Source organism: Neodiprion pinetum, chromosome 7, assembly GCF_021155775.2.
Source record: "Neodiprion pinetum isolate iyNeoPine1 chromosome 7, iyNeoPine1.2, whole genome shotgun sequence".
Taxonomy (NCBI): domain Eukaryota; kingdom Metazoa; phylum Arthropoda; class Insecta; order Hymenoptera; family Diprionidae; genus Neodiprion; species Neodiprion pinetum.
In genome coordinates, this window is record NC_060238.1 from 9,805,951 (window position 1) to 10,094,308 (window position 288,358).

Sequence of the window (288,358 nt, forward strand, 5' to 3'; positions counted from 1 at the left end):
CAATTTATTTCAAGTTTTTTAATAAATATATGTGTTGATTTAAAACATTCTAACATTGAATCATCTTTGAGGCAAACCCAATTGTCTCAAGGACGCCAGTGCATCGAAAATCTTTCCCGATTGGATTGACGAGGATTTACAACCCTCGTTGGTAAAAAATCTCTTACCGCCATCGATGCCGAGCGCAAACAATAAGTATTCAATAATTGTCCTGTCAGCGAATTTCTCTGGGACGATTACATTTCATCCGGCCGCAAAACAGACTGATTCCATCCAAGTTTTAGCCTAGCGGACTGCAACGACGGGTTAGAACTTCAATAAACCACGTTATTTGGATTTTTCCAATTTTCTCCACAAAACGAGCGAGAACCGCGAGAGATAAGAGCAAATTACAGTGCTGCGCGGAAAAAGAGGTTATGTACGAGCCGAATGTGAGTGTTATTGTGGGCGAGGATGGCAAAGTAGACGAAAAAAGCGCAGTATGGAGGGAAAATGTCATCCTGCGCAAACTGGTAAGAGAAATGGATGGCAAGAGAAAGTTGCTGATCGACAAAGAGAGAGAGCTCGAAAAGATGCTGAGAACAAGGGACAGGGCCTCATCCTCGTACGCGAGTGCACTCAAAATTGGAACGCAAACGAGCAGATTATCGAAGAACATACCGGCGATACTGGTAAAACCGAAGCATCATGAAGAAGGGAATAGGACAAGGGATAAAATAACATCCAATGTGCACCCGGCAAAGCTGGGAATATGTGTTAAAAAAATAAGCAACGCAAGAAAAGTACAGGTGATAAGCTGTGAGCATACGGAAGATGTCGAAGTACTCAAGAAAGCCTTAGAGGATGAGGTAGGCCCCCAATACAGTGTAATCCAAGAGCAGCTACAAAAGCCAAAAATAAAAATCGTGGGTATTAGCGATGAATATAACACAGAAGTTCTTGAACTAACCATCAGGAATCAAAATCACTTTATCGATGAAGAAGAGGATTTCAAAATCACACACATCAAGTATTGGCCGAAGATAGAGACGAGCACTGCATATGCGGAAGTTGCCCCAGCTGTGTTTACGAGAATAATTTTGGACAAAAGGATTTCTGTCGGATGGGAAAAATGCAGAGTATTTGAAGACTTGGATATAAACAGGTGTTTTAAATGCGGTAGTTTAAACCACAAAGGAAGTAAGTGTCAAAATGAGAGGGCCTGTAGCTCCTGTGGGGAAGATCATGACATAAGGGACTGTAAGAATGACGAGAATAAAAAGTGCGCGAACTGTAAGAGGTCGAACGAAAGGTACAAAACGAGATACGATTTACACCACGCCGCGAGCGAGGTGAATAAGTGTTCTATGTATGAAAAATTACCCAATAAGGTGAGATCGCGCACAGACTACGGTAATTGCGAAACAATTCCCACATAATGGAGCAGAATCTACTTTATCTAGAAGACCTAAAAATAGATGTGACTGAAATAGACTGCAATGCCGAATATAAACGATTAATTGAAACATTAGGAACTACTTTCAAAATACTGCATGTTAATATACGGAGCATAAATAGTAACTTTAATGAACTCGAAGTGATGGTGAAGTCGCAATCAGTAGATTACGATGTGATAGTATGCTCGGAAACTTGGAGAATTGACAATGAGGAATTTTTTGGGACCGATGGATATACTATGATATACAGCAAAGGGTCACATAACAGATGCGACGGCGTTGCTGTTTACATTAGGAACCACATTAATTTTGTCTCAAATATAGTCAACATAGAAGGTATTCAAGCGATAAAAATCAATGTGAAGCAGGTACAGTTGGATTGTATAATCACAGCGCTATATAGACCCCCGAATTGCAATATAGATTTCTATCTGGAAGGGTTCCTTCAGTATTTACAATCAAAAATTACATTAAAGGAACATGTAATGTTGAAAGAATGTAAATTCGAAAAATTGGTGATTTCGAAAAATTAACGACGGAGCCAGGAATCGAACCTGGCGTCTAGAGATGCTTGACCGAAGCCTTACTCCACTAGACCACCTAGCCGCCGTGACTCTGTTGTCTTTAATATCTCTCATCACCAGTGAGTTCGAATTTGTTTTCCTGTGCCCGGTTTATGTGTGAATAAGAAGTTCCTTCTCTGCATGCACGATGTATAAGGAGACTCTAATGTGTAGATGTTGTGTTTACCCTTTTTGAATCCTTGCTTCCGATGAGAAGCCCGTAAGACAAGCAATGCCGTCTATTGAATGATATGCGGATGTGCAAATCATTTATCTACGAGAGAATATTTGTTGAAAGAATGTAAATTCGAAAAATTGGTGATTTCAAAAAATTTCAAAAAGGGTAAACACAACATCTCCACATCAGAGTTTCCTTATACATCGTGCATGCAGAGAAGAAACTTCTTACTCACACATAAACCGGGCACAGGAAAACAAATTCGAACTCACTGGTGATGAGAGATATTAACGACAACAGAGTCAGGGCGGCTAGGTGGTCTAGTGGAGTAAGGCTCCGGTCAAGCATCTCTAGACGCCAGGTTCGATTTCTGGCTCCGTCGTTAATTTTTCGAAATCACCAATTTTTCGAATTTACATTGTGACGGATTTTGAGTCCGCACGAATAATATGGGGGGGGAGACAATTAGAGACGGGGCGGATATGATTGGTAAAACTTGATGTGTATATTTGAGCAAAAGGGGCCGACTTAAACTAAGAAAAATACAAAGGGTTGTAGACTCGAACGGGGGCTGATCACGCCTCAGCCCTTAGCGTTTCTTAATACTAACTTACAGGTACGCGCGCGGGGGGGGGAGAGTGGGTGAGGTGCCGGGGAATGTGAAGTCGGGAGGGTTGGTATTGCGAGGGGATGGGGTGGTGTAGCGTGACGTGGAGTGTGAGGTAGAAAGGGTCGGTATTGCGAGGGGAGGAGCAGATCGGCTGTAGAATGCAGGCTAACCTGGTGTCGTCGGCGTGTGTGTGTGGGTGTCTCGAGGTGTGGTGGAGTGTGGTTGGGTCTCGTTGGTTCCTGGAGTCGTCGGCGTGTGTGTAGCGGGGTGTGTCGGTGTGAGTGTGGTGGTTTCTCTCGTTCTTTCTTTCTCTCTCTCTTTCGCTCGTAGCCTAGGCTGTTTTTGGTCTCGATTCTGTCACGGCCGTGATCGTACTGACTCTCGCGCTCGGCTCTGCCGAGCGTCGGGGCTTCGGTGATGTTCGGGTCTTTCCCGACGGGACAGGGCTCACCCGTTCGGCTCTTCCCCGCGGGTTTGGGGTTTGTTGTGACTTGCACTCTAGGTGCAACGTCACAACATTCTTTCAACAAATATTCTCTCGTAGATAAATGATTTCCACATCCGCATATCATTCAGTAGACGGCATTGCTTGTCTTACGGGCTTCTCATTGGAAGCAAGGATTCAAAAAGGGTAAACACAACATCTACACATTAGAGTCTCCTTATACATCGTGCATGCTGAGAAGAAACTTCTTATTCGGAACATGTAATAGTTGGGGACATAAACATTGATATACTGAACCCTGATGCAATCGGGGAAATCTACCTTGCCGGCTTGGCTGAGCATTCGTTTTTACCAGCGATAACAGTCCTAATGCGAGAGAGTGGCAATAGTAGAACGTGCATTGACCATATACTAGTAAAAGCATGCAACAATCTCGACAACATAAACGCACTAGTGAATATAAAGTGTTCTTCCTCTTCGAGCACAACTGTAAGAATGTCTGTAAGTGTGTTTACATTTTGGAAACTTACGCTTCTGATGCGAAGCCCGTAAGACAGTCAATGACCGTCTAATAATTGAAATGCGGATATGCATTATCAATATTAATATTAATCACGAGGCCTTTTCATTGTTGAAGATATAAATTTGAAAAACAATTTTATATCTTCAACAATAAACGCACTAGTGTGTAAAATAGACCTTACCGATCACTACCCAGTAGTACTGGCAATACGGTGCAATAGAACTGATAGAAATAACAATGTGCAATCAATAGAAGGTAATATAGGGATCTGCTACCGCAAATTTACTAGATTGGCTAGCCAAATAGCGTGGAAAGAAATAGAAGAGAAGAATGATCTACATGCTGCAGCAGACATATTTTACGGTAGGATAAAAGCGATAATTGAAGCTGCAACCATCAAGATACAAAGAAAGGATAGAATAAGTAAGCCATAGATAACACTAAGTATACTTAGATCTATTAGAAAAAGAGAATATATGTCCAAAAAATGGACAAAAGTGGCGATGAGAACATGAGAAGCAGGTGTCGAGAATTCAGGAACAGACTAACAACAACAATTAAGGCGGCTAGAGCATAATACTACAGAGAGAGCGTAAACAAATTTGAGGGGAACCCGGTTAAACTTTGGAGAGTGGTATCAACATACATTAACAAAAAATCCAACCGTGACCAAACGGCAATCAAACAACTGGTAACAGAAGATGGAAAAGTGGTTGAGGCACAGGGGAAGATAGCGGAAGTACTCAATAATTTCTTCGGGACAATAGGCAAAAAATTAGCTGACGAAATCACGGAAGAAGAGGGACGAGAGCAGGAACTGGAAGAACGACAAACAAATACTATGTATATATATAACCCCAGTCAACGATGAAGAAGTATTAAAATTGCTGTTACATTTGGATGTAAAAAACGGGCCCTGACAGTATCACGCTGAAAGCCCTAAAATCAATAGCAATATTTCTCGCGAAACCTTTGGCGCGCGTATTCAACTTGTGCTTTAGGGACGGCCAGTGCCCTCACGGATTCGAAGTCGCTGAAATAGAACCGATTTATAAAGGTGGAGACAAAAAAGTAGCAGCGAACTATAGGCCAATAGTACTTACGTCAAGCGTGGCAAAAATATTTGAGAAATGTCTAGTTAGCAGGATGATTGACTTTGCTAACAAACATAGTATCATATGGCGGCGGCAATATGGCTTCGTGGAAGGGAAATCGACTAAAGATGCGTTAGCCGATCTCAGTAAGCTGATAACGGAATCTCTAGACGTGGGGAAAAAACAGCAGTAGTAAATATCGATCTAGCAAAAGCATTCGATTCCCTCGATCACCAGATATTACCGGAGAAACTTGATAGACTAGGGTATAGAGGAAAGATAAATGGCTTAGTAAAAAACTATATTACAGGGAGAACTCAAAGAGTGAGAATAGGTGGGGTAACGAGTTACGAAAAAACAACAGAGTATGGGGTGCCCCAGGGTACGGGTCTGGGCCCATTCTTGTTTATCTTGTTTGTAAATGGCTTAAAAGAAATAAAAGATTCAGGGGATATCCTGTCCTATGCGGACGATACCGCAGTTTTTTTCCAAGCTGATACGTGGAATACTCTACAGAGAAAAATAGAGAGAGGGTTAGCAGTAATTTTCAAATGGTTTCGTACTAATAAATCAACTGTAAACATAAAAAAAACAAGCTTCACCCCCTTTGGATGCTACGAGGATAGCTTACCGAAAATGCGCAGAATTGTAAGCCACTCGATGGAATACGAAAGACAAGGCATATGCAGTTGTATACAAATAGATAGAGTGGACGCGGTGAGATACCTAGGTTTAATTATAGATGCTAACGTAAAGTGGAAGGAACACATAACGAAGCTAACTGATAGACTAAGGGGAGTAGTTTACATATTAAGCAAATTGAGATACATTCTCGGGAAAAAAGAGGTTATCAATGCGTACTATGCGTTCTTTCACCGCTAATATCACATGGATTAGAAGCATGGGGTGGGGCCTACGAAACTGCCATAACCAAAGTAGCAACACTCCAAAATAAAACAGTGAGGACGATAAGTTTTAAGAACCACAAGTACAGTGCGGACCGATTGTATAGAGAATGCGGAGTATTAACAGTTAAGAAAATGTATGCTGTAACGGCGGTGAAAACTTGTAAAAAAAAAATCGATTAATGCCAGTGCGAGCTCCAACTAGAAGGGCGTAACATCAATGTGTTGTTGTGCCGTTCCGAAGGACCACACTGGGAATGAGAAGCTGGGAAAATGTGGGACTACAGATATTTAACGAGCTGCCAAGTAATATAAAGCAGGAGAGAGATAGCAAAAGGTTCAACATGGAGTTAAAAAACATGTCATGAAATACTGGCAAGGACTGTCAACAATCATCAAACATATAGTAACTAGTAAGAATATTAAAAAATAAGAAATAAAAAATAAAAAATAAATAAATAAATGAATAAAAAGTAATAGATAAATAGAAAGATGCAATAACAATAGATAAATAAGAAGATCTATTTAGTATTATAGGCTTATATATCTATATACTTTCATAGTTTAGGTAATATATTATTAAGTTGCCGGCGAGAAGGCACTCCAGGACACAAATGTTAGAGCACTTAGGGGGCATCCATGAATCACGTGAGACTCACGATGGGGAGGAGGGGTACTTGAAAATATCACGATTGATCACACGGGGGGAGGGAGGGGTCTTCTCGGGCAATATCACGTGTATTTTTTGATGCATTTTTTCTAAAAATACCGAGTATATTTAGAGATTTTTATTGGTTTTATCACATTTTTTACCCATGCACGCGAGTAGTCGATCGGTGAAAAATCACGTGATAACGGGCAAGGGGGGGGGTTCACCAAAACCTCATGTGTGATCACGGTGGGGGAGGGGCGGAGGGTCTAAAATTGATTATAAAGGCATCACGTGATTAATGGATGCCCCCTTATCTGGGCCTTCTCTTGCCTGGTGGTATTAGAGCACGCATCTATGTGTAGGAAAATGATGTATGATATAGCACAGAATAATGTATTGTAATACGATGGACACTATGTAAATACCACAGCAATTCTATTATTATCAATGAGCAAACAATAAACAATATAGAATTAATAGCTTACAGTATATCCAAGGTAACTAATTTTACCGGGACAATCTCTGGAAACTATACACCAAGTGCGCACGCGTGAGTTTTATCGGCCGTTAATGCAGACTGGCTACTTTGAGTTTCAGCTGTCAAACTGTATCATGTTTTCGGCAGCGATGTAATTCGTACGAATTTTCGAGGTTAGAATCTTAAATAACTGAGATAGTGACCGCGGTATTGCTGAACGATTCTATTACTCTTAGATAACTCATGCTCAATAAGAGTAAATAACAACATAACCACAATCCGCTACTTTACACGTAAGAGATTCACAGCTCTTGACACATTTTGTGCACGTTGGTCCCTTGCTCAGCCGACGAAAATATCATCGCGGTGCGATTTTGACGACCAATCAGATTGAATTATAGCGCATGCACAGTTGTTGTGTAGCTTCAAGAGATTGTCCCGATATTATAATCTTATTCATTGAAATAGATATGCACGTAATATACATATATTTTCGATTTCTGACTTACAGTTCTCAGTTTTGCGTTCATTTATATTGTAAACAATAAACTATGGCCTCCGAGGATGACGATATTACTCCTCATTCTAAGAAACATTCTCGGGATGACTCGAAATGTGCTGTTTGCAATATTTATTTAAACATATATGCCGAATAAAAGAAGAAAAAACAATTTCATATATAGTCGAAATGCTTGATGAGAGAAGCAATTTGAGACTCAGCTACCATAAAGACCGTGATAATCTGATAAGAGTATTGGTACATTCTCGTCACATCAACGGTAAAATCTATAAATGTTATATCGAATACACGCCAAATGGTATCGGATATGCAAGTATACTATGTTCCTGCTGTGAATGCCCCAATGGTAAACGTACTGTGGTTTGTTGTGCGCATGTGGCAGCTGTTATTTATTATCTTTTAAGCGGCCGATACAAAGGTAGGATACTGACAATGAGACCTACAGAAATCTTATCAAAACTTTTCATTAATGATGGGATCGTTGTCAGCATCAACGAAGATAGTGACGTTGATGATTAGTGTGTTGTCGACCAGCAAAATACTAGACTAAATACGAAGTAATTAAAAAAAAATATATGTACCAACTTTTTATCAAATTAAAATATAATAATATCATAATTCATACCCGTTTATCCAAATTACCTCTCATTTTTGAACAACAGATTTTCGTAAAAGCCAAATATAATGTCAGAATTGAAGAGTATCCCTGTAATAAAGTGAATTATTTTGAAGCGAACCCAGCGGTTATTTATTTCTATCGTGTGTATTTGATAAAATCACTATATATTTGCCGCATTAAGTTGCCTTTTCATGCGCATCTCAGTCGCCCCGAATCGAGCAAAAATCGAGTGAATTAGGGTCGTACGACCACTGTAGTAGCTGTTTTTGCGTTTGCCCGTGAAAATGAAATTAGCATCAAAAAGCAGCGACAAATGTACTTTAGAGGATTATTCGTGCATGAAATAGCACTTTCATTTTGGCGGAAAATTCAATTGAAAATGAATGAATATGCCAGTTTTCAACGCTTCTATAAATTCCTATCGATTTTGTTTGTTGACAAAAACTCGTGAGCGTAAAAGAAGTTATGACGCAGCGAAGAAAAATTGTTTCGCATTATCTTGGCCGAAAATTCACAGTAAAATAAAATAAAAACTCTTACTTTTTTTTCATAGGGACCCCACATTTTAATATTTTGTTGAATCATGGCTCGCGGAATAAATGTTGAGGCGTAACAAAAAAAAAAATATTCCCAAGCTGGTGCCACGCAGGAAATTATTGATATTTCATTCAAAAACTTTCAATCCGAACCCTAAGCTCCAATTTGTGATTGAAAAATCTGTAAAATAATCTAGTTTTGTGTATTTTTGCGAGACCTTTCGATTAAGACTAAACTCGAGATGATCGGTGGAATAATCGCGGAAGAAGTTGGACAAATTTTTAGACAAATCTAAAAAACGCGGTTTATTGAAGTTATGACCCGTCGTTACAGTCCGCAAGGCTGAAACTTAGGGGGAATTAGTCTTTTTCGCGGACGGATGAAATGTAATCATCCCAAAGAAATTCGGTGACAGAGCAATTATTACATACTCATCCTGCTAAACCCTTTGCCTTAACTCGACTTACTTTATCCATCACAAATGTTATTACAAACATATTTATGGTGTAGCCATGCGATCTTCTATAAGCCCGGTGACAGCTGATCTGGTCATGGAAAAACTAGAGCAGTCTTTCATCAATACATTACCTTTCGAATTCCCTTTTTACAAACGGTATGTTGATGATATTGTTACGTGGGGGTGAGAGTGTACTGAGCGGTGGTAATTAATGATTAATTGAATCATCAAAGTTGCTCCCACGTAACGACAATGAATAAAAATTAAATCTAAATCTAACCTTTCGATAAGCCGGTAACTTGTAGGATCGTGTTGTTATAGTCCTGTACAGGTCTGTGAGGTTTGTTCAAATGATTGAGGCTAATTTATAATGATGAAAATGGGAAAGGTTGTCGTTCAAAACAAATGGCTTGAAATGATTTAACTGGTAAAAGATTAAATATATTTGGTACGATTTGGTAATTGAAATGTCTGGTAACAATGAGCGTTGATAATGACGTAACAATTTATGAAGTGTTTGAATTTATATAACAATCCACGCTGACGGACGAATTTATATTCAAATCCAGAGAAGCTGCAGAATCGCTAAATTTGACCGTTTGCGTGTTTGAGCAAATCGTGTTATTCTATTCTAATGATATTATTATTAGATACCAAGAACATCTATCCTGAACGATGGTTATAACTAGCTGGTGGTGATTATTGTATCTCTCTTTTTAGGTTATCTTAAATTAACTGCTGCTGTCATATCAAATTGTGTTTAAATCTTGGTAATAATACGTTTGATATAATTGGGGTAATGAAGCTAGCCACCAACTCTAGTCTTACTTTTGACTAGATATTAGGATAGTAAATTTTGACTAGACAGGTGAAAACATTAGAATTCGTTCAATGTTGAAGATTAGCACTCGGATTGACTTATCTTTAGATGTAATACGGCGAGATTGAGAGCCGTCGGATCGTGTGGTCTGCGTCAGTGGTATTTCTGGATCAGGGCCTCACCTCGAGATCAAAAGGGTTGATGAGTCCAAAAGTTGTTAACGTTGAGCACTTAGTCGTTGTAAATTTAGAATAATACTCTACTATCGAAAGCTATGGTTGAAAATGTCAATTTGATTCACTCGCGGTTTTGATATACATTGAAAGGTGATTCTAACGATTATTATTTAAAGGTGATAATGTAACTGGTTATTATCATAAGCACTTAATATTACTAGATCCGATTGAATCTGGGCAGAACTTGGTTTGATTTGAGGAAACGGAATATCATAAAAATGTCTATTCTCGAAATAATTAGATTTAGTAAAGAACAGGAAAGATGGAACGTAGAAGATAGTGAGTCTTTTCAAATCACAGGATAATATGAATGGTCGAATTTGACGGATTAGCAAGAGGCTTTAGGCCGGTCACAACTAAGATTTTCCGAACGCTACTATTGCTCAAGAAGGGCTAATACGGGTTGACGTCCACGCACCTCGCGACTTAACAGACAAAAGACGCGGCTTCTTGGGCCTGAGGGTCCAAGGAGCTGCAGTTGTAATAAGTTACAACGGTAATTAGCCAATGAGGTGAGAGGGCGACCTCCCGGTGCTCGAATCCACATGGTCAGCGTTACTTCACGCTCTTGGACGGTGTTCCGACGATTCTCAATCTCGGCGGTGACATATTAAAAATATGAACAAGAGATATGAACAAGAGATATTTACATACAATGTTCACACATTCATCCATACATCTTAATAAGTAATCTATTTCAATTTAGTTCACAATGGATGAACAGTTTATGCTAAATATCAATGATAATTTTGCCTTAAAAAGAGAGGTATTATTAGGCTGAGCTCCGCTGTTACTAGCTCAGCAGTCTCCTATCTCAGTTCTTGGTACCAGTTATAAGAAACAAATTTGAACCTTATACTAGGGATCATTGTTGGTCTCTACGTGACTTTTGCCAGGAAGGGTGGAACTCGCCGTATTAGAATATGAGATTTTGATGAAATAATATCTGTGCATTGAAGAAATTAAAGAAATGAAATGAAATGGAATTTTGAAAAAGGTACGCCAAGGCGGTACGTCAGGGCGTAACAATATCAACAAATGCGTACATCAGGACAAAATCCACATTCTATTGAATGCTTTTAACAACTTCCATCCGCGTTTAAAATTTACCTATAAATTAGAATCTAAACATAAGATCAGTTTTCTTGATACACTTATTAGAAATGACAAAGACGTATTAATAACAGATTGGTGCAGAAAAGAAGCTTGGTTCGGGTGTTACATAAACTGCAACTCACATCACCCTCTACAATACAAAAAAGTGTTGCGATTGGGTTGTTTGATAGATGAATTGGTCTATCTCACCCAAGATTTAGAAAGAAAAATCTAAAATTGGTTAGACACATTAAAAACCAATGGCTATCCTACTAAACTCATTAGCCCTATTCAATCACAAAGGGTGGAAAAATTCTACAACACTGCCAGATGTCCAAACCAAGACCAGTTGGATATAAACAATAAAAATCATGTAACTTCCATTCCTTTCATCAATGGTCTATCACAACAAATCAAACATATTTAAAAAAAGAGAACACACGGGTAACCTATAAAATAAAAAAATACACTTAATTTCTTGTTTTCTGCTCTAAAATCACAGACACCCACTCTTGAACAAATCAAGACTGTATACCGTACAGACTGTAAAAACTGCAACAAATGTAATGTAGAACGAGTAGAAAGTTTCGTGTCTTGAGCACCCGATGTAAGAATGTATGTAGATGTATGTTTACATTTTGGAATCTCACGCTCCGATGGGAAGCCACGCAAGACGGGCGAATCCGTCTAATAAATGATATGCGGATTTGCATATCAACAGTTAAAAAAACGTATCGCAAATCATAAATATCATATTAAGTCCCATAATTCAGATAAGTCAGCCCTGGTATTTTATACACTTACTGAAGGTCACCATTTTAATTTCGATGATGTCAAAATATTAGATCAAGAAAATAATTGGTATAAAAGATTAATCAAAGAAATGATCCACATCTCCACAAATGATACATTCAACAAAAGAACGGACATACAAAATCTTAGCCATCTATATTCTGACATTATAAACAATGGAAATTAACTCAAACCATTATCTCAAACTTCCAGCAAACCTCAATTCAAATTTCGCACACTTACTATCTTCACTTTGTTTGACTACGTAATACAACATTGTTAACACCGAAATTTGGTCGGGCATATGAAACACCTGTTTAAAACCGCACTTCCTCCATGGTAGCCGTATAATGAATACCTAAGCGCTTAGGAATGTCCTTTAATGTAAGTTTCCTCAGTTTAACATTTACTATAAAATTAGATATAAATTCTCAACATTTTTATGCTCGATATACACCTACTAAGTTCGCTGTAATTATATAAGTTGTTTTGTTTGTTTCTTTTTCCAATAAATAGCCTGATGATCGCTGGCTGGGCCCAGCCGTAATGCCGCAAAAAAAAACCTTATCGGTTTTTCTCCTGTCAAAATTGACCTTTCCCCACGAAATCCTCACTCATATATTTTCTCGGGTCGAGAAAATCGACGCAATAAAGAATAACATATCCTTAAATGGACGAAATCGGGCGGGGACACCTCAGGAAGTTTCCTTGTGAGTTAAATTTAAAATAAAACTGATTGGTAACAAATGAGGAAACGGAAAAAGCATGCAGAATTTAGAAAAAAGCTAATCGGTAAAATAAAACTATAGAACGATAGAAAAACGGTAGAGGTAGAATAAACGATATCGATAGCGGCACAGCAAAAAGGAAAAAGGTAAAGTAACTAAAGGAAATCTAAATCAGCGATAGCAAGGAATAGCGAAGCTATCTCCTGGCTGGTTGACCGTAGAATACACGGAGGTTGGAGTTCGACTGGGCAATCTCGCCGCTGTCGTCAGGTAATCTTCTTCCTGTGATTGGTCGTTTATTTCCCCACTGTGGCGGTCTCGGAACCCCCACTTCAATTCTTGCTCGCGCTCGAGGCGCCCCAACGGGGATCAGTGAAATTATTTTATTATCTTTATTATCATTATTACTATTTTCTGGTAACCTTGATTCTCCCTCTGGTTTTTCTCTCCCGCCTAACCGGCAAAACGTGATCTGCGTAATTTAATAAATAGCGTGATAAATCAACAGTAAATATCAGTGGATTATTTTCCACTCCTTGAAGATATTGAAAATTGTAGCGACGCTCGCTATACCACCATAATTGGGTCATCCCTCTGGTGGCGAGTTACGATTGTGATTGCGTTGCGCGTCTTCGAGAATTGCCGATAGATGACACGTAATGTCATTTCCGTGACTTGGCTAAAGATCTGCGTTCCGGTAAATTTGTCAAAAACGGTTCTTTATAAAAGCCGAGTATGTTATAGATAACATCGTGAGAAAAATTTCCCTTGCTGAGCGTGGTATGGTCTACTGTACCGTTTAAAACTAAGTTTTCGAATACCTTAATCTTACGCACTGTGTCAACGAGCGTAAATTACTTGCTGCCAATGTTACCGGCTGTCAGTGGCACTTTTGGTGCCTCCTGCTGCAAGGTGTTGCAAAATACAGCATATATCACACGTCTGGATGGGCGATATCTGACTTATGTAATTAGAGCACTCACCTTGACTTATACTACGTACACTCTTGTACTCTCGTCTTCAACTTTGCGCGTACCGGAAATCGCCCACTTTCCGCGCTTGTAACATAATACACTCTTCCTTCCTTTTACAAAGTAGAAATGAATTTACCTCTGAGTCAAGTTACTTTGCAGCTGGAGATATCTATTTAAAATTTAATATGTTTTAGTACTTTAATGGAATGAGTACAATGACACAAAATTTTGCCCTTTGAATACATTATAGTACAGATTTATTTTTCTGAAAAATCTCAGGTAAGACATAATTAGAAACAATGACGTGATTGGACTTTCAATGGGTTCATTTATATAATATTTATTGTTATTTCTCGCTCAAATACACATACGCACTGTTGCGTTCTCAGCTTAGAATATTTTGCTCCAACAGGGAGACGAGTAAAAAATTTTATTTATGCAAACAAGTACGATGGCTTCAAGCTAGAAACTTCGACGCATGGTGATTGTTATTGAATCAGCGTCCTGTGTTTCTGGCTGGTCGACGAACCCAAGCTTACCGTAGAATTCATGTGCTTCTTTGTTTGTTTTAGAAACCGTTGTGTGCACGCCAAACGAACCTAGAGTGAATTTTTTTTTATTATTCGCAGTGAGCAAAAAATATAAATTATCATGCAGTAAATATAATATGTTGAGTATTGAGAAAACTAATGAGAAGGGGTGGGTGGGTGGGAGGAATTTCACCCTTTGAATCCTAATGTGTCACAACTCAGTAGAATTGCATAACGGTTACACGGAGTGAAATTCACGCCAAACATAATATTTTCCTTCAAAAATAAGTTCTAAAAATCTGGAAAAAAATGTCTAGGTATTGTTTGAAGTTCGCAGAAAAAGGTCTCTCAATTTTCTTATTTAAAATTGATTGTTTAAATATTGTAAGACTTCGGCAAAGTTAAAGGAAGTGTCAAAAATGTCGAACAAAGCTTTCATTTCGTATGGAGAATGGCGCCAAGTAGTCCAGGAGAATAAAATTAAGTTCTATTCTGGAATAACGTAGGTTAGCCGATTTTTTTATAGATTCATTAAAGACGGACGAACATATTTTCACCTATGCCCCAAAAATTGAGGTCCGGGTTTGTCCGTAACGATTGTTTAAACTTTTGAGACCCTACATTTTGTTAAATAACGTCTTTGTTATGGGTCATACACGGAAACTATTCAAACAACACTTGTTCTTCTCATAATTGTCGATGAAACAAGCTGTCGTGAGATCAACTTCCTCTATTTGTTTAGTTGCAAAATGAAAAATGCTGTGGAAAAAAAAATTCACATTTCTTGTTATAAATAGATGAATAAACAAAGTGTGGCTTTGAAACTATTGGTACAGGTAATATGAAGTGTCTTCAAAATTATCGTGCAAGGCTTTTTTGGCTGTGTTATATAGTTGAGCAACAATCCGCGACAAGCCAAAATCCGTATATCGTCTGCCTTTTCTTATTTGATTGACCCACGGGTTGCTAAAAAATCATGGAGTCAGTTCGTTACTAGTACTTTCCATAAATTTTTTTCTTTTAAACAAATAGAGATATCTCCGAGAATATTCATATTATTGTAAATATCATGATGGATTGTACTTGCCCTTCATTTTACGAGTAATTTAACCCTTCGTACCCGTCGCGCAGAGAGAATCTCTCACGCTCATTTTAAAACTTTTTTCTCTTTATAATTTCAAATGGAATGACCATTTGAAAATTTTTTTACCTTCACTGAATTTTATGCTTTACATGATAGTCAATAAAACTTTTTTAAAAACTCAAAAGTATAAAGCAAAAAAAAATATTTATTGACAGCTGTGAGAATTTCTCTCATCACTTCAGTCAAGTCGTTGATAAGAAAAACCTCAATTCGGATGGCTTCGTTATACTTCGGTTATTTCCGTAGTTTCCAGTCGCCATATTTGAAATTATATATAGATATATAAATATTCCATGTCACTCCGTGTTTTCTATGCTGTTGTAGTTATTGTTTTATTATTTTAAAATTAAAAAAATGTGATAACTAAGTATTGTTATAAATTGATTTTGAGTGACAATATCTTCTTTAAGAAAAATAAAATACTACAATGAAATATACTAGAATTATAACTTCACATTAGTTTATCAAATTTAAAATTTCGCTCTTTGCGCCTGCGCAAATTCAAAATTTCGTTCTTGGCGCTTGCGCAATAGCGTGAGATTTTCTCTCATCACAAGGATCACGACTGTCATACGAAAGACACCTGGTACGAAGGGTTAAAAAAACAAAACCTGAATATCTTGATTAGAACCGGAGATAACGGTGTTTAAGTGTTATTTTATTTATTGTTGTTGTAATTAATATTGAGGGGGAAAAAAATCAGCTATCTCTCAACACCCCAAGGCATCACCGTGAATTTTTTCAGATTTCTAGGTGCGTTGTATCTAGTAAAAAAAAATTTCTCAACGTTCGTCGAGCGGGGTTAGTCGGAGGAATGAAACCGGGTGGCATGGTGGGGGGCTCGAAGCTTTGCGCGCCCGGCTGTTCTCGCCGCTTAATGAACAACTCAATGACTCCGTTAATAATTATCGTACAACATTTTTTCTGTTTTAGAACTAGGCTATTTTTTTCTCAGAAATTCGGTTCTGTAATTAGATTTTTAATGTTTATAATATTTTTTTTTCTTTTGGATTTTAGTCGTATTCTTAGGAAATATTGTTATAAATAACTTGAGATATATATCTGTGAATTTTAAGATAAAATGAAATTAAGAAAAACTTAATTACGGTGGTGTATGTATACATATTGTGACGTGGATTTTTCCCGCTCCATGGTCACTCGGAGAAAATGACCGAGAACTTACCGCGTGCACAACAAATCGGCGTCCGCGAGGTATCCTGGACCTAAAACAATATCGCGAAATTTGTTGGGCGCCTGGCGTGATCAACACGCCTCGAAATCGGTAATGCGATATACCGCAACCATATACTCGATAGGTCAGTACCGCGGAGAGGGGAGGGGTAATTTTTGGGTAGAGAGAGACACGACACACGTACGCCAACACGTTCTCTTACAAAGCAATAATAAAATTAAAATAATATATTTTCAGCCAGCGATAATATAAAACAAAAGAAATAATACTTCAAAAGTCGCTCTTCGCGATTCCAAATACAAATACTTAGGTTTAACAAAAAAAGAAAGAACAAAAAAAAAATTAATAGATCTAGAAGACCTCTACGGCCTACGTGCGCTAGTCGCTGCCTTAAGAATAAACGCTAACTCACAAAAACCAAAAACAAAATTGGACCCGACGCGCTGCCCGAGATCGTCCTCTACGGAATGACGCTAATCGCCAACTTAACAATAAACTCCTCGACGAAACCGGAACCGAAATCCCGACCGACACGCTGACCGCGATCGGTAATAAATCAAAAAAAATTGCTTATGCCTACGGGCGCTAATCGCCACCTTATTACTAACCAATAATACAAACGCCCAAACGAAAAAGGGGATCGTCGCGTTACCCGCGACTGTCCTCTACAAAAGAAAATTCTTATTAACACGCACCCGAGCTCAACTTTCTCCGTGACGTCGGGACGCGGTTCGCGAATTCGAACGCTCCCCTTTCGACGGCTCGCGACCTACACGAGAAATGATACTTTATCGTACTGATTTGACGTGGCCCAGTGTAACGGAATTTGGTTACACTCAAATTCGAAACAATAGTGCCTCGGCTCAAAACGTGACTCGACTCGATCTCCTCGATAACTCGGAATTGGCTCTACTTTATTACGCGCAACTCAGGCTACGGTCACCAAACGAAATAATCAACAAACGAATTTCGAGGATTTTTCGACACGCAAATTACAAACGGCTATCCTTTCTCGGACAAGCCCTCGCTCAATTACTCTCGAAATTCGATCGCGAGAATATTAGCAGCGCTTACCGCTCCACATCCAGTAGACGAACTCGCCTACTCCCTCATGACGATGGCTGTTCATCATTTCTCGCGATCACCACTTCCGTACAATAACGCAAACCCAAAGAAAAACCTGACCTAACGCAACTTCGCCACGGGACTACTGTCTTAGTTAGTCGCCAGAACTCGAGTGATCCCAGATGGCCGATCGGCCGCAACGCCGATCTCGTTACGCTAATCCTTAGTGACGTCATCACCCTAAGAATGCGCAACAATCGATCTGTCATCGATTTTGGAGATTGCGCAACTTGACGCGCACCTGTCGTCGCGACGCGGCGCACAACTCAACGCTAGATCGCGATGTCGTCTTCCGCGCAGCTCTACGGGGTCCTGGGGTTGGGCGGGGTGGTGCTTCCTCGTCGCTAGCTGGTCTCTCGCGGTTGCCTCGGTCGGGTGTAGGCGGGGTGAGCGGGAAGACTGCGGCGCGTCGGCCGCCAGCGGGAATCGCTTCCGCCTTGGATTCCCGCGCTGCAGGGATCTGCGTTGTCTCCCCCTCCGCAGCCTCGGTATCCTTCCCGCGAGATCTCCGCGGTTTCGCCTTGCCTAGAAATATCTTCGACGTCGGAGTTGGTCGCTGGCTTATGGCCGGTGTACTCAAAATAAAAAAAAAAAAACAAAAGCCTGCAATATCTTATTCGTAATTCGCTATTTCGTCCCTGTCGAAGCCCGGATGCGTGACTCCAGTTCTGGCGCTCTCTATGATTATCTCGCGACTCGATTTCCGAAACCCTTATTCCTGGATTCCGCCCAGGGTTCAGGGAGTACCTTGTAACGGGCAGGCCTAGCCGAAATGCAACGTAACAATATATATATATATATATAGATATATAATGGAAGAGCGAGAGAGAGATTCCAAGCGTTACAATGGATTTTTGCTGTGAAATATTTATTTTCCTCACATGTATATGTATATATATTTCTGTACGCAATTTCGAGCGAAAAAAAATATGTATGAATATTTATGGTCACATGTTCACCATTATTTTATGTATTGTAACATTATATATAATTGACGCTTAAATCAGTTTCACTTTTCCTACCATTACCCTAGGTATTTTCAATTTTTTTTTTTATTCAAACTTTGGATGAGTGTAATCTATAGAAATATATATACACATATGAGGAAAATATAAATTTCAAAGCAACAACCCGTTATAACGTCCGGAATCTCTCTCTGGTCTTCCATTATACATATGTGTATGTATATATGTATACATACACACACCACCGAAATTGATTTTTTTTTAATTTCATTTCATCTTAAAATTCACAGATATTATATATCTAAAGTCATTTATAGCAATATTTCCTAAGAATATGACGAAAATCCAAAAGAAAAAAAAAATATTATAAATATTAAAAATCTAATTACAGATTCGAATTGTTGAGAAAAAAATAGCATAGTTCTAAAACAGAAAAAATGTTGTACGATGATTATTAACGGAGTTATTGAGATGTTAATTAAGCGGCGAGAACAGCCGGGCGCGCGAAGCTTCGAGCCCCCCACCATGCCGCCCGGCTTCATTCCTCCGACTATCACCGCTCTTTTTTTTACTAGATACAACGCACCTAGAGATCTGAAAAAATTCACGGTGATGCCTTGGGATGTTGAGAGATGGCTGATTTTTTTTTCCCTCTCAATATTGATTACAACAGCAATAAACAAAATAACACTTAAGCACCGTTATCTCCGGTTCTAATCAAGATATTCAGGTTTTTTTTTTTTTAATTACTTGTAAAATGAAGGGCAAGTACAATCCATCATAATATTCACAATAATATGAATATTCTCTGAGATATCTCTATTTGTTTAAACGAAAAAAATTTCAAGTCACCCAAAAATTGTGATTTTCAAGTATAAAAATTTTTTTTTTCATTTATGAAAAGTACTAGTAACGAACCGACTCCATGATTTTTTAGCAACCCGTGGACCAATCACATAAGAAAGGGCAGACGATATACGGATTTTGGCTTGTCGCGGATTGTTGCTCAACTATATAACACAGCCAAAAAAGCCTTGCACGATAATTTTGAAGACACTTCATATTACCTGTACCATGAGTTTCAAAGCCACACTTTGTTTATTCATCGATTTATAACAAGAAATGTGAATTTTTTTTTTCCACGGCATTTTGCATTTTGCAACTAAACAAATAGAGGAAGTTGATCTCACGACAGCTTGTTTCATCGACAATTATGAGAAGAACAAGTGTTGTTTGAATAGTTTCCGTGTATGACCCATAACAAAGACGTTATTTAACAAAATGTAGGGTCTCAAAAGTTTAAACAATCGTTACGGACAAACCCGGACCTCAATTTTTGGGGCATAGGTGAAAATATGTTCGTCCGTCTTTAATGAATCTATAAAAAAATCGGCTAACCTACGTTATTCCAGAGTAGAAGTCAGTCAATTTCATAACTTATTCGTCTGGACTAAAGATTGGATTTCAGGACTAAGAGACTCTACGAGGAGTTTGAAAAATTTTTGGGTTAAATTCACCCCCAGTGACCCATTAGGGTTAAATATTGATACTGAACGGCTATCACGGTGCGATAAAAATTATCCGACAAACTGCTCTAGGAATAAATTGATGTATTTCTGACGTATTTTGGTGCGCTAAATATGATGACGTTACCCGTTTTTTCCATTACGTCAGGATTTTTATTCTGTCGAAAAGTTTCATTTTTGAAGAAAATTGATATCTTTGGCTCGCATTATCTCCCAAACCGTTACGTAAAGTGCATTAAAAAACCGATGGTATGCGTTATTACCTACGCTTATCTATTGCTATAACTGTAAAGGATAAAAATTTTGGTTTCTGCTGTCAAAATTCACTACTTGGGCTGTTATTTTCGTTGGATGAAAATACCCTTATCGCATTGAAATCATCTTGCATGAAACGTTGAAATCGGAAATAATACATATATCTTAACAAACGTGAAAAATATGGAATTTTCATGGCGAAAATATTTTTCATAGGTATTTGTAAGTGTAATAAAATTGGAAAACAATGGTATATCACTAAATAAGTTATAACATATGACATATACTGTTTCCACCGTACTTTATGTAGCGGTTTGGCAGATAATATGAGTAAAAACAGTGCAATTTTCGTCGAAAATTCTATTTTCCGATCGAATATCTCGCAGCCCTGATATAGTGGAAACAAACGGGCAACAACATCACATTCATCGCACCAAAATACATAGGAACTACACCGAATCATTCGTTGAGTAGTTTTTCGACAAAATTTTGCAGGGCTGTGTTATGATAAAAATTGATACTCTGGAGTAAAATCAAAATCAAATGATTTGTACAGGCTTTCAGAAGCTATTATTTATGAGCAGAAAGAGATGAACGAACTTTCCAGCAAGTGGGTATTCTTTTTTAATTAATAAAATCCACTAAAAAATCATCGGCTTTTCAAGTCGAGAATTCGAAGAGAAGATGCATTTTTTAGGTGGCTGTACCATTAAATATCAATACTATTTTGATCATTTTTTACAATATGATCGCACGTCAAGTGTTTAGTTTAGTTTAACTCACAATCAGTATGTTCGTAAGCTACGGTGTTTGTGCCAGAAATGTGGAAAAAAGAATACGAGAAGTATAAACAACTACTTCGATATCGAGTTTTTACTTCGACCTCTTAAAAGACAGTGAAAAATGAAGTAGAAATATTCGATTTCACTTCACGTTGGCTCATGTTATTTGAAAAACTACTTTTCACAAATTCACTGAACCGACTTCTTTTCCTTTTAATAATTAATCCGGTATAGCTACTTATCAATCAAAATCAATAGAATTGCAACCCTCGAAAATTTGATATTGAACAATGCTAAAGTAATGAAAAAAATAGGCGTGGTAGAATTGTAAAGAATAATTTTGCGAGCAAAATGACTCATCGGAGAGTGAAATCGAACAAATTCTTCAAATTGCTCGCTGTTTTGAAATGAATAATCGACATCACAGCTCTTGTTAATAATTATCATTTTTTTCTGCATTATTCGTAGAAATATTGTAGGTTTTCGAATGCCATGGTTTCCTTACGGGGTGGATGGTTGTGATCACGACGAGCAGTTATCGATGACGATATCATGTACGTGCATGTACGAAGAATAAAGTGATCGAAAAGTTAAATGTTTAAATATACAATTGATTTATTGTAAAAGGTATGGAAAGTACAATGCGAAGATATGGAGGACGAAAAAGGGAAGAAAGGTGAATTCAGATGTTGGCCGATTGAAAGATGATTTGAGAGTGAATATACGGGAGGAAGGATCCAAGCGACTGGCTAGTTGCAATTCAGAGGTAGTATTCTGCTGATGCGATATGGGAGTTGAGGCAATGAGAGGATGATAGTAATAAGATTCACTGTATAAAGTAGCTGTAACAGTATGGGAGAAGGGTCAAAAGTCTGGAGGACATAACGTGTGATAAATACTTGAAGTGTGACCATTTTGTAATAAAATGATGAAACAAGAATTGATTTTTCACCATACAATCTTATTAATATTCTCTCTCGCTCACACATCACTCTTCCTCTCTCTTCTTCTATTCCTCCATTCTCTTGTCCGGTTTACGGACATTTTTTAGCGTTACCAAGGAACGTGCCGTTGTCGCATAAGAAGTATTCACTTAAAAAAACTTGAATGGCTACTGAGGTAACTGCTTTTGTATATACCAGGTCATCTCTTGCAAAGGCTTCGTACGGCGCTACAATATACAAGCTCAGAGATCTTAACGTAAGCTCCGTTATCGAAGCACTAAGAGTCGTGACTATTTACAGTTCCATGTAGTGATATTGTAAATTTACAGAGATAATGGTATTCATTACATTAAAGCAACCATACAAGTAGTCATACAATTTGGGAATAAATTACCCTGGACTTTAATGATATGATTTCACATTATAGTTTTTTATCAGAAATTGCTTCAAATGACGTACTTTGATTTTATTTCAAGTACGAATATGTAGTGAATTTACGTCAAGAAAAAAAATATCATGAACAGTTTATTTTAGCTTAGAACTTTAGCTCGAATTCCATTATACGTACCGGGAGTCTCTGATGAAAGTGCCTATTCCGAGCCACGCGCTCAACCCCCGCACCAACACACGGATAACTTTTACGTGAGCGGAGCGAAGCGGACAAATGCTGCGAACGAAAACTTGTGCATGTGTTGGCGCTGGCGGTGACCACATGGCTTGAAGTCAGTACTTTCACCAAGGACTCCCGATATGTACAAAACTTCATCTTTTGTTTATTAGTACGACTGAAAACTTACCATTTGCCCTTAAAGCAGCAAGAACACAAGTGACAAGCCTCTTTGCAACCGATTGGTCGGTTACACTGGGTAGTATTGAACATATCAGTTTGGAAGGGTATTGTCTGGATAACTCTTCCGCAACGTCAGGCACGAATGCGTGAAAGTATTGTATTGCCTCCTACAAATTGCAATTAACCAAATCAATCCAACTATTATTGCAGCAAACGGTTCGGAGATATACATAAATATTGTGTACTGATTACTAAGGAGTAAGGACATCTTAAACTTGCTGTATTATTAGCAAAAGTGCATATGCGATGTTTTTGGGGGCTCCATTCTAAACGTCACATCATTTTTTACTGCATAGTCTCTGTGTTCTATAAGGTTTAAACATGCTACGGATTTTATGTCAACACGTATCTACCAAGTAACTAGTGGTTGATGGTATTTGAACAGAAAATGTTATTCAAATATAAAACTGGATGTAACAAAACAGTTTGAAAACCAATGTGCATCGAGAATTATTTGGGTAGTAAATTTAAATTTTTAAGAGATTCAATGACGAAGAAAATGGATATAAGTTACTGATTTACCTTCTCATATTGCGGTAGATTTTCGACACTATCGTCTAACGGATATTTTGCTTGAAGTTCTGGAATCCAGGAAATTGCCATCTTCTGATTAAACGCTTTGAGGTTCAAAGCAGCGAGTGCATATCCCACAATGCCATCTTCATCCTCGACAACCATGCACAACTCAGGGCTCAGTAATAGATAGCTTCCTACCAATCTAGACTCATGTAAAACAGTAGAATGACTGTCTCTATGATAAAATTTAGTAGGAGCAGCTAAATAAATGCTTACCTATCAGCTACAACTGAAGTGCCTCCAGATATTTTGTTGCAAATTGTTCGAACTGCATCTTCGTCAATTGCTGAATAAGGTCTAATCGTATAAATTTTACTACACGGAACTTCTGGCGCCTTGTAAACAAACAAATCGTTTCCACTATCTACGGGAATTAATCTCTGTAATTTGAAAATATAAGTACGATAACTTTTGTAATAAACAATCACCAGTTAACTAAACAAATCTTAAATGGCTAGTGAGGTAACTGCTTTTACATACATATACCAGGTAATGTCTTGCAAAAGCTTCGTAGGGCGCTACAATATAGAAGGTCAGAGAACTGCGCGTAAGCTCAATTATCAGAGCACTAAGAGTCGTGACTATTTGCAATTCTATGTAGTTTTATCGTAAAACAGCGACTGCTATGTTTAAGTCGGCTGCAGATCCGGGCAGACGATGACATAACTCACTGTACAGAACTCTTTATGAAGCCTTTGCACGAACTAAGTGACTACGTTCGGGACATCGATCCGTCTACTGATCAACTCTATGGGTTCTTAGCCTATACTATTTTCTATTCAGCTGATAATTTCTTGAATGAAGTCTACTTCTTTTAGAAGGGGTAACATAACTATAAAAATTTTTAACTTTGCCAATTTTTTGGGGATGGAAGAAAAAGTTATGAGACAATAATATTTAAGGAAGTTATTGGGCGTATATTTAAATATGATACAAATAATTATTATCAACAAATATTAAAAAACAGCGACACTGGAGCCATTGTCTTGAGACATGTTGAATTTTGCGACACCCAGTGCACTGGTGCAAACTTAAATCTGGAAAAATATATTACTTGATCTAGATGTTTATGGCTAGAAAAATCCGGAAGGGATATTAAAAATATTGATTTTCGTGTGATTGGCGAGTGTCTGAGTGAAAGACGTTGTATTTTCGACAAAAACAGGGTCATCATTTAACAGTAAATAATGGTTAAATTAACTTATCCAAAATCTCCTACGCATTTCTCTAGTTATAAATATGTGGATTAAGTAACGTTTTTTTCCAGATTCAAATTGGCACGAGTTACACTGCGCGCCGCAGAATTCAACATGTCTCGCGATGATGGCTCCAATATCACTATTTTTTAATATTTGTCGATAATAATTTTTTGTATGATGATTAAATATATGCCTCATAACTTCCTTAAATATTTATACATTGTTACGTTTTCTTCTATTAAAAAAACAATGTCACATTTTTATGTTTTTACAGTGGTGTTACCCCTTAATCAACTCAATTTTCTTGCCCCTTTGACTCCTTACTATTGCCTAGCTGTTATGTTTTATCAATATAAATTATTAATTACTAGACATGTAAACCGAAAATCCCTCTTAAAATAGCCTTTTCAAGCGACACAGCGCGTTTGCACCAACACATACTTGACTTTGCCATGAGCTGAAGGCGACAGGCGAGTTTTAACTTGACATTAAGGGGAAGTAACTGAGTGAATTTTCCAAATATTCGATTTTGTTTGTTGTTGTTGTTGTTGTTGTTGTTGTTGTTGTTGTTGTTGTTGTTGTTGTTGTATTTTATTATTCTTATTTTTATTATTATATATTTTTTATTATTATTTTATTATAAATTGTAGTTCAAAGAATGTCTTATACAAATTTCATGCAGAAATTCGCAATATTATAGAAGTTGTGGGTTATTCTGCAAAATGCGGCAGAACGTCGAGCGCGCGGTCGATCGGGTTTGCAACTATCGCGCTGGGCCTTTTGTTATACCGATCAGGTATACAAGGGTAGGATAACCCTGGGTGCCTGGGGTTGTTTCGAAGCACCGGTCTATCATTCATCCTACAGAGGTGAACAGTATTTTCTATTCTGTGCATCATTAGTGAAATCGATAAAATGAACCGTAAAGATCAGCGAAATAAAATCTCAAGAACGGATAGATCGACGTTCAAGATCCGTAAAGACAATCCTCCGGAAAAAACGTCCGTTGAATCAGCATGAATGTGAAAAAGATGACAGTAAAATGTGTGCTTCTGCCGAAAAAATTCGAAATTCAATTGAATTAGAACCGATTGTGAATCACGACATCGAATACGTTCTGTTGAATTTTGTGACTATTTTTTGGTTTATCAGTGAACACGTGAAATGTAAAGACTGCGGACAGACAATTACCATTACGAAAACCTGGGATTGCTGATCAACAGTAAGGTAAAAAATATTCCTATCGTGCGAGTAATTTTGCTGACAAACTTCGAAACAGTATTGAAGTACACTTTTTGAAAAATGGGTCATTCCATGTCAAATCGACCAATAGTTGGAATCGACCCCCTTCGATTTGGCCGAATTTTGGTCAGGAGTTTTATTTCATCCTATTACGAAGTTCTGCCAAAGGAAAAAATTAAAAAATTTTTTTTCAAAAGATATGAAGAACTCAAAATTTCACAATTTGTCCTGTTTTTAAACTTATATTTTAAATATCTTGAAAACTATTGCAAATTAAGAAATGATCAATGGTTAATTTCAAAGGCGATACTTGGGGCTGTGAAAAAATAAATTCTCGAAAAAAAATTTTTAAAAATCTCAAATTTTTGAAATTTTGAATTTTTAAAAGTTCTCAAAATTGACGCTCGACAATAAATTCTTGACTCAAATTTTTTTGTATACTACCTTGAACCAATCTTAAGAGATCCTGAAATTTTTGAAACTGTGTTTTTTGATTTTTCCAAAATATGAATTTTTGAATTTTATTAAAAAAAAATTATTTCAGCATCATGGAGACTCAGGATTTCTTAACGGCACAGCTCGGCGAATCTGTGGTGTGTCCTAAGAGTCACCCTCGCGCTTCCCAAGGTGACCCACTCCTCGACTCACCTTCCCTAAACCGTAACGTAGTACTTAGTTGTCCTAAATCTCTTTGTCATTTGTAATAGTTTAATTGATTACCCTGGTTGTCCTAAATCTCTTTGTCATTTGTCATAGTTCAATTGATTACCCTAGTCGTCCAAATCTCTGTTTGTCATTTGCAATAGTGTACTTGATTTATTTCATTAAACAAAATATAAACCAGTGTGGACAATCCGAGTCCCATCCATTCGTCTTGTCCATACCACTGAGATCCTGTCACCCAGAATACTGTACTTTCATCACAGCAGGTGTGTTTACACTTTATATAAGCGAAGCCCAAAGTAATTTATTTCCATCCGCTCGCGAATAGATTACATATATATCCTTTTAGATCACGCTGAACGAGATCCTTTGGATTATCGTCCGTGCGTGACACTCCGAAACAATATATGTATTGTATGAGTACTGAACATCACGTCGAAACTTATTCGAAAAATCGTCAAGCATTTTTCATGACATGACAGTGAAGGGTTATGGATTGAAAAAGTCAATCTTAAAGACATTGTCGTGAAGATTCACAGCAGTCTGAAACTGTTGCGAGCATTTTTCTGAAACGATTGAGGTTGGCTTAACCTCTCCCTCTATCCGCGTAAGTAAGCCTTCATGTGCTCTTGCTACGGTTTAACCTTTTTCAAGCCTGTACTCACTTTTTTTTGCCCACAAACCCTCTTTCTGTAGATTTCTTGTACCTTGTGTGAACCATCTTTCTGGCTTGCTTTTTGAACTCATTGCACTGCCCTCTACATTTTCCTGCTTTTAATATTGACTTCGGTGAGCTTACATAACCTCTTTCTATCATAGCATGCCTGTACCTTACCATTGCTCTGCTGTCTTGACCGCTGCACTTCACTGATGTCGTCATAACTTTGGTGCCGCTGGTACATAGCTACACTTATTTCGGCCAGTCGGCTCGGGATCTATGTATCCGTGAGGGTGGTCCTTATTTTGAGGGCAAGGGGGGAGATTATCATTGAGACACCCCCCAGATCTATTCAAAATCATTAAAAGAAAATGCGTGTAATGTTTTAAGCCTCTACGACAACTGGAATACATGCGTCTAACAATAAGCTCTACAAGTCTTAAATGTAAAATACACGTAGTATTTATAACCGGTTATTTCGTTTTGTAAGACTTTGGTGTAAATGAATGGACCGATCTAAAAATTGGCAGAGTTGTTGTTTACAATCTGAAAATTCCAAAATTTCATTATAATTTTGATATACATTTCTTTATATACATATGCCCAATAACATCGCTTTTATTAGGCTTATATGTATACAAGGGAACACTAATGTGAGATTTTTAAATTTTCAGGGTTTGTTCCTATCATTATAAGCAATAACTCGGCCAAGTTGCAAATCAATCCATAATTTTTGCCAAAGTCATACAAAACGAAATAACTGATTATACCAATTACATGTATTTTATTTTGAAATCTTTCGGAGCTTAGAGGCACGTGTTCCAGTTGGTGTCGAGGCTTCAAACTTTACACAGATTTTTTTTATTGATTTGAAACAGATCTGGAGGGAGTCCCAATCAAAATTTTTCCAAACCCCAACTAAATGTGTCCTTCTTCGATACTTCTACAAACTTCTTTTCGCTAGCAGAGCTGCTGTTAAGGCCAGAGGTTTCAAATATACGTGGCATTACAATAGCGTCGTTCAGACAATGTTTGTGGATGCCAAGCACACTTGTCAGATCCATTCCAACCAGTGTTCTTGAACCCTTTAAAGCAGTCACAACCTCCGCGCACCGCTCAAATCTGTGGAAAGACTATCATCTGCCTCTAGGTCTAGGCAGTTTCTCTTGATTGCGTGTGGAACTCTCCTCACTCGGCCCTATGGTGGGTCTTGTCCTGGCTCTGGTGGCGCAACTCATGGTGGTTCACATCCTGTATCGCCTGTTGCGTTCTTGGCTCTAGAATTAGAATCATTTTCAATAACGTCACTTTGCTTACTCTTCTCTATCGCTCTGGACGTCTATTTCTCTAGAAGATTCGTATCTGAACCTGTACCACTTTGATGCAAACTCCATCCGTGGTCATCTGGATTACATGCACTTTCATTTCGTCTTATTTAACTATTACTTCATCGCCGTAACCCAGTTTTTGCTTCATTTAGAGATCTTCGAAGCCTCTCTAGTCACGGTCAGTTACTCTCTGTTCCCAAGTTATCGTGTTGGTAAGATGGGTACACTTCACGTAAGTGACTCTTCATGGAAAGATTCTTGCTGCCTCACCGTTTTTGTATGCCACCACCCATGATAGTCCAGTCAATTTAGCCATAAAAATAGTGATCGAAACACAAAAATTCCGACAGAGCGGAATTTTGGTAGAGACCTTGGGTTTACCATTATAAAGAAAAAGAAAAAAGTCCCCATCCATACCATGTGTGCTAAAAAAGTTATTCAAGGTCAAAGGTCAAAATTTTCGGTTTTTTCGATTTTTTCTCGTTAACGGTTAATTTTATCAAAAAAAATAGCTCAGACAAAAATTGTAGATCATAAAATTATCCACAAGAATGGTCTCTATACTTTTTTTCCTAAGAATTATCATTTCTGAGATATCGCGTTTCTGACAGTCGAACGAGTTACATTCTTTATAATATACACGCATATGTCACGGATATACATAGTATATGTATAGTATATATAGTATATATTATAGTATATATATAGTATATATACTGATATACGTAGTATATATATAGTATATATTAGGGTGGTCCTCATTAGAATGTTGACGAGTTTATTCCGGATCACTGCACCAAATCAACTATAAATAATTCAAAAACAATTCACAATTTTTTCAGATTTTTATATCAATTGTAACCCGTGCCTGGAAGACGAAGGATTTCCCAATTTAAAATACACATGTTTTGAATACGTTCTTAGTATATATTTTACTGTAAGAGTAATAATGTTCGAAAAAATCCATGAATGTGAGGTTCTAGTGAGCATGAGTGCTACTATCTGAAAAAATTCACATCATCATACCAGGTAATATAGACAATTGCATTTCTTATAAATAAAAAGAAAAAGTCAAATTTCTAGGGTGTGCAATTCGTCGAGATTGGTTGGTATGATGAAGTGAATTTTTTTTCAGATAGTAGTACTAATACTCACTAAATCTTCGCTATTACAGATTGATTCGAAAATAGTCACTCTTACGATAAATTATATGCTGAGAATGTAAATGAAACAGGTATGTTTTAAATGGTGATATCCATCCATTTACACGCACGGGTTAGAATTGATATAAAAATCTGAAAGAATTAGGAAATTGTTTTTGAATTATTTATAGTTGATTTGGGGGGTGGTCTGAAAAAAATCATCAACTTCCTAAGTAAGGATCATCCTAGTATATACCGGGACAATCTCTTGAAATACAATGCGCATGCGCGAGTTTTATCGGCTGCTCGGACAGGCTGGCCACTCCGAGTTTCAGCTGTCAAAGTCTGTTTCTGGCGGCGATGTAGTTCATACGAATTTTTGAGGTTAGAATCTCAAACAGTCGAGGTAGTGACTCGGAAAGTTGATGCTAATGCTCTCTGAAAATTGGCTTTATTTGACTGAAATGAGAAATCTGTTTGAATGTTGGGTGCTTGGAAAAAACGCAGCAGGTAGGTGGGAACATTTTATTTGATCACTTTTATTATTTCGTACATTAGAAATAACAATGAAATTTTTTTCTATCAACAGGTGATACAGCCAAAATAATTACATCTCCAATATTTACTGTTATCTGCCTATTCAATTTATCACACGTACAAAGATCATCGCCACTTTCAAGCAACTGAGCAACTTTCTCACTCTCTTGTGATTTCAGGTGGTAATATTGAATTTTATCACTCTTGAAAATGAGACATTAAACCGAGCGTTCAAGAAATTTAAATATCTCACTATCTGTAACAGAATGGTGAATCTTTTTTTTTTCTCGAAAATAGTTCAACAAAATTTACAAATAGTCGATAGTCAATGTATTTTTTCCGATCAATAAATTATTGCTACTACTATTAAAAATTTTCTAATGATTATCAGAGTTCTTTCGCAAATTTTCGATGATGTTCGATTGAATAAATGAAGGGAACCTAATACTCAACTTGAAAATTCAAGTAATATTAGATTTATTAAAATGATTTCTGTATTTCATGTTAGTGCGGCTCGAAACAAAGAAAATCTAATCGGAAGCGTAGAAACCAGGAACGTAGATCACATCCTATGACACAAGTTGAAAAACAACTTTCTCAAAATGAGCCTTAACGTAACAATTAGCTTCAAGGACAATCATGTTTTAGAGTAATGTCAGAAAATTATTACGAGGATATTGACTTATCGGATTCAAGATTGTGTCCCTTATTCCATCAAAATAAATTAATATCTCATTTTTAACGAAGTTTATGAAGATTTTTTTCCAAATAATGTAATCCGATACAATATCTTGTTCATAATCCTCCGAACATCACCTTGTAACAAGGATATTTGGAAAGAGTCCCTTTGTTGCAGGAACCATTATAAATTTCTTGGTTTTCAATTCGTGCTACTGAATAACTTCTGCGTTTCAGGTTCCATTTCCAATCTCAAAATCAGATTTTTTTTGCTCCAGACAATGCTAACATAAAATGCAAATAATTGCGGGTAAATGGAGATTCACAAGCTTTCAGTCTTAGCGTGGGACCCTATAAAGAGTGTGAAATTGAATTTGGTTTTAAGTTATCGTGCAACTAGCTAGCCTGATGACACCGTCAACTAAAATTAAATTTAAAGACATTTTTAACTGACGTTATTTAACAATTCTAGATTTAGATTGATTCAGTTTGCCTAGCAAAATTCGACCCTACAATCTAATTGAGGACTTGAAAAACTATTCATCTGAATTTAATGCCAAAGAGAGTAAAAGTAAGCTTCAAAATAAGATACCAAAATAAATGGCATAAAGTTTGAAAAACAGCATGGTCAATGTTCGCTATTTGATAGCTAGTAGTTCGACCGAACCGCGTGGAAGGTGTGGGTCGCTGAAGTCAAAGATGAGTTTGTTTTTATTTTTGAGTTTATTTTACATCTTATTTATTTTATTTACATATGTACAAGTTAGAGTAATGGTTGCCACGTGATAGTAGGAGAGGTCTTTGTCTTCTTGAATTGTGGTGGAGGCTGCAGCGAGGATATCGGGCGTCGAGGGGGGTCGGTCTCGGTCCTTGGTGGTGGCGTGTACCGGCTCTCTCGAGAGCTTGGTGGTGTCGGGGGACGGCGGTTTTCAGTCGTCTTTACTGGAGACTCCCACTCACTGTCGGTCGTCTGGGTGGCAGTCGACACGAATGAGCGCTGCGGCTCGGGAAACGGGGAAACTGGAGCCAGGATGCGTCTGCAGTAGCTAGGTGATGTTAGTCGAGCTCTCCGTACATCCCACAAGGAAAGTAGTACAGCTGGAGGTCTGGTGAGAGGCCGTGACGGGATATCGATAGGGTGCAATACCCAAGGAGCTGGAGGGTTCGAAGCTGCTGTGTTTGGATGTGGGCTGGCCGCAGCCAGATAAACATGATCCGTCATGCAATCAGTCTGCTGTCCGGTCTGTCTTAGAACGTGTCGTCGTAGCGTTAGTAAAACGTCGTAGTGGCGTAACGTCGGCGTGGCGTTGAAGCGTAGGCAAGGCGTGGCGTTGTAGCGTCAGCGTCAGTAGAGTCGGTCAAGACGAGGTGAACCCGAAGTGTCCTGCCGATCGGTCTGATCGGTCGTCTCTTATTGCAGCCTCGGTTGATCTTTGGCAGCGGGAGACCACGTTGGCTGATTACGCAACGCGCTCGGCTGCGTGGGTGGCGTGAGCGGCGCGCGTGACGTCACACTTTCTTCTGGGTCGCGTGATTAGAGAGTGTGAAAGGCTGGTTGCCTCGCGTGGGTTGGAAGGCGCGCGACCAACGAGTTGCGTTCACAATGTTGTTGTGAACAGTCAATAATAATGCTTGAATTACAATGGTGCACAGAATGATTCCTCGGTAGAACGAATTGGCAGTAACGGTTAAGTAACAAACTTATCGCTATTGGCTCGATCAAAGTAAAATGATGGGATATTCAGCCATTATCATCTGTAGTATATCCCGCTCTTCAATTTTGCCTCAACTGATGTTAAGAAGGTGGCGATGGCCTGATGAAATTCACTCTGACACCTGATGTCTGACGGAACAACCAGGTTCGATGGTTATAATGATTGCACCGCTCGAGAAACCAGGATCCTTGCCACCTAAACGTTTTGACCATCAGGTAAGGCATAACTTTCCTCGTGTTAATCAAAGTTTAAATTTTGAGCCTGCTGCAAAAAAAAAAACTAATTTTATCATTGAATCCATGTTAAAATATTGTAATAGTCAAAGATCACGTAATTAGAAATTTACCTACATGCTTCCAAGCCTGACAAATTTAGTCCCGCTTTGACGATGAATTACTTCGTACCTGAAAATATTAGAAGCTATTATTATCAGACAGGATCTTTTGGTATTTTTTGATACAACTAATTTCCAATAAAATGCACAAAACATAAATCGTTAATGAGACGCATTTTCAATTTTATGTAAATAAAGAATCTGTCCACAATAAACTTTGTTTTTACTTATCTACCTCTGTTTATCCAGACTCCCACTTGTTAATGACATTTCACATTGAATTTCAGATTTCTTCTTTCAATAAATAACACCCAATTTCTGTATCATTTGATATTTGCTTTTCCATTAAATTCTTTATTGCGTCGGTTGAATATCTTCCGATATCGACCGCGGTATTGCTGAACGATACTATTCTTCTTAAACAATTCACGTTACGTAAAAATAAGCAGCAGCATAACCTCAATCCACGGCTTTACGCGCGAGAGATTTACAGCTTCAATTTAATTTTGTGTACGTTGGCGCTCTGCTCAGCAGACGAAAACATCGCCGCAGGGCGATTTTACCGACCAATGAGATTGAATTATTTGGCGCATGCGCATTGTATGTATAGTTTCAAGAGATTGTCCCGGTATATGCCGATATACGTAGGATATATAAAGTCGGACATTTAATATACGTAAAAATGCTTATTTGTGCCTCTTAGGGCCGCTTTTTCCAACTCTGGGTAAAATTTACCTAACGGTTAACCAATGTAATTTGATAGGGTTACCCGTCAGGTGAATTTTACCCAGAGGTGGAGAAACCGGCCTTTATATGTATAAACCATACTATTCGGAGAATATACACTCAAAAGATACTCAGTCCCTTATTCCGTCTACCAGTATAATAACGTTCGACTTTTAGAATCACGATATCTCAAAAATGATGATTCTTAAGAAAAAAAATGTAGAGACCATTTTTGTGGATAATTTTATGATCTACAGTTTTAGTCTGAGCTATTTTTTAATAAAATTAACCGTTAACGAGAAAAATCGAAAAAATCGAAAATTTTGATCTTTGACCTTGAATAACTTTTTTAGCACACATGGTATGGATGGGGACTTTTTTCTTTTTCTTTATAATGGTAAACCCAAGGTCTCTACCAAAATTCAGCTCTGTCGGAATTTTTGTAACTTGAAATGTCTAAATTGACCGGACTATGAGTATTTTATTGTTGAACTCAAATCGCAGAGCATTCGCCCTGCCTTGTCTCGCTAGTTTACCATCCTCCCAAGGCATCCAACCTAACCACCGTCGAAACTGACATGACTGGTTTTCTGGCATCTATCCGGTGTCACTGATCATTGATGATTTCAATACGAACCAGCATGGTAACAACTATGATGCTGACAATTGGCGGGTCTTCTGCCACACTTGGATCTCTTCTGCCATTCAGCTCAATATACCATACACACATCTCTGATAACTTGCTCGACCTTCGTTTATTTGGCGACCAAGAATTCATAAACGGTCAATCGCAATCGCCTTCCATTGCAGGACATGATTTCATTTACGCTCGTGTAGCCATGCATACGCCAACAAAATTTAGGATCATCTCCGCTCCCACTTATGCTTTTTTGCTTAAAGTGTTCGTCTTGTATTTCGACAGCTCTAGTTGAAGCTCTTTCCAACCTGATACTCCTGTCAATGATATGCTGTAGTGCCTAGATAATAATCTTAGTTCTGCTATCGACGCTCATTTGCCCATGTTCGCACTTTCACCCCTGCTCGTACTGCCCCGCCATAGATTTTTTTCAAGCTGATAATTTATTTGCATATTAGAGATGTCCTTTATTGTCATTAGAAAGGGTCGCGCTCTTGTACTGATTACCCCCGTTTTCGTATCAGCAGGGACACTTTTCATAAGTAAATTTCTGCACTCGCTCTGCGTTTCGTGCTATCCGACTCCCTAATGCGCCTGATGCCTGCGCTATTTGGTACCATCTGCGTTTCCTTGGGCTTGCACCCTCCCAGCGTGGCGATTGCTATTTTCTCCGTTCAGGAATTGCATTATTAATTTCCATCTGTTTCGCCTGGTCTCTCCACGACCCAAGCGGTTATATTTCTCCTCAGCAGACGACAAATGCCAGCTTCCCACTTTATTTTACGAGCGCAGACGTTGATGGGCTCTCCCTTGGAAATATCAATGGCCTATTTGCAATTTTTCTTATTCTACTCCTGATATCCAATAAATCGCTTAGCACAGCCGTCATTATCGAGCTTAGAAAGAAGGCTCAAAAATAGATAAGGAGTGCTGGTTCTGGACATAGATCCCTACATTACCGATACAGCTCGGACACAAACCTTCATAGCTCGAATACAAGCTTTTTTCCACAACGTTCGAGGGTCACGATTTCATCAATTGAAAAAGACTCCTTCCCCCAAATTGCGCTCTACATTAGCATAGTTTTTTTCATCCTCATCGGACATTTGCACTCTATCTTTACCACGTCGAATAAAACTCTGCACAATTACGCTCTACCTTTACTGTAATATCAATAGTTATCGAACAAGACCGAGGAATTGCATGACCGAGCGTAGACGGAAAATCTCTTCGAACTCTCGTACACGAGAAGTTCAGCACTCTGAGTCAGCGTCTAGAAAGTTCTTCTACTGTGAGTCGGAAGATTCTTTTATCCCTCCGATAAGCAGCGTGGAGAGGTGAGACGTTGAGAGGTTTGCGAATACGAGTTTTCAGTGTATAAGCTCACAAACAGTTCTCGAAGTCGTCTGACAAGTTTCGAATTGACATTGGGAAGTCTGCGTCGATCGGCAAACGTTGAATTCTGAAAGGTACTAGAGCTACATCAGCTTCGATGATGAACCAATTCTCGGAATTAAACTGCAGAACAGTTCTCGAAATCATCAGGCAAGTTTCGACATGACGTTGGGAACCCTGCGGGCCTCCAAATAGCCGAATTGGGCTGTAATTACTACCAAGTTAGCAGAACTCACCTGAGGTGCTTGGCTCATGTGAAAGGCAAGTATGTGTTGGCGCAAGCTCACTTCGTTGTTTGAAAAAGCCTGTTCCAAGAGACTCTTGTTATAATTGAACCATTTATTTCCGATGATGGTAACTCTTCTCAATTTTACTGGCTTTCCGCATTAATATCAGTAACGTATGTAAATGTGAACCAAAATGTAAACGACTCAAAAGTCGTGGAATCAGAATCACTGCTAGTGTTAAATAGCTTCGATAACCGCTTCTCGAAAACGACCACCCATGTATTCCGTAATAATCTGGACATATTTGAAGTTTTTTACTCCAAAAATCTTTACACACCAAGTACCAAATAATTCATCAGCTAATCGGTCTTGGATCGTTATATCGGGTCTGTCATTTTAGTTTTTTAAACTTTGTATTGAAAATTATAAGCAGGGACCTCGAAAACCCAAATTTATTAGTCTTCAGTTTTCGTTGGGTATTTTGTAGCCACTATTTTGAATTTTTTAGATTTATTTTCAAAAATGATGAAAATCTAATTTCAATTGACCGTCTTTTTCACGAAATTCAATAAAGTTGCTGTTCATTTTTACGCATCTGATAAATTTTCAACTACTTGGTTGTTTCTGATTTAATTGGGTTTTTTCTGAAATTAAAATTGAAAAACCAGTCTCATGACTCTATTAGAGCATTTCAAAAAAAAATACAGAGAAATAGAAAGTGTAACGATAACGATATAAGAGAAAATAGAACGAGAAGGTAAAGAAATAGAATGGAGACAAGCATCGAAAAAAATAAGAAGCAAGAAAGAGAAAAAAGATACAGAGCAATAGAGGATAAACAGCTCAGCAGAAGAAGAGTTGAAAAGTTCAAAGAAAATAGAGAAAGCGGATATTTGAAGATTCAGGTGTTTGAGTAAAACAGAAAAGTTATGCTATAGGGATGAAATGAAAATACATCAAATATGAGTTACTGATGGTATCAAAAGTTGAATGAAGTTGTTAAATGATATATAATACCTTTAACAAGGGATGCAATAAGGAATATACACAAGGTGCCCCTAAATTCGATTCCACGGGCCAGCCAACATGATACCTTGCTAAAATCCAATTGATAATTTTTTTACCAGCAGCTCGTCAGACGCATAATTATAGAATTATAAGAGAAAGCGCTAAGCGATAATCCGTGTGCAGCATTGTCTTCGAAGGTGCCGCCACAGAAGTTAAATTACTAAATCAAATTAACTATATAAATATCGTCAGCAATGTGGTACAACTACGTGTAAGCAAAAGAAAATATTAGCAGCTGTCATATATATAGAGTTATTACAATAGAATAGTATTTTTTAATAACACCTACATGGGAAGTTCGACTTTGCGCACTGAAAAGTACGCACGAAGCGCCCGATTCGACTACACCTCAAAAACCGTTAGATAATGTTAAAAACTGTCAGGCAATGTTCATTACGTAACAGATTTTGATATTACTCAACTGTTTACGACATTACCGAACAGTTTGGGAATTGTTGAGGAATCAGCCGCCTCGCACACCCTCTTCGGCGCGCCGGGTCGAACTTCCCGTTACAGGTGGAACAAAAAATAGAATACTGTACGCGTGCGCCTATATTACCCTCGCACTGGTTTTCTGTCACTCTCAGTTCGCTCGACCGACAAACTACACTCGTGCTAGAATCACATGCTTTGCGCATTTGTACCGTAACATACTATTTTGTAACAAGTGTGCATAATTATTTGAATACCCTGCGAGGTCTACATTATTTAGTTGATAACCATTTTATAGACAATATAACTAAAACTTTTTTCAGAGCGGTTCTGCTAATTTCGGGATTTTTAGATTGATCTTTGTCTGTATTATGCTTCATGAAACGGAGATGTTTGTAGTTCTACGGTATGAGCGATTTTCAAATAGTGTTAGTACAATAATTTCTAGATAAATATGTAGAAGAAAAACTTTGAACGCAATTATGCGAAGTGCATCCCCAAAGTAACAAAAATGATTTCCAAATTGATATTCCTTTCGTTCAAAAAACATGCACTCATGTAGGATTCGATCACCTTCGAAGTTAGTCTCCTGGAACTGAACATAATGATTTCAGCGATGCTGCCATTCTTCGCAGGAGGCTGATCAGAACCTAAATGGTGTATGATGCTGTAATTTCATATGGGTTTTGACCTTGGGGGGACAAGTTCAACACAACCTCAATTTGACACTGTGTGAGGTTTTTTGTTCCCCGAAAGCAAATCTCACTTGATTTTAGTACTGTTGAAAGATCCAGTCAACCGCGACCACGCGACAGCCTCTCACATGAACACTTCTAACACTGTTACAGAGAATGCGTCGCTAAAATCGTTGTATTCGGTCCCAGGAGACGTAAAATTCAAACGAGATCGAGTGTAAATGTATATTTTACGAATGACAGAATTTTTCTCAGGATCATTTTACTTTTGGGACGGCCCTTGAATATCCCGAAACTACATTTTCGTGTAATACCGCCACGATATTTGAAGAACCACTCACGATGTCAACCTCAACTTCAATGGAGAGGATTTCAGAAAATATCGTACACATGATCTGTATTCCAAATTAGATCAAGAAAAATTTGTAGTCTATTTAAATTTCCAGAGTAAAAAATAAAATGAAATTTGATTTGCTTCACATTCTGATATCATTCATGCTTGTACTGATTTTCTAAAAGCAATCAATACAGAAATACCAAATAAATACAAAATTATTGAGCAAAAAATATATTCGGACTTCTTTTCCAGAAACTGTAGCAAGACTTTATTGTTCACTATAATCCGAACGGCTGTTATTGATTCTAAAATGATTTTGTATTACTTTGCTTTTTGATATTATTATGAAATGCCTGACGAGAATGATAGCAAGGGTAGTAGAGGTTAGATTATATACAATTGTACTTGATTAAAGTAGGAAATTACGATTTTGATTTCTTCAATATTAAACTTCCGCATGTGGATCAAATCAGGATTTCAGTGTGAATTTCACGTCTATTTATATACCTTGCTGATTAGATTATGACTATCCAATTTAGAGTTCCATTTAAGAGATGGTCAGAATCCAATAACCTAAGTAATACAAAATGACAGTGTGATAAGTAAGATTCAAATTGTTAGATACAGCACTTGAGTAATTGAATAATGACAAGTTGAATACACTGTTGAATTTGCAGACTTGTACGTATTTTCGTAATATCTTTTCAAATACTTTAACCACTTGTATTCTTTATCGACTGACTGACAAGCTCTCGAATATGAAGACAAAGTTTGAGAAAATTGTTTTCTTCCTGTGTGACTACATATTTTTCGTAATACTTTATGCTCAAAGATAGGCTTCCGATCTGCATATATTGAGCGAAAAAAGAAGAGATACGAACCTGTAAGTCTGCAGTAAGTCCACCTCGGAATACCCAGGGTTCTTGATCTCCGCTCATAAATGTTTCTTTCCATCCATTGGAGAACCCTGATACATTAAAGAGTTATTGAATTAAAAACCGAAAGGGGGTTTCACCAAGATTTTCAAATTGACATCTACGTTTATATTTAAACTAATTGTATTTACGCAATTCTGAAATTCAAATTGAATACTACAAAATATAGCTATGTCGGAATCCATGAATTCTCTTAGTCCAAAATTACACTAAAGAAAATAATTCTTGCGCTCAAATATGAAAACTTATTCATTTGTATTGCGATTGATATAGTTTGTTAGTGTCATCGAAAGTTGATGAAATAACAGTTTAGGTAAGCTTGTTAGTTCAATGATTATCGAAAGAGAAGTTTCATCACAGTACAGACTAACAAGTTGAACTGAAATAGAAAAAAAAACAAAGAAATATGATAAGGTTGATTTATTCAACAAAAGCCGTTCATGAAACTTACCTATCGATATATTCAAAATTGAAATATGATTTTATTGTCATTAAACTATTACAGAACTGATCACGGTTAAATAAAAAATCATTCAGTGTAAAAAGCCATTGCACTAGTGGACTATATACACTACAGTATTACTTCGTTACAAGAGTCTTCGTTATCAGAAAATTTCCCCTTCGTTCTGCTCGAGCGATTTTATAGCTCTCCCCACTCCACCTGTGTATCCGAGGTTTCCCAACTTTGGCATGGACCCATCGTTATAAGCGAACTAACGATTGCATTAAATCATACGTATTCAGACACTGAATTGACATACATAACCGTCATGTTCTTGAAACAAGGAGTGGTTCTGATCATCGACACACTCACACATGTGTGATTTCCAAGTCCTCCAGGCAGCAATGGGGGAATATTGCGGCGATGAATTTCTTGAAATCTTATTCCCCTAACCACCCTGGTAATCTCTTATAATGAAGTATTACTGTATTAAGCACCTTGCGCAGGACGGATGCTATACCTACCAATAGGATATTTGTGTAAATGCATCCATATCAGCTATGAGTTGTGAAAATAGTATAACTTATGTGTCATGTTTCCAATTGACTCAAGACTTTCGAAGTTATCGAACAATAATACTTGAAGTAGTTGTGTCTTATGAAAATATCTGTCGCGATTTAGATTTGTAAACAGTAGAAAATAGTCAAGTTCGTCGGGTTGTTATTCTTTTATATTTACCATAAAAGCGTGTTGAATTATGTGTACACAAGGCGCGAGGTTGACATTTTCGTAGTACCTATGAGTCAGAGTTTTCGATTATGTTTAGATCAATTGATATAACAAATCATCAGAATATAAATCACTTTGAAAAAGTTAAAGATTCTCCAAATGATTCGCCAGCTTGCAATCTGCATAATGAACTTGATTTCTGACATTTAAAATCAAGTAGTCGAACTTTTTCGCTGATACGGACTTCTCGATTTTTGCAGTTGTGATCTAGAAAAAGACTCATTCAAACAAACTGAATAGTGTTACGTGCTCAGTCTCTCTTCGTACTCACAACTTATTCTTCTTCTCTCTTATCTGGAAGCCTCTTCATTTGATCAGACTAAACAATCTCTGCAATGTCCTGTGTACACCTGACTATCTCCTCTCATTTTCGGACACTGATCTTGCACTCTGGTTTCTGCTCTCATTCACACTTAGATCTGCTCAACCGAAACCACTTCCCATCTACTTTTTGAACTGTACACTTTGTTTTTACCTCTCGACCTAAGCAATTTTATTTGCAACTCTCGCATTACTCGACACCACGCATACGTTTATCATCATAAGGACTATTTTACCTCCAAAAGCCATGTTCACCATCAGTACCTCAATCACAAATCCTGATTCAAGTTGTTTGTAAACGCAAAAGTAAAGATGAACTTAGTCATGCTCTATTCCTTGCCACTTGGAAATATATGATCTTCAAGTCGTTACGATGGAAAAATTATAACTTATAATTGATCTTCAATTGAAGACATACATCTATCTATTTGGAATTGGTGTAGTGGATTTCCAGTGGGTCTATAAAAAGCATCCAAGTATGAATATATTTCGAAGACGAAGAGAAAGTGATGCAAACTGAAAAACTGTGACATTCTATATTCGATATGCAAAAGAAACTTGTATTCGCAGCATGACTTCTTATCGAAGTGCAGTGCTGAAACTTTGTAGAGATATTTCATTATGGTTTCAGAACTGGTTCAGGAATGAAAACGGTAAAAATTCTCAAATAATACTTCAAATCGACATATAGCACAAAACATGTTATGTCAAAATACTACTGGAAAATAGGCTGATACACATATCGTCTCGAGAAAATGCTATATTGTATTACAACAAGAAAAGACGTTATATTGAATAGTGTCTAAAAAAAGAGTTATCAAAATACAATAGGTAAAGACGCTTTCTCAAAAACATATTTATTTTCTCTGAAAATAGATTGGCAACACTACGGTGCACTCAATATTAATTTTTAAACTTGCATTTCAGCAGATTTACTAACTTTGGACCAAATTTTTGGGATAAAAATAACCATCTGGCTGCAATTAGGATTTTTTATAGTGTGCACTAAATTACAGTACAATTGTTAACTGCATGATGAAAAGAAAGAACGAGGAAGAAATAACAAGTTAATTTTATTATTTTATTTAATGATTAATGTTATCCACTTGACCTTTGGGTACTAGAGATAAGTTTTTCGAATCCCATTTTGATGAAAAAGTTATGGCTCCAATATGTCGAAGTAATAAAACATGCGTATTAAATATTTGCATTTTTTTAATTTATTATTATACTTCTTGGTGTTTATTTAGTGTTTTCATTATTTTAAATTATTAATACCTTCTTGTGAGTTTATTGTCATTGGTTATTTTGATTACTATGAAATAGAAAGATAGCTCTACGTAAGTATATGTTCGGGATGAACGTGAAAGCTAGTGAGCAGATTTTTAAGATTTCAACTGATAAACACACAGCCAAACTCTAGATAGCCCTAGACACAGGCTCCAGAGTGCAATGTAGGGTAAATTCGGGATCCATGGGATCTAGGTAAATTATAGGTGTTACTATAATGATCTCATAAGCCATAAGTAACAATTCACTAATTTCTATTAAAATGAAGAAGGTGTAGTTATTACAAAGGATAAATAATGCTTCGGGTTTAAATATCGAATCAGTAGAGTAACCCAGAATTGACACAAACAGTTAACAATCCTGTCTCGATACAGCTTGCGAGCTGCAACGACTGAAGGGGAGGTTCTAGTCAAAATGTGTTTTGTTGTTGTTGGAAAGCACTATGTCTACCTATTACTGTGTCGCACTGTGTCGATTGACTTCGTTGATGGAAAGCCCCCAATATCTTCCTTGTGATTCCGAGAGTAACGTAAGCTATGTTTCATCACTCTATCGCCTCAGAGGACTGAAGAAAGAACAGAACTGACAATATTTCAGCCATCCTCGATATTGGTAAGTGAATCAGCTGTGAATCGCTCGACTCACAATGAGACTAGAGAGGCTGGTCATTATGGACTTCATTCAGCCTGCACGAGGTAGTTGCTACTGGTCTACGATTCGATGTATATTTTCACCGTTCCCTGTCATAGGCTCTAACTGTTTTGATATCACAATCTCAAAATGACACAAATTTTTCAGTGCCCAGAGTTTAATCTCGCCGACAGATGGTCAGAACACTCATGTGTGTCGCAGCATTTGATTGGCCAGAGCAGTGTGTAAGTGTTCAGTTGGTCTGTAAGTGAAACTGAACATTGGACGTTAGAAAATTTGTGTTGCCAGCTTCAGCACCTAACTGTCAAGCGAAGGGCCCTGGGTTCGATCCCCTGTACGTTGTTCTTTTTTTTATGTAATATACAGATAAATAGCATTAATACAGTTATAATGCCAAAAATCGATATCAACGGTTTATAAAGGAAAGCATCCAGAGACAGGAAATCGATCCCACAACTCACCACGCACCACTTTAGTGCCGTACTATTGCATCCACGCTTAGCTTCGTATGCGAAGTTGCGGTTGAGCTATTGCTGGAACTGATCCAAATGTCATAAAATTTAAAATCGTAAATACGCAGCAGCCAGAACCAATGAGATCGAAGAGAGAACCATGATGGTTCAGAGATCATTAAGTATCATCATCACGTGGAAGCTGAACGAAATCCGCTTCGATTAACCTCCCTACTTTCAGCTCTCCTTGTGACGGGATATTTTACGTGGAATTCGTCTGCAATGCATGGGTTCCACTTTTTCTGTCTTTTCGAGGTCTAGAATTTTCTCAACTAGGACAAAGGTTGGACGTGATTCAACGTTGATACGTCGAGTGCCTTCGCTCATACATGTGTTTACGTTTCTGCTGATGATTTATAACCAACGCAGATAAAGTATTCAAAATTTTAAGTAAGCTGTGCTGAATTTAGGTATCTGCTCTAAAGTTGCAATACCATGTCGTTGATTTTCAACTTCCTGCAATTGATTATAATCTTGAATACCATTTCTTATTACGCATTTTATAAGAAAAATTTTATGCATCAGCTGTTCGAAATGGTTTAAAATAACGGTAATTATCATAACACGATCCTCTTAAACCAACAGTTGTCACCACTTTTTAACAATAATGGGACTCGTTGGGGAGGAGAATAGTAGCGGGGGAAGCAGGGTCCATAATACTTTCACCTCCTTCACCCCACTTCCTGCCACCTTTTCGGCGGAAAGGGGGGGAGGGGGGGGGGGGGGGGAGGGAGCAAAGAGTGGCTCTCTTTCCCACGTCATTCCTCTACCCTCAAACAGGTCTTATTATATGTGACAAGATTTCAGACGAGAATTTTCTAACAACTTTTCTTCGGGCAACTACAGCTTTGAATATCAGAGAAAAGATCAATTTTGGGGGATTATACAGGTACATACGAGTCATCTTTGCAGATCTGAAGATTGACAATTACCGCCAACACGCCAATCTCACGCCTTGTATAGTAGTGATGTCAGAGCCATACTACTTGGAAACGAAAGATATTAAATTTCTTCGTCGAAGTGGAAACTACGGTAATGTATATCATTTTCACAACAATCTGATATGTTTACATGTCTCAAATTTTTAACGGTTATTACGCGTATTGTTCGTGCTTTTCGATGTTCTACTTTTAAGGAAGTTTTTTGATACGCATGGACATAAAACGATATTTCTGGTCTGTTTCATCGGATTCAACTGACCTGTATCAAATAATTGACATGAAAATAACGCAACTTTTAGGAATTATGATTTACACATAGTTATAAACATAATCCAAAATCCAAACTGAATTCAAGTCGTATCGAATTGAGAATCTCCACAGATAGCATTGTATTCCAGTGCAAGAAATTGTCGTCATACGTTATAGGTTTGTTAAGCACCTTGAGCGGAATATTTGAATAATTACGAAGAACCAAAACTACGTGATCATATGAAACGGTAAAGTGCAATGAGTTTCTAGCAATCTGCGGATGAATTATGCTTTGGTTAGCATTTCACTGTGTGGTTCTGATAATCTCATCTGCTAAAAGTACATGTTGATACCTGATTTCTTGTAATGCTGTTTATTGGCAATGAGAGCTTGCATACAATTAAGCAGGAGTGGATACCCCTTGCCTCAAAAAATCCGGAATATTGGTATCTACGTAACTACTAAGAAACTGGATAGGAGTTATGCATAGAGCTATGGTAATTGCGTGCACTACCTTGAGTTACTAATTAAAACAGATAAATGGCATACATGTGTAGCTTCCTTGGGTATACGTAGTCATCGTCGTTGGAAATCTGCCAAACCCTAGTGAAAAAACAAAAAGTAGAAACGGCAAGTTAGTCAGTATTCAGATATATTTCAATCTTACAGTTTAAATACCAAAATAGGGAACACTTTTGACCGATTACATTTTTAACGAGAATCAATCAAATATATGGACGTAGAGTACTACTTCAAATAAAATATGAGATATTCAGCGTTACACAATATGTTTTACCAGCAAGGAGAGTATCAGATCTCCGGATCACAGATTCTGCTGAAACTTTTAAAGATGTTTCTTTAGCTCAAAATATTGAACTTCTCATTTGCAATTCCATCCATTCAGCCTTCCTTTGCTCGATTTACAATACATCAGGTGAACAATTAATTTTATACTTTACTGTGGCTCTGAAATAATAACATATCTGTTAAACTAAAATCTACAAGGTGTCCTATTTTGAAAAACGGGCTCAAATTTATCTAAACATAACTTGAGGCGAAAACATTAAATTAAAAAATGTTTCAAACAAAATTTGTTCTACATGAAGGGGGACATCAGATGAGCAACCCGATTTTTGGGTCCGGAGCCTCTGCTAGGCTCATCAAGGCTCAACTTTTAAATGAAACCTTGAGAATGAGTCCTACGGTGAACAGAATTGTTCAACATTAAAAAATGTTTGAGCACTTGTTTTCATTAGTTTTTCAGCATTGCTAAGCATTCAAGAACCACCAGCATCAGCGTTACCCAATGTACACCGCGGGGACGTTCTTGAACGCGTTCTCATTTTAAAATTGAGCGCAATCATTGACGTAGTGCCACTTTTTTTACGAGAAAACTTCGATTAACGTTTTCGGACTGTTTAAAGACGGAAACCAAAAAATGACTCCGAGTAAAACTTACTTATTTTTCAACGAGAAATGAGAAAATTCAATAAAAAATACCAGGTGCTGTTTGAAAAATAACAGTTGGGTTTCGATGGGCCCAGCAGAGACCCCGGACTCAACAACTGGGATGCTCATCTGATGTCCCTTTTCATATACAGCAACTTTTGTCCAAAAGGTGTTTTTCAGTTTAATGTATAGTTTTCGATGTATTGAAGCTTATTTTATCTCAAATGGGACGCCCTGTACAAGACTCTGTAATTGAAACTTTAGGAGAGAATAATAAAAATTAATGTAAGTGGTGATTCTTGACCTCAAGATGATGATAGAAGGTTAATTCTTGGATATGAAGGTCAGAAAAATTAAACGAAGTGAAATTTGTTCACGTTTCGGCCCGAGTTGGGGCCCTCCTCGGAACGAAATATTGATCATGGTCTTAATGGACCGCATAGTGCACAAGCAAGAGTATTAATTTAAAAACACAAGTCATGTAGATAAATGGAATGGACCAGTTAGCAGTACATTATTTGAAAACCGACAAACCACTACGTCTCTCCCAACTACTGATATTCACCGACTTATCTCTTAAGTGACTAGAAAGGAATTTGAATTTAACGCAACTATCAATCGATGTACTATCGCCACTGACCAGTACGATAGTACGATAGTACGTCGATTGACAGTTGCGTTGACTTCAAATTCCTTCCCAGGCACTTAAGAGATAAGTCGGTGAATATGAGTAGTTGGAAGAGACGTAGTGGTTTGTCGTTTTTCAAATAATGTACTGCTAACTGGTCCATTCCATTTATCTACATGACTTGTGTTTTTAAATTAATACTCTTGCTTGTGCACTATGCGGTCCGTGAAAACCATAATAATTATTCCGTTCCGAGGAGGACCCCAACTCGGGCTGAAACGTAAACAAATTTCACTTTGTTTAATTTTTCTGACCTTCATATCCAAAAATTACCCTTCTATCAATGCAAATTAATATTGAAAGCAGAAATGGACAACAGGATTCTTTGATCAGGGTATTCCACCCAATAAACTGCTGATATAATTAATTTTAACCGAACTGAAGAACGGCCCAATGAATAAAACTTTTTATCACAAGCTTCATATTTTGGGGCAAAGGAACACACTTAAAAGTTTCAGTAGAATCCGTGATCTGAAGGTCTGATACTTTCCTGATGAGTCTAGCAGCTTGCCAATAAAAATCTTGCCTCCCTGGTAACTTCTGAGAAATCAAAGTCAACTACATTGAAATTTTCATGTAGCGGGCACTTTCGGGATCGGAAATCTTGTCCGCTATTGAGTAGTGTCTGTTATTTAGGAAATGCCTAATTTTTTAGTGCACAAATATGTCGTATCTTATTGCGAATAAGTATACACATTCCCACAAAACATGTAATATTTTAATAGACGAAAGAACATGAATGAATAAATGTATGTAAATATTCAAAATACATAAACTGTAACAAACAAAACAAAACAACACTTTTTGTTATAATAAAATACATAATAAAATATATATGTAATAGGTTCAAAAAAGAACGGTTTCGTAATATGTAGCAAACTCCAGCGTACGCGATGGTACATCAACAGCCAAGAGTTCGGTAAACAATGAACAAACTGAAAATTTTGCAAGCCTGTCCGCTATTAGGAAATTTTTTCATGAACAAATGCATCCCCGGCAGTGTTTGCGTCCGTTATTAAGGATGTTCAATATTGGAAGGTATATTTTCGGTTAGCGCGATGCTTTTCTATCGAGGATATCTAACTTGTTCATTATAAGAAGGTATCCGCTGTTAAGAGGTGCCCGTTGAGAGAATGTTCACTGTATATAATATACATATTCACAGATGGTACAATGACAAATTACGCTATTTGTGGATTTAAAAAAGTAGCTACTGGTACATGTTTCACATTTTCAAAAGATACAATTCGCTACTTGTTTTACATAATACTCATTTGTAAAATATGTACATGTATAATCGCGCATTCCATATAAGTTGCACAGACAAAACCAGGGACCCAAAAAAAAATGGATTATTCATAACATGTCAAAAAGTGTAAGACAGACTACATCAATGGCATATTTAATCATATGTGAGTGGGCTATTTTCTCATTCTCTGCAATGAAACTCTGTTATTATTATAGATCTTTTAACATTGAATTCTTTGATGGGAGTGATAGACTTTTCCCTATTATCGAAAACATCGAACCTCAAGCTAACAGCGTTTACCATTCACAACACATAATGCGCACAATCCCCATTGCATAGAGCCGTTTCTATGGGCCAAAATGTTGGAAAATTAGACTTCGTGCGTGTTCAATGCTGTAAGTAGAGAACGCCATAGGACAAAGGACGTCCACATACGGAAATTGATTTTGCGACAGCTGGTTTTTCTCCCTAACTGGTGACGCTGTCAAGGAATTGCAATTGGAGGATTGCTTCTCGTTCGGGCTGCGCGTTACAATCTGAAATTCTCCAATTGTAATTCCTTGCCAACGTGACTAGTTCGAAAGCAGTATTAGCTGTACCGGAATCAATTTCCGTATGTGTACGTGTTGCAGTTGTCCGCCGATGCAGCCAGCTTTTGATGCTCTCACAGCCGACAGAATAATGTGGCGCGATAAAAAATTTGATAGAAAATCAAAACGTGGTAGGAAATACCAATTGGAAGAAACTCAAGGTTTCGACACGACTTCACAACCGCAGTATGAAGGTTTAAGTTTGTAATAATAATGTAACGTTGAAAAATTCATGTCTGTCTGAAATTCTGCAAACCACGATTTTGCGTTATTTAGAGAACATACACATATTTTGGAGACCCAATATTTTATATCATTCTACAACTGGGAAATACTGATCTTTATTTTAATAATTTATTGCATTGGAAGGTTGCTATAATCAGTCTTTATTTACCAAGATATAATCATGAAAAAATTTGCAAATTATCACAAGACAGTGACATGAAATGGGTGAATAGATTATGTTTGAAAAATAGCTTCAGCTAGTACCTAAAATGCATTGATATCGAAAAAAATGGACTAATTTTGTATCGTGAAATAGGGGCGTCATTTATGTTGACTCTTACCCGAGTCTACGCATCATTGGTACAAAAAAGTTATAGTTAAATTTTAAATCATTTGAAGTCGACTTTTAAGCACTAGTGCTCATAAAACGTACAAAGTAATCGAGTTATTTACAGAAATAGCGATGAAAATGCATTTCTACGGTTCTCAGTATGTAATTAGTGATCATTAACGGGTTGAATGAGCCGTGATTATTCGAGTCAAGTTGTATGTTTGCCGCTACTGTATTACTTACACGCAGTATCACGTGACTCCTATTGATGAGTAGAGTTTAGTGTTGAGTTACGCAGTACCAGTTGTGCCATTACAGCAGCAGCAATCGTGCAACTTTACCCAAATAATCAAGGCTCATTCAAGCCGTTGACGGTCGAAAATTACTAACAACTGTAGGAATGCATTTTCTGGCAGATTTGTTACCTGAAACACAAATGTTTCTGGATAAATGTGTCGCGCATCGCACATAAAATTACGCTATGGCGTTTTCCTATCAGTGATGCGTAAGCCACGACAATAGTCAACGTAGACGACACCGAAATATTTTATGTTGCAAAATAAATCGGTTTTTCCCAATTCCAGTGGATTCTGGATACTAACTGGAATCCATTCTTTATAAATAATCGACTTAATCCATTGCATGCTCCCGTTTCGGGTTATTATTCGACGTGTTTGGTCGAACGAATAGTCAGAGGTGCCCAGGCACGAACGGTCGCTCACGCGTGTATACGAAAAAATGCGTCGCGTGGCCGACTCTCTCTGTTTTGTCTTTGCATGTGTTTTATTTAGACGAGCATGAAGGTGGAGGAGATAGCGCGGGCCAGGCCGCGTCAGTCAAGTACTCGAGCGATTCGGGGTCAGTCGGTTCATTCCTTTTGCCTTTTTCTTTTCTGTGTGCGTTTCCGGAAAGACGGATAAATCTAAAGGGTTTGTCTGCAATTCGATTGATACTTGGATCTTGTGGTGTCTTGTATTTTCAAATCCTTCCTGATTGTTGCATGCAGGGGAGCTGGAATAACTTCGTAAGTACACTAACACAAGCGCGGTACGTCCCGCCAGGCACACCGGCGCAGCCCGGTTGTACCAATGAGCATTGCTTGTACATACTTCGACTCATACAAGGTAATCCTTCAGGTACACCGAATCAAGCGGTGATACCTGAGCACAAGCGCAATGCTTACACGAAGTCGCCAGCGACTTCATTTACCACGATTATACTGCACGAAACAGTCCAGACGCCCAGCGCAAATATACATAAATATAGAGATTCAATTCGGAAGTTTCAAACGAAACCAGCAATCAATACAACCACATATATATAATGTCTGCTAATCGTAGATTTCACCTCCGAAATAATTAATTGTGCGAAATATATTTGATATGACAAACATCTTATACACATTGTAAATTCAACATTTGCGAGGGGTTTTTTTCCCTGAGGTTCATACCTCAAAGACTCTGAGCCATAATAAAACATAGAACTGGTGGCTCAAAATGTGTGTTTATTTCATTTATTCCTATCCCCTAGATCGTTGTTTTCTAGAGTTGGAAATCGTGACCAAATGAAAAAATACGTGACCTCGTTTTTATTAAAGAGGACGCGACCCACGAAATACGACGTGAAAATGAATTGTATCTCAGTCAGTAAAGACTGACTGTCGCATCCTCTTAATGGGTGCTCTTTAGTGCCATTCCATGGATAAGCCATCATAATAGCTCGCTAAAATACAACTCAAAAATTTTGTGCCGGAGAAGCTCGTTAAACGCATGGTTTTCGAGTTATAAGCGACAGCGCTAACAAGGGGAGGGCGCGATTTGTAAATAATCGATTTTGATGAAACTCAGATATGTTGTAGAGGTATTTGCCTTAAGTACCAGACTAACCGGATCAGGATAACAACTCTTATTCACCCAGAAAATCCTCTACAACATATCTGAGTTTCATCAAAATCGATTATTTACAAATCGCGCCCTCCTCTTGTAAGCCAATTCGGGTACAGTATTTCATCTGAAGTAGCTGTACCGGAAGCTGACATTTAACTTTCCTGAAATTGGATAAAAAGGATGGAGTAGAGATAAAAATGGCTAGAACAAGATAAAACAGAACTAGAAGTGAAAATTGAGCACCTAAGCGAAAGAGAAAACGGATAGAAGGAAGGACTGAAGCAAATAAGACACAATAATGCAGCTTGAAGGTAGAAACGGAGAGAAAGCGGATGGCAGTATATGAGAACTGGAGAAAAAACTATGAAAAGAGAAGAGATAAGAACAAAAATAGACAAAGTAGAAAAAAGGGTCAGGTTGCAGCAAAGGTTAGGTAGAAGAAATAACACAGTAATCGAAGGGATAGAAGGGGCGGACATAGCACAGGTAACGAAAAAGGCAATAGAGAAAGGAACAAGGATCAAAGGGATCCAAGAACTAGGTGGAAGGAGAGAGAAAGGGAGCTCCAGAATCATGAGAGTGGAATTATACAGCAAAGGAAAAAAGAGATATGCTTACCAAGAAATGGAAGTCGAGAAGAACTAACTTAAGAATGGAGGATGACCTGAGAAACGAGATAAAAGCTATTAAAAATAGCAGGAGAGGAAAGAATAGGAGCCGAGGGAATAAAGAAAAAATAGAGTTCAACAAAATCCGCATATAGGGAAAATTTTGTAATTGGAATAAAGAGGACAAGGCAATAAGGGACAAAAAAAAAGAACGCAATAGACATCAAAGGAAAAGAAGGAGGAGGAACGAAGAATGCGTGAAAGCTGACAGAAGAATCGGGGGGACTAGTTAGAAAATGGAATAATGAAGAGAAAGAAAGAAATTGAATAGAAAAACAAGGATTCTGAAACGTGACAGGCCTAAAACGCAAAGACAAACTCTGAAGACAAGTAACGAATTGGGACGTAATCGACCGGATGGAGACATGGGTGGGCGAAAGAAGAGGAAGAGGATTAAAGACAGACTAGCAAAGGGATGGGCGTTGAAGATCAAGAAGACTAGACAGGAAAGGAAGATTTATAAGAGCAATAACCGGAATAATGAGAGACCTCAGGCTAAAGGACAAAAGGAGGGAAAATCAAGGATGTTCAACTAAGGATGACGATAGGAGAGGAGAAGTGGGGCAGAAAAACTGTATACGTAAATAAAGATGTAGAAAAGAAGCTAGAGAAACCAAAAAAGACCACGAAAGAAGCGATCGTAGGTGAAAAAAAAAAATCATAACAGGGTGGAACTGGAACGCAAGAATAGAAGAAGATGGGGGGAGGGGGGGATTAAAGAAAAACATGAAATGAAAAGGAAAGGAAAATCGAAGGAACAAATAAATCGAATAAGGTAGGGAAATCCATAATGAAATAGCTAAAAAAAGAGCAGAGAAATGAAGCAGGGGAATGGACTAACAAGGAAGGTATCCCAGGTCGAACTCTCCGATTTGATTTCTTCTGTAACATATTATAGTTGACTAAAAGCTAAACGACACGTATTTTTTTTAAGTCTTTTTTTTTTTTTTTTTTTTTGGGAAATGGCATTTTTGATTTCTCGTGATGAAAAAAGTTTCCAGTGGGATTGGTCAAACAATATGTTCTTGTGGGTGAAACTACCAAATCGCCCACTGACATGCCTTACTTTAGAGGGTGGTTCACCCCCTTAAACTGTTGAAGGGCAGATTAAAAAGAACTACGTTTCTCTTAGTTTTTAGTCTACTTTAACATATTACAGAATAAATCAAATCGGAGAGATCGATTTGGGATACCTTCCTTGTAAGAAGGAACATACACATTGAGAAGCGCAAAAGCAAAAACAGTAATCGTTATCGGAATCTATTCGCAAAACTCTTTTTATTTCTCTACTACTCTAATCGCGTGAGTACTTCGGCAAAAAACTGCGAAGTTCAATTGGTTTAGAACAAAGCATAAACTTCGATGTTGATTATGTTTTTATAAATTTCGTTACCGTGTTTTCGTTTATCAGTGATCACGTGAAATGCAAGCAGTGCGGTGAAGCAATAACAATTACGAAAACTTCTATTCATGGTCTTTAGTTCAAGCTGAAAATAGAGTGTCCTTGTGAGCCCCGTAGTGTTCCCTCTTCCCCATATATTTCTAATGCATACTAAGAAAATACTAGGTTCGCTTTACTATGCGTACGACAGGGATCGCGGAGTAAAGGCATGCAACGATTTTCTGGAATTATGGATCTAGCACATCCAGTCTAACAGACTGCGCATAGCGCGATTGTAAAAAATATTCCGACTGTTTCAGAATCAGTACAAGTTATTATTTTTAAGTCAGTAGTGCGAAAAGAAAAATAAATGACTGCAACAAATGAGACAAATCCGTGATTAAACGTGTCAGGAAATGGCAGATGGCGCAAACGGTGCTTCAATTCATCGACGGGAGTATGTAGTGGCATTGGACATTACACTGGTAAGGTACTTCATGTAAATATCAAGTGCATATACCAAATTCCAATATTCCAAAATAAGGAAACTACTGCTGAGTTTCAGGACTGGGAAAATAATCATAAAAATATATGTACTGTATACCGCAAGGGTTCTTCCGGAAAAATGGAAGTTAACGTAATATCTGAATTATTTGAAAGATCGATAGGAAATTAGCAATGGAGGTTCCAAAACTTATAAGGGCATAAATGACAGAGCATCATATGAAGATACAAAAATAACCAAGAAAGAATATGATGGACACGTTTAGAAAATAATGGCACGAGACTTAGAAATTGCAGAAAAAAAATACCAGCGGACTAGGAGGAAAAGGTGAACTGATAGGCAACCGCATTGCCAACCTCTACAAGTTATTACGGTTTCGCGATAAGACATAACAGTGATTTTGTGGAGGAGATGAACAAAGCGATTGTGGCCACAGGATGTCCAACGACCAGGAATTATAAGAGAATTTGAAAGTGCCCTTGAAAATGCGTAATATATACAAGAATTTTGATATATTTTGATTTTGTTCCGTTTGTGCTCCTTAATTCTTGTATGTAATTGCCTACTTGTTTGCCTAATGTATATCTTGTCACAGTTTTTGCAGGGAATTTTGTAAAACATGCAAAAACGGAACATTCACGGCCTAGATGAAAATTACACTGCTTTAACCAGACACTCCATTGAACTAGACCATGTTTTTAGTTATGAACGTGCTAGCGTCTTAGCTGTGGAACCGGTATATTACAAACGTCTTCTTCTTGAGATGTGCAATATTGTAGCAGATGCTCTTGCAGTTAATTTACGTTAAGATATTGAACATCTTAGTAATATCTATACGTCGGTAATACATCATTCTTAGTTTCCTAAGCTACCTATTGTGCATAACTCTACTCTATCATCAAAACTGTATTGTTTCGCTTCTATGTTCCTAGGTCATATCTATGTCTATTACTAGCCGGTAGTCCTTTCTTCTAGTCCGACCGTTGTTGTCTCAACGTTTCTAACGGTCATCTAATTTCAACGTCCGTCTTTCCTTGCCAGTAAATTTGATCCAAGATGGGAGCTTGGGCGTTTCGTATTGCACTGTATAATTGTATTATAATATAGTAGTGTATTTTAAAATTATATTCTGTAAATCTGTTTCATCGTCACGTCCACATCAAGTTTTATTATCCAAAAAATTCTCGCACCAGGTGAATATTATTCCTTTTTCTGTTAGATTAAGTCGCATTCACTTGGTGATGTGCTTCCTATGTAAGCTATTTTTTAGGTTGTATATTTTATTTATTATTTATCTATTTATTTATTTTTTTATTTTTTCTGTACAGGGTGTCCCAATTTAAAGTACACATTACGTTTTCAGCCGAACTAACGTTTCAATTGGAAAATGTGTCCTACAAACGTTGTTCGGTTCAGAGGGGGACACATGAAGATTTTTTATTTTTTTTTGGTCCAGCATCATAATTGGTGATGCTATGGAGGATGAACCAGTTTTTTTAAATGGAATCATGCATTTTTCTTTTAACTAAAATATTCTTTATTCAAAAATCTACAATCTTCTCAGAAGATGTTTTTTTTTCTAAATGAATAGTTCGTGAGATAGAACAGAAAAACAAATATTTCATTACTCCAAACTTTCTCTGTGATATGTGTGATATGTCGGAGCATCAGTGGGGTGACTACAGATGTTCAAAAATACCACCATCAAGAGCAATACATGCTCTCACTCGCTTTTCGAAGCTCTGCACCGTTTTCAAAAGGATTGCCCTTGGAATGGCTCTGCACGCATTAGTAATTCTATTCATCATGTCAACCCTAGTCGTTGGAGGCTCCCGGTCAACAACATCTTTAAGGAATCTCCACAGGAAAAAATCAGGCGATGTGAGATTCGGCGATCTTGGTGGCCACTCAACTGGACCTCCTCGACCGATCCAATTACCACCGTAGGTAGCCTGCAGATAATTCCTCACAATTCGGTGATAATGAGGAGGTGCTCTATCTTGTTGGAACCACATTCGTTCTCTTGTATCCAAGTCAACTTCTTCTAAAAGCTCTGGTTATGCGTTCTGCAAAAAGTCGAGATATCTTTGCCCGGACACCGGTCCCTTGAAGTAATATGGCCCTACAAGATATCCGTTGACGATCCCACACCAAACATTTAATTTCCACCGATGTTGGTGATCAATCTGTCCAGAGCTTTTGGAAAAAGTTGACTTGGATACAAGAGCACGAATGTGGTTCGAACAAGATGGAGCACCTCCTCATTATCACCGAATCGTGAGGAATTATCTGCAGGCTACCTACGGTGGTAATTGGATCGGTCGAGGAGGTCCAGTTGAGTGGCCACCAAGATCGCCGAATCTCACATCGCCTGATTTTTTCCTGTGGAGATTCCTTAAAGATGTTGTTGACCGGGAGCCTCCAACGACTAGGGTTGACATGATGAATAGAATTACTAATGCGTGCAGAGCCATTCCAAGGGCAATCCTTTTGAAAACGGTGCAGAGCTTCGAAAAGCGAGTGAGAGCATGTATTGCTCTTGATGGTGGTATTTTTGAACATCTGTAGTCACCCCACTGATGCTCCGACATATCACACATATCACAGAGAAAGTTTGGAGTAATGAAATATTTGTTTTTCTGTTCTATCTCACGAACTATTCATTTAGAAAAAAAAACATCTTCTGAGAAGATTGTAGATTTTTGAATAAAGAATATTTTAGTTAAAAGAAAAATGCATGATTCCATTTAAAAAAACTGGTTCATCCTCCATAGCATCACCAATTATGATGCTGGACCAAAAAAAAATAAAAAATCTTCATGTGTCCCCCTCTGAACCGAACAACGTTTGTAGGACACATTTTCCAATTGAAACGTTAGTTCGGCTGAAAACGTAATGCGTACTTTAAATTGGGACACCCTGTATATGTTTTTTTCTCCTTTCTCTCTTTCTGTATCTAACCTTGGCTTGTTCTTGTGACACACTATTAAAAATTTCGATTTTTTACAGAAAATAACCCTGTCGGTGTACAATATGAAATCGCATGCCTGCCAGCTCGGATCGATTGCGTTTGTTTATAAAAAAATGTTAAGTTGCATTTTTAAAACGGTTTCTGGGCTCATCGCGATCCGGTTGAAATTTTACACACAGGTGCTAAAAACATTACTGAAAATGAATTCGAGTGCCTGCCACTCGAAATCGGTAGTAAAATACCGCCTGTCAATTAAAAACCGGCAAAAAAAAAGTGCAACACCCGCCTTTGTTACGAAACTATACTTGCAATTAGGTCCCGATCTGTGCAAGTCGCTACCTGGATGCCATGCCTTGACCGAATGCGATTTTAATGCATCTTTTTTCAGAAAGGGGAAAAAAATACCTCTGAAGATTTTGCAGAATTCAACAGAATATCAGATAGCTTTTGCAAATCTCGGGGATTGCCATGGAGACATAGCCGACACTACTTTCAAAAAAATCGAAGAGTTCATATGTGAAATGTATAGCGTTAGAGAGGTGCGTAATATTAACGCGGCACGTTTGTCCATTTTTTTGAAAAATTTTAGGCTCAAAAATGTTTGTGAGAATTTCATGAAAGAGGCAACCACTTTCGATGCGTCTACCATTCCTCGGTGTGCATCAGAGCTCAGACAGCAAGTTTTGCGAGCTAGGTATATAGTAAATATTTGGTGTAATGCGTTCTTGAAAAAACCAACGGCTCTGTGCCCCACCAATTGCGGATGGCTTCGAAAAAAATAGTAAATACAAGTTCCTTGGGTTCGAGGGAGAGCAAATCCCGCGATTCATGGAGGACATAATTATACAGCCAGAGAATGTTACCATAGATAATACCGAAAGCATTGAAAATAACGAGTGTGACAGCGCACTAGCGAGGATCTATCGGACAATGATTTCGCAAGCGATTAAATGTATTACTTTTTTTGATACAAATAAAAACGTCTACTGCATAATAATGTAGAAACAGTTTGATAAAAAATGAAATACAAATAAAATTATGAATCAAAAACCTATACTAGATTATGATATATAAATAGTTTGATTTATTTATGCAAATACTCCATTTTTTATTGTAATGTATTATAGAATTGAAATGACAACAAGATAATTTAACAAAAGATAGCAAGTCATCAGGGTCTTGCGATGAGCACTGCTTTGGGAAACTGGCAGGCGGTATAAAACAACATATTGGTAAAGGCAAGCAGCTGCAATCGAGTTTGGAAAAATTTTTTCTACCTTATATTAAATTTTGGTGCGGATCGGAATGAGCACCCTCTAATTGCCTAAGGCGCAGAGCGCGAGAGCGCGCGACTTTCATGAGGCCGGCAGGCACATATGGCAACGCCTTTGAGGAGGCAGGCACTCGCCAATGAATTTCTAACACTTAAAACTATATTCTAAATGTTTTTCGTACGGTTTGCGATGAGGCGGGTGAGGCACTTTTTTTTGCCGGTTTTGATTGACAGGCGGTACTTTTACAACCGATTTCGAGTGGCAGGCACTCCAATTCATTTTCAGTAATGTTTTTAGCATCTGTGTGTGAAATTTCATCCAGATCGCGATGAGCCCAGAAACCGTTTTTAAAATGCAACTTCAAATTTTTTTATAAACAAACGCAACAAATCCGAGCTGGCAAACACGCGATTTCATATTGTACACCGACAGGGCTATTTTCTGTAACTTTTCCGTCCACTACGAAATCAGCCCGACAAAAGTGTCGCTAGCTCTCGACCTATAAACAAATAAACGTTTTTTCATTGGCTTGCGTATCTAAGAAACAGATACTTTTTGAATGAAATAATATAGCGTATGTATATTCGTGCTGATTAATTAGAAAAAAAATGAGCCGTCACGGGACGCCTGGCAGGTGTGAAACATCGACATTATTTTGTAAAATTAAAATTAATTATAATTAATAATCAATTTAAAAAAATTAAAATTAATTAAAATTAATAATCAATTTAAAAAAATTAAAATTAATTAAAATTAATAATCAATTAAAAAAAATAATTTGTTTTTAAGTAAAACACAGGTTAGGTGTACCGTAGTAAACAACACTGTATACACTATGGAGTATACACTATAGATATCCGAGCTCAGTGTGGCGAGAGAGATGGCTTAACGCCGGATCGAGTGGGAAGAGAATCGTACAGTCGATTGCGCATGGCGACGCGTCGCCACACCGTACACACTACTACATATAGACTGTATATATATACCATCATGTAGCGTGGCGACGCGTCGCCACGGCATGCGTCGCCACGCCAGAAATCGGTTTTACGTGCGGCTATAGATGTTTCACATCAAAAAGAGGAAAAGCCCCGTCAGCCGAAAATCGAAAGAATATAGTTACTAGGTATATTTTTGATGTGAAACATCTATAGCCGCACGTAAAACAGATTTCTGGCGTTGCGACGCAAGCCGTGGCGACGCGTCGCCGTGCGCAATCGACTGTGCATTGTATACTCCCGGAGTGTATACAGTGTTTTGTTTTTGTTTTTGTTTACTACAGTACACATAACCTGTGTTTTACTTGAAAACAAATTATTCTGATAATAAAATGTCTGACAGTAATAATTTAGAGAGTGAAAGTGATCAGCCTCCTGCAAAAAAAGCAAAATCACCCGATGACACACTATCAAGTCATCAGTAAGTTAATTATATTTTTATATTTTAATTGATTATTAATTTTAATTAATTTTAATTTTTTTAAATTGATTATTAATTATAATTAATTTTAATTTTACAAAATAATGTCGATGTTTCACATCTGCCAGGCGTCCCGTGACGGCTCATTTTTAATTTTTTTATTTGTGGTACAGACCACCGATACTTGTGATATCGTGTGAATCGATTTACTGCGCATGAAAATCATCGGAAGGTGCGAAAATACATATCAACGTCAAATTGTATTATCTTCCGATAAAACCTTGTGAACACACTCCTTAGAGTGTACATGCGTTATTATCAAAAATTTATTAATACTGTATGAGTAGTTTCTTTGAAATGAATTCCTAAAAATCAACATGTTTCTACGTTCGTTACAGTATAATAACTTCTTAATATATTCAACTGTCGCGATCGTCAAAAATGTCATGTCGTGATAATGAGGTTGAAGGTAGTAACTTTACTGTAACGATACATGTTTAGTAACAATCGTTACTCCAAACCTTTAGCAATGTCCGAAATTTACTCCAAAACAAAACGTACTCTATTTTTGAAACGCCAACTCCTTGAAAGTCATTCTAAAATTGAACAATAATGATTTTCTCCCTAATGTTTTGTACGTTATCATTACTAACTTCAGCCGCATTCGTGATAATCAGATTCTTAATTGCATGCACGTGGAATCTGAATTATCACTGGAGGATGAAAGTTTCTAGTGCTCGGTAAGGCGTCGTGGTGGAATCAAATTTCCGTTTAGAACAAGTTAGCATTTTTCGGCTGATCTGTACATAGGGTCTGAAAATCGTACGAATGGTTGTACATTATTATATTTATTTGATCTCAATTCTCAAGTCAACACATTGAACTGTATTGTGATATTAATTTGATCGAAATCTACAAGATGGTTATTTCACATTACTACATATATAAAAACATAGTAAGTCATGTGGAACATATTCTTCCAATTACTTGTTTTACTTTCATGAGTCCCGCGGTTCTTGGGCACAAAATTGAGATTCACGTTTTCACAGAGTTTAAGAGCTAGAGATTACATTACGTCTCCAAAACTAAATGTATCTTAATGTTACATGTTAACTGTAGCATCTTATCTTATTGTGAGCTGCAGTTATCTTCACATTTCCCGAATCAATAGTGGGTATATGAACTGTGTTATCGATGAATATGCAGGAGCGCGCTGCGGCGGAAACTATTTTCCAGAACAAAGGCACAATTTCCATCTACAAGGATCTGGACGCCGCAAACCACAAAGTCAAAGACCTGGATACGTCAACCTACGGCGCAGGACTTAGACGCCGAAAACCACGAACCGGACGATCCGAATTTGTTATTCTACGGAGTAAGGAAAATAGACACCGAAAACCACGGTGCGGATGACCTGGATGCATAAAAGCTACGAAGCGCAGGATTAGGTTAGGCAGTGACCGATAGTGACACTACGTCTATGTTTACGAGCACTCATCCTCAGACCTATGTCGGCCATTTTTATTAATTTCGTGCCACATTTTCTCCAATTATTCTTTCGCATATACCGTCTGATTACGCGTGCGGATTGACTTCAAAATCAAATGGGAGCAAGATTTCGATGGCGTGTACTACTTTTTTAAACTCGAAGTTCAATATGCAATATGTCCCAAGCAGCATTCTGTGTCTGAAAATTTCATCAACTCTACCCCTCCGAATGCGAGTTCGGATTCACTTAAAAATCAGAAGGGGACGATGTTTCTATGGCATTAACCATATCCCTTTTCTAATTTCGATCTCAATGCGTGATGGCGTTTGTCACTTATTGACGTCCCATGCTACGTTGTGTCGACGGGCGAAGGAGAACGAGAATTTCCATTTTATATCAACTTTCGCTGTTAATATGTCCGAAACTGTAGTGCAGATGTCAATCAGATTTACGGAACAAGACCAGGTAGACAAGGACTCTCGATCCTGTGAGTTTCGTTAAAAAATATTCACTCGTTCTAGAGATATGACACCCTTATTTCGGGTACACGTTGAGCCGAGTAAATGATTCTCGGTTAGCGCTTGCCGGCCTACGGGTACTTGGCGGCGATTCGTTGCCGTGAATCTTGATCATGACAAATATCAGAATTAAGATACATTTGAATGCAAGCACTTGTGTCTGATATTTCTGAGCAGTAAGCTATATGAACATTACACGTAATTTAACAAAGTCAATCCATCACTCGCAGTCATGGATAATTCATTCAAGAGTCAACTATACGGTACGCCATCTTTGTTAGTCGACGGCAGATCTGACTGATGGCCAATGTAAGAGCTTCCAGCATCAGGAGCGTACACATCTGCAAATCATGTGTGGTGCCTGTAGGGCGATATCTTTCTGAAATTTATTGTTTTTAAGAGAATATATACTAAATGTCAAGTTTTGGCCACCAGAGAACGATTCAGTCGTAATGAGGTAGAGGTATAAGTGAGTAAATTATTACATAAAAGTACTCGATGTCTACTAGCACGGTTATTACAAAAATAGTTTACAAACTTGAAAAAATGTATAGATTGTACATGTTAGCAACTTGTACGCAGATATGTTATTATTCCATATAATATCGTAGTCCCACAATTGCGTACAAAAACAGTATGTCGATAAAAGTATTTAGATTGTGATTAGACGGACAAACAGTATGCACGTACGTTTGAATAGAAATGTATTGTAAAATTATGTATCCACTTTTTTATTTACCTTACGAATGCCACCTTACGAATGGAATTATTTAGACGACAAATATAAAATACCAAATTAATGCTTGGAATGCAATTTTCATGGTCTACCTTGGAGCTATGGGAATATATCGTGAAAAACATTGAATGGACAACTAAATACGAATTGGACAAAGCTAACGCGGTGTATGTAAAAGGAGCAGTGAAATGAGAATGCAACTAATCAGTTGCAGAAAATTGTCCCCCAATCGTCGATGTGCTGGATTTGAGCGATCCATCGCTTCAAAACCTACTAAAAACTTCAAGTGCTACTGTACAGTGTGATAAGCATGCAATACCGAACGCAAATTGTGCATTTCAGAACGTCACGTCACTTCAGAACTGGATATTGTAAAATCATGCTTTATGGTGACGCAGAACAATTTGTCTTACTGTGCATCAGCAATCTTCAGGAACAATCCCGCATTCCCGGCGAATATATCATGATTGTGATACTGATTGTTTCCGATATAAGCTAAAATTATTCAATCAAGCTTATTTTTAGACGTACTCATAAATTAATGTAGTATCTTTATCCTAGTTATTAACCTCTTACCGACCGAACTTCGCACGTATCCGTTCCAGATATGGAACCATGGCCAGGAAAAGGTTAAGACTGAAATTTTTGAACAATTGTTTGATTCTAGAAACTGTAAGTCATCGTAAGAATATTCTATAGAAGCTTCTGGAACCTCTTGAAGTGAATCTAATAAATATAGAGGTCATTGGTATTACACCGGTGTGGTAAAAAATATCACGTAGTTAATATCATGGTGAGAAAGGAATGTAGCGTGAATAATATTACACCAGCATCCGAGTTGACGAACAAAATTCTTGGAACCAATCATGCAGTAAAGAATGTCACGTAGTTGATATCACATCCAAGCCGACAAACAGTTCTGCGAACTGATTATAAGGCAAATAATGTCACGTGGTTGATATTACACCGGAATCTCAACCGGAAAACAGTTCTCAGAACTATCAATCGTAGAATGTGGGGTGTTTGACATCACACCGGAAGCCACTCAAGGTCAACACTCAGATTGCCTTGGGAAAGTCGTTTGCAGCGACATCGTAGAACAGTTCGGAGAAAAGGCTTTAAGTATTCGTCAGTAGGGTGATGACAGGTAAGATAGATAAGATTGAGCGAATTTTCGGTAAGGCAGCGCGATTATGACCTTCAGTTAGTAAGAATTTCAGCATATTTTTAGTAAGGCAGCGCGATTTTTAACCTCTGTTTGATATTTGATTATAATTTAATAATAAACAACGTCGGTAAAGCAGAGCGCGGTGTTGACCTCATAGCATCAAAAGGGTTTGAGTCTCGGTAAAGTGTCAGTAAGTGTTGGTAGTAACAATCTGTATCCAGAAGCAGCACAGCTATAACATTCCTGATATACCCTTTCGGGTACAACCCCACAAACGAATAGCTTGTGCAAGATTTAAGAGAGATGGATTAGAGACCGTCATTATGTGTCTACAATCGTTTTAAGATTTTTAACAGAAACACCCGAATTTGCATGCTCCGTCTTACAAGTTTTGCGAGCTAACGCTAAGGTCCTCTTCGACAATACTCGACATGCTAATGATATGAACTCAAAAGTCTTCCCATTCCGAGGTCTTGTACATCTATCTTGTTTGGTGTGTGGCCCGTGGAGTACCACTTACTAATTGAATTTTTTTGGAGTTTACTCCTTAAGAAACGATTTGAGTTATAGGGCCCGGTACGGAAATTATATGAGGAGTAAAATCAAGTGTAACACGAAAACTTGAGGCGTTACGTAGAAAGAGACAAACATATATATTTGTCGGATTAAACGTGCAAAAGAATGAAATAAAATACATTACACAGCGTATCCTATACTCGGGGCCTCCTCTTTGTGCAATGCTTCGTAGTCTCACTGTATAGTTTACTACCTCTGGTCTGAGAGTTAAATGTGTGCGTATGTTTGTACGTGTGTGTGTGTGCCTGCGTATTACGAAGTTCTGCAGCAACTTGTATACTGCTGCCGAGTACAAGGTATGCATGCTGTATAACAAATACATTTAGTAGCATTTATTGTACGATACAACGTTCACAAACAGCAACCTAACCATCAACTTTTAATGTATTGATTTTAAAGTTTTCTTGTACTTCTATGCATTGATACGTGTATTTTTATGTATTACACTTTTATTGAAGTAATATAAATAATCCGAATAATTACTATTTAGAGAGAAGGCAAAAAATATATGGATCATCGACGTGGGATCCGCGAATTAGTGATAAGGACGAGTGTAAATGAAACGAAGATGATGTTGAGATGGAGAGAGATGATGATTAACAGTAACCGAGAATTTTATTGATTCTGATGCGGCGATACAGACCGTATCGCAAGAGAGCGTTACAGAGAGTGAACATTTACAGAGCGAGAGAACACATAGATTACACACATACATGATTTCGAGACAGAAGACAATACATGAGATACAGCTGATAGGTTTTAAGTCGCGACACGGGCAAGCGGCGAGATTTGACGCAGAGACGGCAAGTAAATATTGCACGCGACTGTGAGGACGATTTTGAGTGTCACGAGACACACATTTAACTATTCGATACTTTGCCGAAACATACCGCCCGCTTCGCTATCGGTAACGATCGCGAAATTAGATTATGCCGCCCGCCGTGCGCTATTCATTCTTAGAGTCAATAATTGTCTTGAAAGGACACTGGAAGCACACACAATTTTACGATCGGACGTTTTAACACAGCGGATTTCGTTTGAACGGTCACAACGCGAACGAGACTGTCGGTTCCCGGATGCACTTCGATCACTTTCGCGAGGGGCCACACAGATGGAGGTAGATTTTCGTTTTTTACGAGAACGATGGATCCGATTTTGATGTTCCCGTGATGAGTCTGCCATTTCGAGAGGTTTCGGAAAGAGTGAAGATACTCCGTACTCCATCGTTTCCAAAAATGCTCCAGCATTTGACGCGAGTGTTGCCAATGCGATAGCCGTTGAACTGGCACCACGATGAGTGACGGCTCAGGAATTATGTTTAATGCTGAGCCGACGAGAAAGTGTCCTGGAGTCAAGGCACTTGGATCCCGTGGATCGTCCGAGATAGCGCAAAGAGGTCGAGAATTGAGCGTGGCTTCTAATTGCGTAAGGAACGTCGCGAATTGCTCGAACGTTTGAGTAGCTTCTCCGATGACTCGTTTGAGGTGAAATTTGACCGATTTCACTCCCGCCCATTTTCCACCGAAATGAGGCACGAAGGGAGGATTGAACCGCCACTGGGTTCCGTGTGATGCAAGGATGTTCGCGATTTCTGAGAACTCCTTTGAGGATGCAGCGAGAAGACGGCGAAGTTCTGAGTCTGCGCCAACGAGATTCGTTCCACAATCGCTTGCGATCGAGACGCGAATTCCTCGTCGAGATGTGAAGCGTTTGTACGCCGCGATGAATGCCTCCGTCGTGTAGTCCGAAACTAGCTCGAGATGCACAGCCAAGGTCGTGAAGCAGATGAAGATAACGATACATCCCTTGCATAATTTCGCTCCTCTTCCGCGGAAGGCTCGGGTCAAGAATCGACCAGCGTAGTCAACGCCAGAGTGGAGAAACGGCCTTGATTGCGTGACTCGAGACTGAGGGAGTTGGCCCATCTGTTGGCTGCTGAGAATGGCGCGATGACACGCACAAGGAACGCAACGATGTATGAACATGCGGATCGGTACTCTTCCTCCCAGGATCCAGTACCTCTGTTGAATTGCAGCGAGAGTGAGTTGCGGATCTCTGTGGAGCGTCAACCGATGATGATGATCGATGATCAATGTGGAGAACGATGATTCGCGAGGCAAGATGAACGGTTGCTTTTCGTCATACGAAAGCGATGAGTGATTCAGTCGACCACCGACTCTGAGGAATCCGTTCGAATCGATGAACGGCGTAAGTCGCGATAGTGGATGACTTCGAGTGAGACTTGAGCTTGTCTCGATTTGGCAAATTTCTTCCGCCAAATACGCCTGCTGAGTCACCTTGGTCCAATAAAATTGGGCGTCATTCAATTCCGGAGTCGAGATTGGTCCAGAATTGATAGAAGACGGGGGTGATTGATTTGATGATTTCCGCTTCGCGAGGAAATGATTTACAGCACGCTTACACAACGCGATGACTTTGAGGAAAGTCGATAGTTTTGAGTAGCGATCGACTAGATCCCAGATTAGTAGCAACTTGGCTGTTGCGATATGCGTCGACAGCCCTTTTCTTTCCTCGAGATGAATGTCTTCCTCTGGTCGCGGAGATGAGGATGGCCAATTGACTGAAGGCTTCGAGAGCCAGGATGGTCTGACAGTCCAAAATTCTGAATTTTGGAGTTGCTCCGAATATGCACTACGAGACGCAAGATCAGCGGGGTTTTCAGAACCCGAGATGTGATACCACCGAGCGCGCGCGAACTCTTGGATTTCCGTTACGCGATTACGAACGAATTCTTTCCACCGCGATGGGTGGCTTTTGATCCACGTGAGCGCGACTGTGAAATCCGTCCACAGATAGACCGGGGTGTTCTCAAGATTTAGAGTCTTTTCCACGTGACACGTCAACCGGACGAGAAGATTCGCAGCGCAGAGTTCGAGACGAAGAATTGTCACCTTCTTTAGCGGCGCTACTTTAGTTTTCGCGCACACTAGTGAAACGCGCACTTCGTAAGTGTCAATGTACGTTCGCGCGTAGATCACTGCGCCTAATGCACTTTGAGAGGCGTCCGCGAAACCGTGGATCTCTATCCCGAGAGATGCTGAACTTAACCCGATCCATCGTGGGATGGTGATAGCTGAGATGCCTGGAAGATCTTGTAGAAACTCGATCCATAGCGAGGACAATGAAGCTGAAAGCGGCTCGTCCCAGTCGAAACCGAGTGCCCACAATTCCTGCATAAATATTTTGGCTCTGATCGTGATCGGCGAGAGCCATCCGAGAGGATCAAAGAGCTGCGCGGTTTGTGAGAGGACTTTTCGTTTCGTGAAATTGTCCTGAGTTTGATGAATTTGCGGAGAGAACGCGAACGCGTCGATGTCTGGTCTCCACGCAAGACCGAGAGCCCGAAAGAATGGACTTTGATCGAGATTTAGATGCATCGCGATCTCTTGATGGTTTCGTGAAATATCAACGAGAGTTTCTGGGTGGCTTGAAGTCCATTTTTGAAGTTTAAAGCCGCCCGCCTTGAGCAATTGATTGAGTTCGTTGATTTTCTCGCGACCTTGATCAACGTCCTCTGCTCCTTAGAGGATGTCGTCGACGTACGTGTTCTCGAGAATGACGTGGCTCGCAAAGGGATACTGCTTACCTTCGTCCTGAACGAGTTGATGAAGAACACGGATCGCGAGATACGGAGCGCTTGCAAGACCATACGTTACCGTAGTCAGTTGATATTCTTCAATCAGTAGCTCTGGTTCTTCCCTCCAGAGGATTCGCTGAAAATCTTGGTCATGATCGTGGACCAAAATTTGTCGGTACATCTTGACGATGTCTGATGAGAACGCGACTGGATATTGTCGCCAGCGTAAGAGAACGTCCGCGAGGTCGGTTTGCACTTTTGGACCGACAAGAAGATTTTCATTGAGAGAGAGTCCAAGGTTGGTTTTTTGAGACCCGTTGAACACGACACGCAACTTTGTTGTGGAACTGCTGTCGCGATCTACACCGTGATGGGGAAGATAAAACACGCGGGAATTGTCTTCAGGTGCATTGATAGCGCGACGAATGTGCCCGAGTTCACGATATTCACGAAGGAAGCTCGAGTAAGCCTCCTTGAGATTCGCGTCGCTACCAAACCGTTTCTCCAAACGAAGGAGCATTTGATGCGCGGGATTCCGTGAGTTGCCGAGCTCTACCGAATTGCCCTTGAGCGGCAGCTGAACTACGTAACGACCGGACGCAGTTCGAGAAACCGTTTCGCGAAAGTGTTGCTCACAACGCTCTTCTTCGGAAGTTAGTGTCAAAGGTTTCGACACTTCGTCCTGCTTCCAAAACTGCTGCATGAGATCGAGCAGTTCGTGATCGAGGGAGCATTGGAAGCCTTGGACTGCGCCATACGAGGGGCTTGCTGCTTCCGCTGAAACGCAGCCGGAGAGAACCCAGCCGAACTGAGTTTCTTGCGCGATTGGAGTTCTTGGTGCTCCTCTTCGAACTCCTTGAGCAATGATGTTGCTGTAGATGTCGGCTCCGAGAATTACGTCGATTTGGCCGGGATGTGCAAAGCTTGGATCCGCGAGGTTGAGTCCTTGTAGATGAGGCCAGTCTTCGACGAGAAGTCGAAATGAGGGTAGATACGATGTGAGTCGCGGAAGCACGAGTGCCTCCACCTGACACGAGAACGAGGTGTGAGCACGAGATTGGAGTTGCAATGTCGCGATGCCGCGAGTCACTGCCGATTGATGAGCTCCGACGCCAATGATCGGTATCGTTGCTTGATGCCGACGTAGTCGCAATTGTTGCGCTAGCGACTCCGTGACGAATGAACTTTCGGATCCTTGATCGAGTAGAGCGCGAGTGATGATTCTTTCTCCAGTCTCCGGATTCGAGGCGATCAATTGCACTGTGGCGAGAAGAACTGGAGAGCGCTTGATCATTGTAGGCTGAGCTGAGTGGTCGATCACCTGAGAGGCGCTGTTCGAGATCGGTGCGTTCTGCACTGCAGGTTGCGCTACTGCAGCCCGTCCTTGAGATGTGCCGCTGTTGGCAGCTGTCAAGATTGAGGAAGAGTTTCGATGCAGCAAGGAATAATGTCGACCGTTGCACACGCGACACGTTTTGTTGGATCGACAGTCCTTCTGCTGATGTGGACCGAGACAATTGAAGCAAAGCTTTTTCACAGAAACCACTTTCCTTCTTTGATCGAGAGATTTGTCGCGAAAGGTCGAACAGAACGCGATGTAGTGGTTGCCTTTGCAACAAACACACGACTGTTCCTTTGATTGCGCCGTATGTGACCTTGTCGTCTGAGGATTTGACCTTCCTTGCGATGAGTGCGGTTTCGACGTCACGATTTTATTGTGAGCATGAGCTTGCTCCACGGCTTCGAGGGTGTGGATGCGACCGATGAGAAACACCTTGAGCTCCGCAAACGAGGGGGGCTCGAGTTTCTCGCTAACACTTTTCTCCCACTCTTCGAGAGGTGCTGGGTCGAGCTTGCGAATCGTCATGTGCACGATGATGTGATCCCTTAATTTCTCGGGACTGTCGAGAAGTTCGAGCGCGCCAAGAGCTTCGCAAGTATTGCTGTGCAAACTCTTTAGTTCCGATGATGATTTTTTTGCGACACGAGGAATCGCGAAAAGTGTCGCGAGATGAGAATCAGTCAGAAGCCGCTTGTTTTCGTATCGTGAGACGAGAGTTTCCCAGGCTCGAGAGAAGTTTTCTGCGGTGAGAGAAATGTTTTTGATGAGTTGTAACGGTTCATCGGTCACACTGGTTTTGAGGTCGTGCAGCTTTTCCACTTCCGAAATTTGCGAATTTTCGCGAACCATCGACGAGAAGAGGTCGTGAAACGGCTTCCATTCTGAGTAGCCGCCCGCGATAGTGGGCAGTTCAATACGCGGTAACCGTTTTGATGATCATCCTGCTGGTGCGTCTTGAGGAGCTGCAGCGGCTTGCGCGGTTGCTGCAGGCGCAGGCTTTAGCGATTCGAGAAGATCAAGCATCACTCCTTCGCCACAGAAGAAGTGCTCTTCACACAGTCCGTAATAATCTTTCGCGAAGTACGAAAGCTTTTTGATCGCGTCGAGTTGATCACCTTCTGCTGCGAACTTGATCTCGTTGATCTTTTCGTGATTATCTTGGAACTTATTCCAACTTGAATTTAAAGCATTAAGCCGCGACTTCACCTGCCCGTAAGTGATTTTTTCCTCGCCGAGCTTGCGCAGGTTGTCGACGGCACGAGAGATGCGCCATATGTAGTCCTTTTGACGTCCGATATGTTCTTCGATCGACATGTTGATGTACGAGAGGATTTAAACTTACGCGACGAAATGAGTTTTCATGAACGAGACACAAACACACTGATAGTAGCGCGACGCGATTTACACTTCGGGAGACCGGTGTTGTTGACGCTCCGATCTTAGTCACGGTCACTACAGAGGACACCGCATGTTTGAATTTAACGGACGCGACTGCTTTTTGTTGATGGTTTTCACCGATAACGAGATTGTTCACTTTAATAACGTGTACTTTCACAACTAGATGCTCATGCGATAGTTCCGTTTTCACTCACTAGCTAATTCGTTTTCCCGTAAGTCGCAACGATGCGAAAGATTCGACTCGATTTGCGAATGATCCGATTCGATTCACGACTGATCCGGCTCGAAGGACCAAAAAATTGTTAGAGAGAAGGCAAAAAAGATATGGATCATCGACGTGGGATCCGCGAATTAGTGATGAGGACGAGTGTAAATGAAACGAAGATGATGTTGAGATGGAGAGAGATGATGATTAACAGTAACCGAGAATTTTATTGATTCTGATGCGGCGATACAGACCGTATCGCAAGAGAGCGTTACAGAGAGTGAACATTTACAGAGCGAGAGAACACATAGATTACACACATACATGATTTCGAGACAGTAGACAATACATGAGATACAGCTGACAGGTTTTAAGTCGCGACACGGGCAAGCGGCGAGATTTGACGCAGAGACGGCAAGTAAATATTGCACGCGACTGTGAGGACGATTTTGAGTGTCGCGAGACACACATTTAACTATTCGATACTTTGCCGAAACAATTACAGATATATGTTTATTTCTCTTATCATTTTGGAAGATGCGTTCATTGACCCTCTTTTTCTATTTGATATATGTATATCATAATTATCGTTCGTAAGGAGTAAACTCCAGTCGTGCGTCGGAGCTGACACACACACTTTTTTTTATGGATTCGTATTTCCATTAACTAGCAGTCTTCAATCCTTTGCTTGCAATTACAGAGCGGTAGCAAAGTTCGGCAGCACACTTATAATTGGGCTTTAAACGCACTGACTATATTCACTGCTTATAACTCTCGAAAAAATAGACTAACCCAGGTGGAAATAATTTTTAAGCCCACCTATTAATTTGACTCTACGATAAGTGGAGAAAATCGGACAATTTCGTAGTTTTTACATACAAATTTTTGTAGGTTACCGTTCGTTTTCGTGTAATATTGTACTTTTTCGTAGATTATTGTCGTTTTCAATAAATAAGTGTGTATTCGCTAGCATATGCGCAATTGTTATTCTTATATCAAATGCTATGATGGATATTATTTGTGGTAATATGTCTTAGAATTCTTGGGTTGATGAAATAACAAACGTTAGTTTTTTCACGAGACTCACCTATTTAGATAAAGTGAGTTCAAAGATATGCGAACGATTCTCCAAATCCGTCTAAATAATACTCACGATCAGAAAATGAGAAGATCAGTCTTCAGACGTAGACCCAAATACTGCTAAGTCTGGACTTGTCCGTAATAGTTTTCCTTGTGAGAAAGATGCAAAATCTGTCGGTTTTGTAACAATGTATTTCATACTTTCTAATACACATTCATAATCTTATCGATTTGAATTAGCTTTTTCAATTGTCGATCGACACAATTTTTCGTGAAAATTCGAACTCATAAAATTCATGAAGCTTTAAAAAGTTGTACTTTTCAACTGAATTCTTATAATACTAAGAGTAAAAATGTTAATATTATCTAGAGCCGTAATTGTAATTATTTTTCATGGAAAACTACAGATTTTCATGATTTTTTTGCAGAAACTAGCAGTTTTTCATAAAATTCCACAAATTTCTACGAAAAAAAATTTATTCTGCCCTTTATCGGTAATTGTAATTACCTTTTATAGAAAATTGTGGAATTTTATAATTTTTTGTAACAATTCGTAATTTTATATGCAAAATACTACGTTTTGTGACGACTTTCCATAATTTTATATGCTTTTTGACGATTCCCTATGATTTCCAAATATTTCCAACAATTTTCAACGATCTGAATTTTACCGTAGTTTGGCCTAAAATTGATTTCTGTAGGAAAGGCTATTAAAGGGATCCCCATAGTGGGGATTTACTTACACATCTACATACCTATGAAGGATTTCCACCCCCTAAATTCTCAATGATAAAGCGATAATTCGAGCATTTATTAACTAAAAATGGTACCTTGGATACAATTGTTGTGGGCAAAATAGTCACAGCCGCAAATAAGGCTGGAGGTAAAATAAAATTTGAATGAAATATCTTAAGAATAGCTGACAGGCACGCAGTATTTGCCATTATTTAACCCACAACATCACAGCAAAAATAGTCGAATCAAAATCCCAAATTGTGCGAATCGAAGACGCGAAAATCACTTATGCACATGTGGTCACAGAATTTGAGATGACTGATTTTTTGGAAAAGTTGTTACCATCGTATAGTGGGACGGAATCACTAATCTCTGGTGGAAAAATGAAGTTTCGTCTTCGGTGTTTTGAAGTAGTGGATTAGGTAAAGTGATAGTTCCAGGGTCAAATTGCAGACTGGGGAAAGGACGAGCCTTTATACCTGCCATTGTATTACAGTTGTAAAGTGAACCTCGCTCGAGCCAGACGCATCGCGCTCCAAGCGAAATTTACAGTGTTGTGTTTAAAACGTCACCAAGCCCAGAAAAATTGAGTTATCAAAAACATAAAAAATGGAATCAAAAGGGGAAGGTAAGTATATCATCGTGAAATTCTAAGTTTATAGCAATGATGTCATCATATCATATCATATACAATGATATCAACAAAGGAATGATTTGTCCAAAAATGGACGTAAAATTGTAACGGAAAATTGTAAACATGGAGAGAAAAGTTGAGCTGTACTCGATTGCCCCGCGGCTGGACTTGTATTAGGTTGCAGATTGATCTATTATTTGATGAAAACAACAACAAATTCAGCGATTTTACGCGCCACCCCTATTGCTGAAAGTTTTTGTAATAAAAAGTGCATTTTTCTCAATATCGAACTAAAACATAAAATATGGAGAAGTAGTTTGAATAAAAATTTGATGGTTTCAAAAGATCTATTCCGGGGTGTACTTACGTTGTGAGCTCAGTGCCCAGGATGGGCCTGGTGAGGCCCTACTCGATTTTTTTTCTCATCGCCCTCACTTTTTAGTAGTAAAGGAAGGCGGGTTCTGGATACAAATCCCTACTTTACCGACACAGCCGAGGCGTCAAATTTTTTCGCGGGAGAGGGGTTATCCCCACCGAGACTGACGTTATCAGCCTTCATCTGCTCTGCGCTCTGCATTACCATCATATCGATCATCGGAAAAAAATCATCTGTTTTGCGCTCTGCGTTGCCATCGTTGATGATGAAATTATTTAAATTTTAGTTACTTTTTTACCCTCATCGATAAAAATTAGGTATTCTATGTAAACTTACCATTATCAGCATACGTTTGTTTCATCATCATCGGTTAAAATCTCAGGCTCTACAGTTACCAACATGCATCGAGCAAGATCCAGACATAAACTCGACTCACGCAGTTCGACAAGACTCAGCTTCCAGAAGGTTTTTCCACCATGAGTGAGCGAGGGGAGCGTGACGTTGTGAGGTTAGCAACGACGAATTCGCATAATTTTGGAAGGTACACGGTTCTCGGAATCGTCAGACAAGTTGCGACACAACGTTGAGAGGCCCGCGTTTATCGGCAAAACGTTGTAGGTTTTGGAACCACACCTGCATAGATGTTGAATTAGCGGAAAACAAACGGATCGTGTGACAAATTGTGACATGATGTCAAGCGGCCTGCGTCGATCGACAAAACGTCGAAGGTTCTGGATCTGCACCTGCATCAATGACGAATTCGCAGAAAACAAACGGATCGTCTGACAAGTATCGACATAATGTTGAGCGACCAGTGTCGATCGGCAAAACGTTGAAGGTTGTAGAACCACACCTACAGCGACCCTAAACGAATTCTCGGAATTTATGAAGACTGTAATATATTAAGTTATAACACGGGAAATGGTTTGGAAACAGTTTATTCGATACATCTTATCAAGCCTCCGGCCTCGAGCTGACTCTGGCCTACAAGATAATCTTTTCGGGAGAGTCCGCTGACTCTCCCGATTGTAGACGCCAGCTCGTAGAGCGTACCAATACACTACAATCTCCTCCCTTTTTATTTTGCAGCTTACAGACTAATAATAATAAACTTAAAAGAAGATAATAGCAAACTTACATTGACCTTCATCTATTTGACTTTACTTTCTTTATTTAAACGGGCTGAGCGTCGTAACGGTATCGTTTCAGGTTCTACCTCCTCGTTATATTTTGCTACCCTTTTCTCTATTCGTCGAGTCAGCTGATTCGCGTGTCTCTTCCAAGTGAGGTCCGGTGCTACCTACACTTCGAACGTCACTAGTGACAAAACCTCCGAGACCGTTGCCTTTGCCTGTTTGGAATCTCCTCGCCTTGATCTTCCGCCCATACTGCGTCCCCTACCGCGAAGTTTTCTATTCTCTTTGACATTTTCGCTTCCACTTGCTTGACTTATTTTTGTTCAATATCATTTTGTAAGGACGGTTTAAGGAGATCAAAACGCGTTCGCAATTCTCTCTTATACAGCAGCCACGCCGGCGTTTTCCCGGTCGTGTTGTGTGGTGACTGCGGTAATCAAACAGAAAAATATCTATGTCTTGATACAGCGATTTTCCTTCTTTCACAAGTTTTTTTACTTTCGTCTTAAACGTATTTACAAAATTTTCCGCCGCGCCATTCGTAGCTGGGTGGTACGGGGGTGAAAAACTATCTTTGATTCCCGATGCTTTCAAAAACTCGCCGAACTCTTCGCTCGCGAATTATCGACCATTGTCGGATACTAAATGCCTTGGCAATCCGAATCTCGCAAACAATTTTCCAAATTCTGCTATTAGTCTTGCAGCCGTTATACAGTTTCCAAAATCTACCACTTCCGGCCATTTAGAGTGCGGATCGATAACCACCAAGAACATGCGACCCTCGAATGGGCCTAAAAAATCGCAATGAACTCTGGACCATGCTCTGTCGGACCACGGCCATGGCGTCAACTGAACCTTTGCCGGCTTGTTTCGATTTTCACCACAGATTGCGCATGAGGCTACTACATTTTCAATATCACCGTCAACCCCCGGCCACCAAACATACGAACGCGCTAACATTTTCGTTTTCACAATACCCAGATGCGAGGCGTGTAACTCCCTCATTACAGCTTGTCTCAATTACTCAGGTATCACTACCCTGTGTCCCCACATTATGCAGTTTTGATCCAAGGTTAACTCAATTCTTCTCGCAAAATACGGTTCAAACTCTCGAGCTTTTCTTCGCTCAGCGGCCAACCCTCTCTTACAAATTTAGCTACTTCTTATAGAACTTTTTCTTTTGCGGTTTCCGTTGCTATAATTCGAAAATCTAGAACTTCGAGGCCCTCATTTATGTATCGTACCGCAGTGAACTCTTTGTCAAAAACTTGAATCTCGTTCTGAATTGACAGTGTATCGCAATTGCCATTCTCTGCCGATTTAATATATTCAATCCGATAATTAAAACATGACAAAAAGTACGACCATCGCTGCAAGCGACTTGCTATCACAACCGGTATTTCGTTCTTGGGACCGAAAATGTACAGTAATGGTTTATGGGCCGTTCTGAAAATAATTTCGCGTCCCTATACGTACTGGTAGTACTTTTTGAAACCAAAAATTATATCACTCGCCTCTTCATCTATGATCGCTCGATTCAGTTCATCTGTCGGAATGATTTTCGATCCGTATTCGATCGGTCGCTCACTACCGTCTCTATACTTATGCGATAATATCGCTCATAATCCATATGCCGATGCATCGCACGCCAAGATTAATTGTTCTTTAGGATCGTAATGCGCGAGAACCTTTTCGGAGGTCAACTCAGTCTTGATCCACTTGAACGCCTGTTCGCACTCATCCGTCCAACAAAACTCACTCTTACTCTGACATTCATACAGTGGTTTCATGTATGGTACCCGACGCGAAAGAAATCTCGCATAGTATGTAATGAGGCCTATAAATAACGCTGATTGTTTTGCATCTTGTGGGCGCGGTGCTTCTATCATCGCTTTGACTTTAGCTGGTGCCTTGTGTAATCCATTTTTGTCTATAAAAAAAACCTGGTATCTCTATTTTTTCTTTAAAAGATCGCATTTTTGTGCGTTCGCTCTCAGACCGCATTCTCCTAGTCGCACAAGTACGGTTTCCAGTATCCTACGATGCTCGCTTTCCGTGTTACCCGTACAATACAAGTTATCCAGATATACTTTTACTCGAGGAATGCCACTCATACACGCTTCCATATGACGTTAGAAACCCCTGCGCCCGACGCTACTCCTTCCGGCAGACGCGTGGATGTAAAAACCTTTATGTGTCGTGATTGTTAAGGGGAAATATCAGTGTGACAGGCTGAAAAATGAGGTATTTTTTGGGAATTTTTTTTTGGAAAAACGGCTCGATCGAATTATTTGGGATTTTGTGTATTTATTATTGAAGCATTGAAGTATACAAGGGAAATTTTTTTTATTTTCAGTACATTTTATAAAGCAGAGGAGCGGTCGCAAAATGGCGTCTCAAAAAAAAACTTTCCGACGGTTGACTACATAAGTGCCACAGCAAGCATCCGAAATCAAAAATTCGAAAAGATTATGAAATTATGATAGTATAGATATCGCAGCATCGTAGGAAATTTGAAAATTTTGATTGGAAAAAAAATGGCGGCCATTTAAAAAAAAAAACGAATTTTACACAAAAAATTTGCGGTAAATTATGAATAAAAAAAAAGTAAACAATTTAAAGAAGACTCTACGATGCGACGATAGCGACAAGTTTTCTGAAGAGAATCCTTTTTGAATGAAGTCGATTGGACAAAATTTGACCAAGTTATGCTGTCAACCAGGTCAAAAACATGTTTTCGAGAAAAACGCGTTTAAAGTTTCGAGAGGATAAAATTGAATGATGTCACTTAAATATTGATATACAACAAGTTTTTACCGATTAATCTGCTATCCCTGGACCATATAGAAGCTCATTTTCGTCCAGCACTAACATTTCCTCATCCTCACGTCGGTTTATAGCACTCAAGCGTCCCTCGTGCGTGCCTGAATAGACAAAAAAGTCGGGCCGGACGCGTCCTGTATAGAAGGCTCTGAGAGCGTCAACGCTTGGTGCCGATTTCGAATACTTCTAAGCCGAATATTGTTTTTAAAATTTGTAGGCATATTCTTAAAGGTCAAAACTATTTATTTAAGCAAAAAAAAAAATCGATTTTTTTTCACACTGATATTCCCCCTTAAACAGTTGCGAGACGCTTCTTCAACTGGGATTTGCATATATGCGTGCTTTAAATCTACTTGCGAAAACGTCTGCCCCCCTTCAAGTGCCGCGAATATCTCTCCGATGGTGGGCAACGGATACTTGTCAATCACGAGTTGAGGATTTACTGTTAATTTAAAATTTTCACAGATTCTCACTGACCCGTCTGACTTCACAATGGGTACAATGGGAGTTGCCCACTCGCTAATTTCGACTTTTGCCAAATGAACCAAACCTACCAGAATGTCGATTTCTTTCTCTACTTTCTCTTGAAGAGCGAACGGCACGTGTCTAGCTTTAAGTGCTACGGGCTTAGCATTGTCTTTCAAAACAATTTTTACGCTACCCTTATTAAACAATCCCGATCCTTTGCCGAATAACAACAGATACTTTGCTGCCATCTGCATCTCTATTGATTTCTCTTGTGAAATTAGCAATATGGAATTTAACTTTCTTTCATAGTTTTCATTCGCTTTTAATCCTAACGGCCATTCACCAAGTGCTGCCAGCCATTGCCTACCGATAAGGGTTGGCCCTCTAGCAGGCACGACGTAACGATCTAAGCGTTTAGTCACGCCGTCATACTCAACTCTCAAGTTTTTTATCACTTTTACCGGCGGTAGCGTATATCCGTATCCCTCTAGCGCTATTGACGTAGGCTCGAGTTCGTATTTAGGAAGAATTTTTTTTTCGCGTCTGCTCCGACATTACGGCTAAGAACGTGCCCCCATCCGCCTGCATTCTCACCCGTACATTATCGATATTTAAACATACTTACATCGGGTCCGCTATTATTCTACCTGTGCTCGAATACAACGCGTAAACATTTTTCTCTTCGGTCACTTGACTCGTTGTTGTGTACACTCGTAGATGTAAACACCCGCGGTCTCCTTCTGGCTCGTCGTCGAAATCTTCGTTGCTTCCTTCTTCCTCGAGATAACGCACCGATTGGTGTTCTGCGCCCCTTTTTCCCCAGCACGCCGCTGCCAGGTGTCCCTTGCGGTTACAGTTGGAGCACGTCTTCTGCTGGTGAATGCATGCTCTCGCGTAGTGGCCCGGCTTCCCACAGCAATAACATTCGATTTCTTCGTTATTCGTCTGTGCGATCGGTCTTCCTTTCTCATTGTCCGTGCTCTCTTGTTTATGTTCTCCTTTTGGCCTCGCTCTCTGGCTTCGTGAGCGCCCTCGTCCCGGATTTCCTCTCCCCCGGCTGAATCCTCGGCCTCTCGCTGATGCCCGTACGTAATTGACATCGTGAGCTCCCGCCGTGGACTTTGCAATGCTTTCCACTTTCGTGGCATTTTTCGCTGCCTCCTCGTGTGCCACTGCTATTTTATAAGCCCCGTCGAACGTTAAATCAGTTTCCTTAAACAGCGTAATTTTTGTTTTATGACCTCGTAAACCGCATACCAACTGGTCTCGTAGCGCTGTCGGCACATCCGCAAAATTACAGTGCAATGACATTTTCTTTAAGCGCGCCGAACATTCAGCCACCGTTTCAGTGGTTGACTGTACCGTTTAGTGAAATTTACATCTTTCAATAACCTCGGACGGCTTAGGCGCTAAATGTTGTTGTATTATTTCCGACAATTGCGCGAATGTTTTCTGCTTTGGCTATGCCGGGGCACATAAGTCACGAACTAACATGTACGCGTCGTTGTCTATCAGCATCAACGGTATTCCGGTCTTCTTATCCTCGGGTGTGTCCTGTGTCTCGAAATATATTTCTAGCCGTTCGGAAAACGATTCCCAATCGTCCTCGCTTAGCTTAAACGACAGCCGCTTCGCTATATCCATCGTACCGCACTCCTGTTTACTGTTTTTCTGTTCTAAGTTCCGCGCTAGTTGCTCACCGACACACGAACACACCAAATCGTATTCTTCACACTTTACTCACTGCTTCACCGGAATTCTATCTCGAATACATTTGAACAATTGCTTCCTTAACTCATCTATCGATGCTTGCTCGTTTACGGCCTGTTCGCTTTCTTTAAGCTTTTCGATTACACCTTTTTTGGACAATTTGTACACCCACGATACCTGTGGTGCAGTTGCGTTGGTTCCGCCACTCGCGTTCTGTCCTCCGCGCTGCACCTTTCCCGGCATTTATCGTTATCACGCTCGTTTTTTTTTTCTCACGCACTGCCATCTCTGTTCTATATTTTCTCGCATCCCGTTGCGACTACTGATGCTCTGTCCCGCCTCGCGTGGTGTTTCGCATCCCATCTTCGTCGCCAAATTGTAATATATTAAATTATAACACGGGATATGGTTTGTAGACAATTTATTCAATACATCTTATCAAGCCACGAGCCTCGAGCCGACTCTGGCCTACAAGATAATCCTTTCGGGAGAGTCCGCTGACTCACCTGATTGTAGACGCCAGCTCGTAGAGCGTACGAATACGCTACAAAGACAAACAGTTCTCGAAATCGTTTGACGAATATCAACATGACGTCGAGCGGCCCGCGTCGATGAGCAAAATATTGAATTGTAGAAAGTTCCATCTCAAATCTGAGGAATCGTGTGATTTAAGAATAATGGTTCATATTGAGGAGAAAAGATTTTATTTGAATGACTTGCGATTACGGTTTACATAAGAGCGGGTCCACGTCACTTCACTCAAAAAAAAAAAAAAACCGCAAAGTCACGGATCTTTGCGCTATTGTAAATATCCGTAGTACTATGTAAAAAAAAAAAATACTATTTCAAGGATTTTGAAATTTTTTCAAAAATGGCGGAGTTAGAGCCATGTGAATTTCTGTAAACCTCTGTTGCACCGCTATATTTGAAAATTCATATCTCCGAAACTATTCATCGGAGCGGACTGATCCTGCAATCATTCTGTTGGTAAAGGAATACGCTTCCATACAAAAAATTTTATTTGTAAAAAGACAATTTCTTTCAATTTTTTTTACCTCTTTTTTTTTTATCTCGCTGCCATTTCCGCGGGCCTAACAACAATTCATGGAGAAAATTTTTTTCAGATACCTGTATCCTTCCCCTTCAATCATAAAAAGAAATCTATGGAGAACATACCTGGGCCGGAGAAAAAAAAAGAAACATCTCGTCGCGCGTCACCGCGCGTGCCGATCCACATCGGCGTTACTCCCGCGAGCTCGCTGTGTTATGTATAGTGGAGTTAAATTTCATTTGATGCTCTTCCACTTACCCAGGCTAACCATTCTACGAAAATAGTTATTTAACTACTTTATCCCTTCCGTATCCGTCTACTGGTCATCCTTTCTCGGAGTTATAAATACCTGTTCTGAGAATTCGGAGCCACCAAGTGCACGAAATCTAATTCTTTCATCTGTATCGGGATTCAATCCCTCAATCTACGAGGTTGTTTTGAAAAGGAAAATTATCAAACCATCATTATCTATGACAGGAAGGACTATAGGTTTCGAAGAATTTATTATTTCGTACGGCCCAAGTGGATCGGAACAGTGGATCGAGGTCAAATTTGTTCTTTGTGCGTGATCCACGTGTAAAAATTATGTTTCTTTCTCTGCCACACACACTAAATGCAACAATTGCACCAAGTTGGCTGCTCCTCCCCGAGGGCATATTGTGAACTGATTCGAAATAAAAGGCTCAGCAAATCCGTAATTACTGCAGTCTCACGACAAACTCGCAATTAAATGGTTAAAAACTCTTTCGTTATGGAAATGCCGAGAAATCAGTGTTGTGATCCGTTCGGCTTGCCAAGGCATTAGAAAAATTTGCGCCCGGTAACACAGTGAATGCGCGATAAGGTGACATTGATCGCACACGGTTGTCTGATTTGTGATAGTTGTCGGCTGATGTTAAAGGACAATGCAGTGCCCAGTACGTCGAAGCAAATCGTCACAGAAATTGGTTCAATACCGTCATCAACCGAATGTCAATCCGGAAATTCATGTATTAATTTTCCCGAGGGTGATAAAATAAATGTAATCTCTGCTATTAATTCGTCATTGACAAGTTTCGGTGAATCACCGATACCCGTGAAGAAAATGAAAACGGTTTCGGAAAAAGTAGAGTTATTCGGGAAACTTTTAAGTGCATTAAAACAACATTTTTCGAACTGTGTACCTACGAACAGCGAGAGTGCAGATTATACCGAGTGGTCAACTCAGTTGAAACATAGATTCAACGAAATAGATGATAAGGCATTCAGATTGACCATTCTTACTGCTCGTCCAAAGAGTTGGAGTGTGGGAAAAATTGAAAAAGAGTTCAAGGTCACAAATCATATGGTTCGCACGGTGAAAAGGTTAGCTGAAGATTAAGCGATATTATCCTCACCAAATCCGAGGCCTGGCAAGACGATATCATCATGTGAAGTTGTATCACTCGTGGTAGAATTTTATTGAAGTGAGGAGGTCAGTCGCATAACACCAGGTGAGAGAAGCTGCATAACCGTTGAAACAAATGGTGAAAAAATATTGCTTCAGAAATATCTGATATTGAACAATCTGAGAGAATTGTATCGATTGTTCCGTGATCGTTATCCGTATAAAAAAATCGGTTTTTCTAAATTTGCGGAGTTGCACTCGAAAGAATGTCTTTCGGCAGGACCGAGTGGCACACATACCGTGTGTGTTTGTACCTATCACCAGAATGTAAAGCTGATGATGATGGGCGCAAATATTAGTGATTTAGTTAAGAAAGGAGCTGTGAATTTTCCGACCTACCAGCATTGTTTAGCTCAAATCGTTTGCAATCCATAACAGCCACGGTGTCATTTAGAAGCATGCTCGAATTGTCCCGGTGTAAATATCATCGAAACATCGTTGCAAGAAGCCTTTGCGCATAATTTCATCAACGATGTTACTTATGAACAGTGGATATCAGTAAATCGAACGTCTTTGGAGACACTCACCAAAAAGTCCGAGGATTTTATAGATAACTTCTGAGATTAATTGTTAAAATTGGTTGCACATGATTTCACTGCGAAGCAGCAAAGTAGTTATTGGCAGAAGATGAAAGACAGCTTGAAAGTTGGTGAATTTTTAGTAGTATGCGATTTCGTTGAGAATTATGCATTTGTTGTACAAGATTCCACGCAAGAGTTTCACTGAAGCAATAATCAGGTGACTATTCATCCAATCGTGGTTTACTATAAAAGTTACGGTGACGATCAGTTGAGATATTTTAGTTTTGTGATAATTTTCGAGCATCTGAAACATAATAGAGTTGCGGTTCATTTATTTCAAAACAAATTAATCAACTTTATGAGATAGAAGTTTCAAAATTCGATTCCTATGGAAAAAATAATTTATCTCTCCGATGGAGCAGCTTTCCAATATAAGAACAAAAAGAATTTCATAAACATAACACATCACTTTGAAGACTTTCAATGCCAAGCCGAATGGCATTTTTTTGCTACATCACATAGAAAAGGGACCTGTGATGGTGTTGGTGGAACTGTTAAGAGATTAGCTTCACGTGCGAGTTGACAACTGATCGGCAATTCTGATCCTATGCAAACACCGCTGGATCTATACAATTGAGCATGTTCTTATTTTCGGAGGATATCTTTTGCGTACTGTACATCTGCAGAACATCAAGCGGAAGAATCTATTTTCCAAAATCGATTCGATAAAGTCTTGACAATTCGTGCCGCTGTGAAATTACATGCGGTCATTCCAGTATCTTCTAAACACGTCAAAACAAACTTATTTTCCACATCAAAACAATTTGATTCGACGAAAATTATGAATTAATTTCAAATAGAGGTGTCCTACTCAGCGTTATCCTGCGAATCATCGCTAAAAATATCGGCCCTTTTCAGAGCCACCAAAATATTGCAAAAGATCCATCAGTCACATAGCACAAACCGAGTGAAATAGAATCAGACCCAATTCTATCACAGGTGTGTTCAATGAACCATGACCGTACTGGAATTCTCATAACACGTATTTATAACTCCGCGAGGATGACCAGTAGACAGATACGGAAGGGCTAAGGTAGTTAAATAACTATTTTCGTAGAATGGATAGCCTGGGTAAGTGGAAGAGCATCAAATGAAATTTAACTCCACTATACGCAACACAGCGAGCTCGCGGGAGTAACGCCGACGTGGATCGGCACGCGCCGCGACGCGCGACGAGATGTTTTTTTTTTTTTTCTCCGGCCTAGGTATGTTCTCCATAGATTTCTTTTTATGATTGAAGGGGAAGGATACAGGTATCTGAAAAAAATTTTCTCCATGAATTGTTGTTAGGCCCGCGGAAATGGCAGCGAGATAAAAAAAAAAAAAAGTAAAAAAAATTGAAAGAAATTGTCTTTTTTTAAATAAAATTTTTTGTATGGAAGCGTATTCCTTTACCAACAGAATGATTGCAGGATCAGTCCACTCCGATGGATAGTTTCGGAGATATGAATTTTCAAATATAGCGGTGCAACAGTGGTTTAGAGAAATTCACATGGCTCTAACTCCGCCATTTTTGAAAAAATTTCATAATCCTTGAAATGGTATTTTTTTTACATAGTACTACGGATATTTACAATAGCGCAAAGATCCGTGACTTGACGGTTTTTTTTTAAGTGAAGTGGCGTGGACCCGCTCATAGATTCATAATGTTAGTACAAAAAAATAATTACGTACAAGTTCTTATTCGACAGTATCATAACCAAGCTCTAGTCTTTTATGTTTCAGTAAAAAATTCTGCAAGGAAAACACGTTTTGAGCAGCATAATTTCGACGTAATAACCCATGGTGAGTATCACATTCAAGTGTAGTGTCCCCAGCATCTTGTTTAACTTTTGCAACGAAGGATATCCCAAATCCGTCAAATCGATGACTTCAACTTCTTTTTCACGTAAAATGTTCTCTAACCATTTTTTCTTTTCCAATCCCTTTACGTAAACTTTCGAATCATTAAGTAGTGCTTCACATCTCAGTATGAAAGCAAGCTTGTCGAAAGGTCACCGCTGCTCCAACATAATCCGTGGTAAGTACGTTTTAACCACGAATTTTCGCTTTTGAATCGAGCAGATAAACAATCCCAGTCGAAACGACGAAAGGTGGTTCAAAATGGTGAACTGACGGATGAGTTTCAGCGTTCAGAGATAAAATCGCTAACTCTATTAGTGTGAAACCGAGACACGATCTTTTAAACCCTTGCACGTCTAATATGAATTCCATCGTGAAAAATATTGAACTAAAATGCTGTAATCTGCTCAGTTTTGTACCAACTTTTCTGACCCCACCACTTAGTGGGTTATATTCAATTATACAGACATGTAAAATTCAACAGTATGCAGATGTACCAGCCGGAAAGTTATTTTTAGCCTCGAATTCGATGCGAATATCAACGGGTCCAGATTTTAGGGGTTCGTTTTGTTTCGAAAAGTCGATGAAAATCAAAGGTTAGTACTAAAGAAATTCACTCTTCGTCAACAAAGGCGAAGGGTTCCTTGCCGTAATTAAGGCTACCAGACCCCCCCCCCCCCCCCCCCCCCCCCCGTCCACCCGAAATAATGTATGCATGCAATCATTTAGTTGTTCAATTTTTTTAATATTATTTTTTTTTATTGTTTGTACCAGAGCCCAGGGTTCTTCCCTTGTTAGCTTTTTCTCTTCCACTTTTTCCTTCTTTTACCGTTTAGCTCTCGTGGGAGCTAAATTATAAGAGATTTTAAGATGTCTTAAAACGCAACAAATACTACCCCAGATCTCTCTGAACTTTTGGGATAACAGAAGCGTTGTTTCGGGTCCTATCGATGCCTAACGAATACTTGGAAAAAAAGTTGAAACGAACTCGCACATAATTCGGGAAATGTGGGACAATTTTTATAAATGCGGTACGAATTCGGGGTGAAAAAAAAACCGGGACCCTTGGCTGAAATCCGGGACGTCTGGTAGCCTTACCGTAATACGTAGCTTGGAAGTTGGCGTACATCTCGTACAGCAATGCGAAGCGATAGTGACTCATGTCCAAGTTCAGGTTACCGTACGGATAATACTTAGAATTCAAAAAAAAGCTTCACGTCGGTAATGTTACAGTGATCAAGATGACTGGCATTTTTGCTAGCTTTGTTTTTTCGCTTCGTTTGAAAACCGAGTACAACAAATCGTGGTTTCTCCGATTGGGTGGACATTTTCACAGACCAAACGTGTTTCGTGGTAACAGGTAGCAAAGGATATTCGTACAGCTCCCAGCTACGGATGCTCATGGAAACAGGTGAATCTTTTTCGATGAAATTCAACAGCGCAATTTTTCGTTGATCAGACGGCTTCACATATGGTACTAACTATTCCAGTTGTTCTATAACAATTTTAAAATCTTTTTCCTCATTTTGAAAAATAGCATTCAAAGCAGTTTTGGATCTTCTACGAATAAGCTCATTCTTCGTGTTAACGACAATTTTGCGGTAGTCTTCAGCAAAACCCAATATCATGCTTAGGGAAATAATTACGTCAAAGTTACCGTCAGCATCGGTTAATTTTTTCGTTTCTGCGACATCGATCCAATCAGCATTTTCCATAAGCCAACTCTGACCAGGGCTAAGCGAAGCGAAACCCTTGAACAAGCTGGTTAAACCTACGTTCTTGTTCCTATTGATCTCTACAGCGTTCAGTTCGTACCGCACCTCTTCGTACAAATGGCAGATCGCATTATTGACCGAGGATGTGATTGCTGTTGCAGTACCGTCAAATTTAACAAATTTTCCAGAGAAATGCAGTGAACTCTTGCTCGGTAATGTGCATGAATTCCGATCTTGAGTGGTAATGTGAATCACATCACTGTTGTTGAAACTTGATGATGCATAAAGTTTGTGCGCATGTATCTCTAGGTGTGTGATTGACTCATCGAAGATGACATGCGGTTGAATGTTCAACATTTCCTCCTCCATGGTACGTAGCAGGCAACGAAACAGCTAAACCGAAATTTTATTCGTTGGAAATTCCTTTGCCAAAAGGAGTCAGCTTCAAACCCAGTGCTATCAGAAACTCTACGTTGCGACGTGTTAACGGTTCGGGAATCGATCGATGACTGACTTGATCGATACATCTTGACTTATTATTATAACTCTTCTTGAGTAATCTGTTATACACAACTCCCATCTTTTATTGCGATTTGATATGCAGTCTTATAATTATAACGTCGCCACGAAAATTAATCAGGTCTCCCTCTTGATCGACTAACCGAAGCTATACGTGATCTATGGTCCTGACGGCGATCCGAAGGTAAATGACATGCGACGGCACTTCCATAATCTTATATCCTGGTGGAACGATCGGGAAAAATTCATGAATAGTGTTCACTTTGCGTTCGTTGATGTAGGCACCTGTTGTAATGCTACATTCGACTCGCAGTGCGTTGACCTTGAGAATGGCTACAGGCATATCTGATTGGTGAGTTTTTCTAGCTGTCAATACACGTGGTGCAAATCCGAGAAGCCGACCAATGGAATCAACTGGTTCAAAATTTACTCTGTGGCTACATTTGATTTCGCTGCACAACGTGTTATTGTTAAGCTTGATGTGGATAACAATGTCGGTGTTTTTCAAATCATCTTGAATTACTTCTCAATATCTTCAATTTCGTAGCTACCGGTAGTAATGGTGATGACTTTATCCGCTATATACATTTTATTGTGACTGACATCAAAGTTCGGAATGGAATTGAAGGTTAACAATTTTACGAGACCAAGAAAATAATCTTTATCAGCAGCAAGCTCGATCGGAGGGAAATATCGCGCCTCGAGAATCGAAGACATTCCCGATATCGTTAACGTAAGTGAATCATGCATTACTGCAAGTGTAACGCTGACCTCATTCAATTACATATCATGTTTATACAGCTCACCTCTAAGAAATTTCAGACACAAGTGTCCGCATTCAAATGTATCATAATCCTGGTATCTTTCATCATTATACTTAACGCTACCAACACCGAGATATTCTACAAGATCTAACGGAAGTTGAAGATGACCGAAACTGTTGAAATAAACAACATCGCTGCCACGTTTCTTGTATGCAACCCAGTGTGTTTCAGGACCATCCTTATCGTCAAGATTGACCACCGCCGTCTCGTTCTTACGCGGACCGTTCTTAGGCATTTCGTTGCGCATGAAAAGTCCTCGCAAATATGGAATTTTCATGATGTCAGCATACTTCAACAAATCCCAATTAGTTAACGGTCAGCGTGATAGCTTTAGATTTAGTTTTTTGAAAGACTAAAACCTAAACCCGTCTTGTACGGTTTAAGATGGAGACCTTTACCTAAAGCGATGGCTTCCATCGTTTTGTTACGCCGTTTGCTTTCCTCCAATTCCCGTTTAGCTGCGTTCGCTTCATTCGCAACCTTTGCTATACCAGCTGCACCTCCAGCTAATGTACCCGTATCGCTAATACCAGCGAAAGTAGGTACGAGAAGAGGTAAAAATCCACCAACTTCAAAGGGTACCGGTAGTATGCGTGGTGATCGTACGTAACGTTTACCACCTTCTTTTCTCACACCTTCACGAGCACCTTTGAATGCGGATCTAATGAATGTTCTCACATTGTTGCTTGGAATCATAGACTTTTTCGCTGCACGCATGATTTTTTTCAAGGAAACATTCTTTGGTTTCCGACACCCCATGCCTAACTTTGTCTTCACCTTCATCGTGTTAGCTACAGTCCAAGCCGTCGCTTTTTCACTCAATTTCGCGTTCTTTGCATGAATTTATTTCCAAACTTTTTCAGCTAAAATTTTATCCGCAACGTTTCTAGCTTCTATATTCTCACAATTTTCAGAATAAGCTATATCATGTTCCTTGCACGCTGCATCAAGAGAATTGATACCGGAATCGCCTATTGCGAGCCGTTTCGCCAACTTTGTACCAGGACCACAATATTGGTAACCAGGAACATGCAACTCGATCGGAAGTTTGTGGATAATGCTATCTATTGAACCGTTCTCACGTGATTTCTTTTTCGGAGATCGCTTAAGATGACGTGAGTGCACAATCATGCCCGCTCATCAACTGAGGAACGTGATTAAAAACGAGGTATTTATAGCTAATCCGATCAGTCCTGTTCGAGATGCGGTTCGAGAAACAATCGATCACGCCACCGGTGATGAACTTTGCCAAATATATGAAAAATACAAAACGGAATAACCGTGATGGTAACCTGTTACCGAGCAGCGTACGTGCAGTATTTTGCAGACCACCCAACTGTGATAAAACCAATGTTCTATTCACGCTTATAACCCACCCAAACGGTTCGAGATTTGAGAACGTGTACACCCACTCAAAATTTCTCAATCAACCGAAATACATGTTTGGGAGACAGTGCTTGATAGTGTCGATGGTATCAAGTACTTCTCCTTTAACGATCATGAGCAATTCATGGCACCGAACAAGGCGCAACCTAACTCTATCGTGGTATTCGATGACGTAGCGTGCGAAAAGCAAGACAACATACGTGCACACTTCTGTATGGGTAGACATCATGACGTAAACTATTTCTATCTTTGTCAGACTTACACTCGAATCCCCAAGCATCTCGTGCGTGATAACACCAACTTGCTGATCTTATTTAAGCAAGACGAGGTGATTCTGAGGCACGTCTACAACGATCATGTAAACACCGATATGTCGTACACACGGTTTGAAGACTTGTGCATAACATATTGGAACGGTGACAAGTATGGATTTGTAGTCATCGACAAGGATCGAGAGCTCGACAATGGTCGATACAGGAAGGGATTTGACAATTTTATGAACATGAGAACGGAATGAAATACAACATCATTGAAGGAAAAGAAACAGTATCGTTGCAGAGCTAGTCGTGTCAACATGCAGGAAATTCGTCAGGAAAAAGAAGTCTTGCGTCAGTATGCTCAAGCAAGTAATGCAATTCGTCGTAAGCATAGACTACTCAAGATGGGAGAAAAGTCAATGGAGAAGAAAATGAAGGATGACTTCAAACCTGTGGTAACTCCTCTGCAGGAATTAGTAAAGGTTACGCGAGGTGTGAAACCAATCAAAACAGAAGTGAAGGAAGAAATGAAAGATGAAATAAAGGATGAGCAGAAGAACGAAATCGAATCTGAGGCAGCAGATGCTTATGAAACTGCGGGAGAAGACGAAGAGGATGAAACTTTTGTAGTCATCCATGGAATTAGAGGATGAATATCTTGAGATATTTGACAATCAACCACACCAGATCGATTTGGATACCGTTTACGGGGTGCGGAAGCTTTCGACTGTCGGACTGATGGTTGGTGACTTACCAATACGCTTCGAGCATAAATACATTCGCGTAGGTGATATGCGGTATCCAAAAACCAAGTGGTTGTTGGAGTTGTTTAAAAAGATGCCAAACATCGCTCACGTTACCTCTGACGACAAGGAGAAATACAAAAATATCGTCCTCGCAACGAACGCTCATAGAAAATACTATAGCGCGAAGGAGTCTATTCGACATGCTAGCGATGCAAAATTCAAGTATGTAATTGCAGAGCTGCTCAATATTTCTACGATGGGCAAAGGTATATCGTCACAGTCGTTGAAGCGTACGGGTAAAGTCTGCCTGCCTGTCTGCTACCTCAGGCTTGGATTTCTCGACAAGGTGTTAAAACAAATTATATTTTCTGGGACGATGCTAACGAATTGGTGGAACGTCTCCGCTTGCTTATAGCATCTCAAGCAGTTGGGAATACAAGTCACAACAACGGAATAATGTCTATTCTCGGAGAATTACGAGAAGCGGGAATCATTCATTAGCCAATTCCCACAGCTTTTACGATCATTTCCGAGATGAGCGTCGACGTGTTTGGACGGCAGTTGAATCAGAACACCGCTGCGAGCACTCGCTGTTCGCCAGATGTTGGATTTCAAATAACTGTTGAGGAGCATTACGATATACAGAACGAAAGACTGTGCAATACTCGTGTTCGAATCTCCCGCCCTCCGCTACATTATCGACCGCCAGACCTGGATCATCGTTCTGGGTAGCATGCCAACACCAACATGCCCCTCTCTCTCTAAGCGCTCTCGCTTTCACTTATATATATACTCTAACCTACGCATCGCTACTGCTTTTCTGCTAATTACATCTCTCATTACAATTAACTAATCTCGCTTAAATTCAACTACGAATTATTGCATTAAATTCAGTGAATTTTTGTACGCTTCTTTTCTGTTCACGGTGTTAATTTCAGTGTTTTACTCGTACAATTTTCAAGTCTTCCAGGCATGTGACTACAGACCGCATGACACGTTAATGCGTAACCTGCAAGTTTCTCATGCATCGCCTCGTTTTCAAATCAAATAAACTACCAGCACTTACGTAAAGTTTGACTGTAATTTAGATTTATATTGAACCTAGTGAATAATTGTTATTGAATAAATTAAAATTATTAAAAACGAAGTTGTTAAGTGCTTGTGTTAAACTTAAGCCACCCAGGTCCCAGTATATCTCGCCGTACTCTTGCTATCTTGCCCTTTTCTTTTTATAACTCGTATAGCTGACCCTGTTGGAGAGAATAACGCTGTGAATCTAAAAATTTTACAAGAGATATTTAATTTTTAGCAAAATCAAATCGTTCTACTTGGTCAATTATTCAAAGTTTTGCAGACTACCGCAGCGGAAACGTTGGATACCTTGTAAGTTGACTTGAAAATTAACAGCAATCAGTTTATACGCAACACCAAAATCATCTTCACGTTGGATGGAAGACTAACAGCGTTGCAAAATGAACGGGGAAAAGCTAGCGCTGGTAACAGAGCTACATAAGCCAGCACGACGAAATTACCAACGTCGACGTGTAGACGTTCGCGGCATCGATGAGACCTGGCACGCTAATCTTGTTGTATGACGTCGTACGCTGGACAAAACTAAGGCTACAAGTACATGCTCACAGTTATTGATATCTTTTCAAAGTACGCGTGGGCTATACCGATAAAGAGCAGGTCTGTAGATGATGTTACGAAGGCAATGGAATCTGTGTTTGTCCAAGGACCGGTACCGAAAAATTTACACGTCGAGAGAGGAACGGCATTACACAGCTCGAAATTTGAATCTCTTATGTCACGCTATGGAATCAAACTTTACTCCACGTACAGTAATTTGAAGGCTTCGATCTGCAAACGCTTCAATCGCACGCTCTAAAGTCAAATGTGGAGAGGGTTCAGTACGCAAGGAAACTTCAAGTGGCTCGATACCTTATCTGATTTGGTTTCGGCTTACAAAAACACCAAACACCGAACCATGCGAATGAAACCGTCGGATGTCACCGTTGAGAATGAAAGGCTGTTATAACGTCAGGCATACGGAGGGCTTCGAGTGATACCTATCAAATCGGCAAAGTTCAAAACTGGTGACAAAGTTCAAATCAGCAAGTTCAAAAACGTCTTCAAAAAAGGTTACACTCCCAATTGGACGACTGAAATATTCACGATAAGTCGAGTGGAAAATACTCAGCCTGTGACGTACAAGCTCAAAGACTATCAAGATCAACCCATCGCTGGTGGTTTCTATGAACAAGAGCTCCTCGAGGTTGAACATCCGGATATGTATCTGGTGGAGAAGATGCTCAAAAAGCATGGAAGAAGAATATATGTTGAATAGTTAGGTTTTGACAATACACACAACAGTTGAATGAAAGAATCGGACATGTAACATTAAATAAATGAATTTTTGGAAAAACCTATGTGCCTCTTCATCTTATACGCGATACATAACAAGTATGCATCTTTCTTTTTCAGACAATCGACAGACATATGCATCGTTGTACAATTTTTATATTTCGGAGCGTTCTTATTCATTATCCTACATAATAATATTTTATACATCATGGTACAGTTATAAATTAAATCCTACATACATGACGATACGGTAATTACAAAGCTAAGGTGCAGGCTTGTAGCCCCACAGAAGCGTGTCGGTTGTGTTTTGAAACACGATCCGCTTGTCGTCATTCCAGCTCAGTGCCACTTTCTGCTGCTACAGTGTATACCTCGTGCTTTCGACTTAATATTGAATGCTGATTTCTAGACAAATTTTCACGTTTCAAAGCACATTCCAAATAATCGATGAAAGTTATTTTAAGGCTGATCCTTTTACAACTTTGGCACGTTTATTGTCTTTCTCATCCCCCAAGTCTCGGAATGCGTACAATTTTGCTCTTGATTCTACAAATTCCAACATTATTTTCCCGTTATTCTCATCTTTCATTAAGCCGAGAACTTTTTTGTTCGCTAGAGGCATTCCATAAGCGTTCTCAAGCGGATAATCAGACGTATCGAATTTATGCAAGTCCTCCTTCATATGTTCGTATACGTCGGGGACGGTAAAGTTGTAAATCAAACTGGCGGTATCGGTGTACATGAATTTTGCTCGTTTGCTAAATTTCCGTTTAATATCATTATAATGAAAATCGTAGATATATGTTTTAGATAGATCCAGGATGGAGAAACCTGCATACAATGGTTTATTCAACTTTACTTTCGTTTTACTCATTTCGACGATAATTATATCTCTGTCAAAAACGGTGCAGCTGTGAAAATTAGGTTTGGCTATGGTAGCTCTAGCACCGTATCTTCCATCCCATTTCATGATCAGCCTGACATCTCTATACTTCCTAACATTTTCCATTGTTTTGCCGAAAACTGTGTTGTTCGTCAGTTTGTAAAAATTTGTCTCGAATTCGTTGAGATTTTTTCCGCAAATCGGTATTAAAATCTATGTAATTTTTGAGCCACGGGGTTTGCCTGAATTTGACAACTTTGTGAATTTTGAGTAATTTTAAGCCTAATTCCAAACATTGTTTCATAACGCGATAGTGAACATCGTAGTTTTTCTTGGAAAGTAGCGTGGTTATCAATTTCGGCTGTTTATTGTTCGGAATCGGAGGTACATAGTGCTCCGGACACAATGGTAAGTCTTTATGAGTTTCATGCAACTCCTCAGGATATTCCAAATCTACCTCCAGTATGTAACCAAACTCCATTTCGTTCGGAATGGCAAGAACGTCGCACTCTCTGAAACCTGACACCCATTCGAAGGAATTACACGGCAGAACAAAGCTCATAGCAGCACCGTACAAATTATTAACGTCAAAGTATATGAGATAAGATTCTTCTACCTCAGGATCGAATGCCTCCCCCATGTACCTGTTGTTAGCCTTTCCATATCTGTTCGAGCACTGTGACACACCTCGAATACCTTCCTCGATAAACATAACCATATCTATGTCGGTGAGAAGCTCGAGCTCGATGCCTGTACATTTTAACATTGCATCAAACGACAGACCGGGCGCTGTGTAGTAATGTAATGGGTTCAGTTTGTACGTGGTCCAACAATTCTGTCGAAAATTTTAAAAAACGTCGGCTAGTAAAAACACGTCCGTCTGTAAATACAAGTCCGAATACTCTCCCAAAGTTTGAACGTTAAAAGTTTGCCAAACTTCACATGCATGTGCACAGTCGTCGTCTGATATATCCCGATCATTTAATTTTGAGTAAAATTGTTGTTTGGATAGTAGAGGTCTGTCCTCGAGCTTCTCCCAGCTGTCTATATATTCGTACGGGAACACTCTTTTTCTGATCAATAACTGAAATTTATCTTAGCTACGATAAAATTTTCGTGTGATTGATTTTTGATCATCACGGAGATACGTTGCTAATTTCTCAAGACTACTGGGCATGAAACGGTACGAATCTATGAATCTAAAATTTATATCTGTCCCCTTAACGAATTTAGTGAAGGAAATGTACTTTTCTATATCAGGTAAAAGTTTAACAGTACCTTCGAATGACGTTGCCAGTGCTTTGATCAGAAAATGCGAATTGTAACCGGACAGATTCTGGAATATCACTATGATAGTGTGCGAGTTTTGGTAATTTAGATTACAGCCGCAGTGAGCAGCACCACGGTACTTTCCTGTGAAATGGCAGGGATCACGATGTTTCACATCTGTGAGTATAAACGGTTTTTCACAAATATGACACACTATTGTTGAATGAAATTCGTTGATTTGATTCAAATTGAGCGGTTCCATCGGTACAATAGTTTTGAAATAAGCTTCTGACGAATGTGCCAATTCCTCTGACTCATTCACGAACCATTGAATGCAAGTCTCTCCAGGATTAATTTTAAATTTTAAAATTGAATCGTTGAACGCACAATGTAGATAGTAAGCTCTACTATACGGACGATGCTTGTGATAAATTGTTCTATTTTCCCCAAAACTTTTAAGAGTGGGCTGTAGTAAACATTTCAGATCTGCGTGAATGCAGAATGGAACGGTTTCTTTGTGCTTGAAATTTTTAAATTTGAGAATCTTGTCCTCTTCTGCTGGTAAGATAACTTTGGTTTTGTTTAAATTCATGCAATCTACATTGTGCTTAGTTAAACACCTTTCAGATTGAAAGTGAGTCAAACATCCATCATATAACCAAGTACGACCATTACGTTTGGAAATTTGAGAACTTGTTAATCGAGACAGATTTCGAATACCAGTAAAATGAAAGATTCTATTTTTTTCATAATTTTCTATATCAACATCATCGTTATCGTCAGTGATTTTAGTTTCTATCGCTAAAAGATGAATTACAGGTTTATCAGACTCATTCTGACTCAGGTGAATCGGTACTATTTCAGTTTTCTTCCGATCACCTTGGTCTATACCATAAAATTTAATGGAAAGTCCATTAAGTTTCTCAAAGTTTGATATGGTGTTTTTGTCTAGACATAGAAAACTTTATACCATCATACCGTAGCACTGAGCTGAAATGCGGGTACGAGCTGGTCGCGTTGGGATTGTTGTTGTCGGCTGGGAACAGAGCTGCGGTGACCGACCAAAGAAAACAGTAAGAGTCGTTGTTTCTGATATTTACCACAGCCTTCTTATCACTGATATGCTTAGGTAACGGGGTGTGGGTATACAGACCACCTTGTAGTGGTGTATACTTGTCAATGTTGACGGCAAGATTTATAATTGCAAGTAAGGACGAGCCTGAATCCTTTTCCTGGAAATCTTCCACCTTTTTCAACAAATGCTTTGTCGCGTTTTCGACAATATTCGTTAATATCCGTTGTCTGGAGGATGATTTCATTTCTCGTATTGAAAAATTTGATCTCTTCCACCGTGTTATCATCTTTTCTAACTTCAAATTTACAAGCCAGGATAACGTTGGCTTTCAAGCTCCTGTCTTTCTTCAAAGCGTTTTCTAGTTTTGTCACAGCTAGTACCTTTGCGTCTTCTAGAAATCTCTCCACATCTTCATGCTTCAAATTGACGATGGAACGAGTTCGAATTCTCCCATCAAAAGCTGATTCCAAATCTTCCCAGTGAACTCGATCGCTTCTTCTTTCTTTCCGCGTACCTCCACCCGTTTTCTGAAGACGTTTGAATTTTTCCGCGAGCGCTTTCGAGAGTCCGATCGTTGTGATAATTCTCGTCTTTTCTCCGTTCGATGAAGCCTTTCGCAAAATTTTGATGAGAAGCCGAATATTTTGACTTCCGAATTTCATCCTTTTTTGAATTTCTGCTGTTGATGATGATTTGCCCAAGATTTTGTACGCCGATTCCATAATATCGATCAATCTCAAACACTTCGTGGATTCCATCTTTAGCTGTTTCCTCACGTATACTTGACAAGTTGATACTGAATGATCGTTTGCAGTGATGAGCGTCTTTTTTATAGGGCAGCTGTACCTATGTTTGTGTGTGCGCGCGCTGTGTTTTGCATTCCTAGAGGTATAGTAACCCAACACCGCAGATCTTTGGCTCTGAGTGTATACTACCGCAGCTATCGGTCGACCTTACACTCTGACCTTGACTGAACCCGTTGAAAATACATTGTAGAGTTCACAGTACAGTGACAAGCCAAAAAAAATGTCACGTATCGACTTCCGAGTTGGTAAAAAACAATTCTCAGAACCAATAATTTTGGAATGTCGCGTGGTTTATAACGTAGAAAAAGAACGTTAGGTGGTTGACGTTACACATCAGCAGTCCTACCGTGAGAAAGGAATTTGAGGTGGTTGATGTTACACATCAGCAGTCCTATCGTGGGAAAAGAATGCGGGACGGTAACGGACATCCAGGTTGGTAAAAAAGTTCATGCCGCTGCACACTCTACAGTTGACAGGCGAGCACTACATAGAGACTTTGACCTTCGGTCGGTAAGCTTTTCGGTAAAACAGCACGATTTTGACCTCCGACCGATAAGAATTGTCGGCAAGGCAGTGCGATTTTTGACCGTTGACCGATACAACTGTCGGTAAGGTTGCACGTTTTTGATCTCAGGTCGGTAAGGCAGACTGTGACGTCATCGCGAAAAAGGGTTTGAGTCTGGGGAGGATGTCGGTAGGTGTCAGTAACAGGAATCTGTATCCAGAACCCCCCTTGTTATACTCATTGCAAAGCTTCTTAGGGCTAGCAGGTTACTTTAGAAAATTTATTAAAGGGTACGCGAATATTTCTAAACCGTTAAGTGACTAAGTTAAGGGGGGCGACAAGGAGCCATAAAATTAAACCAAGAGCAGTCCGAAGCATTTACGAGATTGAAGAAAATACTAACGGAGCAGCCCGTGTTGCGTATTTACAATCCGAAATACGAAACGGAGTTGCATACGGACGCCTCTCAAGAGGGATATGAAGCGATTCTTTTGCAACGCTGTTCGGACGATCAACAGTTGCACCCAGTTGAATATATGAGTCACAAAACGACGGAAGCTAAAAGAAATTATTCGAGTTATGATCGCGAAGCGTTGGCAGTGGTGAAAGAGTTGAATAAATTTCGCGTTGACCTTTCACATTTACCTTTTAAAATAATTACAGATTGTTCAGCATTGGAGAAAACAATAAAAAAAAAGGATATAACCCCACGTGTGGCACGATGGGGTATGCTTCTAGGAGAATTGGACTGTGGAAAATAATGCCGCACGTTGACGCCCTCAGCCGATACCCCGGAGTATACACAATAAGAAACGAACTCGTGGATCGAATTAAACAAGCTCAAGAAAAGGATGATCGAATATGTCTGATACGGCGAGCATTGCTGACTGGAAGTTACAAAGATTATGTGGTAGAGCACGACTTTTGTACAAGACGAGCGAGATAGACAAACTACTCGTGATAACAAAAAGAATGCAGACCGAGATAATTCAGCAAGCTCACGAAATTGAACATTTTGGAGTACGAAAAACCGAAAGTCTAATTGTCGATAAATATTGGGTCGATAAACTCCGCGAAAAAATCGAAATTTATGTTCAAAATTGCATCCCATACATTCTTGGATCGCGGAAAGAAGGGAAAGCCGAAGGATTCTCAAATCCTATCCTAAAGGAAGATTTACCGTTACAAACGCTCCATTTGGACCATTTGAGGCCATTGGAATCAACAAAAACAAATTATCGGCATCTACTAGTCATAGTAGATGCATTTACAAAATTTACGTGGATTTTTCCGACAAAATCAACAACTACAATTGAAGTTTTAGATGAGTTACAGATCATGCAACAGACGTTCGGGAATCCAAACAGGATAGTCACAGATAGAGGAAAGGCATTTACGTCGGGCAATTTCAAAGAATATTTTGAAAACGAAAAAATTCATCACACTCTAGTAACAACGGGGATGCCACGAGGCAATGGACAAGTAGAAAGAATCAATCGAATTATTATTGCCATTTTGACGAAGCTGTCGATTGGAAATCTATTGCACTGTGTAACATGGCGTTTCAGAGTCGCCCGTCACAAGAGCACACAACCGTTATTATTTCTATTTACGCGTCCTGAGCGGGGTACTCCAACCGAACTCGATACAAAATAGGCAAAAACTACTTTTAACTAATTCTTTCCGTGTAAATTCTGTATTTCGCGCTTCGGCGCACGCTAATAAGGTACTTGGACGACAACGATCCCGACCACCGAGGGACCGATATCTACCGTTTCTAGCTCTCGACGACTTCGCCTACCGACGGTCTAATCAGACTATACTGGCTACCTTGGTGCACTTCTTTTGCTACCGGGGTAGCATCCACCCGAACCTTCCGTATCGCCTCGACTGCCGGTGAACAGGGAGATCAAAATTCTCCCGACGGCCGAGGGCACCGCTCCTCAAGGAGGAACCAGCCGCCCGCTCTATCGGATGCCGTAAGGATGGCGTGAAGGGCAGACCGTAGCCTGCCATCTTCCATCTTACTGGCCTGGTGCCGGACCGACCCCAAACCACTACGTCCAGATTGATAAAGCCATCGTTCCGAGGATCGACGCAGCCTTCCTGTCGGCAAGGACTAATTGTGTGGGTCATGGTCCACGGTTTAGCCAACCGTCTGACTGCATGACCTCGGGTATGGGCAGCCGGCTACTGCCTGTACAAAAGCCGGTGGAAGTGAACAATGAGGCGTCACTCTCCACTCGGTAATTCTGCCCGGAGGCACCCTGTGCATGCCTCTGTCAAAGAAGTCCCCGATGATAGGCCACCTGGACAGTAAACTGAAGCAGCTATTAAACCGTATGAGTTGGTGTCAATGACGAAATCGCGAGCAGCACATTACGCCACATCTAACGGTAATCTTCGAAAACGCATGACCACGCCGTAACCAATATTCGCCACAGGGGGATGGCCTATTTGCGGTGGGGGTCAACCAACTAATCAAAGGGAAGAAGAATCACCTCACGACAACCGCGAGATCGGCGAACCGAACTCCGACCTCCGTCTATTCTACGCTTGACTCGCTGAGCGACAACTGTCTCAATCCGTATTCTCCCGATTATTCTCCCGTTTTAAGCTACCGATCCTTCCTCCTTTACCGCTATCGTGTCTATCGTTGATCATCCCGCTACCGTTTTATCACCACTATCGTTTGTTCTATCGTTAGATTTCTCCTGTAAATTCGAGTTCCTTCTTTCCTTCCTTCCCGTTTTGCTAATTCTAAGTTTTATTAAAAATAAATTCAGTGTTATGTGCCTGAAGTCACCGATTAAGGTAAGGCTTCTGCCTTGTAGTGTATAGGTACGAACTTGCTCATAATTTCTATTCTTTCTTAATGTATTTATCGACATTGTGTGAATTATGGTCCACGGCTTAGAGTTGCAGTAAGCCGCCGTGGGACTGCATGATTTCGGTCATTAATATTGTATTTATCGTTTCTTGATTGCATCGTGCGATGCCAGTTTTGTGTGAATCATGATCCACGGATTAGAGTTACAGTAAGCTGCCGTGTGACTGCATGATTTCAGTAATTAATTATTTTCGTGTCTGAGCGACCTCGTAACTTCCGATTAATCAATTCTCTTGTATTTATGACTTTTCTGATTATTTGTGAATTACTATTAATTAGCCTGCTTCTGTATTTTCTATCGTATTTTGAGCCCTATTGGCTTTACGTTTCATTCCATACTTTTTTGCAATAGTAGTGTGCCTTATATTTTATTTCTGTTATTGCTTATTATATCTTTATTAATTTTCGTGCCTATTGTATCGTATATCGATTTCCTTGGAGTATAACCGAGCGTAAAATCAGCCTCTAAATATTACCGCACTTTTTTCTATTGCTATTGTCAATTCTATATTATTTTTGCCTGTTATTCTTTTCTCTGTATCTTGTTAAGTTAAGTTCTGCGTATTATTCTTGATTCTTTTGTACTGCGGTGTATTTAGTGTATTTCTTTATTTTGTGAACTCTCCGAAATTCTCACTCTCTCATAATTTTGTATTTTGTATTCTCTCGAAAGTTACGTTTAGGAATTCATTGTTTAATTCCTCCGATCCGTAATTATTGTAAATTATTGATTCTATCGATTATGAATAACTCTAACGAAGATTATCTAGTCGATCGTTTACGCTATCGATTGTGTAAATTGTTAATGAATTTTAATCTTTCGTACTGGTTATAATCTATGATAAATTCGTCGTATTATCTGTTAAGAATATTTGAAAACCACTGAATGCTACATATACTATACATGAGTATAGGCCCAGCGAGGGCGCTGTAGCTTAGCCTTAGCTACAGCACTGTACCAGTTAGTCTGCGTCGAGCTGCGCTTACGCTCGCACGTCCAAGCTCGCGGTCCGTTCGGAGCACACGCATGTCTCCTCAATTCTGTAACTCACTCTTTAATACAATAAAGCTTCCTATATACAAATAACCGCAGTCCAGTTTATTATCAGGTTATGGGCCCAGCACGCTTCCACTGCGCCACCACTTTTTCAAACATTCTATAAATATTTTGTACCAGCATCTGCCTGATTGTTTTAAACCATACAAACTTTGTTTCACAAAACAAACTTTATTTGAGTTATCACTAAACCCTTCAGGTTGTTTCATATAAATTGTTTCATCGATTTTGCCATTCAAATAGGCTGTGGTAACATCGAACTTTTGACTGTACATATTTTTAAAAATGATTATAGATAAGAAAATTCTTAATGAAGTATACCTAGCCACTGGACTAAAAAGGTCAGTGTAATCTACGCCTTCTTCTTGTAAATAACCTTTAACAACTAATCTAGCTCTGAATTTCTTTTCCCCTCCAGGCTCATATTTTATTTTAAAAACCCATCGATTCGATAACACTTTTGCATTTTTCGGAGCCTCTACTAAAATCCAAGTTTTATTTTTATGTAATGCGATCATCTCATGTTTCATAGCCTTTTTCCAATTTTCAGAATCAACACTGTTTATCGCTTCTTTAAGATTTTTAGGAGTATCAACTTCTGCTAAAAATAATTCTTCTACATTTTCGAAATCAAATACAAAATTGTTAACAACATCTCCACGGTCTGGTGGCTCAAATTTCGTCGATCTCGCAAATTATACCTTGGTTCATTATTTACATTGTTTACATTGGCAGGCTCATTTTGCATTTCAACATTTTGGTCTCTTATTTCAATAGCATTTTCAAAATTATTCACATTATCCATCTCAAAATTATTTTGATCATTCATTTCTAAATTATTCTCAAATAAATTTTGGTTTACATTTTCATCACCAAGATTATTTTCAATTTCAAGATTATTCCCAACTAAATTATCATTTTCAAAGTCATTTTCTATGTTTTGATTATCAAGAACATTTTGATTGTTATCATTCGCAACAATGTTTGGCTCAACAACTGCATCAAACTCTTTTGATTTGATTAACATATCATAAAAATAATCATCATGTTTTTCTTGGTCAACTTCCAAGTTATCAGTTTTAAATTCATCTTTAAACCAAACATCTCTATGTATCTCAATTTTGTTTTTATTAGTTAAAATTCTATAACCTTTTGTGCAATCGTCATAACCCACGAAAATTCCTAATTTCGATTTCGCGTCCCACTTTTTTCTACGACTTTTATCAATGTGTACATACGCTTCCGTCCCGAACGATTTAAAGTGTTTCACACTACACTTGCGACCATGCCAAAGTTCGTACGGACTTTTGTTTACAAAGCGAGTTTTTCTGCTTCTATTCAAAACATGCGCGGCCGTGTTTACCGCTTCTGCCCAAAGACGCTTCGGCAGACCTTTAGAGTACAGCATCGTACGCGCTGCCTCTACCAACGTGCGATTTTCGCGTTCGGCTTTGCCATTCTGTTGCGGAGTGTACACTACAGTACGTTGGTGCTTGATACCATTCGCGAAATACATTTCATTCATGTCTTTTTCAGTAAATTCAGACCCGTTATCAGTTCTAAATGTATCTACTTTTTCTCCGGTTTCTTTTTCAAATCTCTGTATAAAGTTTTTAAAACAACTTTTAACTTCAGTTTTGCTTTTCAAAAAATACAAAGTAACATACTGCGAATAATCATCTTTTATCAAGAAAAAGTACAAAGCACCTCCTATAGAACTTTCCTCCATAGGACCGCAGAGATCTGCATGTAACAATTCTCCTACTCTGCTTGTTTTAAAGTCACTAGGTAGGAATGAAAAACGATGTAATTTACCAAGTGCACATCCATCACAAAAATTATTTTTGCAATCACCCTTAACTTTTATGTCATTATTTTTGAGAAATTCTTTTACGTAAGAAAAATTTTGATGTGCCAATCGTTCATGCCATAATTGCATCTCGCTTTTATTAGAAATAATATTTTCATTGCCCATCAATATTTTTTCAATTATCTCAACTTTAATTTTCATCGTAAAAATAGTTTCGTGCTCTTTTTTACACCCGACAACAACAGTCTTATCATTTTTATAAAAGGTACATTTCGTATTGTTTGATTCAAACAGCATTTGTTTTTGGAGAGCTTTACCCATTGAAAATAAATTGTATTTTAAACCAGGAACATACAAAACCTTTTCTAAATATTTACTTTCCCATTTTGTCCCATTAAATGCTAATACATCAATATCCCCCTCTCCTACAGCGTACAAAATCTTACCGTCGCCTAATGTAACCGGTCTATGCTCTATATCTTCATATGTAGCAAACCATTCGTGCTTGTCGCACATGTGGGCTGATGCTCCGGAGTCCTGAAACCACGATGTCGAACGATCTTGGCAGTCAGCTGATGGAGTGATGAGTACCTCTTCTGTCGGTAATGCAGCTACCTCTCCTACCAGCGCGTTGTCCCTCCTTCTCGTCGACTCGCCGTTGAACTGCTTCGGGCCGGACTTGTTTTGCTCCGGAGTTCTCAGAAGATTCCAACACTCGCTCTTGCGGTGTCCCGGCTTATTACAATGCCAGCATTTACCTTGTTTTGACTGGCCTTCTGCGTTCTTCTCCGAATTTTGCCCTCTTGACTTGTAATTTTGAACTTTCTTTGGAAAGCGTTGATTATTTTCGTTTCCCGCTAAAAACGCACTGTTTTCGGCACTTTCTTGACTTTTCATTCTCATCTCTTTCATGATCAAGCGCGATGTTAAATTTTCAACGGTTTTCTGATCCGTTGCAGCAGAATCCCACGCTGAACGAAAATGGTTGAAATTAGATGGAAGAGTCATCAGAATTTTTGTGATTAACATGCCTTCTGAGATTTCTTCTTCGAGTGTTCTCAGTGAATTGCACAAATCAGTAATTTTCGAAATGTGCGTTGCAATATCATCACTCGGATCTTTCTTGAAACTGAACCACTTCTGTTGAAGCACATGCACATTTATATCAGATTTATTCTCATAAATCGCCAGGAGTTTGTCCCACATGGATTTTGCACTCACACAATTCATAATATGCGTCATCGGCTGTTGTTCGATTGAAGTAGCAATGAACTTTTGTGCGATTCCATCCTTTTTTAGAAAATCCTTCAGCTCCTTTTCGTATGTTAGCACTCCTGCCGGTTCGGCAGCTTCCGGTGGAGCTTCCGGCTTAATTTCGGTTCCGTTCACAACATTAAATGCATCATGAGAGGTTAACAACACACGCATCTGGAACTTCCACACTCCCCAGTTTTCAATGTTTTTCAACTTTGCAATTCTCACTGGATCGGTATCCATTTTCACAAGACAACTCTTTTGCACTTTCGCACGGAGGCTGGCGACAGAGTCCAATTGCAATCAACACTATACTTTAACCTTGTATGTGTCACACCCAACAGTCTGGGCCCATAACCTGATAATAAACTGGACTGCGGTTATTTGTATATAGGAAGCTTTATTGTATTAGAGAGTGAGTTACAGAATTGAGGAGACATAGAGATGTTTGGTTTAAAGATGAATTTAAAACTGATAACTTGGAAGTTGACCAAGAAAAACATGATGATTATTTTTATGATATGTTAATCAAATCAAAAGAGTTTGATGCAGTTGTTGAGCCAAACATTGTTGCGAATGATAACAATCAAAATGTTCTTGATAATCAAAACATAGAAAATGACTTTGAAAATGATAATTCAGTTGGGAATAATCTTGAAATTGAAAATAATCTTGGTGATGAAAATGTAAACCAAAATTTATTTGAGAATAATTTAGAAATGAATGATCAAAATAATTTTGAGATGGATAATGTGAATAATTTTGAAAATGCTATTGAAATAAGAGACCAAAATGTTGAAATGCAAAATGAGCCTGCCAATGTAAACAATGTAAATAATGAACCAAGGTATAATTTGCGAGATCGACGAAATTTGAGCCACCAGACCGTGGAGATGTTGTTAACAATTTTGTATTTGATTTCGAAAATGTAGAAGAATTATTTTTAGCAGAAGTTGATACTCCTAAAAATCTTAAAGAAGCGATAAACAGTGTTGATTCTGAAAATTGGAAAAAGGCTATGAAACATGAGATGATCGCATTACATAAAAATAAAACTTGGATTTTAGTAGAGGCTCCGAAAAATGCAAAAGTGTTATCGAATCGATGGGTTTTTAAAATAAAATATGAGCCTGGAGGGGAAAAGAAATTCAGAGCTAGATTAGTTGTTAAAGGTTATTTACAAGAAGAAGGCGTAGATTACACTGACCTTTTTAGTCCAGTGGCTAGGTATACTTCATTAAGAATTTTCTTATCTATAATCATTTTTAAAAATATGTACAGTCAAAAGTTCGATGTTACCACAGCCTATTTGAATGGCAAAATCGATGAAACAATTTATATGAAACAACCTGAAGGGTTTAGTGATAACTCAAATAAAGTTTGTTTTGTGAAACAAAGTTTGTATGGTTTAAAACAATCAGGCAGATGCTGGTACAAAATATTTATAGAATGTTTGAAAAAGTTTGGTTTGTATCCTACTGACGAAGACTCTTGCGTTTTTGTTAGCAAAGATTCGAATGACTTTGATTTTCTGATCATAATAACTTATGTCGATGATGGTATCGCGGCTTCTAGAAATAAAAGAAAAGTTGAAGAATTTCTGACATACCTTAAACAAAATTTTGAAATCAAAACTGATGAATTAAATGTATTCTTAGGAATCGAAATTAATAATTTAGCCAATGGATCAGTACTTATAAATCAAAGAATGTATGCTGAAAAGATTGTTAATAAATTCAATATGTCAGAAGCGAACACTGTACGTATACCAGCTGATCCAAATAGTATGTCAAGTATGTTTGAAACGAGAAAATGTAGTAAAGAAATTAATTTTCCATACAAAGAGGCGATCGGGCACTTAATGTTTCTTGCATATGGATCACGTTTAGATATCGCTTACGCAGTGGGAGTATTGAGTCAGTTCAATGAAAATCCAGATAAAATCCATGTAAGTGGCGTAAAGCGAATCTTAAAATATGTAAAAGCGACGCTTGATTATGGTTTAATTTATAAGAGAAATAACAATTGTAAAGAAATTTGTGCTTTCAGCGATGCTGACTATGCAGCAGATCAAATGAGCAGAAAATCAATTACTGGTTTTGATGTAAAATTGGGTAGTAATGTAGTATCATGGGGATCTCGCAAACAATGTACGGTTTCTCTGTCTACTACTGAATCTGAATTTGTAGCAGCATGCACTGCAGTCCAAGAAATCGTCTGGACAACGCGATTAGTCAAGGCCCTGTGTGGCAATGATATACAGAAACCTCTTCTTTTGGTTGATAATCAAAGCGCCATACATTTAATAAAAGATCTAAGATATCACTGTCGTACTAAGCATATAGATGTAAGATATAAGTTTATAAGGGAAAAATACAATGATAAAGTATTTGATGTTAGATATGTAAATTCTGCAAATCAGCAGGCTGATATCTTGACTAAGGCGCTTCCTGTAAAAACATTTGAATATTTAAGAAATTTGTTAAATGTAAACTTTAAATGAAATGTATGTTATGAATAGAAATGACATGTAGCATTTGCGATTTTCAGTGGGAGTGTTAAGAATATTTGAAAACCACTAAATGCTACATATACTATACATGAGTATAGGCCCAGCGAGGGCGCTGTAGCTTAGCCTTAGCTACAGCACTGTACCAGTTAGTCTGCGTCGAGCTGCGCTTACGCTCGCACGTCCAAGCTCGCGGTCCGTTCGGAGCACACGCATGTCTCCTCAATTCTGTAACTCACTCTCTAATACAATAAAGCTTCCTATATACAAATAACCGCAGTCCAGTTTATTATCATTATCTACCGAGCTATCAATACTTTCTTTTCTACCGATTGCAATAAAGTTCTCACTATCGTTTTTAATTAACAGAATAATAAGTTTCGTTAGTGTCATTTGCCACTTGGGTAAGATCACGTCGCCCAGTGACGTGTAGTTTTAAGTAAATTCTTGCATTATATCGCTTCTCCCGACCTACGTTCATTTTTTTCTGTTAACTACCGTCTCTCGTTTCAAAGCTACCGTTTAATTCTATTGTACCGAAATTTTTGTGAACAACGATTGCTCATTTTATTAACTACCGCTGTCGATACCATTTCATTTGCCTGTCTCAACCCTGTAACCTTCTCGACAATATATGATCGATTGACCTGTTCATTTTTCCTGACTTGAGTTTACTCTTTATTTCATTATTTTCTTCAATTCTATAATTATTGTTAGCTGCCTTGAATACCGCGACTCTACCAGTTCGTGTGAGTACCTGAGCCTAGCCAGCCATGCAACGGGTTCTCTAGTTATTTTTCGTACGGTTTCGTGTTATTTTTATTGATTCGTGTTATTGTTTGAAAATCGACGCTAACGCGTCTGGCACCCAACATAATTGATTTTGTTATAGTTTAAGGGGTTATATACAGTTAGAATTTTCAAAAAATTTATTTTTTTTCATTTTATTTTCTCAAAGTACATATATTTAAGAATACACACAGAAAATTTCATATCGTTCCGGTGAATATTTTCGAAGTTACACGCAAATTTGAAAAGGCGTTTCAGAGTGCTTGAAAGTACGAGGCTGGAGCGGAAGCGCTTACCTGGAACGCTGTCCTTTTATGCACCTGCCTATTGTAAATGTTCCCTTCTAATATATTTGGATGCGTAAAGCAACATCGTGTTATTGTTTTTTTTATACCTGAAAGGTAAATTTTTATTTTTCTCTCCCCAAACTTTAAACGCGTTTTTCTCAAAATGGTGTTTACAAAGTCGGTGACGAACATTACTCGCAAACGGCTAAACCGATTAGTCTCAAATTTTAACACGAGCTTCTTAAATATATTTTTCAGTAATTAGTCGAAGATTTTTCCTCACCGATAAATATATTTTTTTTTTATAAACAATTTAAGGCCGAAATTTTGGTCAAAAATCGATTTGTTTTTTGAGAAACCGCCATTTTGTCAAAAAAAATTATTTTGCTTATTCCTTCGATTAATTACTAGATTCAACATTACTTCAACGAAATCTGTTTGGTTTTTCAATTTCTGAGGATCAAGTTCAAAGATATAGTGGTCACCGCAAAACGTCTTTTTTGAGAGAAGCTCCCGGAGATCAGCTGTAGCTCCTTTCCAAATAAATATTTTTACTAATACTAAGTCTTAAAATACAGTTAAAAGATACCATAATATGTGTACAAATTTTTAGATCAATAAATTTAAAAGTTTTCTCAGAAAAAAATTCTGAAAAATTCGCTTTTTTTCGGCCTTCTAACTGTATATGTATAACCCCTTAATGTTCTGAATAAGTGGAGAATCGTGCCAAAGTGTCAGCGGTAAATCCTCAACTGAGGGTAACAGAATTTAGCGTTACAACTGGTACGAACACGTGAGTAACGCGCAGCGTGCAATAAATTGCACATATCAGCGAAGCATAGGGACATCTGCGTTTGAACATCTGATCGGAACAAAAATGAGAATTCGTGAGGATCCACAACTACGAGAACTCATCGAGGAAGAAATCACGAACACGTTTGAGGAAGAACGAGAAAAAATTCGAACGAAAGCAAAGAAACAAATACTTACCGTACAAAACGAGAATCGAAGAGGGTTTAACAAAAAAAAGAAAAGCTGCAAAAAAATATGCAGTGGGAGACCTCGTGGGAGACCGCGACTCAAATTGAAAGAAAAATTTTTAGGACCGTACCGAGTAAGTGCGGTAAACCTGAATAATCGCTAGGTAGAGAAAACCGACGGCGACGGACCGCAAACAACTACGTCGGCAGCTGACTCGATGAAAAAATGGAAAAGCGGAAACTCAGACAACGAAGGAAGCGACGCGGAATCGTCTGGGTCAGACGATTATCAGGATGGCCGAGTTGTGGGATCGTCCCAATAAGTATCGTGTGCGTAGGGATAATCGCGAATAGGGCGTGCGCGTGATTATAAGAGGGGCGGATAAGATCACGCAAGAGAATCGATGAGAGTCGAGAAGTTGTCGAGCGAGAAGCAACACGAGTGTAAAGCCGATCCATTATTATTATCATTAAACTTATACTTCATTATCAAGAGGTTGTACTTTTCTTTTCCTAAAATCCCACATATATATATATATACCTGTGGAATAAAAGATGCATATTTTTTCATATATATATATATATATATATATGTCGGAGAAGAATAAAGAGGATATATCATCAAGTGAATTCGAAACTTGAACTTTGAATGAGTCCGCCGTATCGAGCGTCAAGCGTTATTCAGCATGCTTTGAATATAGAACAAACAAATGGTTTGTTTATAACAACGCTTGGATGAAATCGACAGACACGGTCAAGCAAGCAAATTAACCGAACGTGTTGAGATCATCGCGCTTTTACAATGAGCAATCCTCGACGAGCCAATCCTTCATCCTCTCCGCCTTTCCGAGACTTCACCCCGACATATATACATGAGGTATTCCATGCCAACTGAGAGGACATTTTCCCTGACCCCCGCCAATTTACCTCATTATTTTTTATATGATTTTACAACCTAAAAAAAGCACATATGAAAAAATATGCATTTTTTATTATATATATATATATGTATATATTGTGACGGGACGCCTGGCTGGCGTACCGGCACCTGAAGTTCGACGCGTGCCCCCAAATATTGTGCTTGGTGGTGACAAGCCTAAATCTCACGACATACTCGATAACTCCACCACATACCGTAAAACCAACCAAATCACACGATTTACCATGCCTCTTCTTCATGGGACACGGCCAATCTCTATCCCCGAAAACCGCGAAACTAGACAATAAGTAAGTATAAAAGACGAGCGCAAATGTGGCTCGAGGTCTATCATCTATTGTGCCATACGCCAAGGTAGATCGACGAATCGTTCAACGCGAGGACCCATCCGTGCTTATATTGACGGAGCATCCTACGTCTACGAGGAGCCAGATATCGACGGACCCACGATCAGGAGACGTGGAGTTGTCCTTCCAGGAATCCTCAAACACCACTCCCCATCAAAGGAAGGCATTCAACGTATTAAACATTTTATCTGTTTTCAATAAAAGTCCTTACGTATTAGGGAGCCGTGTTTGAGTGAAGAACAGCATTGCGTCTGACCTCATAGCTCAGATACGGTGATCGTCTCATAATCCTCTGACCCATAGGTAGGGCACTTGAACCTGTAGAGAGTCTCTGTCATTGCGACTGAATGTCTTGATACAGGTGACGGTAAGTTTGCGTAGAATTCCCTTTCATTTGACTATCACACAAAAGTATTCAGTCTCGCCGTAGGTAAACCGAATTATTATCTAAGTCCTTCTGACTACCATGCTATCACGTAAATAATATTCTGTCTTAGAACTAACTAAACGAATCATTATCAATATCGAAACCGACTTGTCAACGACGATCCCGGATTGCCGAATACCGTCCTTCTGACCACCATGCTATCACGCATGTAATATTCAGTCTTGCCGTAGGTAAACCAAACTATTATCAAATTAAATAAGAAAGAGCTATTCCTTACTAAATTACCACAAATTTCTTAAAGATCACAAGGAAAATAAATTCAAAGCCTCACATCCTGTCTCTCATCCCTCCTCCCGGGAACGAAACATTCACTTATTATTTAAACACTTCCTTTCTGGAAACGAATTTTTCGCATCACGAGTCAACCACTCATAGCGATCGATCTGTGTGTGCTTCACACACACAGATCAAGTTTGACCCTCAACCGTTTACACGGCCTGTGATGATGGGTTTATTCCACTCGTGCCATTGCACACGAGGGTGAGGAAACAACTTCTGAGGCTGTCTCGAAAACCAAGTTGAAACGATCAAACTGTTCAAGCTCTTCCAGGAGTTCACCAAATAATCGACAAAGACATTCTTCACCTTCCTTCCGAGTCCAGAGACCGAATCCTCCAGCTCTATCCAAGAGACAGGAAATTCTTAAAATTAATATAACATTCAAGCTTGCGCGAAATCTCCACGTCACCTCACATATCACGTATGAAATTCTAACGAAATTCAGCCCGCGAACAAACTCGAAACGTTTCAATATATGTCGGGGTGAAGCCTCAGAAAGGCGGAGAGGATGTAGGATTTGCATTTCGTGGATTGCTCATTGTAAAAAGCGCGATGATCCCAACACGTCCGGTCAATTCGCTTGCTTTTCCGTGACTGTCGATTTCATCCAAGCTCTGTTATAAACAAACCATTTGTTTGTTCTATATTCAAAGCATGTTGAATAACGCTTGACGCTTGATACGGCGGACTCATTCAAGGTTCAAGTTTCGAATTCACTTGATGATGCATCCTATTTATTCTTCTCCGACACGGCCATCCTGACAAACCACATGTCCCCATGTGAACTGATCTGCAAGAAATTTGATTCTACAGCAGTAAAAGTTCGTTTTTAATGAATTCAATTTTACTTTAATCATTTATATTGAACATAAAACTTCAATTTCAGTTCCAATCCCACATTTATTGACAAAGCAATTAATTTCGATACATGTGGGTAATTTTAAAGACTAAATACATTTTTACATTTCCTTCACTTCCCTTGAGTGACCAACATTTCTATCACTTCCCTTGAGTGACAAATGTTCTTAACCGCTTCTCTTGAGTGGTCAATGTCTAATCATTTCCCTTGAGTGATTTCTGACACAACTTTTACATGAAGCTGCCCACCGCACACTAACGGTTTCATTCAAGAAATTCCGATTTCGACCGAGCTACGGCTCCAAACTCCCATGTATACATGTATACCATTATATATGTATACAAAAAGATAACACACACACAGTTCATGTACATGGTTTATAACCCCAAGGAAGCGTGTCGGTTGTGTTATGAAATACAATCCGCTTGTCATCATTCCAGCTCAGTGCTACCTTCTGCTGGTCTACAGTATAAACCTCATGCTTACGGCTTAATATTAGATTTTGATTTTTGTTTAAATTTTGATGTTGTAAAGCACATTCCAAATATTCATTAAAAGTTGTTGTTTTCAATGCTGATCCTTTTACACCCTGGGCTCATTTTTTCTCTCTCTTATCTTCTAACACTTTAAATGAATATAATTTCGCTCTTAATCCGACAAATTCTAACATTATTTTACCATTACATTCGTCTTTTATTAAGCCGAGGACTTTTTTATTTGCTAAAGGCATTCCGTAGACGTTATCGAGTCGGTAATCAGACGTGTCGAATTTCTGCAAGTCCTCTTTCATACACTGGTATATGTGAGGGATGATGAATTGATATATCAAACTATCTGTATCAGTGTACATTAATTTTACTTGATTTCGAAATTTCGTTTTAACATAGTTGTAGTGGAAATCATAAATATAGGTTTTCGAAAGATCCAAGATGGAGAAACACCTGCATACCATGGTTTGGTTGGTTTAACTTTCGTTATACTCAATTCAACTATTATCATATCCTTACTGAAAATAGTACAGCTATAGAAATTTGGTTTGATTATAGTAGCTCTCGCACCATATATCCCATCCCATTTCGTGATCAACTTGACATCTCTGTACTTCCTAACATTTTCCATCATTTTACCGAAAACTGCGTTATTCATAAGCTTGTAGAAGTTTTTTTCAAATTCATAGTGTGATTTTTTCCGCAAATCGGTATTTAAATCTATGTAATTCTTAAGCCATGGTGTCTACCTGAATTAGAGAACTTTGTGAATTTTAACAAAGTTTAGACCTAATTGCAAACATTGTTTCAGAACGCGATAGTGAATAACATAGTTTTGTTTGGAAAGTAGCGTGGTTATCAATTTCGGTTGCTTACTATTTGAAATCAGAGGTATATAGTGCTCTGGGCACGGTGATAAATCCTTATGCATTTCATGCAGTTCCTCAGGATATTCCAAATTAACCTCTAGCATGTAACCAAACGCTGCTTCATCTGCAATGGTAAGAACGTCAAATTATCTGAAATCTGATATCCATTCGAAGGAACTGCATGGTAGAGCAAAGCTTATAGCAGCACCGTATAAGTTATTGACGTCAAAGTACATGAGATATAATTCTTCGAGATCTGGATTAAATGCCTCTCCCATGTATCTATTGTTAGCCTTCGCATATCTGTTCGAGCACTGCGACACACCACCTCGAATACCTTCCTCGATAAACATAACCATATCTATGTCGGTGAGAAGCTCAAGCTCGATGCCTGTACATTTTAACATTGCGCCAAATGAAAGACCAGGTGCGGTGTAATAATGTAAAGGGTCCAGGTCATACGTTGTCCAACAATTTTGTCGGAAATTTTGAAAAACGTCAGCCAGTAGAAAAACGTCGGTCTGTAAGTACAAGTCCAAATACTCGCCCAACGTTGAAAGGTTGAATGCTTGCCAAACCTTACCTGCGTGTGCATAATCATCATCCGATATACCCTGGTCGTTTAATTTTTAATAAAATTGTTGTTTGGTTGGCAACTGTCTATCCTCGAGCTTCCCCCAATTATCTATATACTCATATGGGAAAACACCTTTTCTAGTTAATAGCCCAAATTTATTCAAGCTACTACAAAATTTACGTGTAATTGTCTTTTGATCGTCACTCAAATATGATGCTAATTTTTTGAGGCTTCTAGGCATAAACGAAAGGAATCTATAAATCTAAACTGTACGTCCGTTCCTTTAACAAATTTTGTAAACGAAATATATTTCTCTTTGTTAAAGGGGAGAAGTTGAACAGTACCATCAAAAGATGTAGCCAACTCTTTAATTAGAAAATGTGAATCGTAGCCTGATAGGTTATGGAAAATCACTAGGATAGTATGTGAGTCTATAATTTAGGTTGCAGCCTCGATGTGAAGCACCACGGTACTTTCCTGTGAAATGACAGTGATCGCGATGTTTTACGTCTTCGCGTGTGAACGGTTTTTCGCAAATATGACATACCGTTGTTGAATGAAATTCGTTAATTTGATTAAAATTGAGTGGTTCCATGGGTACAACCGTTTTGAAATAAACTTCTAAAGAGTTCGCCAAGTCCTGTAATTCTTTTACAAACCGATTGACAACACGATTATTTTGAATGTTGAAATCGAATCGTTGAACGCACAATGCGGATAATAAGCTATACTGTACGGAATATGCGTTTGATAAATTGTTCTATTTTTGACACTTTAATATTAGTAGGCTGTAGTAAACATTCAAGATCTGCATAAATGCAAAATGGAACAGTTTCTTTGTGCTTAAAATTCTTATATTTCAAAATCTTGTCTTTCTGTGTTGGTAAAATAACTTTGGTCTCATTTAAATTCATGCAATCGATTCTGTGCTCCTACAAACATTCTTTTGATTGAAAGTGCATGAGACATCTGTCACATAACCAAGTATGATGCGCATGTTGAGAAATTTGAGAACTTGTCAATCGAGATAAATTTCGAATCCAAGCAAAATGATGTATTAAATTCTTTTCATAGTTCTCTACGTTATTTTCGTCTTCATTTACAATTTGTTTCTACTACTAAGAGATGAATCACAGGCTTCTCAGACTTATTGTGGCTTAAATAAACTGGTACGATTTCACTACGCTTTTGTTTTTCAGTGTGATCTATATCGTAAACGTTAATTGACATACCGTTGAGTATTTCAAATTTTGGAATACCATCTAAAGACATTGGAAAATTCAAACCATCGTATCGTAGCACTGAGCTGAAATGCGGATAGGAGGTTATTACGCTGGGATTTAATGTTGAGTCGCTATTTTTAATGTTGACGACAGCCTTTTTAGCTTGAATGTCTTTTGGTAGTTGTGTGTACGTAGACACACCGCCTTGTAGCGGCATATACTTATTGATGTTCACTGCTAAGTTTATTATTTCAATCAACGTCCAGCCAGAGTCCTTCTCTTGGAAGTCTTCCACCTTTGCCAATACCTTATCTTTCACGTTCTCATTGAACCACTCGTGGACGTTTGTTGACTGTAAGATTATTCCGTTTTTGATTTTGAAAAATTTTGTTTCTTCTACTGTCTTATCGTGTTTTATAGCACTAAATTTACACGATAGGATACAGTTTGCTATCAAATTTCCCGCCTTTTGAACTGCATTCTTCAATCTTGGCACAACCAGGTATTTAACATCCTCTAAAAAATCGATCAAATTCTTGTGATGTACGAGAGCCACTTCTTTGTTGTTTCCGCAACCCAGCACCCACTTTTTAAATCTGCTTGAATTTTGATGTCAACGACTTCAAGATTCCGATTGTTCTTTGAATTCGAGTCTTCTGTCCGATCATCGTGGCGTTTCGTAGTATTTTATTTAAAAACCTGATATTTTTGGTTCCAAATCGCATCCACTTTTGAATTTCTGCTGGTGATGATTTTTCAGTTCAAATTTTGTACGCCGTTTCCATGATTTTGATCAATTTCAAACACTTTCCAGACTCCATCTTTTCTAGCGCGTATGACAAAGCTGCAGTAGTAAAGTTTACTTCAGAATGACTGATAAACGACTGCATGATCCCTTTTATAGATCAACTCCGTGGCTCAATTGGAGAATTGTATGCAGTATTCCATAATGCTTATGGGTAAGAGAGTTCTTGAAACTTGATGAGACAGTTTCACACGCCTCATGTACGAGAGCTTTGGTAGTGAACAATTCATCTGATATATGGAAATGTTAAGTTGAAGCTATTGGAACTTTAATACATTCTACGCAAAAGTGAAAAGTTAGACAAAGATGATGTCGTATGCACATCCTACATGAAGACGTTGCGCTAAGAGTGGTCTTGAAGGAATCAGTTCTTTACAAACTCGCATCGAAATAAATTGGGTGATCAGAATCAATGCAATTACAAAGTTATCACATTTACTTTCCAACAAATCAGGACTTGAGTTGAGTAAATAATTTAATTTGTGTGTGTTGGTGTTCTTTTTCAGCCAAATGAGGAGAAGACAACAACATCAAGCTTGAGAACGAAACGAATTTATCTAATCGGTGAGTCGTATTAGAACATAATACACATTTTTTTTTCTTACCTAGAAGAAAACAGCTTAAAATTATTATTTTAACTATTTTACAGAAAATGTCTGAATATTATCAAATCGCGGAGCGCATTTACGTTCCGACTGAATAGGTGGAAAGGCTACCAATCAATTATATATTTGAAGCGTGCACTGCGGCTATTGTCGCTGCTGCAGACTCACAATCAGATTCAGATGCAGTCCTTGTGTTCCTATAACAGGATGGAATTCTAACTAAACTAGTTCGCGAAAACGACAACTGGGGGTTTCTCAAGATTTATATAAAGGAATATGGAGGAATCCAGAAAAAAATAATGCTTTTTTATAATCATAGTTTTATAACAGACATGTATTGTAGGAAACAATTTTTCTTAGTAATAAATTTTGTGTGATTCCGCCAACATTTTTACACACATAGCTTCGGAACCTTTCAGAATTCCACGTTTGCGTGGTACAGATAATTTTTTTATTAAGTTATTCTGAAGTTGCTGCGTCGTTAAATTCAATTTGATTATATTTACCACCCAGATACTTCAACAGCAACTGCTCCTGCTCCATCGTCTGTATCAAGTTTTGGAATTGGCGTTCATACTCGTTGAGTAGTCTCACGATCCGTGTTGGTAAGAAGACGCTGAACGCGTCGTCGAGATCTGTGACCACTCGTTGACCGGACCTTGTCTGGACTCTTCGGATGCCTGTCACTTTATACGTTCTAAAGATTTCTAGGTCTGTTAGTTTCCTTGTTGAGAGAAATTCATTCATATTTCCAACTTTGTTAAATTTAGTGAAATCCATCTTTTTAACTTTTTAAAATCTTTTGTTGTATTTCTTGAAAATTTAAACGTTCTAAATTGAATTTTCAACTTTTATAGTCATATTTCTCCCCACCATGCATGTGTTATGATTTTTCATTGCACATAAATTCGTTCATTATCAAAGCAAATGTGAATCTACAACCTTCCAGAATTCAACGTTTAGCTCATAGACGAGGGTCGCTCGATGTCATATTGATATTCGTCAAACGATGTCAAGAACTGTTTGTCTTCATAAATTCCGAGAATTCGTTCAGGGTCGCAGTAGGTGTGGTTCTAGAACCTTCAACGTTATGCCGATTGACACAGGTCGCTCAACATCATGTCGATACTTGTCAGACGATCCGTTTGTTTTCCGCTAATTCAGAATCTATGCAGGTGTGGATCCAAACTTGTGTCGCAACTTTTCTGACGATTCCGAGAACCGTGTACCTTCCAAAATTCTGCGAATTTGTCGTTGCTAACCTCACAACGTCACGCTCCCCTCGCTCAATCATGGTGGAACTCTTTTTATAGCGGATTTATATTCCAGGCTTCAAAAAAGAAATGTTTTGTTTTAAGTTATTTTTGTTAAGCCCCTTCCAAGAGGCCCAAAAAAAAAAAATTTTTTTCTTCCATGTCCTTCATTTTCATTGCATGATGCATCATTCGCTCTACGAATGATTCGAAAATTATTAATGAATAGTTACGAATAATAGTGCGGAACAAATAATAGCTAGTGAGATTGAATATACCTATTTATATTTTTTGACATTTCAAAATCCGCTGCCTATGATCCTGCAGTACCTGATTTATTCAGGAAGGGTATTTTCCTTCTCATCAGAAACAAACTAAATGATCGTGCAGCTACAGTAAACGAGGAAATTGGAAGGCCATGTCCAAAAAATTACAACATCTTTTCACGCTTTCGGATGACATGAAATGTCTCATACGAAAATTGTTGTTAAAATTTAGTGATAAATGGAAAACCGTTTCAAGGCACGAGGAACATTTTTTAAAGTTTTCGGAATGGCAGAGTATTTTTTGTTCCTTGGAAGAGACTCCAGGATGTTTGAAAAAGTCCAGCAACATGGGTCGGCCTTCTTAAGAATTTTCCGAAACTAGTGAGCGTACAAAACGGAGGAAGACTGAAAAATTGCGTGCAAGGACAAGTGCTGAAGAATTGTCTTGCGCGATGAGCCTTTGAACATATGACAAATTAGATGCTACAAAAGTCGTCCAAGATGTGACATCGGGAAGCCCATCAAAAGCTGCACAGTATAGATGATCTATCGGATCGATTTCGGAAGCCCCTCTATCTCCTGATGCTGCTCTGTCAGTTATAGTTGAAACGAGTTTATCAAAATCACAGTACCAGAAAATTCATGGTGAAAGTAGAGAAAATTGCTCTACTTTATTTACGTTGTACAATAAAGTAAATCAAGCGAAGCTTAAATGTGACCCACCGTAATCAGATATTTTTGTAACGGATGTAGTGCCTAAGGAAAACTGTCTTTGCTGGACCACACAATCGGAAAAATCTTCTTAACTCAAGCGGATGTGATTAACCTTATATTAACCCAACGTGATATGCCTTACGAAAAAGTTCGCAACTTGAATTCAATTTAGAAGTGGAGTTGTAATGGCACTTCTGGCCACAGTGTATTCGAGCAAAATTATACCAATGCCGATGGAATTAAGTCCAATGCAAACATTTGTGTCACTTCACTCGCTCCATTGCAACTTTTACCAGTTGACCAACTAAGACAAATACAATTATTGTATTGAAAAATCCAAGGCCATCTTCTCCTCGTTTTTGTTGACCAATCAGAATTCAATTTTCGCACAAAAATACTGAGGTCACTATTAACGTAATAGAATTCATTAAACAGCAAGAGGCTTAACCTTGTCCCTTACTAAACTATCGTAAACGCAACAGCTGTAAGCGTTTTTTTCAAACTTGCTTTCGCTGTGAAAAATGGTAGAATTTGCAATGCAATCACGGATACCGCATCTACTCAACGTTGCTATTTGTGTAAAGCAACTTGAAAAGACTTCAACAATATTGACGCAATGTTGAAAAAAGAAATCAATGGAGTTCACTTGGAGTTGAGAGTTCGGGTTGTTAACATTACATGCATGGATTCGATTCTCCAAGTGTTGTTTATATGTAGGGTACAAACTTGATATCAAAAAGTGGCAAGCGCGTGATTCAAATGATAATGAAAATGTAAAGAACAAATGGAAAGAATACAACAAGGTTTTCGTTAACAATTGGGTTTGATAATCGATCAATCGAACTGGGTTTGATAGCGCAAATGATGAGAATACCAATCGACGATATTGTGGAGCCTCTACCATTTCAGCTTCTATGACAGGAATGAATGAAAATTTAATCGAACGTATTTGTTATACTATAGGCACTTTCAAGTGGCCATGAAGTTAACTCGATTAGATTTCAAGATTATTCCCTACAAACAGCTCGAGACTTCGTACACTCGTATCCGCGGTATCATATGCCAACTACAGTGCATAAATCATGGTGCGGAAATAATAAATTCTGCACAATTTCCAATTGGACAAATACGTGAAGACACTTTAGAGTCTAGTAATAAGTACACTAAGAAATACAGAAAAGGTTTTGCGAGAAAATGTTCCCAAGTAAAATCTGAAGACGTTTTTTCACGGCTTCTGTTAACATCCAACCCACACATTTCTACTTGGCGCAAATTACCTTACAAAAAAATGTAAGTCATTGTGGCTAGATGGAGTACAGTGATTAACTGCGCTAAGTATTTCAACAAGTAAAGGAAGTTCAAGGTATTTTCCAGTTGAATCCACTGACTGTGAACCAGGTGATTCTTTTGATGACGACTACTAAGAATTTACGTACCTAACGCGATTATTTAATAAATAAAAACAGTCGAATTTTTCATGTTTCATGTAGCGTTTCGTAGTTTATATTTACTCAATTTAACAGTAATTTCTATATCATTATAATTTAAATACTACTGTAGTAACCTAATTGAAAGCAAATCATTGTTATTTCTGTACTATCAGTACATCACTGTTATTTCAGTATTTCTGTAGTACCCTAATTCCAAGCAAATCATTATCATTTTAGGACAAATAAAAAGGTTTTTTCTACACAAGTCGTCCATGTCGGTTTCTCCATTTGATTTTTTTAAATTTTGACTTCAGGTTCATAATCAGCGACCCTAAAAACTTTCGAGTACGGCTTTTACCCTATTTGAACGCGTATTTCAATAAATTTTTTACCATAATGATTGTATCATTTTGTTTTTTCAAATTTTTACTTCAGGTTCATGATAAGCGACCCTAAAAACTCCCGAGTACAGACTTTTAGCCGAATTGCATCCGTTTTTCAATAAATTTTCATCCGTATTGGGTTCACCATTTTATTATTTTAAATTTTGATTTCAGATTCTTAATCAGCGACCATAAAAACTTTCGAATCAGACTTTTACCCTATTTGAACGCGTTGTTGAATAAATTTTTACCATAATGATTGTATCATTTTGTTTTCACAAATCTTTCTTGAGGTTCATGACAAGCGACCCTAAAAACTCCCGAGTACAGACTTTTAGCCGAATCGCATCCGTATCCGTTTTTCAATAAATTTTCATTCGTATTGGGTTCACCATTTTATTATTTTAAATTTTGATTTCAGATTCGTAATCAGCGACCCTAAAAACTTCCGATTGCGGGCATTTGACCGAACTGAATTCGTTTTCGACATTTGGCTAAAGATTTCGGATTCCGTCTCATTGTGCACCGGCCGGTCATTATAACTACAAGCTGAATATGAAATAAGTTATAACTATATTATTTGTTCAATAAACATGCCAAGCATTTAATGAACTTACGTTGTACAAAGAGGATTCCTAGAAGGGAAACGACCTGACCAACGATGCATCTGCAGATAAGCAACCGAAGTTACAATAATTCTTTGTAGGGTGGTAAGCATGGAACCAATTATGGCACCTGTCACAAACCCACCTGACTTGAACAGCTGTCGTAGCTGACACGAACTCCACAAAAAGGGTTAGCATGCGCTGTAAAACATTGAGTTTGGTAAGATATACTTTGAAATTATGTAATTTTTGAAAGTGTTCAAAACTCTGATAGCAATGTAGCATCAAATCTGAAAATTTAAACATGATAATTTTAAGGTAAGTTGTATCGTGAACGGTTTCATTCAAATGATAAGCCAATCAGGGAACTCGATTTTTGATGGATGTTGCATTATTTTTGCAGACAAGCAGCGTTACGATCTGAGCTAGGTCGAAAACTAGCCCAAGAGATTCACTTGAGAGTCTCATGAGACTTATTCCCGGCTAGAATTTGCAAGGTTATCAAAATGCCGCAGTCAATCGCTGACGGACAGTTGCTTAAGCTAGACGGGCTTGTGGCAGATGCCGTGCATAGTCCTATGATTAAATTCCCACAAAAATTCGATTTGATTTGGGTTATCTATCTGGCGGCGCATCGTAGTTAGCATCGTTTCCGTTACAGGAATCCTCTGGCTGTGTAACTTGGATTAGTATAAATATCGAGTGTAGTCTCTTGTAGGTATGATTTATAGCATTGCAGTCAATGATGTCCAACATAGGATTGGGCGATAGTTGATAAATATTTGAATCTTCATGATACAAGTTCATTAAGTGCATTGCATGGACCTTGTTCTACTACGAGGATGGAATTACCCATGCTTGGAATTTAGCTTCTTACTTCATTTTCCAAGGTATCATCAATTTGTTCATCTTATTTCAAACTGTATGAATGCTTATAGGTTATGACTTGGGCCACATCAGGACAGCTATCTCTGTTTTGCGAAAAATCATTAAAAATTGTCAATGTTTGCATTAAGGTATTGGCAAGGAGAAATTATTTGCCAATATTCAATGAAAATTAAGAGTCGAATCCACCATTTATCTCTATAATTCAAAATTAAAACTAACCAAATCAGATTGGCAATGAGCAAATTATTTAGTATAAAAGAATGCATTGAGCACCTAAGTTTCCGTACAAATCACCGGGTATTCACTCCTGCTCAGCCGGATGCAATAGGACGTATGATGTAAAGTCACATTAGGCTGCTTTACTTAAGTGGCAAGCGCCTTTAATCCTGTACCTATTTACCACTTAGTTCGGCTAAGCACAGGTTCGTCAGAGAGCCCAAGTTTCTCAACCAAGTACCGCTCTCATCAAAAATACTATAGGTTATGTCTTCTGGCAAAAACATGAGTTGTGTAACTTTTAACAAGGTTGAAGTTAGTAACGTTAACGTATTGAAAATCTGAGAAAAATAATTATTGCGCAATTTGAGAATGACTTTCAAAGAGTTCACTTTGCATAACATGAGTATGTTTCGTCTATTGTGGTTTACTAATTTTCGAACACTCTCAAAGGTACTAACGATTTTTCATGAGTAAAAATCGTTACAATGACATTACTAACTTCGTATTCATAACTTTAAATAAAAATCATAAAATGTTAGAAGTGGAATATGCTCATGAATGTATTTACCTAAAGAAGTAGTGATTCTTAACTCTAAAGTTTGACACATTGTAAGTAATGATCTTGACTTACCAAGCCATTTGATGTAACTGTTCAAAAGAGAGACAACTCCTCTCATATCCCATACGTATGCATAAAGATCATATAACAGCTCCCGATTGTTGCAGTATGTAAGTCGTTGAAAAAGCCTGTTCACTGCAGCACACATGTCGTTCATTTTAGCTGCCCGAGAATGCCATTCTTCAGCCTGAAACAAAAAAAAATATTACAAACTAAGACGTCATTGAGCAGAAAATCATCATGAAATATTAGTTGTTCTAGTCTGAAAATCATCTTCAATTCGCTCACGTCCGCTTTGTTGTACATTTCTTGATTTTTTGGTTGTTTCATAACAATGTGAGCATTGCTCTTCAGCCAGTTAAATTCTTGCAACAGTTGAATTCCTTGCCCACCATGTTCGAAAGGTAGGTAAAATAGATCACAAAGCAAAGAGAGGTCTTCTTTCGTCAGTTGTTTTTCTGGATCCACTACATTTGAACCTTGTGTCTCCAAGGCATCATGATTATCATTATCCGTCTCAACTACCATTTGTGATCCGTTTACAGCTGATGATGATACTTCCAGCTCAACTTGCATACTGCCAGATGCTCCACTGCATGTCTACAATCGGGAAACACTTTTTTTAAGACCAAGAAGGAGCTACGATATTGAAGCACGAGATTCACTATTTAAATAATTTGTTTCATATCTAATCTCAGCTTAAAAATATAATCGAAACACAGTACATGGTCAACACTTCAGTAGGTTTCATTTCAACATAAACAAAAGCAACTCCAAGTAACCTTACCGAAATATTTTCTATCATTGCGTCATCTTCAGTTGTGCTTTTTACCAAATGCGCAGGTGAGTGGCCAGGTGTAATAGTACATTCCATTGGTTCAGTGGCTGGTGTAACGTTAGGTATCGTTTCGCTCCCGGAATTTGGTACCACCGAAGGTATGATCGATTCATTGACTACTTTAGTATCGGATACTAAAGAGTTCATAACAGGTCCACAAGCAGGTTGCAGAAAGCCTTCAGTACCTGTGACGCTCGAACACACCTCTGCCAATGCTTTAAGATGATTTGAATTATTAGAAGACGTTGTAGCTGCCGATACTGTAGTATTTGTTGTTGACGTAAGGCTCATGCATGTGTTGACCGAAGGTATTATCGGGATTGGAACTGTAGGAGCCACGCATGGCTGAGGTTTTACAATGACTCCCCAAGCTGCACGTTTTTTATGAAATTCAACCAGCCAATCACTTATAGCATTTTTCAGAGCGTGCCGAGGATGGTACATATTAGGGCACAGATTTGATGGTACATCTTCACCAACCACGCCATCTTCTGTTTCAGTTTCCAGTTTGATATCAGCCGATACGGTGTCATCTAACGGAAAAAATAATTATCGAAAGTATAAAACGTATGTTGCCACATTTTCTTACTGTTGCTAGTTTTATATACTTAAAATTTAATTCATTAATAGGAGTGGGGGCAACACTGATTATGAGAGAACCACCAGGGGATCTGATACCTTTTCTTGCCTTGTCAATGCGCAATTAAACGAATGTACATACAGTCTGTCTCATAACCTACTACTATTGAATAAACCCTTGAGGATGTGTGCAATATTTTTTAATCTAATAGTGCACCAGAGAAAAATATATCGCTAGTTTTTTGGCTCTTCCTGGGACGCTGTCATAACTAGTCACATTCAGTTTTTCTGAATTTCAGCGATACCTAACCTGACATCCCACGAAACAACTAGGTGTTTCATGAACAGCTTATCCTACTTGAATGAGAATACGACTCTCCCACAGGTATTCAAACCTATTAAATTATTTTTCATGAATGTGTTTAAATAACTTCAAACCATGTATTCAATTTTGACCATCGATGCATTGAAACTTTTGGCCTTGAACTATCTAAAAACAATGATCTTAATAGCGCTCTAACGGAAATACAATAAAATTTATCTAGAGTGTTTTTTACTATTGGGATATGGTACGAATATCGGTGAATATTGCAGATGTTTTTTGTATCAAATTTTAAATCTGAAGTTTAACAAGGAGCTCGATTAAAACAAAGAAGCCAGAAATAAAATTTTTTTTCACTGTTAATTATTTCTCTAAATTACATGATCTGTCCGAAAAGTAGTCGGACTGAATTTTTCCCGCCCAGACAGAGCGACGGAGGGGAACCTTTTTACGTGGATCAAGTTGTGGGGAATCTTAGCTAATCAGCGCACCGGTACCCAATCGTCTTCGAGCCTTTCCGGAATCTAGGTCGGTTTTAAAGTGAACCTCAGTCAAGGTGCTTTGTCACGCTTCACTAGACGCTTCGCTAGACACAACCGCGAGTGAAACCCATGAAATGATGAAAAGTTCCCAGCCACCCTACAGCCCAGATGTAGCTCCACCAGACTTCTTTCTCTTACCCCGATTCAAACGGGTTCCGAAAGGACAGCATCACGGCTCGGTCCAGGCTATTTAAAAGGCCATGACGAGGCACCTTGACTGGGGTTTACTTTAAAATCTACCTACACTCCGGAAAGGCTCAAAAGCGATTGAGGACCGATGCGCTCCTTAACTAACAATAAAACTCCCTACAATCCGACCCACGCGAAAAGGTCCCCCTCCATCACTCTGCCTGGGCGGGCAAAATTCAGTTCTACTACTTTCCGGACAGTCCCTGTGTACATTCTGTACGGTAAATCCCAAACAATCCGTTTTCTGTATGTAAGAATTACAATCGTTACCTCAAATTCTAAGAGAATATGACAATTTTCGAACATGCAAGTTTTTAAGTACACTCATTGTCAGTAAAATCGATGAAGTAGTTATTTTATAACTTACTTAGGCTAAGATCTCTTTTTCCATCGATGTTGCATCGACTCCATTGAGCCAAGGTATGTATTGCCACAAAGTTAGCACCATATTCACAATTAGGATTTGTCAATACTCCTCTCAATTTAGGAATGAGATCTGGTGATCTCCCGGAATAAGGACCAAGGAATACTCTTTTTTGATCATAATCATTGGCGTGGAGATTATCCCAGATAACTGGAGGCCTACGTAAGACATCAGTGATTTCCTCTATCGATTCGATTGTTAAGAGCCGTGAAATGACCTTCGGTCCTGTCCACATTACATCAATTTCTTGTACTAATTTACTACCCAATGTATTTAGGTACTCTGAACTAGGGACGTTTGGCATAGCGCGCGTCGCACAGTATTGCGTTGGACAAAGCAGAAAACGTGGTTGTCCAAGGTGTTGAAAAATATCATTTGTAACAGAGACCTGAAACAAAAAATGAAAATCATTCGATCACATTCAACAAGCAAAGAAGAATGTCACATGAAAGGTGGGTATTGAAAGACCTAATGATGTAAAGAATTGTAAACAGAAAGGTGAAAGGTGAAAGGTATTCTATTACATGCACAGGGAAGACTCTATTTGCACAGGGTAAAAATTAAATATATGCAGCCACTTCGCTAGATAATGGTTCCAAAGGACAGGGCTGGTAGAAGTCAAGTCGTCTCAAAAAAGTAAGATGTGTCTTTAAACCCTAAGAAAAAGTGACAGGAAAGTGACCGATTAGGATTAATTATTGTATAGTAATTAGACGACGTATGCTACAACGGTGTTATTCATCTCGGCAAAAAGAGCCCCAATTTCTAGTAAGGTAGTTTCTTCCAAAATGCTTCTTCTTACAATCGTGCTAAAAAAAAGTGCTATTTTTTCATTACCATCATTTACGTAAGCAGTCAAAATTTGAGTGAGCTTGGCCGTGGCAATCTCGCATTATTAATTCTCAAAGTTTTAACTCTCAACACGAGATTCCCTATCTTAAGCCTGCGGCGACATACCCAAGATCTACTTTTCCATAAATTTCTCGGAAATGCTCCTAGGAATGATTATGAAAAACACATATGATGTAAAAAACACCGTAACAAAATCTTCCCTCGCTGAGTGAGGTATGCTCCACCGTACCATTTCAGAGTAATTTCAATCCAAAGTTGAGAATTTTATAGTGCGAACGACGCGAGTCAGCGAGAGCAAGAAAGTGAGCCAAGATGACAGTGAACGCTAGCATCTCAAATGTTAGAATTTCACAAATCTATATGACTACCAATTTTCAAAACTTCCGCTAAACTTCTCAAGATGACCTCTTATAGAGCACCAAATGACTGAACTATTAAGCGTTGATGAAAATAAAGCCCTAGAGCATCGGATGGCCTACGGCTTGCCTTTAGCTGGTATTGAAATACTTATTCGCGCCAAATAACATCTACTTTACGGGCATGCCACATAAAGTACGATTCTTTGTCCGTCCTCAAAGTGAGTAAAAGTACAATGAAGCCTCCGCAGAAACTAAAACGAAAGAATACTGATCGTGAAAGTCTGCCTATAGCAGGAACTTCACGATCAGATTTTCCACGCGAATTTGTTAAAAGTAAATTTGTTGATAGTTTGCATGTTTAGAAACACTAATCCCGGAAATGAAAGAGAAGATAACCCGTGCAGTGTACTATTCTATAGAATTGATAGAGAAAATGGACGTAATGAACAAGACGCAAAGTATGGTAACATCAAATCGATCGAAAATTATGGGTAAAAAAATGACGTTGGAAGTCATAGATCTAATGTATAGTGACGAATTCGTTGAGAACAAAGAACTGATGACTACAGAGAAATAATGCGAATTGCATACTGAAATAGCACCGATAAACACTAAACATGCGACAGTAGTCTTCAAGTTGACCAGAAAAGAGTGAAGATCAGGCAGAAAGGTCCAGTCGCATTTGAATTTACGGCAAATTTGACATGATATTTTCGTAAAATTGAGTAATAATCAATTCATAAAATACTATATTTTACGGCTTGTACTCCAAAATAGTAATATTAGGAGGTTTTAATAATTCAATAAAAATTTGCACTTATTCCTCTGTTCTACCTATGTTGGCAATATTCTGCATGAGGTATTATTAATGTTTTATTTTTGATTGTAGTTGAATGCAGTTGGACTTTTGGAACTCCATTCGAATTGTCCACTTAAAACATTAACGACAAAAATCAGGCGCAAACTCACAAGTAAAACCCAGCTATGGCGCTAGAAGCACCACGTAAAATGCAGCAGTAAAAAGTTTGAAAAATATCAAATAATGAATGGGTGGATGTTTGGTCGTTTTGAAAAGGCCAGAAAAAATACGCATCTGATTAGTAAACGAACATAGCGAGAATGGGCAATGCCCACTTGAATTGAAACCTTAAGAAATATACATAAAAATCCAAAATGAACGCAAATAATACTGTCGACTGATATTGATTTATCGCACTGTATATGGAGCAATCCATACCATTTCGACCTGGGTCTGATCATTGACCTCTCGGATTGAGTCAACGATTTTTTACATGATTGTTCTCACTTTAAAAGTTCTTTAAGAGTTCTCACGCACTCGCTTTTTGTTTTAGATTCTTTGGACTCGATTTGAATTTTCTACAATTTTTGAAAACGATTTTATGGATCGAAATAATTTTGAAATCTGCAAAAATTCTGAAAAATCGTGTGTCTAGAATCAAAATTTTTACGCTTATACATGCGGTGGGAAGATTCTTCCGTCTTACTGATTTAAAGATTTTCCCGAAAAAAAGTAGAAGCGAATGTCATTTTACTAAGGATGGTTGCTGAAAAATTATCGTATGTCAAACCAGATTACTGAAAATATTTTAGATTTTTTACAAGATTTTTTTTCTTTATTTTGCTAAGGAAAAAAATTGAAAATAATAAAATGGTTCCGAATAATTTTCAAAAATTCGGTGTGATATATGGAAATGTTTCAGCAACCAACCTTAGTAAAATGACTCCTGCTTCTAATTTTTTTAAAGTTTTTTTCGGAACAAGCTCGAAAACAGTAAGAAGGAATAATCTCCCCACTGCGTCGATGAGCTTAAAAATATTGATACCTGATACACGATTATGCAGAATTTTTTCAGATTTTTAAATTATATTGATCAACAAAATCCTTTTAAAAAATTGTAGAAAATTCAAATCGAGACCGAGAAATCTCAAAAAAAACTGCGCGCCTTTCAAATTGAGAACAATCATATAAATACTCGCAGACCCAATCTGAGAGGCCATCGCTCAGACCTAGATCGATATGGTATGGACTGCCCTATTCGTTTTGAAATGATTTTAGTAACTTTTTTAACGAAAATCATTTGTATTAAGAGGCAAATAAAAATAATCACATCCGTTATGTTAATTTTTGGTAAACTCCAATATCCTCGTTAGTGTTAAGAAGTTAAAAGATGTGTATATGATATATCTATTTTATTTTGAGGGCATATAGACCGGGTGATTCGCGATATATGAAGTTTATCTCGCAGTTATATGTTCTCTCGTATATTAGGACACTGCATCTTCCAAATATTTGCAAAACCATGTAAAAGACTTACATAATCGAGTGAACAACCGCAACGATCGTACCAGCATGACGCTAATTACGTATTCGCACATATACAATATACATTAGGGTGGGCCAAAAAAAATGAGTATTTTTTTTTTTACTTTATACTCTGAAAATCGGTTGTTAGATACCTCTAAAGAATTTTCACCAAATTTGAGCTCTTAATTTTGATAACAAGGTCCTCCGCTTTACAATTTTGCATTTTTTCCTGAGTATTAGAAACAAAAATTCATATCTCTTTGACAACTGTTCGTTAAAAAATATCTCTCCTCATATTCTTGTAGGAAATCGAACGCTCTACAAAAAAGGTCTCTTACAATTTTTTCGTAAACCTTACCGTTTAAATGATATCAAAGCTTAAAGTTTGATTATTTTAGGAGAAATTTCTGTTTTGCTTATGAATTTTTTAACTCGCTTACAAAAAATTTTGATAAATTGCACAACTCATAGTTTCGTAGGAAATTAACTGCTCTACAAAAATGGTGTCTTATGATTTGTCGATTAAGTTAAGCGTTTAAAAGATATTCATCGTCAAACTTCAATGCATACTAATTTTAACAGTTTTTGATGAATAATTCGAAAAATTTCAATTTAATTTATAAGTTTCATGAAAATTTATTCCAATGTGAGTTCCTAAGAAGAGAGAAATGTTTTAAACTATTTTTCTTTTATTTTTTTAGTTCTATATATGTTTGGTTATATTAAAAAACATTAATGCATTATTTCTAACTGAGAGGCAATGTTTTATTAAATTTCCAAAAAAATAACGTTTTTGTTATAAATTTAATATGAAAAGTATTGATCTTGAAGAAAAAAAACGTTATTTTTTTGGAAATTTAATAAATCATTGCCTCTCAGTTAGAAATAATGCACTAATGTTTTTTAATATAACCAAACATATATAGAACTAAAAAAATAAAAGAAAAATAGTTTAAAACATTTCTCTTTCCTTAGGAACTCACATTGGAATAAAGTTTCATGAAACTTATAAATTAAATTGAAATTTTTCGAATTATTCATCAAAAACTGTTAAAATTAGTATGCATTGAAGTTTGACGATGAATATCTTTTAAACGCTTAACTTAATCGACAAATCATAAGACACCATTTTTGTAGAGCAGTTAATTTCCTACGAAACTATGAGTTGTGCAATTCATCAAAATTTTTTGTAAGCGAGTTAAAAAATTCATAAGCAAAACAGAAATTTCTCCTAAAATAATCAAACTTTAAGCTTTGATATCATTTAAACGGTAAGGTTTACGAAAAAATTGTAAGAGACCTTTTTTGTAGAGCGTTCGATTTCCTACAAGAATATGAGGAGAGATATTTTTTAACGAACAGTTGTCAAAGAGATATGAATTTTTGTTTCTAATACTCAGGAAAAAATGCAAAATTGTAAAGCGGAGGACTTTGTTATCAAAATTAAGAGCTCATATTTGGTGAGAATTCTTTAGAGGTATCTAGCAACCGATTTTCAGAGTATAAAGTAAAAAAAAAAATACTCATTTTTTTTGGCCCACCCTAATATACATATATTGTGATAATATGTTTCCCTAACACTCAGTATTCATTAACAACTGAGTGAGTGTAGCGAGTGCAGAACAACGTTGAACGAGCACGGGACCAGGCGAAGCGACGAAACGAGCATAATCATCAGCCAGTCATACATAGTATTAAAGTTCGAAACCAAATTTTGGATGTTCGGATGTTCAGAGAGTGACGTCACCAACAATTTTTTCTCACTTGACGTCATCGATCTATAGTAATCATCGACAACCAAAATCAGCTAGCCGAATTCCTCAGTCCGGAAACAACCACGCAGTAGACAGGACGTATGAGAATCGCACTCCGCAGATTTCGAGGACCAGGTTCTCCAGCTCCTGGATCCCTGCGCTCCCAGTCCGCTAAATGCTGAAACTCGACTTCCAGGACAAGCGCTCCGTAGTTCATGTGCTCCAGGTCCGCTGCTTGGTGAAACTCGATTTCCAGGACAAGCGCTCCGTAGTTCCTGTGCTCCAGGTCTACTACTTGGTGAAACTCGACCTCTAGGACAAGCGCTTCGTAGTTCTGGCTGTCCAGGTCCTTAACCTGGTGATTTTTGACCTTCAAGAGTAATTTCCCGTGATTCCTGCACTCCAGGTCCTTTACCTGGTGGATCTCGCCCTCCAGGACTCGCGCTCCGTAGTTTTGGCTGTCCAGGTCTTTTACCTTGTGGATTTCGACCTCCATGACTGGCACTCCGTAGTTACGTTTTGTTGAAATTGTTGCTGTACATTCAATATCTACTAACAACGTTATTGACTGGACGTGGAGACTCACTATGTAAATTATTGTGTATGTATTGTAACGTTTTCACGAACGTCACGAAATAAATACGGGTTCATGAGCTTAACTAGCGAAGAAATCAAAGGCGGAAATTAAATATTGAGCAAATGATTTAATGGCAAGTAAGTGTTTTCAGTTTAACCGTCCGAAGCAAGGCTGTTTTTACAATACCATCGGTTGACGCAGCAACCTTATTCATTTTATGACAGATGAAGTCTTACATGTCTTTTATCTGTGATTACTACTAGATCAGTTGAAAGGGAGGTAAAACGGGTAATTTCACCCTTTGTAACAGTATATCACGATACATACGAGCAGAATTACCTGGTAGTGAATTATGTTTTAAAGTTTTACGAAAGTACGCTAAACTAATGACAGTAAGGCTTTATCCAAACGAGCACAAAAATCAGCTGTACTAGACATAAGTACTAGGCGTAGTGAGCGCATAAGCACATTTTGAATTGCGTATTTGCACATATGTTTAATGATGTGTTGATTAACACTTATTACACATTGAACAGTCCTCAAGCAGCTAAGGCGTAAGGTATCCGGTAAATCTCGTATCATCTGGTAAAACACTGACAACGAGTAAGTGAGCGCACGAGCACAAAAACCAGCTACACTAGGCATCCGACCCCGAGCGAGCTAGAACGAGCGAGGGTTTTAAAGCTAGTAATTAATTATTTTATGGAATAAGATTCCGGAAAAAATCACAGAAAATTACACAAAACGAGACGTTCAAGCTGTCGAAAAGAGAAGGTTGTCACTAGCTGGAATCCACCGAAAATCAGCAATCGAAATCTCCAAGAATTTTTAGACGCTCGAGTTTAATACCGGAAAATCTGAAAAAAATCCGTAACATGTGTACAGATATCTGCTAGATTTGTGATTTGTTTCATAATTTTCGGAGTTAAAATGTCGGATTTAACGTGAAGAGAGTAAAAATCACATTTTTTTTTTGCGATAACTTCGAGCAAAATGGAGTTAGACGGCTCAAATTTGGTATGGGTCGATCGTTCATCAATATAAAGCAGGAGGTCACTCGCACAATCCATTCCGAGCAGAGGCACTTTTGGCATGCTCACCAGGCTGTGCCTTGTGCATGGAAGAAAATTATGCCTTTGTGGTCAAAAAGTAAAAATTTAAGACTTTTTTAAAATAGCAAAGTCAAAGAGACTATTCATCCAAATTTTGTTTATCTCACAGTCCCAAAGTGAAGCCTTTGCTTTTGCACATCAGTTTTGAAAATATTTTCCTGACAACAGCCTAGGGAGCCAAGATATGTGGGCAGAACCACAAAACTTCGAACTTTTCCGAAATAGAAATATTTTATTTTTAAGTCTGCGAACATCCATTCCAGATTTGGTGTGTTTCCAAATGCCTTGAAATACGAATAATTCGCGTTTTTAATTATTTTCAGGTAATCATAATAATTGTTGTTTTAACATTAGCAAAAGAAATAAGTGCGTTGAGTCAACGCGACAGAAGTGAAACTTCCGAGTCGTTTATGTATTTGTTTTTTTTTACCCTTTTACTAGGTTGTGTGGAGAATCATTAGTATAATTGTTGTATTCAATGGTGAAGTGAGGTTGAGCATTATATATGACAATGAATATGTCCATAAAAGGCGTGTATAAGATTGAGACTTAGGTAGCCTAACTAAGCTACATGTCTATTAATTTACAATAAAAGCATGGTTGAAAGTTAACACTTAGATCCCACATCTCTCTGGAATCACACTGTTGCCACACTGGGATCAGACTGACCTTAAACTTATCCAACTACAAATGATAATTCAGTATGAATAAAAAACAAAATAAGTTACACATTGATGAAAATCCAGAAATAAAAATTTAATTAGTAAGTGATACTTGACCTTTTTACAAAAATACCTTCAGGAATAAATCAAATTCTATCATTATCGTTTCACGTATGCATCATGCCTTGAAAGAAGCACGCAGAGTACCGCTTACTAATTTAATTATTTTCTCTGGATTTTCACCATTATATAAGTTATTTTGTTTTTTATTTATACCTAACTATCATCTGTAGTTGGATAAGTTTAGGGTCAGTCTGATCCCATTGTAGCAGCAGTGTAATTCCAGAGAGATGTGAAATCTAAGGGTTAAGTTTGAATCATGCTTTGATTGTGAATTAACAAATATGTACCTGGCAGTAGTATGTGATTTGAATCTGTTTTGATAAACGATAAAAAGACATTTTAATGTTTTTGGCGAAAGGTTTTTGCACCAGTGGTACTTTTTGAGGAGATACACATATAAATACGGTGACGATCAGCTGTACGCGGTACCCATAAGCGACAGCTGACAATAACATGAAGAAGACGCGAGGGACGCCGATGACAGCCGACGATGACCGACGACACGCGTACGGAGTCAGAGGACACAGACAGAATTCAGATAGGCTCGCGGGACACGGACAGAAAATTGCGAGTTTGACCGCAGCGGTGAATTCGACGGAGGGGCCCTCCAGAGTATAAGTACTGGTGCGCCAGGAGGCTACGGCAGCAGATCTCCGGGAAAGCGCCGAGCTGACTCACCATGTGTAATTGAGATCGAAACAGGGGGCAGCGCCTAATTCAATATGGCGTTCAAGAACGAGATACGAGTGCAGTGGCAGCAAGATAACAGAAACGGTTAAAGGTAGGAAAAGGTTTCAAAGAAAACTAAAAACAAATAAACCGGTGTAAGATATTCCCTAAAACTGCACAAAACTTGGTGAAAAGTAAGTATACATAATCTCTAATCGGCTTGCTGAACGAAACATGACTTGCGAAACACTAACCCCGGACAATTTGGTTATCGAGAATCGAAAAACGCGGATAAATTTACCTCACACATTTGCTGAGGCTTCACCAGCTAGCAGAAAACTGGTTAAAGGCTTTAGTATTTAATGGCTTTAGAATTCCAAAAACATAATATTTTGTGGCTGGAAAAACAAGTTAGAGACTAAAAAGACAGTACGTAACCTCATTGCCTTCTGCCTACAAAGATCAAATCCGCATGGTGCACCAGACGTGATTCGGGGAATCATTGATAACGGTGAGATAAAGTCGATGTCCTGCACGTGTTAAGCTGGTTTGAGCTAAAAATGCAAACACATCGTGGTAGTGTTAATATACTGCAACAAGTACATGCTATTCATTACAGCAGTCTTAATGCATAGAATAAATAACGATCCAAATCAAAAATATCTGAAATGTAAAAAAAGGCGCCAAGTACCATAATTACATTATGATAAAAAAACTTGTCGTCAATCTGTGCCCTGAAATCAGGAAAAATGCCAAGCACGATCTTCCCGCACGTACACGTCGTGAAGTCGGACCTCGCTTTTCGTGTAATGATATCGAAACATCATTCCAAGAGCTACGTACTTGGCGGGCGCACTTTCTCTTTTTCACCCATACTCGTCCTACGTGTGCTTGTGCCTTTAACCAAATTACACAAACAATGATAATATTATTAGCTTTAAACTACATAATTGAAATAACAATATAATTGTTTTTATATATGGTAATAATGCAATGTCTTCCGTATTTTATAATTACTACTTCCTCAAACAACTTAAATCAATTGTTAAGGGTTTATTCATACGGTGAGAATTACATATCAAACTGACACAATTTAACACAACTTTATTTTAATGTGAGAAAATAAAAAATTTTCGTCACCGTCTTAGTGCAGTCTGTAGCGGGTAAATTCACGAACTGCCTGGAAATTGCTGTCATCATAAGGATTCAACAATAGCCACAATTGAGAAAAGTTTATCTATAAATTGAGAATCTTTTCTTTAAAAAAATATTTTTCGTATTTAGTCGGATATAAGACAAGCTACTGACAGTGTGACGTTAGTTATTTATACTTCCGGTCAACGGCTGTTTTGAACTACTTGTTGTGTATCGGGACATGGAAAAAAAGCATCCATACGCTCGCACGTAGCGATTTTCCCATTTTCAAGTAACAGGTAGATATTATTCATTGATACTATGTCGCCAATTTTAAAGCGAGAAACATTGACAATCATCTCTCTAATTATATTTGTATATACGCGATTAAGGTTTTTTTTTTAGACAGTGACGTATTATTCTTGATAATAGCACGAAACTTTGAGAAAACAATAGGAGAGTCAATTTTTATTTGGCCCGTAGTATTTAGTGACACTGCGGATTAAAAATTAGAACTCATTATCTCCGGAGCGGCAATATTAAAAGGTGTACTTGCTGTGTATGAGCATAAGAAATATTACACAATAATATCCAGACAGTTCTCGAATTTGCCAGATACGGGTTACACTAAAAAGCTGCAAAGGATTTTTCAATTCTATGACTAAACTAAAGTTATGCTAGATTCTGTTACTTCAATATTCAATTTTCACCACATGAATAAGCCCTTAAGAATTGATTTAAGGTGTTCGCATGAGGAGTCATTATAATACAGAAAACATTGCATTATCACTAGGGTGGTCCTCATTTAGAATGTTGACAAATTTATTCCGGATCACCCCACCAAATCAACTATAAATAATTCAAAAACAAATCATAACTTTTTCAAATTTTAATATCAACTATAACCCGTGACTGTAAGAGGAAGGATTTCCTAATTTAAAATACACGTGTTTTGGACACGTTCTTAGTATATATTTTACTGTAAGAGTAATAATGTTCGAAAAAATCCATGAATGTGAGGTTCTAGTGAGCATGAGTGCTACTATCTGAGAAAAAATTCACATCATCATACCAGGTAATATAGACAATTGCATTTCTTATAAATAAAAAGAAAAAGTCAAATTTCTAGTGTGTGCAATTCGTCGAGATTGGTTGGTATGGTGATATAGTGGTGGTATAGTAGTACTAATACTCACTAAATCTTCGCAATTACAGACCGATTCGAACATCGTCACTCTTAAATAAAATATATGCTGAGAATGTGTCTGAAACAAGTGTATATTAAATGATGATATCCATCCATTTACAGGCACGGTTTAGAATAGATATAAAAATCTGAAAGAATTAGGAAATTGTTTTTGAATTATTTATAGTTGATTTGGGGGATGTCTGAAAAAAAATCATTAACACCCTAAGTAAGGATCACCCTAATTATGACTATAAATATAATTTTGATACTCGTGTTCGCTGCGGAAAAAAGTTATGTTCACATTGAGTAAAAGTTAATAATTCTACATAATTCTAATACCGGTTAAGTGCCACGTTATTTTATACACTCTTGAGTAATAACTCACCAAAAAATTAGGTGCAACAAACTGCCCCTTTGGTCATGGTGAATTTTTTGATAAATGGAAGCGGGAATTCAGGCACGGCGCGTGCTGGCGCGGCATGTGTACTATACTGTGCGAAGTGCACCACAGTAGGGTGCGAATTTTAGTGATTTGTTTCTCATAAATATAATTATTATTGTACCGGATTCGACTATCATTTTCATTAACAAATCATTACTGATTCTTAAAAATATTCTATTATTGTCTAATAGTACAAGATAATTAGGTTTGAAAATGGCAAAAAGGACTTAATTCTTAAATTTTTTAAGACAAGTAGAGGGTCATTGGAAAAGCCTAAACTAACCAAAATCCAACAAAATTTCCTTGTGTTGGGTCCGCCATATTGAAAACCATGAAAAACAGGTAATCCTCGATATCCCGACTTCTATTGGTCGGATTTTCGTTTTTTTTTTTTAGTTTTGTAGGGAAAAATATTATCTACAACTTTTATGTGAAGTAATTTTTTATAGATGCGAAGGAAAACATTTTACGATGAAAAAAAGTGTATCGCAATATATACTTTCCATCTATAGACTTACATACGGTATAATACACTCAGAAAGAGTAGACCCAAAACGATACAACTTTCTCCACAATAAACTCCGGCCATGAGTAAATTTTGGAAAATCTCAAGCTATAAACTTAATGCAAGGGACACTTATTGTATATTTTCAATTATTTGAAATACAGATTGGATATTTTCGAAAAATAACTATAAGAATTTTTAACAGATTCATAATAATTCAATAATTCAAATAATAAAATAATTTCTGAATGAATCTAAAATCTATTTAATTTAAAAATTCTCAATTACTAATAATTTCAAATTATTTGTTGGAATCGCCAGCTGTAAACAAACCAAGGGTAGTTGCAATGTCTGACTGCAGTGACTCTAGCGACAATAACGATAGCGATTCGGATAGCAATTGGAGCCTTTAATTTCAAGTGCATTTACGTCATTTTATTATATGAATGTAATATTTAATGCAATTTCTTAATAAATAAGTATTTGTATTCAAATTCGTATTTACATTTACATACTTTCCCAATCTACTATATCCTACACATGTATGTAATAATGAATTATTTCTATTCAAAACCCCTTGGTACCTAATTCCATAGAGTTTGACTCAAATTTAAATAAAATTACCCGGCATTTTTCAGCCGCCATTTTGTTTTTCGGAAATTTGACTTCAGATTCGTGTTCAGCGACTTCAAAAACCCCCTGGCACAAAATTCCATAAAGATTGATTCAAGTTTAAATAAAATTATCCGCCATTTTTAAACCGTCATTTTGTTTTTTGGAAATTTGACTTCAGACTCGTGTTCAGCGATCTTAAGAATTCCCGAATAATAAATCTGATAGCGATTCGATAACACCTTCAATGTTCGGCCAGAGATTCAGGATTTGGAACCACTGTGCGACGTGTACGTGCGGGGAGGTTGTGCTTGGCATTTTTCCTGGTTTCACGGCAATGATTGACGATAAGTTTTTCATTATAATGTAATTATGGTACTTGGCGGCTTTTTTTACAGTTCAGATGTTTTTGATTCGGATTTCACTACTTTTTGCAAGTCTCCAACAGCAACAATAATGTATCGTATAACCAATCATTCGATAAATACAATCCTTTCAGCGGTCAAGACATATAACACTTGCAGTTGATAATGTTGCACGCTGCAATAACTCACTAGGGAATAAAATCGGATTGATATACAACTTGAACTTATATAAACAGGAAGATAATTAACTGGTGACAAATAAAGAGTTGCGAAATGCAATTGTGCATGCGGTGGTACAGGTGAGTTAGAGTACTTCGCACAGTTTTAATATGTAATTTGAAAATGAACAATACAATTTAGCCATGCGTATATGTGACCGATCAGTAGTGGCGACCGTCATCACTGAACAGTGCTCGCGCGACCATAAACATAATATACAACATAGAGTAAGCATCCCGTCAGCAGCCCAGAGTGAACCATCGTGATGTCTTTTATTTTTTGACACTACACATGTGCACACATACAAGTGAATTTCGCATGATGAACTCTCAAAGACGAAAGTAGTATAGGAAGGCCGGTTCTGAGTACAAACCACCTTCTTTACCGACCGAGGCGCTCCGCGCAGCCCAGACTCAAACCCTTTTCCGCTCCGCGTAGCCCAGACTCAAACCCTTTTTCGCGATGACGTCACAGTCTGCCGTACCGAAGGTCAAAACCGTGCAACCTTACCGACAGTTGTATCGATCGAAGGTCAAAATCCCGCGATGACGTCACAGTCTGCCGTACCGAAGGTCTGTAGTGCTCGCCTGCCGACGGTAGAGGGCGCAGCGGGGGGCGAGAACTTTTTTACCGTCCGCATTCTTTTCCCACGATGTGACTGCTGATGTGTAACATTAACCACTCCGAATTCCTTTCCCACGGTAGGACTGCTGATGTGTAATATCAACCACCCCACATTCCTTTCCCACGTTATCAACCACGTGACATTCCAAAATTAATAGTTCCGAGAATTGTTTGTTCCAAATTCAACGTCGCACCGAAATCCTTTGACCGCGTGCCGCTCACCGTCAAGTCGAAACTTGTCGAACGCATTGTTTTGTCTAAAATCCTTTGACCGCATGCCGCTCGCCGTCAAGTCGAAACTTGTCGAACGCATTGTTTTGTCTAACCACCTTATCAACCACGTGACATTTCAAAATTAATAGTTCCGAGAATTGTTTGGCTCAAATTCAACGTCGCACCGAAATCCTTTGACCACATGCCGCTCACCGTCAAGTCGGAACTTGTCGAACGCATTGTTTTGTCTAAAATCCTTTGACCGCATGCCGCTCGCCGTCAAGTCGAAACTTGTCGAACGCATTGTTTTGTCTAAAATCCTTTGACCTCATGCCGCTCACCGTCGAAACTCGTCGGACGATTCCGAGAATTGTTTTTCATTTACTCGGATGTCGGTTTGATATCCAAGGTCGACCGATAGTCGCGGTACATTCAAAGCCATGGATCTGCGGTGTTGGGTTACTATCACCCTGGGAATGCCAAAAGGTGCGCGCGCATACGTACAGCTGCCCTATAAAAAGGACGCTCATCACAGCAAACGATCATTAAGTCACAACCTGTCAAGTATACGTGAGGAAAAAGCTCAAGATGGAATCCGCGAAGTGTTTGAGATTGATCGATATTATGGAATCGGCGTTCAAGATTTTATCTGATAAATCGTCACCGGTAGAGATTGCAAAATGGATTCGATTCGGAACCCAAAATATCAGGCTTTTGAACAAGATCTTACGCAACAACGCCTCAACGATCGGGGAGAAGACAAGAATTTTGACCACAATCGGAATTCTGAAATCGTTGGCAGTCAAATTTCAACAATTGCAAAAAGTGGGTGACGGATTACGAAGCCGACGAAGAAGCGATCGAGTACGGTGGGAAGATTTGGAATCAGCTTTCGAGCGGAGAATTCGAACTGGATCCATCGCCAATTTGAAGCATAAAGATGTGGAGAGATTTCTAGAATACGCAAAGGTACTAGCTGTGACGAGACTGAAAAACGCTCTAAAGAAAGACAGGAGCTTGAAAGCCAACGTTATCCTGGCTTGTAAATTTGAACTTAGAAAAGATGATCGCACGGTGGAAGAGATCAAATTTTTTAATACGAGAAATGAAATCATCCTCCAGACAACGGATATCAACGAATGGTTCATCGAAAACGCGACGGAGCGTTTGTTGAAAAAGGTGGAAGATTTCCAGGAAAAGGATTCAGGCTGGTCGCTGACTGAAATAATCAATTTGACTGTGAATATCAACAAGTACGTACCACTACGAGGCGGTGTGTTCACATACACACCACTACCCAAAGATATTCAAGATAAGAAGGCTGTCGTCAACATCCGCAACAGAGACGCGTATTGCTTCCTCTGGTCGGTCACCGCAGCTCTGTTCCCAGCTGACAACTACAATCCCAGTAAAATTACTTCATATCCGCATTTCAGCTCAGTGCTAAAATACGACGGTTTGCATTTTCCAATGTCTTTAGACCAGATTCCAAAATTTGAGAAACTTAACAAACTCTCAATTAACGTTTATGGTATAGATAGTGCGGAAAAACAAAAGCGCAGTGAAATCGTACCCATTTATTTGAGTCGAAACAAGTCTGATAAGCCTACAATCCATCTTTTAGTAATAGAGTCTGAAAACGCTGATAGTATGGAAAATATTGAAAAGAATGTAACACATCATTTTGCATGGATTCGAAATCTGTCTCGATTAACGAGTTCTCAAATTTCCAAACGCTCACATCAGACGTGGTTGTGCGATAGGTGTCTGTCTCATTTTAATTTCGAAAGATGTTTGTCGAAGCACCGAGTTGATTGCATGAATTTAAACAAAACCAAAGTTATTCTACCTACAGATGAGGAAAAAATTCTAAAATTTAAAAATTTCAAGCACAAAGAAACCGTTCCGTTCTGCATTTACGCGGATCTCGAATGTTTACTACAACCCACACATGAAAGTTTTGGGGAAAATAGAACAATTTATCAGAAGCATCTCCCGTATAGTATAGCTTACTATCTGCATTGCGCGTTTGACGATTCGCTTTCAAAATTCAAAATTAATCGTGTAGAGACTTGCGTTCAATGGTTTGTGAAAGAGTTAGCGGAATTGGCACATTCGTTAGAGGGATACTACAAGACTGTTGTACCGATGGAACCACTAAATTTCAATCAAATCAACGAATTTCACTCAACAACAGTGTGTCACATTTGTGAAAAACCGTTTACACTCGCAGACGTGAAACATCGTGATCACTGCCATTTCACGGGAAAGTACCGTGGTGCTGCTCATCGAGGTTGCAATCTAAATTACCAAAATTTGCACACTATCCCAGTGATATTCCACAATCTCTCGGGTTACGATTCACATTTTCTGATCAAAGCACTGGCTACATCGTTCGAGGGCAGAATTGAGCTTCTACCCGTAAACAAAGAAAAGTACATTTCTTTTACAAAATTCGTTAAGGGAACGGATATAAAGTTTAGATTCGTAGATTCGTACCGTTTCATGCCCAGTAGTCTTGAGAAATTAGCAACGTATCTCGGTGATGATCAGAAATCAATCACACGAAAATTTTATCATAGCTCAGATAAATTTCAGTTATTGACCAGAAAAGGAGCGTTCCCGTACGAATACATAGACAGTTGGGAGAAGCTCGAGGACACACGGCTACCATCCAAACAACAATTTTACTCAAAATTAAATGATCGGGATATATCAGACGACGACTATGCACATGCATGTAAAGTTTGGCAAACTTTTAACGTTCAAACTTTGGGAGAGTATTCGGACTTGTATTTACAGACGGACGTGTTTTTACTAGCCGACGTTTTTCAAAATTTTCGACAGAGCTGTTGGACGACGTACAAACTGGACCCGTTACATTACTACACAGCGCCCGGTCTGTCGTTTGATGCAATGTTAAAATGTACAGGCATCGAACTCGAGCTTCTCACCGACATAGACATGGTTATGTTTATCGAAAAGGGTATTCGTGGTGGTGTGTCACAGTGTTCGAACAGATACGCAAAGGCCAACAATAGGTATATGGGAGAGGAATTCGATCCTGAGGTCGAAGAATCTTATCTCATGTACTTTGACGTTAATAATTTGTACGGTGCTGCTATGAGCTTTGCTCTGCCATACAGTTCCTTCGAATGGTTATCAGATTTCGGACAATGCGACGTTCTTACCATCTCGGACGATGCGGAGTTTGGTTACATACTGGAGGTGGATTTGGAATATCCTGAGGAACTGCATGAAATTCATAAGGATTTACAACTGTGTCCGGAGCACTACATACCTCCGATCTCGAATAGTAAGCAACCAAAATTGACGCCCACGCTACTTTCCAAGAAAAACTACGTTGTTCACTACCGCGTTTTGAAACAATGCTTACAATTAGGCTTAAAATTACTCAAAATACACAGAGTTCTCAAATTCAGACAAACCCCGTAGCTCAAAAAATACATAGATTTGAATACCGATTTGCGCAAAAAATCTCAGAACGAATTCGAGAAAAATTTTTACAAACTGACGAACAACGCAGTTTTTGGCAAAACAATGGAAAATGTTAGGAAGTATAGAGATGTCAGACTGATCACGAAATGGGATGGAAGATACGGTGCTAGAGCTACCATAGCCAAACCCAATTTTCACAGCTGCACCGTTTTCGGCAAAGATATAATTATCGTTGAAATGAGTAAGACGAAAGTCAAGTTGAATAAACCATTGTATGCAGGTTTCTCCATCATGGATCTGGCTAAAACATATATCTGCGATTTTCATTACAATTACATTAAGCAGAAATTCGGCAACCGAGCAAAATTAATGTACACGGATACCGACAGTTTGATTTACAATTTTACCGTCCCCGACATATGAAGGAGGACTTGCACAAATTCGATACGTCTGATTATCCGCTTGACAACGTTTACGGAATACCTCGAGCAAACAAAAAAGTTCTCGGCTTGATGAAAATGAGAATAATGGAAAAATAATGCTGGAATTTGTAGGATTAAGAGCTAAACTGTACGCATTCCGAGTCTTGGGAGATGAGAAAGACAATAAACGTGCCAAAGGTGTCAAAGGATCAGCGTTGAGAAAAATAACTTTCAACGATTATTTGGAATGTGTTTTGAACCGTGAAAATCTATCCTCAAATCAGCATTTGATATTGAGTCGAAAGCACGAGGTATACACCGTAGAACAGCAGAAAGTAGCACTGAGCTGGAATGACGACAAGCGGATCGTGTTTCAAAATACAACCGACACGCTTCCGTGGGGCTACAAGCCTACACCTTAGCTTTGTAATTTATAACTGTACCATGTCTGTCGATTGTCTAAAAAATAAAGACGCATACTTGTTGTGTGTGTCGGATATAAAATAAAGAGGGACATACGTTTTTACAAAAAAATTCATTTATTCTGGGGGAACGTTATATAAGCGAAAAGTGAAAACTTCATCGCCAGTCTGAAGCTGTTCTTCTTGCAAATGAGAAGTGCTCTGGAACAACAACGTGAATTGAAGAAACGACTAGAACTGCTCCTCAAGAATATTGGAGAAGTAAAACATCAGCTGAAAATCAGATCTGACCTCAATCAACTCACAAGAGATTTCGAACACATACAACTCGACCGTAACGATCATGGACTTTTCAAAAATTGAACGAAGTCGCTCGCCTGGAGACACTTCTGCCCTTGAAAAAGCTTTCGGACCTCGAAGTATACTTCGAATATCGGGTCAGTGGCGTTCGTCGGGTTAAAACGAAATTTGGAGACAAAATCGTTCTGGACTTGGATGACTCTTTCACGATTTTTCTGCCCAACCGACTGACCAAGGCCCTCCACGAAAATGAAGATTTGTTCCAGAAGGTGACGACAGCCAGTAAGGAGATACGGTTGCATCTACGCTATCTTGGCGGACCGTACGGTCAACTTGAATTCGTATACGTATAATCTGAGTATCGCATTCAAATATCCAATGTTCTGTGTAAGTCTTACGTTCAATAAACAAAAAAAAGATTGAAATTATGAATATTTTTTCATTCATCCATCTTGTATACCTTTGATCCTACGTACGTTTTGTACCTTGTAATTGTATCTAGAATTAAGTCTCAAAATCTAAGAAAATGCTACTCCGAACACCACTAAGCAACGATGGAGGGTTTCGAGCTGCGTCATGTAATGTGAACTCTACGATGAGTATTTGGACGGGTTCAGACAAGACCAGAGTGCAAGGTCGGCCGATAGCTGCGGTACATTCAGAGCCAAGGATCTGCAGTGTTGGGTTACTATCGCTCTAGGAATGCAAAACATAACTTGGTTTGAGTACAGCTCGGTCAAGGATGGAGAGCAAGGTCGAATCTTACATAAGCTTCGTATTGAAAAAAATTCTCTCTTAAGAGCTAAGGTGAAGGTATAAAATTATTTCATGAATATTCTTTAAAAAAAACAGTTTTATTACATCTGTCGCGAACAGAAATAATAAAATAATGTACAACTCAGTCATAACAAAATTTAATATGGAAGGTTTAGGTAATAAGCAGGGATGTTTTAAATATATTGTTCTGAGGAGGGCCCCCATCACGGCTGAAACGTAAACACAAAAAAAAGTGTTTTGATGTTCACGACCTTCATATCCAAGAATAATATTTTTCAACAATTCACCAAGGTCAAGAAAAATCGTCTTCTTCACTATTCTAGAATTTCCGAATTCCCTGGCTTTTACGGGTCTCAAGATTTTTAAAGTTACAGCATTGTTCGGCTCTGCGGGATCTGCGACATTGCACAGTCTCTTGTTCCGTATATTACGCTTCGACTGCCATGACTTTGACGTTGATACAAGCTGAACTTTGTATAACTTTTTTGACTTGCATATATCATGTAAGACTGACGAGTCTGCATCGGATGCGTCGAGCTTATATACCGGGACAATCTCTTGAAACTATACATATAATGCGCATGCGCGAGTTTTATCGGCTGCTCGGGCAGGCTGGCCACTCCGAGTTTCAGCTGTCAAACTCTGTTTCTGGCGGCGGCGTAGTTCATACGAGTTTTTGAGGTTAGAATTTAAACAGTCGAGGTAGTGACTCGGAAAGTTGATGCTAATGCTCTTTGAAAATTGGCTTTATTCGACTAAAATGAGGAATCTATTTAAATGTTGGGTGCTTGGAAGAAACGCAGCAGGTAGGTGCGAACACTTTATTTAATCATTTTTATTATTTCGTACATTAGAAATAACAATGGAACTTTTATCTATCAACAGGTGATACGGCCAAAATAATTACATCTCTGATATTCACTGTTATCTGCCCATTCAATTTGTCAGACGTACAAAGATCATCGCCACTTTCAAGCAACTAAGCAACTCTCTCACTCTTTTGTGATTTCAGGCGGTAATATTGAATTGTATCACTTTCGAAAATGAGACATCAAACCGAGCGTTCAAGAAATTTAAATATCTCACTATCTGTAACGGAACTGTGAATCTTTTTTTTCTTGAAAATAGTTCAACAAAATTTACGAATAGTCGATAGCCAATGTATTTTTTCCGATTAACAAATTATTGCTACTACTATTTGAAATTTCCGAATGATTATCAGAATTTATTTCGCAAATTTTCAATGATGTTCGATTGAATAAATGAAGAGAACCTAATACTCAAATTGAAAATTCAAGTAATACTAGATTTATTGAAATGATTTCTGTATTTCATATTAGTGCGGTTCGAAACAAAGAAAATCTAATCGAAAGCGTAGAACTCAGGAAGTTAAATCACATCCTGTGACACAAGTTGAAAATCAAGTTTCTCAAAATGCGCCTCAATGTCACAATTAGCTTCAAGGACAATCATGTTTTAGAGTAATGTCAGAACATTATTACGAGGATCTTGACTTATCGGATTCAAGATTGTGTCCCTTGTTCCATCAAAATAAATGAATATCTAATTTTTAACCAAGTTTATGAAGATTTTTTTCCAAATAATGTAATCCGATACAATATCTTGTTCTTAGTCCTCCGAACATCACCTTCTAACAAGGATATTTGGAAAGAGTCCCTTTGTTGCAGAAACCATTATAAAATTCTTGGTTTTCAATTCGTGCTACTGAATAACTCTGTGTTTCAGGTTCCATTTTCAATCTCAAAATGGGATTTTTTTTGCTCCAGATAATGCTAACATGAAATTAAGAAATAATTGCGGTAAATGGAGATTCACAAGTTTTCAGTCTTAGCGTAGGACCCTATAAAGAGTGTAAAATTGAATTTGGTTTCAAGTTATCGTGCAACTAGCTAGCCAGATGACACCGTCAACTAAGATTAAATTTAAAGACATTTTCAACTGAACTTATTCAACAGTTCTAGATTTAGATTGATTCAGTTTGCCTGGCAAAATTCAACCCTACAATCTAATTGAGGACTTGAAAAACTATTTATCTGAATTTAATGCCAAAGAGAGCAAAAGTAAGCTTCAAAATAAGATACCAAATCAAATGGTATAAAGTTTGAAAAACAATGCTGGTCAATAATAACGCTTAAATTACAATGGTGCACAGAATGATTCCTCGGTAGAATGAATTGGCAGCAACGGTTAAGTAACAAACTTATCGCTATTGGCTCGATCAAAGTAAAATGATGGGATATTCAGCCATTATGATCTGTAGTATGTCCCGCTCTTCAATTTTGCCTCAACTGATGTTAAGAAGGTGGCGATGGCCTGATAAAATTCACTCCGGCACCTGATGTCTGACGAAACAACCAGGTTCAATGGTTCTAATGATTGCACTGCTCGAAAAACCAGGATCCTTGCCACCTAAACGTTTTGACCATCAGGTAAGGCATAATTTTCCTCGTGTTAATTAAAGTTTAAACTTCGAGCCTGCTGAAAAAAAAACGAATTCAATCATTGAATCCATATTAAAATATTGTCATTGTCAAAGATCATGTAATTGGAAATTTACTTACATGCTTCGATGCCTGACAAATTTAGTCCCGCTTTGACAATGAATTATTTCGTACCTGAAAATATTAGAAGCTATTATTATCAAACAGGATCTTTTGGTATTTTTGAATACAACTAATTTCCAATAGAATTCACAAAACATAAAACGTTAATGAGACGCATTGCCACCAGACATCACCTGGCTTAATGCTCGAAAATTACAATCACAAATTACTGATCGTTAGATATCGTTTGACGTATTGCTTTTGTGAATACCATTTATTGAATTTGTATTGTGGAGTTTTTTCATAGTCCACATTTTTTCGAAATCAACAAAATTCTTCGATTAGCAAATTCACAATATGATCGCGAATATCACGGTATGATCGCGAATATCACGGTATGATCGCGAGGTTACTGAAATTCGTTCACCTGAACCGCTGAATACGAGGTGAATAAACATCGCCGATCACATCGCGAAACTATTTCCTTGTTTTCCTACGTAATGATGAAGAGGGACATCGATTTCTAGAATTGAAACTCAGAGACAGATCACCACGTGGTATTTAACCAGATAGTTCGGATCCTAATTCTGCGCATACCGGCGACACTGGGAGGGCGCGAAAACCACGATTCTGGTGATACCAGAATTTGATTGGATGAGGGCAACGATCGCGACTGGTATCAGCCAATACAATCATCTTTCTCCAGAGTTTCGTAACTTTCCCACCCGCGAATATAAACAACCGCGCCCGCGTAAATTGACCACTTTGCAAAAAGATCGCGCAACTTCAACCACGTGTCTGGCAACTACCTCGATCTTTTTGTGAATTTTTTCATCGTGTTCATTAGATAAAAAAATGCCTAATTACAAGTTTTCTGTGCAGGAAAAGGTGGAGTTAGTCAAACATCATTACCAGGGCCTGTCTTGACGAGAAAAATCAGGCCCATTTCGCCGTCACACACCCGGATCGACCGACACCCTCGTTAGCGACCATCAGGAATCTGGTTCCAAAATTTGAAAAATCCGGTAGTGTCAACGAGAGAACCAGGAAAATCTCTCAACCAAACCGTCAGCTGAGCTGGGATACCAAGCTGGACATCTGCTTGACCGTCGAAGAGGATCCATTCAAGCTTATCAGCCGCATCGCCCAGGACTTGGAAATATCTAACGCGTCGGTCAGAAGAGTATTGCGTGAAGCTAAGTACAGATCGTACAAGTTTCAAGTCCATCAAGAACTCTTGGCTAGTGATAACGATAGTCGTCTTCGCTTCAGCCAAGAGTTGATGGAACGTCTGAACGCAGACGAGGGCTTGTTGAGTCGCATTTGCTTCTCAGATGAAAGTACGGTGATACTTGTCGGGAAACCGAACAGGCAGAACACCAGAGCCTGGTGTCGAAACAACCCTCGTCTGTTCATTCAGGCGGGCACGCAGTAACCGTTGAAGCTCGACGTCTGGCTTGGCGCGATTGGCAATCGGCTGATTGGGCCATTTTTTATTGATGGAAACCTCAACGGCGAGAAGTATCTCTGGTTGCTGAGAGAGAGGATTGTACCGGCTCTTAGGCTGATTAAAGAAGAAATCGTGAGTGTATTTTATCATGTAGAGCTGGCGTTATTATTAGCAGAGTGCGTATGATTTTCAAATGAATAATTTTACGCTTACTACAAGTAACGTATCATTTTCTGTGTTTAGGGCGAACCTGTTTGGTTTCAGCAGGATGGAGCCCCACCGCACTTCACACGTGCGGTGCGTGATTACCTCGACCAACAATTCCCTGGACGCTGGATTGGCAGGGCAAGCCCGGAGGTCGAGTGGCCAGCCCGTTCACCTGATCTCGCTCCTTTGGACTACGGCTTGTGGGGCCATTTGAAAAATGTTCTGTATGCCCAAGGTAGGATTGAAGACCTTGCCGCACTGCAAGCTAGGATCTTGGACATCCTGCAGAACCTGTCTCCGGATATTATATCCAACACGACAAATGCCTTCTACGACCGGCTCGGTTACTGCGCTGCAGCTGCTGGAGGGCATTTCGAGCACTTTTTGAAAGGCAACCAATGGCCAGACGAGGGGTGATCAGAAGAGTGGAGATTGGTCTCCCAGTGTTTTCGGACGATTGTCTTGTAAGTTATTGTTTTGTTTCCTAATTTTTCATTAATAACATGATTTACACTGTAATATTAACTGTTGTTCTTTTTCTCTTTTTATTTTTGGATATCTGGTGAACCCTCTTTGTTAACGGAATATTGATTGTTGTACAATGGAGCTGCTAAAACTTTGTCAACTAATCAATGATGTCGGCGAGGGTTTTTGTGAGTATTGCGTCGGGTACGTTTTCTGTTAATTGCTACTCTTTGTCCTCCTAAGCTTCGTGTTTAAGATGAATAATTTCTTTATTCCTTGTTACTCATTTCTTTTATTTATTTCATGTTCATCGGCACTGATTACTGACTTCTGGAGCACTGCACCGTAACGAATCTACTCTGGAAATACCTTCTACTGGGTCTCAACCATTCATTTATTTTTAATTTTATGTAAATAAAGAATCTGTTCACAATAAACATTGTTTTTACTTACCTACCTCTGTTTGTCCAGACTCCCACTTGTTAATGACATTTCACGTTGAATTTCAGATTTCTTCTTTCAATCAATAACACCCAATTTCTGTATCATTTGATATTTGCTTTTCCGTTAAATTCTTTATTGCGTCGGTTGAATATCTTCCGAAATCAACCACGGTATTGCTGAACGATACTATTCTTCTTAGACAATTCACGCTACGTGAGAATAAACAGCAGCATAACCTCAATCCACGGCTTTACGCGCGAGAGAATTACAGCTTTTGTTTCATTTTGTGTACGTTGGCGGCTTGCTCAGCAGAAGAAAACATCACCGCGGCGCGATTTCACCGACCAATGAGATTAAATTATTTGGCGCATGCGCGTTATATGTATAGTTTCAAGGGATTGTCCCGGTATATATAAGCCGATAGATCGCAAGAATTTGGAAACGGTGCGCACTCCTTTCTGCGCATATCGCAAAGAAAAATGACGTCAGAGATGCGGTGCGCACTGCGTTCTGCGCATCTCGGAGTAAAAAAATGACGTCAGAGACGACTGGGTCCACCCTTTATCCGACCCGCAATCCCTAAATTTTTGAGTTTTATTGCTTTTCCGGCTCCGTAGAGATGATGAAATTCATGTAAAAAAAAAAAAATGACGTCAAAGACGGCGGAAGAGCAATAAAACTCAAAAATTTAGGGATGGCGGGTCGGATAAAGAGTGGACCCAGTCGTCTCTGACGTCATTTTATCACTCCGAGATGCGCAGAACGCAGTGCGCACCGCATCTCTGACGTCATTTTTCTGTCCGATATGCGCAGAACGCAGTGCGCACCGTTTCCAAATTCTTGCGATCTATCGGCTTATATATATATAAGCTCAACGCATCCGTTGCAGACTCGTCAGTCTTACATGATATATGCAAGTCAAAAAAGTTATACAAAGTTCAGCTTGTATCAACGTCAAAGTCATGGCAGTCGAAGCGTAATATACGGAACAAGAGACTGTGCAATGTCGCAGATCCCGCAGAGCCGAACAATGCTGTAACTTTAAAAATCTTGAGACCCGTAAAAGCCAGGGAATTCGGAAATTCTAGAATAGTGAAGAAGACGATTTTTCTTGACCTTGGTGAATTGTTGAAAAATATTATTCTTGGATATGAAGGTCGTGAACATCAAAACACTTTTTTTTGTGTTTACGTTTCAGCCGTGATGGGGGCCCTCCTCAGAACAATATATTTAAAACATCCCTGCTTATTACCTAAACCTTCCATATTAAATTTTGTTATGACTGAGTTGTACATTATTTTATTATTTCTGTTCGCGACAGATGTAATAAAACTGTTTTTTTTAAAGAATATTCATGAAATAATTTTATACCTTCACCTTAGCTCTTAAGAGAGAATTTTTTTCAATACGAAGCTTATGTAAGATTCGACCTTGCTCTCCATCCTTGACCGAGCTGTACTCAAACCAAGTTATGTTTTGCATTCCTAGAGCGATAGTAACCCAACACTGCAGATCCTTGGCTCTGAATGTACCGCAGCTATCGGCCGACCTTGCACTCTGGTCTTGTCTGAACCCGTCCAAATACTCATCGTAGAGTTCACATTACATGACGCAGCTCGAAACCCTCCATCGTTGCTTAGTGGTGTTCGGAGTAGCATTTTCTTAGATTTTGAGACTTAATTCTAGATACAATTACAAGGTACAAAACGTACGTAGGATCAAAGGTATACAAGATGGATGAATGAAAAAATATTCATAATTTCAATCTTTTTTTTGTTTATTGAACGTAAGACTTACACAGAACATTGGATATTTGAATGCGATACTCAGATTATACGTATACGAATTCAAGTTGACCGTACGGTCCGCCAAGATAGCGTAGATGCAACCGTATCTCCTTACTGGCTGTCGTCACCTTCTGGAACAAATCTTCATTTTCGTGGAGGGCCTTGGTCAGTCGGTTGGGCAGAAAAATCGTGAAAGAGTCATCCAAGTCCAGAACGATTTTGTCTCCAAATTTCGTTTTAACCCGACGAACGCCACTGACCCGATATTCGAAGTATACTTCGAGGTCCGAAAGCTTTTTCAAGGGCAGAAGTGTCTCCAGGCGAGCGACTTCGTTCAATTTTTGAAAAGTCCATGATCGTTACGGTCGAGTTGTATGTGTTCGAAATCTCTTGTGAGTTGATTGAGGTCAGATCTGATTTTCAGCTGATGTTTTACTTCTCCAATATTCTTGAGGAGCAGTTCTAGTCGTTTCTTCAATTCACGTTGTTGTTCCAGAGCACTTCTCATTTGCAAGAAGAACAGCTTCAGACTGGCGATGAAGTTTTCACTTTTCGCTTATATAACGTTCCCCCAGAATAAATGAATTTTTTTGTAAAAACGTATGTCCCTCTTTATTTTATATCCGACACACACAACAAGTATGCGTCTTTATTTTTTAGACAATCGACAGACATGGTACAGTTATAAATTACAAAGCTAAGGTGTAGGCTTGTAGCCCCACGGAAGCGTGTCGGTTGTATTTTGAAACACGATCCGCTTGTCGTCATTCCAGCTCAGTGCTACTTTCTGCTGTTCTACGGTGTATACCTCGTGCTTTCGACTCAATATCAAATGCTGATTTGAGGATAGATTTTCACGGTTCAAAACACATTCCAAATAATCGTTGAAAGTTATTTTTCTCAACGCTGATCCTTTGACACCTTTGGCACGTTTATTGTCTTTCTCATCTCCCAAGACTCGGAATGCGTACAGTTTAGCTCTTAATCCTACAAATTCCAGCATTATTTTTCCATTATTCTCATTTTCATCAAGCCGAGAACTTTTTTGTTTGCTCGAGGTATTCCGTAAACGTTGTCAAGCGGATAATCAGACGTATCGAATTTGTGCAAGTCCTCCTTCATATGTCGGGGACGGTAAAATTGTAAATCAAACTGTCGGTATCCGTGTACATTAATTTTGCTCGGTTGCCGAATTTCTGCTTAATGTAATTGTAATGAAAATCGCAGATATATGTTTTAGCCAGATCCATGATGGAGAAACCTGCATACAATGGTTTATTCAACTTGACTTTCGTCTTACTCATTTCAACGATAATTATATCTTTGCCGAAAACGGTGCAGCTGTGAAAATTGGGTTTGGCTATGGTAGCTCTAGCACCGTATCTTCCATCCCATTTCGTGATCAGTCTGACATCTCTATACTTCCTAACATTTTCCATTGTTTTGCCAAAAACTGCGTTGTTCGTCAGTTTGTAAAAATTTTTCTCGAATTCGTTCTGAGATTTTTTGCGCAAATCGGTATTCAAATCTATGTATTTTTTGAGCTACGGGGTTTGTCTGAATTTGAGAACTCTGTGTATTTTGAGTAATTTTAAGCCTAATTGTAAGCATTGTTTCAAAACGCGGTAGTGAACAACGTAGTTTTTCTTGGAAAGTAGCGTGGGCGTCAATTTTGGTTGCTTACTATTCGAGATCGGAGGTATGTAGTGCTCCGGACACAGTTGTAAATCCTTATGAATTTCATGCAGTTCCTCAGGATATTCCAAATCCACCTCCAGTATGTAACCAAACTCCGCATCGTCCGAGATGGTAAGAACGTCGCATTGTCCGAAATCTGATAACCATTCGAAGGAACTGTATGGCAGAGCAAAGCTCATAGCAGCACCGTACAAATTATTAACGTCAAAGTACATGAGATAAGATTCTTCGACCTCAGGATCGAATTCCTCTCCCATATACCTATTGTTGGCCTTTGCGTATCTGTTCGAACACTGTGACACACCACCACGAATACCCTTTTCGATAAACATAACCATGTCTATGTCGGTGAGAAGCTCGAGTTCGATGCCTGTACATTTTAACATTGCATCAAACGACAGACCGGGCGCTGTGTAGTAATGTAACGGGTCCAGTTTGTACGTCGTCCAACAGCTCTGTCGAAAATTTTGAAAAACGTCGGCTAGTAAAAACACGTCCGTCTGTAAATACAAGTCCGAATACTCTCCCAAAGTTTGAACGTTAAAAGTTTGCCAAACTTTACATGCATGTGCATAGTCGTCGTCTGATATATCCCGATCATTTAATTTTGAGTAAAATTGTTGTTTGGATGGTAGCCGTGTGTCCTCGAGCTTCTCCCAACTGTCTATGTATTCGTACGGGAACGCTCCTTTTCTGGTCAATAACTGAAATTTATCTGAGCTATGATAAAATTTTCGTGTGATTGATTTCTGATCATCACCGAGATACGTTGCTAATTTCTCAAGACTACTGGGCATGAAACGGTACGAATCTACGAATCTAAACTTTATATCCGTTCCCTTAACGAATTTTGTAAAAGAAATGTACTTTTCTTTGTTTACGGGTAGAAGCTCAATTCTGCCCTCGAACGATGTAGCCAGTGCTTTGATCAGAAAATGTGAATCGTAACCCGAGAGATTGTGGAATATCACTGGGATAGTGTGCAAATTTTGGTAATTTAGATTGCAACCTCGATGAGCAGCACCACGGTACTTTCCCGTGAAATGGCAGTGATCACGATGTTTCACGTCTGCGAGTGTAAACGGTTTTTCACAAATGTGACACACTGTTGTTGAGTGAAATTCGTTGATTTGATTGAAATTTAGTGGTTCCATCGGTACAACAGTCTTGTAGTATCCCTCTAACGAATGTGCCAATTCCGCTAACTCTTTCACAAACCATTGAACGCAAGTCTCTACACGATTAATTTTGAATTTTGAAAGCGAATCGTCAAACGCGCAATGCAGATAGTAAGCTATACTATACGGGAGATGCTTCTGATAAATTGTTCTATTTTCCCCAAAACTTTCATGTGTGGGTTGTAGTAAACATTCGAGATCCGCGTAAATGCAGAACGGAACGGTTTCTTTGTGCTTGAAATTTTTAAATTTTAGAATTTTTTCCTCATCTGTAGGTAGAATAACTTTGGTTTTGTTTAAATTCATGCAATCAACTCGGTGCTTCGACAAACATCTTTCGAAATTAAAATGAGACAGACACCTATCGCACAACCACGTCTGATGTGAGCGTTTGGAAATTTGAGAACTCGTTAATCGAGACAGATTTCGAATCCATGCAAAATGATGTGTTACATTCTTTTCAATATTTTCCATACTATCAGCGTTTTCAGACTCTATTACTAAAAGATGGATTGTAGGCTTATCAGACTTGTTTCGACTCAAATAAATGGGTACGATTTCACTGCGCTTTTGTTTTTCCGCACTATCTATACCATAAACGTTAATTGAGAGTTTGTTAAGTTTCTCAAATTTTGGAATCTGGTCTAAAGACATTGGAAAATGCAAACCGTCGTATTTTAGCACTGAGCTGAAATGCGGATATGAAGTAATTTTACTGGGATTGTAGTTGTCAGCTGGGAACAGAGCTGCGGTGACCGACCAGAGGAAGCAATACGCGTCTCTGTTGCGGATGTTGACGACAGCCTTCTTATCTTGAATATCTTTGGGTAGTGGTGTGTATGTGAACACACCGCCTCGTAGTGGTACGTACTTGTTGATATTCACAGTCAAATTGATTATTTCAGTCAGCGACCAGCCTGAATCCTTTTCCTGGAAATCTTCCACCTTTTTCAACAAACGCTCCGTCGCGTTTTCGATGAACCATTCGTTGATATCCGTTGTCTGGAGGATGATTTCATTTCTCGTATTAAAAAATTTGATCTCTTCCACCGTGCGATCATCTTTTCTAAGTTCAAATTTACAAGCCAGGATAACGTTGGCTTTCAAGCTCCTGTCTTTCTTTAGAGCGTTTTTCAGTCTCGTCACAGCTAGTACCTTTGCGTATTCTAGAAATCTCTCCACATCTTTATGCTTCAAATTGGCGATGGATCCAGTTCGAATTCTCCGCTCGAAAGCTGATTCCAAATCTTCCCACCGTACTCGATCGCTTCTTCGTCGGCTTCGTAATCCGTCACCCACTTTTTGCAATTGTTGAAATTTGACTGCCAACGATTTCAGAATTCCGATTGTGGTCAAAATTCTTGTCTTCTCCCCGATCGTTGAGGCGTTGTTGCGTAAGATCTTGTTCAAAAGCCTGATATTTTGGGTTCCGAATCGAATCCATTTTGCAATCTCTACCGGTGACGATTTATCAGATAAAATCTTGAACGCCGATTCCATAATATCGATCAATCTCAAACACTTCGCGGATTCCATCTTGAGCTTTTTCCTCACGTATACTTGACAGGTTGTGACTTAATGATCGTTTGCTGTGATGAGCGTCCTTTTTATAGGGCAGCTGTACGTATGCGCGCGCACCTTTTGGCATTCCCAGGGTGATAGTAACCCAACACCGCAGATCCATGGCTTTGAATGTACCGCGACTATCGGTCGACCTTGGATATCAAACCGACATCCGAGTAAATGAAAAACAATTCTCGGAATCGTCCGACGAGTTTCGACGGTGAGCGGCATGAGGTCAAAGGATTTTAGACAAAACAATGCGTTCGACAAGTTTCGACTTGACGGCGAGCGGCATGCGGTCAAAGGATTTTAGACAAAACAATGCGTTCGACAAGTTCCGACTTGACGGTGAGCGGCATGTGGTCAAAGGATTTCGGTGCGACGTTGAATTTGAGCCAAACAATTCTCGGAACTATTAATTTTGAAATGTCACGTGGTTGATAAGGTGGTTAGACAAAACAATGCGTTCGACAAGTTTCGACTTGACGGCGAGCGGCATGCGGTCAAAGGATTTTAGACAAAACAATGCGTTCGACAAGTTTCGACTTGACGGTGAGCGGCACGCGGTCAAAGGATTTCGGTGCGACGTTGAATTTGGAACAAACAATTCTCGGAACTATTAATTTTGGAATGTCACGTGGTTGATAACGTGGGAAAGGAATGTGGGGTGGTTGATATTACACATCAGCAGTCCTACCGTGGGAAAGGAATTCGGAGTGGTTAATGTTACACATCAGCAGTCACATCGTGGGAAAAGAATGCGGACGGTAAAAAAGTTCTCGCCCCCCGCTGCGCCCTCTACCGTCGGCAGGCGAGCACTACAGACCTTCGGTACGGCAGACTGTGACGTCATCGCGGGATTTTGACCTTCGATCGATACAACTGTCGGTAAGGTTGCACGGTTTTGACCTTCGGTACGGCAGACTGTGACGTCATCGCGAAAAAGGGTTTGAGTCTGGGCTACGCGGAGCGGAAAAGGGTTTGAGTCTGGGCTGCGCGGAGCGCCTCGGTCGGTAAAGAAGGTGGTTTGTACTCAGAACCGGCCTTCCTATACTACTGACGAAAGCATACTTTTCAAATGTTTTGTGACGAGCTGATTTCTTATTCATAATTGTTGTGGGTGAAATAGCGGTGGGAGATTACAGTTAAATCAAAAGTGAAGAAAAAATTATTATAAAATATTTCGTTGTCAACTGACACGCGTATTCACACACTCAGAACGTCAGCATGGCTACCGCTGAAACGACTGGGATAGCATTTTGGTTGTTTAACGATTCGCGGCATTTAGATACCACTGGAATTTATTCCACCCACAACAAAATAGCAGCCCGAATAGGTTAATTGCATTTCCGTTGTTGGATAAGTTCTATATACTGATATTTTACGACGCGAAACTTCAGTGATACAAGATGGCACCACCATTATCTTCTCGGCTCGGTGCTGAGCTGGAGAGGCTGAACCAGAGCCAAGCGTAAATTTTCGTGGGCCCCGTCCGCTGAACACGATACCCGTGCACAGCTTGTGTAGTACACTACACAACAGCTTGAGCGGGTTGAGCTGCTGCGGGCGGCCCCGAAAGTGTCGAACAATTCCATTTTGACTTTTCACCGATATGAAGAATCGACGCTGAAATATCCAGGTGTTTGAACAAAACATGTGAAACTATTCATATTTATTATAATTTGCCAGATCGTCGTATTGGCCATATGAAATGCATATCAATTTTGAATAACTCGTGAGGATAACGATACGTAATTTGCGCGCATAACCTAAAACTTGTCATTGTTTACCTCTGACGAAAATCTCTACCGACATATAATTGAAAAACGATAATGAGATCTTTTGACAAATTATTATGAATTTACATTATTCGTTATTCTGCTTTCAACTTTAGATATTGAACGTTATTGTCAGGCTTGCCGTCAAATGTTTGGGGATACATATTTTATCTCCAATATTACGAAAACATAGTTTGAATCGTGAAATATGTTACCTTGTGGAAGAAAAACTGGTCAAGGTTACTGCAGTTATAGTTTATAAATCGAATCGGAAAATTTAATTTTATGAACATAAATATTCAAACCAACATTTGTGAAGTAGTATTCCGAAACGAGACAGAAAAAATTATGCCGGTTGTGATTGAGCTAAGATTGTAAGACAGGATCTTTAAAGCAACTACACAACTTAGTTGGCATGCCGAGAGTTTGCTGTATAATTTCACTAGTAACACTGTCGAAAGCTACAATGCTATGGTCAAAAAGTTCAACGGAGGAAAGCGTATTAATTGCCGAAGAAGACATTCCTATAACACTCAGTGGGCTGGGGATGTTGTACAATTCAACATACCAGAGTCGTACTCAAAGTTGAGTGCTACGATGGAAAAGAATCCGTTTACCGAATTTCAACTACAAGCAATTTTTTTAATCATCCCAATTATGATATGAAATGAAGTAACGCAATAAAACTAAAAGGCTTAGAATACCGTTTATTTGCATACTTTATATGTTTTCACTAACAAATGTTATGCACTACGTAATATTACACTAGCGCATAACAGCCATGCTTCTTCGGAAGCGTAATGAAGATTTGTTTTCAATTTTCTAGATGAAGTACCTTGATCTTCAAAAGACTGCTGTGCAGGTATATACTGGACATGATTGAGATCTGCAGCTCATTCGCTTGATGGCCTGAACACAGCCTGGAAGATTGAAAGGCACAAAATGAATCCAGCAAAGGCTTCAAGAAAGCACTGAGTTGAAAACGTACAAAATTGTACGAAGCGAATACTGTAAGACAACTTTAAGGAAGTCTGGAATGTGTACGGTAATAGCTCAAAAATGATGTGGTGTGGGAAGACTACAACCCTAAAGATGATATGGAGTGAGTGTACAGATCTTAGTGATCATACTGGATGATAGGTAGACATAGCTCAACATACCATATAACTTGCACATGATTTTGTGTATCTCATTTCCTCAAATTTCAACTCATACGAGATATTGGAATGCAATTTTGGAAATAATCGTTTCTTATTTTACAGGACCTCTGACGCTGAAGGTTGATTGATGCGTCGGTTACACGCTTGATTTTGAGAGGGCCATCAGCTTGACAATGCAAGAAGCAACGCATGTAGCATTGTTTAGTATAATTATTAGACTAATCATTAAAAAAAAGTCATTTTTGTATTTGAATCAGCTCAACACCTCCTAGATCGGTTAAAAAGAAATTTCAAAAAATTGGGCCAAAATTTCAGCATTCTAGTTCAACTAAAACGGGTGCCTGTGAGCATAAATTCATTTTGAATTTTTAATTTGGGCAGGAACCGCTAATAATCACTGATGATGAAAAATCTATATGAAAAATGAACTACTACATCAGCTATTTGAATAGTATTTCCATTGTAGCGGGGAAATGAGAAAAAAATCATGGCTTTGTACGTTGACACTCCTGAAACAATTAAAATCATGGCAGAAAAGTTCTTGAAATATTGAAGATAAAAAAAAGATGAATCATTTGTAATTTAATCACAAATCAATCAGTCGTTATTCCCAATTCGCACTCATTATTCATTACTTGAAGTTGGCAATCGATCATCGTCATCGAGTATTTTTGTTCATCTGCAATATTCGAAGAATTTGGTAATTTTTTTTTGTGGCCAATCTTCAGATCTTCTCCAGACAAGCTTTCTAAAGACCACTCTAATGATATATGATATTTGTGTTAAACTATTTTTGAAAACATTTTGTGCAAATTTTTGTAACTAATAGTGATTGAAATAAAAAAAATTACAAATAATTATCCTGTATACTTCGATACTAACTGAAACGTTTCGAGTTTATTTACGGGCCAAATTTCGCAAGAATTTCATACGTAATATGAAAAGTAACGCGGAGGTTTCGCACGAACTCGAATATTATATTAATTTTAAGAATTTCCTGTCTCGTAAATAGAACGGGAGGATTCGGTCTCTGGACTCGAAAGGAAGGTGCAGAATGGTTATTTGTCGATTATTTAATGAACTCCTGGAAGAGGTTGCTACAGTTTGACCGTTTCAACTTGGTTTTCGAGATAGCCTTAAAAGTTGTTCCCTCACTCTCATGTGCAATGGCACGAGTGGAATAAACCCATCATCACAGGCCGTGTAGACGGTTGAGGGTCAAACTTGACCTGTATTTGTGAAACAACACACAGATCGATCGCTATGAGTGATTGACTCGTGATGCGAGAAATTTCTTTCCAGAGAGGAAATCTTTAAAAAATAGTTAAATGTTTTGTTCCCGGGAGGCGGGATGAGTAACAGGATGTGACGGCGTGAATTTATTTTTCTTGTAATGTTTAGGAAATTTGTGGTGAGTAAGGAAGGAATAGCTTTTTCTTATTTAGTTTGATAATAATTCGGTTTACCTACGGCAAGACTGAATATTATTTGCTTGATAACATGGTGGTCAAAAGGACGGTATTCGACAATGCGGAATCGTCGTTGACAAGTTTGCTTCGATATTGATAATTATTCGTCTAGCTAGTACCAAGACAGAATATGATTTACGTGATAGCATGGTAGTCAGAAGAACGCTATTTGACGATCCAGAATCGTCGTTGACAAGTTCATTATTTGGTACTGATAATTATTCGTCTTGCCAATAGCAAGACAGAATATTATTTACGTGATAGCGGGGTAGTCAAATGATCGGAAATTCTACGCAAATATACCGTCACCTGTATCAAGGCATCCAGTCGCAATGACAGAGACTCTTTACAGGTTCAAGTGTCCTACCTATGGGTCAGAGGATTGTGAGACGATCACCGTATCTGAGCTATGAGGTCAGACGCAATGCTGTTCTTGACTCAGACACGGTTCCCTAATACCTAAGGACTTTTATTGAAAACAGATGAAATGTTTAATACGTTGAATACCCTTCTTTGATTGAGAGTGGTGTTCGAGGATTCTTGGAGTGACGAGTCCATGTCTCGTGATCGTGGGTCGTGTCGACTTCTGGTTCCTCGTTGAGATGAGATGCTCCGCCAAATAAATGTGCGGATGAGTCCTCGCGTTGGACGATGTGTGGATCTACTCTGATGTGTTGTACGATAGATGATAGATGTCGAGCCCCATTTGCGCTCGACTTTTATACTTGCTTATTGTCTAGTTTCGCAGTTTTCGGAGATAGCGATTGGCCGTGTCCCTTGAAGAGGGAGCACGGTGAATCGCGTGATTTGGTTGGTTTATTGGTAACTGGTGGGGTTACCGAGTGTGTCGCAAGATTTGGGCTTCTCCCGATAAGCATAATATTTGGGGAGCTCGGGCTGACCGTCAGGTGCCGGTACGCCGGCAAGGCGTCCCGTCACATAAATGCGTAGTCTGTTCGATTTCAAAATATTGATGGATTTATTTGGTAATCCTATTCTTTTTAAAGACCAATGTAAGGCTACGTTATTATGTCGAATAATAACATATCTCAGTGTAAGCAATTATTACTATGAATCATCAAGTTTGTTATTGACTTATTCTTTTGAATTGAAATGAAGTAGTTTTCTCTTCCAGAACACAATACAGAAATAAAAGCAAAAAAAACTATACATCGTTACAACTGAATCAGTCTTTGATACCCAAGAATTAATGTTCTGCACATGTTCTCGTCAAAGAAAATTTCAGAACTTTGGGACCCCGAAGAAACCACAAATGATTTTGCATACGTGTATGCTCCTGACCGAGGAAGTTCCTACATTGATCACCAGTCAAGTCGACTACAAAGACGGCGGCTACGATGATTCACTCTTAATAAGTCTTCTAAAGGACGGTAATAACGTCTGATTACGTGTTCTGATTCACATCAAAATCAGTAGGCTTAGAGATTTTAATGGCTTTCACTATTTTTTCAAATTCAAAGTTCAATCTGCATAGCGGTTCGATACATAATGAGGTCCCAAGCAGCGTTCTATGCCTCAAGATTTCGACAATTTTTTTAGTTCGACTGCATGTTCGGATTTACTTCTAAATCAATATGGAGTGAGATTTCAATAGCAGTGACTCCTCGTTTAAATTTGAATTCAATCCGTGCAGCTGTTCGTCACTTATTGAGATCCCAAGCCTAGGGGCGGAGAAGAAGAAGAAGAAGATTTTTCATTTTACATCAACTTTGACTGTTAATAATTTTAAAACTGGTGGGCAGGTTTCAATCAAATTTATAGTGCAAAGTCAGATGGACAAGATCTTTAGGTCCTGTGAGTTTTGTTAGAAATCATTCACACATTCCAGAGATATGACACCTTGATTTCGGGCTTTAGTTGGCCGGGTAAAGATTCTCGGCTAGTAGTCCAGACGAATAAGCTATAAATTCGATTGACTTCTACTCTGGAATAACGTAGGTAAGCCGATTTTTTATAGGTTAATTAGAGACGGACGAACATATTTTCATCTATGCCCCAAAAAGCTAGGTCCGGGTTTGTCTGTAACGATTGTTTAAACTTTTGAGACCCACATTTTGTTGAATAACGTCTTTGTTATGGATCATACACGAAAACTGTTCAGACAAAAGTTGTTCGTCTCATCATTGTCGATAAAACAAGCTGTTGTGAGATCAATTTCCTCTATTTGTTTAGTAGCAAAATGCAAAATGCCGTGGAAAAAAAATTTCACATTTCTTGTTATAAATTGATGAATAAACAACGTGTGGCTTTGAAACGCATGGTACAGGTGATATAAAGTGTCTTCAAAATTATCGTGCAAGGCTTTTTTGGCTGTGTTATATAGTTGAGCGACAATCCGCGAGAAGCCAAAATCCGTATATCGTCTGCCCTTTTTTATGTGATTGGCCCACGGGTTGCCAAAAAATCACGGCGTCAGTTCGTTACTAGTACTTGCCATAAATGAAGAAAAAAATTTTTTTATACTCGAAAATCTCAATTTTTGGGTAACTTAAAATTTTTTTCTTTTAAACAAATAGAGATATCTCCGAGAATATTCATATTATTGTAAATATTATGATGGATTGTACTTGCCCTTCATTTTACGAGTAATTTAAAAAAAAAAAAAACCTGAATATTTTGATTAGAACCGGAGATAACGGTGTTTAAGTGTTAATTTGTTTATTATTGTTGTAATTAATATTGAGGGGGAAAAAAAATATCAGCTATCTCTCAACACCCCAAGGCATCACCGTGAATTTTTTCAGATCTCTAGGTGCGTTGTATCTAGTGAAAAAAAATTGCTCAACGTTCGTCGAGCGGCGTTAGTCGGAGGAATGAAGCCGGGCGGCATGGTGGGGGGGCTCGAGGCTTCGCGCGCCCGGCTGTTCTCACCGCTTAATTAACAACTCAATAACTCCGTTAATAATTATCGTACATTTTTCTTTTTTCTAACTATGCTATTTTTTTCTCAACAATTCGAATATGAAATTAGATTTTTAATATTTGTAATACTTTTTTTATTTTGGATTTCAGTCATATTCTTAGGAAATATTGCTATAAATAACTTTATATTGTTACAAAGGGCGAAATCACCCGTTTTGTCCCCTTTTAAATGATCTAGTAGTCATCATAGATAAAAGACGTTTATAAACCTCTTATGTCTTTAAAAAGAATAAGGTTGCTGCGTCAACCGATATTATTGTAAAAACAGTCAGTCTCTAGACTTTAAAAAGAGAGCTTGTGTTAAAATACATCCATTTTCTGTCTAATATTCCTTGTTCGTGAGACTTCTTTGGCTCGGCGTTCGCTTAAATCGCACAGAGAACTCTTTGATTCTCTTAGATCTTTCGTAATTTCCCCCCGTTGTAACATTGGTGTCAGAAGCGGGATCTCTTCTGTGCCATTTGAGTGGATTTTGAGTGTAAAGAAGTATTCAAAATAATGCAACGAACTCCTACGTTGAGAGCATCGCGCACGGAGCGACGAGCTGCCGGACGCGTTTCATCGTGCCAGCGTTCTCCTGAACCAGCGTTTCCTTCCATTTCTCGTCGTTCGGAAGCTGAGGTTCAGCCCCAGCCCCAACTAGCTCTCTTGGCAGAGCTCATCCAGGGAAACCAAGATTTGCTGATGCGTCAGATTCAGCAGCAAGAACAACATCAACAACAGCAACAACAACATCAACAACAGCAACAACAACATCAACAACTGCTACAACAGCAGCAACAAGAACAGCAGAATCTTCTGCACGAACTCCTCTCGCAACAGCGTCAACAACAAGAAATCGTGTCTCAGGCGCTGATCGGGATCCTGCAAGGTTTGCAGAAGCTTCAGGAGCGGCCGCAGGAATTCCCGATACGCCCAGTTCCATCCCCAGGTAGAAGGACTTCTCTTCCTTCAGTCCCGGTCCCGGCAAGGAGGACCTCCATTCATTCAATTCCGGATCAATCAAGGTCTGACGCTATTTATGGGGGAGGCGAAATTTCCCCTGTTGCTAAAAATTTTCCACCTGTTCATGTCTCGCGACAAGCTCAGGTTAGCTCTTTTCCGCGATGCCACGATGTTCCGTCACGTGATATTTCGGAAGTAGTTGAGCCTCCTGTCGCGTCGTCTCATCCTAGCGTAGATATTCAGGCAGAGTTCCTGGCCTTTTTAAAATCGCGCGGAACTGTCAATGTTCTCCCTCCGCAGACTCGGAGCTCGTTCGGACTCAATCAGGTCTCTGTTCCTCCCGCGAGTATTGTAGAGTTGCCCTCGAAACAATCGAATTTGAAGCCCGGTTCGTATGACGGTTCGTCTGCTTGGAGTCTATACGAACGTCAGTTTAACATGATTAGTAAGGTTAATGGTTGGAATCCGTCCCAGAAAGCAGCTAATTTGACAGCCTCTTTGTCCGGTCCGGCTTTGGTAGTTCTTGGATCGCTTTCAGATTCGGATTCTGAAAATTTCGACAGCATTTGTGCGGCTCTTAAACTCCGGTTTGGCGAAGAACATCTTTCCAAACTTTATTTTACTCAGTTTGAAAATAGACGTCAAGGGCCCAAGGAAGATTTAGCCTCTCTCGGAAATGACATCGAACGTCTCGCTCGACATTCTCTTACTGATTGTGCAGAAAAAGCTAGAGATCAGATAGCTCGGGCGAAATTCATTAATGCGATTCGGAATCCGGAGCTTCGGTATCATCTGAGGCTCGCAGCTCCAACTTCTCTACATGAAGCAATTATTAAAGGCTTAGAATTAGAAGCCATAAACGAGGCGGATTTAGGTTCGCGTCAACTTCATCGTTTGAGCCAAGCTGAACCTTCAGAAAATTCTTCGTCCCGTCCTTCAGTCAATCAGCCTAGCTCAGATTCTCTTCCAGGAAGGAAAAATAGTGGTTTCTCTCGTTACAATAGATCTAACTCCAATCGGCCTGTCTCAGAGTGCCAGTTTTGCGGCGCAAGAGGACATATCGCGAAGAATTGTTTTAAACTCGACCGTCAGTTGAAGACTGCGGAAGATTCGTGGCGCAAAAATGCCTCCAAGAGGGCTCCCTCTAATCCGGTTTGGGCAGCACAACCTTCTGTTCCTCAGAATTCGGGAAACTAGCTACCGATGTTTCGAAAGGGCGGATATCATCGGTTTCTTCCAAGTTCCTTAGCCCTATTGCTTCACAGTTCGTGGTTAGAGGCCTGCGACGTACCGGCCTATATGCTAAAGGTTCCGTTAACGGACTAAGTTGTTTGTGGGTGATAGATACTGGAGCCGAAATTTCCGTTGTTCGTCCAGATATGATTTCGTCTCTTGCTTCAATTATTCCTTCTGTGTCTATTCGCACTGCTACCGGAGCAACTACCCCTGTAGTAGGTAAGATGGTCGTGCAGGTAACAGTAGCAGATTGTGTTCAATCCCCACATGAAGTTCTAGTAGCTGATATAGAAGATGAAGGCATTTTAGGCGTAGATTTTCTTTCCGCTCACAACTGCGTCATTTCTACCCGAGATTCGACTCTCTGTTCTGGTTACCGTAAAATCAACCTTGAAACGTCTAGGTTTATTAACTCTTCTGAACAGAAAGAAACCCTCTCGTCTTTGCGCGTTTTAGAACATGTGTCGGACTCTTTAGTCGTTCCTTCTTATCTCACGGAACTCTTTACTAGGTCTTCTAAAGATTTAGATGTCGCTCAGACTAACAGTCTTGTTTGCCTTTTTAACGATTTTAAAGAGACTTTTGCTAAAGACTCTGCCGACATCGGGAGATGTACCATAGCTAAGCATTCGATAGATGTAGGGAATAACGCTCCGATTAAACAGGCAGCTAGACGGCTTCCTTTAAACGGTCGCAGGGAAGTTGAAAAATTAGTAGAGGATATGAGAACAGCAGATGTTATTGAACCGTCTTCTAGTCCGTGGGCTTCTCCCATTGTCTTAGTCAATAAAAAAGATGGTTCCAAGAGGTTTTGTATAGATTATAGGAAGTTGAACGAGATCACCAAGAAAGATGCATATCCGCTTCCTCAGATAGGAGATACCCTTGATTTAATTTCTGGTGCCCGTTGGTTCTCTACGATTGATTTACAGAGTGGTTATTGGCAAGTCGAAATGAATCCGTTAGACAAAGCGAAAACAGCTTTTGTCACAGGGTTAGGTGGACTTTGGCAATTTAAAGTTATGCCTTTTGGCCTTTGTAATGCACCAGCTACCTTCGAAAGAGCGATGGAATTCGCCCTTCAAGGTCTGACTGGCAAGATTTGTTTAGTTTATCTCGATGACATCATTGTGTTTGGTAAGACTTTTGATGAGGAATTGGAAAATCTTAAGCAGGTTTTTAGTCGTTTATTCCAAGCTGGTCTAAAAATGAGTCCCAAAAAATGTCATTTTTTCAAAAAGGAAGTATCTTTTCTCGGACACGTCGTTTCAGCGGAAGGTGTTAAGACAGATCCTTCTAAAATAGAAAAGGTCTTGAATTGGCCTCGTCCCGATTCAAAAGCAAAGGTTCAAAGTTTCTTAGGACTTTGTACTTATTACAGACGTTTCGTTAAGGGCTTTGCTTCTATAGCGAGACCTCTCCATGCTCTTACAGGAATTAAAGTTGTTTTCGATTGGACTCCCGAATGCGAAGGAGCCTTTGTTCTTCTTAAAAAATTATTAACTTCGTCACCGATATTAGCTTATCCTATCACCGATTCTCAATTCATCGTAGATTCTGACGCTTCTCTCTGTGGTATAGGTGGGGTTTTATCTCAAATTCAGGATAACCAAGAGCGCGTTATTAGTTATTTCAGTCGGGTCTTGTCTAAACCGGAACGCAATTATTGTGTTACCCGTAGAGAATTATTGGCGATGGTAAAATCTATTTGCCATTTCCATCATTATCTTTATGGAAGGAAATTTTTGATTCGAACAGATAATGCTTCCTTAACTTGGCTTCTTTCGTTCAAATCACCTGAAGGCCAAGTAGCTCGATGGTTGGAGAGGTTAGGTCAATATGACTTCGAAATTAAACACCGTCCCGGAGTTCTGCATGGTAATGCTGATGCACTTTCTCGTCGTCCGTGCGGGGACGATTGCAAACAGTGCTCTCGTTTAAATAAACAGCTAGATTCCTCGCTTAACGTTCGTCAAATTTTTCTCGTTGAAAATAAAGAAGACTGGATCATCGCCCAGGGGAAAGATTCAGATCTCCTCCTAGTTCGGAATTGGAAATCCACAGGAGTCAGGCCTCAGTGGGAAGAAATATCTTCTATGAGTCAGTCTTTGAAAATTTACTGGGCGCAGTGGGACTCCTTGTTTCTCCTCGATCAGTTGCTTTATAGGAAATGGGAATCACCTGACTCCAGGTCGGTTCGTTGGCAGCTTCTGGTTCCTAGAGAAAAGATAACCGAGATTTTGTCAAGCTTTCATGATTCACCTGTCGGTGGCCATTTCGCTTCTAATAAGACTTTAGGTAGGATCAGAGAAAGGTATTTTTGGGCTCACTGCCGAGCTGACGTTGAAAATTGGTGTAGAACTTGCACGGTTTGTTTAGCCAAGAAGGGACCTCGTGAAAAAGGGAAGAGCTCTCTTCAAATATATAACGTAGGAGCTCCATTTGAAAGAGTCGCAATCGATATCCTAGGCCCTCTTCCTCTTTCTAGGTCAGGAAATCGGTATGCCCTGGTGATAGCAGATTATTTTACAAAGTGGTTAGAAGTAGTCCCAATTCCGAATCAAGAAGCTAGCACCGTTGCTCGAGCTTTCGTTCGAGAATTCGTCTGTCGTTACGGAGCTCCTCTTGAATTACACACAGATCAGGGTCGAAATTTTGAGTCGAATTTGATGAAGGAGTTCCTTCAAATTTTAGGGATTAGAAAAACTCGTACCACCGCTTTGCATCCGCAGTCTAATGGAATGGTAGAAAGATTGAATAGGACGCTTCTTCGTTATCTTTCTTCTTTCGTTGATCGGGATCAGAAAGATTGGGATGAGTGGATTCCCTTATTTCTTTTATCGTATCGCTCTGCAATTCACGACACTACCGGTTTTTCTCCAGCTATGATGTTGACAGGTCGGGATCTTCGACTTCCGTCAGATTTAGAAAAGGGTGTCAATCCTTCCGTGGCTTCGTCCCAGGTGTATTTTAATTCCGTTTTCCGTCAAAAATTGGACGAGGTTCATGAATTCGCTAGGGAAAGAATTCGTATGGTCTCCGATAAGACTAAGGATCGTTATGATATTAGAGCTAGAAATTTAAAATTTGAGAAGGGAGATTCAGTTTGGTTATTTCAACCTCGTCGGCAACAAGGGCGTTGTCCCAAACTCCAAAGTAATTGGGAAGGTCCTTATTTTATTGTTGACCGGATTAACGACGTTGTTTTTAGAATTAGACGTTCCCCTCGTTCGAAATCTAAAGTCGTTCATCTGGATCGCTTAGCTCCTTATCAGTCAAGAGCATCGTTTCAGTAGCTCTCTGAAGGTTAGAAAGTTCGTTGACAGGTCAAGGTTAGTTCGATGTTGTTCGATTCGAGAAATTTTGATACATCGATTTCTTTGGCTTGAAGAGTGTTTCGGTTCTGCGCTTGATTGAAGTAGTGAGCATTTGGTCGATCCTCTCTTATTTTTCTAATCCATATGTCAGTTTTTGTGAGTACTTTTCAGGTTACTTGACACAGCCTTTTCCCATCCAATCTTTTCCCGATTCCTGAAGATGACTGGTGGTCTTATTTTGAAGAAGGATGCAGAAATGATTCAGATAAGATCGTTTCTTTTCTTTTGAATACATATTTCATTTATTTTATTCGTGTATTCTCCCGAATTCACTTAGTGAATTTGAATTGTCATACCATCACTCACATTTGTCCTTCCAAAACTCTAGGGTGAGCTGTTTCTTAAGAAGATTAGGATCAGTCACCCATCTATTCCCCTATTTCCTGTGAAAAGGAGTCTGTTTCTATCCTGTTTGGTCCTGGAATTTTTGGTTCTCGCCTCGATGTTTTCACCCGAACCTGTTTCGTTTGGACAATCCTTCATGAAGAGGATTGGATTTCTTTTCGACATCGATCTCGACCGTTGCTGTTAACTTTGAATTCATGAAGCCACATAACACTCAATAACACTAACCTTTATAAAACATGGCACATAAATTTTTGAGATTATTTAATGCTCAACTATCTGCTCAAGGTTTTCTGTGGTTTACCTTGAGACTGTGGGCAAATGCCAGATAGTAAAAAAGGGAGTTCTTTAATTTTTAGAGCCACAGCTCCAACTCACCTTCGAGCACTGACTGCTAGATCACATTTTTTGTAATTGTTTATCTTTTCCGAGTCGGGTCGACTCTTTTCCTCGAGGGGGAGTAATGTTACAAAGGGCGAAATCACCCGTTTTGTCCCCTTTTAAATGATCTAGTAGTCATCATAGATAAAAGACGTTTATAAACCTCTTATGTCTTTAAAAAGAATAAGGTTGCTGCGTCAACCGATATTATTGTAAAAACAGTCAGTCTCTAGACTTTAAAAAGAGAGCTTGTGTTAAAATACATCCATTTTCTGTCTAATATTCCTTGTTCGTGAGACTTCTTTGGCTCGGCGTTCGCTTAAATCGCACAGAGAACTCTTTGATTCTCTTAGATCTTTCGTAATTTCCCCCCGTTGTAACAATATATATAATATCTGTGAATTTTAAGAAAGAATGAAATTTAAAAAAATTTAATTACGGTGGTGTGAGTATGTATACACACATATATACATATATAATGGAAGAGCGAGAGAGAGATTCCAAGCGTTATAACGGATTTTTGCTTTGAAATATGTATTTTCCTCACATGTATATACATATTTCTATACATTAGACTCGTCCAAAATTTAAAAAAAAAATTAAAAATACGTAAGGTAATGGTAGGAAAAATGAAACCGATCTAAGCGTCAATTATATTTAATGTTACTATACATAAAATAATGGTGAACGTGTGACTATAAATATCCATACATATTGTTTTTCGCTCGAAATTGTGTATACATATTATTTTATGTGATAAAATTATTTATTACATTATTATGTTATATTAACCCGTTATAACGCTTGGAATCTCTCTCTCGCTCGTCCATTATATATGTATATATATATGTATACATACTCACACCACCGTAATTAAGTTTTTCTTAATTTCATTTTATCTGAAAATTCACAGATATTATATATCTAAAGTTATTTATAGCAATATTTCCTAAGAATACGACTAAAATCCGAAAGAAAAAAAAATATTATAAATATTAAAAATCTATTTACAGATTCGAATTGTTGAGAAAAAAATAGCATAGTTAGAAAAAAGAAGAATGTACGATAATTATTAACGGAATTATTGAGTTGTTAATTAAGCGGTGAGAACAGCCGGGCGCGCGAAGCCTCGAGCCCGCCACCATGCCGCCCGGCTTCATTCCTCCGACTAACGCCGCTCGACGAACGTTGAGCAATTTTTTTTTACTAGATACAACGCACCTAGAGATCTGAAAAAATTCACGGTGATGCCTTGGGGTGTTGAGAGATAGCTGATATTTTTTTCCCTCTCAATATTAATTACAACAATAATAAACAAATTAACACTTAAACACCGTTATCTCCGGTTCTAATCAAGATTTTCATGTTTTTTTTTTAAAATTACTCGTAAAATGAAGGGCAAGTACAATCCATCATAATATTTACAATAATATGATTATTCTCGGAGATATCTCTATTTGTTTAAAAGCAAAAAATTTCAAGTTACCCAAAAATTGAGATTGTCGAGTATAAAAAAATTTTTTTTTTCATTTATGGAAAGTACTAGTAACGAACTGACTCTATGATTTTTTGGCAACCCGTGGGCCAATCACATAAGAAAGGGCAGACGATATACGGATTTTGGTTTGTCGCGGATTGTCGCTCTACTATATAACACAGCCAAAAAAGCCTTGCACGATAATTTTGACAAATAGAGGAAATTGATCTCACAACAGCTTGTTTTATCGACAATGATGAGATGAACAACTTTTGTTTGAACAGTTTTCGTGTATGACCCATAACAAAGACGTTATTTAACAAAATGTGGGGTCTCAAAAGTTTAAACAATCGTTACGGACAAACCCGGACGTAACTTTTTGGGGCATGGATGATAATATGTTCGTCCATCTCTGATGAACCTATAAAAAAGTCGGCTAAGCTACGTTATTCCAGAATAGAAGTCAGTCGATTTTATAGCTTATTCGTCTGGACTATTGGACACTCTACAGCAAGACGGCAGCGTTGGAGCGAGGTGTACCTTTTGATTATGGATCCTAGAAATTAAGTGACCGACAAGAGTTCGGCCCTCTCCTAAAATATATGCCTGTTTCTACTGCGTGTGTGTTTCATATGTATACATTAAGGTGGTACACAAAAAAATAATTTGCGATTTTCGCCCATGGATAGTATTGTTTCTACAAGTTCATTTCTACAAGTGGCGTTCCTACAAGTTCATTTCTCATACATTTCTAGTTGTCAATTTCGTACATCTTAATTTAATTTAATTTGGGGGCGGGGGTAAGGTTTTTAAACTTTTCTGAGTTTTTAAAAAAACAAAAATTTAAATGAATGTATAATGTCTGAAGAATATTGTGTCAAAATTTCAAGTCGATCGGAGCAAAATTATCGGAGTTGTGAGCATTTAAGCGTCCGTTGTCCCAGACCCGTTTTTGATACCTGCCCACAGCTGCCGAGGCGGGATTACCTAAAGCGTTTTTGTGCTTAATTATAATCTCTAAATTTATCTCTTCAAAAAAAATAATACCTCCAAATAAACGTACGAATGACGAAGTGAAAGCGAATAGTGCATCATCGAAACAAAATAAACCGAAGTACCTCTATGGAAGTAGAAGAAGATCTTCAAAAACATTATAAAATCATAGATTTTATTCTTGTTTTTTCAACCATTTCAACTTTAGTAAAGTGCGTAAAATGTGATGGTTTCATTTCAATCATACAAAAAAGAAGGTCTTGGATTCAATGTCAAAATTACATGTGAAAATTGTAAACAGCTTCGCTAAGTTCCGTCTAGTGAAAGAATAGATTGTGGTGTATACGATTTGTCCGGTCAAATTAGGTTGAAAAACAAGATCAAAGGTACAAGAATTACCATCCAGCTGAATCTGAGTAAACTTGTTCAAAACACAATTAAAAACGACTCTTCAAAATTCCCCATTGTTACGACCAATGTAAAAAAATTGACTCAAGGTCAAAGGTCAAAAAAATGGGTTTTTCGCAATTTTCTCCAAAACGGTAAGTTTTATCGTAAAATTACCTCAGACAAATGTTGTAGATCGTAAAATTATCTATAAAAAAGGTATCAAAAATTTTTTTCCTAAAAGATACCGCTTCTGAGATAAAACGATTTAAAAAGTTGTAAGCGTCATTGTATGCATAAGCGCGCCACGTATATACCTCTGTAGCTGTAATATAAGTGAGAATATGTTTTTATGGATGGTTCTAACTTATTTTTAAAATATAAAATATACATAAGTATCACTATGAGAATATCAGGTAACAAGTAACCCAGTCCCTTAATTCATACGCTAGTGTAACCTTGAACAAACATCTGTCCCTCTGTTTAATAGTGTGCGTGGCTAGGGTCGTATACCTGCTTCATGTTCGAATGCACCATAGATGAAATTCCTTTAGTCTTGAGCGCCGCTCTGTAGTGAAAACACGTGTTTATTTTAACCTATTTCGGGCTGTTTTAATTTTTAATATAAAAACGTCAGAGTATTGTTTTATTTGTACTAAACTTTTAAGTGAAGATGAAACTGTTACTGTTGAACGTGGTATGAAGACATTGATAAATGCAAGTATCGAACGAGGTGATGAATTTTCAGGCTATCTTGAAAATCAGAAATCTGTGACAATACACGAAAGCTGTCGTAAAAATTACACTCGAAAGTCGTCTATTGTATCAGCTAAAAAAAGAAAATGTGACAAACATGAAGCCAGTACATCTACAGTAAGCCCTCCTCGTACTAGATCACGTATGAGTGAATCAGATTTTTGTTTTAAAAAATTATGTTTATTTTGCACCTCGTTCGATACTGCGCACAGCTGACGATTTGCGAATTAGCAGAGCGGGGGAACAAGCTGCGCATGGCAGTAAAAAAGGAAGAAATTTAAGTAGACAAGTACAAAAAGATGTTTCAGTCATTCTAGATGAAAGCTTTGTACTTTAGGGACCTGGCATCGTCGACTTTTATTTTGAATTTTTTAGTGTGCAAAACTTTAAAGCGTTTTTCTGAAATTTGTCATTTTTGAAGTCGTTGTACGCTGTAACTCAAAATCTAATGCACCGATTCTTTTGAAATTTTGTACACTATCTCTGCACATAAATCAACAGGTGACGCTGCCAATGTTTTTTTTTATTTTATTTATAATTATTTTTTATTTTACAATAACAAATTTGCCGATTTTTTTGTAGCGATAATTGTGTTTTTCACTTCCAAATGCTCCCAAAAATAAAAAAATCAATAAAAAAAAACTCAGCAGCGTTACTTCTAGAAACATTTCACCTAATAAACGCATTTTGATTTTTTTGTTTCAGATGATTCAGTGACGAGTTATAGCGTATACCGCAAAACAACTTTTCTTCGAGGCGCCTGCGGAGATTTGCTGCCAAGGGCGTATTTATGAATATTTCGCAATGAAAATTCATGAAAATATAGTTCAGATATTGTATTATTATATGGAAATTAATTAAATAAAACAATATTACCTGTATTGTCTAAAAAATTCTTGAAACCTTACCTCCCTCCCCCTTAATTCGATTCGATTTAAATTGATTCGATTCGATTCGATTTCATTTCATTTAATTTAATTTAATTTAATTTAATTTAAATTATTTTGCCACCACTTCTAAAAACGAATACATTTAACTGTCAATTTCGTACATTTTGATTTAATTTAATTTAGTCTAATTTAATTTAATTAAAATTAGTTAACCGGGACTTGTAGGAACGAACTTATAGGATCGCAACTTGTAGAAACAAACCGTTCGGAGCAAATTGTAAAAATTGAACTAGTAGGATCGCCACTTGTAGAAACGAACTGGTAGGCATCGGCACTTGTAAAAATGAACTTGTAGAAACGGTCCTCTCCCAAACAAACTTTTCAGAAGGTGCCACGATGGAAGTTCGCAAATTATTTTGTCGTGCAACACCCTGGTATACATATATGGGCCAGTCCACTGTATTGCCTAGCATTTATTGAAATTAATTTGTAGTACTATTTTTATTTGTCTGCCCTAAAAATCATGAATATTTTTCTTCCTTATTTTTATTCTCTCGTTTATACCAATAGCTAACTGCATGCCAAATGTGCATTCATCTGCGCATTCATTCATTTACTCATTCTACACATAAATTGTTTACAACAGGTGTATATAGGGTTAACATTGTAAACTTAAATCGGCTTTGCCCTTCAGCGTCATTATATAGATAAATAATCTTTGTTAATATCGTCTACCGTTGAAAAGTGTCTCTTTTGATTATGGTTTACTTCTCTTTCGATCTCCAATCGTTGTTTCGCTGAAGGTAGTTAATGGCGACATGCCCGTGGATGTTATATTGTTTTATTTCATTTTTGAAGATTTGTCTCCCGATATAATTTCCATTCCGTAACATTTTAGTGGCAGTGGTTTTGTCCATCGACCTGCCTACCTACCTTTCTATAAAAAAAAAGTATTCAACGCCAAAATTTTCCGGCACCATACCAATTAGTGATAGCCGTGCCGCGAACGAACTCCGACTCACAAGGTTTTGTGACAGTTATTCTCAACTTTTAATACGACGTGTGTACCTGCCACCATGAAAAACTCACTATGAACGATAGCCCTGCAACAAATGTTCAATTTCATCTATTTCGTCACAACTTGGAGCTATTGAAATTCACCATGATACGTCATCCATAAGCGTAAACAAAACTGCTTGATTTTCAAATCTTCAAATGTATTTAATGTCTGAAATCACCAGCATTGAACATCCGATATCATCGCAGTATAAATCATTCCTAAAAGTGAACTACTCTTAGCAAAGTGAAAATTCAAGTGCAACCCTTTAATTGGCACAATATGTCCATCTATATTTGGAACCATGAAAACCCCTGTGCCCCCGCTTCAACAAGTTCAGTCCATGATTGTTATTCTCCCGATACCCGGACCATCAGACGAATATTCCTCTGTGGCGGCCACCGCCGGCAACAGCCTGAGCTCGGTCCGCTACGATAAGGCATATAGTCTAGGGAAGATAGCAAATAAATCGGAAATTTTTGAAGACAGCAGATATCGAGATGCGGTTTTCTGCATTGTGTTCAGGAAGGTCCCAGGAAAAAAGTCTATATCGTCTGGTGGGGCCATTTTTCGAAAAATGCATTTTGCAATTGCATAATTACTTGCAATATTATGAAAACGACTAGAAACTCGGAAAAATCGCTCGGAAATCGTTACTCGGGGGTTTTTGGGGATGCTGAATTCAATTCTGGCGTAAGAATTATCCGGGGGCGTTCGGGGGGGGCTCTGCGGGGGCACCCGGGGAGTGATTGGGGAGGAAAATTGCAGCGTCCATGAAAACAAACACAAATCGTTACTCGGGGATTTTGGGGGATGCCATATTCAATATTAATAGAAACTCCTACGATTTATCATTTAAATAAAGTGTTATTTTCATAATTTGTGATTTTTCACTTTCTCCATTACATTTCCCGTAGAGCAACCGGAAGCAATTTGTTTATAATACACTTCTCGCAAAAATTAAGGGAACAACAAAATTTTCGCCATTTTTTGGTGATTTTCAACAGGCTGTATTTCAGTGAAAAATGGTCGTGCAAGAAATAAAAAAACAAAGCTTTTGAAGCTTGAAGACTCTAGTTTTTGAATTTTTTGGTTAAAAATTTTTCGAAGCACTATTAGCCATGCAATCCTTGGATAAAGCACGAAGAAAAAATTTTCAAAATTTTTTACATTTTTTTTTTCGCTCTACGGGCATGGAAAAATTTTTCCGAGCTAAACCAATACATAGGTCGCATAGCCTGTTTATTCAGCTTTAAGATGCTTTTTTTTAAACCTCGATACGACCATTTGTCTTCGAGATATCGAATTTTGAATGCCAAAGGATCCTTTTTCACTCAACTGCCGATATCTCTGGAACTACTGGTCGCACAGCGAGCCGAAGGGCAGTTTCTTTTTCTGCAGAAAATTTCCTACAAAAATCTGTCAAGGTTGATGTCAAAAAAAATTTTTTTCCACCTGTAGCGTTAACGTGAAAAAAGAGCAAAAAAATGCCATTTTGCCTTTTTTTGGATAATCGACTGTATCTTCGTCAATATTGGGGGAAGAGCTTAGGTTAGAAGAAAATTTTACAGCCTAATGTACCCCTAAGGTCCCTCTAAATCGGTAGATCGATCGGTTCAGCGGTTTTCCTGGACCGATTGATTGAAATTTTGACAAAATTAAGAGAACAAGGTTCCTTAAGAAACAAAAACCTTGTTCCCTTGATTTTTTCAAAATTTCAATCAATCGGTCCAGGAAAACCGCTGAACCGATCGATCTACCGATTTAGGGGGACCTTTGGGGTACATTAGGCTGTAAAATTTTCTTCTAGCCTAAGCTTTCCCCCCAATATTGACGAAGATACAGTCGATTATCCAAAAATTCCTTAAGAAACAAAAACCTTGTTCCCTTAATTTTTTCAAAATTTCAATCAATCGGTCCAGGAAAACCGCTGAACCGATTGATGTACCGATTTAGGGGGACCTTTGGGGTACATTAGGCTGTAAAATTTTCTTCTAACCTAAGCTTTCCCCCCAATATTGACGAAGATACAGTCGATTATCCAAAAAAAGGCAAAATGGCATTTTTTTGCTGTTTTTTCACGTTAACGCTACAGGTGGAAAAAAATTTTTTTTGACATCAACCTTGACAGATTTTTGTAGGAAATTTTCTGCAGAAAAAGAAACTGCCCTTCGGCTCGCTGTGCGACCAGTAGTTCCAGAGATATCGGCAGTTGAGTGAAAAAGGATCCTTTGGCATTCAAAATTCGATATCTCGAAGACAAATGGTCGTATCGAGGTTTAAAAAAAAGCATCTTAAAGCTGAATAAACAGGCTATGCGACCTATGTATTGGTTTAGCTCGGAAAAATTTTTCCATGCCCGTAGAGCGAAAAAAAAATGTAAAAAATTTTGAAAATTTTTTCTTCGTGCATTATCCAAGAATTGCATGGCTAATAGTGCTTCGAAAAATTTTTAACCAAAAAATTCAAAAACTAGAGTCTTCAAGCTTCAAAAGCTTTGTTTTTTTATTTCTTGCACGACCATTTTTCACTGAAATACAGCCTGTTGAAAATCACAAAAAAATTGCGAAAATTTTGTTGTTCCCTTAATTTTTGCGAAAAGTATATATGTAATATGATTCAAGATTAAATTAAAATGTTTATAATTTATACCCCCCGATAATTCTAATGCCAGACTTGAATTCGGCATCCCCGAAAACCCCCGAGTAACGATTTCCAAGCGATTTTTCCGAATTTCCTGTCGTTCTCATAATATTGCAAGTAATTATGCAATTGCAAAATGCATTTTTCGAAGAATGGCCCCACCAAACGATATAGACTTTTTTCCTGGGACCTTCCTGAACACAATGCAGAAAACCGCATCTTGATATCTGCTGTCTCCAAAAATTTCTTTATTCCGGCTGATTTTGATCTAAATGCCCTGGACTAATAAGATGCTTCAACTCGACGCTGCAAGACTACCTCCAATTCACCGATAGCGGTAATAGCAGAGCATTATCAAAACTTTATCACCTCCGTCATCAACAATCACCAACTTACCCCAAACAAGTTTCTACACCTGGTATTTTAAGCACTACTTTTTCTCTCCTTCAATTATTCTATATTTTCTACCTCTAGCTACCGACATTGCCATATATGTTGCTGCACGTATATTTACCCCTTATTCATCAAACAAAAAATCCACGCCAAAATAGTGACTTCTTTCAACGTATATCTTATATTTCATTATATTCTTATATTCAGTCTCGTCTATTAATTAAGTCTTAAACTTACAAGGAGAGTATCAGGCGTTCCGATCACGGATTCTGTTCAAACTCGCAAGAGTGTTTCCTTGGTTCTAAAAATGAAGCCCCTCATGATCAGTACCATCTAATGGGGCCTTTCGTCGCAAGGTACCATTCATAAACTGACACAAAATACCATTTTCGACGAATTTATCAGGCCTTCGGTACTGCTCTGGACTGATCCAGCAAACTTGGATATATCAGTGAAACTTTCTGAGTAGACCATGAAAATTGATATTTCATGCGATAACTCACTATATTTGACCCTTATTGCTCTGCGAGGCCAACGTATTGGTGAATATCGTGAGCTTTACTGAAAACATCTGCGGAGTAAAACGACATCGTAACATTAGATTGCTCGTGTATGCCCACGATATTCTGACTAAAAAAGCATCCATAGCTTCGGTTTTAACTCGCTGGGAAATAACATTTGATAATATTCCATGAAATTTACTGCTTACTATTTCAATGCCCACATCGAAAACACATGGAAACATCTGCTAACAATTACAAATTATTAATTTTGGTATACAATTGGCTGAAACTTCCATCACAACGGATTCTACATCACTTTGATTGCCGCAGCTAGACGGACGGATACTACACATGAGCGAAGTAAAGCAAACCATACAAGGGTTTATATTACATATCGCCTTATTGGAATACATACAGTGTTGGCTGGCATGTAAATTAAATAACGCAATGAGACAAGACGTTAATATGGCAGTTTGCTTTTATTTGCTTTGAAGTGCCTTCAAAAACCGAGATTTGTTCTTTACACTTATTATTATTTATTAAAATACCCAAAAGGTTCCTATCTTTAATACTATTTTTCCATTTACGAAGATTAACCCTTTCGGCCTGATCGGTGACTATAGTCACCCAACGCCCGACGCTCGCTCTGTCCGAGCGGTGACTATAGTCACCCAACGCCTGACGCTCGCTCTGTACGAGCGGTGACCATGGTAACCCAACATTTGACGCTCGTTATGTACGAACGGTGACCATGGTAACCCAACATTATGTTATAATTTTTTTAAGCATTTTTTTTACGAGCGACTGCACTCGCTCTGCGTAAGATAGCGTGGTATTGTGCGTCTGACGGGCGCTTGCAGTTGTTCCGCAAGTACAGACGCTTGCCGCGACTGCTCGGTCAGCGGGGACGGCGCGACGTAGAATGCGTCCGTAGCGAAAGGGTTAAATATCTCCGATTTCATCTTGGGTAATACATTCACAAGCTCATTTACTATCCAGTTCAATATTCTGAGCAACGACCTTCGAAATTCTGCAAATAAACACGAGAGATCGATTTTTCAGTAAAACTATGTTGGTACTTACGTTATAACTACTTTCATAACAAATATAAAAAATTTATGTTTTTAATAAATACTTTCAAAGAATTCTGTTCATGTAATGCAATGGTGTTATTTCGATATAATTATGAATTTTTGGTTAGGTTACGGCTTCTAATCAGAGAATTGTGTGTCACAGCTCAATACAGAAATTACGAAATGTTAGAAAATAAGGAGTAACAATAATCTATTCACCATCGATTTTCACTCACAAGGCCAGCTTTAATATAGCGATTCTGACAGATCCACTGAGACATCTCAATCGGTACACAACAGACGATGTTGGTAAGGTAGCACGCTATTCCAGTCAGTAGCCTAGTCATAGTGGGCTGTTAGCGAAAGCTCATAAGGGGGATTACGTTCTATGTTCATTTATAAATTTATGCGCTAGTTTTATGACAACCTTTTTCTTCTACTTTTTGTTCATAATAACACGCCGTAATTTACGAAGCGCAACGAGCGACGAAATGTCTATCAGATGGAACAGAGCATAAGAGGCTTCATTCTTAGAGCCAAGGAAACACTCCTGCAAGTTTGAGCAGAATCCGTGATCCGGAGGCCTGATCCTCTCCTTGTTAGTCTGAATTTATATCGGACACGATATATCAGATGGAGAAAAAAACAAATTTCAATGTGGCTTACGTGTCACAGAACTAGGTTTCAGACCTTTTGCTAAAACTACCTACCTTCCAGCAGTTAATTCATTACAGATTAGATCACAACGCCTGAACACTCATCAGTTTCGAAAAACAACATATTTCTATTCTTGTCGATTTTATAAAGATTCTACCAAGACATATTGATACTGCCTAAGCTGAGAAACAAAATGATAATATGCAATACCCTCCTAGTCTAATATTACCCTCACGTTTTCCTAATCTAAATTACGATAACAGCTCAAAATGTCACTAACCTAGCTTAAATGAGAGAAAAGTCTTTTCACCCATACTAATTGTCGTCTTACAAGTCAGCTATAAAGACCATAATGTCAGCCGTATAAATTCTACACAAGGTCAGTGTACTCTCAAACGCGGTAGTAGTTGAGCTCAAGATGTAACCGTAGCCATCTCCCATGACGACATTTATCGTACAGTGACTGCATCTGACCACGATAGCCATGTTTCACGTGATAAAAACATTCTAAAAACTTAATACTTTAACGGCCATATATTCCATCTTTTTTCGAATTACTGAACTATTAGAAAAAAAATTTTGCTTTATTAATAATGCCGTCGCCACATCCTCCCCCGTTCTTCGCGTAGAACTTTTTTTACTTTTCCAGCCTGCTCTATACCTGCAATCGCAACGTCTAATTGCTTCTTCATTTCTGGTCCATAGTAACATTGTGCCACCACCCCTCTCTACCATTAATGAGAACTGCAACCACCCTAGTACATAAGAGTATCACGCCAGCAAAATCTGCCCTTGCCAGTAAGCAATCCTTCACCCACATATCCCCATAAAATTAATTACTTATATTACCCCATAGATTTAATTCCTTGTATTGATCTGCGAGCTTTAACTGGCTCGTCGCACAAACGGGAAATAGTGAGAGCATAGTGGAGAGTAGAGGAATGATGTACCTGACAGAATCGGATCCGACCAAACCGGAAGTCTACTATAGAATGCAATTGAATAATTGATTCTATTCGCGAGCTGTCCGTTTATTTCTATTAATGTATTTCACTGCTTCACTGCCGATTTCACTGCTGCGCAAGCACAACGGCGAAAAATTTGAAATGCTGCGCATCACAACGATGCGCAAACACGTTCCAGAAGATTCTGCACTATGTTGATGAGTATGGCATCACTACTTTTATACCGATTCCAATCATTTCTTTTGAAATAAACAATTTTGAAACAATACCCGACAATTTACTCTACCTCACCATCATTCCATCCCGTGCGTACCCTATCGACGGTCAAGGTCTAGCGTAAAAGCAAACTCTTTTCTTTGGAATGTTCTGCGAACTGGCTACAATCGACCTTTTTTGTTCATGCAGCAATCTTCTTCGAAAGAATCAAAAACCTTACATTCCCCCCTCCCATAACTCGTGGTCCCCGGTGTGATATCAATCAACTCACATACCCAAGACAATGTTTACGCGATGCCGTTAGTTAGCAAAAAAGCGAGAGCTTTCATAAAGGACGAAAACAACGGCAAGTCTATAACCGAACTTATTGTTCTCAGAACGAAATTGTATTCGATTAAAGTATCAGGTGAAAGCACAGATAAACAGCGAGTCAACAGAGGCAGACCATCTACTTTGAAAAAAATTACTTTAACCCTTTCGTGCATCAACTTTTTCTTACATGCAATTCACTTGCAATTTTGCATGCACGGGCTTTTGGGTTCGGATCCAATATGGCGGGCAGACAAAAACAACTTGAATTTTTTTTCTTAATTCTGTAAGATTTTTTGGTATGTATTAAGCTTCTGTAAAAATTGTCATTCGGATTTCATGGTAGATTGGCAGAAAATGCTTTATTTCGTGGGAAAGAACGAGTTTCCATTTGTTTACATGAGTTACTTTTCAAAAGAAAAAAAAAAAAATTTTATATTTTCTTTAGACTTAGAAATATTTCAGGGACTGTGGGACCAAAAAAACTCGGTAGTTTTTACAAAAACAGTAGTTTAATAAATAAAAAAATCTTTAAAAAAAAAGATGGGACGCTAAACGACCCTGCGTGAATTAAAGGGGGTTAAACGATTATCTGCTATACACTTTCATTATCGGAATTCAGTGAGAAGTCAAAATGTGATTTGAAGTTTGGAACTGTAACGTGGCATTTTTAATGCCCGTTACAAACGACTCCTTGAACCCTAACCGAAACGAAAAGTAGAGACTGCGGTATCAATTGATGAAGTATCCAAGATTCCGAGGGGGCGAATAACGAGGTTGAAATTAGTAACAACGTTATCGTAACGAAAACATTGGAAAAAATCACTAGTTTCTTACTTTTACAATGATTTTAAAGGCACTAAGATTACAAAATATAAGTATATTTTATTTTATTACGGTTTACTTAATTTCAAACAGTTCCAAAATCGCAAAATAACAGCTTTTCCTCATTATCAGCATGAATCGTCAAGTTTACGTTACTAACTTCAACATAGTAGCGAATAAGATATTTCAGAGTTTTTGTTTCTTTTATTTTCGAGTATGATGGCACAATTTTATGGAACGATGGATAGCGACGATTTTAAAAGATGTCGAAGCTACGGAAGGGAAGCCAACGAAGATCCCTGCATCGCGGTCCAAGGCGACATCAATTCCCGCTAGTGGCCGGAGAGCCACAGCCTTTTCTCCGCTTTCTCCGCCAATAGCTGGCTACTGGACTTGCGAAGAATCAACTAGCGACGAAGAATGACCGCCCGCGCTATTATGTAGCTACGCGGCTGATGAAATTGCAATCCAGGGTTAAGTTCGGCGTCCCGACGTTCCAGCAAATGTGCGTCAGATTACGCAATCGACGAAATTGATGGAAAATCAATTGTTACGGATTCTTGCGGGCATGAAGACACGTAGCAGGGGCCGCAGTGATCCGTGTTGCGGCAGTTTGAGAAATTTTCATATCACTCTAGTTCTGACGATCGCGTAATAGACACGTTCTATGCTCTTCGATAACGAGTTTATTTTTTTTACAATTACGAACTATCGATGACGAAAGACTTCGAAAAACTGGATGCTTTTTGTAGTAGCTGCAGAACGGTAAGCGCGGCTTAATTTCTCACGATCGAATTTCGAAAGTAATGAAGTAACGACTTGCCAAATAACGGATAGGCATTTTAGATTTGCGATGTCGATAACTGCTGGAAATTCGCTGGCCGATCTTCTTGCTTGGTGACCGTAGCCTGAGTCCCGCGTTATCAAGGAAAGAAAATTTAATTTTCTAAAATATTTTGAGTAGATTGAAGAATGAAGAAAGTTTAGTCGAAATTCTGGTCAGGTAAATGGAAGAATTTAATTGTTGGGAAAACGAACATGTTTGCGTTTTCGACGTTTCGGCCGGGTCCTGCCGGCCATCCTCAGGCTATAATAATTACAAAATGTTTCAGAAAACAATTCTAATTGGAACACTAACATAGTCTCTGTCACCTCCTGGTCACCTCCTGGTCACTAATACTTCACAAATATTTTGAGTAGAGCCACGGTTCCGAATTAAGTCTTTTTCGTGTAATTTTAGTACAATTCGAATTCCGTTGTAGGAGGTCGAGTCGTGGTATCACGTTTCGCAGTGTCGCGTCTCGAATAGGTTGTGAATTGCCGTAATTGACTGTTCGAAATAGACAATGGATTACTTAATTAGTAATTTTGAGAAAATGTAGCATTTGAATACGTTGCGACTGCGTTTAGTTGAGTCTGAACTCGTGATTTATGATTAAGTTTACTGTTACGATTTGAGTCTTACTCGTTTCGATTTAGTTGACGGTTACAATAAGAATTTTGTGGTGTCAAATTTCAGACATATCAATTTGTGATTGAATACGATTGACTTTAGGTTGTGTTGACTCATTGTCAATTGATGTTTCCGTTTTGTTATATTTGAGTTTGAGTAAAGATTGAGGTTACAAATAATTTCTGTTCAATTTTCGTTTTGGCTTGAGATTAAATTAAGTTGCATGTCTAGTGCTACGCCTCGACGTACTTTTTTCAAAATTGTTTACCTTCCCCGACTTTCCGTGTGGTAGTGCTGACTTAACGTTAATCTAGCACCACCGCCATTTTTTAGACTTTTTTTGCAGAGCAGAAAATACGGTATTTTGCCACTAATTAGCCTAAAAATAACCTAAAATTATGGTGTAGTCCGTTTTTTGATTTTCTAACGTAGTGGTGCCAGCTTAACGTAGGTAAAAAACCTATCTCAATTGTTAAATTCATTACGGGTGCGACAATGTTGAAGTGAAGTCACCATTTTTCATCTGTGGAAGAACATATGAAAAAAGGAATTTCATGCCCCCAAAAAATAATATTTCGATATTTCGATATTTCGAATTTAGCTGACCACTTGTTGCTGATCTTGCTTCGTGTTTTCGCAAATGGAATGTAACTAGCCGTATTAAGCTGGAACCGCCACATTATAAAATCGAAAAATCCTCTATGGAATAATTAAGGGCTAATTAAAGGCAAATTAAATGCTCTATTTTCGAATTAAATGCTTTGCGTTTTTTAAAAGAAACTTGTGGCGGTGCCAGCTCGAGATAAACCTGGAACCGCCACACCTAAAAAAACGGGAACGAGGTCAAATTTCTAAAAAGTGTGAAGGTCATAATTAAAGACTGATTAAAGGCTCCAGGAACAAGTATTTCATTAAAATATATATTATATATAAATTAAAATATAAGATATATATATATAAATATAGAATATATATAAATATTAAAATATATACTATATATATTCACCCCCAAACAGCTTCAAAAGTTCCATTTATGTATAAAAATACGCCTGTTAAAATTTCAGCTCTTATTAATATTATGAGGGTGCGCACCGTACTTTTCTTTTTTTCATCAGAATAACGTGTACGTAATAGAGTTCGTCGCTGAGGCACATTGGAGACTATGTATCTATATATCTGGCATGTTTAAGTGTGTATAATACACGACTTATTTTAACCTAATTAGAACGGCAGAATAACTCGGGCAAAATGCTTTTTGCCCCTTCTTATTTTTATAACTAGCTTACGATGCGTCGTACAGAAAATTTACAAACAAATTTTCGTAGAGAATTGAACGCTCTACAAAAAAAGGTCTCTTATTATTTTTCGATAAATTCACTCGTTGAAACGTTATTCGAGGTCAAAAGTCAATAAGAATGAAAACAACTTTTGAAAGAGTAGATTTATCAGAAAATAATAAGATATCTTTTCTTGAACAGCGTTCCATTCTCTACAAAAATATGTCGGTGGATTTTCTGTACGTCGCCGCATCGTTAGCTGCTGACAAAAATCAGAATGAGCAAATACTTTTCTCCATATATTTTTATGGAAAATAGAAAAGTGCGATGCACAACCTTTTAATGTTAAGATTGAGAGCTCAAATTTTGAAAGACGTATTTTCGTACCGAAATGAAACTTTTCAACTTGTTTGGAAGTAAAATAAAATTTTTTTTTCTTATTAAAGTGCCTTGTTATACATTCAAAATAGTTGTGAAATTGATTTTTCGATATTATTATGAATTTAACTTATAGATAAGACCTCAAGAAACAAGAAGATATTTTTCCAGTATTTTGGGTATTATAAAGTTTCAACTGGTTAATGTGCCGTGAATGCAAACGGCTCATGGTTACCTGTGGTGAGGTACGAAAAAACAGAGTATGGTTTCAGGTTGAGGGCTTACAACGCTATACAGCACATGATGTGAATATACGATATATTGTCGATTAATGTTCACACCACGGAAGAAAAGTTAAAAATGGCAATATTGATTATTTCAAGAAATCTTGCAATTGAATTATTTCCCGAGATGTGCGGTGCTGTGATAGCCAACATCACAGTCGTCTCCACGCAATTCTCAGTCTACTGAAATCATACATGCTGAGAATACCAATAGCTATTTTGTTGAATAAAAATGATTTTTTCCTACCAATGAGATTTAATATTAACAATGTGTACTATAGGCAATTACTGGCGAATAAAATTGAAAATTTTTTGATACATAATGGAATTTAACACAGGTCATTTAAATGAATTCACTCCAAGCGCTTAGGCATTGACAAGCTTTTTTTGATAATTGTCGATATACCCTTTGTTCGCCTGCATTTTTGTGATCATTATTGAATCATATTTTATTATTAATATTTTTATTATTAATTATCACTGATTTACGATTCTGATTCATGGGTGAATTCAATTCAATGGATCGGGGGCGATAACGTCGGAAATGAACCGAGTCAAGGTAGAGTGAAACATTGTTTGGATAACGGTGACTGGCTTAGACAGGCAGAACACATTATTGCAACAAATTTGTGAGCGATAAACTTTTCGACAATGTTGACACTTGATCAAATAGCACTCCATATTTATGCATCAGCATGAAGTTACGGACAATACCAGAAATTACTCTATTTAAAATAGTCTCGGGAATCATGGATTGAAAAGAGGTATCATGATTCCTGATAGCGACGAAGTATAGTAAACTATGAATAGAACGTTTTCGTCTCTTGAGCACCCGATGTAAGAATGTATGTAGATGAATATTAACATGTAGGAATCTTACGCTTCCGGTGGAAAACCACGTAAGACGAGCAAAGCCGTCCAATAAATGATATGCGGATGTGCATATCATTAAGTTTTTAATTATAGTTAACTATACTGGCAAACGGTCCCGTGAAACATGAATTATTTTTTAGTACTAACAGAACAGAATAATCGGTTTGATCGTTGACAAAACATGGGTGAAATCAACTAAATACTGAAAAATTTGGTGTATCCTGAAATTCACTCAAATTTCTCTGCTGATTTTTGTAGGGCTTGTGATGTTGAAAATTTTTCCGTTGTCAGAGACAATTCAATAATGCATTGTTTTGGAGTGATCGAAATCTGGAAATTGAAATGGATTTCCTCAAGACTTGTATGTATTTTCTGAAACACAGACTTTTGAAATCTGCAGCGGAAAGCCTATGATTATGAAATTGACGTAACGCCTTTAAAAACCCTCTAACTTGTTCCGTCCACGAGTTACACTGATTTTTCGAGTATTGAGGTGGTTTTCACCCCTTGGGGGAGGAGAATTTAATTCGCACGGGTGGTTGGTTAAGAGCCTTTAATTCTAGAGTAATTTTGACGCCTCTAGAAAGCCTGTAACTTGTTCCGTCAAAGAGTTACACTGATTTTCCGAGTTTTGAAGTGGTTTCCATCCCTTGGGGGTGGAGCAGTTAGTTTAAGCGGGTGATATTCCAGGAGCTTTCAATTCCAGAGTAATTTTGACGCCTATACGAACTCTATAACTTGTTCCGTCCAAGAGTTACACCGAATTTAAGAGTTTGAGGGGTGTTCTTGTCTAAGGGTGGTTCTCAGAAAATGTTTTATCCATGGATTCCCGGAGCCTTTAATTAGTCTTTAATTATGACCTTCACACTTTTTAGAAATTTGACCTCGTTCCCGTTTTGTTTAGGTGTGGCGGTTCCAGGTTTATCTCGAGCTGGCACCGCCACAGGTTTCTTTTAAAAAAAGGAAAGCATTTAATTCGAAAATAGAGCATTTAATTAGCCTTTAATTAGCCCTTAATTATTCCATAGAAGATTTTTCGATTTTATAATGTGGCGGTTCCAGCTTGCGGTTCTCTCTGAAGAATGTCTTGATATTGTTTTTCGAAGCCATTGTTTGTAAATTATCATAAACAATTGTAACGAGCAAATATTAAGAAAAAAAAAATTTGTTTCACGTGTTTTTTCTCATTTTTTTCCTTCTCTAGGCACAATCTAACCCTATTCTATACAAACTATAAGTATAAGTATCGATGAATTTGTACACAGTAGTCAGGTGCCCCCAACATTCTTGAAGGATCAGTCACCTGTCTGCATTTAGTGAACGCAGCGACAAAGACATGGGACCTTCTTGATATTTAACAGAAAACTATTCACAAAACATCATTAGCCGGAGTGCGTTTAGATTTTTTGAATCAAGTTTAAGGGGGATGGGTACATTAGAATAACAAAATTTCATGTATATGTTCATGTTTTTCCCCCCATTTTCATGAAGCTCAGATCTTTCTTTAACCCCTTCCCAAGTACAAGGTCAAACGCGTCTCACTTTATGATGAGAGACATTTGTTACCAGGATACCATTAGTCCAGGAAATAAAGCCGAACAAAGGTCTTTTTATGACACAAATTCAGGATGGATGAGACCTATATATTCTTATTAGTCCGGTCAATTTAGACCAAAAGATAGGGGTGAGGTTACAATAATTCACACTTGGCTGAAAATTGGTAGGGTTGTTCAAAACACTGTTATAAATGAAATGTGAAAAGTCCTCATCGATCCGACACCTGGAAAAAAATTTACTCGGGTTCAAAGGTCACAAAAACGGGTTTTTCGCGATTTTCAGCAAAACGGTAAGTTTTATCATAAAATTAGCCCAGACAACAATTGTAGATCAGATAATTAACTATAAAAAATATCCAAATACTTTTTTTCCTAAGAGCCACTGTTTTAAAGATATAACGATTCAAAAAGTCGAAAGCGTTGTAATCGTCATAATATGCACACGTTTCCACGGCACCTTTGAGGTAGTGTACTTAGCACGGTTTTTTTACTGTGGTTTCCCCGGTAGGTCTATTCCACTGCTCTGTTGTGATTCTGTTTAATTCGAAACTATTGAATAATTAAATATATTGGCAAGCGTTGAAAATGATAAAAGGGGTGTGAATTAAAAAAAAAAAAAAAAAGTAAAGTTTATCCATCGGAATCATAATTGTCTGAAACTTCTGCTTCCTCTTCTCCTTGTTCTTCTTTTTCTTCTTGTTCTTCTTCTTCTCCTTGTTTATCTTCTTCATCCTGGGTGCAAGTAAATTGCCCCAATAACGACACATCGCATGACTCTTCGTTAGCATCAAATGAATCTTCAATTGTTGGTAATTCAACATTGGAGCATGACAGACCTTGACAATTTGTACATGCTACAGAACAAAACAGTCCAACTTTTTTGCAACCACATTTAGCACTACATCCCTTTTTGCAGTTGCAAAAAATTGTGTTTAGCAGTTTTTCTGGCGCAGGTGGGAGTAAAGTTTGAACTGGCTCTAATGAATTGTCGACCAACTTCCAACCCCATCTTTTGGGTCTAGCTGATAACCAAGCCACACTTGAACTAGGTAATATACCCGAAAAAGATGTTTATGAGCAGCCGCTGAGGTTGGAGGAAGACAAGCTAACTGCACTTCTTTTTTATTTCGAGTATTTTTAACGAAACATGCATATCGTAACTTATCTAAGCACGTAATTTTTTTAGGAGCTCCATACATGGAGAGAAAAAAACGAATTCCGTTGGTGATAACTTCTTGTGGAGTTGAATTACTCTTTTTAAAAACTTCAGCACATTGAACTAAATCTTGTTTTTCAAACATTTTAAAAACAGTTGTTTTATTTACCCCTCCTGAAAAATGCAGATGTCGTATCATAGCCAGTTATTGCATGTAAAAATAGTGCATGATTTGACACTTTGCAATAGTAGATAAACTTTCTTATGAATATATTAACAATTGATGTTGAGCTTTTCCAGGTTAAAAAAATAAAAAATAGTTTTTTCGATTGAAGTTCGAGCAGTGAGTAATACGAGTAAGTCTACATCTTCACCTACGACAATAGTTGTATTTGTTAAATTGAATTGCTCTATTGCTGTTTCAATTATCATTACATCAGCATCATTATTAGCTTGTTTTACCAATATATTTTTAGCAGTAAACTTTTCTTTCAACATTGCAATGAACCGAGATTTGTTGTGAGTATTTGCAAGAAATTTCTGTTGACTGGTAGAAACTGTCATAGATTGATCAAATAAAATATCAGAAGATGAAGATGTTGCTGAAGTTGAATGGGAGACAGATGTTGCTCAAGGTTACACTGGCGTATAAAATGAGGGACTGGGTTTCTTTTCACTCGAAATTCTCATATTTATAATATTTTATATGTGTAAGTTACACTGACCGATAGAACGATATTTTCACTTGTATTACAGCTTCAGTGATGTATACATATACGTGTTGTACTTATACATATTATGACGATTACAATTCTTTCAACTTTTTGAATCGTTATATCTCTAAAACGGTGGCTGTTAGGAAAAAAGTAATTATACATTTTTTATAGATAATTATCTGATCTACAATTTTTGTTTGAGCTAATTTTATGATAAAACTTACCGTTTTGCTGAAAATCGTGAAAAACCCGTTTTTGTGACCTTTGACCCCGAGTAAATTTTTTTCCAGGTGTCGGATCGATGAGGACTTTTCACATTTCATTGATAACAGTGTTTTGAACAATCCTGCCAATTTTCAGCCAAGTTTGAATTATTGTAACCTTGGATGTCTAAATTGACCGGACTATATAGAGCTGATGGGCGTGATGAAGGCCTGTGTTTCCGAGCACGATTTTGTTGGCGAAAAAACAAAAAAAAATGCGGAGCGTTCAAAGTTGGTGAAACGATGTTTTTGAGCGATAGCGAGGAAACTATTGATCTGAGAGAAAAAAAGTTTTTCAAGAATTTATAACTATTGAAAAGACGAACAATTTGGCCGGTCACAAATTGAAATTTACTAATTTGTTCTCTTGCAAAGTAATAAAAACCTGATAAAACGACCATTTCTACAATAACGAATAATTTATCCAATAATGCATGTACATCTTTGAAAGTCTCGTAATATATATCTCTTGGTAGATCGGAGAAAAGCTATTTATTATTAAAAACCCAACTTTTCTTGCACGGAATTTCCGAGCTGAAATATTATCGAGAAGCAACAAAACTGGAAAAATATTAATCCCAAAGAGTCCCACTATCATGTACACTATGAGACAAAACAATTTTTTATTATTAAGTGGCTGTAAAATGACTCTAAAAATGGAGTACGCTTTTTACTCGCAAACAAATGGAATTACTCCGCCAATTTTCATGTTACAGAATCAGTATTAGCTTTATTGAAAAGCTGTTATTTTTACACGGATTTATAAAAAAAAAAATTCGTTCAAAGTTAATCAGGGGGGGGGAGATAATTTTTTTTCAATAATTATTGCAGCTGCTCTTTTAAACATAGAGAGCTAAAATTTGGGTACAGTATAGAAAAAGACTCTTACTAACCGTCATAAAATTTTCGAAGACATTACTCATGAATGGACTGTTCATTTTTGCGGTTAATTCACGGTCAAGACGTGTGGACGCGTATGGCGACGGAGTGGGGGACATCCATCTCCGCCTGGGCGGCGCTTGCGCTGAAGGTGAATTCGCGGGTTCAAATTCCCCGAACTTGGAATATCTCTTGATGACAATGAACGTAACGAGATGTTTTTTTTTCAATCTCGGCTAGCTTTTTTCGTTGATCGTGAATTTGTTATGAACATCTCAAAAAATATATTTTTGAACCTCGAAATTTGTTTATTAATTTTTCATTTTACTCATATTTAATCAATTTTCGGATTTAATGTGAATTGCCTTTCATCGTTATAAAGTTCCTCTATGAGTTTACCGAAAAAAATCGACTCAATGAAAAATATATTGTTTCCGAAGCATGGATCATCTGGAATAAATACGAAACGTATTTACGTTTGAACATGGCGTATTTAATACAACAAACGGTTATAAAAAGTACCGAAGCAAAAAATACAAACGTCAAAAGCCCTTGAAATTGAGGCATACGTAAATACGTTTCGTATTTATTCCAGAGGTTCTGTCCTTTATAATCCGATTTTTCCGCAAAACGTAATTACCCGTGCTCCGGAAACAATATATTTTTCATTGAGTCGATTTTTTTCGGTAAACTCATAGAGGAACTTTATAACGATGAAAGGCAATTCACATTAAATCCGAAAATTGATTAAATATAAGTAAAATGAAAAATTAATAAACAAATTTCGAGGTTCAAAAATATTTTTTTCCAGATGTTCATAACAAATTCACGATCAACGAAAAAAGCTAGCCGAGATTGAAAAAAAAAACATCTCGTTACGTTCATTGTCATCAAGAGATATTCCAAGTTCGTGGAATTTGAACCCGCGAATTCACCTTCAGCGCAAGCGCCGCCCAGGCGGAGATGGATGTCCCCCACTCCGTCGCCATACGCGGCCACACGTCTTGACCGTGAATTAACCGCAAAAATGAACAGTCCATTCATGAGTAATGTCTTCGAAAATTTTATGACGGTTAGTAAGAGTCTTTTTCTATACTGTACCCAAATTTTAGCTCTCTATGTTTAAAAGAGCAGCTGCAATAATTATTGAAAAAAAATTATCTCCCCCCCCGCCCCTGATTAACTTTGAGCGAATTTTTTTTTTATAAATCCGTGTAAAAATAACAGCTTTTCAATAATGCTAATACTGATTCTGTAACATGAAAATTGGCGGAGTAATTCCGTTTGTTTGCGAGTAAAAAGCGTACTCCCTTTTTGGAGTCATTTTACACCCACTTAATTGTAAAAAATCGTTTTGTCTCATAGTGTACATAATAGTGGGACTCTTCGGGATTAATATTTTTTCAGTTTTGTTGCTCCTCGATAATATGTCAGCCCGGAATTCCGTTCAAAAAAAATCGGGTTTTTAATAACAAATAGCTTTTCCCAAAAAGTATTAATCCGATCGAGCTCCGGTTTTGTAAATATTTTTAGTATACCAAGAGACATATATTACGAGACTTTCAAAGACGTACATGCATTATTGGATAAATTATTCGTTATTGTAGAAATGGTCATTTTAGCAGGTTTTTATTACTTGGCAAGAGAACAAATGAGTAAATTTTAATTTGTGACCGGCCAAGTTATTCGTCTTTTTATACCTATAAATTCTTACCAAACTTTTTTTTCTCCCAGATCAATAGTTTCCTCGCTATCGCTCGAAAACATCGTTTCACCAACTTTGAACGCCACGCATTTTTTTTTTTTTTGCCAACAAAATCGTGGTCGGCTACACATAGGCCTTCATCGCAGCCATTAGCTCTATAAGAATATATAGGTCTCATCCGTCCTGAATTTGTGTCATGCAAAAATGCTTCATTTCCTGAACTACATGGCAACCGCTGTAAATAACGCAAATGTTTTAGTAGGGGAGCCCAAGAGGCTAAATGGTAAGTCACTTGAGCGCTGCGAGAACCTATTGGATCATAAAGATTAGATACTAAAAAGAAAAAAAGTTCATATGATATATGCTCTTTTACTGCCAGGGGAAGTAGGTACTAATTTTCAAAAATGTAAAAAAAATTTATTATAAAGAAATACTCGAGTGCGTTAGAGATTAATATCGTATACGCCCTATGTGCTTCCGGTAACAGAGAAGTATTAATCTGCCGGCTTACAAGTCGGGGGTGGCAGCACGAAGGGGTAGAAAATAAAAAAAAAAAAAATTATTTAAGCTCATCAGATATTCAGGGGGAATGTTAAGTGACCTCTAAAAGGTATCCTATTCAAAAGACTGACGATTTGGATGCAGTCAGAACTTACAGCCGATTTTTGAAAATGTAAAAAAAAAAATAGTGACCTTGAAATACTCAAGCTCATCAGATTTATATGCAGACAGTTCAGCTCGATGTCCTTGTTGTGCTAACCTATAATCTGATAATTATGTGGAGGAATTTCATTGTTCTGACAGCTTAAGGTAGTACCGTGACATGTAAAGGACACCAATAGTCAATGGCTGTTGTTTTCTTTCTCACTCACTAGTGCTCTCTTTCTTTACCGACTATCGCTCACTTACTTCCACTCACGTGAATCATCGCAAGTCACCAACTTTAAAAATTATTTACAAAAAAATAAATACTGCTTGTTTATGTTTTTTTTGAAAAAAATTACTTGTTATATCCTCAATTAATAATTCTCAGTTTTTGAAAACAATCCTAAGAAAAATATGGCTGTTATTAAATAAAATAACTTTTAACTTTTTTAAAACACAATAAACAAACCAAAGCGTCACAAATCTACGAACACGACCGCGTTGTATTGTGATCAGCTGAGATGGCATCATGGCCGCAGAAAGTAGTGGGGGGACGGTGCGAGAGAGTGAGAAATAGTGAAAGAGTGAGAAGGGGAGAGAGGCGCGGAGTGGGAAATACGTAGTTCTCAGCACTTGCACGTACCTCACTTTATCAATAATTTTAGCTTTTTTACGTTGTAGAAACCGTCAGATTATATTATATCCGTAATTTTTACATGATTTCCTTCAAATTAAAAAAAAAAATAACCGCGCTCGAATACTTCCAGGTGACGTTTTTTTTTTGCAAACTAATTACTCGCTTATTCTCTTATATCATGATCAAATCGTCTGAATATTGAAATTGACGCTTTTTTCCATGTAATTAACTTACCTTCTATTAATCTGACGAGCTCGAATTAATTTGAGGATCGATTTTTTTTTACTAATCTGATTGGCTACCCTAGACGCACCCTTGTATATTAAAGGTTCATATATGGTGGTCGTTCATAACAGGGTGCAAGGTTTCCTCCCTTATATTGTTCTGTCGGGCTTAAATAAAACCCAAAATCCCCTCTTGGGCTCCCCTACTATTTTCTGCGTGAATAAATAAAGAAGAACGGGAGGCTGAGAATCTACTCAACAATGCTGAAGAACTGTTGTATAGACCAGGAATTACGGATTAGTGATGAATTAAAAAAAAAACGATGTTTTGACGCAATAAGCAATCCTGAAATTTTCAACGCGTTATTCTCGAAACCATAACACGATAACTATTTGACCGATTCACTCTAGATTTGGACAGCATGTGCTTCATTCCTTTGTCTTGGAATTCAGTCGGCCAGATTGTTGGTACATTCTTTTTCCATTTTTTTACTCGAATGATTGGGCAAAAAAGTGATGAATTAAGTTTTTTATTTTTATTTATACGGTGGCCATTTTTTTAAAATCAAAACCGTGTTTTACTGAAGTTCTAGTTTCATATCTTTGCTTCGAAATGACGTTTGGTTTTTTTTTTTTTCAAATCCGCCGTTTAGCCAGAAGGCTGTCCACCGCCAAAAAAAGGCTTTTCATTTAACCAACTCCCACGGGCACCATTTTCAATATTTTCTGATACACAAAATTTTTCATATATTGTACATACATACATTCACATAAATAAACTGATAGTACAAATGCAATAAAATCACAAAAAAATTGATGTCTTCTCGGTCTCTAATGTACATTCCCTCTCAAGTCTAAACCTCGTCAACAAGTCGCACGTCGAGAGGTAAGTAAGAAAAGTTGATACGCAGATCTAACAATTTATTTAAATATCGAGGTTAAACTTTTGAGGCAAGAAATCGAGTCTTCCGTATGTTCTTTTGCCCATGGAGGATTTGTAATTTTTTTTGCTAACATTGACATACCCATAATAAATTTAATAATTAAGACTTGCTTCTGAGGTTTTCATGGAAGCTGAGCGTTTTTGAAGTCTTTTTTCAAGCCGCCCTCACGGCCAAACTGTTCAAGTTAGAGAGGCGCCATCTGTAACTTTCCGGTGAAAGATTTTGTGTTCTACAAGTGATTTTATGCATTTTAGTCTACCTGTAGGTGTTTCAGAGTGTTCGCGTTGAAAGTACCCGCAATGTGAAAAATTTGCAGATTTACAAAGTTTTTAATTATTTTTCAAAAATATACCTAGCTACAATATACCCAACAACTCGGATTCTCATTACGTAAGATGGTATGAATATGCAAAGACATTTCAACGTAATATTGAATTTTGATACAATGTTAATTATTTCAGCCAGCTATCAGATTTATCTAAATTGCACTGCACCACCTTTCAAATTTTTTTCATCAATCTGTTTTTTGACATAGGCTCTCTAATTGTAAAAAACAAGCCAAGTTTTTTATAACGAGCACTTGATGCGAAGAAAAAAATTTGAAACAGCTCAAAAGATATCACATTCAAGGTTTAAACTCATAGCTACAACAAACATGACCAAATCTCGTGATGATAATCTTGTGTCACGATTCTTTTGAGCAGTCCTAACACCAGATACATTATTAGTGCATAACGAGGTTAAGCTTGTTAACATTACGTAACAGTACATTTTTTTTAAATCATCATTTTAAGCTTTAGCGTCAGTCTAAACTGCTTCTTGCAAAATAAGTACATATCGCGTTATTTAAGAAGGTTGGTGAGCTTGGTGAGCCAAAAAACTACTTCTCACGAATAATATTACAAGAAAATCGAGCATTGAGTATTTATCAAAAATGTCAATACATTCGTAAGAGGTTTTTTTTCTTTTTTTGAACCATATGAAAATGAAAGATACTGCAATCATGAGGCAAAGCTTACATGTAATTTTTCATTTCAAATCGCTTCAAAATGAGAAAAATAGTGTTGTTTGATTTCACTCAGCAATAATTATTTTATTCACAAGACAATTTTCAAAAGTCTCACTAGAAAGCTTTTTATTCGCCACGTTGGTACTATTAAACCTTTAATTTTACAACATTACATCAATGCTAAATTTGATGATCAACAAAGAGTAACATTGAATTGGCTACCTAAAAAATATAGAATCTGTATGAGTGTTTTTGTTTAAAATAGTTTTCTGAATAAAATAAGCTATCATAGAATGAAATCAAACGAATCTAGTAGATTTATCGTAATATTGAAGCTATTTGAAAAGAAATATTGATTTTTAAACTTGTTTCATTATGGTATAGTTTATTTTCTAATTTCTTAAGAACACAATGTACCTTACAAACACATAAATTGATTGAATGCTCAAAATGCTACTATCTTGTAATAAAATCAATAAGAAGTATCAACAGTTTTTTGTTCATTAGCTTCCTAATGTCACAATGTATAATGCACCATAATTCATTCGATATCAAATTAGCAAATTAGCCATCCTATTTGAAATTGTCTTCTTACGTTACTATCATGTTCTTTAGCCTCACATTTTTTAAGCATCATGAATAAATAGATCACACCATTTTGATGAAACTTACTTGAGCGTGTGCGAAGGACTGAAACACTTCTTTATCAGCTTCACTCATTTCTGGTTCAATATCGTCGAAGAGCAGAGCAAATGCGATGCAACCGAACTGGCTAACTTGCTCCAGTTTCCTTTTTAAAGCAGCAATTTCTTTTGGACTAGAATAAGTAATATCTAAGCCAGGTGACAAGGCATAGTAAAAACTGATTCCACACTCCTTAGCTGCAGTTATAAGACCAGTTAAGTGCTCGGCTTCTTCGACTGTATATAAATCTCGCCAGTATGCACGATGTTTGTAATCGTCTTTTGGTGCATAGAGATATGAGTCCATTCCCCACTTTTTCATTCTGAAACCGAACAGGAACAGTTATTTGCTATATTTCAGAAACAAAGAAAATATGTCAAGCAGTATGTGAAATGTTTCCATTATAAAATCTAAAGATGTGATCGACAACACAATAAATTTATTCTGTTATTATCTTTCAATGATTGAAAAGACATTCTTACTTCTGGAATAAATCCTTTCTCTGTTCTGTTGTCCAAGGGCGGCCGTAGAATCCTAAAATAATGAGAATAGATGTAAATTTCAAGTCGATTGAACGCATCGGGCTGGGGTTAGGGTTGTAACAATAACATTATTGTGCCACATTCATCATTACTTAGCTCCACATAAGGTCAGAGAATACTGTCGTGGTTTGATTGAAAACTTCAGTGGTGATGTGGTATTCAAGGGGAAGTATCGGAAGATTATGAACAAATTGTTACCTTCAACAACGCCACATATGAAATTTCCATTCTTCGTGTTTGAATTATGGCTAGCTCCATTTGTCACCGCCATCGTGAAATACAAAATATGTTTTTGTTTCGATTTCCTGAGTTCGAAGTTTAAAATAAAATTCGAAACGTACAAACTCGACCTGCGTAGTAAAAAAACAAGGCAAAACCATAAGGTTTAACTTTCTACTTCAATTTAAACGTCACTGAGTTTGCATGGACACAACAGTACACAACGACAAGCTTTAATTATGTAAAAACTACACTCCGGTAAGACTTCGCCAAAAGTAGGATCGATTTCTATTCTCACGAATTGTTCACGATCGGTGGTACACTCGATACAGTAAAAACATGATAACTTTCTACCATATTGTCATAACGTTTTCACTGGCTTCACTCGATGCGCACTGAGTGCAAGTTTCCTAGAATTCCGCTTCTTATTAAGCTCCATATACTTTAGCCTCACATTAACACCCAGGTGGGCTAATATTTTTTGAACCCTTCCTTCGTCGTTTGTTGGTATTTAATAGTGAGTTCCCGACGTTTGATGGTGAATAGTTTAGTCGTTATTAATAAAACAAATTGGACTAGGGATTTCGCGTGACGTCAGCCCTTCATGATTGTATTTTGTGATCGAGCGCTATCTTTGCAGAATCGTTTGTTGGTATTTATTAGCGCTTGTCCAACCTTCAATAGTTTCCCAATTATCTGTGAATATTGGAAAAAATGGCCCAAAAATAAAAATAAGAGGACAGGGGCAGAATTCTGAACATCAAGTGAGTTCGAGTTAGTGAGTTCTACGGTTTTCCGCTCTCCATGCTATTATTATAGTCGATGGTTAATGAACATCACGGTCAGTACAGAGCTTATCGATGTTAAATATTATTACGAAGTGGCATATGCTGTTCATAGAGAGCGATAGCTAAGAAAGAAGAGAAAAATAGATGTTCTGACGTTTGTTTGTATTAATCATACATAACCTCTTATTCCTTCTCAAAAGGTTGGGTCAGCCCCACGGTCTTACATACAGGTCTGGAAACTCTGGTGGTGGGGGGCGACTCACTTCTTGAGTCCGCTTTCAATAATTCTTAGATTGGCCGCAAGGGTCGCTGTAACCTAGTAGGGTCACTCGTGTCACCTGTGAGCGACAGAGACAGAAAAAATTTCTCTCTGTTGGCGCAAGCGCGCTACAACCTAACCGGCCGTACTAGATAGTAGCGACAGCGACGCAGTGCCGATACTGTAAACTACAAATTGATTCAATGTGTGAGTCACTCCTAGCCACGGTCTTACACACGGAGTTTCCAGACCTGTATGTAAGACCGTGGTCAGCCCCCTGATACACGCTGCTAAAAGTGGTTCGCAAAATGTCCCTCAATTCTGTCACCGATTTCCACCACTAGTGGCGCTAATAGTTACCTGACGAGCCTGCGCGCGAGCCCACTGCTCGTATACTAAAAAATTGTACGCGTCTTGTCCCCGTTTTTTAGTTCCTCTACATGGCGCTAGTAGACTTCTGACACGCTCGCTGCCCTCGCTGACCGCGCGCAAGCTCGTCAGACAACTACTAGCGCCACTAGTGGTGGAGATTGGCGGCAGAATCGAGGGACATTATGCGAAACACTTTTAGCAGCTTGTGTCAGGGGGCTGCGGTTATGTATTGTGCAACATATAGGTTATTCGTGGTGTGAATCGAGAATAGATTATTTCAATTCTTAATCGCAGATAAATATAAAGTTTATGGCTGAAATGGCGCATTCGTGTGTTGTGCAGTGTTGGGGAAATAATCGTCCGGCACTTTTGAGTGGTAGGGGGTGTCACCGTTAGTGAGGCACACTGTCTTGTTTCCTATCTATCCGCTAGGGGCGCCATTGGCCCGGGGTATGATAGATATAGATATATACCGATAAGATAACCTGCTCATCGAAGTTTTTGACAGTTCATAACTCAGTGTAAAGTGTGTAAACAGTGGATCATCTCCACAAGATCTCAAACTGTCTCAAAAGTTGTGAGCCCTCGCTTGATGTTTATGGATTTTATTGACTTAAACATTTGAGGATTCCGTTAAAATAAAACAATTATCACGTCCGCCATGGAATGCTAGTAAACATCTCAATCATTTTTTATTCGCATCTTTCTTCATTTTTGAGTGTTATTCAGGATTGTTGATTCCGAAAAATCAGCTATTCGGATCTGATTTATGATTGGCTCACCCCGAGGGGGCAGCGCTGCAGACGGCGAAGACGAGAACCACGGTTTTGCCTCATTATCTGAGTCATTCCCCACCCTACTAGTTTCCGGACCTGTATGTAAGACCATGCTCCGAACATACTCAAAAGACCCATCATCTTTTCCCCGCGCAGATTCAACGTTACAACAATTAATCACCACAGATCTAGGGTATTTTGACGCCGTTGATACCGGATTTACTTGAGTCCAGTCCAGCGCAAGACAGAAATTTTTTTAGAAAGAGAAGCTGCACTCCTAGGCACACCATGGGTGCGTTCGTGGAGCACACCTACGCGCTTTGAGCGCTAACGCTTACGGACCCGTTCGACCCATGCATACTCACACCACGGCTGAGGGGCGATTTCATTTCGGTCACGATCGATGTTTATATACATATATATATGTCGGAGAAGAATTAAGAGGATGCATCATCAAGTGAATTCGAAACTTGAACTTTGAATGAGTCCGCCGTATCAAGCGTCAAACGTTATTCAACATGCTTTGAATATACAACAAACAAATGGTTTGTTTATAACAACGCTTGGATGAAATCGACAGTCACAGAAAAGCAAGCGAATTGACCGGACTTGTTGGGATCATCGCGCTTTTTACAATGAGCAATCCACGAAATGCAAATCCTATATCCTCTCCGCCTTCCCGAGGCTTCACCCCGACACATATATATATATATATACTGTAACGTGGCATTTTTGATGCCCGTTACAAGGGGCTCTTTGAACCCTGGGCGGAACCAAAATTTAGGAATTTCCGAAATTGAGTCGCGAAGTTTTTGGAAAAGAGCGCCAGGACTAGAGTCACGCATCCGAAACTACGAGAGGGGACACTTTAGCGACCAGCGTAAGACATTTCAGTTTTTTTTGTTTTTTTTTTTATTTTTCGAGCTACAACGGCATCAGACAAGAAGTCAACACCGAATTCGAGGAAAGTGCGAAGTGGCGGACTAGCGACAATTGCGAAGGAAGGATGTCGAGGCTGCGGAGGGGGAGCCGACGCAGATCCCCGCATCGCGGGAATCCAAGGTGGACGCGATTCCCGCTGGCGGCCGGCGCGCCGCAGCCTCTTCCCCTTCACCCCGCCAACAATTGACCAGCGAACTTGCGACGGACCGACTAGCGACGAGGGAGCACCACGCTCACCGCCAAGACGTCATGGAGCTGCGCGGAGGACGAGATTGCGAGCTAGCTTTAAGTTCTGCGCAGCGATGCTATCGAAGGTGCGCGTCGAGTTGCGCGATCGACGAAATCGATGACGGATCGATTATTGCGTATTCTTGGGGGTATGACGTCACGTGTGGGATGGCGTATCGAGATCCGTGTTGCGGCAGGTGGTAGGTTTTTGAAACCACTCTAGTTCTGGCGGTCGTGATTAGTAGTCGCGTGTTGGGGGAGTTTCGCGAAGCAATGGAGTCGCCCAAAAATCGCGAAGGGAATGGAAAGGGGGTTGCAAGGATGTAGAAGGTAAGCGCTGCTTCTATCCCCGCGATTGAATTTCGAGCATAATTGTGAAAAGGCTTGCCGAGTAACGGATAGCCGTTTTGGATTTGCGTTGTAGAAAAGTACTCGAAATTCTTTTGCCGATTCTCTTGCTTGATGACCGTAGCCTGAGTACGCGGGTTAGAGTAAAGTAAATTTCGAGTTTCTGAAAAAGTTGAGTAGAGTCACGGGTTTTAGTTGAATCTTTCTCGTTAGTGAAACCAAGTATAGCCGAATTTCGCCGTACCGGGTCGAGCCGCGTTATCGTTTTCTTTTTGTGTCACCTCTCGAGTAGGTCGGGAAGCACCGAATTGGAGTGCTCGGATTAGCGGGTAACGTTTTGGGGAGTTTTGAAAAGAATTAAGTTCGGATGCGTTGCGATTGCGTATAGTTTAGGTTACGTTTAGTTGCGCCTGCATTGAGTTCCGTACCCGTTAGTTAAGATAATGTAGGTTGAGTTGAGTTACTTTGAGCTTGTGTATAGTTGAAGTTAAATGTAGTGGTGCTTGCGCTTAGTTAAGTTTACGTTCAGTTAAGATAGTGTTTAGTCGAGGTTAGGCGATGTATAGTCGAAATTGCCGTTGCGTTGCGCAGCAGTTGAGACGAGAAGTTTGAGCATGGTGTTTTAAGTTGCGAGACCTGACGGCGCACCGTCGAATAATTAGTTTTAGTTTCGTTTCGAGCAATCATCGCCATGGAGAACAAATGGCGAATTTGCGAATTGAGAATTGCGTATGAGGATGTTGCGATCGTCGAGTGACGTTTTGAGAATTGCGTATGAGGATGTTGCGATCGTCGAGTGACGTTTTAGTTAGGGAGCCGCGAGCTCATTAGAGCAAGAATTAGAGTAGGTTACGTGTAATTTTCTGTTTAGTTTTAGACTCGCGATGAGCGATTTTTGAATTATATTTTTTTTTGTTTTGTATCACCGCTATTATGAAATATAAGATTTTATTTTACTTTTGTTAAATAGCGTGTGTATTTCGAGTGTCTCTCTCTCTCTCCAAAAATTACCCCTCCCCTCTCCGCGGTACTGAGCTATCGAGCATATGCCCGAGGAATAGCGTATTAATGATTTCGAGGCGTGTTAATCACGCCAGGCGCCCAACAAAAACTTTGCGATATTGTTTTAGATCCAGGGTACATCGTGGACGCCAAATTATTGTGCACGCGGTAAGTTCTCGGTCATTTTCTCCGAGTGACCGAGGAGCGGGAAAAATCCACGTCACAATACATAGTCAATTCTTACCAAATTCTCTTCGGAACTTTACGATGACAGCTATGCTTTGGATAAAATATAAAACTACTAAACGACAAATTTTCGAGGACGATTTTTTCGATGCGGATTTCTTTCATGAATACCGACTCCATCATTGGCTATAAACATCTAAAAACGACCCTTAACAATAGCTATTACAGGAAATTGACTTGCATCGCAATGTATATGCGTACGTATAAATGAGTATAAGTATAATAAATATATGCGCTACAGCTAAACTAACGCCTGGAATTATTGCCTAACTACAATTGCTTCAATTTTCACGAATAACCGGTCGGCTATCAAAGGTCGAAATTTCACTATCCAACACCACCAAACAACCAACAAACGATTGCTAACACGGGAAATTGCATTTCAATGCAATTTACAGTTAAGAAGAAGCTGTGGTAAGTTAGATGCGCTGGGATTTGGACAAACTCCCAGAACTAGTGCTTAACTACAATCGTTTTATGTACTTTTTTGGAGGGGGGTTCGATGGGAGGGGCGAGGGCTATGTTTTCAATTATTGCAGATAATTGAAGGACTATCATTGGATGGGGAATCATGAATAAACAGGTTCATAAAGTTAGCACCCGAAGTCAATACAATCGACTGAAAGTAGTTTAGAACGTTTGCGCGTGGCTTGAATATGAAAAATATCACTCGCTCTCGTTTGCGCGTTCACTCGTTTTTAAGCAATATGCAAATAAAGATAGGATGCTGAAATTCAGCACCCGGTTTTTGAAAATGGTATTATGCGAAAGACTCATAGAAATTTGAATACATTGTCATGTCAATCGTTTGCGCGTCGTTTGCGCAACCAGCACCGCAAAGTAATTAGGCAGAAAATATCAAAATTACCAATAAAAAAATTAGTTTTTCTAATTTACAATATTAGCCACCAGAATAAATTATTGCACAGGCGCCGAGGGCGGTTTAATTCCGTGTGTTTCAGATTCCAACCAAATACTAGAACCAATGTGGTAAATAGCTGAAATATGCGTTTCAATCACTTTCAATCGATCACGCGGTTTGCGCGTCGCCCAAACCTGAAAAATATTACAATAATTCGTTTGCGCATTCGCGCGGTCTTAAGAAAAAGTGGAATGAACACCGGGTGCTGAATTTCAGCACCCGCGCTCTGCAAATATCGATCGCATATGAACCCAGTTTGGAAAATTCTAGGCATCTCGTCTCTAGAATCGTTTGCGCGTTGTTTGCGCAAACAGCACCCGCAAGAATTATCCAAGAAATAACAAAGTTGGTGTTATAATGCAGAGCAAATATAAATTACATAGAAGGGCCAAAAAATTCAGCACATGTTCAACACCATACGATAATGAAATATTTATTCAACGTCCAAAGCATGCTCCTTGCACGACATAACAAGAGTAATATAATAAATATAGTAATATATAAATAATATTCTCATTTTGGAGCGATCAATCAATGTGTCGGTGTTGATTTTGATATTTTCTGCCTAATTACTTCGCGGTGTTGGTTGCGCAAACGACGCGCAAACGATTGACACGACAATGTATCCAAAATTCTATGAGTCTTTTTTTGAGTCTATTGACTTCGGTTGCTAACTTTATGAAGCTCTAATAAACACCACCAAACGACCAATAAATGATTCTCTGACAAGCAGGACTCAAATCACGGTGTAAGAATAATAGGTGGTCCAACTGCGGCTCGGCGACTGTAATTATTTTCACATAATTCGGTACTTGTACACCAGACGGCTATGGGTCTATATGAGTATATGACCATTGCAAACAATAATGGCGGCATGTAGTATACGAAGCGAGGTGGGTAATTTTAGGTTAATCATGAGATGAGCGTGTGATATTTATAAAAATATGAGCAGAAGTTGCAGTTGAAAACATAAAATACCAAAAATAATAACGAATTAGAAAATATATGAAACATGTAAAGTAATATAAAATAAATAGAAGTCATAATAAACCTATGAGGTTGAGGTTTGTAATGTTGACGAAACAGAATAATCGAAAAAAGTTCGAACTTTGAGGCGTCGAACTACTCCGTGGGTCGAACCTTTGAAAAATAGCAAATACACTACGTAAATTTCGAAGTTGGTTAAAACATTGTATCTCGCTTATTTTGCAATTATGACAATATTTGAGTTACAAAATTGTACTTTTATGAGTATCGTATTGCGTCAACGTTATGAATTTCAAGCAGCCATAAAATAACGGTTTCATCAACCCAGATAACTTTCTCTTTTCACAGCTGTGCTTTAGAATGTCGCTAGTATGAATTTTCACCCATTGTCACATTCTCATAGTTATGTAGTAATGCATGATACATGATACAATTTCAGCCTTGTATTGTTCGCAAGGAAATGAAAAATTGTAATTTTGTATCATATCAGATACAGTAGATTCATATACAGATCCATTCTAAGATCCTATGTGCTTACAGAAGTATTTCTCAATCGCTGATAGAAGAGAGAACAGAAATATATTGCTACGAATTAAACCACCTCTGGTTTTCATGTTAATCAATTCTGCTTCGTCAAGAGTAACATTTTCTTTAACTGACTGAAAGGCTTTCTGACATACTTAACACTTATTTTGCCTTCTTGATTTGATACAAAAACCCAGTCACATAATATATTATGCAACTGACCACTGAAGCTGACGCAACATCATGGTCAAACCTGAGACCATCTTCGCATTCCCATTCCGTTGTTTGGATAATAGAGTCTAACTGCGTCTTTAATTCTTGCAAGTGGTTTAAAATGTGTGTAGTATCCTTTCTAAAAATCATTGGGTAATCTGCCAATGGAACTAAACGCTTGTGCGTTTCTTCTTGCACTGTAGTATTTTTGAATTTTGGGGATTTCAACAGTTGATATATTGATATTAATTTATAAAGTTGTAAAAATGAGGGGGGGCGTAGAGTGGTCATTAGCAGCTCAGGCTTGCCTGATAATCCCAAAAAAATGCTGCAACATAGATTAGATACCATTTCATAGCTCAAAATAGGCTTGACACAAGAAAATGTAATATCGAATACTACAATATTGATATGCTTATTGTTAGTTTAAATTGCAATACAAATTAGGTTCACCCCAAGATATGAAAATCGGAAGGTACAACAAATATAAAATGTGTAAGATTTTGAAGATACGTTTTTCAAACCCTGCGTTCCACCATTATTGTTTACAATGGTCCTACAGATCCGTAGCCGTCTGGTGGGCGTGCAACCATTTATGCTAAAATAATCGCAAGACTTAGGATTGCGCGCATAGGGCAGCCAGACCACCCATTATTCTTAATAAAAGAATACAAGTATGAAGGGCTAATGTCACTTGAATACACTAGCCGATGTTTTATTAGTAACGACTACTATTGACTATCAAACGTTGGGAATTCGCTATCAAACTCCAACAAACGAGCAACAACCAACTAAAAAAATCAACTCACTCGGGTGTTAATGAGGGGCTAAGTATATGGCGCTCTAATGTTTCCATCACATATATCCAGATATATAATGCAGTGATATTATTATGACTATGGAATGACCATCCATGGAAATAATCGTATATTGCCGTCTAGACGCCGTATACCCTCCACACTCTGCAACTACATTTGAAGTAATTCATTTCGGCCAAATTCAGCAATATTGATCTGACTGCATCTCACAATCAGTCACATGGACATGAGTAATATTGTTTGAATACGTGGACAACATGGATACACACGATTGACTATAAGATACCAGTTCTTGATATGAACAATAGGAGCTGATGGAGTTATAATAAAGGGATGAAATTATGAAGTGGTACTTAAGATACATGACTAATATTTTTATCGCAAGCAAAAAGACGACTGATACAGAAAATCAATTTTTCATGATTCAATTTCCATTAAATTTTCGATGCTTATTTAAAACCAGTGCATTTTTCGCGGCAAACTGAGATTTTCGAACATAAAAATAGTATTTGCACATATTTATTTGAAATTAAATAATGCACCGTTGTTATTAATACGTCAGTCTATGTTGCACCAAAACCTGGTAAACTTTAGGTAATCATTATCACAAAAGTAATAGAAAAACAAATTTCAAAATAATCTGGCTATCTGCTAGTTTGAAACATGGAAAAAAAATTGGGATGTCTACATAATTTATCTCTGTATTTATCAAGAAAATATCAACACGTCATCCATAATCATACAGCATTTTTGATTGCATTTAGCACTTAGTTGCAGCTATAATTTTGAGTGAGTGTAAGCTACAATATTGTATCTCAAAGCAGAAGAATAGTAAATACTGGAATTATAAACCCATTTATTTATCACATGACATCGTTGAATATTTAATTTTACAACCTTGCACCAATGACGATTATTAGCAAAAATGATGAAATTGAGGTTGCCAATTGGGAAATATAAAAGCTGTCTCAGAATACTGACATGAAATAGTCTTGAATGAAGCATCGTAAAGTTTAATTAAACGAATTGTTTAGATTTTCATTGATTTTGTAATAATAAGAGATTAAACATTGATATCTTAAGTTTTTATTTATGTTTTCAACATCAACTATTTGGGCATTGTATCGCGATGAAAAATGATCACAATATAAGATTTGACTCTAAAGATATTACAATTGACCAGCCTAGGCGGTGGGTCGGTCTAGCCGGTTGACCAGCCTGCCAATTGACTATCCTAGTTGGTTAACATAGGTTGCAGAAGGTAATATACATTTTTTTTAGCTGTATTCGTCACATTTCCACAATTTCTCATACTGAAAGACAATTTTAACAGCTTATCAAAATTTAAAATAAATCCACAAGTCTTTTATTCTCTGTGAAGTGTAAGAATTCTCCACCTCGTAGATAATATATTAGTGATTCTTGGTGAGCGGTCATAGAAATGTATAACGTATATTTTCGTTAACGTAGATAAAAAGATTCCAATCCCACTTATTGAACTTGTTAAAGCCTTAAACATCTGTTTTGATTCGGCAATTTTCAAATTTAACAAGGACACATACACACAACAATTTGGGTTGCCCATGGGATCCCCTCTCTCTCCAATCTTGTCAGATCTTGTGATGGAAGACCTAGAACTGTCATGCATCAGCAAACTAGATTTTGATATACCCTTCTATTTCAGATATGTTGACGATATTTTAACTGCTGTTCCTAAAGAAAAAATAGACTACACACGGAATATTTTCAACCAATATCATCCCCGATTACAATTCACCATTGAAACAGAAGATAATAACGCTATCAATTTCTTGGATTTATTACTGATACACTGCAACTCTAAAATCAAAACAGATTGGTTCCACAAAAAAACTTGGTCTCAAAGATACTTGAATTTTAATTCCCACCACCCGATGTCCTACAAGATAGGTACCATCTTTAATCTTGTTGACCGAGCCATCAAATTATCAAGTATCGAATTCCATGAAAAAAACTTGTCACTTATATATAATATTTTAAGATGGAATGATTATCCACACGGCCTATTACACAAACATATAAAAAAGAGACGCTTCCATATCAATAACCTACTTGACCATAATATTGACTCTACTTCCGCAGACGACAACAACAGACTAGCCACTACATTTATCCCCATCCCATATGTATCGGGTCTCTTTGAGTCGTTGAATAGGTTATTTACCAAACACAATGTCAAGTTTGTGGGAAAAAACTCAAAAGACCTACAACTTGTCTTTGACAGTCTTTGATTCGGGAAAAGATGGGAACCCTATAAGCAAACGATCCAACGTTGTTTATAAAATACCCTGCAACGATTGCAATCAAGTTTATATTGGACAAACTGGCCGCCATCTAGACACTAGACTCAAAGAACATCAACGCAACGTACAAGATAATGAGAATCATAACAGATATATGATATGTTCTCACTAACCTACAATAGACAGTAACTTTCAATAGTATTACATCCATAGTAATTTATGTCGTACTGGAAAAAATTTTTGTTCTTGACAGTCAAATAAAAAAAAAAAAATTCATCGTTCTGAGGAGGGCCCATATCCGGGCCAAAACGTTAACAAAAATATATGTTATACATTTCTATGACCGCTCACCAAGACTCAATAATATATCTTTTATTCTTTATTCCAATTAATTTTCAAGCAACCTTATGATAAATTCATTTTCATTATTCATTTTTATATTTATTCAAGAATTTGCGTAATTTTTCTTGATGAATTATTGCTTCCAAATTTGAAACTCATAAAATAGGTTTAACCTTCTACATATCTTGAATGTGTTTCTAGCAAAGAGAAAAGTGTTTCCGAATTCTTCAAAACTTGAGACATTGATCTTTTTCAACTCATAATTTTAAAAGTGCTCATCAAAGGCAGAAAATTCTACATGGGAACATTCTTGAAATGATTGGAACTAAAAATTTTTTCAAAATATTTGCAGCTCAAAGTTGACTTCGTTAAAAACTTATAATAAAAAAAAGCGTCTTAGAGATGCTACTATCGTGTGTAAAAAGTTAGATATATTCATGTAAATATAAAAGATACAACACGTTCATATATTTGATTGATATTTATTTTTCCGTTGTATAATTTCGACGTACATATTTCTTATACGAGATTTTCTCAACTTTTTAATCTCATGATGACGGTATGCAAATCAGATATCAAAAATTTATTAAAACCAAAAACAACCCCAAATAGGGTGAAAACTGGATGATTTATCAACATTGTTTTAGATAGCGTTCTTTAATCAGATTTATATGAATATTTATTTCGAGACAGTATGATTTGAGGCCAAGAATAGGTGCAACCCCTGATACGAACTATATGCACCCCTATGCATTGAATTTAGTAAATCCAATGGCCATTCTAAAATCTCTGTCAACCAATGAATTCTAATCGTTTTTAGTATACGTTCATTATTAAATTTCTCCGCTAACGAATTATATTCACGAAAATACCCTTTTTTTTCATACGTTTATTTGTAACAATTTTGAACAATTATGGATTCACAAAAAATTCTAATCATTCCAAAGTTCAATTATGTTTTACCTGAAAGTGCAAAAAAATTCAGGATTTTGCATGGAATATAAAAATCAAAACAAAAGGAAACAAAAGGTGCCATCATAGTGGCTTCTATGACCAAAAGGGTTAAAACTTCTTCCATTCGAGGCATACTCCTCAGAGTATAATTTCAAACAACTATCTTAAATACACTTCTCGCAAAAATTAAGGGAACAACAAAATTTTCGAAATTTTTTGGTGATTTTCAACAGGCTGTATTTCAGTGAAAAATGGTCGTACAAGAAAAAAAAAAACAAAGCTTTCGAAGCTTGAAGACTCTAGTTTTTGAATTTTTTGGTTAAAAATTTTTCGAAGCACTATTAGCCATGCAGTCCTTGGATAAAGCACGAAGAAAAAATTTTCAAAATTTTTTACATTTTTTTTTTCGCTGTACGGGCATGGAAAAATTTTTCCGAGCTAAACCAATGCATAGGTCGCATAGCCTGTTTATTCAGCTTCAAGATGCTTTTTTTTAAACCTCGATACGACCATTTGTCTTCGAGATATCGAATTTTGAATGCCAAAGGATCCTTTTTCACTCAACTGCCGATATCTCTGGAACTACTGGTCGCACAGCGAGCCGAAGGGCAGTTTCTTTTTCTGCAGAAAATTTCCTACAAAAATCTGTCATGGTTGATGTCAAAAAAATTTTTTTTCCACCGGTAGCGTTAACGTGAAAAAAGAGCAAAAAAATGCCATTTTACCTTTTTTTGGATAATCGACTGTATCTTCGTCAATATTGGGGGGAAAGCTTAGGTTAGAAGAAAATTTTACAGCCTAATGTACCCCAAAGGTCCCTCTTAATCGGTAGATCGATCGGTTCAGCGGTTTTCCTGGACCGTTTGATTGAAATTTTGAAAAAATTAAGAGAACAAGGTCCCTTAAGAAACAAAAACCTTGTTCCCTTGATTTTTTCAAAATTTCAATCAATCGGTCCAGGAAAACCGCTGAACCGATCGATCTACCGATTAAGGGGGACCTTTGGGGTACATTAGGCTGTAAAATTTTCTTCTAATCTAAGCTTTCCCCCCAATATTGACGAAGATACAGTCGATTATCCAAAAATTCCTTAAGAAACAAAAACCTTGTTCCCTTAATTTTTTCAAAATTTCAATCAATCGGTCCAGGAAAACCACTGAACCGATCGATCTACCGATTTAGGGGGACCTTTGGGGTACAATAGGCTGTAAAATTTTCTTCGAACCTAAGCTTTTCCCCCAATATTGACGAAGATACAGTCGATTATCCAAAAAAAGGCAAAATGGCATTTTTTTGCTGTTTTTTCACGTTAACGCTACAGGTGGAAAAAATTTTTTTTTGACATCAACCATGACAGATTTTTGTAGGAAATTTTCTGCAGAAAAAGAAACTGCCCTTCGGCTCGCTGTGCGACCAGTAGTTCCAGAGATATCGGCAGTTGAGTGAAAAAGGATCCTTTGGCATTCAAAATTCGATATCTCGAAGACAAATGGTCGTATCGAGGTTTAAAAAAAAGCATCTTGAAGCTGAATAAACAGGCTATGCGACCTATGCATTGGTTTAGCTTGGAAAAATTTTTCCATGCCCGTACAGCGAAAAAAAAAATGTAAAAAATTTTGAAAATTTTTTCTTCGTGCTTTATCCAAGGATTGCATGGCTAATAGTGCTTTGAAAAATTTTTAACCAAAAAATTCAAAAACTAGAGTCTTCAAGCTTTGAAAGCTTTGTTTTTTTATTTCTTGTACGACCATTTTTCACTGAAATACAGCCTGTTGAAAATCACCAAAAAATTTCGAAAATTTTGTTGTTCCCTTAATTTTTGCGAGAAGTGTAATATTAAAAATCTAATTTGTAACTCAATTTATATCATTATCTTTATTCTTAAAGTAACCAAAAGTATCGAATTCAAAGTGTCAATCTTCCAAAATAACCTTTCATATTTTCAGAGCGTAATCATAAGTTAATAAACAATTCCATATAATAAAGACTTATCTTCGATTCCTTGCCGCTGCACAAAAATCATCCGCCACTGCCACTGACTGCTGATCCTGCATCTAGCTGAAGTCAAGGTAAATCACATATCAAATTATCCCTTTGTTTGCACACTTCCGTCACGACCCGTCGACTGCATATGGCATCAATCAGACCCCAGAAAATATTCGGCTTTGAATATCCAGCAACTATGATCTTTTTGAAAAAAAAGGTAGAGTTACTTTTTGTAGTAAATTGATTAAACTTTAAGCTTGTACTGTCAGATTATCAAAAATAAAAAATGTAACAGTCTGAGAACGTGCTTGAAGTGGAACGTACTCCTCAGCCCTATTTAAGAACAAAGAAAAAATTGGAGTCAAAATGTCGGTGTGTGCAGACAAAGGTTTATATTATATCCATCAAATTCCCTCTTGTAAATTACACATAAGGTTCCAACTATAATTTCATAACGCGGTTGGTTCACGTCTTTCCAGTGTACTTTAGTACGTAATCGATATTGGCAACCGAAAACTACTGATTGTACGTCGCAGTAAATTTTCGCAACATAATTTAGAATCTAATTCCTGAATTGTCCAGAAGTGTCCGTTGGAACGTCACAAGTCGTTCAGCGGATATCACAGTAAATAACATGTTTGCTTCGACGGTGCAGCGCATCCGCAGTAGCTAATACAAAGAAATAGGTCGTCACATTTGAACTATCGCCCTCTACGCCAGTCCCATCACCTTGGTACACGTGCCAGTTAAGTTGTATTTCAGTAATATTCATGTCAATATTATATTCTGTGACTGCAGTCAATGATTCGATTTTCACTAACTCTCATCGATGTAATACACAATATATCAACCATCTGTGCATGTGCAAATCAAAAAGTTCAGCAGCTTCGACTCCCAATTTTATTTTAAATGCGAAATTCTATTATTTCTTTAAAAAATATGATATAACACCATTTCAAAGCGGTAAAAAACAAACCATCGAAATATTAAAGTGTGACAATGACTGACTGAAACCTAGTTAGGAACAGTCGCAGTTGCATTTGGTCCAAGAGCTCCTGCTGCAGCTGGTTCTTCGGTGACAATGCGTCGATTCTTTTTTATTCGTTTCCATTCGCCATTTGTATAATTCATTTGAAAATGCGTTTCAACAAGCATGGAAACGGTGCTTCCATCAGCTTGGGTAACTTCTTCTATATTTTCCGACAGCATAACTGTAACTATGTTACCCAGCTTTGGGCAAGGATTATCTGAAAGAAGAGAAGATTAATAGTTAACCAAAAAAATGATTGGAGGATAAAAACTGCCAATAACAAATTGTAGTTTGATGTGATTATTCATTAAAACATTTTATTCAAATTTACCTCTAGAACCGGCCATAAAACCAAGGATAACTGCTTTCTCTGGTCGGGTAACCTTATTTGCTGTTCGAAACATATCTTGGGCTTCTAGCATTTGTTCCCTCTGCAAGAAAGAATACCGTACAAATTTTTTCGATATCCAGAGGCGGTCGATCCTGATATCAGCTCACTTCGAAGATTACATGCTTATTCATTTTGATTGAGCTGAATGCCATCAGTAATTTGTATTCTTGTATGTAAGGTCCTTGTTGTTAGAGTGAAATCGTAATGGCAGTAACATGTTTGTTAGTGTTGATGAAACTGAATCAATGGCGAAGAAAAAGAAACAGAAAGATATCGAGTTGGAGACATTCATCACTATGGACCGATAACTGGTTATTAGACTGAACGTTAAAAAAAAAGTTTGTGCTCCCAGTTCAAAAACCTAAAGTTAACCTTGAAAAAAGAAGATCCTCCAAATTTCAATGTTCTATCTTAATATTAAGGTGTGCCGATAATTTTTTCAAGTTTTTTTTTTTTTTATAAAAATTCAGTTTGTTTCAGAGCTTAATATTTTTTAATATGACAATGATTTAAAAAAAACAAACGGTAGAAAAAAAAATGTGGCACTGAAAATACTTTTTACTCAAACATTTTCAATTTTTCATGATGGAATATTCAACATGGCGTCCAAAAAAAATATATCCTAGAAATTATTCTTTAAATAATTGTAAGGAAGTTCAGAAACCTTACTCGAGTGACTCGAGTATCGTTGTGTCTTTGTTTAATCTCATGTGTTAGACAGAGACAGTATGATATCAGAGTTCACTCAGGTAAGGTTTCTAAACTCAGCCCTGCGGTCACATGATTTATTATTCGTTACTATTTTGATTTGTTAATTTTTTATTCTAGGCTTCCTTACAATTTTTTAAGGAATAATTTCTAGGATATATTTTTTTTGGACGCCATGTTGAATATTCCATCAGGAAAAATTGAAAATGTTTGAGTAAAAAGTATTTTCAATCCCAGATTTTTTTTTCTACCGTTTGATTTTTTTAAATTTGTCGTACCTGTGCATTCAGGTGTCATATGTGGTAATTCATGCATTGAATATTTTTAGTTTATCGACTTAGAATTTACAGAGATCTAAGCTTTCAAATCTTCACTACCACACAGTCAACTTTGAAATTGATTTGAGCGTATACAAGGTTTCTGCAAATTGCTGTTACGCGTGCACGTTCTAATGCTGCTGAAAAAGTGACAACACGAAGAAAAAAAATCATTTGAAAGAGACGTCTATTTTTCACTTTTTCTGCACAGGTTATGTCACGTGGCAACAGTTTTGTATTGAACTCGTGCGAATTGTTGAGCAATATTTTCAACAAGTTTATAATTTGATAAAATATTTCGCCCAAAAAAACTTTGTAAAAAAAACCCTCAGACACATGGAGCCCCACGCCATGGCGTGATTGGTGTACTAGGTAAATTGGCCCTGCGTCTATATCACAAACAATCCCCCCCTCTGCCTCATTTTCATCCTCACACAAAAAAATAGTAACATGTCATCATGCAAAATGAGAAGATTGAACCTCAAAGAGGCTAAATCAACATCTTGGTTAGGCACAGATATAGATCCTGATTGCTGCTCGTCAGGTCTAACTATCCATTCCAATACAACAGTTCCTTTCAATAGTTGAAATAGCATTAAAAACAAAAGAGAGTAAATAAAAATTCGTCCTCAAAATCTTATCTAATTTTAATGATAATGTCTTATTTATAGTTAAAATGGTTAAAAATGAATTTATTATGATCGAACACTGTATGAAGCATATATATAAAATAAGAATGTTACCGTGAGAGACAATCCTTTTCTAGTATTAGCAGCTGCAGTAGCCGGTGGTGCCGTCGTTTGTATTCGAATTTGTGTTATAGTTTGAGTTGGTCTGACAATTTGTATATTGACAGGTGAACTTTCAAGAATAGTTGAAGTTGTTGGATTGACTACTGGCAATGTCGAACTTGCTGTTGCAGGTGCTATAGGCGTAGGAACTGGAACAACAAATATGACATATTTAAAATATAAAAATAAAAGAGATCTAACTCAGTAATTAATAAACTGCGAAATTTCTTATTTTCACTGGGAATTTTTTGTATGATAATACAATCCCTGATAATATCCTAAAAAAAATGTATATTTTTTTTCAATGACTCGTTTTCACCCTGTGAATCGTCAAATCTTTCTGAAAAAGTTTGCAAATAGTTTTCAAAAATCACTAATGTAATTGTTCAGTTTTTGATTTGAAACATTGAAAAAAAAAATCAACAATCAAGTCTGAGATGACGAGGGTCTGCGAGTGGATGAGAATGAACTCATCCGTTACACAAACGGGTTCGTAGAGAATTTTTAGAATGTAAGTTTTTATACAATTTCAACATCAGGTTTAAAATACAGTAACAAACTCTGAACTATGACACGTAATATATCAATACAAAAATGGAAAATCCAATTTAACTAAAAAACAACGAAAAAAACCAACTACTACTCTGAAGTTTATGTCAGAATTTTCTATGCCAAAAATCAAATAATTCCTTAAGTGATTTCTGAAGAATGACTTTTTTTGTAGGATAGTTTGAAAACTCATAGGCTAAACAAATTGGTTGAAGAGAGATTTTTATTTGGAAGGTTTTTTGGAAGAAGCCCAATCATGGAACGAATTCTTTGCAAAAATAAAAATATCGTTACTGAGTGTTTGCTGAATTCGCATTCGTTATTATGTGCACTGGTATAACCAAAAACTACCAAGTATTCGAACTTCCTGATTACAAAAATAATTTCTTATCGATCGAAGGAGTAATTGAAAGTGAGAATAATAATATAGATGTATATATATCATAGTCTGAATAAGTATGAAATATCAAATGCTCATAGCTATAAAATCGCAAAAGTTGTGCAAAATGGATGGTGGTTTAAAAACTGATGTTGCTGAACTTCCTCTACTCACTCTGAAGGTCATAACAGAACGCTGACTTACGTGTTTGCGCTGCAATAGTTGCCACACCAGTTGTCGGCGTACTAATAGGTGTAGCGTATGGTTGCGTAGGTGCAACAGGGGTTGCAGGAGGATTTAAAGGTGCCAATCCCTGCGCATACTCCGGAGTGGCAGGTGTTTCCGGTGAGGTAGGTACTACCGTGGCAGCAGTTGCAGCAGCAGCTGCCTGAGCTTCGGCCGCCTTCTTTTGTTGCTCCTCTAACTCCAGCATACGTTTACGTTTTTTAGCTTGTGCATACCCTAGGGGTTGTTCATTTATATCCAAAAGCTTTATTCCACCATCTTTACGAATTCGACTTCCGATTGGTGTCCTATTAGACATTGATGGACTTGTCAGAGAAGGTGAGCGAAATCCACTGGTTGGAACTCTGCTGGGTATTCCTTTCAAAGGCGCTGGAAGGAACCGTGATTATTTTAATCTCCAATTTTTATATCAAAATCAGTGATTGAGGAAATGAACGTCATGTAGCACATACATCACAATATTGATGTAGGTCAATTATAACATGACATTTTTTTTTTTAATATTCTTTGACGTGTGAGCAGATTGAAAAGGTAATTTTAGTTCACGCTAGTAGTAAATGGTTGTGTCAGTAATTATTAAACCCTTGAATGTTGACTGACAAGGTCTTGTTGGAGAATAAGTACTTTTTCCTTGATGTTATCAACATATAGGTAGTGTCTAATTCGGTAGTCATAAAACTGATGTATTCATCAGCTACGATATTTTCCTCAAAAAGACACAAAAAAATCACGAAAATTTTGAACAAGAGCATAGAAGTTGTTTAGATCGTTATAAAATGATGAAAAGTTCAGTATATTCACAAGATTTCACTATGCACTGACCCATTGCACTCGTTGCCAGAAGCCGTCTCTATAATCCTAGACTTTTGTTTATCACGTCCGTTACTTGAATATCTCAATTTTCGAAATTGCACTGGCTTCAGTTTTAAATTAAACCACTTGAAAATTTAAAAATTTCAATTCTTCTCTCGAGGTTTCATTACATTAACACGTTGACTGCCAACTACGAGATATCTCATAGATTGTTTACTTGCCCAGGACGCCTACTACGAGTTATCTCGTAGTTGGCTTGCGCGAAGAGGTTTCTGCTACATAAGCCAACTACAAGATAATCCGTGACATATTTTTTTTGAAAACATTCATAACAATTTTTAATAATATAACATGATTAAATCAAATTGGCTCTTTAGACCAGAATCGTGAAAAATTCCGTGGCAATCAATGTGGTAAAGTTATGAACTTCAACCTTGTTACACAATGATAATCCAACTCGTGATAGAAAGTGGAATTATTCACAAGAATAAGCATTGTACAAGTATTGACACAGCGTTAATATACTGATTTTGTGCAAACTCAACTCCTTCGATTCTGTTCTAGATATGCAAAATAGTAATTTTTCTTTTGACGTTTAGTTCTAGTGGCTTTACTAACTTGAACTTTGCAGTATTTGAACCATGAACAATAGCTTTGAATTAAAACTTTAAATATAGTGCTAAGCTGTTTTAAATTTATCTTTTTCTTCAGCTGTCTATTTGTTTGTAAAAAAAATTATGACAAGTGGCATAGTACGATTTTGTATTTGCCATTGGAATGAAGCAGTTATTTTTAAATGGAATTTCGATACATATTTATTTAAAAAGTCTCGGTAATTAAGCCTTTTTTGAATAATTTGACCTCTGTAAGATATGAATAAATCATGAGATCGTAATATTACTTAGGAACAAAATGTTATTCCAGACTTATGTTAAAAATGTCACGTTATTGAATTTATTAATAATTAAATTCCTATTTTAAACATCAACCCTGACTTTTGGGAAATAGACAAGAATTATTTGTGAAATATTAGAGTGTAAAAGTCGTCAACAATTTGAATTGACTGACATATATGCTGAAGGAGTCTGTTGTACACAAAAAGAGCTGAATTCTGAATGGTACTCTGATACTTTTTTCAAATCAGTCAAAAAATAAGCATGTTACGTTTCTGTTCAAAATAATAAAGTGAGCACACCGTTATATTACACAAAATTATATTACACAAAATTATTGTACACGATATAATTTTGTGTCGTAGCGTAGTAATGTAATGTAAGCAAAGTGTAACTTTATGAGATATAAGATTGTGTGGTATAATTTTTGGGTATGATAATTCGGTGTTGTAGTCTAATTTCATATAATGTCAGGTGTGTAGGAACAGTATGCTTTCAATGTGATTACTTTGAAGGACTTAATGTTACTCTTTGAATGGCAAAAGCCCAAAAAAAAATCAGAAAAAAAATTGTTACAGCTTATTAGTCATACAGCTAATGGCTCCAACGAAATATCTAAAATTCAGTATCATTTCAAGTATTAGTTGATAATTAATCTAATCTCACTTGTATCAGTCATTTTCCTGGGCATTCCACGACTTCGTACTGGCACAGTTGGGGCTGCACTTTTTTTCATATTACTAGCTGCATCTGCACTCTTTTGTAACAATTCCGCACGCAGAGCAGCACTCTTGGGTTTCCTCTTGAGTGTGAAATGCTTGATAGATGCTGGCTGCTGCCCAACGACTGATGTCAATGCTGTTTTATTCAAATAGTGGCATTCTAGCGGAAGCATAGCTGCATCACATTGTTTTTTTACCAACTTCCTCAGGTCATTGACTAGTTCACCAAATATTGGACGATGCTCATCAAGATCTGATATGTCAGTGTTCAATGAGCCTGTTGATGGAAATGTTTTCATCGCTTCAGACAGCATCGATACCCATAACTCATTGTCCAGTGATGCTACTTCGATGATTTCTTCCAACTCAATACGCCACTATTTTCAAAAAAAAATGCGTTTACTATGAGTAGTGAAAATATCAAATCAGTGGGGTATTCGAAAACTGCTGAGGCCCATGGTACCATTGATTTTCAAATACATTTCATCAATTTCAGGCAGTTATAAAAAAAATTATAATTTTCCAAAATCGAAGCTGCGGCCGGTGAGTAGAAATATTCAAAAAATTATGAAATAATTCAGAAATGTTCCTATTTTCACCCCCAATATAACGCTACAAGTTTCATTAGGGAAAGCGAGAAGATGACTGTGAACATCTGTGTTGAGTGCTGCAACTACTAATCGACAACTGCTAAATCGTCATTGTTTATCAGGAGCTCGTAACTGTCTTGCACATATTTTCACAAATTTCTATGTTTATCCGAGTATTGACACTACTTGACGTATGGTAGAACGTGAGAATCGAAATTTCCAGCTCGGGCGCCCCTGGCCCTTATTCGCCCCTGGATTTCGGAACCTGCGGCTGAAACCTGCAGCTAACTTCAGCGTCGTCCAATAACTGCATCGTTCATCTGATAGTTTCAGTTTTATACTCTGTTATCCGAATAGATGCAATATAAAAGTAACAACGTGTATGTTCGAACAGTAAAATAACTGCATGCAAGTTACGCGAGAGCCTTACAGGTAAAATTAGGACAAGTGTGAAATCGCTTACACAAATTTCGTCGCTTTTTGTAATTATATCATACACATAAGGTACAAATCAGAGGTTCCAAATTCCGAATGCTCATTCAAACGGTAATCCACTGAAGTTAAAGTTAATATACATTGAGGAAAAAATCAATTTTGTGCAATTTCAGAATAACTTAAATAAAAAATTCATTATATGCTTGTATTTTACTCTACTACAGTTTCCTGAATTCCAAACAATCCTAAAGTTACAAAATAAGGATATTTCCTGAAACTGCATCCTTATAATAACGTTACTAAATTCAATCTCATAAAATTCAAGTAATTTACATCGTTCAAGTCTTCTTGGTACTTTTTCCCACAATTTAAATTATTTACTCATCAATTCATACTAATTGTGGAGAAAACTGTCATGCACACTGAAATCGTTTTGTGAAACAACTAATGTGACATACGGCTGTTAAGATTTTCATTCAAAAGATCGTTTGAAATTTAAAGCACATTACAAATTATACAACTCATGTCTGTTTCAGAGAGTTAGAATTAGTTACAATACTGCGGAGGGAGCAACTTCGTCGAGGCACATAAAATATTGGTGTGAGCAATATATACCTCGGCGTGACTCACATGCAGCCACTTCACCAATGAATTTCCATAGTATAAATAAACACTGTGTCTATTTGCACTACAGAGTGAACTTAGGCAGAATATGCTAAATATGCCAAATGATCGCATGTTAGTAATGTAATCGCATAAGTTTTTTCAAAACATCTGCGGTTTCCGAAGAAATTTTCAAGTAAATGGAATATTTTGGAAATATCATCTCTGAGGGTGACAGACACCGAAAGCGTGTTTCAGACCTCTGGTATATGTTATGATTTTGGATAGTGATAGAATAATATGATTTTTTGAAACTCTACCCGGGGTATAACAGAGATCTAACTTGATTTAGCCTTTATCACTCAATTTTGGCTTGCCACGGATAATCGTTCAGGCACTCAAATATTTTGCAAAACAGTTCGGGACAACTCAACACTTAGTAAGTCCGGAGTGTCCGTTGACGGTTCACTCCATAGTGTGAGTAGACACTTTAATAAATGATATTATCATATACAAATCAAAATGGACATTTTCTCATTGTATAGAATATTTGCACTGACTGAACTGTTGCAAAACTGCAGAAGATTGGCTACCTTTTTCGCAGATAGTTTACACCAGAATTTTCATGCCTAGTAACGGAAAAACAGGAGATATGGTATCAGGTTGAAGAACTACATTTTTGATACAAGTGACAGGCTGGATATAAGAAAAACCGTTGTGACAGATTAAATGAATTGATAAAAAAGATCATTGAACATGGATATCAAGTTCAATTGTGAAAATGGTAACAAAATATGAATACTTATCGACTATTTTATAATAACGATACATACTTCTTCGACATTGCGCCTTTGTAGGTGAAAGAAAGAAAGGAGTAGTTTGAGCTTAACTTGAGTTTGCAAATCCGGAAAGCAATCTTTTATGTTTCGCAAAACTTCGGCGTTTAATTGGGAACAAATTGAGCTGCCAGTCCAGCTATCATTTGACGTGCCGAGCTTATTATGAAGCCATAACGAAGTATCACTATCTCGCACGTTTGCCATATTGAAAATTGTGTAATTAAATTCTGTATGGCCTGAGCCACGATCTTACATACAGGTCTGAAAATCTGGTGCTGGGGGGCGACTCACTTCTTGAATCCGCTTTCAATAATTCTTAGATTGGTCGCAAGGGTCGCTGTAACCTAGTACGGTCACCTCCACCCGTGTCACCGCCCTCGCCCCCCCCCAGCCGCGACGCCGATGAGCGACAGGGATAGAAAAAATTTCTTTCTGTTGTAACATCCGACCAGAACGTCCGTATGTTTTATCGACTATTATTACTGCATGTTACTTTTATCAACTAACCAAACTCAAAGTACGAGAATCTTGTAACCATAAGAAACTAAAACAACTGTCTAACTATTTGGAATATCCCTAGATGGAAATAACTATGAAATTCACTAGCCAAGGCTTAAAAACCATGTTACGAGATCTTCGTACTACCAGAGATGAGTAGGGAGATCTCCAACGCTCGGCTTTTCGTGATACCAGCTAGGTTGGAGCGTCGACGTGACACCTAGGTGGCCACGCACCGAAGGTGGCCCATTTCCGACCTGACACCTAGGCGGCCATGCACTCGGTCGCTCGAGCAAGCGGTTGCCAATCGCATCCTTGTCCCCGCTCGCACAGATGTTTCCAGGAATGCAAGAATCGGGATTATTTTTGTTTCAATTATGAATGTCAGCGAATAAAAGTATCTCCAGATTTGATAAATTTTGGATTCAATTAGCGGACGCTGAACCAAAATAATTAACCATTCCCAGCCCCAATACTTTTTTTTTTTTTTTTTTTAATAAATATTATTTTTTTATTGATATGAAAATATGTGACGCCTGGTGTTCTCGAATATTTGTACACGCAGTCTATGGAAAAATATACGAAGCCAGCTCGATAACATTTATGCAAAATGTGCAATGGGCAAGTGGTTGGAGGAAATTTTTTTTTTCTCGAACTGAATCTTCCAGAGAACCATCAGCGAATTCCAAGCAAGCTCCATAAACATACCGAGCAAACGCGCGATCACGGACGTAGCTGTGGTGTGGCTGAGTGGATACCACATGAGGATGAATTTTCAATCACAGGTTTTTGCGCGAAGTTTTCCTGTATTTAAGTTAATTACTGCTGCCTCTGCTATAATACTGCATTCAAGTCCTAAACAAAACACTAAAAAACAAGTTAACCACTTAATGTAAAACAAAATGTTAGATTGAGCTTAAAATTTAAGCCGGAGTTACATAAACTAAGATAATTACAAATGCAATATTGTAAATATTGAACATTTAATGTTCATCTAAATAAATATAGTTTCCTCCTCAAAAAAAAAAAAACATGAGGATGGAGTGATGCGAGACACGCGTTCGATCGCAGTTCACTCTTTTTTTTTTCTTTTTTTTTAAATTCAATCCCGGCTTTTTTTTGTATTTTCGGAGAGAAAAAACAAATCATAGAAAGAAAATTTCGAGAGCCGATCGATTTTTTCCTTCTTTCCTTTTGCTTTTTTTTTTACTGAACCCACCTTTTTTGTAGTGGGGGTAACCCGGAAGAGAACAAATAATTGAAACAATAAAATTCCGAGAGCGAATCGATTTGTTCCCCGTTTTTGGCGCCTCTTTTTTGACAAGGAAAAGTTTTGACAGTAATGGAAAATAGAGATTACTAAACGCAAATGTATTGTTTTTTAATAACACCGGCCCACAAAAAAAAAGGGGGCCTGTACTTTTGACCGGACCTACCTATCTTTATGTATTTTGACGCGCTGAATTCGAATCTGAAGTCAGTTTTGCCCGTACACCCTCAAAATTTTGAGTAAATTGCAAAAAACCATAAAAATCGCCAAAAATTAGCATTTTTGGTAAGAAAAAAATTTATGGAACTATAGACCAAGTATGATTTTTATGGCCAAACATCGTCGAGTTGTGAACAAATATTGAAGCTTGTGGGAATTCAGGGGTTATAAACACAGGGAAACGATACGTGATATAGTGAGAACTAAAAAAAATGACGTTTATTTTATAGCTTTGTTGTGAAATTTTTAGTCATGGTATTTGTCCCACAATTTTTTTCGCTGCGCAAAAGCTACACAGCTACAGCTACACAGTTTATTTACCTTGTAAATGCGACAAGTGATGGTACGCCTAGCCGAGTAACATGAATCGTTCGCAAGATCGTTGCAAGCACGGTCCAAGATTTACAAGATCTGAGAACACAGAAATCTTGGGATAGACGAACAGGAACATAGCTGACATATATTATAAGCCCATCGACATTCTACGTTTCTTCCAATTATAAGTGCATTATTCCTTATCTGCAAGTAAATATCAATTTTGGCGTTCTATAAAAGATTTCGCTTTCTGTTGCACTGCGTTAAAAAGATTTCGTCAAGTTTCCTGTTTTAGACGCTCGTGTCTTTTTCCAATAGTTTCATCCAATTCTTCTCTTACCATTGGTGTCATTGAGAGAAAATTGCTCAGCTTCGTCTCCATGTCCATCTCGTACCCGTTCGATTTACGATAATCCGCATCCTCGAAACTTGTATTTCTTCGTCAATCTCGGTCGCTACAGCTGATTTCAGACGCACTGCGCAGACATTTTGCGCATATACAGTGCGCACACACAATGCGCACACCGGAAGTGCTCTAATCCTAGGGGAAATCGCACATTGAATAATTATTTAATATCAATTAAAATATTAACTCTCCAACAGTTTTTTTCTACTCTCAAATCCTCTCGAACGATTCTCAAACGATTAAAAAAAAATTTGAACGTCTAAGTCCATTTTTTGAGGAGATAGAAAATATGGGGGCCAACTTCACACCCAAAATTAAAATCAATTTTCCGGAAAAACTACTAACTCTCAAACGATTTTTCTTTACTCTCAAACCCTCTCAAACGATTCTCAAACGAATTGCATTAATTAGATTTAAATATAACAACTTCGGGGGGCCAACTTCACGGAGGTAATGTTATCGAGCTGGCTTCGTATATTTTTCCATAAACTGCGTGTACAAATATTCGAGAACACCAGGCGTCACATATTTTCATATCAGTACAAAAATAATATATATTAAAAAAAAAAAAAAGTATTCGGACTGGGAATAGTTAATTAATTTGGTTCAGCGTCCGCTAATTGAATCCAAGATTTATCAAATCTGCAGATACTTTTATTCGCTGACATTCATAACTGAAACAAAAATAATCCCGATTCTTGCATTCCTGGAAACATCTGTGCGAGCGGGGACAAGGATGCGATTGGCAACCACTTGCTCGAGCAACCGAGTGTATCTATATATACACGATTGTGGGCCACCTTCGGTGCATGGCCGCCTAGTGTTAGGTCGGAAATGGGCCACCTTCGGTGCGTGGCCACCTAGGTGTCACGTCGACGCTCCAGCCTAGCTGGTATCACGAAAAGCCGAGCGTTGGAGATCTCCCTACTCATCTCTGTGTGACGTCGGGACGGTACCTAGTGGAAATCTCCAGATGTTAGACACCGGAAACATTCACACACAGTTACAGCCAGACTCACATCAGTAGTTTGGGTCACCAATTACCGATTAAGTATTGAAATACACCGGACAACGGGCATTCTGTCGCTCTAGTCGAACGAACCGAAGAGGGAGAAATTGTTGGATAAAAGATTTAATTTGGCTTACCTTTTTGAGAATGTTCTGGATGCGATGACTTGTAGATTGGTGAGAGGTTTTAGTGGAATAACTGACTTTAATATTTGGATATTTTGACTAACTTGGTTTATTCTATAAGTTTGATATTTAAGAGTCACAAACGCAGAGTTACACAGTGTAAGATCTTAAACTTAGTATGACAAAATGGATTTTAAGCTCACTGGACTTTTGGGCAGAGTAACGTTGTATGAAAGTTGAAATGCAAAAGGCTAAAGGATTTTACCGCGAGACTGTACCGGAACTAGATGACGAATCTGGAGGTAGAAACACAAGAGAGCGATCGAGTGATCGGTCGCCCTTTTTATAGGGGTCGATCGTTGCGCAGAACGATCCCCCTCTCTAGTTTTTTGGTCGCCTTTGCGCACCTCCCCTCTTTTCTAGGAATTCTAATTAGGGCACGACATCTTCGCCGCATGCACGCCTGTGATCTTAGTTCTTTAGCTATTACTATATTGTAGATTTTTACGTATGGTATATCGCTGCTTGGTGCGGTGGTGTAGGTGCGTGGACTTGGTTCCGTAGTTCTCCGAACTGCGTGAGCTTTTCGTTGTGTCGCCAGCCCCCTTTGGGGCGCCAGCCCCCCTTTGGCCCTCCGCGGCCACTTAACTTCTTCCTGTTTACTTCTTAATGTTTTTACTATCTTACTCGTTACAAAGTCCATATGTCATGAAGATGATTTATCTTGACCTTGGAGATTTGTTGATTAAAGTTATTCTTGGATATGAAGGTCACAACTCAAAACACTTTTTATCGTGTTAACGTTTCGGCCCTGGTGGGGGCCCTCCTCAGAACAATTTTATTTAAATATCTGTCACGAACAAAATAAAATAAAATAATATACAAATAGGTTTGACAAAATAAGACATTTTGGTGTAAATAATATGCAAGGTGTTGAAGCAAGTATAAAAGCGGATTTACCTCATATGAGATGACACTTCCAATTAACTAAATGAGTGTTGGTAAATGATAAATGAATAGAAAAAAAGGCAATAAAGACAAAAACCGAAACACACTACGTTGGCAACACGTAACTCCCACGAATTCATAATTATAGTTGGTTTGTTAAAAAGAAATAAAATACACAGCCGTTATGGTTGAGTCAGAGCACATGAGCACACGTGGAACGTCTAGTGTGTAGTGGGAGGAGATCGATCTCGATAGTTATCAGAGCAACACAGAGTCAAAGGGTTAAACGGAAAACAAAATTTTTTTGTTAAGGAGGTAAAATCGAGAGCAAGCTCAGTCGGTAATGGACAATTTACAATGGTCGTATCACAGAGGTATAAATATTACTTAGATGTTCTATGTCTTGTTTACGGTTGACAGAATTAGGATGTGCTACTATATTGCACATTTCTAACAGTAGCCTATTATAATACAAAGGTTCAACATCAATAATGCTGGCTTGAGAATAATTAAAAGAGTGGTCGAAATCGATGGCATGTCTCGTCAATGCAGTATAATTATCCTCGTGTTCATGGATATTGCGTTTATGTTCAGTTATCCTGGTGTGTAGTTGTCTACTAGTTTGGCCTATGTAAACCTTGTTGCAATGATTGCAAGGTATTTTGTAAACTACACCCGAGCGATTGACCAGGGGTAAGGGGTCTTTACCCGAATCAAACATCGAGGATATATCATGTGCACATTTGCCCACAAATTGAATTTTGTACTTGGAAAATGTTCTGTTAAGTGACTCAAACAAACCCGCAACATATGGGATGGAAATATAGCTTTTTTGAATGGTTTGTGTAGTAGTTGTACCGAAATTATTGTTATGGCTGGTAGATGACAAGATGGAATCATATTTAAACTTTATATGTTTGTTAAGCAGGCGAGGTGGATAATCGTTCTTACGTAGTACCTGCTGAATCAAGGACAAATTTTTATTGTGAAATTCCATACTTGAGAGTCGGATCGCTCTGTCCACTAGGCAATTAATCGTTCCAATTTTGTATGATCTGGGATGGTGAGAATGGTAATTTAAATACCTTTGTGACCAAGTAGCCTTGTGGAACCAATCAGTTTTAATGAGCTGATTATCATTGATAATCAGGACATCTAAAAAGTTAATTTGGTGATTAGACTCTAATTCAGATGTAAATTGTAGTCTCGGATGGAAACTGTTGAAAACTGAAAGCATTTCTGCGACTTTATGCGAAGGGACAGCTGTAATTATGTCGTCTACGTATCTGAAAAAGAATGAAGGCTTGAAGTCTAGTTTATTAAGACAGTGTTGTTCAAGGTCATCCAAAACCAAATCAGACAAAATTGGAGAGAGCGGTGAGCCCATCGGTAAACCATACGTTTGAGCATATATGTTGTGGTTAAATTTAAATATGGCAGCCTTAAAACATATTTGCAATGCTTTTAAGAGTTCATTACATGGGACCGGAATTTTGTCCACCAGCTGATGCCAGCGCTGTTTGACAGCGTTAATTGCAAGATCTTGTGGTACATTAGTGAATAAGGATATAACATCCAGTGAAACTAAAATATAATCAGCTGGAAGACAAAGGTCACTAATAGCATTAACCAACGCAAAACTATCTCTTATCCGTGACAAGGGAGGTGTGATGTTGTTACCTATCCATTTACTGAGGAAGCGAGCCAGATTAATCGTCGGACTATCAGTGAAGGACACAATAATTCGTACCGGTGTATCCGGTTTGTGGATTTTCGGTAGTCCGTAAGCTCTAGGTGGTAAACAATCCGTTTTTGCAATTTGACGTCTCAGTTGATTAGAGATGAATTTGCTATTAACCCAATCAGTTGTTAGTTTTTTTATTTCTTGTTGCAAAGTAGAGGTGAGATCGTATCTAACAACTTTATGAAAATTATTGTTAGACAGTTGTTGCAACATTTTAGCCTCGTACATTAGTTTGTTCATAACAACAGTCTTGTTTCCCTTATCCGCCTTCAAGAAAAGCAAGTCCTGATTGTTGTTTTGGAAGATCTTGGTTTCTTTGATTTTATGAAGGACTTCCTTGTCGGCGTTAAGGGAAGCAGGAGTGTTAATGAACTTTTTTATTGTGTTGGTGAAATCTTGCCGGGCCGTATTACGAGAATTAGAAGGAATGCAGGAAATCTTTGATTCGAAATCCGATATGAGTTTGCTGGTTGGGATGCGGTTATTGTTAAAAGGAATGCCATATTTAGGTCCCATTTTTAGTACGTCAATAACATTAACCGGAATATCAGTGCTGCTGAGGTTTACTAACCAATTTTCAGAGGTCGTGTCAATTGGATTAAAATTGAGTCGTTTTTTGTTATTGATCAGAATAGCTAACTTGTTGATGTTAGCCGTCTTGTAAGCGTTGAAGGCCGGTTCTAATTTCAAGTATTGCGTGTCGAAGAATTTTTTTTTTGGATGACCTTGAACAACACTGTCTTAATAAACTAGACTTCAAGCCTTCATTCTTTTTCAGATACGTAGACGACATAATTACAGCTGTCCCTTCGCATAAAGTCGCAGAAATGCTTTCAGTTTTCAACAGTTTCCATCCGAGACTACAATTTACATCTGAATTAGAGTCTAATCACCAAATTAACTTTTTAGATGTCCTGATTATCAATGATAATCAGCTCATTAAAACTGATTGGTTCCACAAGGCTACTTGGTCACAAAGGTATTTAAATTACCATTCTCACCATCCCAGATCATACAAAATTGGAACGATTAATTGCCTAGTGGACAGAGCGATCCGACTCTCAAGTATGGAATTTCACAATAAAAATTTGTCCTTGATTCAGCAGGTACTACGTAAGAACGATTATCCACCTCGCCTGCTTAACAAACATATAAAGTTTAAATATGATTCCATCTTGTCATCTACCAGCCATAACAATAATTTCGGTACAACTACTACACAAACCATTCAAAAAAGCTATATTTCCATCCCATATGTTGCGGGTTTGTTTGAGTCACTTAACAGAACATTTTCCAAGTACAAAATTCAATTTGTGGGCAAATGTGCACATGATATATCCTCGATGTTTGATTCGGGTAAAGACCCCTTACCCCTGGTCAATCGCTCGGGTGTAGTTTACAAAATACCTTGCAATCATTGCAACAAGGTTTACATAGGCCAAACTAGTAGACAACTACACACCAGGATAACTGAACATAAACGCAATATCCATGAACACGAGGATAATTATACTGCATTGACGAGACATGCCATCGATTTCGACCACTCTTTTAATTATTCTCAAGCCAGCATTATTGATGTTGAACCTTTGTATTATAATAGGCTACTGTTAGAAATGTGCAATATAGTAGCACATCCTAATTCTGTCAACCGTAAACAAGACATAGAACATCTAAGTAATATTTATACCTCTGTGATACGACCATTGTAAATTGTCCATTACCGACTGAGCTTGCTCTCGATTTTACCTCCTTAACAAAAAAATTTTGTTTTCCGTTTAACCCTTTGACTCTGTGTTGCTCTGATAACTATCGAGATCGATCTCCTCCCACTACACACTAGACGTTCCACGTGTGCTCATGTGCTCTGACTCAACCATAACGGCTGTGTATTTTATTTCTTTTTAACAAACCAACTATAATTATGAATTCGTGGGAGTTACGTGTTGCCAACGTAGTGTGTTTCGGTTTTTGTCTTTATTGCCTTTTTTTCTATTCATTTATCATTTACCAACACTCATTTAGTTAATTGGAAGTGTCATCTCATATGAGGTAAATCCGCTTTTATACTTGCTTCAACACCTTGCATATTATTTACACCAAAATGTCTTATTTTGTCAAACCTATTTGTATATTATTTTATTTTATTTTGTTCGTGACAGATATTTAAATAAAATTGTTCTGAGGAGGGCCCCCACCAGGGCCGAAACGTTAACACGATAAAAAGTGTTTTGAGTTGTGACCTTCATATCCAAGAATAACTTTAGTCCATATGTCATATTGGTTACCCGTCGTTTGTTAGTTTTATAGCTGTATCTATATAGAGTTACATATGTATTATAATCGATTACTGTCGATATTAACCTGGAGCACAATAGCGATTGTTTATGAAACATAGTTTGCTATTTGCTTAACATTATTAGAATCGCGCTGCTGCGAATATCCTTAGCTGTTTGTGTTGTAGCTATCTTAACAGATTTAGAGTATTTAGTAATTTGATAATTCATAGCTTTAGAGCAGGTTCACATGTGTGCTTTTTGTATATAATTCTCTCCTGTAATTGTTAATTCTTATATTGATATAAATCGGCTTGGAAGCTTCTAGAACGTTTTCGTTTCGTCGGTAAGTTTCCTAATGTATTCTCTAGGTGAAGCTCTGTATGGCTCCACATTGGAGATCTGCATTGCCTTCAAAACGTTGCGCGTGTTGCCTACATTACGGCGTTACGGAGGAAGGTATAGTTCATGCTGGGTAATTAGTATTCACGGTTTTGGTGGTTTTGCAGTCTCTGGTTTTATGGGTATTGCAGCAGTGCTATCTTTACATTATGTTGGTTATGCATTTATCTATGGTTTTACAGTCTTCTATACTCCAGGCTATATAGTAAAGCGTATATTGCTTACAGTATAGCTCTCAGCTCCGAATGCACAAATGGCATTGTCGAGTGCTATCTAATAATTGGGTATAATCGTGTTAGTTAATTATGGTGTTAATATGACAGTGATATATAATAACGTATAATAATATTATAGTTCTCTGTAGTACGAAGATCTCGTAACATGGTTTTTAAGCCCTGGCTAGTGAATTTCATAGTTATTTCCATCTAGAGATATTTCAAATAGTTAGACAGTTGTTTTAATTTCTTATGGTTACAAGATTCTCGTACTTGGAGTTTGGTTAGTTGATAAAAGTAACATGCAGTAATAATAGTCGATAAAACATACGGACGTTCCGGTCGGATGTTACACTGGTATCACGAAAAGCCGAGCGTTGGAGATCTCCCTACTCATCTCTGATACAAGTTCTATGTCCATTGGCGTGATCAGGACGATAACCCAAGACGCGAAATTAATCATAAATTTGGTTTAATTATTGCAGATTATCCAACTGTGTCCCAATGAAGTTGTGAAAAATAATCATCAGGTCAAAACCCAGTTCTTAGCGCATCAGAATGAACGTGTTGCGGTTCGTGCCGAACGTGATCTGTAGCATCACAAAATGTGATGGTTATGTAGCAAGATATTATGCCTTCAAGTCGGCTCTCAAAATAAAATGGGTTCGGCCCGAAAAAATTCCATTTTACAAGCCAGAAAAAACCGGGGACCTTGGTTTGAATTTGAAAGTAACGTCGAAAGATTTTGCTGGTAGATTTGGCGAGTCTAAAGAATTGCAAGAGTACGTGTTCTGTTCTTTGTCAGACTTTGCATACATTTTGGCCTTCATTTGATACCTTTCTTTTGCATTCAATTTCCTGAAAAGGTTTCATTTTTCATATCAACAATTTTTAGCGCCAACGAAGTAGTCAAGAAGCTGTTTACGCTAGAATATCTTCCAGAAATGGAAACAAGAAAAATGAAACGAAACGAAGCAGTCGCTCTTGTAAGGAGGCATGAATTAGACTGGGGCTCAATGGAGGCAAAACGTATGTTATTCAACAGTATTTTGCTATGAATTACTTATCCTTGTTGTGAAAATACAAATCAATTATCTATTACAGTTGCAAAGATGACCGCTATTATTCAAGACATGCAAAAAACAATGGATAAATTTCCTAGGAATGCAATCCTCAAAGTTGAACTCAATGAACTCATTCATAAGCGGAAAAAATTCCTCGGATATTTACGCCAATGGGACTATAAACGATTCGAATGGATTCTTGAGAAGCTCAACTTGGTCTATAAACCATATCCTCCGTAAGTCATATTATGATTGAATAATGTCAAGATCGTAAGTCATACCATTTAAGATTCAGATGATTTAAGTAGATCATTTATTTGTTTCGTTATGTCAACAAATATAGCAAACTCCTAAAGTAAGTAACAAATCGATTTCTAGAAAACTTCTCCCAGTAACGCGGAAAGACTCACTCCGCAAGCTAACCCAAAAACATTGTGATGAAATTGTACAAAAAAAGTTGGATGCTTACAAAGCTGAGCTGACCTTAAAGCAAAAACAATTCTTCAAAGAAAAATCAGAAAAGCTTGCCTTCATCAGACAAGAAGAGTTGGAATGTGAGTTAGAACCTACTATTACCGAAGAAGAAATACAAGAAGCCAAGAATAAGTACGAATCGCTTTAATAAACATATTTCTTTACCCAAATGACTTGGACCCTGTATATACATATGAATAAAAATTATATACCAAATATTATCCGAATAGCGACTGATGATTGAACTAAAATTGAAATAGAAAAATGTTGAATAACTAAGTATTAAGTGATATATGTAAACCATGATTCCATTTTATTTAATTTATTACATTACAAGATGATGTTAAAAATATTCAGTCAGACGTTTAAACATGACTCCTTTTAAAATATTAATTATAGCCAAAATACAGTTTGTTCGAATACATTATATGCTCTAGGGTGATCCTTATTTGGCAATCGGAAAAATTTTCATTGGAAGGCCCTCAGATCTGTTCCAAATCATTAAAAAAAATCTGTCTCAAGTTTCAATCCTTTACACCACTGGAACACATGCCGCTAACGTCTGAAAGTTTTAAATGCAAAATACATATAGTTTTTATAATCAGTTCTTTCATTTTGTATGACTTTGGTTTAAATTCAGAGATCAATTTGAAACTTGGCAGAGTTTTTCCTTATAATAATAGAAACAAACCGTGAAAATTTCACAATTTTATTAATTTAAAATATATTTTTTTTTTATACAAGCTTAATAGTATCACTTTTATTAGGCTCGTATATAAGGAAATAATAATTATAGGATTTTGAAATTTTCAAGGATTGTTCCTATCATAAGCAACAACTCTGCCAAGTTTCAAATAGGTCCCTCAATTTATACCAAAGTCATACAAAACGAAATAACTAGTTCTAAAAACTACATGTATTTTACATTCAACGCTTACACAGCTTAGAGGCACGTGTTCCAGTTGACGTAGAGGCTTGAAACTTTACACAGATTTTTTTTTAATGATTTGGAACAGATCTGGGGGGCGCCCCAATGAAAATTTTTCTGATCCCCACATAATGACCAATGTAATACGCACACATATGTTGAAGAGAAGTCGCAAAAAAGAAAATTGACGGTGCAGTTTAGAAATTAATTATACTAACATTAGTCGGTTATATTCATATATGACAGATTAAATTCTCCATCAAATACTCCGAAACATGGTTATTGTTCTTTGTTGTTCGTTTTTCAGTTTGTTGTGTTATTTTAAACTGCAAAGTATGAATTGTCCTTGGAAGCGTTATAGACTTCATCTGTGCCTGGACCGTTTATTATTACTTTTTTTTGCACTGCTTGAAGACGATCTATTTTTGTGAGAATCTTTGCTATTGGTATGGCTGTCCTTGACTGGTGTAGTTACGTGATCTATACCTCCGTTAGACATCGGCCCATTAGTAAACTGAACGTTACTGTTGTCTGCGTTACTTAGAGTACCATTATTCTGGGAATAACTTGTTTGAACCAAGGTGTGATTTTTACCACTTGTTTCTTTGTTATTGCCTGCCGTTAACACTGAATTTGTAAAGCTGCAATTGTCCTCGCTCCCGCTGTTACCAGCTTGAGATTCCGACTCGCTGTACCGCTCAACTGGAATCATTTTTCTCTCGTGAATAGTTAAAAAAAAAATAAATAAATAAATAAAAAATAAAGGGAAAAGCGAGTCTGTTGACACAGCTTAATTACAGAAGTCATTTTTAGTTCTAATCTTCATAGTTTACTTCAACTAGAATTCTAATAAACTTTATTCATTAAATTGTCTATTTTGTTGATTCAAGTTATCAAAAAAGACTAAGGTTGTTGAACAAACTTTGCATTCATGGTAATGTAACAGTAAAAAAAGTGATAGACCAAAATCAAAGAGCCAATAGAATATATATATATTATCACAAGACCAGTGTTTATACATATATGTATACTGTCACTGCACATAGAACAAAAAAAAATAATATCGACTATTTTTTTTTTCACTTTATACTCCAAAAACTTGGTTGGTAGAGACCTCAAAAACATTCTCTCCAAGTATGAGCTCTTAATTTTAATAGGAAGGTCCTTCGCCTCGCAGTTTTATATTTTTTTCTTATGGTGAGGAAGAAAAATACATATCTTGGTATCTACTATTTATAAAAAAAAAATTCGTTTCATATTTTCGTAGGAAATTGAATTCTCTACAAAAAAGGTCTCTTACAATTTTTTTGTATACCTCACTGTTCAGAAGTTATTGAAGGTTAAATTTTGATCATTTTAAGGAAGATGTCTTTTTTTTTTTATGAATTTTATAACCTTTCAACAAAAAGTCATTATAATACGCGCAACTCATGGTTGTGTCGGAAATTTACTGCTCTACAATAATGGTCTCTTATGATTAGTCGATTAAATTAACCGTTCAGAAGATATTCACCGTCAAACTTCAATGCACACTATTTTTAATAGTTTTTGTACAAATTTTGCCAAAACTCATGAATTAAATTGAAATTGTTTGAATTTGTACAAATTTCCCCGAAACTCATGAATTAAATTGGAATTGTTTTAATTATTAACAAAAAACTGTTAAAAATAGTGTGCATTGAAGTTTGACGGTGAATATCTTCTGAACGGTTAATTTAATCGACTAATCATAAGAGACCATTATTGTAGAGCAGTAAATTTCCGACACAACCACGAGTTGCGCGTATTATAATGACTTTTTGTTGAAGAGTTATAAAATTCTAAAAAAAAACGACATCTACCTTAAAATGATCAAACTTCAACCTTTAATAACTTCTGAACAGTTAGGATACAAAAAAATTGTAAGAGACCTTTTTTGTACAGAATTCAATTTCCTACGAAAATATGAGACGAATGTTTTTTTTATAAATAGTAGATACCGAGATATGTATTTTTCTTCCTCACCATAAGAAAAAAATAGAAAACTGCAAGGAGGAGGACCTTCCTATTAAAATTAAGAGCTCATACTTGGAGAGAATGTTTTTGAGGTCGCTACCAACCAAGTTTTCGGAGTATAAAGTAGAAAAAAAATAGTCGATTTTTTTGGCCTACCCTAATATATATATATATATATATAGAATGCGTATTCGAAAATTTCAGGTGACTTGAAAAATTAACGACGGAGCCAGGAATCGAACCTGGTGTCTAGAGATGCTTTACCAGAGACTTACTCCACTAGACCACCTAGCCGCCTGACTTCCGTCGTTAATTTTTTAACTCACCTGAAATTTTCGAATCTGCATTCTCTACGAATTTTTCTCACGTAAAAATATATATGACTTCTTCATATCATTCTGATGATCGGCCGGATCCGGTCCAAATGGCTTGATACAGGAGTGTAATGAGTTACACTCACAAACAAGCCACGATTACATACTGTCTCAAACTGTGTCTCTTTCGACGAATTCTTCAACTTCTATATGTATATATCAACTTCTATATAGAATATATATATATTAGGGTGCTTTTTTTTTGGACTATTTTTTTTTTTTCGGTCCCATCGTGAAATTTTGTTGGAAATACAACAAAAAAAATTCCCTGAAAGATTGAGCCCTTAATATTAATATTAAGTGCTCGCCCAAGGCATGTAAAGATTTCCCGCTTAAAATACACGTAAACTTTAATTTTTTTCTTTAAAACATCTACAGTTCAGAGGCATTCTATGGTGTAGTCTAGGACGTCAGTAGGTTTTCTTCGGAATGAAATGCTCTACAAAAGTGCTCATTGCGGTGAAGTCGTAACTCACACCGGCGAAGTCGTACGGGCCACCCAAACCCAATTTTTTCATGAAATTCTTGTCTTTTTGCCCGTATCTCGTAAATAACAAGAGCTACAAAAAAAAAAAATATTCAACAATCAATAATTCGACAATTTAACTCAATAATTCATGAAAATTCCATACTTCCTCACCTTAAAAGCCCAATATCTCAATAAATATCGATGTTAGCAATTTGGTTTTCTGGAACTTTTTTGTAGGAAATTAAATTTCCTACAAATTTGTTGAATATTTTTTTTTTTGTAGCTCTTGTTATTTACGAGATACGGGCAAAAAGACAAGAATTTCATGAAAAAATTGGGTTTGGGTGGCCCGTACGACTTCGCCGGTGTGAGTTACGACTTCACCGCAATGAGCACTTTTGTAGAGCATTTCATTCCGAAGAAAACCTACTGACGTCCTAGACTACACCATAGAATGCCTCTGAACTGTAGATGTTTTGAAGAAAAAAATTAAAGTTTACGTGTATTTTAAGCGGGAAATCTTTACATGCCTTGGGCGAGCACTTAATATTAATATTAAGGGCTCAATCTTTCAGGGAATTTTTTTTATTGTATTTCCAACAGAATTTCACGATGGGACCGAAAAAAAAAACAAAATAGTCCAAAAAAAAGCACCCTAATATATATGGGGCATTCCACGCCAATTCGACCTGGGTTTTACCCTTGAACGCGCGATTTTTTCTATGATTCTTCTCAGTTTGAAACGTACTCAATTTTTTTTTCGACTCAATTTGAATTTTCTACAATTTTTAGAAACGATTTTATCGACCGTCCGAAATTAGAAATTTGAAAAAATTATGAAAAATCCTGCGTCAGATATAAAAATTTTCAAGCTTGGACCCGGAGTGGGCCGATCTTCCTTTCTTACTATTTACAAACTGTTACTGACAAAAACACATTAAAAAAATTAGAAGCGAGAGTTATTTTACTATGAATGGTTGCTGGAACATTTTCGTGTGTGTGTAGATACTATATTGACAGAGTGAATTACTAACGACTGAATGGTTTAATGCACTTGCACTACAAATTGAAAGCAAGACCAGTTGTTTTGTCTGGACGACCAGTGTTTATAAATTCAGGTGACAGGTCAATGCAATGTATGTAACCTCGAAAATTTCGACATCTAGTGGTCATATGAATTTATGAATCCTGGTTGCCTTGACAAAACAACTGCTCTTGCTCTTGTATTTTAGCGCATGCGCTTTCAATCATTCGGTTCTTTAAGAATTCACTCTGGTTATAGTGGTATACTTATACAAAGTGAATAGCTACGGTTGAACGATATAACGAACTCGCTTGTGCTAAAATTCTAGAGCAAAAGCAGTTGTTTTGTCAGGACAACCGAAATTTGTTAGCTTACATACATACATTGCGGCAACCTATCACCTGAACTTATAATAGTTGGACATCCTGGCAAAACAACTGGTTTTGCTTTAGAATTCTAGCACATGCGCGTTAGGCTACTCGACCGTTAGCTACTTTGTATATATATGTATGTGTTTAAAAAAAAAAAAAAAAAAAAAAAAATGGATTCTTCCTAACACTACCCGATAAAATGCCTGTTTGGGACCTAAAAATAAGCTCTTAAAAATTGAGCCACGAGATATTTACGAAATGCAAAATCACAACTTCAAATATTCACTTTTCTTTTCCAAAACAATTTTTTTTTTTTTTCAAATCTTCAGATTTCATATATTAATTTTCAATTCTCAATAAAATAGAAATTTCATATCAAATCCCAAATTTTGTTGATCGACTGAATTGACAAAAAAAAAAATTGTTTTGGAAAAGAAAAGTCAATATTTGAAGTTGTAATTTTGCATTTTGTAAATATCTTGATAAATACGCAATATATGAAAAAATCACAACAGACTTTTTGTCATATATGTTATATTTTGGGAGATTTTTAGGAAAAAGTGAAAAAAAAAAAAAAAACGAACCATCAACCGCGCCAGTTCTTACGCAAAAGCTATGTGGCTCAAATTTTAAGAGGTTATTTTTTAGGTTCCAAACAGGTATTTTATCGGGTAGCGTTAAAAAAAATCCAAAAAAATTTTTTATATATATATAGAGATATATGAGTTTACAGGTATGTAACAAGGTAAGAACATGATGTAGCTCAAGATAAACACAACTATCAAGTATAAAGCTGTGGTGTGTACAGTGAAATTATAAAGGATTGGGTAATTTTCTGGTAAAACAGCATCGATAATGGAAATAGATTTATGGAACAACAAAATAGACAACAATAGTGCCAGATAAAAGGGTGAGAATTCAAAATTTAGTTATGGATATCCATTGTGGACCTTACTTTTGTCTTGTGTATTTTCCAGTATTCCATTCACAGCCTGTAACAAAAGATATAATTTTCAATAAACTTCTCCTGTTTGGCTTGGATTACTTAGGATCACTTAAATAAAATTTGCCTATACAATAATTTAAAATACAACAAATATTTGTTTAATTAAGGATAATATAGCATACTTACAGCAACAGATGTGATTGACGATTTGGAAAACAGCCGTTCTGCTTCTTTGAACTTTCTGTTGCGCTTATCTGCCTTACTATTTGTGTTCTTATTGCTTGCTAAATAACGATCCCAGCCTCGTATAATATTCCCATACAGTTGCGTATCCTCAAGATAGCTTCCCTCAAAAGCATATATCTGTCGTTCTAAATTTGCTAGCGTGTCCTAAAATTGAATTTTTCCTATTTGTCACTCAAAATTTAGCGGCTTCGTTTCAAATTTCCTTAGAGCCAATTGGTTCGTCTTTCGTGATTGTAGTTAAGCGCTTAATAAATCGCGATCCGAGTAGAAATATATGATTATAACTTCGAAATTGAATCAAACATCAGGGACGAGAACGAGTCAACGTACGACATGAGGCATTAGTTTGGAACATAGATTATAAACGGGTGATATCCTAAGATGTAAAGTTTATCCAAATACATGCTTGTCTTTACTAATTTTACGGTATTATTGGTATCGTACTGTACGGCAGATCGGACGGGGTTTAATACCAAAACCTTTTGGCAAAATATATTATATTTATTATATAGTATATTTGACTCACCGCTATTTCAGCCTTACGCTTAACAAGCTCTGCTAACTCTGTCCGCAAATCCACTGATGATTTAGTTGACATAGTTTTGACAAGTTTCTTTTGCAATTTCGTGTCTTATAAGTTAAAAATTTGCTTCACACTAAATAATTGCATGTAAGTCAGAGCACGGTCTTCTTGCATGCAGCTCAGTCACGCATGCAGGCTGGGAAGTCGTAGGGTGAGGGGAGACTCAAATAGTCTGGCAAAGCGTAGTGCTCATTTTCGCCAGTTGGAGCAGTACAGGCTTGGGGTAAGCCAATCAAGAGTTAGCTTTGAACAGCTGTGTTATGACAGAACATGAGCGTTGACTGAAGTATACTATAAGCTAACTGATCAATAGACTGAGGCCGTGTTCGAAAATGACTGACAGTACTGTCAGCAATCTTTTATCTCTTTTGCGCTTCCAGGTTCGTGGATAGCTCTGACTCTGTCTTAGGGAATTTTCAGTACTGTCAGTCCACTTACGAACACGGCCTGAATCTCATGAAGTCTTCAATTCTATAAAATATGCAATTAAACTACAAGTGGCAAAGAAAAGTAACAAATCTGATACGTTGGTGACATTAAACAATTTGTCATCAACCAGTCATTCCGATGCACAATTCCTTTTGTTGAAAAAAAATTCAGTGCATTGATAAAATGGTAACAGATAGGCTAAGACTGTATGCCGAGCCCGGCGCAAGTCCGGCAGCGGCAACCTCCGGCATGCCGCACCGCACTGCGTTGAGATCAAAATATTTTAATTTTTTTCGCAGTACCGCACGTCATTCGGCTAAAGTGGAGAACCTTAGGGGCCATTCGGAATCTGGCAAAGCTCAAATCATGGCTCAAATAATAGTGAACGCGACGTAGGTTATGTCATATAAAACAGTTTATGAAAACAAACCATCAATAACATCAACATAAGATTCCACTATGGAATATAATTGTGATGACGTGAATGAACTTGTAATTCATTACGTGAGAAACCGCCCGGAATTATGCGATAGACTATTCCTTTCTTTTAGGTTATGTAGCTATCGTTTGTATACATTTTTACGACGCATCTTCCATTTCCGTACGTGGCGTGGCGCTAAAGTCTGCCGCGTGCATGGAGTCGCCTTCCGCATGCGTTTGCCGGAGCTCAACGCATGCATGGAGTCTTAGCATTAGTCTTGGAAACGGAGTTGTTACACAAAATCACACAAGTCACGAACAAGTGTGACCGTTTCCATAAATAATATAAAGCGAACGTGCCCGCTAAGTAAGTAGCGCTTGGAATGATGTTTCGATCACACTATACGAAACAGCCGAGGTCCGACTTCACGACGTGTACACTTGTGGACAATGAATCTGAGACCGCTAATTTTTCACACTAGACAGTTAAGTTGGCAACACAGGAAACGTACAGCGCTATAGACGGCCGAGCGCGAAAAAAACTCACTCAATAAACATAAAATAACTCATGACCGTCGAATCTAACCTTAGAATATCGCGGGGATAATGATTTATTGGATTGACACATATTCTACAGTTAATTTCTACGGTCATGGGTTATATTACGTTTATTGAGATTTGAGTTTGTTTCGCGCTCGGCCGACTATGGCGCTGTACGTTTCCTGTGCTGCCAACTTAACTGTCTAGTGTGAAAAATTAGCCGTCTCAGATTCATTGTCTACAAGTGTACTTACTTGCTGAGAGATCGTAGGACTTGGGGTTCTTTCCTGATTTCACGACAGACACCGGCAATATCTAAGTTGTTCTTGAATTTTTATTGTGATTCGGTTTCGATAACTTGGCGGATTTTTTTACATTTCAGATGTTTTTGCCTAGATATAACATATAACTATACTAGAAGGGGCACTCAGTTCTGTGCGAGAGAGAAAGAAATTCATGAGGCCACCTGCACTTGTCGTACAGTCCGTTCAAAAACTTACGTAAAATGGCTCAGCGGAATAGGCTTATCCCTTGGGAACTTGTGAACACGGTTTGTGGAGATTAATAATGTATTAATTGAATATTGTTGTATTCGAATAATAAATAATTTCAAGTGAAAATGTTAACAGACAGTTTGGGTTGAAAATTGAAACAGCCACAAAAAAGATAACATGATATTTTCTTTCAAAATTACTTATTTACTAGATAAAAAATTTCATCGATTTTCCTCGAGTTCCTCGATTGATTTTGAAAAGCTATCATTTCAGAATTTATTATTTTATGCGCAATAACTCCTGGACAAAATCACAACAAGCCACACCAAACGCTCAGGGCAGACAGGACTAACTCTAGAGTTAGATTATCCACTGCATGGTTGACTCGACAGAACGCATGCGCAGAAAGATAAAAAAGGACAGGTGGCCTCACCCAGCCCCCTAACACTCACCACTGCTCGTATACTAAAAAATTGTACGCGTTTTGTCCCCGTTTTTTAGCTCCTTTACGTGGCGCTAGTAGATTTCTGACACGCTCGCTGCCCTCGCTGATTGCGCGCAAGCTCGTCAGACAACTACTAGCGCCACTAGTGGTGGAGATTGGCGGCAGAATCGAGGGACATTTTGCGAACCACTTTTAGCAGCTTGTGTCAGGGGGCTGGCCTCAGCTTAGCAGTCTATTTCACAAATACGTCCCACTCAGGCGTTCAACCCAGCAGTGTCTCTTCTAGTATAGTTATATTTCAGTGGTTGGAATAGCATCCAGGTGGCGTTCCGATCGCTCCAGACCCTCCGCGATCGGCATAGCGGCCATGTTGAAAACAATTTGCAAATGGCGGTTTCCGCGTTGGCATTAGAGGCACGGAGCCACGGAGCATTAAACGTATATATTTTCCGTCAAGCGCCTACGTCACAGTCCAATTTTAGTAGATGATTTTCAGCAAATTTCTCATTGCGTGGACCACTATGTTCAATTTGGTTGGTTTTATATATAAATCGCGTACACTTCATTTCCGGGTTTGTATTTTAATGTCAAAAATTTATTTCGAGTTGGTGAACCTGCAACTGTGTTGCGTTTAAAACACGGTGTAAGAATAAGCGGTGGTCCGACTGGCCCTCGGTCACTGTGATTATGTGATTATTTTGTCTTAGTACAACGGAAATCCGCCAGGAGCTTCATGCGTTGGTGTGGATGAGGTAATAATAATGGCGGTGATCTAGCAGGCGGTATTCACGAAAGTTTGACGTTTGCATGTCGAAAATCAAATCTGCTGCTGAAGATTGCATGGGTACATTAATATTTGACGAAAGAAAATAATTGTATGATGAATGTATGTGACTACAGCGACAATATATTAGTGAAAATGAAATGCATGATGAATTGAAAGACCAAAGATTAAATAAAATTCCATCGGTACGGTTTCTTGATAAGAAGAAAACGGTAATCACACTGAATCAATCATGCAAAGGATACACAATAATAAATGTGTCAGGGTAATAATAAGGTACTATATATATGATATATTATATCATTATTATATTAAAATGTTTCAAAAATTTAACGCGTTTTTTATGTAGAGTATAGTTTGGTTTGCTTCTTTTTTAACCTACTAGTCTTCACCATTTTCCGACTTTTTTTTTAGTTGATTGACGCATTCTCATAACTGTATAGTAATGTAGACAGTATGCAATGACTTCTTCCTTATGCAAATCATATGGAAACGAGAACTTACAATTCATTAGAGCATCATCAACTGTCACCTGATATACATATATTAGGTACGCCATAGTTGAACTGCTTTTTGCAAATAAAATGATTGAATTTAAGATCGGCGCCAAATTGTTTCACAGCACTGGACCACTTTTGAAATATAGGAGACTCTTTTGTCAGCTCCTAGACATTCACTTCGACAACCAGGCAAACAACAATCCACCATTTTCTTGCCTTTTGAGTAAACCACAGAAACCCAACGTCGATCCCGGATTGCCTGTCAACTTTCGTTATTATTACCTCCATACATTCATTATTGTGCATCCTTTGCATGATTGATTCAGTGTGATTACCGTTGTTTTTTTTTTTTATCAAGAAAGCGTATCGACGGAATTTTATTTAATCTTTGGTCTTTCGATTCATCATGCATTTCATTTTCACTGATGTATTGTTGCTATAGTCACATTCATTCATAAAACAATTATTTTCTTTCGTCAAATATTAATGTACCTATGTAATCTTCAGCAGCAAATTTGACTTTCCACATGCTAACGTCAAACTTTCGTGAATACTGCCTGCTAGATCGCCGCCATTATTGTTACCTCATCCACACCGACGCATGAGGCCCCTGGCGGATTCCCACCGTACTAAGACAAAATAATCACATCGACCGAGGGCCAGTTGAACCACCACTTATTTCTACACCGTGTCTGGAAGGTACATTCGCAAGTCTTTCTACAATACGGAAACCATGGAACAGATACTATAGTTGCCTGCCGGCAGGATCACGCGTGCGTGCGTGTGACGGTCACATCACGAACTTGCGACAGAATGATACTTGGGTAGATCTGGACAAGCTCTGGGAATTAATACCATAAGTATTGTTTTAACTTTCGCGAATCAGTAATAGAGTATCAACCGTCTGGATTGTGTTATTCAACACCTTTAAACTAGAAAAAAACGATTGCCCCACGGGAAATAGAATTTTGATGCAATTTTCAGTTAATGAGCAGTAGCGCGATTCTGTAACTCGTTATGCTGTCGTTATGGACTCATAACGACAAGTTTCGTTATGCTACCGACCGCGTCGCTATTATAACGACAAATGCGATTCTGTACACTATTCTTAGCGAGTTTTGTCGTTATTAGTAACGAAAAGTATCTGTTGGGATAAAATATAGTATCATACATATAATACTACTACCAGAGATGAGTAGGGAGATCTCCAACGCTCGCCTTTTCGTGATACCAGCTAGGTTGGAGCGTCGACGTGACACCTAGGCGGCCACGCACCGAAGGTGGCCCATTTCCGACCTGACACCTAGGCGGCCATGCACCGAAGGTGGCCCACAATCGTGCATATATAGATATACTCGGTCGCTCGAGCAAGCGGTTGCCAATCGCATCCTTGTCCCCGCTCGCACAGATATTTCCAGGAATGCAAGAATTGGGATTTTTTTGTTTCAATTATGAATGTCAGCGAATAAAAGTATCTCCAGATTTGATAAATTTTGGATTCAATTAGCGGACGCTGAACCAAAATAATTAACCATTCCCAGCCCCAATACTTTTTTTTTTTTAATAAATGTTATTTTTTTATTGATGTGAAAATATGTGACGCCTGGTGTTCTCGAATATTTGTACACGCAGTCTATGGAAAAATATACGAAGCCAGCTCAATAAAATTTATGCAAAATGTGCAATGGGCAAGTGGTTGGAGGAAATTTTTTTTTTCTCGAACTGAATCTTCCAGAGAACCATCAGCGAATTCGAAGCAAGCTCCATAAACATACCGAGCAAACGCGCGATCACGGACGTAGCTGTGGTGTGGCTGAGTGGATACCACATGAGGATGAATTTTCAATCACAGGTTTTTGCGCGAAGTTTTCCTGTATTTAAGTTAATTACTGCTGCCTCTGCTATAATACTGTATTCAAGTCTTAAACAAAACACTAAAAAACAAGTTAACCACTTAATGTAAAAAAAAATGTTAGATTGAGTTTAAAATTTAAGCCGGAGTTACATAAACTAAGATAATTATAAATGCAATATTGTAAATATTGAACATTTAATGTTCATCTAAACAAATATAGTTTCCTCCTCAAAAAAAAAAAAAACATGAGGATGGAGTGATGCGAGACACGGGTTCGATCGCAGTTCACTCGTTTTTTTTTTGTATTTTCGGAGAGAAAAAACAAATCAAAGAAAGAAAATTTCGAGAGCCGGTCGATTTTTTCCTTCTTTCCTTTTGCTTTTTTTTTTACTGAACCCACCTTTTTTGTAGTGGGGGTAACCCGGAAGAGAACAAATAATTGAAACAATAAAATTCCGAGAGCGAATCGATTTGTTCCCCGTTTTTGGCGCCTCTTTTTTGACAAGGAAAAGTTTTGACAGTAATGGAAAATAGAGATTACTAAACGCAAATGTATTGTTTTTTAATAACACCGGCCCACAAAAAAAAAAGTGGCCTGTACTTTTGACCGGACCTACCTATCTTTATGTATTTTGACGCGCTGAATCCGAATCTGAAGTCAGTTTTGCCCGTACACCCTCAAAATTTTGAGTAAATTGCAAAAAACCATAAAAATCGCCAAAAATTAGCATTTTTGGTAAGAAAAAAATTTATGGAACAATAGACCAAGTATGATTTTTATGCATTTTGGTCCGCTAAACCCAAATCTGAAGTTTATTCAACCATAAGCCTTTTAAAATTTAATTGGGCCGGTGTTATTAAAAAACAATACATTTGTTTTTAGTAATCTCTATTTTCCATTACTGTCAAAACTTTTCCTTATTAAAAAAAAAACGCCCATTTTATATCAGTCTTGACGAGCATTTCTTAAGAAGTTTGAGAGATGCGAGATCGGAACGACAAAATTATTTCAGTAGCAACAATGTATGGACCCCTCTCCTTTTCTGATATTGGCAGCCAGTTAAGAGGCTTCACAGTGTTCAGTTTAGTGCCAGCAGCTCTCGAGGTAGCAAGATGGTAAGTGAATTACATAATTATTTTACATGTATGGAAAAACCGGCAGGTTTGACGATCGTCTATATACTTTACAGATTAAGAAGAGAAAAAAAGGGAAGGACCTGTAGTCGTATTTTATACTTTATTTAATTTTCCTTGAATTGTCAGACGTTTTTATTTTTGATTGTATAGGAAGAAGATGTGTGGGGAATTCCATTCTAGTGCCCAAGAATATAGTACACATTTTCGATCATTTTTTCTTTTTGGAAAACATTTTCCTCAATTTCCAAATTTCCTTAATTTTTTGGTATTCAAATCGATTCTTAACAATTTTGCGCACAGGTGGGATTTCTTTAATTATTTTTTCCCTAATCCTGAGGATATTTCCTATCTGAGACCACTGTCAATAGGCGAGATTCCGGATATCATAAAATTACCTTTTTTTCTAATTAAAAAGAAAATCACATAAGGCCACTAAGAACTCGAAATGAAAATCTGAAAAAATTAGAGATGTTTTTTTATATTCTAAGCCATTAACGTAAATAATCCGTTTAACGACCATCCTAATAGATATACATTGTATATAGGGCATTCCGCGTCAAATTTGCAACCCATGTACCTCACCCTCTTCGATTTCGATAATTCTTTAGTATGATGTTAAAACCACGGTTTCAATCGACTTGAAACAGTGTCGGAATTTTTCGCAGATTTCTTTAGCCACCACTGAAATGGAAAAAAATTGTACAACCAATTCCGAAAAAGCTTCTTTTAAAATTCTGAAGAAATTCACACTAATTTTATAATTAAGAATATTATTTGTAAGTACGACACGATAACGTGATCTCAACATCTACTACTTTTCTAGCAAGTTTTTTTTATTTACGGATTATTTACGTTAATGGCTTAGAATATAAAAAAACATCTCTAATTTTTTCAGATTTTCATTTCGAGTTCTTAGTGGCCTTATGTGATTTTCTTTTTAATTAGAAAAAAAGGTAATTTTATGATATCCGGAATCTCGCCTATTGACAGTGGTCTCAGATAGGAAATATCCTCAGGATTAGGGAAAAAATAATTAAAGAAATCCCACCTGTGCGCAAAATTGTTAAGAATCGATTTGAATACCAAAAAATTAAGGAAATTTGGAAATTGAGGAAAATGTTTTCCAAAAAGAAAAAATGATCGAAAATGTGTACTATATTCTTGGGCACTAGAATGGAATTCCCCACACATCTTCTTCCTATACAATCAAAAATAAAAACGTCTGACAATTCAAGGAAAATTAAATAAAGTATAAAATACGACTACAGGTCCTTCCCTTTTTTTCTCTTCTTAATCTGTAAAGTATATAGACGATCGTCAAACCTGCCGGTTTTTCCATACATGTAAAATAATTATGTAATTCACTTACCATCTTGCTACCTCGAGAGCTGCTGGCACTAAACTGAACACTGTGAAGCCTCTTAACTGGCTGCCAATATCAGAAAAGGAGAGGGGTCCATACATTGTTGCTACTGAAATAATTTTGTCGTTCCGATCTCGCATCTCTCAAACTTCTTAAGAAATGCTCGTCAAGACTGATATAAAATGGGCGTTTTTTTTTTAATAAGGAAAAGTTTTGACAGTAATGGAAAATAGAGATTACTAAAAACAAATGTATTGTTTTTTAATAACACCGGCCCAATTAAATTTTAAAAGGCTTATGGTTGAATAAACTTCAGATTTGGGTTTAGCGGACCAAAATGCATAAAAATCATACTTGGTCTATTGTTCCATAAATTTTTTTCTTACCAAAAATGCTAATTTTTGGCGATTTTTATGGTTTTTTGCAATTTACTCAAAATTTTGAGGGTGTACGGGCAAAACTGACTTCAGATTCGGATTCAGCGCGTCAAAATACATAAAGATAGGTAGGTCCGGTCAAAAGTACAGGCCACTTTTTTTTTTGTGGGCCGGTGTTATTAAAAAACAATACATTTGCGTTTAGTAATCTCTATTTTCCATTACTGTCAAAACTTTTCCTTGTCAAAAAAGAGGCGCCAAAAACGGGGAACAAATCGATTCGCTCTCGGAATTTTATTGTTTCAATTATTTGTTCTCTTCCGGGTTACCCCCACTACAAAAAAGGTGGGTTCAGTAAAAAAAAAAGCAAAAGGAAAGAAGGAAAAAATCGACCGGCTCTCGAAATTTTCTTTCTTTGATTTGTTTTTTCTCTCCGAAAATACAAAAAAAAAACGAGTGAACTGCGATCGAACCCGTGTCTCGCATCACTCCATCCTCATGTTTTTTTTTTTTTTGAGGAGGAAACTATATTTGTTTAGATGAACATTAAATGTTCAATATTTACAATATTGCATTTATAATTATCTTAGTTTATGTAACTCCGGCTTAAATTTTAAACTCAATCTAACATTTTTTTTTACATTAAGTGGTTAACTTGTTTTTTAGTGTTTTGTTTAAGACTTGAATACAGTATTATAGCAGAGGCAGCAGTAATTAACTTAAATACAGGAAAACTTCGCGCAAAAACCTGTGATTGAAAATTCATCCTCATGTGGTATCCACTCAGCCACACCACAGCTACGTCCGTGATCGCGCGTTTGCTCGGTATGTTTATGGAGCTTGCTTCGAATTCGCTGATGGTTCTCTGGAAGATTCAGTTCGAGAAAAAAAAAATTTCCTCCAACCACTTGCCCATTGCACATTTTGCATAAATTTTATTGAGCTGGCTTCGTATATTTTTCCATAGACTGCGTGTACAAATATTCGAGAACACCAGGCGTCACATATTTTCACATCAATAAAAAAATAACATTTATTAAAAAAAAAAAAGTATTGGGGCTGGGAATGGTTAATTATTTTGGTTCAGCGTCCGCTAATTGAATCCAAAATTTATCAAATCTGGAGATACTTTTATTCGCTGACATTCATAATTGAAACAAAAAAATCCCAATTCTTGCATTCCTGGAAATATCTGTGCGAGCGGGGACAAGGATGCGATTGGCAACCGCTTGCTCGAGCGACCGAGTATATCTATATATGCACGATTGTGGGCCACCTTCGGTGCATGGCCGCCTAGGTGTCAGTAGCGCGATTCTGTAACTCGTTATAAGAATAACGATTCGGAACGCTATCGTAACGATAACGAATTTCGCCGCGTGTAACGACAATCTCATAACGACGGTGCGATTCCGTAACTACGAATAGCGACACTTCGACGTTACAGAATGGGATAACGAATCGTCGTTATGGATACCGACAGGAAGTGACGTATTGTGACAAATCCTTAGTAAGTAACTAGAATTTTATCGAAACTCGCCTTAAAATAATTGAAATTCGTGCCGCGGTGGCGCGCATGAAGGTTTAAATCGAGGCGCGCACAATCACTCAGTCACAGTCAGTGCAAATCCATCGTATAGTGAACATTGTAAATATAAATATCATCATTGTTATTATATCTTAACGATCTTAACACCGTTTAATACTTTTAATAAATTTCAATACGAGTAAAAAAATTTATTTGCACTCATACTCTTAAAAGGAGCCCTTTGACCACGTGTCGTGAATCCCCATGCAGCGTTTACTGCTTCTACGTTTTCCTCACTATTCTTTTTGCATGGACCACCATTGGGTTCTTCACGTAGAACCAATATTCTGAAGAGTAAAATTATATAACTACTCCCATTTTTTACTAAAGATCATAACTGTAGCTGTAATATTTTCAATACTTCAAGAAGTCTTTGAGTTTGTTAATTTCATGGAGGCAAAGCTATTTAAAAACAATACCATTTGAAAAAAAATTGAGGTCTAGTTTAGAATAAAGATTTTTCGCGTTTTTATTTTTTGTTCAGGTTAAAAAAGGTGAATATTTTTTATAAAATAAAGTTATACTTTAAAAACACAATTGAATATTTCTTTATGTACAATCAATTGTAAACATTATAGTTGAAGGAATGTAAATTTGAAAAATTGGTGATTTTGAAAAATTAACGACGGAGCCAGGAATCGAACCTGGCGTATAGAGATGCTTGACCGCAGCCTTACTCCTATGAGCCTATGAGATTTTGATGAAATAATATCTGTGCATTGAAGATATTAAAGAAATGAAATGACATGGAATTTTGAAAAAGGTACGCCAAGGCAGTACGTCGGAGCGTAACACCGCCCTGACTCTGTTGTCGTTAATTTCTCTCATCACCTTTAAACATTATACTTGTTGGCAATTTAACCATAAACATCATTCCATATTCTGTATTCTATTCATCCGCATCACGGAAGTTGGGAAATCTTTCTCTCATAATTTGTTGTTGAATTCGTTGAGCCAAAGCGCGTGGTCCTCGTCTGTTGTATTCGTCATCTTGATCCATCGGATCAACATCATTCTCTACGGGATGAGCTATCGGTGCTAGTTGTTCGTCATCTTCATTGTTTAATCGTAGTTGCACTCTCATGTTGTGCAGTACTGCACACGCATTAACAATTTTCGCTGCGAACGCTGGTTCGTACATCAAGACTCGCTGGTATGACAAGCATCTCCATACAGATTTAAAAACTCCAAAAAACCGCTCGACGACGCTTCTAACCTTACATAGTTGTTGTGTATATTGATGTTGTCGCGTATCTTCAGGAAAATTGGCCAGAGGTGTTAACAGCCAAGGCTCCAACGGATATCCAGCATCACCTGATGGAAAATATATTGATTTAGAAAAAAGTAGACTAAATATAATATGCATATTATGTATATAAAACTCAAACTGAACCTATGCTGCTTTGCTGAGGTGTTAACCAAGATTCATCACAGCTTCTTGAGGCAGGCGAAAAAGGCTGAGAAACTCTTCTCGTGGTAGCTGAAAAGGATTCTGAGCATCTCTCAGTCGCCTTCTTTCCACACGACGTTCGAGTCGACGTAATCTTTCCTCAAGAACGAATACATCCCAAGCAAGGTATTCGATAGCCATGATCCTTTGAGATTGAAGATAATCAAAGAAACAGCGTAAATAATAGACTTAATAGTAGAAATGAATTATTAATGAAATTAATGAATAATTATATTTGTGGAAGCAACTTTGTGGGTTCTTCGGAGCAACACTACAATTTATAGGTTATGTTATTCTTTTTTAGAAAATAATGAAATCTATTCTACAGTTTTTTCTGAAGTCAATCTGCATTGATAATTCCTAATTACTGCAAAATTCAACTTACTTACTTGTTATTTCAAACGTCGTAATTATTTTTCACTTTCGGAGCACTTTTCGAAGCACTTTCTCGGAGTCGAGAAAAATATGGGAAACGCACACCACTCCTCTAGCTCGTGTGCATTGTCGTTATAATGGTCGTTATAGCGTACCGAGGGGGTCTCTGAGCCTCGCTATCCGCTCGCACCGTAACGACATCATAACGACACTTTTCGTTACTAATAACGACAAAACTCGCTAAGAATAGTGTACAGAATCGCATTTGTCGTTATAATAGCGACGCGGTCGGTAGCATAACGAAACTTGTCGTTATGAGTCCATAACGACAGCATAACGAGTTACAGAATCGCGCTACAGTAGCGCTACTCGAGGGGGTCTCTGAGCCTCGCTATCCGCTCGCACCGTAACGACATCATAACGACACTTTTCGTTACTAATAACGACAAAACTCGCTAAGAATAGTGTACAGAATCGCATTTGTCGTTATAATAGCGACGCGGTCGGTAGCATAACGAAACTTGTCGTTATGAGTCCATAACGACAGCATAACGAGTTACAGAATCGCGCTACAGTAGCGCTACAGTAGCGCGATTCTGTAACTCGTTATGCTGTCGTTATGGACTCATAACGACAAGTTTCGTTATGCTACCGACCGCGTCGCTATTATAACGACAAATGCGATTCTGTACACTATTCTTAGCGAGTTTTGTCGTTATTAGTAACGAAAAGTGTCGTTATGATGTCGTTACGGTGCGAGCGGATAGCGAGGCTCAGAGACCCCCTCGGTACGCTATAACGACGATTATAACGACACTTTGCACACGAGCTAGAGGAGTGGTGTGCGTTTCCCATATTTTTCTCGACTCCGAGAAAGTGCTTCGAAAAGTGCTCCGAAAGTGAAAAATAATTACGACGTTTGAAATAACAAGTAAGTAAGTTGAATTTTGCAGTAATTAGGAATTATCAATGCAGATTGACTTCAGAAAAAACTGTAGAATAGATTTCATTATTTTCTAAAAAAGAATAACATAACCTATAAATTGTAGTGTTGCTCCGAAGAACCCACAAAGTTGCTTCCACAAATATAATTATTCATTAATTTCATTAATAATTCATTTCTACTATTAAGTCTATTATTTACGCTGTTTCTTTGATTATCTTCAATCTCAAAGGATCATGGCTATCGAATACCTTGCTTGGGATGTATTCGTTCTTGAGGAAAGATTACGTCGACTCGAACGTCGTGTGGAAAGAAGGCGACTGAGAGATGCTCAGAATCCTTTTCAGTTACCACGAGAAGAGTTTCTCAGCCTTTTTCACCTGCCTCAAGAAGCTGTGATGAATCTTGGTTAACACCTTAAGCGCAGTCAAAGCGAAAATATTTTTCACTGTTCAGCAAAGCAGCATAGGTTCAGTTTGAGTTTTATATTCATAATATGCATATTATATTTAGTCTACTTTTTTCTAAATCAACATATTTTCCATCAGGTGATGCTGGATATCCGTTGGAGCCTTGGCTGTTAACACCTCTGGCCAATTTTCCTGAAGATACGCGACAACATCAATATACACAACAACTATGTAAGGCTAGAAGCGTCGTCGAGCGGTTTTTTGGAGTTTTTAAATCTGTATGGAGATGCTTGTCATACCAGCGAGTCTTGATGTACGAACCAGCGTTCGCAGCGAAAATTGATAATGCGTGTGCAGTACTGCACAACATGAGAGTGCAACTACGATTAAACAATGAAGATGACGAACAACTAGCACCGATAGCTCATCCTGTAGAGAATGATGTTGATCTGATGGATCAAGATGAAGAATACCACAGACGAGGACCACGCGCTTTGGCTCAACGAATTCAACAACAAATTATGAGAGAAAGATTTACCAACTTCCGTGATGCGGAAGAATAGAATACAGAATATGGAATGATGTTTATGGTTAAATTGCCAACAAGTATAATGTTTAAAGGTGATGAGAGAAATTAACGACAACAGAGTCAGGGCGGTGTTACGCTCCGACGTACCGCCTTGGCGTACCTTTTTCAAAATTCCATGTCATTTCATTTCTTTAATATCTTCAATGCACAGATATTATTTCATCAAAATCTCATAGGCTCATAGGAGTAAGGCTGCGGTCAAGCATCTCTATACGCCAGGTTCGATTCCTGGCTCCGTCGTTAATTTTTCAAAATCACCAATTTTTCAAATTTACATTCCTTCAACTATAATGTTTACAATTGATTGTACATAAAGAAATATTCAATTGTGTTTTTAAAGTATAACTTTATTTTATAAAAAATATTCACCTTTTTTAACCTGAACAAAAAATAAAAACGCGAAAAATCTTTATTCTAAACTAGACCTCAATTTTTTTTCAAATGGTATTGTTTTTAAATAGCTTTGCCTCCATGAAATTAACAAACTCAAAGACTTCTTGAAGTATTGAAAATATTACAGCTACAGTTATGATCTTTAGTAAAAAATGGGAGTAGTTATATAATTTTACTCTTCAGAATATTGGTTCTACGTGAAGAACCCAATGGTGGTCCATGCAAAAAGAATAGTGAGGAAAACGTAGAAGCAGTAAACGCTGCATGGGGATTCACGACACGTGGTCAAAGGGCTCCTTTTAAGAGTATGAGTGCAAATAAATTTTTTTACTCGTATTGAAATTTATTAAAAGTATTAAACGGTGTTAAGATATAATAACAATGATGATATTTATATTCACAATGTTCACTATACGATGGATTTGCACTGACTGTGACTGAGTGATTGTGCGCGCCTCGATTTAAACCTTCATGCGCGCCACCGCGGCACGAATTTCAACTATTTTAAGGCGAGTTTCGATAAAATTCTAGTTACTTACTAAGGATTTGTCACAATACGTCACTTCCTGTCGGTATCCATAACGACGATTCGTTATCCCATTCTGTAACGTCGAAGTGTCGCTATTCGTAGTTACGGAATCGCACCGTCGTTATGAGATTGTCGTTACACGCGGCGAAATTCGTTATCGTTACGATAGCGTTCCGAATCGTTATTCTTATAACGAGTTACAGAATCGCGCTACAGCTGCGGTAAGTTGGATGCGCTGAGGTTGGACAAATTCTCGGATCTAGTGCTCTGGCCACAGTCGGTTTAGTCCAAGGTGTAAGATAAATGGTGCAGTCGTGGTGCAGTCTATCTCCATAAGACTACGGGTTTGTCCGAGCCATTTGTGCATGGAGACTAGAGTAAGGGAGTCCGAACGCATATGGAGGAATCGTCGAAGAGTGGTTCGTGGAAGTGATGAAAGATCTTATAGTTCGGGATGTATTCGCAAGCGATACCAGCGCCTGGTTACGAATAGGATACGCTGACGGAGCCCGCAGTGGTAGCGCCACCAGGCGCTTACAATCCGTGGATCGTTCATCACTTTCACCGACCATTTGGCTAGCATTGCGTTCGGATTCCATACCTGTAGTGTCTATGCATTTGTGAGTCTCTCTGCCTGTGATATACACAGAGCCTCTCCGCTTCGTGGGAATTCGTGCGTCTCCGTCTCTAAAAAGTCTGAAAAAGTCGAGGTGTTGGGATATTTGTTCGTAATTGGAATTTGATGTATTAACCAAAAGTGGACTTTGAAGTAAATAATAATTATTGTGATTGGAACAGTGTGATGATAATAAGCGTTGAATGATGTACGGAACAACAATAGGAAATTAAGGATACTAGGATAGCTGTAGATGACAGCGTGTAGAGGTGTAACCGAACGATACCTAAGGTATGTGTAGCTTTTAATAGAATTTAAAATGGCCTCTTCATCCGTTGTAACAAACCTCTGCGGAGTTACCGAGTTCACGGTTACTCGCAATAAATGCGTACTAAACCGCTTATCGATTACGAGTATCGGAACAAATAGACTATGTATTTTCTCACAAGCCTCGGCTATTGGTCTTTCCGCACACTGCAAAAATTTTACATTATGGACTGATTATGGAAATGATACTCCAAGTAACTTTCAAAATAAGAATAATTTTTACCATCGTTTGCCCTAAACAAGCAATCACCGTCCATTCTCCACTCTCGCTTATTCGCATAGTCTCATTTTTTCATCACGTAGATTTGAAGTACGAATCATAGGTATTGTCATTTATCCGCTATTATTGCACGACTATCATCCTGGCAGTCTGACACAACAATGGGCAAATAAAAAAGGAGTTACAGACCAGCCCCCCCCCCTCTTCAGTCTCTAATTATTAAATTCGCCATTTCCATTTAAACTCCAAACGTATTACAATATTACAGTGATGATTGGCTTGACATAAGTACGACATAATAGAATTTATTGTTGTTGTTGCATCATTGTATTTGCTCTGACTTTTTTCTGCACAGACTAGCAATAACTCTCTGCATTTGTACCTGAAAAATAATCCGAGACTGGTGACAAGTAGTTTTCTCTTATTTTTGGTCATTGTGCAAATCTCATTCTAGTTCCATTTGAGTTAATCACTGTATTAGATTTTGACAAAGGTTTCCTTATCATTCTAATGACAAATATGTATGAAAATCTTACGCGCAGCGTTTTACTTAAATTCAAAATAATAATGAAAAATTACTGTAATATTTATTTCACTGCGAGATTAAATTGTTCTAATTTATACGATTATCTTATTTTCAAGTTTATATCTGTTATGTGGAATCATGCAATACGATTTGGTTCTTAGTGAGAATGTATGCAGAAAGTTATTAGGTATGAAAAACTACTTAATTTCTTGACAAATGAAAATATTAGTAGGTCCTTTCGATTCTTGTGCAGAATTTTGGTCACAACTGCTTTCCTTTCGATTTGGGTTGTATGAAGAGAAATTTAGTTTTTATTGAATTTTTATGATAAGAGTAAGGAAGATAGAAGAGATGGAAGAGATGGAAGGTTACAGGCCAACAAAGTCTTTTAGCCACAGGCATAGCATTGAATAATGCAGTAAACAAGAACGAATGGCAGTATAGTTTAATTGCAAGGGCTTCCTTCTAGGGTGTGTAATTGAATTTAGACTCATGATGTTCGTCCTGTTGTTGTATAACACATTGAAAATCCAGACATGCTAGAAGTCAATTTGAAGTACCTAATCATAAGCAGTAGACCCTCTGTGTAAGCACAAAACAGTCTTACAGAACTGTTTGCCTAGGTGTTGTTTTGTCTTATTGAATTTAAAAGTATTTTGTAATTGGAGATTTGATAGAGATCGAAAATAAAATTCTTCATATTAACAGAACAGACTCCCACTTATTCATATACTCAATAAATATGCTCACATGAATGAGCATACAATAAGTTGAAGTTTGTCTGCAATCGTAATCTTCAACCATACGTAAAATTTTTATAAAGAATTTTTTTCTGCAACTCAAATTGAGTTTCGAATTTGTAACAATACTTGAAATTGACCAAGCCTAAAGAAGATTTGATACAGTATGAATTTCAGCTACATGAATATGTACTCTTATGAAATTTAGTAGTACCGGGACGGAAACGTAGAAGTCTCAGAGAATTTTACACCGCTCCTTCAGAATTTATCAACTTTGAAACCTCAGCTTATGTAAAATTCAGGCTTTCATTCTTAATTCTTGTATCTATCTCTTTTAAATTCAATAATTTTTTGGAAACCACACATGTACAACTGTGAAATCAAAGGTCGTAATCCATAAGAAAATATTGGATAAAGTCGGGTCGTCATTAGTGGATAAAAGTTACAATTATAAAATGAATATACTTTGCTTAACTTTACTCTATAATTTATATCTTGGATTCAACAGCTTCTTCCAAACAGTCTCATTATGCAATTTTGGCTTTACAAGTTTATACTACGTATAAAAGTTAGGTATATGGCAGTAGCCCACAGGATTACAATTAATTGCCGTAATTGTTCCTAATACAAAGCTGATAAATTCTTATTATTTTGAACTTTACGGATACTTCTTTGAATATTTTACCATAATTAGTTGAATTCCTCGTATTCCATTGGTTCGAAAATAAAATTGCTTCAAAGTCATTGTAAAGTTACAATTGGTCATTTTTTTGGTGTTTCCTTATCGTAATAACAATAACTTCAGTTTCCTAAGTATGCCCACACATACAAGCGAAATGTAGTTTCTCTTATTCAGTCATTGGCAAGCTTTAATACTCAATACCTTTTTACAAATACATCATCGTGAAGAAATGATAAAATGCTATTGAAAAGTCTGTAGTAATTGAAGACACCTTTTGGATTTTCGCAAACACAACTGGCTAATATTTTTTTGCCGACATTATTGAAAGAATTTGAATAATTTGATAGGAAGAATCAGAATTTAAATTTAGCTAGTTCGTAATCATATGATCATATTTTTCTATAGAGAGTTTGCAGATTTGTAAGCCACTATTCCGAGCATTGTTCACAAGGCTTTCATCACATTTGAATTTCTATAATCTTATCGATATAAGTTTGGTAGTATGGTCTCCAAATCTGGAGTAAACTATTTTTCCTAAATATTTTTGATGCATTTTAAATCTGCACTTTAGAAAACAAAGGTGGCAATTGGGAAAGGCATGACCTTTGAACACGATCTTTTTTGCCACATCTCATATTCGTGTATTCTGCGTACTCGATTTTCATTTGCTATTTTTCTCAGTTCCACTTTCTCCTTTTTCAAAGTTTATAGGATTACAATGCATCGGAGAGTAGGGCACAGCAATTACGATGGCAAGATTGCTGGCCTTTATGATATGGAGGAGACACTTGGACGGGGCCACTTTGCTGTTGTCAAACTTGCTCGTCATGTATTTACTGGTGAAAAAGTCGCCGTCAAAGTTATCGATAAGAGTAAACTAGATGAAATATCGCGTGCTCATCTGTTTCAAGAAGTGAGACATTATTTTCATCCTACAATATATTTTAGTTGTGTTCATTCATTTCTGAGAGGAAAAAAAAAGTATTCAAATGTTATATTTAATATTCTCCTTTCTAGGTGAGATGCATGAAATTGGTACAGCATCCAAATGTCGTTAGATTGTACGAGGTGATAGACACACAGACAAAGCTCTATCTTATACTCGAATTGGGTGATGGCGGCGACCTCTATGATTACATTATGCGGCATGATAGTGGATTGAGCGAAGAGGTTTGTGCTGTAATACTATTTTTTTTTAGGAATTTCCGAATATCAGTCCTTGCATTTGTCTACTTTGGGAGCTATTTTATAGAATAATTGAAGAACTCGTCCCCAATATTTCAGAGTAACCAAATTCAAGCACATTCTTAAGTTCTAACGAATATTGATAGACAGACATGCCAAGGCAAGCTCATACAAGACAGTTTTATACAGGGTGTTTCATTTTAACCCCCCTAGGCTGATTACTCCAAAATTAAGCAAGATTCAAAAAAAGGTTTTGTATAAAATATTCAAGGTTCGAAGGGGCAATGAATACTAAGGTAGCAGATTTTTCGTAAATGGGCCATCAAGGTCAGGTGAAGATCTAGTTGGTTTTTTAAGTTAAACAGTGTATGTTTTCCATTAGCGTCTGAAGAGACATGAAATTTTGCATCAAAATGTACATTCTTATCACTTAAACTTGATCGGTAATGAAATACGAGCTAGTCAAGTTGCTATGGAGCACGGTACCGGTAAGTTACCGCATTCTGAACCGAAAAGTACTTTTTAATCCTATTTCAGATGCCCCAAAAAAAAAGTACACTGTTCCATTTTAAAAACCAAGTTGACCTCTACCTGACCTTGGTGGCTCCACTTGAAAAAAAACTGCTGTGTTGATGTTCTTTCCCCATTGAAACCTTAAATATTTTTTACGAAATATTTTTTCTTACCTTGCTTAGTTTGGGAGTAATCGGCCTGGAGTGATTGAAATGAAACACCCTGTATAACTTCGAGACAAGCTTGAATAATCGCAAACTCAGATGAAGGAGGCTTGAATAATTGAGGCTCTGTCAGCATTGAAAGTAATCGTAGTGAAATTATTGATCAGATGATACTAAAAGTTACTCTTTGATTAAAAAATTGATTATTCACTACTTAATTGTACTTTTCACTATATAATGATACTGTTTTGTGCTAATTCAGGTCGCAAGGATGTATTTCAGACAAATAGTTAGGGCCATCTCTTACTGCCATAGGCTCCATGTTGTGCACAGAGATTTAAAGCCTGAGAATGTTGTGTTTTTTGAAAAACTCGGAATGGTGAAGCTTACGGATTTTGGGTTCAGTAATAGATTTTGCCCGGGGCAAAAGCTGGAGACGTCTTGCGGTTCTTTGGCTTATTCAGCACCAGAAATTCTCCTCGGAGATAGTTATGACGCTCCTGCTGTTGGTGAGTGTGACATAAGCTGTGAGATAATATCAAACTAGCGAAAAAAATAGTAGTCTTTTAAATTACACTTTAATTAAAAATACCTATTTTCATAGATGTATGGTCTCTGGGTGTTATACTATACATGTTGGTTTGCGGTCAAGCTCCGTTTCAAGAAGCAAATGATAGTGAAACCCTCACCATGATTATGGACTGCAAATATTCAATTCCAACACATGTCTCTGATGGATGTAAGCAACTGATAGCAAGAATGCTTGTCAGGCAACCAGAACGGCGTGCTACCCTCGAGGAAATAGCATCCAATCCCTGGCTTGTTTCAGGGTCAGATTCTGACCCTGTAGAATCGTTGCCCCTTGTATCAAGGCAACAAGTTTCAGAGGACCACCATAATCTCATTATTACCAAAATGGTTAATGGAAACATTGCTACCAAAGAAGAAATACTTGAGTAAGTGAAGCACTATATGACAATATATTTAAGCATATCGCCTTCTTTTTGGCTGTATGTTGATTTTTTTCCTACTTCCAAGCTTAGTAAAATAATTATGGTCCTTTCACCGAATTTTTTAAAAAAATATTTGGGTAACTTTTTTCATAGAAGTCGTGAAGAATTTCATTTTCCATTCAGAGAACCCCACTATTTGTCAATATTGTTTAGTTTATTCACGATTAATATATATTTTATTTGCACTATGTTTTCTCAGATATTTTTTTTTTTTTTTTTTTCGTTTTGCTACTGTGTGAAGTACGGATATTTTCTTTCTGTTCGCAATCTAACTAATAAAAATTTACCAGGTAAGTAATGTCAATTTACAAATAAAAGTTTTAATACTTTGAAAAATATTGCAGTGCACTAGATAAGAATGAATACAATCATATCACTGCAACGTATTTCCTGCTGGCGGAAAGGAAGCTTCGTGCTCACAGGCAAGAGCAAGTACAAAAAAATGGTTCCGAAGTACTTGACATCTCATCCAGGTGAATCTTGGTGATAGTAATGCATGTGATAAGTTATTCACATTTTTTTCGCTCTTGCATGCTACTATAAATATCAAATTACATTATATTTATCAACGAGCTCTAACTACTCTAACACTATCCACTTGAATTCCTTTGCTTTAATTTAGTACCACAATTTAATTATCATTCCCACTTTTACTATTTCCATATACACGGTGTCCCTAAATTGCCTCCCACGGACTAGCCAGCATAATACCTCGTTAAAATTCAACCGAGAATATCTTTTCCGGAAGCTCGTCCGATGCATAGTTTTTGAATTATAAGCGATAGCGCTAGGCCAATCAGAGTGCACCATTTCATCTGGATTTGCCGCCACGGAAATTGCTGTTTTGTTCGTCTGGGTGAATTATTATTATTCGTTTACGAATTAAATATCGGCACCTCCCCTCTCTCCCTGTTGTACCCCTTCTCGGGCGCTGACCTCGGTATTGTTGCCGCGGCACACGCTGCTGGCCGCACATCCATGGGCGCACACTTGTGTGTGTCAACAGAAGCGCATCCTCAAGCATAAGGGGTGCAGCAGCGAGAGAGGGGAGGTGCCGATATTTAATTCATAAACGAATAATAATAATTCACCCAGACGAACAAAACAGCAATTTCCGTGGCGGCAAATCTAGATGAAATGGTGCACTCTGATTGGCCTAGCGCTATCGCTTATAATTCAAAAACTATGCGTCGGACGAGCTTCCGGAAAAGAAATTCTCGTTGGATTTTAACGAGGTATCATGCTGGCTAGTCCTTGGGAGGCAATTTAGGGACACCCTGTATAGTGAACAGCAATACTATATAGAATCATGTTATTCATTTCAAAAAAATTCTCAGTCTCTTATACTATCAAAAAACCTAGGATTACTTTTCGTATTTTTCTGTGCCAAAGTTATTGTTACAAAATTCTATCATTCCTCGAATTTATTGTCTTGATAATTGCGATTAAGAGAGTGTATGATACGTAGAATTATCTAAAATACACCAATTTTCGAAAATACATATAGTTGACACTTGTAATAATTGATTGTACTATTTAAATATACTTACTGTAGAGTAGAGATGAAAGAAAAAAATCGATAAGGCCAATGTGAGAAATCACAAAATTTTAGTTTAACTCTTGATAGGTTTTTTTTTTTTTTATACATTTAAACTCATACAACTGTTGTTATGCCAAGGAATGTAGTTCACAGCATTTTAATCTGTGAGATGATTTACAAATTTTTGTCCATATCAACGATTAATTAATAGATAAATCATTGCTCTTGGAACAAGTGTATTTAATAAAAATTGCACACGTGTTCCTGGAAATGCTCCTAAGCTTAGAATTAACCTACAAAGTCGTCCCAAATAGATTAGAGGATTACATCTGACTTAATCTAAATTCTGTGTTCGAAATTATTGTTCATGCTGCTTATGGTATTATTTTTACGTTCTTGCATGTATTCAAATTTAAGAAACATTCGCTAGTTGTTAGACGTGCTAACAAAGTATCAAATTACTAAAATTAGAATTGATTTCGTACGCTTTGCTACTGTGTCCTAATAGGAAATTATCATAGGCGACAAATGGTTTATATGACTTCTTCTTGAACGTTGGAAAATTGTATACACATTTATTGAGAGCTGTCTCAGCAGCAGCATAAAAATATTCTAATAAGAAACACGTGAATAAACGATGATATGTATATTGGAAAAATACGCAAACGTAACATAAGTATGTAACGCCATAAACAAAAAGATTCGAAAATTGTGTTATTAACCAATGTCCGTAGTGATAATGTAATATGATCGACGAATGGAAGAGTGATAAAAAAAATCTTATTTTTTATCATCAATCTTCTAATCAAATGATTATAGTATTTCTATCAAGGGTTTTATTTCATTGGATTATATTGTCATTTCATCATTTGTGTCCTTGTCTATTATCTTTGGCTGTGTAACCAAGCTTGGTAATGAACTAAATATTTCTTCAATAGTTCTTGTTTGATTATGTATTCATCATACTTGGGCGGTGTGTGTGACACACCTAACTTGACGGATTGTTTATTGTTTCAGCAAGCAAAATGTTCTCGCTCCAAATAATACAGAAGTAGATCAGCATGCATTAAGCAATTTAAATGAATCAATCCGAAATATTCCTCGAACAGTTGGCGACGTAACACAGGTAATGATGACGACTATGAAAACTATTGTATTAAAACTATCATATATATAGTAGCCAGTCACCTGTCTCACTCTTATTGTCGCAAACGTATAATGTGCTCGAAAGTTTCTTTCGAAACAGATTTTCAACAAATAAGTCTCAAAATTTTAACAAATTAGTCCTTTTTTTTGTACTTCGTGATCCGTGAGTTGAAATGCTGAGAAAGCATTTTGCAAATAATTGGTCAAGCCTGAATCATTTATGGAACATGACTTATATTTTTTTTTAACAGAATCAGTCTAATTGTAATGCAATACAAACATGGTGCAATAGGGTGGGCCAAAAAAATCGACTATTTTTTTTTCATTTTATACTTCGAAAATTTGGTTGGTAGAGACCTCAAAAACATTCTCTCCAAGTATAAGCTCTTAATTTTAATAGGAAGGTCCTCTGCCTCGCAGTTTTCTATTTTTTTCTTATGGTGAGGAAGAAAAATACATATCTTGGTATCTACTATTTATAAAAAAAAAAATTCGTCTCATATTTTCGTAGAAAATTGAATTCTCTACAAAAAAGGTCTCTTACAATTTTTTTGTATACCTCACTGTTCAGAAGTTATTGAAGGTTGAAGTTTGATCGTTTTAAGGTAGATGTCTTTTTTTTTATGAATTTTATAACCTTTCAACAAAAAGTCATTATAATACGCGCAACTCATGGTTGTGTCGGAAATTTACTGCTCTACAATAATGGTCTCTTATGATTAGTCGATTAAATTAACCGTTCAGAAGATATTCACTGTCAAACCTCAATGCACACTATTTTTAATAGTTTTTGTACAAATTTTTCCGAAACTCATGAATTAAATTGAAATTGTTTGAGTTTGTACAAATTTCCCCGAAACTCATGAATTAAATTGGAATTGTTTTAATTATTAACAAAAAACTGTTAAAAATAGTGTGCATTGAAGTTTGACGGTGAATATCTTCTGAACGGTTAATTTAATCAACTAATCATAAGAGACCATTATTGTAGAGCAGTAAATTTCCGACACAACCATGAGTTGCGCGTATTATAATGACTTTTTGTTGAAGAGTTATAAAATTCTAAAAAAAAACGACATCTACCTTAAAATGATCAAACTTCAACCTTCAATAACTTCTGAACAGTGAGGATACAAAAAAATTTTAAGAAACCTTTTTTTGTAGAGAATTCAATTTCCTACGAAAATATGAGATGAATGTTTTTTTTATAAATAGTAGATACCGAGATATGTATTTTTCTTCCTCACCATAAGAAAAAAATAGAAAACTGCGAGGCGGAGGACCTTCCTATTAAAATTAAGAGATCATACATGGAGAGAATGTTTTTGAGGTCTCTACCAACCAAGTTTTCGTAGTATAAAGTGAAAAAAAAATACTCGATTTTTTTGGCCCACCCTATGGTGTAATGTATACTGTAAATTCAAAAAGTTGCATTCGTAAGTTTACGTGTTAACGTATTTTGTGCTTACATTTTTGTTTCACTATATATCTGCAAACTAATTTGGCTCAAGTATAATACATGAAATCGCATCAGATGAAAATACTGTAATTCTCTTTCGTTTATTATGAATATGTGTCAAGTTCCACAAGTCACTTTTAATTGCTTTGATTTTCCGAAAAAGTCATTTTTTTTGTTATTCGAAGAGAACTTCCAGATCACGAGTCTTGCCATCACAACAAAAGTCCACTTTGGCACTACATGAATTCCTCTTTTATTCATCGACAGAAGTACAGGTAAACTAGCATCAGTTATCTACGAATACTTTTGACATTTATCTATGCTTTTATTATACTCTTATCTAAGAGCTCTTAATCTGTGATTACTTCATTTCGTGCCTTTTTTAATGAACTGAGTCCTGCTTCATGATGGTACAATTATAAAGTACGAAAATTTCGCATACCGACTTTCCGATGCTACTGTACTTTGTCAAAACTCATGCATAAAACTAGGTCTTGTAACTTGAGATCATCTACCATATAAATAAGGTAAATAAAAGATTCGAAAGCTTGTAGATATTTTGATACAAAATAATTTATTTCACGTGCCTTGCAGAACTTTCGAACAAGAAAGTGCAGTATTGTCCAAGAAGAGGACGACGAGGACGATATGTCTTCTTGCTCAGGTCGAGATGATCATGGTAGTAACTCGACGCAAAGTTCGGTTAGCAGAAGAGGATCAAGATCAGAAGGAAAATTGTCACACGTTATTCAGGAAAAACTTTCTCAAAATCTGGAGAAACATTCCATTCATAACAGTCACATACACACTCACTCTCATCACACGCACGATCCAATAACAATATCTGCATGCAATAAAACGACAATAGCCAACTCGCGCGATGATTGTGATAAGTTCATTAAGGACAGCAATAAATCTGGGTATAAATCCTCAGTCAAAGTTGCTGACAGCGGTGGAGGTGTTGAAAATTTATCTGAACCAATGAAGGCAAATCTGTTTGATGCCAACTTCAGAAATAATCTCGACAATTCCGGACTCGAAGTTGCCTCAGAGGACTGGATAAAAAAAACCGAAAATATAGACAGGCGGCCCAAGTCTGTAACTGATTATTCAAAATCAACCCCTTGTAACAAGTGGCGAATGGGGACCAAGCACCAATCCTCTTTGCAGTCTCCAGAGAGAATAAAACCCAGCTTAGATACTTCAGCTTCAGTAACTTCTACAATTCTTACAGTATCATCGACCGTTCCGATTCCCTTAAACACAGCTACAATTACAGGGAACAGTCAATTGTTGCCAAGCTATAAATCCTTGCCAGCGCCACACAATGTAACACTTCCAGAATTGTCTTTCAACGAGATTCTCGAGGATCAGGATATGGCCTCTATAGACTGGTCAAGAAATCGTATCGTAAGACGGACCAGTTACGAACAAAGGCGAAGTAAATTTCACAAAACTCGCACTGCGTCTTGTTCAAGTTCTGATGCCAGTGATGACGACAGCGAAGGGAGAAAAAAGCGAGCTCACAAACTGGGAACTTCGGGAAAACCGCTACCGCCACGAAGGGATAGTCATGATGATTCAAGCGATTCTCAGGATCCAGGTGGCAGTGAAGGAGGAGGAGGCAGCGGTAACACGACTGGCCATGGGAGAGCTTTGTCTGACAACAGAGAGTGTCCTCCAAGTTCATCGAGCACGGAAGATAACAAGAATAATAGCGGGACCAACAATGGTACAGAGGGAAGTAAAAGATGCGCTATTAACAGGGCGACTGTTTTTGAAAGAAGGCACAGAACGGGTAGACGAAGGTCTGGCGAAACGCGATTAAGAGAGAGCCAATCTTTGAATCGTATTACTGAAGTTCAAGAAGCCGAGGGTCCTTGTCATATCCATAATTCTAGCATTGTTGTCACTCAGTATACTTCGAGCACATCGTCGGCTAATGTTAAACAGAAGGCGAAGGGGTTTGGTGCGAGACTATTTCACAGTTGGTCACTTACCACTAACAGTATAAACAGCAGTAATAGTTGTAATAGTAATAGTAGTAGTAGTATTATTAATAGTAGTAGTAGTAATAGTAGTGGTAGTAGTAGTAGTAGTAGTAGTGGTAGTAGTAGTGGTAGTAGTAGTAGTAGTAGTAGTGGTAGTAGTAGTGGTAGTAGTAGTAGTAGCAGTAGTAGTAGTCGTAGTAGTAGTAGTAGTAATAGTAGTAGTAGTAGTAGTAGTAGTAGTAGTAGTAGTAGTAGTACTAGTACTAGTACTAATAGTAATAATAGTAACAACAACAACAATAATAATAATGATGGTAGTGGTAGTAGTAATAGTAGTAGTAGTAGTAGTAGTAGTAGTAGTAGTAGTAGTAGTAGTAGTGGTAGTAGCAGTAGTAGTAGTAGTAATAGTACTACCACTACTACTACCACTACTACTACTACTACTACTACTACTACTACTACTACTAGAAAATCAATAATCGTAGAATTAAAGGAAAACACGATGAAACTACAACATTCAAAAGATGATAAAACAGTACATCATTATCACTCTGATAAATCCAAATGTAAAAATGTAGTATTTGTTCAAGGTTTTAGTAATAGTAAACTCGATAAATCAGTTGATATAAGTGAGAAAGAAACAGTTAATCCGGATAGTCATCACTATTTGGTAAAATCATCAAAGTTACAAAGTAACAGAGTATTTTCGTCTAATAATAAAAAACCAACCAATAACGAAGATGATGATAATCGTACTACGGCTATTACAAAAAGTAATTGCAAAAACAAAAAGCTTCATTTGCTTAGTCGTTACTTTGCCATTCACAAAAAATTGTGCATTCCGTTACCCTCGATATTCGGCAGAGGACGCTTATATAAAGCTCAATCTTGTGGCAGTATTACGAGAGACAAGGTATCTGCTTCGTCTCCTAAATCTGTACTACTTTACCGTCATGGTACGTGTTGGGAGGAACAGCGACACTGGTGCGACAACAATCATCGATATCGAGGTAGTTACGGTGACATTAATCAGAATTTGGACATCACCCATCAATTAGTTAATACAATGGGTCAAGGGTGTTCGGCCGTTCCTGCAGCTTGTCATATTCACTTTGGTGATACATCTAAATGCTGCAGTCTTTGTTGACTATAGAAACACTGTTAATGTAAAGATATATACAACTCTATGTGTGCTCATGTGCGTGTGTACGTATATTAGGGTGGTTCTTATTTGTCCGATGTCCGAAGTTTTCCAATTAAAATACACGTGATTCTTACCTTCTGATGTAATTATTTTACTGAACATCTAATCTTTGACGAAAAAAATTGTTATTATGTGGAATTGACAGGGATCGATAGTACTTTCAAGGAGAAAAAGAAGAAAAAATGTATTGGCTATTCTATGGCATTTTTACCCTGCTAATTTAAATATTTTTCGTTGTTTTAATTGAAAATGATAGGAAGAAAGCAAGATATCTGTCATATCTGACGTTTATTACGTATTCAGGTTATCTAGAAACATAACATGATAAATTTTAGGTTCTAACAAAGTCATCAAAGAGATATTTAGTAACAATCATCCGCATCTAATTTAAAAAATAGAAAAATATTGAAATTAGCAGGGTATAAATGCCTGAGAATGGCCAATACATTTTTTCTTTTTTTCCCCTTGAAAGTACTATCGATCTTTGTCAATTCCATATAATATTTATTTTTTCCATCAAACATTAGATGTTTCAGTAAAATAATCACATTATAAGAGAAGAATCACATCTATTTTAAATGGAAAACTTCGCGTCGTTACAATGGATAGTAAAAATCAAGTTAGGACATTCACGTTACGTTCGAAATTTTTTGTTTTTTTATATAGATACAAACGATGAGGCGGCATAATTGAAATTCGAACATGGGTTGAATAAAAACCACCCAAGTGTACATACATCTTTTAGACTACAAATTTACACCTGGTTTGTTTAACTTTTGCATTATTATTCAAATGTTAATAAGTATACTTATTTCATTTGTGTTTCTCAGTTCATCATAACATATTAATTTTTATTTTTTTATTTTCCTAGACATATCCGAGTATTATTTAATTTAATTTAATTCGTTATCGTTCTTTCGAACCTTGTTCATTAGATAATACGCTTTAAATCAATTCATTGCCTTTCTTGTCTGGAAAATAAAAATTCTTTTTCCTATAATGTTTGGCACTGTAGGTGAAAATATGTGGAAGATATTTCATAAAAGGAATAAAGAAGCAGTCTCGTAAGGGGGAGTTTTAGAGCAATAATTTCAAGATTTATGCTGTAACATGGCTCTGTGCTAAAAAAGTTATAATATTAACTAGTAAATAAATAAAATGAGCCGAGTTGAAATAGTTCGGAGATTAAAGATTAGTATGGTAAGACGTTTTCCTACCTAGCATGTGAAGAAATAACTGCATCGATCTTTCCTGATTGATTTTAAATCGTTGCTTTAAGGGTGAAGATGTATAGAAGCAAATTTACTATTTGATTGTCATAATATAGTATATCAGTAAATGAATAGTATTAACACGTAGATTAAATTATTTAGAAATTATTATATATTTGACAGGAAATAAATTGGTGTGTAACAAATGATAATAATTTAAAAACGTCATTCAAGCCGTAATTCTCGATTATCAATAAGAATTAATTGCAATAATTTGAAAATGTGTGAAAATGTAATTACCCTTTAGTTGCTGCTACTGCTGCCACTACATTACAAGTGGCATATCTAGTCTGTGAGAACAAACTTGTCTTAAATACTGCAGAGAGTTTATTGTCGGCATATCTCGTATTAGTTGTATATTAAATGTAAATTAAAATGAAAACATGCATAAATATAGATATGTATAAATATAATACCCTATATACATTTGATGAAAAAAGTGATAGCAGATTTTTGTGTCCAGTTCAACACGTCATTTTAAGTTACGGTTTTCTTCGAAGTTATCCGTATACCCAAATTGCTTACGCCAACCATTGTAATCACATTAATGTACTTTACTGAAAGCTAAAGATAATGAAAAAAAGAGAAATTTAATCTCGGCCGATTACATTTAAAAGGTTGGAAATATATTCAAATTCATACGGTTTTGAAAAATTTTTCCTACCTTGACGACTGGGGATTAAGTCCATGCAGAAGATTAAATTTTGTACAATAACTGAAGGTACATGTGTAGTGTATACTATACATCATCTTATGATCTCGTATTTCGAATCTTGATTAACAAAACATTAGTAATCGCAATAATATATTAATAATAGTGAATTTCCAAAACAGTAATGTCTGGTTACATTTCAATTTTTTGGCTTGGCTTGGATTGGATTGCAAAATTCAACTGAAATGGAATAGAAGATATTTTAACGTTGACGTATCAATGTGAAAAATAATTTATATTAAAAGGGATCAAGATGAGAGATAAAAACATTCAACAAACAGTTTCTGAAAAACAAAAATATGTATGTTATGTAAACTTACTGTTTATATCGATATGTATACATACCTATGTATATTTAGTATGATAAGAATGTAGATAAAATTTTATCTACATCAAGCCGTACCATGTACGCCACGTTAGGAGAGAAAAAGAAGAAAACAAAAGAACACAAAGAAAACAGTGATTATGAATCTTTATTAATATTTGTTATAGAAATGAACATGTTATTATTTATATCGTAATAAGACAACTGTCATTACTGGCTCAATAATACATAAATGTAACAACAGAAGTGTCAGAGATTTTCAAAAATAGTGTGTTAAATAAAATTCAATGTACTATGTGAAATCTATGTCTTGTGTTGTCAATTATTCAATCCATGTTATTACTTTATTTTTACTCTTTTATCCCGAAAAACTCTACGACCTCGTGTAACTCCCAATATCCATCATACAGCTAATTATTTTGATGAATTTCCAGAGGGGAATATTAGAAAAATGTAGAAACTGGTAAAAATTCTTACTAATTTTTACAAAAATTGGAACATTTCCTACTATTTCTTGCAAAATTGTAAATATGCATAGTTTTTCGTAAAGTATTGTTAATTTTCGTTCAAAATTGTAGTAGCTTGTAGATTTTTTATTGAAAAAATACAAACGTTCATGAAAATCTACAAGTTTTTATGGGAAACTATGAATATTCAATATCAAAAATTTAAGACATATTACGAAATGTCCCAATTTCTCTAAATATTCGTAGAAAATCGTAGAAATTATGTAGGAAATGGATCAGAAGAGAATTTGGTTGTATGTAAATAGGAAAGTACGTAAAAACAAAAAAAAATCTGACATTGACATAGAACATCGGTTTGATGATACAAGGGATGAAATTGAAGGCAAGAGAATACAGTTTAATGAATACTTTGGTGGGGTAGGGATAAAGTTAGCAGGCAAAATCAAAACTAGAAATAATGAACGTAAAATTGAATCAGTCAAAAATTAAATTTTTCTTGACCCTACTGATGCCCTTGAAATAATAAGTACCATTGGTAAATTGAAAAATAAAGCTAGGGGCATTGATATTATTCATGCCAATATTATAAAGACATACGGCAAGTATACTAATTTCATAAGGCGTTAGTTTGCGTGTGTAATCTAAGTATTTCTACTGAGATATGTAGTTCCTGTTTTTAAGGCTGTTGATAAACATTCCTGTGGCATTCTTATTTTACTATATTTATTACTTGCATCTAATTTTGCCAAAATTTTCGAGAAGCTGTTGTATATTAGAATCACAGGTTTCTTATATAAATATAAAATCCTTTCAAATTTGCAGTTTAGTTTCAGGAAGGGATTTGCAGCAAAAGATGCAAAAGCTAAATATGCTAAAAAATAGCTAATGTAACTGAAATTAGTTACGAAAATTTAGACCAAAGTAAACCAACTGCAGCAGTGTTTTTAGATTTAACTAAAGCTTTTGAACATGGTGAATCATGGAAAACTCATTGTAAAGCTTGAATTGTTTAGCATAAGAGGTCTATCACTAAAAGTATTTACCAGTTATTTGCAAAATGGAAGGCAATTAGTTAAATTCAATAGTATGAAACATACATTTTTGAAAATCTAAACAGGGGTAGGACAAGGGATAGTTTTGGGACCACTATTATTTATATCAGTGATATATATATTTTGAGGAAAGTATTGAGAAATGTTTTATTTTTTAATACGCCGGTAATACTGTGATTATATGCTCAGATATTACATCAACTGGCTTTATCACAATAGACTATCCTTGAATGTGAGCAAGACAGTTTGTGCTACTTTTGGCTGTTGCAAAGATAGCATACCAGTCAATTTTGAATCAGAAATTGATGGTGGAAAAATGTAGCAGCTCTCTTCAACTAAATTTTTAGGTGTTTGCATTGACTGCCATCTGAGATGGAATTTAGAGATTATAAAGAAAGTAAACTACACTAAATACCTTCTATATGTATTTTCAAGAACTGGCAAACTGATAGCACCTAACAATTTCAAAATGATTGTGTGTGGAATATATTTTATTGTTAGTGTTGCTCCTTATGGGATATTAGCTTGGGGATCAGCCAATAAAACAATAATGAGCCTAATCGAAAGTGTACACAACAGCATTCTAAGGTTGATGCATGGTTTACTGGCAGGGAAAAAACATCTAGAACTTTACAAGATATACATGCTTGACGCTATCTCCCATAATTATCAAAACCATAGTCAAGAACACTCAGACAACACTGCAATCACTAAAAATAAAATGCTCAGATTACCCAGAGTAAAAAAAAATTGGAAGAAGTCATGAGTATATTGCCAGACTAAATTTCAACAATTACGAAAAATTTATGAAAAACATAAAACCAAGAGGTATAAAACAATTATCCAGAATTATTTCAGGAATACTGGTGTGTAATAAAAATGCCTTTCACAGATTTACTAAATAATTTTTATAGTGATTTCGTTATATTTTCGGATTAAGTTATTTTTAAGTTGAATTTTTATTTTTTAGTGATCAGTCTATGTACAGACGCAGAGAATCTCTACAAAATACAGCACTGTGTATCGTATTATTACAATGTAACTTGGTTAATAATAATAATAATAATAATAAGAAAAAAGTAATGTGTCAATTAAATTCAATCGAAATTTTTTTTGATAATGTATACTATTTGTACAGTCGATATTTTACCAGACGCTTGGCGAAAAGTTACTTATCGGTGAGTGGCAAACTTTTTTTTCTTACATAATTTCATTACGATGAATTTTTTTATGAACCAGGAGGTGTTTAGATTAATAACAAGCAAAATCACACTGAAAATTAATCAATTTATTAATTATTTTGAAAATTCGACAATTCTTCATCATTATTTACGTTTTGCAGTAAAATTGCAAATTAGAGGTACAACAGATGTCGAGATATTCTTTTCACTCCGATTTTTCCGGAAAAAAAACTTTCGGTTTATTCAAGCTTTCTGACTCTAGTTTGGTGACTTTATTGGAACGAAGCACTGCGCCTGGACTTGGATATGGCCGCATTTGATAAAGTGGTCCTGACGCCGTTGTATCTGCTCCTGTTTTAGCTTCATTGTGTCTGGCCAATCCATCTGACCATTTTCCTCTGCAAAAATAGCATGTTTGAAAATGATCACGTATCAAATCCACACACAGCAGATGCCAATGATTTGAATGCCTTGAAAAAATTATAATAATATAAAGATATTTAATTAGAATAAAGATAATTATATAACGACCTTGGGATATCACTGTAAGATGCTGGATCCATGGGATCTAAAGATCGATCCTTCTTCTCTTTAGCGCTTTCATGTCTCTGAACACGTCGGTTGTCAAAACCCATGTATCTGTCTATAATTTCAAGTTTTTGTTCCCGTTTTGCTTCTGCTTCATCTATCTGTAAATCATGGTTGCATTAAATTAAGTATATATATCATACGTTTATCAATACTGTGCAGTAGCAGTCAAATTTCAATTTTTGATTTTCAAGAACAACTTGTCTACTGATTCTTCTCGATCTAGAGGCTGGCAGCTGGTAATGTCTCTTGAAAAACTGAAGTCATGATTTATTCATTTGCAAAATTGAATAGAAACTGATTCACAAGATTTACTGCATGTTCATTATAGCTGAAAAGAGTTCTTACCGTTACTTTCAAGTACTTCTACATGATCAATATTTATAGTTTTTGTAATGAATGGACGTTTTTTCCTAGACATGATACTTTAAACGTCAACTTTTCGATAAAATGGAATTTCCAATTGGAAGCTTTCACCTTGCGTTGATTAGTTTTCGTACGGGCTTCTTACTAATTTTTTCAAATGCACAGAATATGCCATCTATTAAATTGGACTCATTATGCTTGAGTCTTTGTTACGGTGAGCAAAAGTGTTTTTTTTTCTTTGTATCCTTATCATATCACAGAAAATATTGTAGTTTATAATTTGTCAAAATTCCCATGCGTTTATACAATTCTCATTAATTATCATGATGAGCTGTATATTATAAAATTTATGAGGGATATGTGTTCACTATTACAATTACTTATAATTGCACGTCAAACTTCAATACTTATCACCAGTAAAAGAGTATCAAAACTTTTGGTATGAACATCGCCGACTCGTTAATTACAGTATAAAATAAAAATACAAATAATATACAGCTCAAATGAAGTTTGGTAGAATATTGTAGGATTGCATAGAAAAAGTGACTTGTTACCAGCGCTACGGTCTAGGATTGACCCTATAATACGATTTTGTTTTTATGGGAATGAAATTGAGTCGCATAATAAACTTGAATCTATAATCCTAAATATTTGCGATTTTTCGACTCATATTAACATACACAAAATGTGCAGTTAATTTTCAGCATAAACAAAATAATGCACAGATTGAGGGTTAAGAATTTTAAACTTGATATTGCTTTCGAAGATTGAAATAAGATAAGTTTCATTGATTGCATCAATTGATTCTTTTCTTTTAGGTATTTCAGGATATGCACACCTCCATGGGCTCTTGGTCACTGGTGCTTTCGTCACTGGACAAGTTATCATCTTGATCAGCTGCTTTTAAGTGCAATTCCTCACGTAATTGTGAGGCTGGCTGTGATATCTGGCACTTAGGATGTCCTGGTGGATACCATGACACCAAATCTGATGACCACTCCCAGTAATAGTGTTGTCCACTGGTGGGAATGATTGAAAGTACATGAATTATTGAAAATGTAATTAATTGATGAAACAAGCATGGATGGAGGAAGGTCTCAATTGACTATTGTATTTCCAAGAACCACGAGAACTATTTAAAAAGGCTGTAGTTATTCCTTAGTAAGTTGTCCATAAGTATTCTGTAGGAATGCTCATGGTTTTTTTCTGAATTTTAGCAGCTTTCCTAGAACAAATGTGGTTTTATTTCTAACATTTCCAAAGCAAATGTCATTTACTGAAGCACAGCGCTTGAGCATTTGATATTTTTTAAAGCTTTTATAGAAAGACGCACACTCACCATTTGCAAGCCAATGCAATGTGCATTTGAATCTATAAAAAATTCTGCAACATTTGGGTAAATCTTTGAAAAACAAACCTAATCTAGTTCTGGCGCTTTTTCATTGAGTTGATCACCGGGGAGATGGCCTAAATCGACTTGGACCTTGATTATATCGATGCCTTCAAATGTAGCAATCGAAGTAGCAAATCGGAAGGTACAATGTTGGTATTTGGCATTTGATGAAAGAAAAAAAGAAAAAATGTGAATGACGAAAAAAACGAGAGGTTGATACTTACGATCCTGGATCGAATACAGCTTTCCAAGTATCAGGTAATGGATACTTTAGTAACAATCTTATTTGTCGTTTAATGTACTTTTCTGTAGGCTGCAGTCGTCCTGATCCCCATAATTCTTTGCATTTACTGTTGCATTCGTGATAGATGTTGTACTTGTTTGGGCAGCTGCTATAGCCCTATAAAACAACAATCTTATTCTACATTAACGGATATTGTCTACTCGTAAAAATATTGTTAGTCAATCACTTTTGTTATTGTTATCTTTACCAGGCCCAGTCTTAGGTGGGGGCCACATGCATCCTTGAACAAGTGACAACGATTGAAGGGGAGGGCAGTGTCCCAAGCCACTACTCGAGTTTTGGAATTAATCTTTGCTGCATAGATAAATATTGAGTAAAAAAAATTCAAATATTCTAATATTCTACATATGTAAGATTTTGCTTCGAGCAGACCATTTTTCTGAACAAACTATATCCACCTTTATGGTTCAGCAGGTATTTTGTACAAGTTGTTGATGTAAGTCTCTGAATCAAACTCAAGGCCACTTTTCGATTCAGTTGACTGTCTAGCAGAGAAAACAGATACTGTTTTGGCGTACAGTCTATTTCTTTGCGGCTCATATCTCAGTTGTTTATGGCGTAAACTTCAATTGTTTAAAGTGGTTCTAGTTGCTAATTTCACACACTTTTTAGCCGGTATACTCACGTCTCTACTCATCCTCAATTTTGTAACAAAAAAACGCTGTCCAGGTTATATTTTCGTTTTAATGTGTTTTGGTTTTTCTGAAAAAATTTATTATCAATACTAAAAAGACTCAAAATATGCACAATATATAGCCCAAGTGGAAAAGTGGAATCATTTATTGCTCAGTAGCTATTATCGGAAGCAAAAAATATTGAGACAGACATGTTAATTTAAAATTGAAAAAAAATTTTTTAATACAACGAATTTCAGATCAAGAAAGTTCTTGTGAAATGGAACTCCAACTTAAATAGCGTTTTTAAGTACTACACCGAGATTGAGTAGAAATATGAGTATAATGGTTTAAACTTTTTAAATCGACCTTTTATTAGACGTGAAATGTATAAATAAATTCAATGAATTTTCTATGTGGAGCCCGTAACCTGACTGCTTTTTGATATATCGAACGGCCCCACCAGCACAGTAAAGTCAAATGCAAAAAATTTGGCACGAAGGTTTGAAAATATTTTCCTACGTAATTTGATCTCCTGGATACAGGGAAAATCGATAAAAGAATCCTGGTGGTACCCTTGACCTTCATAACTGCCATTTCAAGGTCAAATTTTTTTTGCTGTTATTTTGGCCTCAAAGCAGGTAAACCCAAACCAAAAATAAACCCTTTTGGGCCAAAATAGTAAAAAAAAAGAACTGACATTGAAATAGCAATTTTCAAGGTCAAGTATGGTTCCAGGAATTTTGATATTACTTTTCCCCATATTCAACACATAATATATATTCCCTGAAAGAACATCAAATATTATTAGTCCCGTGGTTGGCCCATATATCGACCACTCCGACCATTAAAAGGTTAATTAATCTTCTCTTATTGAACAACTGGGATATGAGCCACAGAAGAAAACACTGCGCTTGAAAACAACACTCCATTTACCATTGATAGGTAGCCAAACAAATTGTATAGTAGCCTTTGTTTTGATTCAGAGACTTACATCCATTCGTAGCATAAAATTGATAATCGAAATCAAATTGGTATTGATCATTCAAAGAATTGTTGCGTTTGATATGAACTACTATATGTTTACCTTAATAGGAATGGTTCTATGCTATTTTGCACATAACTGAAATACCCAGATAGCAAAGTTCCATTTTTTGTGAGGAAAGGGTATCCGTTCCTGCTTGATCGAATACCAGCCTTTGTTCTTGATGAATAATATTGCAAGAGATCAAGTATCATTACATGCTTTTAGAAATTGAGATTGATAGTAATTGGACAGCATCATGCTGACTCAAGCCAATATATTTGTGCTATAAAAAATTTCTCCTTTGAACTGGTGTGCCCAAGGTGCTTTGAATACAAGCACAACGTATAACTATCGCTTCTTGCACAGGAACACAGTGCTATCTGGGTATCCTCATAGTTGGCTCTGATCTTTACCATAAACTTTTGAGATATATCTATTTGATTAATATCATCCTTTGCGTTGTCGTAGTCCTCGGCAATGATCTCCTCGTGAATCTTCTTTTTCGGATCCTTTTTTACAGATTCTGCAAAATTTTATTTCTTCACATTTGTTCCAAAAGTTTACATGGAGGTTATAGCTTAAGCTAGGTTAAGTTCGGTGAAGTTGGATAAGGTTACGATGACTGAAGATTTTTGACGCTTACCATTTTTTTCACTTCCAGAAATAAGACCTCGCTTAGCAAGACGAGCCGCCAAGGCAGCTGGAAGCGGCATTTAAGCTGATTACTGTTTAAACATCGGTATTTCTTGGAATAAATTTGACAATTGGACGGCACGGATCACTGATCTCTACTAATCTCTACTGCATGGAGACTACAGTAAAGGAGTGGACACAGCATAAGAGAATAAGTAGTAACGGCGTCCTCAAAAACCCGTCCTTCAATTAGTTCTCCGCTCTGCCACTAGCATCGCAGAGGTCGAAAAGATCGTAAATATTGGGTATGTTCCGATATACCAGTGGCGAGCACTGTTCAGTGCTCTTACTGGGGAGAAATTCGTTCCGTTATAGACGGACAGTATACAGTCGCAGTATCCTAGGGAAATATATGACGTCATAAATCGTCGCCATTTTTCTACTGTGAACACTGGTGCTTTCGAGGTAAGGTGCTCTCAGTGCTTTGATCACGTGATCAACAGCGTTCAGAAATTTAACAGCTTCCACTATTGATAATTATTATTATTGAATATTGTCATTTAAAAATACCGGCCGTTAAAAACAAAAATGGAAAATTTGAATAAATTGTGTTTATTGCAATGTAAAACAAATATTATGTATGAAATGAAAGTAACGCCAAAAAATGTCGATCACAGTATACTGTACTGCGTTCCGTTTTAAGCAGTAACCAGTATAGCTAACTATGAAGGAACGGCTTCGCAGTATACTAAATTGACGACACAACTTACAGTGCTCGCAGTGTATATCGGAACATACCCATTGTGACGCCGAACGGTACCTGGTGGAAATTTCCAGATGTTCGACACTGGAATCGGACACACAGCTACAGCTAGACTCACATCAGTAGTTTGGGTCATAAATTACCGATAAAGTATTGAAATACACCGGACAACGGACATTCTGTCGCTCTAATCGAATGAACTGAGGAAGGAGTAATTATTGGATGAAAGATTTAATTAATTGGCTTACCTTTTGAGAATAATCTGGATATGGTGACTTGCAGCGTAGATTGGTGAGAGGATTTAACGGAATGACTGATTTTAATATATTTGGATACTTTGATTAACTTGAATTTATTTTATAAGTTCAATATTTCGAGTCACAAACAACGGAGTTACTCAATGTAAGATATTTAATTAATATGACAAAGTGGAGCTGAAAGCTCGCTGGATTTTTGGGCAGAGTAACGTTGTAGGAAAAGTTTAAATGCAAAAGGCAAAAGGATTTTACCGCATGACTGTACCGGAACAAGCTGACGAATCTGGTGGTAGAAACCAAGAGGACGATCCGATGATCGGTCGCCGTTTCTATAGGTGTCGATCGTTACGCAGAACGATCCCCTTCTTTAGATTTTGTCAACTTTTTCGCACCTTCCCCCTTTTTCTAGGAATTAGAATTAGGGCACGACATCTTCGCCGCATGCACGCCTGTGATCTTAGTTCATTAGCTATTACTATATTGTAAGTTTTTACATATGGTATAACGCTGCGCTGGTGCAGTGGTGTAGGTGCAGGGTCGTTGCTCTGTAATTTTCCATTCTGCGTGGGCTTTGGTGTTGGGGCAGCAAGCCCCCCTTGGCCCCTCGGGTATCGTGCTTCTTCCTCCCTGTGGGCGTTAGGACCCGGGCCGATCTTAGCAGTTATTTCCTAATATGGTAATCACTGTGCGCATGCGTTAGTGGTGACCCATATTTCGTGGTGTACGTTAATGCCGTCTAGTCATAGTTTACTTCTTAAATATTCTTACTATCCTGTTCGTTACAAAGTTTATATATTAAGATTGTCATATCGGTTGCTTGTCGTTTTGTTAGTTCTATAGCGTGTAAATATATGAAATTGCATATGTATTATAATTGATTACTGTCGTTATTCACCTGGAGTACAATAGCGATTGTTTATGAGACATAGTTGCTATTTGCTTAACATTATTAGGATCGCGCTGCTGCGAATATTCTTAGGTGTTTGCGTTATAACTATCTTAACAGATTTAGGGTATTTAACAATTTGATAATTCGTAGTTTTTAGAGCAGGTTTACATGTATGCTTTCGTATATAATTCTCTTCTGTAATTGTTAATTCTTATATTGATATAAATCGGCTTGGAAGCTTCTAGAACGTTTTCTTTATACTTGTTGGTTGCCTGTCATTGGGCGTTGCCACGTATGCATCTTTGGGTTTAGTGCGAGTTGATTTACCTTTGATCGTTTCGTCGGTAAGTTTCCTAATGTATTCTCTAGGTGAAGCTCTGTATGGCTCCACATTGGAGATCTGCATTGCCTTCAAAACGTTGCGCGTGTTGCCTACAATACGGTATTACGGAGGAAGGTATAGTTCATGCTGGATAATTAGTATTCACGGTTTTGACGGTTTTGGAGTCTCTGGTTTTATGGGTTATTGCAGCAGTGCTATCTTTACATTATGTTGGTTATACATTTATCTATGGTTTTACAGTCTTCTATACTCCAGGCTATATGGTAAAGCATAGGTTGCTTATAGTATAGCTCTCAGCTCCGAATGCACAAATGGCATTGTCGAGTGCTATATAATAATTGGATATAATCGTGTTAGTTAATTATGGTGTTAATATGATAGTGATATATAATAACGTATAATAATATTATAGCTCTTTGTGGTGTGAAGATCTCGTAACATGGTTTTTAAGCTTTGGTTAGTAATTGTCATAGGGAGCTTCCCAGCAAGGAGACACAGTGTGACACTGTGTTACACGGTCGAACACTGTGCCTTGGTGCTTGTTGGAACGCTTTGAGGTTCTTAATTCAGTCACTAGAGTCCGCTCATGCGTTATACGCAAAATTTACGAACATTGAGCGCTCCAGGAGAAAAAAAGCATTTGTGAAACGCGTGTAGATTATCATTGCATTTAATAAATAAATATATACAATACCATGCGTCGCAAATAAAATCTAATAGAGATTTTGCAATTGTTCCTAACCACGCGGCGTAGATCGAGGTTAGGTGGTAAAGAGAACTCGGGTGGCGGTACTTTTTATTTTTATGCGACCGGTAAAACAGCGCGGTTCTTTATTGACACCATGCTTTTTAGGAGACGTATACATAAATACATATAGATAATGCAGAATATAGAAACTCTAAAGGGACGTACAATACATTTAACGAGACGCACACATTCACGGCGGTGCGCTCGGGACAGACTCACTCGGCCCCAACCCCAGTCGTGCGGCTAGGCCGCGCTTTTCGCGTCTCATTAATGGGTGGGGGTTGTGCGGTCCGGTAATCACGCCGTATTTCTCAGATTCTTAACAAATCTCTAACTAAAAAATTGGCAGCAATGAATCCAACACAGTGTAACATCCGACCGGAACGTCCGTATGTTTTATCGACTATTATTACTGCATATTACTTTTATGAACTAACCAAACTCGAAGTACGAGAATCTTGTAACCATAGGGAATTAAAACAACTGTCTAATTATTTGGAATATCCCTAGATGGAAATAACTATGACATTCACTAACCAAAGCTTAAAAACCATGTTACGAGATCTTCGCACTACAAAGAGCTATAATATTATTATACGTTATTATATATCACTATCATATTAACACCATAATTAACTAACACGATTATATCCAATTATTATGTAACACTCGACAATGCCATTTGTGCATTCGCATTTGAGAGCTATACTGTAAGCAACTTACGCTATACTATATAGCCTGGTTTATAGAAGACTGTAAAACCATAGATAAATGTATAACCAATATAATGTAAAGATAGCACTGCTGCAATAATCCATAAAACCAGAGAGTGCAAGACCTTCAAAACCGTAAATACTAATTATCCAGCATGAATCATACTCTTCTCCGTAACACCGTATTGTAGGCAACACGCGCAACGTTTTGAAGGCAATGCAGATCTCCAATGTGGAGCCATACAGAGCTCCATCTAGAGAACACATAAGGAAACTTACCGACGAAACGATTGAAGGTAAATCAACTCGCAATAAACTCAAAGATGCATACGTGGCAACGCCCAATGACAGGCAACCAACAAATATAAAGAAAACGTTCTAGAAGCTTCCAAGCCGATTTATATCAATATAAGAATTAATAATTACAGAAGAGATATACAAAAGCACACATGTAAACCTGCTCTAAAACCATGGATTATCAAATTGTTAAATACCCTAAATCTGTTAAGATAATTATAATACAAACACCTAAGAATATTCGAAGCAGCGCGATTCTAATAATGTTAAGCAAATAGCAACTATGTCTCATAAACAATCGCTATTCTACTCCAGGTGAATAACGACAGTAATCAATTATAATACATATGCAATTTTATATAGATACACGCTATAAAACTAACAAACGACGAGTAACCAATATGACATATAGACTTTGTAACGAACAGGATAGTAAGAATATTAAGGAGTAAACAGGAACTAGAATTCAGCGCATCGTGACCCCGAAAATGCACACGGTACTAACATAGAACATGAGTCACCACTAGCGCATACGCACTGCGATTACCATATTAGGAAATAGCTGCTGAAAGTACGCCACGGGGGGAAGAAGCACAGTAGCCGAGGGGCCAAGGGGGGGCTTGCGCCCCAACAACAAAGCTCACGCAGAATGGAAAATTACAGAATAACGACCCCGCACCTACACCACCGCACCAACGCAGCGTTATACCATATGTAAAAGCTTGCAATATAGTAATAGTTAAAGAACTAAGATCACAGGCGTGCATGCGGCGAAGATGTCGTGCCCTAATTGGAATTCCTAGAAAAAGGGGGAGGTGCGCAAAAGGTGACAAAATCTAAAGAAAGGGATCGTTCTGCGCAACGATCGACCCCTATAAAAACGGCGACCGATCATCAGATCGTCCTCTTGGTTTCTACCACCAGATTCGTCATCTTGTTCCGGTACAGTCTCGCGGTAAAATCCTTTTGCCTTTTGCATTTAAACTTTTCCTACAACGTTACTCTGTCCAAAAGTCCAGCGAGCTTTCAGCTCCATATTTTCATATTAATTTAAGATCTTACACCAAGTAACTCCGTTTTTGTGACTTGAAATATTGAACTTATAAAATAAATCCAAGTTAATCAAAGTATCCAAATATATTAGAATCAGTTATTACGTTAAATCCTCTCACCAATCTACGCTGCAAGTCATCATATCCAGAGTATTCTCAAGAGGTAAGCTAATTAATTAAATCTTTTATCCAATAATTACTCCTTCGATTAGAGCGACAGAATGCCCGTTGTCCGGTGTATTTCAATACTTTATCGGTAATTGGTGACCCAAACTACTGATGTGAGTCTAACTGTAGCTGTGTGAATGATTCCGGTGTCTAACATCTGAAAATTTCCACCAGGTATCGTTCCAACGTCACATATAAAATTTTTTATGGTGCATCGGCCGGGAAAACCAAACGTTATAATCGCAAAAAACTTTTTGTGACGCGAGTAGCGACCGACGGACGGCGGAAGCTTTGCGCACTACCGACACGAACTGAAAATCATCCTAATCTCGCTCAATTTGATAAAATAACTCAACAAACCTGAATTTTAATACCCGTTAACTTGCCAAAATTCTAAAAATCAATGAGTCAGTCAAGAATTTTTCCGTCCGCTCTGGAAATTTTCCATTCGAATATTTCTTCAATATCGCAACCACTGGGATCTTGTATCACTGAGATCCCTCGTTTTCATCGAAATACTCTGTCGAACCAAGATTTCAACCTTCAATCGAAACCTCTGACAAATACCCGTTGTTCTCATAACGGATGCTTCCAAAATCGAACGAAATAAACGGAGGAAAACGCGGAACCGTAGCGAAGCTTTGGGAACAACATACTCAGCCGATTATATTAAGCGATCCGCACGAAATTCCGGACTCTGTAAAGGAGCCTCATCTCAATAAACCGCAGAATTCTAACCATACCATCGGAACTTTTGAAGATATTTGCTATCACACGGGAGATACAGAAGAGCGAATAAAAGAAAGAAATAAGCTGTTCGAGCCCCCAACGCGACCCAGAACGATAAGCGAAGAAGACGCAAAGATTAGGAAAAAGGCAAAAATTATTTCTGAATACCTCCCGTTCAAACTTTCAACGATTTCTACCTCCTTTTTCTCCGACACGGGATCTAAAAATTAAAATAAACCTTATTAACAAAAGATTGTGCAATCCCAACATTAAATGGGAAAGGAAGACCCTCCTACCGATAAAAAACGCCCAGCCGTAGTACATACTCCGCCTTCAGATCGACGACTCAGATCACAAGTTAGTACGCAGGGCGACCAATTATTTGAAGGACAATTAGAAAATTTAGAGGAGACGAACGCGTCGGGAAACTCAAGTCTAACTCCCGAACAGTCACAAATCTCCAACCAAAATTCTAATCCAACGAATAAAAATTCTCCGGAGAACTCGAGAAAAACAGAAAAATCCACTCAAATACTTATTCAAACGCCTAATTCGGAAAACCAATCCCAAACACATATTAAGGTGCCGCTGACCTGGCATGTCCTATATATATTTCGTGACGTCAGAAGCGGGGAAATCGCCCGCACAAATCCTGATAAAACGGGGGTATGAATCTGACTGGGAAAATTTTTAAAAGATAGCTTGAATAAAATTGTACGTCTGTATCTCAGTCACTACTATCGAAGATCATTGATAACGTCTAATAAAAATAATGATGAACTCAATGAAATCACGTCGCGTCAAACATGGCCGATCGGGCTAGCGACTTGTTGAATATTCACCGTTTGTGCGATATCAGAATTTCTTTCACTTTTGCCAGGGAGATACCGACGTACAAAAACACACACGTAATCCGGGAAAACCTATAGCACCAGTCAGTTTGCTGTAAATATGGCACGATTTGTGCGGGCGATTTTCAGGTGACAGGAGCCCGTTCTGATGCACGAGAAGTCTGTAATTTAGTTCAACGTTGAACCTCCAGAAGCGCTGTAGTCGACCGAAGCGGTACCAGATGATAAAACGACATGGTAATACGCACACGTCCTATGTTTCTGCTAAAGCAACAATCTGCAGTGCCGACGAGAGCATAGGCTTTTAGGTGAATACGAAAAAATGTACAACTCACTCAGAATAACCGTTAGATTTCGAAATTCGTGCATATTATAAGGCATCGTTGGGAAATGGTAATATCAGTTCACAATCGCGGTAACTATTCGTAATCACACGTAGCCCGACTATACGTGAACGGGGCATTCCATGCGAAACCGACCAACCCGTGACCTCGACCAATTTTTATTCTACTGAAAATTTTACACTTTTTTGTACCTGCCAAAAGCAGTCTTTCTGAAATATTTTAGATGTTTGTCTCAACCCATCCAAACACCATAAATTTATCAAAATATCGCACAATTTTTTTTTTAAATGCTCATGGCTTTTCCAAAACCCGATATTAAAATAACATACTGTTTCTTTTCTCGTTTTGAGTCGTAGTTCCGCAAAGAAAATTATTCTTTTTCATTTTATTGAAGGGTTTTGGGGCATTCTACATCGAGTACGCACCACTTAAATCTACCTTTTTTCATCGATTTGATAGAAAATCATTAACAAAAACGAAAATACCTATCCTTTAATTCCTGTTCGTCGAAAAGGCAGATGTAAATGGCGAATAATTGACATAGAATGCCCCATATACGCTCCGGATATCCTCATCTAATAGAAGCATCAATGTCCGCAAAATTGTTATACTTACAGATTATTGACCGAAAGATTAGATGCGGCAGTAAAATAAATACCGAAATTGCAGGAAACACGCAAGTATAGGCGTGAGGGTTTAGGGTTAAGATAAAAAATTATACTCTTGAACGGACCATTATTTATTTATTTATAGCAAATTTGGGGGGGGGGGGGAGCCGGTTGATAATCGTCCGAGCCTGTTTTAAAGATTACCCTAATACATACGCGAAATTGTTTCTGAACCGGATGTGTTTAACAATACTAGAAATACATCCCGCAAAAAATCTATGTCATTGTACATACATACAATTACTGCATACAACGGTTCAAGATTCGTGGCAAATATTTTACAGGGCCGATCCTTGTTAAAATTCTGATGAAGAATTTGCTTGCCAATTTTTTCTGTTTTTAATTCTCAACAAATAAGGATTTCACACTTTATTTGCTTCGTTTCATTTGTCAATTACGCCTAGTTCTGAATGATGCTACCAAAATTTTTTTTTACATTAGACGAACTACCTGAATGTTACTCATTTGGTGGAAATCGTTATAAAACTACATACCGTGACTTCTCGTAGATGGTATACGCTACGGATACGCTAGCGAGTTTTGGGTTGGTTTCTGCATCGTATACGACCTACGAAAAGTCAGGGTATGTGTTACTGTTGTACATCAAATCCGGCACAATCCTATAAGATTTCACAGAAATTTGGAACTCTCGAAGGAATCAACTTCTTCGGATTCCGAGTACTATCCCTCACACCCCACTGTCCCCACTATCCGAGCGGCCGTCACTTCTGCGTTTCCTCGCGTACCGTCCACATTCACTTTTCGCGGCGAACGAAGCAAACGCGAGTGTTTTGGTAATTTGCCGTGTCACAAGTTCTAATCATGTGCAAATTTTCACGCGGCCAGTGTGTATACATATATTTGTTACAAACAACAATAATCTTGTGAGTGCAACAATGGATGAGTTACGTCGCACGGCTAAACCGAAAAAAGGTTAAATTTGACGCGCCGACGAACGAATCGTTCGTTGCAATGGTAAGTGTTTTATACTGCAAATTTCATTTACAATTTCAATTTACAAGAATCCTGCCAAATCTGCACTTGCTATGCAGGGTGATTCGTAATTCACAGCAAATACTTGACAGGGCGAATCCTTGTCAAAATTGGAGTCGACAGTTCCTAAGAAATTTTTCGGGAAAACGCCTTTTTTCATTCAAAGAAATAGAAATTTAATTTTTTCGGATTTCTGTTTCGATCAACCTTTTAATTTCTTGGGTCATCGTCAGAATTGATATCGAAATTCCCCGGTTAATTTGTAAATAATTTCTACGAAAATTTTTTTTTCACAGCTGTCTCGGGGGGGTCACTGGGAGTGTAAATTCAAAATGGCGACCAAATCATGCTTATGCGTATATTCGAAAAATGGTTTTTTTAGGTTAAAATGGTTTTTCTTGAATAACTCGGCCGGTTTTGATTTTACAGAAAAACCGTCGGAACAAAAGTTGTATCAATTTTGATTCTCTACAAGTCTAGTTGTTACAGTTTTTCTTCCAGGATCAAGATTTTTGGAATTAAACCTGAAAAAAGCGACAAATTCGAAATATTTCCATTATCTCGTTTATTTTCAACTTAATGGCATAAATGAATAGCAACAAACTTGTTGATAATCAAATTCTGAACAACTTCGGTTCTCACCTTTTTTTCCAAAAATCGATATTTTCGGAATTTAACCCGAAAAGGAAGGATTCTCCGTCAACTCGGCCACTTTTTTTCGATTATCTCAGATCTGCCTCATAATTGGTTAAATCAAAGTACTACTGAAAGGTACTCTGCATGAATTTTTTCAGATTTTTCAATTCATTATTTGAGAAATTGCCGTTCTTTTCTTTAAATGAATATACACTACCGTTCATAAGTATGGAAACACTCGCCCCAGATTGTTCTCACTGTACCCATGATGCTCATTGTATTTCTACGAAAATGTACACCGTTGAGGAGTGGGGAGGGACTTCCAGCATTTTTATAGTATAGAAAAAAAATGTAGAAAACAAATCGTCTTGTTTACGTTTGCTTCGAAAGAGTGGCGTTCGAAAGATCGTCGTTTTTTTGACATTTGTTTCGATCGTCGTTCTGTTATACATTTTTCAAAATATTGAGTAACCAAATTGTATACGTGTTTCAAATTTTCTTTTCTCTATTCTCTTCATATATAATCATTTTGATTTTTCGTTAGGAGTGTGCAGAACATAAGAATTGCTGAATGCTTCGTTGCGAATACCACAATTTTATCGGAGCCTAGATTCGAATGCTCGGAGAGTTCAATTATTATAATCGTACGGTAATTTTCTTTTCCGATAATTGGAGAAATTTACACGTGTTGACATATACCCTAAGTACGATGCAAATAATCGAGAAATTTCAAATCTTAAGGAAAATAAATATTACGATTGTTATTATTTCATCATATAAACCATAAAAAGTCAGTTGGGACGAAATTTAGGTTCTTGAGTCAGAAATATCATTCTGACAAAAAATGACCGCGTATTTTCCAAAACAATGAAAGCTTTTTCGAAGTGATATGTGAGCATAAAAAGTCAAAACCTATTTCTACGATTTTTTTCTCCGAAAGCGCCGAGTCATTCAATTTTGTTGCAAAATGGGCGCGCAGTAAAGTTGAAGAATCAATATCTCATCTCCGGTTCTATTTGACGTAGAAAAATGATTCACAGCGCATTCGCGAGCAGAGAGGATAAGCTTTCGTAGAAAACTTTGGTTTATCCGGAAACATTGAACATTGTAATTGTTATTAACGAACGAATTGTTTAATGGTACCATTCTTGGCGAGGCTTCTACCATTTTATACATTCTATAAAAAATCTTTCCGATTACAAATAATCCGTCGGGTTTGACAAGGAATTTCCCATTCATATTCATTCCGAACGACCATACGTTAGATATCTGCTATCGGTAGTAAAATATTGAACACGGTGAAATTTAGAGTGATTCGTAAAAAATGAATATCTCAATTTCAAAAGAATTATCTCAACTTTTCGGATTATTCAAGATGATCAAAATTTTTAATCACACTATTCCATTTCATCAGATTCGACCATTCACTTTTACCATTTTTGTGTATAGTGAGATGGCGCCGACACATGGTTATAAGAGAACAGAAGAGGACCCATGTATTTGTATGTGTCTTTATATGATAAGGAGGGGAGAGCACGAATTCTCTGCCAAAGTATATTTTTATCGACAAGTACTAATCATGTTATGGATTCTGCATTGAAAAAGCGAAACAACCAAATGAACACGCTTACATTTTACAGGATAATCCGTCGTAACCGTTGGACGGACGCAATGTCACATGCCGCTAGGATATCTTCATGGAGTGGTGAACTATGTTCGAATTACATTACTTCGCAAAGGATGTCAGAAACTCCCATCAACCGGGAGAAGGAACTGTTTCGCACAACCCGCAGCTTCATAGTTACCTCGAATCTCAGATACTATTTCCTTGCATTTAATATTTCAGAGGGTACAAAAATAATCCTCAACGTCGATGTCAACAATTGTTTCGTATATCCATAGTAACATGAATAAAGTGTTACAATATTATATATAATCATTTTTTGAAACCCTTTTCACTAGTAAAATAGCTTTGAACGTAAAATTATTTCATTATTGTCAGTAGAGTTGTGTGTAACAAGCGATGTACAATTTCAGAATGATTCCGATACAGTAATACCCCGAAGTTACGCTATGGGTCGTTCCGGCATTGACGGCGTAAGTCGAAAAAAACGTAAGTCGGGGTGCACGTTTTATACAACTGTATAATGTACATATATATATATATATATATATATATATATATATATATATATATATATATATGTATATATATATATATATATATATATATATATATATATATATATATATGTATATATATGTATAAATACTCATCAGAGATAA

At 37.7% G+C, this 288,358-nt stretch overlaps 6 protein-coding genes and 3 long non-coding RNA genes across 16 annotated transcripts; 3 read left to right on the plus strand and 6 right to left on the minus strand.

The window, feature by feature from the left end:
* Positions 1-13,986: 13,986 nt before the first annotated feature.
* Oga (O-GlcNAcase) lies at positions 13,987-198,557 on the minus strand. Of its 2 annotated transcripts, XM_046633995.2 has the most exons (13): positions 197,527-198,552; positions 197,269-197,320; positions 196,775-197,108; positions 124,796-125,240; positions 122,746-123,329; positions 122,247-122,558; positions 121,971-122,145; positions 45,244-45,297; positions 39,446-39,531; positions 23,768-23,931; positions 23,498-23,693; positions 22,923-23,082; positions 13,987-14,261 (listed from the first exon to the last, which is right to left on the minus strand). In XM_046633995.2, the coding sequence occupies exons 1-13, from the start codon at positions 197,597-197,599 to the stop codon at positions 14,125-14,127; spliced, it is 2,772 nt and encodes a 923-aa protein (XP_046489951.1). In that variant the 5' UTR covers positions 197,600-198,552; the 3' UTR covers positions 13,987-14,124. The 2 variants fall into 2 exon arrangements, with proteins under 2 accessions (XP_046489951.1, XP_046489952.1); XM_046633996.2 differs by lacking the exon at positions 45,244-45,297 and having other exon boundaries at positions 197,527-198,557.
* Positions 198,558-209,063: 10,506 nt separating this feature from the next.
* On the minus strand, positions 209,064-221,077 carry Nelf-A (Negative elongation factor A). 2 transcript variants are annotated; one of them, XM_046634415.2, is made up of 7 exons: positions 220,838-221,077; positions 218,321-218,753; positions 215,907-216,317; positions 214,727-214,923; positions 212,899-212,998; positions 212,514-212,784; positions 209,064-211,738 (listed from the first exon to the last, which is right to left on the minus strand). In XM_046634415.2, exons 1-6 carry the CDS (start codon positions 221,045-221,047, stop codon positions 212,552-212,554), a joined length of 1,584 nt encoding a protein of 527 aa, XP_046490371.1. In that variant the 5' UTR covers positions 221,048-221,077; the 3' UTR covers positions 209,064-211,738; positions 212,514-212,551. The 2 variants fall into 2 exon arrangements, with proteins under 2 accessions (XP_046490371.1, XP_046490370.1); XM_046634414.2 differs by having other exon boundaries at positions 209,064-212,784.
* A 9,551-nt stretch (positions 221,078-230,628) lies between these two features.
* Positions 230,629-232,904, plus strand: bonsai (small ribosomal subunit protein uS15m). Its single transcript, XM_046634506.2, has 4 exons — positions 230,629-231,052; positions 231,166-231,299; positions 231,375-231,570; positions 231,713-232,904. Exons 1-4 carry the CDS (start codon positions 230,829-230,831, stop codon positions 231,954-231,956), a joined length of 798 nt encoding a protein of 265 aa, XP_046490462.1. The 5' UTR covers positions 230,629-230,828; the 3' UTR covers positions 231,957-232,904.
* Positions 232,099-238,882, minus strand: Eaf6 (chromatin modification-related protein EAF6/MEAF6). The gene is made up of 4 exons (XM_046634507.2): positions 238,688-238,882; positions 238,102-238,305; positions 237,925-237,961; positions 232,099-233,438 (listed from the first exon to the last, which is right to left on the minus strand). The coding sequence occupies exons 1-4, from the start codon at positions 238,757-238,759 to the stop codon at positions 233,101-233,103; spliced, it is 651 nt and encodes a 216-aa protein (XP_046490463.1). The 5' UTR covers positions 238,760-238,882; the 3' UTR covers positions 232,099-233,100.
* Positions 238,883-249,191: 10,309 nt separating this feature from the next.
* On the minus strand, positions 249,192-250,856 carry LOC124223984 (uncharacterized). The gene is made up of 3 exons (XR_006884399.2): positions 250,513-250,856; positions 250,067-250,268; positions 249,192-249,987 (listed from the first exon to the last, which is right to left on the minus strand). It is a non-coding gene; the product is annotated as an uncharacterized lncRNA (long non-coding RNA).
* Positions 250,857-251,063: 207 nt separating this feature from the next.
* On the plus strand, positions 251,064-252,779 carry LOC124223983 (uncharacterized). Its single transcript, XR_006884398.2, has 3 exons — positions 251,064-251,429; positions 251,674-251,910; positions 251,990-252,779. It is a non-coding gene; the product is annotated as an uncharacterized lncRNA (long non-coding RNA).
* LOC138191330 (uncharacterized) lies at positions 252,557-254,674 on the minus strand. Its single transcript, XR_011177694.1, has 3 exons — positions 254,529-254,674; positions 254,325-254,452; positions 252,557-254,058 (listed from the first exon to the last, which is right to left on the minus strand). It is a non-coding gene; the product is annotated as an uncharacterized lncRNA (long non-coding RNA).
* Snrk (SNF related kinase) lies at positions 253,916-269,302 on the plus strand. 4 transcript variants are annotated; one of them, XM_069138026.1, is made up of 9 exons: positions 253,916-254,269; positions 257,185-257,386; positions 257,491-257,643; positions 258,598-258,844; positions 258,940-259,291; positions 259,693-259,821; positions 261,906-262,014; positions 263,679-263,768; positions 264,088-269,302. In XM_069138026.1, exons 1-9 carry the CDS (start codon positions 254,232-254,234, stop codon positions 266,629-266,631), a joined length of 3,864 nt encoding a protein of 1,287 aa, XP_068994127.1. In that variant the 5' UTR covers positions 253,916-254,231; the 3' UTR covers positions 266,632-269,302. The 4 variants fall into 4 exon arrangements, with proteins under 4 accessions (XP_068994127.1, XP_068994130.1, XP_068994128.1 ...); XM_069138027.1 differs by having other exon boundaries at positions 253,917-254,269; positions 257,178-257,386; XM_069138029.1 differs by lacking the exon at positions 257,185-257,386.
* A 2,480-nt stretch (positions 269,303-271,782) lies between these two features.
* Positions 271,783-276,825, minus strand: PQBP1 (poly-glutamine tract binding protein 1). Of its 3 annotated transcripts, none has more exons than XM_046636446.2 (6): positions 276,632-276,825; positions 276,402-276,511; positions 274,268-274,443; positions 273,489-273,669; positions 272,228-272,385; positions 271,783-272,094 (listed from the first exon to the last, which is right to left on the minus strand). In XM_046636446.2, exons 1-6 carry the CDS (start codon positions 276,699-276,701, stop codon positions 271,902-271,904), a joined length of 888 nt encoding a protein of 295 aa, XP_046492402.1. In that variant the 5' UTR covers positions 276,702-276,825; the 3' UTR covers positions 271,783-271,901. The 3 variants fall into 3 exon arrangements, with proteins under 3 accessions (XP_046492402.1, XP_046492403.1, XP_046492401.1); XM_046636447.2 differs by lacking the exon at positions 276,632-276,825 and adding an exon at positions 274,973-275,049; XM_046636445.2 differs by lacking the exons at positions 276,402-276,511; positions 276,632-276,825 and adding exons at positions 274,535-274,641; positions 274,746-274,913.
* Positions 276,826-288,358: the final 11,533 nt, after the last annotated feature.

Coding starts and splice junctions, on each gene's coding strand:
- Oga (XM_046633995.2), bottom strand. CDS start 197,599: ATGGCGGTGACAAATGGAGCTAGCCATAATTCAAACACGAAGAATGGA. Junction 197,109..197,268: donor AGAAAGGATTTATTCCAGAA/GTAAGAATGTCT, acceptor GTTCGGTTTCAG/AATGAAAAAGTGGGGAATGG. Junction 23,932..39,445: donor GACTTACTGCAGACTTACAG/GTTCGTATCTCT, acceptor TTCAAATTACAG/AGATTAATTCCCGTAGATAG.
- Nelf-A (XM_046634415.2), bottom strand. CDS start 221,047: ATGGCAAACGTGCGAGATAGTGATACTTCGTTATGGCTTCATAATAAG. Junction 216,318..218,320: donor CAGGAAAATGACTGATACAA/GTGAGATTAGAT, acceptor GGTTCCTTCCAG/CGCCTTTGAAAGGAATACCC. Junction 212,785..212,898: donor TTTTATGGCCGGTTCTAGAG/GTAAATTTGAAT, acceptor CTCTTCTTTCAG/ATAATCCTTGCCCAAAGCTG.
- bonsai (XM_046634506.2), top strand. CDS start 230,829: ATGAACGTGTTGCGGTTCGTGCCGAACGTGATCTGTAGCATCACAAAA. Junction 231,300..231,374: donor GGGCTCAATGGAGGCAAAAC/GTATGTTATTCA, acceptor TATCTATTACAG/TTGCAAAGATGACCGCTATT. Junction 231,571..231,712: donor GTCTATAAACCATATCCTCC/GTAAGTCATATT, acceptor ATCGATTTCTAG/AAAACTTCTCCCAGTAACGC.
- Eaf6 (XM_046634507.2), bottom strand. CDS start 238,759: ATGTCAACTAAATCATCAGTGGATTTGCGGACAGAGTTAGCAGAGCTT. Junction 237,962..238,101: donor CGTCAATCACATCTGTTGCT/GTAAGTATGCTA, acceptor CTTTTGTTACAG/GCTGTGAATGGAATACTGGA. Junction 233,439..237,924: donor GGAAAATACACAAGACAAAA/GTAAGGTCCACA, acceptor AAATGATTCCAG/TTGAGCGGTACAGCGAGTCG.
- Snrk (XM_069138026.1), top strand. CDS start 254,232: ATGACAGCGTGTAGAGGTGTAACCGAACGATACCTAAG. Junction 257,387..257,490: donor GTGCTCATCTGTTTCAAGAA/GTGAGACATTAT, acceptor TCTCCTTTCTAG/GTGAGATGCATGAAATTGGT. Junction 259,292..259,692: donor ACCAAAGAAGAAATACTTGA/GTAAGTGAAGCA, acceptor AAAATATTGCAG/TGCACTAGATAAGAATGAAT.
- PQBP1 (XM_046636445.2), bottom strand. CDS start 274,887: ATGAGCCGCAAAGAAATAGACTGTACGCCAAAACAGTATCTGTTTTCT. Junction 272,386..273,488: donor GTGACCAAGAGCCCATGGAG/GTGTGCATATCC, acceptor CATGATTTACAG/ATAGATGAAGCAGAAGCAAA. Junction 272,095..272,227: donor TCTTACAGTGATATCCCAAG/GTCGTTATATAA, acceptor CTATTTTTGCAG/AGGAAAATGGTCAGATGGAT.